General features: G+C 37.6%; 5 protein-coding genes and 1 long non-coding RNA gene across 12 annotated transcripts in view; 5 read left to right on the top strand and 1 right to left on the bottom strand.

The window, feature by feature from the left end:
• Positions 1 to 37,275, top strand: part of ankrd12 (ankyrin repeat domain 12) — an 86,631-nt gene extending 49,356 nt beyond the window's left edge. For 3 of the 6 annotated variants that reach the window (XM_051700601.1, XM_051700602.1, XM_051700603.1), the window contains 12 exons: positions 15,246 to 15,359; positions 15,832 to 15,982; positions 19,865 to 19,936; positions 22,594 to 22,740; positions 23,439 to 23,642; positions 24,372 to 24,514; positions 25,013 to 25,160; positions 25,785 to 30,364; positions 30,535 to 30,633; positions 30,998 to 31,156; positions 31,548 to 31,643; positions 35,585 to 37,275. In XM_051700601.1, the coding sequence (XP_051556561.1) occupies positions 15,300 to 15,359; positions 15,832 to 15,982; positions 19,865 to 19,936; positions 22,594 to 22,740; positions 23,439 to 23,642; positions 24,372 to 24,514; positions 25,013 to 25,160; positions 25,785 to 30,364; positions 30,535 to 30,633; positions 30,998 to 31,156; positions 31,548 to 31,643; positions 35,585 to 35,770 (6,045 nt within the window). In that variant the 5' untranslated portion in view covers positions 15,246 to 15,299 and the 3' untranslated portion in view covers positions 35,771 to 37,275. The remainder of the gene's footprint in view (positions 1 to 15,245; positions 15,360 to 15,831; positions 15,983 to 19,864; positions 19,937 to 22,593; positions 22,741 to 23,438; positions 23,643 to 24,371; positions 24,515 to 25,012; positions 25,161 to 25,784; positions 30,365 to 30,534; positions 30,634 to 30,997; positions 31,157 to 31,547; positions 31,644 to 35,584) is intronic. The other 3 variants (XM_051700605.1, XM_051700607.1, XM_051700606.1) reach the window with 3 other exon arrangements.
• Positions 37,276 to 46,362: 9,087 nt separating this feature from the next.
• On the top strand, positions 46,363 to 63,685 carry LOC127442529 (twisted gastrulation protein homolog 1-A-like). Its single transcript, XM_051700635.1, has 5 exons — positions 46,363 to 46,530; positions 48,814 to 48,960; positions 57,677 to 57,776; positions 61,674 to 61,919; positions 62,818 to 63,685. Exons 2-5 carry the CDS (start codon positions 48,835 to 48,837, stop codon positions 62,997 to 62,999), a joined length of 654 nt encoding a protein of 217 aa, XP_051556595.1. The 5' UTR covers positions 46,363 to 46,530; positions 48,814 to 48,834; the 3' UTR covers positions 63,000 to 63,685.
• Positions 63,686 to 65,344: 1,659 nt separating this feature from the next.
• LOC127442524 (E3 ubiquitin-protein ligase RNF126-like) lies at positions 65,345 to 93,563 on the top strand. Its single transcript, XM_051700628.1, has 9 exons — positions 65,345 to 65,459; positions 73,394 to 73,452; positions 74,097 to 74,154; positions 76,145 to 76,380; positions 79,681 to 79,749; positions 79,846 to 79,915; positions 80,539 to 80,632; positions 86,708 to 86,823; positions 91,824 to 93,563. Exons 1-9 carry the CDS (start codon positions 65,385 to 65,387, stop codon positions 91,974 to 91,976), a joined length of 930 nt encoding a protein of 309 aa, XP_051556588.1. The 5' UTR covers positions 65,345 to 65,384; the 3' UTR covers positions 91,977 to 93,563.
• Positions 72,064 to 76,217, bottom strand: LOC127442537 (uncharacterized). The gene is made up of 3 exons (XR_007897493.1): positions 76,128 to 76,217; positions 73,546 to 73,582; positions 72,064 to 72,223 (listed from the first exon to the last, which is right to left on the bottom strand). It is a non-coding gene; the product is annotated as an uncharacterized LOC127442537 (long non-coding RNA).
• A 6,153-nt stretch (positions 93,564 to 99,716) lies between the features above and the next one.
• On the top strand, positions 99,717 to 186,240 carry LOC127442514 (potassium/sodium hyperpolarization-activated cyclic nucleotide-gated channel 2-like). The gene is made up of 9 exons (XM_051700615.1): positions 99,717 to 99,852; positions 102,298 to 103,260; positions 107,894 to 108,317; positions 125,164 to 125,325; positions 153,677 to 153,895; positions 170,300 to 170,446; positions 171,376 to 171,616; positions 179,347 to 179,511; positions 182,925 to 186,240. The coding sequence occupies exons 2-9, from the start codon at positions 102,332 to 102,334 to the stop codon at positions 183,902 to 183,904; spliced, it is 3,267 nt and encodes a 1,088-aa protein (XP_051556575.1). The 5' UTR covers positions 99,717 to 99,852; positions 102,298 to 102,331; the 3' UTR covers positions 183,905 to 186,240.
• A 74,006-nt stretch (positions 186,241 to 260,246) lies between these two features.
• LOC127442507 (spindlin-W-like) lies at positions 260,247 to 271,869 on the top strand. 2 transcript variants are annotated; one of them, XM_051700593.1, is made up of 5 exons: positions 260,247 to 260,353; positions 261,124 to 261,165; positions 265,636 to 265,883; positions 266,458 to 266,691; positions 268,233 to 271,869. In XM_051700593.1, the coding sequence occupies exons 2-5, from the start codon at positions 261,146 to 261,148 to the stop codon at positions 268,436 to 268,438; spliced, it is 708 nt and encodes a 235-aa protein (XP_051556553.1). In that variant the 5' UTR covers positions 260,247 to 260,353; positions 261,124 to 261,145; the 3' UTR covers positions 268,439 to 271,869. The 2 variants fall into 2 exon arrangements, with proteins under 2 accessions (XP_051556553.1, XP_051556554.1); XM_051700594.1 differs by having other exon boundaries at positions 260,250 to 260,319.
• The last annotated feature ends 16,489 nt before the right edge of the window (positions 271,870 to 288,358 follow it).

Below are 288,358 nucleotides of genomic sequence, written 5' to 3'. Positions count from 1 at the left end.
TCCCTCCTGCAGCAGAGCACCCCCAAACATGATGCTGTCACCCCCACGCTTCACGTGGTGTTCTTCAGCTTGCAAGCCTTACTCTTTTTCCTCCAAACATAATGATGGTCATTATGGCCAGACAGTTAAATTTTTGTTTCATCGGACAAGAAGGCATTTCTCCAAAAAGTAAGATCTTTGTCCCCATGTGCACTGGGTTTTTTATGGCAGTTTTGGAGCAGTGGCTTCTTCCTTGCTGAGCAGCCTTTCAGGTTATGTCGATATAGGACTCATTTTACTGTGGATATAGATACTTGTCTACCTGTTTCCTCCAGCATCTTCACAAGGTCCTTTGCTGTTGTCCTGGGATTTATTTGCACTTTTCGCACCAAACTACGTTCATCACTAGGACACAGAATGTGTCTCCTTCCTGAGCGGTATGATGGCTGCGTGGTCGCATGGTGTTACACTTGTGTACTTTTGTTTGTACAGATAAACGTGGTACCTTCAGGCATTTGGAAATTGCTCCCAAGGATGAACCAGAATTGTGGAGGTCCACAATTTTTTTTTTCTGAGGTCTTGGCTGATTTCTTTTGATTTTCCCATGATGTCAAGTTAAGCTCAATCGACAGCATTTGTGGCATAATGTTGATTACCACAAAAAAGCAAAAATCTTGTTTACAGTGAGGCGTTTACAATGGAAGTGAATGGGGCGAATCCATGTTTTAAAAGTATAGCCACAAAACTTGAAGAATATGTGTGTTAACATGATTTTAGGGTGATTAAAATCTGACTAACCATGACTGTGGAAAGTTGTATGTAATTTTGCATCTTTGTTGCCATGACGGCATAACGGCAGAAACCCTAAAACGACTGAATAAATAACAAATTAAATGTATTACAGCTCAAATAAAATAGATGGTTAACGGAAGAATTAATGTACGTTTTAAAATTATAAGCTTCGCATTTCTGCCTTCTGATTTTTGCTTTTTTTAAAGAAAAAGAAGGACAAGTCAATTATTTTTTGTGGTAATAAATATTATGAACAATGCTGTTGATTTAAGCTTAACTTGTACTGAACCCGAAATATTCCTTTAAGTGCATGTAAACGGGGTCAGTGTCCATTTTAATTTTCCAACTCGTGTTCTTTCTCTTTTTCTTACTGGGTCTATGTGTGTGTCTCAAAAATACTAGTCAGTTATCACAAGCTACTGGAGAAGTCACAGAAAAATCATGAATTTCCTTGGTCAAACGGTTTGGGAACCCTGGTACTTTCATAGAGTGGCCTTAATGTTCCTGGCAACCAAGACAGTTGCATGCATCTTTGTGTCCTGGCAGGTTTTGTGACTCTGTCTGTGCCTTTAGAGAATATTTGGGCATTAGTAAATGGTTTACCTCTGAAGATTTGAAGTTTCCTGTTGTATGTTTTCTGAACAGTGCCACTGGATTACGTTTGTGCCTTCCAGTGTAGTATTTTCTGCCATTTCATTCGAACAGTGCAACCTTTGATATTTAACTCTGATCAAATGTTTTTGAATTTTGTGAATTAGACCATTCTTCTGGGGTAAAACAGCTCTGTGGTGATATGGCCAGAAATATTATGATGGTATTTTTTTCATATTGTTCAATATCGGTATTTATCCAAACCACTTCCATTTCACAGACTTTTTGGCACAGTTTCATCATCTTAAGTGGATATTTGACTTTCCTCATAGGCATTCATTTTTAAGTTTCCCCGATGCGTGTTAGCTACGTAACCCGTACATGACATAATTGCTGTAGCCTAAAATTCATTACATTCACTGAAAAACTTTCTGGCCTGTGTCAAAATGTGGATGCAGATGTGACTGCGCTATGGATCCTGAAAAAACATTTACCTACATAGTACATAAATAAACAGCAATGGTGTTGATGTCATAGTTGCTGTTGTGTTCAGTCGATAGCTGTATTGCATTGTAAGTGCTTTCTTGTTCAGTACACAAGACATTAGCAGCTTCATACAGTCTGGGAACGCAGAATTGTTTGCATTTTTAGCAACACACACCTGATCATCTAGATGTGGAACATTGGCTGAATATGGAAAATTACTCAAGTTCATCATCGTTTATCATCATTTGATAAACATCAAGATCATTTTATCACCCTACCCTATTTACTCATAGATGTTACTTAATATTTGTTCATACACTGCTGTAGCTGACCAAAAATGTAAATCCCCCAAATATAAAAAAAATCATAACATGACATTTTTATTCCATTAAACCAAATATTAAATGTTATTTTCTTCTTGTATTGTGCGTAATATGCCATTATCTTAAACCAAGCGGTTTTGTACATCTAGACATTTATATACAGGTTTGCAGTTGTGATTTAACTGTTTACATGTGTTTTTTTTTTGTTTGTTTCTTTTTTTTTTTTACCACGGTAAAGGGTTGTTGTTAGACATGACATTAAACAGACCTTCTTAATGGAACATTCCCAGGTTCAATACAAGTTAAACTCAAACGGCAGCATTTGTGACCATTTTAATTACCAAAAAAAAAAAAAAAAAAAAAAGCACAAATCGAGATTACAGTGAGATACTTACAGTGGGAAAGAATTAATGATTTTGAAAGAGTTGAAAGGCAGAAATGTGAAGCTTATAATTTTATAAAAGCACATATTAATTCTTCTGTTACTATGTGTGTATTACTTGAGCTGTAAAGTTCTTTAAATCGTGCTTTTTACAGTAATTTTAGGGATTACGCTGTGATTGTATCTCACTAAAATCATGTTAACCTTGTGGCTTTACATTGGAAACGGTGAGTATTTTAACGTTTATGGATTGGACCCATTTACTTTCATTGTAAGTGTCTCACTGTAACCCAGATTTTTGCTTTTTGTAACGAAAAGGAGGGGCGAGTCTAAATTAATTTTGGTGGTAATCAACATAATGCCACAAATGTTGTTGATTGAGCTTAACTTGTATTAACCCTCTGGGGTCTGAGGGTGTTTTGGACCTTGGAGAAGTTTTGACATGCCTTGACATTTGTGCTTTTTTCAGTTGCTTAAAAACATATTAATGGCTAAAGTCTGATAACACTGTATTCAGCACAAACTGAGCTACAATAATATGTGAGCAACATGTATGTACATGTTTGTATTTTTGAGAAAATAACATTTATGCGTGGTTTTTGAAAAAACGAAAATGTTAAGTCACTGAAATAAGGCCATATAACACACTAAACATTTGTTCACAAGACTTTTGAGAACTGGATCTTGTAGCCTAGAGTTTTTGCTACAAAATGATGTGAAAACCATCCTGATCACTCATTCATACAAAACAATATAGTCATTTAACTTTTGTAAGACACTTTTAGTGTTAGAAAGGCCATATGCAAGGAGGCGTGGATGATCATGAATATTGATGTGATTCACACCTGAGGAGACAAAGACCCCTCCCCTGACAGAGAATGAATGTGAGGAGACTTAATGATTGAATGCATTGTTTGTAACTTGCCTATTAGGACATATTTCAAATTTCAATACTCTGAATCCTGGCTGGCAAGTCTGGAAATAGTCCAACTAGTAAAATATGTACATGTTTATATAAAATAGCATGTCAACTAATGTAAGTAAAGACTTACTCATCCGAAATTTTATCCTCGGCTGGATCAAAACGCTCTTCAAAATGCAAACGTTCATCGTCGGAGTCCCGCTCTTCTTTTGAGGAAAATGTGAACTCTTCGTCACCTGTGTAGCATGCCATCTTCCAAATGCGCAGGAAAGTGAATGAACTTTGAATGATGCTTTTTAAGGCACTGTTGGGGGCGTTCACCATTTGCATTGACCGCCTCAGCACATTACCATATGAATAGCGCAATCTGTTGGTGGGTGTGATCTCATTAGCAATAATTAGCTGAGCCAGGAGAAACTGTACATCACTTTGTTTCATACAGATTACATTGCAGGAGAATATTTGTTTTAAATTTGAATTAGACATTTTAAGCTTTCTTTAGACATATATTTCATGTTTGTCTGATAAGTACAAAAGTGTTTCACATTTTTGTGACGTGTTTCAGAAAGATGCTCGCGGAGACAGAGACGGCTGAAAGCGCATCTTGTTTATTTTCTTTATTTTACAAAAGCACAAGGATTTGTTGCTATTGTGAGTGTATACAAATAAAAGTAGACCCTTTATAGTCTCTAATGATGTCTTACATTTATCTGTATGCCCAAAAATGACAGAGTATTTTAAGTTGTTTCCGCTGTTATGAAGAAAACATCCAGCAGGAGTAGTCCTTTAATCATATTAAAATCTGATTTAATAAAAGATGCCAATTTTCAGTGAATAATTACATTTAATTGCATTTTATCTACTAATAATAATTAGAATAAGCAGTTCTTCTGCTCAGTAATGTAGTTTATTACCATAACTGTCTGTTCATGGTATTGTAACCATTTTAACCGTTTCTTAGCAACTTGGTGCACCATAGAATTCATCACAGCTGAGTGTATTTTGGCTAGACAATTTTTTTATTTATTTATTTTTTCAAATACATTTTCAGCTAATGTACAACACGTTACAATTTCGAAACCGATTTTAGATCTTTTTTTACAAGCAGATTTTAAAGCCAGAGCTATACATTTTATAATATTTTTTATAAACAAAAATTTTCCTATTCCTCATTCATTTCCTCATTCATTTCTTTTTTTTTTCCAATGCCATCTCTGCTGTTTGTTTATTTATGTCGGGGTCAATGGTACACTCTGTGCTGTAATGGTGCCATTTGCAGTAGAAGACTTGGTGATGCCACACAGGGTGGTTTGTTGGTCTCGCTGGTGCTAGAATAAATCAGGCCCGTCAGTACTTCCACTGCTGAAGTCCCAGTAGAGACGGCAGTCCGAGGTCACACGCTGTAGAGTTTAGAGCTCACTGTTTTTGTTTCCATTCTCTGGCTTCAGCCTCTGTCTTTTTGTGTGTGTGTTTTTGACTCCGTCTCGAAGGCAGGAATAGACCTAGTCATTTACCTCCCTGGAGTTTACTGAAATTTAGTTGGCATCTGCTGGTATAATTCTCCTCTGTGTAGTTCTAGAATACCCAATTTTGTGACTTGGTGTAAACAGTGTATTGTAAATGTGACAGTGGGGTAGGGCTGGGTTTTATTTAGAATATATTTACAATATATCCAAAATGATTTTGTTGGCGAAATATAATTAAGCAATATTGTGATTATCGTGATGATTTTAAAGGGATGGTTCACCCTGATTGACTGTAATATTGACATATCTATTGAAATATACATAGGAACATCATCAAAAGTCTGTAAAATATTGACATTTAGCTGTTCTTTGGGTGTTTCAGTGTTTTGTGATGCTAGGCCTGTTGATGTGAGGTTTTCATGAAACAAAGAAATTAAGAGGGAATAAAACGATGAAATATTAATGTTGAAGACTACCTAGTGTGCACACTAAACAGTGAACATTGTGTCCTGGTGTTGAATTTTAGGTTCTGGCGTGGTTAAATTTCAAACAGATGATGTCTGACAAGTAAAGGACAGACAACTTTAGGTAATTTAACAATCTTTACCACAGTTAAATATTCACGAAGTAAAATAAATCTTGTAACGTAACAGGTACAAATTAAATAGGCCTACTTGTCGTTTTACTTATGTAAATAAGAATGAACCATTCTTTAGGGTTTGGGGCCGGAAATGAGGGCTTTTAGTTTGAAAACATGGCAGGCTATGATTTTGTAGATGAAAGTATGCGGTCTATAATGTTGGTGTTTTTTTTTTTTTTTTTTTTTTTTGGCGATTGTTTTCATTTATGCACTTGCTCGCGACTCAACAACACCATATGCGACAACTTCAAATGAGACTGTTGAACTACAGAGAACAAAATGCTGGTGCTAGCATCCGAAGGCGGAGATGCTATCTGAGGCTGAAAAGCACAGTAATATGTATGTATTTCGCTACACAGAGATCTTTGCGAAGAACGTGGGTTCATCAGAGAATACATGGGAAATCGCTAAGAGTTTGTAACTGGTAAAGGTGGGCAAGAAGGAGGCAGGAACCGGCTGAACAGTCAGCGTAAGTTTTAATGTCATAAATCAACTTAAACACAAACACATGGACGCACACACACAGCGGCTGCATGTGGCTCTCTCTCTCTCAAACTGGCGTCTCCGGTTCCCCTTTATCTCTCTCTCCCGCTAATTAGTTGACTCAGTGCTGGCCGTGCACCCTCATGGCCTGGCCACACCCTCGTCCTCGTCACAGAGTTCCTTTCAGCTGTCGGAAAATGCATTCATCCGCTCGGATGAAGAGAAATCTGACCAGTTTGACATTTTTCTTATTTCCGAGTCACCAGTGTTAAACGGTGCCGAGTAATTGCGTCATCTCCGTCAGAATGTTCTTACGTCAGCACGCCCTGACCTCTTAGGAACTCAAACCGGTAATTGAGCGTGGTTGCCACGGTGGATGGCGTGAAGCCTCCGCACACGTTATGTCTTCGTGGCAATGCGCTCAACAAGCCACGTTATAAGATGCACGGGTCTTGGATGCGGTCTCGGATGCGGAGGCAACTGGGATTCATCCTCTGCCACCCGGACTGAGGCGAATCACTACGCAACCACAAGGACTTAAAACATTGGGAATTGGGCATTCCAAATTGGGAGAAAAAGTAAAAAAAAAAAAAAAAAAGGACATTTATAGGTAATGATACAACTTCGCATTAAGGAAAGTTGCCAGAGCTAAATTTACCAGTATTTTCAAAAGGGAAATTTGGTTGCATATGCAAGTGATTTACTCGCAATTGTCACGTTCACACATACAGCCTTTTCCAGAAAATTACCTACAATTTCCAGTTTAGAGGTCATGTGTGGACACTAACCTCTAAACTGAAAATTGTAGGTAATTTTCAGATCGATGAGTCGTTACACCCCTAATGAGAGACAATGGTGCAAGCATGTTTAAAAATAAACTATTTTTTAAAGAATTGTATTGTTTTTATTATTTATGCAATATTTAATAGCTAGATTAATTAGTCCTATTTTTCAGATAATTAACTTGCTACAACAAAAACAAAATTTATATTTTAAACTACATCACTACTGTCATATATGAGTGAGTCTCATGAGCCTTAAGCACACATAACACCGTAACAGTTCTTGGTTTACTTAGAGTGAGTAAATTAATTTAGTCAGCTCTAACTGATTCATATGTCTTTTTGATTCACTAAACAGAACCGGTTCAAAAGAATCATTTGTTTGGGAATTGGTCTACTGGTAGCACTTTGTCTCATCTCGAGCTGTAGATACAGTAGCAATGTGGGTTTCTGCAGTGGTTAATAGTAATACAGGAAACACAAAGTATTTTAGTCGAGTTTTCTGTCCGCATGGCCTGAAGAATGAATGTTATATAACCGTTAATGAAAATCAGTCGGTTTGAATTATAATGCGATCATAACCAGAGAACTTTTAATATGTGGTGGTGGGTAATTAAAACATACTCGCACATCCACTGGAAATCCAAGAGTGGTTCCTCCCTTCATCCCGATGGCATGAACGCTCCTATTGCTTTCATCTTGCTTCAAGATTTGCTACATGTCCAATGATGCGAAAGAAATCCGCTTAGCTCCGCTCACCACGCCAGAGAGCTGCTGTGTATTTGTCAAGCCTTCAGTACACGAGCAACACTATCATCTTTAATATGCGTGATTACAGTTGGAAAGACGTCAACCTCACTTTCAAATGCCCAAATTATACAAACAGTGTTGATCTATTCAGCTTTTGCTTAAATGTAATGAAGTGATTAAAGCACTGAATCCACCTTCGCTCATCACGTGCCAGTGGACACACAGCATTGAGACTATCGATGAACAGTGGGACTACTTGCTAGTAAGAGCTGTTTTATGTAAACACCTGACCTGCAGAACCTCCTTGAGGACAAAACTATAATGTGTACAATTATTTCACAAGCTGACACAAACAGATAGAAAGGTAAAAAGCACCCGCTGAGTGGTGTGTGACGCTGCGAAATTCACCGACAGAATAGAAAATGTACCCGCATTTGGCGCTTGGCCAGTGTTAATTTTGGACCCTGATGCTTTCTTTCTGTCACGAGTCTTGCATATACATAAAAATAACGTTAAGAGGTCCTTTCCCGTCACTGTTGTGTGTGTGTCCGTCAGTGTAATGAAAAGGTTCTGCCCTAGTTCCACCAAAGGTTTTGCTGGTTTACTCTTTATTAATAGTAAATGCATTAATCACGATTACGGAAAATGTACGTGCTAAACTTTAATTTATCGCATGCGTTAACACGTTCATTTTGACAGCTCTAGTAAATATATAAATATTTGAAGGGACAATCATACTAGGGGTGTAACGGTTCATATTTCTCACGGTTGTATCACAGTTTTAGGGTCACGGTTTCGGTACGGTTCGGTATTTATGTTAAGAAAAAAAAATATATTAATGCCAAATCCGAAGAATACTATTTGGTAAACACTTCAACAGGTTTGCCCTTGAATAACAATCATTGTTTTACAACAGTAACCATAGTTTAACCATGGCATTTGTAGTCATAGTAACCACAATACTGTCATGGTTACAATATATAGTAAAATCATGCTTAGAAATTACAGTATTACTGTTATAAAACCATGGTTAATTGTATCAAAACCATGATTTCTGTTCAGAAAACCATGGTGACAGCAGTCATGGTTACTACAATATTACTACAGTAAAACAATGGTTATTTGCAGTTTAGGCTTGCCTGCGGCTCTTTCCCTGGGTGATATCAGGGTAAATGATTAATCATGTATCAGTAGCCTAGTTTCCATCCACTTTTCGCGCTATTGTCACGATTCAGTGTTGTCTGCCCTTTGTTTTGCCCTGTGATCTGTTCCCCCTGGACTACACTACACATAATTCCATTCACTCATTAGTCTGTGTGTGTGTGTGTGTGTGTGTGTGTGTGTGTGTGTGTGTGTGTGTGTGTGTGTGTGTGTGTATATATATATATATATATATATATGTATGTATATATATATATGTATGTATATGTGTTTTGACCTCCTGTTTATCAACCAGTTTTCCCCTCGTGGTTGTTTTCTTTGTTCCTGTGTTTACCCCGTTATTTTGTACTTTGTTTATTTATTTATTATTAAAGTTTGCTGCACCTAGATCCAGCCTCCCGTGACCTCCTTCCTCACGTTACAGCTATTTTGTTATCGACAATGTGAAAATGCGTAACAAAATGTTTGCGAAATTTGCCGTCTTCTGCCTGTTTCCATTCAGATGGCCTTTTATTGATAAAAATGGTGTGTGTGATGCTGTGATGCTTAAACACTTTGTTGCATAAGTTTTGGTTTATCACAAAAGAAATCTGCCCTTAAGCCGTTTCCTTACAGAAATGTGTGTGTATTGCTAATTGTGTACCTTTCGCCTCCCAGATTTATTTAATGCTTTATTCATTTGGAAATTTATTTAGCCTAATTTAATACAGGGAATTTTGCCGGCATTTTTTCAAAAGTATAAAAAATAATTTTAAAGAATTGGGCTGTTTGCACTCTGAAGCATTTATCTTAGTATTGTGTATTTATCTTTCATTTAAAGCATCTTTGTGCACAGAAATTATGTTTTTTTTATTTTTTATTGTGGGCTAATTCCACAATATTATTTTGAATGGTGTGGAAAAGCAACTTTAATAAATAAATGGATGGCTACCACGATTAAATGAATCGCAAACAGTTGCCATTAATTTGTTCTCCGTGCACTTGTCGATGTGCATGATACGAGATATTTGTGTTGGCACTCCTGGAAGTGTCATGTTTGCAGCATCGGATCTGTGCAGGTGTGCCGTTCAGATCAATCCATAATCACGCACAGTAAATTGGCTTTCAAGGATGTGTACCTTGTCGTCATGATTAACACAGGCTAACGATTGGAGTAATTTCTCTCATGTGACACTACATTTTTGCGTTAATGCCAATTGTCTCGACCAAGACAATGACAATGGAAACCACGACAATGGTTTCCAAACCAGTTTTTTGCAACATTTGAAGTATCAACATAGAGTTTATGTGCAAAATATATTGAAAATATTGGAAAAATATTATGTCGACACTTGTGAAATTTTAGCGTTAATTTGCATTTCCATCAGCTTTATTTTGATGCGCTAAAACTTTATAAAAAAAAATCCTTGGATGGAAACATAGTTAATGTATTACTATAACGGCATCTTAATGCGCTTTGATTAATGCCATTTTTGACGCTCATGATAGATTACAACCACGTGAGGAAACAGGAAGAACTTGCGTGTGTGTTTTAAATAAACCCTTACGAACATTATTGACATGTATTACCAGTATACGGCACTCGTGTTGAGCTATGTCTGCAAACAGTGCCTGTTTTGTAAATGTCTTTTGACCATCGCTGTTGTAATTGACTGCAAAAGACAATGTTCCCAGAAAGGAGAAACACAGGGTGCTTCACTATCAGTGGCTCGTTTTCTCCACTTGCCATTTTCAACTACACACAACGCGTGCAGAACAGTGATGTCATCAAGTTGACCCACATGAAACACAGGCGGAGCGTATCCATCTACAGATCCATTCAGGTGCATTAGCGGAGGTTGTAACTGTGCCTGTTTGACGCTTTGTTTTCTTGACCAAAACTTGTGCTCCAGATGCATCATTAAACTTGTGGTGTACCGACCGTGGTGCCAATGATTCCCGAATCGTGGTTGGCGAACCGCATGGTTCATTGTTTTACCAAGAACACTCCTAAATCATAGTTATGAAATTTTAACTTCAACAAACACTGATTAAAATTATAAAGCGAAATATAAAATTAGATATACACTCACATACTATAGCACGTGAAGCCATATAGAATCATATCAATACTATATACATGTGAAGATGCCCCCTTCCTGGTTTACTTAATATCTCTTTTTTGTTGCATTACGCTTGCATGTCATTAAAAGTCTGGTGGGTAAATATAAAAATGTACTAGCAATCGTGATTCTTTCTCCAATGTGTCCGTAGGGGGTTGCTTATGAGCTGGTTCTTTTGAATATACAGAACGAAACATATAGTGCCTCCTACCAGTCATTGGTTTCATCATGTCAGACTCTAACCAAGAATTCAGTGTCATTATTGCGTGGTTGTGCATGCAAGAATCTGTTTGGAACAAGATGAGGCTGAGTGACTTTGCATTTGCAATTTTTGAGTGAACTATCACTTTAAAGTGCACGTTGTAAAAGCTGGCACACCTACATTAACACAAATGTTGTGGTGAGTTGTAACACATTTGTCCCACTCTGATAAAGTGAGTGGATGCTGTAGCTCTTTTTTCCTCACCACTTCCTCTTTCTCTGATGGAGTGACTCAGCTGGTTTTCGCTCGGTCCTTCAGGGTGTCAGGTGTCGTGGAAATATTATTTCCCAAGAGTCTTTGCTCTGTGTCTTCTGCTTGTATCACAGAAGGCAGGGCGAGTCTGTGGGGGGTTTTGTTTAGGTCTGTGGCTCTCTGTTGATTTGCTTTAACCTCTTCATCTAAAAGAGACCCGACTGCCACAGTTAGATGTCTCTAATTGCTGGTTTTCTCTATTGTTGCTTGACGAAATTGCAGAATATATGTGCAGATAAAACACTGAAGCTGTCGTGCTCGGCTGGTGGTTTGTGTAAAGCTTGTTTTCATGTGTAAAAGGCTTTGTTATGCTGTATATTTATTATAATGAAAGTTTACACCAACAGAAACTCAGGACTCAGGCTGCATGAAGCCATTTGCTAATTGGGTCAATGACGTGATACTAGTGTTTTTTTGTCTGGATCTATAAAGTTACTCAAAATACATTAAACATTGAATTCACACAAAACAATTACTTGAAGACACCATTATGTTTTCAGTTTCATTCAGTTTTATATTCAATGTCATTTTGATATATTTTTTTCTGGGGGCTTATAGTGGTGTGACAGTAGACAGTAAAACTATAAAAGTAGGGATGCTCCGATCGATCAGCCACCGATCGGTATCGGCCGATATTCACATCCTGTGACTTGATCGGTAATCTGGCCAATCGCATAAACTGTGATTGTTCATGTTGCAAAAGACGTGCGGCTCCTTTAAGACATCAGCAGCACTCTTATGGCATCATGGAGTTTGGGGAATACTGACAATAATGTTGCAAGACAACAAACTTGAGAGGTACGGCAAATATGAAACGTTTGTGTACTGTACTGTTAATGTAGCATTTTACACGCGACAAGCAAAAGGAAACAGCGCGAGCTGTGAAACGATCCTTAATATCGTTCATGGTGGCAGCTCCTCGGTCTCCGCCGGACATAGGCATCTCAGTTATAATGCGAGTTACAAGATGTGATGTAATTCAAACATATTTATTAAATATCTCCTGATTAACCGGCATTAACAATAGTAGCACCTGTAGAGTCCAGAAACATGCTCTCTTTCTCCACTTTCCTTTCCTCTCTTGCCCTCATGAGAGAGCGCGTGTTCCCCTCATTAAAGTTCAAGCAGCAACAAGTGAAACTTGTTAACTATTAATACAATCATTCAACTAAATGAAAAGGCAGGGAAGGAATTTATAAATATAATAATTATTTATACAATATTAAGATACCATAATATACTGTATTAAATATCATGTAAAAATATAATAAGGAATAATAATAATTATATGAAATGACAATGAATCAGTAACCAAAAATGTTACATTAAGTTCACTGCACCTATGGGTTATCAGTTTGTCTTCAGTTTGACACTAAGCAGAAAGCTTACATATAGCCAGTTATGACAGAGATCCTGATAAAAGCTGAAATGATCGGTATCGGTATCGGCCGATCAGGTGACAAGAAGATCGGTGATCGTATCGGCTGTAAAAATCCTGATCGGAGGATCCCTATATAAAAATCTAATTAAAAGCTGAAAATCTTGAAAACAAAACAAAGGTTTTTAATCATCATTTTATTATTATTTAAAAATTTTAAAAAAAAGCAGTGAAATAATGTTGTTTTAAAATATTAATTGATGAAAAACTTTTGTCCACCAAATAAAAGTGATGCAACCAACATGCAGGTAGTAATTTTGTTGTAAAAAAAAAAAGAGAGAGCGAGAGAGAGAGAGAGAGAGAAAACCCCTCTTTATACCCTTGTGACTGTGTGTGAAGTTTAAAAAAGTAAGCTATTTGTATATTTTTATAAAAAGCCACATTTTGTTCAGTTCAAATGGAGTAACCAAATGAAATTTTGTAGCAAAAATTCCTGAATTTGTAATAAATAAATAAAAAAAGTACCTTGAAAAATATCTTTTGAAAACTTTATTGTAATGTGCAAGGAAAGTATTTTAATACCTTTTACGTGACATTTTTAAATTAATTAATCATTATTCTTGCTTTTGCAAAAATGTATAAAACCTTGTTTTAAACTAGATTTCTCATTTTTATATTTTTGGACAACTTTATTTGTCAGTGACCCAGTTGTCATTTAATTCTTTTAATCATATCAAAGTGGAAGACTTATGTAAATGCTGTGGTAGATCATTATGGTAATTAGTCAGTACCATGATACATAGGAAAGTACCATGATTTAGGGCCCTATGAAATTAGTTGTATTTTTTTCTTAAATTCCGTGTTTTCATTTTTATTATTTCTAAATTCAGTGTTTTAAAGTTTAATTAAATTTATCATAAAAAAAAACTGTCTAATCAAATTAATGTTTTTAGAACTTTAAATGAAAACAGAATTACTTTTCAACATACCGTTGCATTATTTTTATCTAATAAAGTGCTTCTGTACAGATTTTTGAAAACACAACATTGGAGTTACAGTAGAGCATCACAGTATTAATGTAATCATTGATATATGCTCTCTTATTTAGAGATCTCTCATTGAGATATTGCTTAAATATAATGTAATTATTATTATTATTATTAATTATTACTACTACTACATGAAAATTAAATTTTACTATATAATAGTGTTATATTTCTGTTGCAATCTCTCCAGTTTTATGCAGATTTTATTTTGGAGTAAAGCCTGCTTCTCACTTCCAGATAAACAATTCGCTATATGGTTTAATGTACTTAATAAACCGCGAAAGGCTGCAATTTAATGATATAAATATATAGTCTGCATGTGCTGCACACTTCAAGGTTAACGAGTGCTCTGCTGTCTGTGATCCGCTACACAGAGCGGAAAAGAAAACACGCTGCTCACACCTCGCTCGCGCCCCGCTCATGGAGGATATGTGAAACCGGCCTAATGATCAGAGACTATTTAGCCTTTAAAGGAACCAGAGCAATGTTGTCAGTGTATGAACGGTCGGCTTCACATTCATTTTTTAAGTGTGCAGCACATGCAGACTGTATTTTCCCCCCATTAAATCGCAGCCTTTTGTGGTTTAATCAAACTAGGACATATCACGATTTTAATTGTATAATTTTTGCATTCATACATTAATTTTATCCCAAATATGTCAAATTCCAGGACATTCTGCATTTTATAGTTAATTCAGTTTTTATGACTGGACTCGTCCATGTTTTCCATTGGCCCTACATGATATTACCATTTGATACCATGATTTTGTTCAAAAACCTAGAAAGCTCAGATGCTCTAGTGGTCCATTGGTCTTGTGGTACATTTTTAAAAAGCTTTATTAAGTCATGGCTATTGGATTAAAACATACCACAAACCGACACGTTGCGGCTTACAAAGCCTTCATCAGGGAGAAAGCTGCTCAACCTACAAAGCTGCCTTGCTGTGTATTGCTGCATTGCTGTCTGTTGCCTTCCAAGGGAGGCAGCAACTCCATACAGCACAGAAATAGCGCTCCTCATACAAAGTGCTTCAAAGATTCAACTCCGTTCATTTTGGCATTAGCATGTTGCTAACAAAAGAGATTAATAGGCATAAACAGAAATAATGGTCCGTTTTAATTATATTGAACTATTTTTATCAATACCTTTTGGTATTGAATGAAATGTATATTAGATTTTGATATACTCAAGCAAAGCATTTAAATGTACATTATTATTATTATTATATTTATTATTATTATTTTAAATAAGCTAGTACCTAGTATTTGCTTCTGATATAGGCCTAATCAGACTGATGCTAATAATTAAGGAAACAGTATGCATCTCTAATAAACATTAATCACTGTTTCTTAATTCAGGAGGTGGAATGCTCATGGATTTCACTGCAGTATTTGTCTCTGATGTTGGTTTTTCGAACATCTGTATAAGTGCGAATGTTTGTGTTGCAGGTCCATGATGAAATCTGTGAGCCGTAGCTGCTGCAGCTAGTCAGAGGATGCACCATGGCTAAACCGGGATCGGACCGCGATGGAGCCATGGCGGAGAAGACTGTGGGGAAGAGGGTGAGATGGATACTAGAATTGCTATACTGGAGAAACGTATTTGTTTTGCGATTATGTGAGGAACAGACTGCTAGTTTTCTACAGCGTATTTGGCTTATAGAAGCAATGTGACAATGCTGGTGCATGCCTAATTTGTGATAAAACAGAGGGTTAAATCTCCAATATTATGTGTCTACTGGGTTTTGATGAGGAATTTGAAGGGAACATCATAGTTCAAAAATTACCATTATTATTTTTACACATGGAACACATACAAAGAATGTACAGTGAATTTCAACAGGGCATGCTGTTTAAATGATGTTATATCAGGATTATGCTGTTGTACTTTTTATTATACTAAGATCAATATTAAGTGCGTACTAAACATAAGTTACTAAGACAAATAGTTTGGAGTCTGTCTTACAGTAGACATATCGTGTGACTGATGGAATGTTCCTCCATTCCTTATTGTGTATTTTATTTGCTTTCTCAGAGTAAAGAGAAAATCTCTCCATTTTCCAAAACTCCAAAGCTCGATCGGAGTGAGATCTTGGGGAAAGAAGGGAAATGCAAGTCTTCCATGAAACGGAAGCTCTCCTTCACTGTCAGTCCACCCCGGAACGAGGAGCTCCACTCAGACACGGGTCAGTTTGAAATTTAGTGTGAATGTTCTAGTTGCTTGTATTTGTGCCTCATTGCAGCCCCCTTCTGGTCATTTTTTGGTACTTGTTTTTATAGGACACATACTAGAGAGGGTTTTCTCCCAAGGGTATTATGTACAGTTAAGCTAGCCTCATCAAATACAAATATGATAGATTTGGTCTCGTTTGAAAGTGCAATAGATTTTGTCATTACAAAAAAAATACAAAAGAATATATATACACAATATATATATATATATATATATATATATATATATATATATATATGCATATACATATACAGGGGCTGAACACTCACAGGAAAATAGAGCAACATATCTACAGTACATAGGTGAGAAGATCGATGGCAATCAGCAAATAGATTGTACCGTTACAGCTTGTCGAATTTGCCAAACAACGCCGTCATGTCCCGGCGCTACAGTACATCAAACATGTCGTTTTATTTACGCTGACATCACCGCAGATGCAGAAACACAGTAGCAGCAAAGTTGCATTTAACATCCAGCCTCTCCAGAGGACACGGAGTTTGACACTGATCAAGACGCTCGTAAATTACAAAAACAAGCTTATTCAATAATCCGACAATGTAAGAAACCCATGATTACATAACACTTATTATTCTCTGGTTTTGAAGTAGAAATGTAAATGGGTATGAGCACAAAACTTGCGCACATGTTATAAGCTGTTATAAGGTTCCTCTAGTTTTTTTTTCCACCACTAAATAACATTAAAAGAAATTTTTTCCTTGCTATAATCACTTTAGCTGGACCACTGGGGGCTTAAGACATTAAGGCATGATTTTCTATGAAGCTGTTTTGAAACTGTTTATTGTGAAAAGTGATATACACATTTAAATTACTTGAGTGTTGACAAACACATTTTGCTCAAGAAAAACATGAAAATTGAGTTCATATTAGTTTTTCTCATTACAATCAGACAGTTCTGTTGTTTAATTTACTTTATTATAGAGCTCTACTTCTTGTTGCCAATGTCAGACAATGTTGTGACATTTATGATTTAAAAGACTTATGTTGAATCCTTGAATAATTTTGAGTGAAACATTTGTGGGTGCGTTTTTCTTATTTATTTATTATTATATTGCGAGGCTTTGTATTATATCGTGAAATTTGTGTATATATGTATACACACACAGTGGCAAGAAAAAGTGAACCCTTGGATTTTATAACTGGTCGATCAAGCGTTTCCGGTAGCTGCGGATTAGACCTGCATAACGTTCAGAAGGAATTTTGGATCATTCTTCCTTACAGAACTGCTTCAGCTCAGTCATATTCTTAGGATGTCTGGTGTGAACGGCTCTCTTGAGGTCATTCCACATCATCTCTATTGGGTTAAGGTCTGGGCTCTGACTGGGACACTCCAAAAGGGGGATTTCCTATTTTTGAAGCCATTCTGTAGTGGACTTACTTTGATGTTTAGGGTCATTGTCTTGCTGCATCACCCAACTTCTACTGAGCTTCAGCTGCTGCACAGCCACCCTGACATTATCCTGTAGGATATCTTGGTACACTTGGGAATACATTTTTCCCCCGATGATGGCAAGTGGTCCAGGCCCCAAATCATGATGCTCCCTCCACTGTACTTCACCGTTGGGATGATGTTTTCATGTGGGTATGCAGTGTCCTTTTTACAACATACGTCGGTGTTCTTCCCAAAAAATTCAACCTTCATTTAATCTGTCCACAAAACATTTTCCCAGTAGTGTTGTGGTGTGTTAAGGTTGTCTTTGCCAAACTTTAGGCACACAGCAATGTTTTTGTTGAAAAACAACGGCTTCCTTTGTGATGTCCTGCCATGGACACCATGCCTGTTTAATGTTTTCTGTATAGTAGACTCATAAACAGAGATGTTAATCAGTTCCAGTGATTCCTTCAAGTCTTTATCTGTCACTCTAGGGTTCTTTTTTACCTCATTGAGCATTCTGCGGTGTGCCCTTTGAGTCATCTTGGCTGGACGGCCACTTCTAGGGAGAGTAATCACAGTAATAAATCGTCTCCATGTATAGACAGTTTGTCTAATTGTGGACAGATGAATATCTAAGCTCTTCAAGATAACTTTGTAACCCTTGGAAAGGCTTCTGAGATCTCTTTTGCGAGGCATGGTCCACATCAGATGATTCGTGTGAATAGCAAACTCAAAATATTTAGTGCTATTTGTAAGTCAGAGTAGCTCTAACCCACAGCCCCAATCTTGTTTCGTTATTTGGATGCCAGTTTTGCCAACTCCTGACTCTAATTATCTTTTGTTGATGCCATTAACCTAAACTGTGAATGTTTGAATGATGTGTTCAACATGTAAAACAACAATACAATAATTTGTGTGTTATTAGTTAAAACAGATTGTGTTTGTTCATTTATTGTAATGAAGATCAACCCATATTTTAAGTAATTCCAAAGGGTTCAAATACTTTTTCTTGCCACTGTATGTATGTGTATGTGTGTGTATATATTTTAGTTGGACTTCTTGAGTTAGTGCCTTTATTTAAAGGCAGATATACTGATAAGAAAATGCTACTGTTATGCATTTTGTAAAGCGCATCCGATGCGAGAAGAAAAGACTGCTTGTAACATTTTAAAACAAGCATATAAAATACGACAGTATTCTCTAATATAATGTTTGATGCCGGATTTCACCGTAAGCCTGTGCTTCTTTTTCAAGCAGGGAAAACAGAATAGATTTACAATATTGGCCATGACCTGTGCAAGTGCATCTGAAACATAAGAATTAGGCCTGTGTCTTAATAGAATAAAAATAACTGCTAGATATATGAAATAGGGCTGGGTGGAATGATGATAAATACATGCGACAACAGAAATGTGTAAATTGCTGGAGATTCTGCTATATTGTTTATACCACAGTAGATTTATCTGCACGATTATTAGTGGGCAGGACTGCTTTACATTATTCATACATGAGAGTGACGAAGAAAATACAAGTTGTATCTTTAGTTTAGATTGATGTGCAGACACTGATATACTTGAATCGGTTGTTTTTGTTTTAACGGCTTTGAATGTGGCTCATCCAATAAGAATTTTGAGTCAGAACAATAATAGTTAGTTTTACTGTGTTACAAATAATATATAATGCTATAATAGTCTTATGCAAGTATTAAATGATATGAAGCTGTTTTTGTATTGATGCCATGCCAGTCTTTATGTATAATCTAATCTTTGGGTTGTGTCCATCGAGTTCAAGATAAAGAGAGAAAATAATCAAATTTAATGAATTATAAATTAGTGAAGTATTTAATTAAATAGATTATCCATTTCCACATTGTTATTTAATATATAAAGAATTTTTATAATCTGATTTTTAGATAATGTAATATCTATATTAAATTAAATAATATAGTATAATATAATAATCAGATTTTTGGATTGTGTCCATCGAGTTCAAGATAAAAAGAGAACAAAATCAAATGTGATGAATTATAAATTAAGTAACTGGATTATCCATTTCCACATTATTTAAATTATCAACCATTTTTATGGATTTTTTTCACAGATAGAACTATATTATGGTATCTAAAGTTACCATGATATAAAAAAAAATTCATACAGTGAAATAAGATTTTGTTCGTACCACCCACCCCATATTCAAACAGATTATCCTAAAGTAAACTTGTTGTGAGGGGTTTAGATGATTTTTGTGGTGTTATCCCAGAATCTTACAAAAATTAGAATTTTATCCAATGGGAAATCCTGTGCTGTGATTTGTCATTTGAGTGAGGGGTGGAGCCTGTTGGTGTAATCAGTGCTCTGCTCTCCCCTCCCTCCCTCCCTCCCTCTTCCTCTCAAACCCTGACCCACCCTGCCTCTCCCCGGCCTCTCTGCTTTTACACTGTAGATGACTCTGACCCGGGGCAGTCGAGCGATGTGTGGGGAGAGAGATTACTTCCTCCCTGCAGGATATTCGCAGGTAACTGCCTCCGCTAAAGCCGCCCCACAGCAAACCATTGCTGTGTCGCACTAACGGCCACAAACCGTACGAAACCGTCCGAGAAACATCTTCGTCTGCAGCATGGACACTATATGTTTTTCGAGATCAGATGCACAAAAACACACTAGATGTTACGGATTTAATTTAGGGCTATTGATGATAAAACAAATTATGCAATTATTCATGTCCCCAGACTATAATAAGGAGTATTCCTACCATCGGAGCAATTCAAGCTTGATCGACCTCTTGTTTTCAGCAGGGGGCAGTAAGCGAAAGTCCAGCTGTATAGGCAACCCACACTCAGGCTTGTTTGACACTAGCAACAACACAAGATGAGAACACGTCCTTGCGTTCAAACACAGCTGGACGGCGCGCAGTTCCAAATGCAGTTATCTCAAGACGTGTTTAAGTTTCAAACAATGTTTAACTTGGCACAGCGACCTAAAAACACGGTGTTTATGACACAACCAAAGTGAGATGCTCCAAAAGCGTCTGTCTAATGTCCTTAGAAAAGCCCTTATAATTAGAGGTTGACTGATAGTGGATTTTGCTGATATTAGTAACTAAAGTGGTGGAAAAGGCTGATAACCGATTAATCAGCTGAAAGTTTTTTAATTAAATTAAAATAACGGGCTACTATAACGGGCACAGACATAGAGGCTACAAGTGACCAAAATATATAAAATGCCAGATTCAGTTTAACGTTCAACCAAAATCCCAATAATAACCAGAAAAAAATATGATTTGGTTCCTATTGTCGGACTTTTAACTGTAAACAAGCCCAAAACAAACAAGAGGCTCTTATTTTGAAATGACAGAGACTTGGCTCCGTTACAATACTCTATAATTAAATATTTACGAAATTAAGCTTTTTATAGCCTATATATTCACCGGATGAGGTTTAATGAAAAATAAGGTTTATTATTATTCACAAGATGTGAAGTTGGAGACAGTGTATGTACTGATAGGAAATGTTTCCATATAGTCACATTTTGCTTTGCATGCCCTCAATTTAGATTACTTGATTATCAAATCAAAACAATGCTGGCCACAGAGGAACACACACACACACACACAAAAACTATTGGCATAGATTTTTGCAGATAACCGATTGTCCCAAAAAGCAACTATCTGCACCGATTAATCGGTAAAACCGATATATCGGTCTGCCTCTATTTATAACAGATCTGTCTCGGACATATTGGCGAATTTAATTTCAAAATGGGTTGCTGTGGACATGTTCAATAATGTGGAAATAAACAATTTATTGCTCTCTAAAGCCGCTTAATATAAAGTATAAATCAATGCTTCACACATCTGTCACAATATTTTAATGCATTTTAATTTTCTGAATTATTCTTTTGTAATATACTGTATATTTAATTAATTTGATTAATCTGCATTTCTTGTAATAAATTCGATAAAAAAAAAAATTAAAAAAAAACTGTATCAATTGACAGTGCTAATTTAAATATGTTGGCTGAAATTAATCTTGTTTCCATAAAACTGCATGCACTTCCATTCAAACGCGGGAGACCGGAAACACAAGCTCATGCGGAGAAATTTCACATTCCACTGCAAACCGCAGTTTAAACTTGGTGAACTCTCGCGTGCGAATTCGGATGATAAGATGCGTTACCAATAGAAGATTTAAACATTACACACTGACCTTTGCCTCAATAATAAAGAAACTTAATATTTAATAATATACAATATTGTAAATACATAATAATATTTGTTATTATTGTGATTATTAAAACCAGATGCCCTTTGAGCGTGACATCATATTCTGTCCATTGCAATGTCCGTAATAATTTTGCATGCTGAAAGCCTTGTGAGACCGCGGCATAAGGCCTGAAACATATTTTGTGCAAGTATGTGAGTGCAAACGCTCAATTTCATATTGTTCCATTCCGAAATGTGTCAGTGCAATTCGTAACACAAAGCAAGTACAAGCTGCTTTCTTAGCGTTGCCGCCAGGGGTCCTATAGCAGGTATTTTTCCTTTATGGTCAGTTTTCACTTTCCAGTAAGTTAAACTGTCGACAGTTTTATAGCTAGCTACCTGAATAATAACACATCCAGTGCAGACATTTGTAACTCTAATGTTTATTACCACCACCATAGTGCAAGCACGCACGTAAAGTATGTACAGCGGGGCTGCCGCTTACAATACCTTGGCTGCGTACTTGCATTTCTGGTCTAAAGTGTACACTTATTTCTACCACATGGCCTGTCTGTCTGCCTTTTTGCATCACCCTGACTTTGGTAGCACCATTTTTTGTTACAAGATCGGAAATTTGATGTATTGTAGAGAGGTGTCTAAAAACTATCTTTACTTTCATCATTAAAAAGTGATTCGGTTTAAATGAAGCACAAATGCAGACACATTTTCAGGTTTATCTGCTGCGTCTACTTTAATCGCATGCTTTTCAATAGAGCTTAGACTTGTGGTAGGGGTGATAAATGGGCAATGCATGTCTCTACCAGGCTGGCAACAGTTAAACTTCTTCAGTTTTCATCAAATTTCCTTCTGCTTGCATCAGAAGCTGACATTTTTTAGGAAATCAGATGCATAAAATGCAAGTGAAAAGCCGTGCTCATCCATCGTTTATCATTTTCTTGTTTTTTTTGTAGACAAAGATGTTCCGGATAAGAAGAAGGTTAAGAAGGAGTCGGGGACTAAGAAGTCAACCCCTGTGAACATTTTGTTCGGCTATCCTTTATCAGAACGAAAGCAGATGGCGCTTGTAATGCAGATGACAGCGAGAGACAACAGTCCAGGTAGGGGATGCAGACCTCCTAGTGCCTACTCCTGTTGCACTGTTGTTGTGTTAACATTTAACTCTTTTCTCCCTGATATTTTACTTTTGGAAGCTGATACTCATTCACACTGCATATTCTATTAAGATATGCAGTGTGTATATATTAAAAATGTATGCATATCATTTATGCATTTTTATATATATATATAAAGTGTATTTTTTGTTTTGTATTTTGTTTTGTTTTTGGCTTAAAGAAATCTAATATTTTGCCCATGTTATACGAATATAAAAATGTTTCTTAAATTTTCGTCATTGGTATTTTCGTTGATATCTAAAAAGACTTGTTTTCAGAGAATATATATTGAATTACGTTTTTCTTACCCCATTAGCTTTTTCTTTTCTTTTTACATTTATGGCTTGATTAAGAAATAACTATTTGCCAATATGCAAAGTATTGTTCTCTGTTTTCTTGTGAGTCTTTTGCCAAATATTCTTTACACCTGAAAATTTCAACTGTATAAGTTATTTGCATATTTACTACAATAATGTCTCGCACACTAACCTGCAGTGGCCAGTTCTTTTATGTTCATAATGATAATGTAGTAAATAGTTTTTTTATCAGAGCACTCGCTTCCTTTTTAATCTAGTCAGGTCAGATTGACAATTCAGATAAATCAAATGACCTTGACATTCTTGTTAATGGTGTTGTAATGTCAGATACGATGCCAAGCCACCCGTCTCAAACGCCGCCAATGCAGAAAAAGATAGCTAGCAGCTCGTCCTCACGGCAGAAAGACAAAGTGAACAAACGGAACGAGAGAGGGGAGACCTCGCTGCATATGGCTGCGATCAGGGGGGATGTCAAACAGGTGAAGGAACTCATCAGCCTTGGAGCGGATGTAAATGTCAAAGATTTTGCAGGTGAGACTGTGTGTATTTTATGGACATTTACTGAATTATACCACCAGCTGATAGCAAGAGCTGTCTGTAGTTTAATAAGCCCTTACAGAACTATAGCATGATACCCATAATTTAAGACAAAATACAATAGTTATTCAGTTATTGTTGCTACTGTAAAGTAAAAATAAATTCAAGTGGTTCTGATATCAAAAGGTCAGGCTTTCAGAATCTGTCATTTTGTCACATTACAAAAGTTATTTATTCATTTATTTATTTTTTTGTCCAGTAAATATATCTAAATATACTTAAAATAATTTACTTGAAGAAAGATGATCAGAGACATGTTCAGAGAATATATCTTAAATTAAGTCTCTTTTTTTAATTAATTTTTTTCAGTTTAAGCATAAATCTAACCAAATTTAATGTGATTTTTGTATAAATCAAGAAGAATAAAACAGTTAGCCAATGGTGTGAGAAAAATAAACTTAACTCAGTATTTTCTGAAAACAAGTCTTATTATCTAGCACAGTTTTGTTTATCAAGTAAATCTCGTTTTAAGGATGGTTAGATATTTTTTACTGGAAAGCAAGACTAAAAACTAGTTACGAAAAATTTTCAGTGCAGTTTTGTAGTTATTTGGTTGCACTGATATATTGCATCTAAATTTATTGAAAGAATGTTTTAAACCAAATGTATTTTCCTTATTCCCATATTTTCCAGTTGCTTGTACTGACTTGTCATTTTTTTCAGGTTGGACGCCTCTCCATGAAGCTTGTAACCTTGGTTACTATGATGTAGCGAAGGTTCTGATTGGTGCAGGAGCGGAAGTGAACACGCAGGGACTGGACGATGACACTCCGCTTCATGACGCATCCAGCAGTGGACATAAAGATGTAAGTATCAAGCTATAATTTTAAAATAGTACATTTAAAGAAATTATTAGTGCCTTAGGAAATATTGTATATTTTGAATTGTGCATAGCGGCATATTATACAGAGACTTAGGTGTGAGGGTAAGGATGAATGCAACAAAGAATTACCCAGGTCATATTTCACCCTAGAATGAAGCATAAGTTTTTTGCATAAAGAAAAGCGCATATATTTATATTTTAGGACCATTAAGACTCATTAATGGAAAAAATCTCATTCTTATTACTGTAATACAGTAATAAAAATGATCCTGTCCGGACACATTCTTATTTTTTTTTAATTCAGTACAAAAAATACTACCAAGATGTAAAAATATGTTTTGCATATTTCTTGCTTTTTCCTTTGATGTAGGGGTGAAATATGATCCGGACATTTCTTGACAGTTTTCGTGAGTTTTTTTTTATGCACTCATTCAACTGTGTGTACATGTTCTCTCTGTTTTGTTTTTCCAAACTTTCATAGATTGTGAAGCTGCTATTGTGTAATGGAGGCAATGCATTCCAGGCCAACAAGAGAGGAGAGAGACCGGTTGATGTTGCTGACTCTCAGGAGGTTGAGCAATTACTCAAGGGAGAGATCCCTCTGTCAGAACCAGAAGAGAGCTCTTCGGGTAAGGACACTGCTGGCAGGAGATTTGTCTGTGCTGATGCAAGTGCTAGTTCTTTTGTACTTTATTTTTTAGTGACTATTAAAGGAATATTCAGGGTTAAATATAACTTAAGCTCTTTTGCCAGGATTGGTGGAAATGTTGTTGATGACCAAATAAAATAATGTTTGTTCTGCCCTCAGAGTGTATAAATGAACAAAAATGTGTTTACATTAATGCAATGGAAGCCTGGCAGGTAAGTGGGTCAGTGGGTTTAAAAGCAGAAATATAAAGCTTGTATTTTTGTAAACCCGCAGAACATGAATTCTTGTTTTATACTTTTAAGGTGGTACAACTAGGTGGATAAACATCTGGTTGTGTGTTACCGACACAATTTCTGATGGTGGAGTTTGCTCCTTGTAAACAGTAGTTTATGAAATGTTACATCACATCAATTCCAATTCCATGTATCCTCACATGGATATCAAGCAAAAGTAGCCATGTTCATTTTTGTTTAGTAGAGTTGGAAGGTTTGATAAATAACTTGCCCTGACAAGTTGTTTTTAGCCCCAAAAATCCCTTTAATTGAGACATCTCATATAATACTGTCTTATTTATTTCCTTTGTCCACTATTTTGTTTTTTACAGAATCTGAGGACCCACCTTCTGTTAATCCATCCAGTGTAGATGAGAACATGGAATACTCTGATGCTGAAAAAGACTCTGACAATAAATCCACGACAGTGAAGGCCTCATCATCCTTGTCAGGGCTAGATGAATATGAGTTCAAGGATGAGGAAGAGGAGGATGACCTGAGTAAAGCACTTAATGACAGACACATCCTAAGGCGAGAGCTCCGCCAAAACGAAAAAGAGGAGAAGGAAAGAAACCACTATGCTTCCAAACAGGGCAGCAAAAGCGACCAGTCAATGCTGGCGTGCAAGTCTAAAAAAACAAAGGCAACCCGTGTGTACTGTAGTTCAGAAAGTTCAAGCGATGAAGCCGAGGTGCCATCAGAAAGAAGGAGCTCGCCGACTAGGTCGGTCAGCGTAGATGGTCACAAAACTGACAATAGATCGAAGAAAGAAAGTCTCAATATTACACCAGCGGAGCAGAAAGAAAAAGGTAAACTGAAGAAAAAGAACAAGAGCCAAAGCAAAAACAAGGAGAACCAAGAAGTTCGAGAAGATGGTAAAGAGAACAGCAAATCCCTTATTTTTTCCACGGCCACTGTGTCCGACAATTCTGATAAGGGTGTCAGGGAAGAGGACTCCTTCAAAATGTCGTTCAGTGCAAAGGATGACACATCGGTCCACCTGTTTCACTTGTCTGTAGTCAAGTCCCCAAAGCTGAACCACAACCAAACTGACAAGCAAACAACCCCTCTGAAACAAGAAAATGCTAAGATGTGTGTTTCAACTGGCGATGGGTCCTGTCCAGTGGACAGTGTCAAGTACAACCACTACACAGAGTCGGACTTCTGCACAGAAGGTTCAAGCAGTAAGAGCTGCAAACACAAGGAGAAAAGCAAGCATCACCACAAAGAGCTCAGCTTAGATGTAGATGATGGTAGCTCCAGTCCTTTCAAAGACAGTTGTCTTAGCAACAGTATGGAGAGTTCTGAGGGTGTATTCAGGAAGACTGACAAAGATGGGAAAGTTGTTAAGAAGCACAAACTGAAACACAAGGAGAAGGAAAAGTACAGGAAAGAGTACGAGGCCGAGAGGAATCGCCATCGGCAGAAAGAGGCCCGCAAAGATGGACATAAAAATATGGAGTTCGATCGGGAGTTTTGGAAAGAGAACTTCTTCAAAAGTGAAGAGAATGAAGAGCTCACTGGTAAATGTGAGATGCTTGGTGGTGGATCTCCTCTGAAATCTTCAGAATCATCACCTGTTAAAGAGGAAAAAGGGGCATCAAAAGACAAACATTCGAGCAGCAGTAGCTGCAAGGACAGAAGGCCAAAGGAGGAGCGAGAAAAGGACAAGACCATAAAAAAAGAGAAAAAGGAGGTTCCCCTCAAAGACGAGCGTGGAAAGGATGGAAGGGGAGATGAAATTGATGACCAGACTGATGGCCTTGGCTCTGGACGAATTTCTGAGGGTTCATTACACAGTTCTGGAGTGAAAGAGGAAGCAGATGATAAGCCGGTCACTGGGATTTTGGTTGACCAAGATCAACAGGAGTCTGTAGAGAAGAACACTCGAGAGAGAAATGATAAGCGTGTGCTAACAAAGGATCGGGAGCCTGAGAAGTCTGATAAAAAGCATGCAGATAAAGACAAGAAAGTCAAATCTGAGCATTCAGCTGACAAGCCTGAATTGCACAACTCCTCAGATCGATGGAAAGAGGAGAAGAAATTAACAAGCATTTCACATTCACCCAATGAGAAGGGCCATAAAGATAGTGAAAAGCTCAAGGTAATGTCAGTGATGAAAAAACATGAGGAAAACAAAAAGAATAAGGACAAGCTTGACAAAAGAGCAGAGAAAGAGCATTCTTCTGGTGACCACAAAGATAAAACAAGTTCTGAAAAGAAAGCAAAAGCCCCTGAGAAAACCACGGATCATGGCAAATCTGACCGCACTAAGGAAAAAGAACGGGATAAGGAAAAAGATTCTGACAAGAGGAAGAAAGAGAAATCGAAAGAGCCCACCCCCTCTTCCACATCCTACTCCAATCTCAAGTTGTTGTTGGAAGAGAAGAAAGGCTACATTTCTGAGAACAATAAGGTCATCTCATGTAAATCAAAAGAAGAGCTAACGAAGCCTTCAGAGAAAGACAGAGATAGAAGAGAAAGGGAACGGGAGTCTGAAAGGCATCGAGACCGCGAGCGAGATCGACACAAGGACAAAGATAAAGACCGGTCACAGCTGAATAGAGATGGCAAAATTAGCAAGACGAAACCAAGTGAAGTGGATTCCAAACCTAAAGTTGCACCTGCTCTGAAGGATACTCATCCCAAAGAAAAGAGGTTGGTCAATGATGATCTCATGAAGACCAGCTTTGAACGCATGCTTAGTCTCAAGGACCAGGAAATTGAACAGTGGCACAAGAAACACTTAGAGAAAATCAAGCAGAAAGAAAGGGAACGACTAAAACAACGGCCAGGAATTGACCTAGTTAAACAGAAAAGCAAGGATAAAATGAAAACTCCTCTGTCCAGTGAGCCCTGTGTAACCAAGGAACTAACTCGCTCCAAAAGCTCAGAAGTCTCGGAGGGTCATTGTGAGAAGACCTTAAAAGATGCCACCAGTGGAAGAACGCTCTCGCTAGATACGAAAAATCTCTCGTCCTTTGGAAAGAATGGTCCAGTAATAGAAAACAACATTAGTCGATCCCCACGACCAGAGAGTGAAAAATCTGGCCTTATGTCAAGATCCGTATCCATGATGTCTGTGGCAAGCTCAGAAGACTCCTGCCAGACAACCATATTAACCCCTAGACCCACTGAATATGATTCTGACCTCAACATGGAAGCTTCAGATTCACAGCCATCTTTCCTGCAGTCTTCCCACATTCTACAGTCCTCCAGGTCACCTACTGTTCATGATAAAGATACTTGCAGTCTTCCCGAATCAGCTCTCTGCAATCGCACACCATTGTCAAGCAGGCATCCTTCTCCATGCTTAAGGGCAATTCTGGATGAAGAAGCCAAGGTGCAACCAGCAGAAAATAGACTAAGTGAAGAGTCCCAGAAAATTAGTATTGCGTCACACCCAAGCAATGAGCAAGCTGCAGTGCATCAGACAGAAATTAGTGCAACCCACGTTCAGGAGACTCGATGTAGTCAAAGTCTCACTGGTACTCTTCCAGATGCCGAAAGTCAGACAACTAGTACTGAGGGTGAAGGCATCACTTCTGTTTGTCAAGCTCAGTCTTCATCACACTTAGCAGACCTTAGCAGCCAACAAGGTGGCCACACACAGGATAATGGTGTGTTTCAGACCCATTTGGAGAACAGCCATTCTTGCAACACTGGTAGTCAAGTAGAGCAGCCCGGTCTTGGTCAGCTTGATGTGTCTGGTACAGTAATGACAGAGGGCTCCAACAAGGATTCTACATTAGGTGTTGAATCACAAGTTGTATCAATTCAGTCCTCTCAGACACCGAATACTTTGGACAAGAATGCATTTTTGCATTCAAGTAGCCAGCAATGGGAAACTGCCCTATATTCCAGCAATGAGCAGACACAGAGAGCCAACTGTAGTCTGAGACCAGAGCAGAAAGAGAAACCCTTAATTGTTGCTGAGAACAAACTGGACAAGATTGGGGAAAATATCTCCAGAAGAGATAACACAAGCACTGCAAACTCATCTTTTGGTTCGTTCAGATCCAGCTCTGAGGAAACTGCTAAACCACTGCTGAGAACCACCAACGTAGAGGAGGATACAGAAAATAATTCTGAAAGTGTCCAAGAAGAAAGTACAACAAGTTTCTCCAGTGAGTCACTGGTTACAGTTGATGCTCAAACAGAGAAACTTGAAGATGGCCTGCTTTCAACGTCAACGAATGTGTCTCACTGCACTAGTCCAGAAAGGATCCCTGAAGATTCAATGGAATTGTCTGAAGAGGTTTCAGACGAGAAACGAGTCACAGAGACAGATGGCACAAAAGTCTTATCCTCAGAAGAAAGTGTGACAACCCAAGCTCTAGCTGAAAGTAAGGCAGATGTAGAGATGTCAGACCAGCTTGCTGTTGAGGAGCTGCCTGCAAAATCAGACCTTCAGGCTAGTGGGGAACAAGGTCAAAGCAACACTGGAGTTGAGCAAGATCCTCAGGTAGAGCCACCTAGTGAAGGAACCTCAGGAAGCTCCTCACCATTATCCGTTGTGGAAAGAGATTCCGATACATCTGGGGCCAAAACCAAAGTTCGACTCGTGGAAGAGGAAGGTGATATCCAGGTGACCCATCCAAGGAAACGAAAGATGCCTAGGGTTTTGCTTCAAGCACAAACGAACCTAACAGCTCAGCAGGTCAAAGAAAAGACACAACAGTCCTTAGCTGCAATTGTAGATGCATTGAAGCTTGAAGAGATCGAGCCTTACCAGACCGAGAGAGCGAACCCATATTATGAGTACTTACACATTCGCAAGAAGATCGAGGAGAAGAGGAAAGTTCTTTGTAGTGTCATTCCTCAAGCTCCTCAGTACTACGATGAGTATGTGACATTTAATGGGTCCTACCTGCTGGATGGAAACCCACTGAGCAAGCTCTGCATCCCGACCGTAAGCTTTTACCACTTCTGTTATGTCAGTATTGATTATATAACTAAATTATTCTCTCGTTTACGAGAAGACAAAATATTATACCATAAAAATGTTTTTAGTTCAAATGGAACCAGTGCTGAATTCTTTAGTCTCACCATTGGAGAATTTTGTTGTATTTGTTCTTATAGATTACTCCACCCCCCTCTCTATCTGAACCACTGAAGGAGATGTTCAAACAGCAGGAGATTATGAGGATGAAGCTAAGATTGCAGCACAGCATAGAGAGGGTAAATGAGTACAATGTTATACATCTACTTGCACATGGACCTCTAGAACAGGGGTTCCCAACAGTCATCACAGAAGCCAATGGAGATTTATTTTGATTTATTTTTTTTATCATAGTCTGCCTTTTAAGGGAATGCTCTGTGTACAAGTTCAGCTCAATAGTTGGCATTTGTGGCAAAATGTTGATAACCACAAAAAATATTTTCAACTGTTTCCAATTTATTTTAAAAAACAAGAAGCAAAAATCGTGGCTACATTAATGCATTAATAATTTAAATAATAAATATTCCTTTAAACAATAGGATTGCTTCTTTTTGCCTGTAATAAAGATGATTTAATGGAATGTTTGTGCCTTCGCTGTTCCAGGAAAAGCTGATTGTATCCAATGAGCAAGAGGTTTTGAGAGTTCATTACCGTGCTGCAAGAACACTAGCCAATCAGACGCTTCCATTCAGTGCCTGCACGGTCCTATTGGATGCTGAAGTATACAACATGCCCCAGGACGTCCAAGTGAGTGACCATCTTGTAAGGACATAATTCAAACTAAAGAATCTGTACTATTAACTATTCAGATGGACAGCAATGTTAAGACCCAAATGACGCATAGATACAGTATGTTTTGTCGTAAATGTAGTCATGTCTTCTAAAGTCTTTCAAGTCATTGTCAACACCTTCTTTTTCTCTTTTAAAGAGATATTGTTTGTGATATCTTTCTTAGATATTAAAATTGTTTTTAGAAGATTAAAAAATACACTCCTATTGCATTTTTATTTCTTCATTTATGTCATTTATCTATTCTAACACTGTATGATTTAATATCTACCATGAAAATGCACAACGGTGTAATTTATATATATTGATGTTGTTGATTAATACGAGCTACGTTTACAATGTGCTACCTCTTTTTGCTCTTCAGGGTGATGATGGGAAAACTTCTGTTAGAGATCGGTTCAATGCAAGACAGTTTATGTCTTGGCTTCAAGATGTAGACGACAAGTTTGACAAGTTAAAGGTACAAAAAAGAAAAATGATATGTTATGTAAAATTAAATGAATAATGTATTTGTGCAGTTTATGCATTACCCTGCCCACTGGCTTTAAGAAGATTTTAGGTTAAATTTTCTATGAACGCATAAGGGGAAATGTATATTTTAGTTGCTGTGGCTGTTTTTGTTTTGTTTTTGTGCCATTTGTAGGGTTACAAATGGCAAAAAAAAAAAAAAATGACCCAAACATTATTGATGATACTATATTGGGCCCTGTTTTAATAGCAATAAGCACAGCGCTATGCTATAAGTCATGGCCATGAAGTTTTGGTATTTTTGTGCAAGCATGCGCTACAGGTTTTGTGAAATTGTGTGCGTGAAGTGCTAATGGGCTGAGTCAAGTGCAATTTAATTCTGAGGTTCTTCTCCGGTTATTGCACCGTCTGCGTCCTATTATATAGTCCAGGACAGCACATTCATAAGAAGTTGGTAGTGTAAATGGACTGTATGCAATGAATTAGAAGAACTGAATTAGAAATATGGACTAACATTCTTTTGTGCATTAACTGCGTCCTTGTTGAATGTCAGGCATATTTCTGTGACAGTGACACACCTCCTTTTATAAGCATGGAAAATGTGGTTCTTGTCACGATTTGGATATAGGTTCTGTTAAATTATAAAGAAAGCAAGTATTTTGTTTTTTATTTTTTTATTTTTCTCCCCTTTTCCCCCAATTGGAATGCCCAATTCCCAATGCGCTCTAAGTCCTCGTGGTGGTGTAGTGACTCGCCTCAATCCGGGTGGCGGAGGACGAATCTCAGTTGCCTCCGCGTCTGAGACCGTCAATCCGCGCATCTTATCACGTGGCTTGAGCACGTTACTATGGAGACCTAGCGCGTGTGGAGGCTTTACGCTGTTCTCCGCGGCATCCACACACAACACATTACGCGCCCCACCGAGAGCGAGAACCACATTATAGTGACCACGAGGAGGTTACCCCATGTGACTCTACCCTCCCTAGCAACCGATCCAATTGGTTGCTTAGGAAGCCTGGCTGGAGTCACTCAGCACACTCTGGATTCGAACTTGCGACTCCAGGGGTGGTAGTCAGTGTCTTTACAAGAAAGCAAGTATTATTAATCATATTGATCAAGTGACACAAATCATGACTTGTATTAACAGTGATTACAGATAGGCTATGGATTTTCTATTGTTTTTTGTGTTTCAATAAAATAGATTTTTAAACCAAACATATTTCTAAATTCAAATTACACTTCTAACGAAATGACAATATAATCAAAATAACGAAGTTGTAAAACAAAAAAAATCAACAAAAATAAAATCATACCAAATCCAAACATTTTACTCTGTCCAACTTATTGCAGTGGCTTAAAAATCACTCTGTGATAACAGGTGGAAAAATATGAATACAAATTATATCATAAATACAATTGTAAATATAAACATAATAATAATAATAATTTGAAAAATAAACCATGATCTCTAGAAAGTTTAACACAAATCTCATAAATATTTGTTTCATAAAACGGCTACAACAGTGATCATCATTGACATAATTTAATGTTCCACTGTATTTTCAGAGTTTGAACATAGACTTTATACCACATGCTGGTGGAGGGCTCTATTTTCGTGAGTGCACAAAGCACAGCGCTATGTGCAACGATCCAATTTTCGTGAGAGCGCTAATTCTGTGTGCAATTTTCATGCCAGAGTGGGCGTGGTTGGAGTGTTTGCGCTACTGTGAGTGTAATCACGCAAACTGTGGGTTTAATGTATGTAAATGAAGTAGCGCAAAGTGCAATTTTCCTGAGAAATAGGTCATTGTGCCAAGACGTTTCAATACCACGTCTTATCTTAGCACAAACTCAGTTCCTGCATTTGCAGTTGGAGATTTCACCAGCAGGTGTAATAAAGTTAATGTCCAAACTCTTAAAATTATTTCTGTTTTAAGGAAAAGAAAATGTATTTTGTTTTTCAAAATCAAAATTGACCGGAAGAAGTGAAGTGCGCCGATACAGTCACTGTTAATACTAGCCGTGATTTGAGTGTCAGTGGATGAAAATGATTAATAATACTAACATACTCTTTCATTTAATGGAGCATACATCCACATTCTGGCGAGAATACTTTTTTTTTTTCATTCGTATAAAAAGAGTGTGTCACTGTCATAGAAGTATACCTGACATTCATCAAGGCCTGGTAGCTCAGCGAGTAAAGACGCTGACTACCACCCCTGGAGTTCACTAGTTTGAATCCCAGGGCGTGCTGAGTGATTCCAGCCAGGTCTCCTAAGCAACCAAATTGGCCCAGTTGCTAGGGAGGGTAGAGTCACATGGGGTAACCTCCTCGTGACCACTATAATGTGGTTCGCTCTCGGTGGGGCGCGTGGTGAGTTGTGCGCCATGTCTCCGGTAACGTGCTCAACAAGCCACATGATAAGACGCGGAGGCAACTGAGATTCGTCCTCTGCCACCCGGATTGAGGCAAGTCACTACGCCACCATGAGGATTTAGAGCACATTGGGAATTGGGCATTCCAAATTGGGGAGAAAAAGGGGAAAAAAATAATAAGAACTAAAATAAAACAGCTTATTAGTAGGTATTAGTTCAAATCTACATATCACCAAAGTCCAAATATTATCATCAATAACAGTACTGGATACAAGAACATAACATTTCAGTTCATTAATACAAACATTTCAGCACCCAACACATGCGCGGAGCAAACAGTCCCGAGCGTCAGAGAATATTCTCTCTATTCGCAAGACTTTTCACCAATCAGACATCGCACATTTCTTTAAAGTTTCTCCCTTTACATCTGTGAGGAGATCAGCTCTGGTGTACGTATCTCTCATACTGTATGTTTCTTTGATCACTTGATCAATGGTGTATTTGCAAATCAAATTGAAATCTTTAATGACAGATTTCGCATCCAGGCGAACAAAAGACATGGGTTCCCCCTGCGTACGTTAACAATAGGCGCATTAGCTCGCTGACAAACTGAGGTATTTAGCTCAATGTACCTTTATAAATGATGAACAAGTGTTAGATGTTCTATGCTAGACTCCTACAGTGATCAGCAGGTCTGCTAAGAACAAGCGACCTCTTCTGGTCAATAGTTGTAATAACATTATAGCCTGAATGCGATCTTTACATAATCCCTTTTTCAAAGATCTAAAATCAATCTTCAGTCTTGTCCGACGGGTCGTATTCAATGATACAGCGGCCAACGGGCCTCCAGTTGCCCATCCCAGTTCATTGCATACAGTCCATAAACAGGACCCACTTTATATTAGGTGTCCTTAACTAAGATGTACTTAACCATTTGATACAATGTACTTATTATGTACATACATGTTGCATTGTAATTACATTTGTAGTTACACTGTTAACTTTACCCCTAACCCAACCCTTACCCCAAAACCTAACTCTAACCCCTAATCCTAACCCTAACCCTACCCTTACTCCTAAACCTACCCATACCTCAACCTCAGTAGCAGCATATGTGGGAATTTTGCAGAACAACATGTAGTTACACAGTAAATGCATGGTCTTGTGTGTATTTAATGTTAGTACATAATAGTTAAGGCCATCTAATGTAAAGTGTGACCCATTTACACAACCAACTTCTTATGAATGTGCTGTCTTTGTCTACAGTATATCGCTGGTGCTTGACAGGGAATGGACTATATAATAGGATGCAGATGGTGGAATAACCGGTGAAGAACCTCAGAATTAAATGGCACTTGAGCCAGCCCATTAGCGTCTTGCGCCTACAATTTCTTCATACCCACTTGTGCCTAGACTTGGCGAATACTTGCACGAAAATACAAAAACTTCATGGCCATACCCACTGGCTTTGCGCTTGATATGAAGTAGAACAAAACCATTAATACTGAATTGCTCCATGCATACCTGTTTGACTGATGTAAATCTGTCTTTCCGCAGACATGTCTCTTGATGCGGCAGCAGCACGAAGCGGCCGCGTTAAACGCGGTTCAGCGTCTGGAGTGGCAGCTAAAGCTGCAGGAACTGGATCCCGCCACTTACAAGTCTACCAGCATTTTCGAGATTCCCGAATTCTACATCCCACTCGTGGAAGTCAATGACGACTTTGACCTGACGCCAATATGACCTCGTGACGGCATCCCATTCTGAGATATAGACATGACGGAACAATTCGTAGCTGTCGGGTCATGACAGTGATGATGTCACGACATGAGCGTAGAATAAAAAACACGAAGCACTTGATTTGGGGTGGGGGGGTGTCAGTTGGTGTGTGCGCGTTTACGTGCATGTATGTTTGAGGTTTTGTGTGTGTTGTTGTGCGTGTATCGTATGTGAATGACCAGAGAAGTAACAAAAATGAACGAAAAATAATCAAAACGTCAAATCGCTCAGTCTACGACAGCGCTGCACTTCACAGCCATCGCCGGTTCAGTCCGTGTTCTAGTGCTTGTTTGACCATGCGTACCTGGTCCAAACGCACTTCACTAGGTGGACATCAGATTGGTTCTTATAGACTGCAGGCCTAACTGAAACGCACTTAACCCTGAGCGCCACTGGTGAAGAAGTTCGGCGAAAGAAATGGGGTGGGGGGGAGATGTTTCCTCCACCGTCAAAGGGTTAGTTCACCCAAAAATTAGAATTATGTCATCATTTACCCACCCTCAAGTTGTACCAAACCTATATGACGCACTTTCTTCTGTTAAACATAAAATGAAGTGTGAAGCACCATTCTTTTTCATTGTATGGAGAGAGAAAAAAAAGATGCAATAAAAAAAGTGAACGGTCATTTTGCCTAACATTTCCTTTCGTGCTCCGTGGAAGAAAGTACATGACATTTGGGGTAAACTTTCGCCTTTAAGAAAGAGATCTCAATCCAACATGTTTCTACAGTGAGTGTTCATAGATTATGTATAGATTGTGCTCCTCATTTTTTAACTTATTTTATACATACTGATTGTGCGTTTGTAAATAGCCATGTAATTATTGTTTTTAACTTGTAAAAAATGAAAGACAACTGAGAGGACAGAAAAAGTAATATTTTGATTGTAAACTTTCTTTTGTCTAATGTTTAATGGACCAAAGTTGTTTTTACATTGAAGTTCTTTGTTGTTGTCGTTTGTTGATGTTTGCTTAACTCTTAAGCATGTGTTTTTGAATTACCTTTTTGTTTAGTTTTATTCTTTTTTTATTTTTATTCCTCTTTTCCCCTTAGACATTCATCAAAGCCGGTGTATTTTGACTTGTGATTTCTATAATGTGCATGCTTTCGCAGGTTCGTCCCTCTTTGAAAAGTTGTACCGTGGTGAGGTTTACTGAAGTGGTCCTGTTTCTTTTCTGCCATTGTTGTGTCTATTAGTAACATCCACTTTTTGTGTGTTGTCCCTTGTGTCTTGCGCACATTTAAAAAAAAAAAAAAAAGAAAAAAAAAAGTTTGTCGTGGCTTTTCGGTAGAAAATAAAAAACTTTTACAGTTTTAATGTGAGATCACAACAAAACCTATTTTTTACAACATAATGCCTTTTGAACGATGGTTCTAAAAATATGTCTATTTTAATATTTACTTGTTACATGAGGATGTACATATTTGTAATATATAATTGAATAAATTTTATTTGTTGTGAAATCAAAAACTATCTTGCTGTGGGTTGCCTTTTTTATTTTGTGTTGGCACATACTCGTGATGTGAATTTTCCTAAAAAAATAAATAAATACAAAAATAAATAATAATAATAATAATAATACAAGAATCACTATCATTTAAAAAAAAACAGTTAAAAATATTAATATTTTTATAAATTAAATTAGGATATTTAAATGTATTAGTTGCATATATTAATGAAAGAAACCAAGTGATAAAGGGTAGTTTTTATGGTTTTTATAAGCTTAGTTTGAGGGAGTTTGTCACTGTTTCACTCTTGTCTGACAAATTCATGAGCTGATTAAGTACCAACATATTAACATTAAAGGAATATTCCCAGGTTCAATACAAGTTAAGCTCAATCGACAGTATTTGTGGCATAGTGTTGATTACCACAAAAGTTTTATTTTGACTTGTTTCCTTTTCTTTAAAAAATAGAAATTGAGGTTACAGTGAGGCACGTACAATGGGGCCAATTTTTTGGAGCTTTTAAAGTCAGAAATGTGAAGCTTATAATTTTATAAAAGCACTTGCATTAATTCTTCTGTGTATTATTTGAGCTGTAAAGTTGTTTAAATAATTTTAATGGTTTACTGCTTTACGTCGTAATGGAAACGAAGTTCTAAACAAAGTCATTCTAGCAAGTCAGTCCACTGTCGGCCATCTTTGGAACGCTCTCGGGAGGCTATTTCCAGTCACTATTTGAATGGAGAAAGACCAAAATCTCAGCAATCAAATCTGACACTACAGGTATCATAAAGTGTGACTCTTTACCTCAGATTACGCTAAAAAAAAAAAAAAAAGAAAACTCAATCTTCCCGGTTTGTATAGCTAATGCGCATGCGCATTCTAGAGTTGATTGACAGGTGATGTCTGTATCTAAAAGGTGATTGGCTCTTTTAACTGTAAGGCGGGACTTCCTTTCTACATCCGTTGACCGTTGGGCGCTCAGAGCTTCTTGGTTGAGCGTTCCAGTTTATCACATTCATTTTAATAGAAGTGGCCCGTCTCTGTTAAATAACCTCTGGTTTTAAAATTGGATATAACCAGAGCCCAACTGAAGGTCGTGGCTAGAAGGGATCCCTCTCTCGTCACCTTCTCGCGCATGTGCATTCTGTTGTGATGCTTTCGCCTGTGCTTTTTGGCTCGCATCTCTAATAATGAATATTAGAGATTATTTGTTTTTACTTCAAATATATATTAATAAAATAGTTAAAAATGCATAAATTCTGCTTTCTGAAAGTGTGAAAGAACTGTTTGAATGTGCCGCCTTTCTGTTGCTAATGAAAATTTGGAGAAAACAAATTTGGTCCATCCATTTTTATTGAGGCCCACCCAAAAGTAATTTCCTGGTTATGCCCTTGTTTACACTTAGTGCAAATAGCCTCTGCCTTAACCCTTGTGCATCAGTAAAAAAAAAAAAGTTACTCAGATGTCCTTAAAGAACAAAAATGTCCACATCAAAAAAACTGCCATAATAATATTATATACCACTTTCAATTAGTTAATTTTTTTTAACATATTTAACGTAATTTTTTTTATATCAGTCCTGATCATAACTACCACATATTCATTCATTTTCAGGATTTTAACCCTTTAAATGCCAGTTTGTTTACATAATGCCACTGTTGTTTTTTACACACACACGTTGGTGCAGCTATCATTATGAGGACTCTCCATAGACAATGATTTTTATACTGTACGAACTATAGATTCTATCCCCTAACCCTACCCCTAAACCTAACCCTCACAAAAAACATTCTGCATTTTTACATTTTCAATAAAACATAGTTTAGTATGTTTTTTTTTAAGTGATTTGTATTATGGGGGCACTAGAAATGTCCTCATGATCTACAATTATAGCATAATAATAATAATAATTGTATTTATTTATCACACATATACAGTGAAATTCTTTTTTCCCCACATATCTCAGCTAAGCTGGGGTCAGAGTACAGGGTCAGCCATGATGCAGCGCCCCTGGAGCAGATAGGGTCAAGGGCCTTGCTCAAGGGCCTGACAGTGGCATCTTGGCAGTGCTGGGGCTTGAACCCCCAACCTTCTGATCAGTAACCCAGAGCCTTAACCGCTTAACCACACATTTCTCAATACACACATACAAAACACACTCTGACATCCATACCAACACACCCACACAATTTTAGCTGCATCATTTATTGAGTTGGCCTGCAGTGCTCTATAATACAGCAAACAGAAAATAGGGAAAAAGCATGTATTTGCTCCATAGGTTAAATATGAGAAAAATGGCACAATCTGGTGGAAAATATTAAAAATGTATATTTTGAAGCCAGGGCTCTGGAATGAAAGCGTAATATCAAAGAATTCATGATTTTATGCTTTAATGGCACTGGGATCAACTATTGCAGTTTTAATGGGTTTCAATGGGGACATTTTTGTCCTGAAGGTCCTGAGTGTAACTATTTTGTGTACACAGTGTATTATAGATGTATTATAGGAACTGAGGTTGAAATATCAAAATTCCCCAAAAACCTTTCAATTTATGACATTGGCATTAACACAGCCAAAATGATCGAAAAAACAAAAATGAAAAAGACAAAAATGTACCGAAGGTCGCTCAAGGGTTAATATTATTATTATTAAGAAAACCTGTTGCCTTTTTGAAATCTCATATAGTACCCAATTTTTCTTGGATACAGTACAGTAATATTTTGATAAGTTCATGTTAAGGCACATATTACTTTAAATCTTAGCTTCTGTTATTGTGACTTTATATTAATAGTAATTCATGAATTAAAATGTGTTTGTGTTGGAAAAAAAACTAGCTGCTGTTTAAAGACGTTTATCTCTTTTAGAACTGGAAAATGTAAAACAAATCTTGTGGAGATTTTGTGTTCCGCAGCTCGCGCTCCTTTACAGTCGAATCACAAAGAAAAATGCAAACAAATGTGTTCCCACTCAACATATACGTACATCCACTGAAGTGCGGATGCAATCTTTGTTTATTAAAATATGAAGTTAGAACCAAGGGCTTCTTATACAAGGGGCAAATTTGTTACCGCTAGGCCACCCAGTCAGACTCTTGATAACTGAGCTGATTGATGTACTTCTCCAGTAATCAACAATATCTCATGACCGAAAGTACAGACGCAGAGGCAAAGTTATCGAATTTATTATGTGAAATATTTATTTTAGAGCTTGAATTGATCATCAAAACTGACTGTTCATCAAAACAGACCATTTAAAATAATCTTTTACTGGCGCCCCTCGTTGCTGTGCGACTTCAAATTAACACCGTGTAAGAATCTCGCGAGATTGACGAGAGAGGGATCCCTTCTAGACACGACCCGTCTGAATGGATGTCTATGGAGGAGATGCTTCAGTGTGCTAACAACCCGTTTTTTTTGAGGAAACAGTTAATCACTTAATGAATTGATCGCCTGTCCACTAATCTTTAATATGTGTTACACTAAAAAAAAAAAAAAAAAAAAAAAATCCTTTTGGAGTGAACTATGTGTGGAGTTTACTACAATAAAATTGTTGTTTTATAAGAGAAGTCAAGGATGATTTTGCGACAGGTAGGTGTCAGGTTATGGCTCTCATCATTCATTTGTATGACATCCGCAAACGGTGACTTACTGTCGTAACACGCTAGTTGACTGTTATGCTCTCTCCTATGTTAAAAACGTGGAGGTTGTTGTCTCAGTAAGATCTTTGATATAACTTTACCCAGAAAAGGTTAGTAAACAATTTTATCACACACGCATATCAGCTGATTAAGTAACATCTTGCGGCTATACTTTTAAAACAGTGAGTATTTTAACGTTTACTGATTGGCCCCATTGACTTCCATTGTAAGTGCATCACTGGAACTGTCACTTTTGCTTCTTTTTTTTTTTTTTTTTTTTTTTTTTTTTTTTTAAAGAAAAGGAGGAACGAGTCAAATTTAATTTTTGTGGAAACCAACATTATGCCACAAATGCTGTCGATTGAGCTTAACTTGTATTGAACCCGGAATATTCCTTTAAAGCCAACAGACTAATGAATATTAAAATTAGTGATATGGTTTATTTTAAAACATTTTTAATATTAATAAAGATTTAATAAAGCTAATTAATTCCATTAAAACATATCATTATAAGCTGAGAATATCAAGTTGTCTTAGTGCTAGTTTATTCTAGCAGTTTAAACAACAGGCTCAGTTTAAAGGTACTGTAAAGTGATTTTTTTTTTTTTTTTAATGAAATGGTAAAGAGAAAATATGCCTATTCCTTCTCCCTGAATGATATCACTGAAATAGATTGTGTATACAACAAACAAAAATGTGACCGCGGGCCGTAGACACATTCTTTAATCAGCCAATCAGAACACTTTAATGTGTATCAGTTTGCACATTGTGCTAGTGTAGTAGTAGTTGAAGCGGTGCATTCAGGTTTAATGTCACGTTCAGATTCATAACAGTTGTCAGCTGAGGGCGCTATTTAACGACTGTTGTGTTCGACAACAGCGAGAAAACGCACTACTGTTTGGTGTCAGTCTCAACTTGAGAGCAATGTTTTGGAAAGAGGGGGCGTGTCTAATGTTAACGCCTCAGTCTCGTGGAAGTTCCAGAACGGCTAAAATCGCTTACAACACATTTACGTTCTAGAGAAATTTGATCTTAGTATTACACTTACATAAAAGTAATGATAGTACCAAGGTGCAGTGTTTCAGCGAGGTAGACCGTTTATGTTCGTTAAACTGATAACCCAAGAGTTTATTTAGACGATTAATAAAAGAATCAGATCAAGAGTCATTCGTGAATCGGACCACTGGAAACACTGTACGTTTGTTTTAGGATATTGCCTGCTATATCAACACCATGTTGTCTATTTATCAGCTTTGTATTTTGGTATTCAGTAGCTCATCATGTTCAGTTCAGACTTTAAGCACACAACTTGGGTAAAATATTGTTTATTTCGCCGTGGCGCTTAAGATTCAATTGCAGCACAGCATCAATGCACTATGTAACACAGTTTTTGTTTCTGGGTAGTAAGTGTTATTTCCTAATTGCTTATGCCTCAAAAGTACAGAAAATGGCTATTATTCCCCACAAACTTTGCTTTTGTGACCAGGACAGTGATATTTTGAATGTACCTATTTCCAATGATAAAACAGGCAAATTTGTGTCTTTCCGTTCACATAAAGTCAGAAAAAACAACAACATATGAATCCAAAATCCTTCTTTATCTGTGGTTCGACGAAGACACCGGCTTTGACCTTTGCCTCAGACAGCTTAGGGAAGAAGTCTTGAAGGTACTTGAAGGCTGCCAACTCCTTATCTAGAGCTCTGACAAATTGTTTCATAAGGCCCAATTTGATGTGCAGTGGTGGCATCAGCACCTTCTGGGGGTCCACCAGTGGCTCCCACTTGACGTTGTTTCTCCCCACAGAGAACTCGGTCCGCTGTGGCCAGTCCCGCCTGTGATAGTGCGCCTTGGTGTCCCTGCTGTCCCAAAGGCAAAGATAGCAGGGAAACTTGGTAAAACCGTCATGGAGACCCATCAGGAATGCCACCATTTTGAAGTCTCCTATAACCTCCCAGCCGTACTCATCATACTTCAAGGTGTCCAGCAAAGTCTTGATGCTGTTGTAATCCTCTTTGAGGTGCACCGAGTGAGCCAGGGGAAGAGACGGGTACTTGTTACCATTATGGACCAGCACGGCTTTGAATATTACTTTAGTATAAATACATGTTCATCTTACGTGACTTTATGTGAACGGAAAGACACAAATTCACCCGTTTTCTCATTGGAAATAGGTACATTTCAAAATATCACTGTCCTGGTCACAAAAGCAAAGTTTGTGGGGAATAATAGCCATTTTCTGTACTTTTGAGGCATAAGCAATTAGGAAATAACACTTACTACCCAGGAACAAAAAAAATTTGCTACACAGTGCAGGGTCTAAAAAAAAAAAGATTTACATTTTGGTTCGTTCTGAGCAAAAACTGTATTTTTCCGTTCAGAAGTTCTGCAGCCTCACTTCTTAATGGTAACCGGTTAGAACAAAATAAAAGAACGGTTAATAACTTTCTTTTTTAAATGACAGTACTCTGCATTAAGGGGTGGGTGAAATACCAGCAGTGTTGCCAGATCTCACAAGAAAAACAAGCAACCTGGTCTGGAAAAAAAAGCCCAAATTAAGCCCAAAATAAGCCACTTGCCTCACCAAAATAAATGAAAATAAGCAACTAATGTTTTTCTGTGTGGTGGATTTATCAGCAAAGAAATCATAACAAGCATACAGTTAATTAACAGTCAAGTATAATTTTAATTACAGGTCTGCTTCTCAGTCGTGACCCGGCAGCATCAAATCTGTATTATTTCATCATATCTAACAATAATTCAGTGAAGACTTGGAAACAACTGAGAAATGTAATTTTTACCTCTAATAATGTTTTCCTTGTATCTGGATTAGCCGTGCATGTACAGAATATGTGGTAATTATACATAGATATTAAAAATTGTCTTCATTCACAGAATGCAGCATACACAATGGGCAATTAGGCAAAGAAATGAGATGCAGCAGTTTCCTTCTGGATCAAAGCACATACCAGCATTTAAAAATATAATGTTTTTACTCCGGAACAATTAAAAATCACTTTGTTCCCGTTTTCGGTTACGTTCTGCAAAAAAATGTAGTTCATTTTCAGTTTTCGTTCCTTGAACCGTTTTTAGTCCCTGGTTATATTATTAATCTACGATGATATTTATATGATACTCAAAGGTACTTTAAAGAATAATTTCCTTGTACATGTCCAAAAACATGGTACTTATAATGGTACTTTTTGGTCAGTGCTGATTGAATAGAATATGACCTCAATAGTGATGGTTCATGAATCAAGACTTGTGGGTTTGAACCAGCCAGACCAACCATAGATGACACACCCCCTTTATGAAAGCATACCTACCATGGTAGTATCACTGTATGACATCATCAATGTACCATAGTCCCAATACTTTTCTGTAAGATGCTTAAACTTTACTCCAGGAGGATCTCTTAAATAATTTCTGATTTAGTGCATGTTGTATGTTCTTTTGTTGAGCTTACCTGATTTATCGTGCTTTTGCTGGGAGGGTTAGTGTGTCTTTAAGAGGGCTACACGTTCCACTCACTCTGTTGAAATAAATCCATAGAGTTGCAATAAAGTGTTAATTAAGAGACATAAACTTGAATTCCTCTAGGGGGCGCCTGGAGGCTTATTAGCCCAATCCTCCATCAGAATCAGCATGAGCTTTATTGCCAAGTATGCTTACACATACAAACAATACAACAACAAGACAGAGATAATAAAAAAATAGAATAAAAATGAAAAGCGAATAGAAAATATGAGTATATATATTATATATATAAAAACACAATAAGACAAAAAATATATATGTACTGTATGTACCAATACAAATCTGTTATATACAGATAGTGCAAGGGAATGTAATGGCAGAAGAGGTAGGATATGTTGGATAAATATAAGTAGCCTAAGCTGTGTATTGCACATAATTATTTCTCAATGGGGCAGTTTTAACTGTTCATGAGATGGACAGCCTGACGGTTCTGGTGCTCAGTGCTCAGTAGCGCCGGCCAGAAGGCAACAGTACAAAAAGGTAGTGTGCTGGGTGAGTGGGGTCCAGAGTGATTTTTCCAGCCTTTTCCTCACTCTAGAAATGTATAGTTCTTGAAGGGAGGGCAGGGAGCAACCTATAATCTGTTCAGCATTCCAAACTGTCCTTTGTATTCTTTAATGCTGAACCAAAACAGACAGTTATTGAAGTGCAGAGGACAGACTCAATGACTGCTGAGTACAACTGTATCAGCAGCGCCTGTGGCAGGTTGAACTTTCTCAACTGGCGAAGGAAGTACAACCTCTGCTGGGCCTTTTTCACAATGAAGTCAATGTGGGTATCCCACTTCAGGTCCTGTGAGATGGTAGTGCCCAGGAACCTGAATGACTCCACTGCTGCCACAGTGCTGTTTAGAATGGCGAGCGGGGTCAATGTTGGGGTGTTCCTCCTAAAGTATACTATCATCTCCACTGTTTTGAGCATGTTCAGCTCCAGGTTGTTTTGACTGCACCAGACAGACAGCTGTTCAACCTCCCTTCTGAATGCAGACTCTTTGTCTTCCTGGATGAGGCCGATGACATTAGTGTCATCTGCAAACTTCAGGAGCTTGACAGGTGGGTCATTGGTGGTGCAGTCATTTGTGTACAGGGAGAAGAGTAGTGGGGAGAGCACACATCACTGGGGAGCACCAGTGCTGATCGTACAGGTGCTGGAAGTGAATTTCCTATCTGTCAGAAAGCTGGTGATCCACTGACAGATAGACGTGGGAACAGAGAGTTGGTGTAATTTATTCTGGAGAATAGCTGGGATGATGGTGTTGAAAGCCGAACTGAAGTCCACAAAAACGATCCTTGCATTTGTCCCTGGTCTGTCCAGATGTTGCAGGATATGATGCAGTCCCATGTTGACTGCATCATCCACAGACCTGTTTGTTCCATAAGTAACTTGAAGGGGATCCAGAAAGGGTTCAGTGATGTCCTTCAGGTGGTCAAACACCAGTCTCTCAAATGACTTCATGACCACAGACGTCAGAGCGATGGGTCTGTAGTCATTAAGTCCTGTGAGAGAATGGTGCCATTAAGCTCCATTAAACCACATTCAAATCTCTGGATATTTTTTGTCTTCTTAAAAAATGTATGCACTAAAAATTATAACCATTAAAATCTAAAATGTTCATGTACTGGTGCCTGAGATAAAACAATCATGTTTTAAGTCGGTCAAGCAATCCTAAGCAAACTATTTTTCAAAAGAAGCTTTTTCAGTAATCACAAACGTATGTGATTGGTCCATGCTCACCAGCGCTGACAAAAGTAACAGATATCACATGACAACGTCATTTACGTTGGACTTATGTTGCGTTCTAGTTCTGAACAATCATTTATACGTGAATAATGGAATTGCTTAATTTTAACTTAAACTTAACTTAAATATATGACAATTATTGTTTAGACTTATTTTACCTGACCAATCAGCGACTGCCCAGGACGCTAAGCTACGCCCATTTTTGTTTTCGACGGTAACGCTAATCGCCATTCTACTTATTGTGTTTCTATTAATCAAAACCCGGTCCCGTTTCTGTTGTGAGTAAAAGGGGCCAAGACAAGAGGTCCATATGAGAGAAAGTCGAAAACTAAAGGGAAGTAACGAGATAGCTTCAAAGAAATACAGTAAGTATGCGTGCTTTATTTACCTTACGCATCTAAAGCTGTGACGTATCCAAGAACTGTGACGTGATAATGCATCGTGTTTTTGGCGTCATTTGTGCGGTCAAGAAACATAATGCGCTTTTGGGGTGTCTGTGAGCGTTTTTAGGCGTCTATTATTATATGTCCGTGTGGCACGTTCAAGCTTTTCTTTGTGTCTGTGTATTTAATGGGTGAAAGAGTGTTCAACAGTGCAACAAGTTTCACACTATTGTTCTGCGTGAATCTGTAATTAATTTACAGGTAACATTTTACAATAAGGTTCTATCGTTAACACTATTTAAAGCATTAGGTATTATGAACTAAAAATGAATAATGTATTTTTCACAGCATTTATTAATCTTTTTTATGCTAGTTAATATAATACAGTAGTTTATTGTTAGTTCATAGCGCATTAACTAATGTTAACATACACACATTTATTTTTATTTATTACTATATTTTGACATTTTGAAGATTAAACAATTCTGTAAAAGTATTGTTCATTGTTAGTTCATGTTAACTAATGTTGTTAACTAATGGTAACCTTATTGTAAAGTGTTACCAGGTTACATAATACTGTATGTAGTGTGACCTTTAGTAATTTCATTTTCTCCTTTTTAAAACATAAAACAGCACAAGCTGTAATTTGCAAATTTTGTATTTATTACCACGGTAGTAATCATTCATATCAATCTGACGCCAACACTGTACCATGGAACTGTATCGCTGTACCACAGTATATTTTGTAAGCATGGTAAAAACAAACGTAGAAATTTAATAAGCAAGCAAGGACGGTGCCAGGATTTTTTTCAATGGGCGGGGGGGTCTGTGAGTGGGTGGGCACAAGGGGGGGCCAGGTGTCTGTCTTCGGGCCTCCCCCCCCAGAACCGCCACTGCTTTCAAGATCTGGCAATTTTATGGTTGTCATACCTGCATACTTTATAATAAATTTCCTTGTCCAACAAACATTGCATAATATAATACTTAACAATTCTTTTTTTGTTTACTTTTTTTATTTTTATTTATCCACTTTTCTCCCCAATTTGGAATGTCCAATTCCCACTACTTAGTAGGTCCTCGTGGTGGCACTGTTACTCACCTCAATCTGGGTGTCGGAGGACAGGTCTCAGTTGCCTCCGCTTCTGAGACCGTCAATCCGCACATCTTATCACGTGACTCGCTGTGCATGACACCGCGGAGACTCACAGCATGTGGAGGCTCATGCTACTCTCCGCGATCCACGCACAACTTACCACACGCCCCATTGAGAACGAGAACCACTAATCGCGACCACGAGGAGGTTACCCCATGTGACTCTACCCTCCCTAGCAACCGGACCAATTTGGTTGCTTAGGAGACCTGGCTGGAGTCACTCAGCACACCCTGGATTCGAACTCATGACTCCAGGGGTGGTAGTCAGCGTCAATACTCGCTGAGCTAACCAGGCCACCCTAACAATTCATTTATTAATATATATTCATATTTTTTTATATTTTTAATATATATTTATTTATGTGATATATATATACACATAATAAATATAATTTTACTATACATAATATTTATATTTTAATAGACTTAAACTACTGATATGATAAGTGTATATAATCTTTGTTGATGTCTTTTAATTAAATGTTATAAAGTGTTACTACAATAACAATAATAATCACGTTATTGTACTTGCATAACACACATCCAGTACATCACATCCAGTTTCTTAAAGGAATATTCCGGGTTCAATACAAGTTCAGCTCAGTCGACAGCATTTGTCGCATAATTTTGATTAGTACCACAAAAAAATTATTTCAACTCGGGCCTCATTTATTTAAAAATATAATAATAATCACGGTTACAATAAGGCACTTATAATGAAAGTGAATGGGGCGAGTTCGTAATCGTTAAAATACTCACTGTTTTAAAAGTATAGCCACGATACTAAAACATTATACATGTTAGCATGACTTTAGAGTAATAAAATTGCTTCCTAACCTTATCTGTGTAAAGTTATATCCAATATTACAATTTTGTTGTCATGATGACGTAAAGCCGGTAAGCCATTTTTATTTTATTTTTTTTTTTTTAATAAATGAGGGTCGAGTAAAAAAAAAAAAAAAAAAACTTTGGTAATCAACATTATGCAACAAGTGCTGTCGATTAAGCTTAATTTGTATTGAATCCGGAACATTCCTTTAAGGAATTTCAATGCAGTATGTAAAGAAGGTCAGGCATTACTGAGTATGTTTTATGTCTCTGGTGATAACACAGGTGTGTAGAGTTTTGGTCAAGATGCGGCCGGCTCTCTCTCTCTGTCCTGTCCTGATCTCTCTGTTATTCCTTCTGTCTGGACTGACCGTCATCAACGGCTGTAACAAAGCCCTGTGTGCCAGTGATGTCAGCAAATGTCTGCTTCAGGTAAGAGACAGCAGGATGCTGCACTAATTTATCACAACTGGACCAATGCGCAAACTATTGAAATAATACAATTTCACACTAAAGGTTTTGTTTTTAATGCAAACTGAGTAATATTTTCACACTATTCTTCCATATTTGCATGCTCTCCACTGCAGAAACATTCAGCATGCCCAGTGTTTAAGGGTAACTGGGTGTTACTAATGTTATATTGGATCTTTTTTTCCCTGAAGCGTAATGACTGCTTTAAACAAACTCTGTGTTCTTTACATCTTTGACATTTTTTGTTTTTTTGTAGCTCAGAATTGCTCATTTCAAACGTAGATCCAAATATGTCTCCACTAACAAAAAGGTGTTAAAAGGTACCATGATTTTTGGACATAGCACAAAAATAACTTTTATTTACATGTACCATGGTGTAACCATGTCATTTTAGATATAGTACCATGGTAATAGAGCTGTTCAGCCGTTACGTCAGTTTGTAGGCATTGGCAAACCCGGAAGACTAATTCACCATGGGTTCCCTCGGGAATTTCCTATGCATTTTTATACTAGGGATTTTCGAATAGCGAGTAAAATAAGACCTATGGTAAAAACAACTTAAAGAGACTTTCACATTATATTCTAAAACATAAATTACACAGAGTCATACCTAAATTGTGGATTTTGAAGCTGTTGTGTTGTTTAAAAATGTACTTTGCTAACATGTCGCTAAATAAGGACTACAACAGTCCTCCATTGTGTGAAGCATTATAGCTCACATGCTCATGGTAGTTGTAGTCCTTAATTAGCATTGTGATTTTTTTAAAGACACAGTAGCTTCAAAATTGACGTTTGAAGTTTGACTGTGTGTAATTAATGTTCTAGAACATAAACGTGCATTTTTTCAAGTCTTTTTAACCACAGACCTCATTTTACTCATAATTCGAAGATCCCTATTCTAAAAAAAAAAACCGCATAGGAAATTCCTAAGGCTCGTAAATGCTAATTGTCTTCCTTTTTTTGTTTTAGTTTTTTGTTACTATAACCTGAACAGCTATATAGCATGCTTTTTGGACATTTACCATGATAATGCCATGTTTTGTTTTTGACATGGCACTATTGTAATACCATTATATCATGATTTTTTATTTATTTATTTATTTATTGCTAAAGCGTTACCATGATATTTTGTGAAATACTTTGTGGAAGCCTACCATGTAAATACCATATGAATTACAGTATATTATATTAATATGTTAATATTTAAGTACCATGGTAAATATCAAAGTTTCAATCTTATACACTACAGCATTTACTACAGCACCTTACAGTGAAGCACCTTGTTCCTTCTTTCTTAAAATGTTTCTTGAAGAATAGTTTGTCTGATGTAAATCTAATGTTAGCTTTATCTCTCTCTTCCCTTTTCAAAGACACCACTGTGTTTACTCTAGTCTAGTGTGAGGATGAGAGAGAGAGAGGCAGGCGTCAGTGACTCAAGAAGGTTTTTAAGCATGAGCAGTCTGTCTGAGGGATAAACACAGGATGTTAATGATGTTTCATGAATAAACAATTTAAAAAAAACCTGCCGCACTGATGGATGGAAAGGCTAGGTGGTTGCCATTGTGGTCTTGGTGGTTGCTAAGGTGTTCTTTGTGGTTGCTAGGGTGTCTAAGGTATGTTGCTAGGCAGTTGCTAGGGTGTTGCTAGGGTATCCTAGGTGGTTGCTTGGAGGTTGCTTATGGGCCCAAGTCTCTGATATTCTGTTCACTACACTCAAAACTATATTTTAGCCTATTTTTTAAATTTACGCATTTCGATTTCAAATTTTGTTTTAATCAGATTTATAGGTGTTAATAAAAAAAATGAATTAAACTTAAATAATACAAAAAAAAAATGTATATATATATATATATTTAATCTTTTTTATTGTTTTAAGATTACTCAATTAAATTTAATGGAGTAAATCTTAAAATTATTATTTTTAACTCCCATTGTGTTTAACCCTCCTTTTGCATTGGCGGGTCAATTTTGACCCGGTGGAATTCAAGATTATAAATCATTCATAACCTGATTTTTTCATCTAAAACTATATTGTAAGTCATGAATAGATCCTTAACTGTTCATACATGTAAAAAGATTTATATTTTTAGCATGTTAACTGACAAAAATAAACTTATTCATTAATATGCCTTTTTTTTTTTTTTTAAATAATAAAATGTAGAAATTCTTTGACATTTCAAAATATACATTAACTTCAGCACAACCAGTGTGATACATGTGAAGACATCTTTTTTATCAACATTTCTGTGAAATTTTATCTAAATATGACGTAATATATAATTCATATTAACATCTAATCTGAGAATTACTTGTAATTTGAATGAATTTCCTATTACTCATAACTGCTCAATACAACTTGGTGGTCAAAAGTGATGAAATCAACATATTAATTTTCAACTAAACATCATCAAAACAACTGTACAACTCAAGTATTACATGAATACTTCTTTACTATGTTTTACTTGCATGAACTGTTGAATGTTGATGTGTGAGTATACTGTAAGCTGGTTCTGCATCAGATGGCTGCAGAGTAAAATATGAACAATTTCCTCTTTCAAGCCCTATCAAGACTAATGTGTGCATGAACTTTTGCTCTGGCCACACCCCCTTTAGACAGTAGTACCTTTGATTTAGTGCATTTGTTATGTTTGTTACATCTGTCATGTCTGTTTTGTACAGGAATGTGTGTGTATGTGTGTGACTGTGTGTGTGTGTGTATGTGTGTGTGCATGACTGTACGTGTATGTGTGTGTGTGTGTTTGTAAACAAGATCCCAGTGAGAGACAAAAAAGTGTGTGAGAGAGTATGGGAAAGAGGCTAAATATAAGTGAAGTGCTTATAAGTAAAAATCAAATTCATAGATGTACAAAAAAATTTACATAATATCACGTGTAAAGCCACAATAGATGCCCGGGTCAAAATTGACCCGCGAATGCAAAATATGTAAAAATAAATAAATAAATAAATAAATAATGGTTATATCTCTTAAACAATTGTATTAAAAAATCAGCAAAAAATAAAATTAAATAAAAAAATGATTGTGTGTATTTTGATAGTCTTGGCAAAGTCCCGAAGTTTGGTTCTCATACTAAAAACAATGTGGTATTTAAAAATTATTATCTACCTCTCCCGGGTCAAAAATGACCTGAACGCAATAGGAGGGTTTATGTGTATATGGCTCGAGTCCCTCCTGTTTTGTTACTAAAATAATAAAAAGGAAAAAGAGAGAATTTATTTAAGTGTTTTTACAAAATTGTCTGTGTGTGTATACTGTGTACTGTCAGCTGTGTGTCTGTGGGTGTGGCGGCTGCGGTTGTTTCAGTCACAGATGAATGCTTTGTGGGCAAGGCAGCACACGTCCCGTCAAGAGCACTTTCTCACTCCAGCAGCACAAACACTTTCCCCTGTATGCTTTTATTTTGCGCTCTGTTACTAAAAATGTCTGTGATTAGCCACTGGTTGGTAAATGTTGAGATTTCACTCACCAGTGATTGAGAAGAATAGTGGTGAAAGAGTTCAGCACCGAGATCCTTTTTACTGCATGATGAGATTAAAGTTTGGTTTGACTCGTACTGTGTAAAGTTTTCAAAGATGAGATCCACACAATCTGTTTGTCTTTAAATAATGTCTTTTTTAATGCCCTTTCTATTCTTTACAGTCAGAAACAATTATTTATAATCACACAAAAGAATGGATGCTGTAAAGAAGTCATGCAACCACTCTCGTGTTAATGTGCACTCAATCAAAACACGTCTGTGTGACTCTCACTGAACTGCTGCTATTCTTAAGTAGACAGTACCATTTTAGCACTTATTACTATTTGGAATAAAAGTGAACAGTTAGACCAAGAATATTTATTTAGAAAAGAAAATGCGGCCAATTTTGATTTCAAGCAGACTTCATTCAATCATTCAATCATTCATTTTTAAAATGTTTTCAAGCATGTTTTTCAAGGTAAAAATATATATTTTACAAGTAACATATCAAGACGTTTTCTTTGGGTTACTCCGTTTGACCTGAACAAAATGTGCCTTTTAATAAAAATATCCAAATAGATTTTTTTCTAAACTTCACACACAATCATGAGGGTCTCCACTCTGTTTAATTGATTTTTCTTTCTTTTTTTTTTCTTTTTTTTTTTTTTGTGTCACATGACAACATCTTGGTTACACCACCTGACTTTGATTTGGTGGACAAAAGTTTTTCAAATATTAATAACATTTAAAAAAAAATTTTTTTAATGCTTATTTAAAAATATTTTATATATATATATATATATAAAATTAAGATTACCCTGCTCTACATTTCTTTATTCAAGAAATTCAGCTTTTAATTGTTGAATCTTAAGTGCGTTATAGAAAAGTCAGAGCAAAGACTGATTTCAAAATTTGTTGAGCATCCATTCATTTCACAGCTATGCAGAGTCGTGTCTTTTTCAAATGAAAGCCATCAGTTACGCAATAGGTGTATTACGGACTGGGCCAGTGGGGCCAGTGCCAGGGGGTCCTTGACTACCAGGGGACACTGGGCTGCAAGGTCTTGTAGCCCATCAACCTTAAAAACAACTGTTTGTATATGTTTTAATATGTGGGCCCCACAGCTTATTGAAGGCCCTCTCAATAGGACCCTGTGACTATGATGGCCCCCAGCCCTCTTAAAGGACCATTTTGCCTTCCTGATTCAGATACAAAATTTTGAGACACTCTTTAACCCTACAATACATGACTTTCTAAAGCCTCTAAATCATAAACATGATCAAAACCTTGCTGAAAAACCTGTTGTATGCAGTGTACTAGAAGTCTACTGCCTCCTGGTGAAAGTAGACTACTTCCTGTTCTGGAAGTAGAAGACCTTGTAATATAAATTCCATATTGTGATGCACCCGTCTTTTTACTGTGAAATCTTTGCTGATTTTGATAAAGTAAAATGAAAAATAACGTTTATATTGTTACTGTTATTTCAAAATGAGTATTTATTGAATTGAAGCAACGTGCTTATTTAAAATGTCATTATAGAAAAATCTGTTTAAATAGGTTTTAAAAAAGAAAATTTTTTGACTGTTATGTCATAAGCTAGGTTTATAGGGTTCAGCTTTATCGTTTGTATGAAAAGTGCTTGTTAAACAAAAACGTTTATTATACTATTAATTGCTATAACTGCATGTTTGCCGTACATTACAAAAATTAGCTGGGCTTAGGTGGCTGGGAAAAAGAAGATATTGACATTTTATTTTGTGTGGTACAAAAGTACTGATTTAACTAGATACATAAATGTGGTCAAGACAAACTATAATGTTGGTATGACAAAACCTTGTCTGAAAGTTTAAAATAGTTTTAAATGTTTGAAGGTAAAATTTTTTACAGGTCTTACAGTAAGAGAAAGAAAGAAAGAAAGAAGAGAGCATCTAAAACAGATTTGTGTGTAAGTTTTGACTGCTGAAGTTTGAAATCACGAACATTCCAAAACAGACTCTTAGATCATTTAAATGTTCTGTCAATATAATGTAGTCTAGGGGATTTTGGTTTAAATGATGCCTTCACAGGGCTTTTTTAATGGGAGAATAATAATGGTAGTCAAGCTGTAGGGTCGTTCCATACTGAATTTCCAATAAAATGACCAAATGACCACTATTTATAAGCTCCACACCTTTCAGCCACTCGAAGCTCTCACAAAGTAGGGTAAAGTCTTTGAAGGAAATAGGGTGTAGGTATGATCACATCTGAATGGAACGCACCCCATAAATCAGATGAGTTAGAAAAGATATGGCAGTGCGAGGAAGAAATATATGCACGTTTAAAAATGTATTACACATTTTGTTACATGCTTGTTTTTTGTATGCATAATTGAGTATTTTCAAGTACGCTGCCTGGCCAACAACAACAACAACAAAAAGAGTGCCGTTTGGATTTAAATAAGCAGATACTTAAGAGCCTATGATTGGATCATTATTGCAGTGATTAATATGTTTCAACAATTCTTTTAACCCTCACTGATGCAGTGTGTAGCTTCTCATTTCTTAAAGAACCATATCGGAAGATGAATCCCGTGGTCGTGGAAAAGATGTTACTGTGTTTCAGAAAGGGCAAATTATTGGCCTGCATCAAGCAAAGAAAACAAGTAAGGAGATTTCTGAAATCACTGGAATTGTGTTAAGAACTGTCCAACACATTATTAAAACCTGGAAGTATAGTGGTGAACCGTCAGCTTCGCGGAAGAAATGTGGTCGGAAAAAAACTTGAATGATCGTGATCGGAGATCACTAAAATGCTTGAAGTCATATTGTAAAAAATCAACAGTAGAACTCACAGCTATGTTTAATAGTGAAAGTAAGAGCATTTCCACACGCAAAATGCGACGAGAACTTACAGGATTTGGACTAAACAGCTGTGTGGCCACAAGAAAGACGCTTGTCAGTGAGGCTAATCGGAAAAAAACGACTTCAATTTGCTAGGGAGCATTAAGATTGGACTGTGGAGCAGTGGAAAAAGGTCATGATGAGCCATAATCCATCCCTGCATACAGCAAGAATTTCCAGTGTCATGTGCTGAATTAATTCAAAGCTTTTATGCTGCTTGCTCAATACTACTTTTAAGGAATGCATGAAAATTGCACACACAAATCTCTGAACTAAAAGGAACTAGCCAGAGATGAGGAATTGTCTGGGCTTGTTTCTTTTGGAAGTATCTGGCCCACGTGTGTATTCAGGTATTAGGTTTGTAGTCGCTTTATTGCATTTCTTTTGTAACTCACTTTTCTTCTCCTGAACTTTCAGTTTTAATGGCACACACTCATACACACATGCATACATCTGGAAGTTGACCCCCTCCTCGCAACGGTTGGCAAAACACGAAACGCAGAGAGCCAAATTAGCACGTTCCCCCTTCATTCAGCTGTGCTACTGTTTTCTCTGTAATTACAACTCTAAATGTGTCCCAGGTTTTGGTGACTCTTTTCCCTTCTCTGCCGGGTGATTTGACATATTTTCCAGCATGGAACAGTTTGTAGCTCTGTTTCTTTTTGGGGGTTTTTCCCCATGTTTGAAGCTGCACTACGTAACTTTGTGCTCTCAAATGACATCTGTGGTTGAAACTTAAAATTGCAAGCAATTTGCAGAAGAATACATTATGTCAGTCATGTTCTGGCACTGCCCTTCTGGCGGATTAATCTCCCAATTTGAGTTTAACTGGACATCGCCCGTGTGTGATCATGACTGGTGCTGGAGTCATAACGTGCTATTTTCATGTTGATATTATGTTATATTATTAAACATTAGAAACGTAAATATTACTTGCTTTGATGAAGATAACTCTCGTATTTACATATTTGAATGAATTTTACACTTAAATCGCTTTTCTGACACCATACTCAAAGCACTTTTAAATAGAGAACAGGGGACTCTCCTCAGCCACCACCAGTATATGTTAATATGATTATTTAAGAATTGTACTACAATATTCAATTTAAAAGGTTAAACTCGTGATATGGCTGATACGAGTTCAATAGAAGACTTAATTGTTTTTATATTATATTGTCCAGCCTCAGTTACTACAATAGTATGTCTATGCAATGCACACAATAACACCGTAAACTAAAAACATAAAACGAGGATTCAAAAATGATGGGGATAAAATATACTTTATTAAACATAAAAATAATATGCTTAAATATGCAATATAACAATTACAAGAAGTCCATTTCAGAAGACTTCATATTAGACATATCACAGTAACTTTACCGGACAACATAGATACAACACGATCGGTTAACACACGAGTAATGTTCGATTCATAAAAGCATGACAAGCAATGTAAGCTTTAACAAACCTACCAGAAAACATATCCAAGCATTATAGCAGGTAAATAACTTTGCCAAACGGATAACAGATAAACATCCATCCAGACTGCAGCGATGCTGTCCTTAATTGTGTGAGTGTTGCTGAACTGCATAGTTAATTTCTCCAGCCAGAACATGAGACAGCGGCCATTTCTTTGCTGTGTGCGAGGACATGACGTGATGATGTAAGGATGAACAACATAAGCCAGCTATTTCACGGCAAATCGAACCGACAGCTCAAAATACAAATAATTTTTATAGGCTTACCATAGTGGATCGGGGTAAGGTAAGGACATCGTTTTGAACACTGATTGTTTATGTATTCAGTCAATAATGGCAATTTGGGTGGCGGAGGACGAATCTCAGTTGCCTCCGTGTCTGAGACCGTCAATCCGTGCATCTTATCACGTGGTTTATTGATTGTACAATATTAAAACTATAAAATATACTAAATATAAATATATTGAAAAAATTAACGTATTGAACATTGACAACAAAAAAACTCTAAACAACACTAAAAGCAACTAAACTAAATTTAAAGGACAAATTGAAAATAAAGCAATAAAAACATTAAAAATTCTAAATTACAATAACCCTGGTTTAAGTATTCCTTTTCTCTTTGTGTGGTTTCATTTGACTGAAAGAGTTCTAAAAGTTTATGTTCACAGTTATTTTGTGCAGTCACACACTGGTCTCTATAACGTGTGTGTTTGGATGTCAGATATGGTGCACATGGCACATTTTTATGTAAGCTAGTCTTCATTCACGTTGTGTAACTTTCCCCCTGTATGTTTATCTTTTCAGAATGTATTTTATGTGTGTGTGTGTGTGTATGTGTGTGTAGGGGCTTTGTCAGTGCCGGCCGGCGGAGGGAAACTGTTCGTGTTGTAAAGAGTGTATGTTGTGTTTGAGTTCTCTCTGGGAGGAGTGCTGCGACTGTGTAGGTAAGTTTTATAATTAAACACAATTGGTGCTTTACACATACAATACTTGGAATCAATACATATTCATCACTCAAAATCAAAATACATTCAGTACTCTGAGTCAACACACATTCATTACTCATAATCAACATGCATTCAGTACTCAAAATCAACACAAATTCAGTTTACTGAATCAATACACATTCAGTACTCACAAATAATACACATTCAGTACTTAAAATAAACATATATTAAATATTTAAAATCAATGAACATTCCGTGCTTAGAATAAACACACACATTCAGTTGGCTATTCAGAATCATCACACATTCAGTACTCACAAGTAATACACAGTTCAGTATTCTTAATCAACAAATAGTCCTCTGAATCAGCATATTCAGTACTCAGAATAAACACACATTCAGTATTTAAAATCAACACACATTCAGTACTCTGAATCAATACATTCAGTACTCAGAATAAACACACATTCAGTATATAAAATCATCACACATTCAGTTCTGAATCAACATACATTTATTACTCAGAATAAACACACATTCAGTATTTAAAATCAATACACATTCAGTACTCTGAATCAACATTTTCAGTACTCAGAATAAACACACATTCAGTACTTTGAATCAGTACACATTCAGTACTCTGATTCAACACACATTCAGTACTCTGAATCAACACACATTCAGTACTCTGAATCAACACACATTCACTACACAGAATTAACACATTCAGTACATAATTATTTGAAATTAAGTAACAATTAACTACTTAATGCTTAAACATACATCCCACAGTTGGTCAATGCACAATCACTGATTATTAAGAACTGAATTTATGTTATTATTTAGACTGATTATAAGTGTTATTAAGAATTGAGCCGAAACTCTAAACTAAAGAGACTCAGATTATGTTAAATGGCTTGGCTCATTCCCAGGCAAGTGAGAGTAAATATTAGGACAAGTTTGTGGAGGACAAGAGTGTTGACTTTCACTCCTCTGACAGCAATATAAAGTGTGAAATGAAGCAGTCCAGATACTCTCATGTAAGAATCAATTCACATTCAGTGCTTTGATTCAAAACACATTCAGTTCTCTGAATCAGCACACATTCAGTACTCAGAATCAACACACATTCAGTATTTAAAATCAACACACCTTCAGTACTCTGAAGAAACACACATTCAGTATTTAAAATCAACACACATTCAGTACTTTGAATCAACACACATTTAGTATTTAAAATCAACACACATTTGGTACTCTGAATCTACACACATTCAATATTCTGAATCTACACATATTCAGTACTCTGAATCTACACACATTCAGTATTTAAAATCAACACACATTCAGTATTTAAAATCAACACACATTCAGTATTTAAAATCAACACACATTCAGTACTCTGAATCAACACACATTTGGTACTCTGAATCAACACACATTCAGTACTCTGAATCAACACACATTCAGTACTCTGAATCAACACACATTCAGTTCTCTGAATCAACACACGTTCAGTTCTCTGAATCAACACACCTTCAGTACTCTGAATAAACACACATTCAGTACTTTGAATCAACACACATTCAGTACTCTGAATCAACACACATTCAGTTCTCTGAATCAACACACGTTCAGTTCTCTGAATCAACACACCTTCAGTACTCTGAATAAACACATTCAGTACTCTGAATCAACACACATTCAGTTCTCTGAATAAACACACATTCAGTTCTCTGAATCAACACACATTCAGTACTCTGAATCAACACACATTCAGTACTTTGAATCAACACACATTCAGTACTTTGAATCAACACACATTCAGTTCTCTGAATAAACACACATTCAGTTCTCTGAATAAACACACATTCAGTTCTCTGAATCAACACACATTCAGTACTTTGAATCAACACACATTCAGTACTCTGAATAAACACACATTCAGTTCTCTGAATCAACACACATTCAGTACTCTGAATCAACACACATTCAGTTCTCTGAATCAACACACATTCAGTACTTTGAATCAACACACATTCAGTTCTCTGAATCAACACACATTCAGTTCTCTGAATCAACACACATTCAGTTCTCTGAATCAACACACATTCAGTACTTTGAATCAACACACATTCAGTACTCTGAATCAACACACATTCAGTTCTCTGAATCAACACACATTCAGTACTTTGAATCAACACACATTCAGTTCTCTGAATCAACACACATTCAGTACTCTGAATCAACACACATTCAGTTCTCTGAATCAACACACATTCAGTACTTTGAATCAACACACATTCAGTACTTTGAATCAACACACATTCAGTTCTCTGAATCAACACACATTCAGTTCTCTGAATCAACACACATTCAGTTCTCTGAATCAACACACATTCAGTACTTTGAATCAACACACATTCAGTACTCTGAATCAACACACATTCAGTTCTCTGAATCAACACACATTCAGTACTTTGAATCAACACACATTCAGTACTCTGAATCAACACACATTCAGTTCTCTGAATCAACACACATTCAGTACTTTGAATCAACACACATTCAGTACTTTGAATCAACACACATTCAGTTCTCTGAATCAACACACATTCAGTTCTCTGAATCAACACACATTCAGTACTTTGAATCAACACACATTCAGTACTCTGAATCAACACACATTCAGTTCTCTGAATCAACACACATTCAGTACTCTGAATCAACACACATTCAGTTCTCTGAATCAACACACATTCAGTTCTCTGAATCAACACACATTCAGTTCTCTGAATCAACACACATTCAGTACTTTGAATCAACACACATTCACTACACAGAATTAACACATTCAGTACATAATTATTTGAAATTAAGTAACAATTAACTACTTAATGCTTAAACATACATCCCACAGTTGGTCAATGCACAACCACTGATTATTAAGAACTGAATTTATGTTATTATTTAGACTGATTATAAGTGTTATTAAGAATTGAGCCGAAACTCTAAACTAAAGAGACTCAGATTATGTTAAATGGCTTGGCTCATTCCCAGGCAAGTGAGAGTAAATATTAGGACAAGTTTGTGGAGGACAAGAGTGTTGACTTTCACTCCTCTGACAGCAATATAAAGTGTGAAATGAAGCAGTCCAGATACTCTCATGTAAGATAATCTTTTGCCAGCCTACTTGTGTTATCCTCCCTATAGAAGTTTATTACCATAGTTTAGTACCATACCTGAGCGCAGTAAAAATAAAGCAGTTTTTTAAGAAGAGAATCAGACAGTTTGGGGGAAAAAAGCATACTTTAGAAGCCACTTCTGCCTTTGGTTTTTCTGTTGTTCTGTGTATTCAACGGATATCCTGTTTAGATCATGGCAAACCACACACGAATAAGGCATGAGGCATTCATTTCTCAACATTGGGACATAAAATTATCAGATTCTAGAGATTTTTTCTTGTTCCAAACACTTGTTTATTTGCAGAGAGGTAGGAGAGAAGTTCTTTTTAGCAGTATGTTGTTCCTGAGGGCTAGAACCTGCCATGGTTCTCCTAATCTGAACCAGCTGTCCTGGCAGTCACTCCAGAGCAAAGCGAAAAAACAAGGCCTCCACAGAGTTCTGTATCTTATTAAAACTTTGATCCATTATCTGATTACCGGCTTTACCACCAGTTTATCTGTCAAATTTTAGCTGCTGTTGACAGTCATGTTTTAAAGTATTTAAATTCTTCAATTGTGGTAAAACTTGGTTGTAATGTTGTCATGTTGACATTTTAGCGGCTTTTACTCCATTATGTATGAACCACAGTGTTCCTGATGAGGTTTTGACATTTCCCATGGTAGAAATGTGTACTCAAGTAAACTCTCTTTGATTTCTGCTTTCCATTAGGAATGTGTAATCCAAGAAATTACAACGACAGTCCGGCCACCTCCAAGAGCACAGTCGAAGAGCTCTACGGACCAATCCCGTCACTTTTCCGGGCCCTGACCGAAGGCGACACCCCCATTAATATGATGGTTGTGTCGTTCCCCGTCGCTGAGGAACTGTCCCACCACGAGAATCTTGTGTCTTTTCTTGAGACTCTGGACAGTCAGAGTCACAACATCTCGCTGCCCAGTAACAGCGTTCATGGTGGTTGGTATTCTGTGAAAAATATGAAAATTCCATCATAATTTACTCCCCTTCATGTCGTTCCAAACTCGTATACATTTCTCTCTTATTCAGAACACAATAGGAGATGCTTTAAAGGGATATTCACCCCAAAATAAAAAAATGATCATGATTTACTCGCCGTCATGCCATATGCTGAACACAAATAAAGATTTTTAGAAGAATATCTCAGCTCTGTAGGTCCAAACAATGCAAGTAAATGGGGTCCAAAAAAGCTCCAAAAAGCACATAAAGGAAGCATAAAAGTAATCAATAAGACTCCAGTGGTTAAATGTATGTCTTCAAAATCAGTGTAAGTGTGGGTAAGAAACAGATCAATATTTAAGTCTTTTTTACTATAAATGCCCACTTTAACTATAATTGTCGTCTTTTGTTTTTGGAGATTCACATTCTTCGAGCAAATCGCTACCTACTGGGCAGGGAGGAGAATTTATAGTTAAAAGGGACTTAAATTTGATCTTTTTCTCACCCACACCTACCATATCACTTCTGAAGACATGGATTTAAACACTGGAGTCATATGGATTACTTTCATGCTGCCTTTATGTGCTTTTTGGAGCTTTAAAGTTCTGCCATCATTCACTTGCATTGTATGGACCTACAGAGCTGAAATATTTTACTAAAAATCTCCGTTTATGTTCAGCAGAAGAAAGAAAGTCACACATCTGGGATGGCATGAGAGTGAGTAAATGATGAGAGAATTTTCCTTTATGGGTGAGCAATCCGTTTAAAGTGAAGCATGTAATTTTGTGGCACTAGTGGCACCAAACAAGACTTTAATGTACTGCAACTTCCGAAATTTGCGTAAATAATCTTCTACATGCACGTGCACATCTCTTCCTGTCTCTCTCTCATTCCTCAGATGCCATGTGTACGGTGGTGTACTTTGATGACTGTGTGTCCATTCGCCAGTGTAAGCAATACTGTGAGTCAATGGGAGGATCAAAGTACCGCTGGTTCCATAATGCCTGCTGTGAGTGTATTGGACCCGAATGTTTGGACTACGGCAGCAAAGCAGTGAAATGCAATAACTGCCTCATCTGAGACTTTCATATACATGAATCACTGCACTATCAAAGAACTGAATACAGATGTGGGTCCAAACTCACGCTACACTTGTTTATACTGTGTAAAACACGTGTTTCTAATGTGTTTCTTTTGTTCCTGTTCCTGTTCTTGTCTTGTTTTTTTTTCTCCTGTCTTTTGGAAAATAAATTAACATAGCGCTTGAGATTTTTGTAACGTTATGAATATTGTTTGTTAATCATTTCAGCAGCATGTATGGATTGCTATTAAAAACCAAAGAAAGATAGTCCTGAACAAAACGGTTACGTTTGTGTTATGATTTAATGATTAATCCATCATTGTTTAAGATTTTAGTTGTGTCCTCTTTCATTGTCAACCAACATACTTAAAAAAAAAAATCATAATTCACATTTGAGGTATACTGTATGTAATTTATTTTGTAGACCAAAACATGAAAGTATCAAGTACTTTTAACCACATACCTTATTTTACTCATTTATGAAGACACAATTTTACTATACTATGCTTGTGTTTGAAACAAGCATCTAGTGTGTCTTTAGTTTACTATTGTGTGATGAGAAATAAATGAGTTAAAAAACAAAGATGAAAGAATGAAAGCATATCTCAGATTTTCTTGTAAACTACAAGTTGAATGCAGCTCTTTTTGAAATGTTGCTGTAAGTAAATTTTAAGACTAAAGTCCAGTCTTTTTATATTGTTCATGTTTCATATATATATATATATATATATATATATATATATATATATATATATATATATATATATATTTTTTTTTCATAAAGCATCTCTCATGACATTGAAATATGTTATTTATCTATTTATGAGGTTTAGTGTGCTTGTGTTTATTTTATTTATTTTTTTATTATTATAATTTTTTTTTTAAAGAGAGATTTAAAGTAAAATTGTTAATAATGCTCAATGTGAGTGAGTGAAAAGCTAGTGTTACTAAATTGTAAATACCACCACCGGCAGGATAGTAATGGCATTGCATAGATTAAAAAAACAAAAAAAAACAAATTGTAATTAAAAAAAAAATGTAATAAAAAAAAAAATGTAATCAAAAAAATTAGCTCGATAAGCTAAATAAGTACAGCTCGTTGCTTAAACACTTCTGATATAGCATAATGAGATGAAACACCTGGTCACTTCCTTAATTTTTAAGTTTGTGTGACCTTTTAAAAGGGATAGTTAACCCCAAAAATGAAAATTCTCTCATAATTTACTCACCCTCATGCCATCCCAGATGTGTATGACTTTCTTTCTTCTGCAGAACACAAATGAAGATTTTTAGAAGAACATTTCAGCTCTGTAGGTCCATACAATGCAAGTGAATGGTGACCAGAACTTTGAAGCTCCAAAAAGCACATAAAGGCAGCATAGGGATATGATAGTTGTGGAAGAGTAACAGATCAATATTTAAGTCCGGTTTTACTATACATCTTGCCATTGCAGTCTGTAGGTACGATCATGATTTCAAGCTCGATTACACTTCCTAGTGCTTGTGGCATGAGCAGAAGGATAGATGGCTCTAGGAAATGTAATCAAGCTTGAAATCATGATTGTCAAAAAGACCGTTGGTAAGTTTTATAGTGAAAAAATAATTATTTTTTCGTCTGTTCACACCCAAAACCGATTGGATCTCTTCAGAAGCTATTGAAGTCTTATGGATTACTTTTATGCTACGTTTCTGGTGCTTCAAAGTTCTAGACCCCATTCACTAGCATGATATGGACCTGCAGAGCTGATTTGTGTTCAGCAGAAGAAAGAAATTCATACACATCTGGGATGACATGAGGGTGAGTAAATGATGAGAGAATTTTCATTTTGGGGTGAACTATCCCTTAAGGTGTATTTAAAATAGGGTAATGGATTTTTTATTTATTTTTGTTGTTGTTGTTTGCATAATACAACTTGGTGTCGGTTGTAACCATCTCTGAGAGACCATTTCTAATGACTTAATTACAGAGCTCTTGTTGTAAAGTGTATTTACAATAACTTAAGGAATGTTTATCCACAAATATGAAATAATTTGTAAATCTTACATGTAAATCTAAAGGTTAATTCCATTACACTTTACATCTGGCTCCCATTAAAAAAATAATAATCATAATAAAGAAAGAAAAGAATAGTATTATTATTTGTTTACATTTGGAAAAACAAATAAATGAACTTGTATTCAAGATACTTTCTCTGAAAACAAGTCTTAGTAATTAAATTTAGCATCTGAGGTAAATTGATTTTGTTTAACACGACAATAGGGTTTTGGTGTGTAAAGTCGTGTTCCAAACGCGTTCCGTACGCGCTCAGTCCATTACATTGATTGTCCCGCCCGGGCTGCCGTACTTCGCCTTGTTCTCGCTGTCAGTCGCTCCCGCAGTGAAGATGGCGGAAGCTCCTGTGCGGCCCTGCCGGTTCTTCTGTCACCGCTGCTCGGAAGAGATCAGCCCGCGCCTCCCGGTGAGACAACGCAGGCTTCATTACATTCGTTCGAAGGCTGTGAATCGGTATTTGCGAGTTTAACGGACTGACCGAGCTCTTTTATCAAGCGTTTATCCAGTGCTAACGGTGCTAATGGTTGCCAATAGCAACAGTCATGATTAAAATGAGCATTTAATTAAATATCTGTTCATTTGAGGCGTGTGGGATTAAACACACGGACTCTGAGTGTATATTTAAAGGCTTTTCAGAGCCAAGCTGGTTGTGTAACCTGCCTTGCCTTGATGGCAATATAAGAAGGCTGCTGGTTAGGATGTCAGCTGGTTAGGTTTTTTTTTTTTTTTTAACTAATTGTGACTAATGAGTAATAATGAGTATATATCGAGAGGTTGTGTTGACTTTCTGTGATTATTATCTGATCAGATGTTGATGGCTTGTCTCGTGTGTTTGTGAGGTGTTTCTGGTGGTCTGTATGAAATATGCTTGTTAAAATTACTTAATATTAATATTGTCACACTGAGATGATTGATGGCTTGTGTTTCTCCTGCTGTTCAGTTGTCTAATATCTGTCTGTTAGAGTTTATATCTAGTCTGTTAAACTGTAGTAGGTTGAAACTAGAGGTAGACTGATATATTGGTTTTACAGATTAATCGGTGCCGATAGTTGCTTTTTGGAAGTATCTCTTATCAGCAAATATCTATGCCTATAGTAGCCGATAGTTTTTTGTTTGTGTATTCTTCCGACGTAAATGATAATTAACTTAAATGATAATTTCACTTGATATTGTCATTGCGATTATTCGTGGGGCAACTGCATGCCGTTCTTTATGTAGGCTACTTTAAAAAAATGTTTTTACATTTTGAATAAATTATACACAGAAAGAGTTTAAACTAGAGGTAGACCAATATATCGGTGCCGATAGTTGCTTTTTGGAACTATCGGTTATCAGCAAAAATCTCCAGAAAGTGGTCGCCAATATTTATTTATTTTTTTTATAAACCAACAAACCAATTTTATGTATGTGTGTATATATATATATATACACACACACACACACACACACACACACACACGATCAGCCACAACATTAAAACCACCTGTCTAATATTGTGTAGGCCCCCTCGCCAAAACAGCGCCAACCCGCATCTCAGAATAGCATTCTGAGATGATATTCTTCTCGCCACAATTATACAGAGTGGTATAGTGTTAGTTCAAACCAGTCTGGCCATTCTCTGTTGACCTCTCTCATCAACAAGGCGTTTCCATCCACAGAACTGCCACTCACTGGATGTTTTTTGTTTTTGTCACCATTCAGAGTAAATTCTAGAGACTGTTGTGTGTGAAAATCCCAGGAGATCAGCAGTTACAGAAATACTCAAACCAACCCATCTGGCACCAACAATCAACCATGCGATTATGTAATCAGTCAATCATGTGGCAGCAGTGCAGTGCATAAAATCATGCAGATACGGGTCAAGCGCTTCAGTTAATTTTCACATCAACCATCAGGGTGGGGAAAAAATTTGATCTCAGTGATTTGGACCGTGTCATGACTGTCATCGGTGATGATCTGGGGGTGCTTCAGCAAGGCTGTAATCAGGCAGATTCGTCTTTGTGAAGGATGCATGAATCAAGTCACGTGCAAGATTACTGGAAGAGATTACTGCTCTGACAATGTTCCCCAACTGAGGATTGGTTTTTCCAGCTGGTCAATGCTCCATGCCACACAGCCAGGTCAGTCAAGGTGTGGATGGAGGACCACTGGATCAAGACCCTATCATAACCAGCCCAATCTCCAGACCTGAACCCCATTGAAAAGCTCTGGAATGTGATCAGGAGGAAGATGGATGGCCACAAGCCATCAAACAAAGACGAGCTGCTTGAATTTTTGCACCAGGAGTGGCATAAAATCACCCAACATCAATGTGAAAGACTGTTAGAGAGCATGCCAAGACGCATGAAAGCTGTGATTGAAAATCAGGGTTATTCCAGCAAATATTGATTTCTGAACTCTTCCTAAGTTAAAACATTAGTATTGTGTTGTTTAAAAATGAATATGAACTTGTTTTCTTTGCATTATTCGAGGTCTGAAAACACTGCATTTTTTTTTTTTTTTTTTTATTTTTTTTGACCAGTTGTCATTATCTGCAAGTAAATGCTCTAAATGACAATATTTTTATTTGGGATTTGGGAGAAATATTGTCAGTACTTTATAGAATAAAACAAAAATGTTCATTTTACTCAAACACAGACCTATAAATAGTAAATCAAGAGAAACTGATAATTTTGCAGTGGTCTCTTGATTTTTTCCAGAGCTGTATATACATTTATTGTATATATACATACATATATTGAATGTACTGTATATACAAAACTCTTTATTTGGTGAATAGAGGTTGACCGATAGTGGATTTTTCTAATACCGATAAGTAAGTTGGGCAGTACCTGCTGAAAACCGATTAATCAACTGATAGTTTTTAAAACTGATACTGAATGAAAAAATAACACTCAAAGTAAAATAGTGCTGAACTTTATTACAAAAATAAACAATAGTGACTGAACCATGAAAATGTACTGTACTTTTTAAAATGAAATAAATATTAATAAATATGAACTAATATTCGAATTTTAGCTGATTTTTAAATTGACGTTGTTTCCTTAGTCCACGAGAGGGCGCAATAAATACATAAACCATTCAGCACCGTTATATTATTGCATAGAACATTCCTATCCTGGCTGTTAATAAAGAGCATTTCATTTTCAACTAATGTGCATAAAATAAATAAATACAAAGTTTCAGTCGGTCCAAATTCTCAAATGTTAAGTCAAAAGTAAAATGAGGGGGAAAACGCTTCAATAGACAGTTCACATGGTGTTACACTTGCACTGATTCCTACTACACCAGACTCAAGCTTCATAGTAACAACGAAATACCACATTGCTTTTTATTCAGTACAGTTGTATGTAGAGTAGCAATATTCACAGAGAGCAGTGGTATTCAGCTGCACTCTGTGGTGAAGCGGCTCAGACTATGAGCACAGTCCAGGGGCTGTTCAAACAGATGGAACGTAAAAGACTGGAACCGAACGCTAGGATCTCGAGACACACATTTCCAAGTTGAACATCTTTCCTGACAAAGCATTTAAACAACTCATTGCTTAATATGAGAAATGCTAATATGAGAGCAAGATGCAACGACCAAAGACCTCCACCGACTGTAAGGGGCTGTTCACACGAACACTTTTGCAACCATCCATTTGTTTTTCTATGTAAACACACGCTAGACAAACGTCATTGTTTCACTGTTTATTCAGCGTCTCATGCAGGGGTGCTGTTTTTTAGATGATGTGTCTAATTATAAAGAACTTTAAAAACTTATTGAGACAAATGCTTTATGTTAAACTGTATTTGTTGCACTGTGTCTAGCCTTTTTTAGAGAAGTCATCATATTACATTTAGGATATTTCTTTTTTATTGAAATCCGATGCATTTCTGATTTGTTTATATGTTTCTCTCAGCTGCGTGAAGATATTAATTAGCTCTCTCACGTCACTAGCTTTAAATATGCAACTTAGCTGGCTAACGAATGCATAAATGTGACCAGCTGGATATAAACTAATGCAAATATATGGTAACAATCGTGACATTTAAACATTTGGGTAGGACTTGCGTGTATTTTTGTTGCATAGTTCTAACCATTTGAGGTTAGCTTTAATGTTAGCATCCTATAATGACAGCGGACCCTTCCCAGACGCCCCAGCACCGGACCCAATGGGGAAAAACTATCGGCGTTGATTTTTGCCGATAACTGATTGTTCCAGAAATCTGTTATTGGTGCCGATTAATCAGCAAAACCGATATATCGGTCGACCTCTACTGGTGAATATATAGGCTATAAAAAGCTTAATTTGGTAATTACTAGCAAATAGAACATTGTGGGGGCCTGGGTATCTCAGCGAGTATTGACACTGACTACCACCCCTGGAATCGCGAGTTCGAATCCAGGACGTGCTGAGTGACTCCAGCCAGGTCTCCTAAGCAACCAAATTGGCCCGGTTGCAAGGGAGGGTAGAGTCACATGGGGTAACCTCCTTGTGGTCGCGATTAGTGGTTCTCGCTCTCAATGGGGCACGTGGTAAGTTGTGCGTGGATCGCGGAGAGTCGCATGAGCCTCCACATGCTGTGAGTCTCTGCGGTGTCATGCACAACGAGCCACATGATAAGTTGCGCGGATTGACGGTCTCAGAAGTGGAGGCAACTGAGATTTGTCCTCCGCCACCCGGATTAAGGTGAGTCACTACACCACCATGAGGACTTAGAGCGCATTGGGAATTGGGCATTCCAAATTGGGGAGAAAAGGGGAGAAAACAAAAAAACCCCAAAACAAACAGAGCATTGTAACGAAGCCAATTACCCGTTGTATTTCAGGCTTGTTTATAGTTAAAAGTACCATGTTATGCACCAAATCTTAATTTTGCTGGTTATTATTTGGAATTTGGTTGCACACAAAACTGCTTTTGGGATTTTATTCATTTTGGACTCTTGTAGCCTCAGTGTCTGTGCCCGTCATAGTAAGGAAATGTTCTATAAATCAATTTTAAAATAAACTATAGGCCAATTAATCGGTTATCGCCCTTTCCACCACCTTGGTTATCGGTCTTTCCACCACCTTGGTTATCGGTATCGGCAAAATCCACTATCGGTCGACCTCTAGTAGACCGATTAATCGGTGCCGATAGTTGCTTTTTGGAACTATCGTTATCTTCAAAAAATCTATGCCGATATTATCCAGTTTTTTTAATTTTTTTATTCCTCCATGTATCATTGACTAAAATCATAATTGACAATTATTTCACTTGATATTGCAATTGCGATTATTCATTTAGATTAAAATGCTGGGGCAGCTGCATGCCGTTCTTTATGTAGGCTACACCACCAAAACAAGCTTAGAATTGTTCCTGAATTGCTGTTTTCAAATTTTGTTTATATGTATCTATATATATATATATATATATATATATATATATACACACAACACCCCATCATCTGGAGAATATATAGGATATAAAAGCATAATTTAGTTATACTTAAATATAGAGCATTTTAACAGAGCTCTGTCTCTGTCATTTCAAAATAAACGTACCCGGTGTATTTCGGGCTTGTTAATAATTAAAAGTCCCATATTATGAACCAAATCATTCTATAAGGTGACTTTAAAAACTATTGTCCTATTAATCGGTTATTGGCATTTTCCACCACCATAGTTATTGTATTGGCAAAACTGCCTTTATCCACTGTTGGCTTTACTATCAGTGACTGACGAATGACCCAGAACACATCAGGAATTAATCTTAAACTATGGATCCATTTTATTTGTTCTACATGCCACTTCTACAGCTCTCAGGCAACATGAACCCAATGACCTTTTCAAAAGGATCTCCATGTGTTCTTTCATGTGTAATGTTTCACAATGTTCAGAGGGGAGCAGAGAAGAGAATATGTGCTTGACAAAGCTCTTTTGATGTTTCGTCATCGTTCAGTCCTGTTATTATCCTGCTTGTATTGTGCAGAAACTCTAGAAAAAGCCCAAATGTGAAAGAACATCATTCACAGTGCTGTGGGTCAAATGGAGCTCATGATTCACGCTGCAGACGTCACTGTGATGAAATGTGTGTACATGTTTCTTTACCCATGAACACAAAAGGAGAAATTTGGAAGATCTTTTTTATAAGCTGTCAAGCTCCAAAAAAACAAAAAAATGTACCAACAAAAGCAGGAAACAGATTTGTGCACTGTATTCCAAATTTTCTGATGTCATACGATAGCTGTGTGTGAGGACCAGACAACTCTCCTTAACTGTGGTCAAATCGCTTAAGGCCGATTTATACTTCTGCGCCAAACCTACGACGTAGGCTCCACTTAGTTGCCAACATGGTGGTTTGTATTTATAGTTCTGCGTTGGTGTGTTTGCATCATTCTGTGAGTACACACACAAAATGATAAATAAAGTATTGAGAGAAAATGTCTTCATTTCTGAAATAATTAGGTTAGACATTTCATAAACAAAAACAGTGTCATTTTTGGAGTCAAAAGTATTTATTATATTATTGTAGCATTAAAAACAAGTTAAGAACAAAATATGTTGTATTAAGTTACATTTATAAGTTACATTTTGCCTGCCATGCAGATAAAAAAAAAAAATCACCATCATATTAAGAAATAACTACTCACTTGACCAACACAAAATGGGTTTTAAAGCTTATATGCTGGAATTTACAGTACATATAGGCAAAATAACCAACTCGTCTTAACCTCTTCAACTCTGGGGCATTTTTCACACTCAAATGTAAGTGCTTACCACTTACACATACTGTGGACTAATTGTCAAAAATTGGTCTAATTTTTTCAGAACCCCCCTCCAAATAAAAAAAAAAATGACTCCAATTATTCATAAATAATATTGTATATGTTTACAATCTTATGATGAATAGAACTTTGTAAGCATGTAATTCTAGTTCTGTTTACTCAAAAACAACAAAAACTCTTATTCCACTAGATCCCAGCAAGTACTAGAAAAAAATATTTTTTCCTCATCACGTTCCATCACAAAATGGCAATCGGAAATGTAGGTGGCGCTCAAATGCACCTCAGCTCTCACAGATGTGCTCGTCCATGGACATTCAGTCTAATTTTCAGTTCATGCACCATTCCTGTTGTTTCATCGAATATCTCGGCCTCTGAGTGGACTAGAAGCTCAAACTAGATGTCATTATAAAGCTGAGACCTTTTAAGATAGAACATTAGATTATTCACACAAGCAAGCTTACATACAAGTGAGAAATGGCAAACATTTTAGAAAATGCCCTAAGGTTAAAGCAGATATTAAGTTTTTATCTATTTGGGGATTACAGCACTAGTGATCGGTGCATAAAAGAGACGTTTGTGTGTGATGTCTTACAGAAATCATATTTCATTTTGTGATTCTTTGAAAATTTATCAAACTGTGATATCAGGGCAACAAAATAAACTGTACAGGCACATTCCTGTGAATGAGAGCTTTTATTTGTCTATTTAAGTGCTATTTGAAAGACTTTTATATTCATATTAATATTTCTACCACATGACCTCTAGGTGGCGCTGATTTGCTAGGCAAATGTTTTCAGGCCTTATTTTGTTATTTTGTGTAACATAAATGCAGAAGTGATGGTTATCTGTGGAAAGTTCAGATTCTACGTTTTCAAACGATATGACATATGCCTGACTTATGTATTCGGAGACTTGAACATTTTAAGCGTAAACTTTTTTCGTGACATAGCGCCCCCTTTTGGACTTGCCGGAGGGTCCACAGAGTTGAAGAGGTCAAACTAAGAAATAACTAACAAAATGGGTATTGTTTTAAAGCTTATACACTGAAATTTACAATACATATAGGAAATATAACCAACTCTTAACAGGTGCTTTTTATGAATTAGAAGTATTCCGTTTTCATAACTTATGAAATGTCATTCTTTTACTGCACACCATTTTGTTAAACATACGGTCAAAACATCATGCAGATCGGAAAGTTCTTGAGTAGAATACAAAAAATATTCTGTATGTTGTATATGTTTCATTCACATACCAAATACAGTATATATCGAGTAAAAGCCATTCGACGCAGAAGTATAAATCGGCTTTAACACACGGCCTTTCATGGCGTATTGCTTTAACAAATTATAGTACTGGTAAGAAACAATTCTCTATAATCAACTCTCCATATGAGGCTTTTAGTGCAAGAAGTTTTAGGTTAATTACAGCTTTAAAACTGAAGTCTATGTTGCTGTCTTGAAAGGACAGTTTGCTGTTATTTAAAAAATATACAGTGTGTCCTGAAAATACTTGATGGACCCCTTGCAGTAAACTTTCATATATCTGGGTATCTGGCATTAAATTGTTATTGTGATTTTTGTTGCAGGATTACATCTGTCCGCGGTGTGAGTCTGGATTTATTGAGGAGTTAACTGAAGAGGGAAGGTAAAGTATTGACCTTCTAATCTGGATCTGGATAACTAAATTCTTTAAAGGGATAGTTCCCCCAAAATGAAAATTCTCTCATTATTTACTCACCTTCATCCAGTCCCATATGTGCATGACTTTCTTTCTTCTGCAGAACACAAACAAAGAATTTTAGAAGAACATCTCAGCTCTGTAGGTCCATACAATGCAAGTGAATGATGATCAAAAATTTGAAGCTCCAAAAAGCACATAAAGGCAGCATAAAAGTAATCCATAAGACTCCAGTGGTTAAATCCATGTCTTCAGAAGTGCTATGATAGGTGTGGGTGAGAAACCGATCAAGTCCTTTTTTAATATAAATTCTCCTTCCTGCCCAGTAGGCGGCGATATGCATGAAGAATGTGAATCGCCAAAAACAAAAGAAGAATGTGAAAGTGAAAGTGAAAGTGGAGATTTATAGGAAAAAAACCAAAAAGGATTTAAATATTGATCTGTTTCTCACCCACAAGTATTATATCAATGCAATGATGAGAGAATTCTCATTTTTGGTGAATTATACTTTTAATTGTTAATTGGCATGCCTAAACAAGGGTACACCTGACTTTTGCAAAAATTCTGATAGTCCAGTTTTGTAAGCAGTTGCTATGGTCTTATTTCTTCAGAGCAGAGAATGGCTCCATATCTACAGCCTCTAATGATCAGAACCGTCCCCCATTTGAGGTGAGTGATCTCTGATATCTTTAAAAGCACCATCATTGTTGTGTTGAAGATCGGGCAGCTTTGTTGGGTCTACTTTTAAAATGTTTTGTTTGGGGCAGACAATCAGCATACCTGAATAAGGGTACACATGGATTTTTCAAGAACAGTCCAGTTTTTTAAGGAATATGAATAGAGACTGATTAAAACATTTTTAATATCCTAAAAAAATTATATAGCATAAGATGGTACTAGGTTCTTAATAGTACATTTAAATTGAATTGGATACACAGATGATGCGTGTAAATAATAAAAAACAGACATTCCTATGAAACTATGCCAAGTTATTCCTGTCATTATTATATTATTTATATCTTAAGTTGTAAAAGCATGCATTAATATGCAAATAAGATGCTAATTTGTTAAATTCCTAAATTTTTTGCAAGCATCCTTAACCAGGTAATTTTATCGGTAATATATTACTTTTAATCACATTTTTAAAACTATTTTGGAACAAATGTTTTTACGGACCATTTTTGATATAGCCTTTCCTTGTTTCATACATTTCCGAATCTACAGATTCAAAATGCAATGTTGAGGAAGTACCCATTTAGAATTATTGTGTAATTATTTATTTATTTACATTCATGCATTCAGCAGACACTTTAATGCAAAGCGACTTACAGTTACCGTAGATTTTGTCAGTTCAGACCAGTCTGGTCATTCTCTGTTGACCTCTCTAATCAACAAGGCGTTTCCGTCCAAAGAACTGCCGCTCACTGGATGTTTTTTGTTTTTGGCACCATTCAGAGTAAATTCTAGAGACTGTTGTGTGTGAAAATCGCAGGAGATCAGCAGTTACAGAAATACTCAAACCAGCCCGTCTGGCACCAATAATCATGCCACGTTCTAAATCAATGAGATGACATTTTTCCCCATTCTGATGGTTGATGTGAACATTAACTGAAGCTCCTGACCCGTATCTGCATGATTTTATGCACTGCACTGCTGCCACACGATTGGCTGATTATCTATCACATGGTTGATTGTATATGCTTCAGTTGAAGCCATCATCTGCGTTCTCAACTTCATTGCTTAAAAATCATGTTTGATAGCTAAATACCTGGTGAACCCATAACATTACACATAATCCTAAAGCAAGATCCACCAATCAGAGAACCGTGGCTAAAAAAGCCCATGAAAGGATCCCAGGATCGCTTTTTTAGCCATGGTTCTCTGCTCCCATGATGCAATCGAGTCGGTCCTCTTCATCTTTAAACTACTTGTATACAGTATTTGCACATATCGGAATATGTAAAATATATTTTTTCTATACTTATAATCAGCAACCTGAAATCAGTAGTTTTATATTCCCATTGTTTTTTATTCAATTACATCATTCGCAATGCTTCATGGGATTGTAGTTCGTTACTTTGTGAAAGACAGTAAGTACACAGTCTTGTACCTTTTGTCTTTTTGTCCTATTTTCAAATACTTTTTTGCCTCAAAACAAAGTTTGTAATGTTTTGAATCACCTCGGACCTGGTTGGTTTGGTTCATGTCTTAAAACTCTTTTATGGAGGATTTTATGAAAAGTGCAAATTTTTTTCTGTCTAAAAAATAGTGTATAATACCCTCCCAAGACACCAGTATTGCTTAGAAAACCACAGAATGTACATTAAAGGGACAGTTCACCATTTAAAATTTGTGTTATCATTCACTCACTCTCATGCTGTTCCAAACCAATATGACTTTTTATTTCTACAGTCACCATTCACATTCATTGCATGTTTTTCCATACAATAAAAGCGAATGGTGACTGAGGTTGTCATTTTGCCTAACATCTCCATTTATGTATCATAGAAAAAATAAAGTCAAATAGGTTTTGAACAACATGAGGGAATGACAACAGAGTTTTCATTTTTGGCTGAACTATCCCTTTAAGAACTTTCCATGCATGAAGCCCATTGCCTGTTAAAAGCTCATTAAAGCATTACCTGCTCTCCTCCGGCAGAATGTGGACCAGCACTTGTTTACGTTCCCGCATGGTTACGGGCAGTTCGCTCTTGGGATTTTCGACGAGGGCTTTGACTTCAGGGCGGGTTTGCCTTCGGAGGATAACCGTGACGCAGAGAACCGCAGAGAACGGGAGATGGCCTCGAGGCAACGGTACGGTGCAAGACAGCCGCGAGGACGCCACATTCCCCGAAGACAAGGTGTGCGGCATGAGGGCGTGCCAACCTTAGAAGGGTAAGAATACAGCAGATGGCACTGTGACATCACAGAACTAGTTTGTACTGGAGAAATCATTCAGTCTGTTTTGCATTTTGTTTTTGCAAATGGATATTCTCAGTGCATTCAAATGAGTCCCACAGTCTGTGAAAACCTGGTATGCAGGCCTGGTAAAGTCATGGATGTGTTGTGGGGTCCAAAAGTCTGAGAACAGTAGTAAATCTTCTGCTGCTTTGTATTTTCTAATTTAATAATAACTTTTCTATTACAAATATATATTATCAGAATAAAAGTTTATCATAAATTATTTATGTCCCCTTCTTTAATGTCAAGCATGCACTCGAGCTGACATGGACTTCACAAGTTTGTGAAAACTGATGGTTATCCAGCATGGTTTGAGAAAAGAGCATCAAATGTGATTCAGTGAAAGCAAGGAAATCTGACCGTCTGTACAAAGGAGTTAACATGGTCAATGTTACAAATTGTTACAAATTTGCTAAATTTTCTTATTTGGTTATATTGATTTAAAAATAGTTTAATCCATTTCATTTAATATTTTTGTATTTATTTTTGTTTTTAAATATTTAGAAAAATTAAACAGCAAATGTAGGTATTGCACTAACTAAAGAGCTACATGTGTTGCTTATATTTAAATGGATAGTTCACTCAAAAATAAAATTCTCATCATTTACTCACCATCATGCCATCCTAGATGTGTATGACTTTCTACTGCAGGACACAAGTGAAGATTTTTAGAAGAATATCTCAGCTCTGTGGGTCCATACAATGCAAGTGAATGGTGGCCAGAACTTTGAAGCTCCAGAAAGCGCATAAATGCAGCACAAAAGTCATCCATACAACTCCAGTTGTTAAATTAATTTCTTCTAAAGTGATCACTTTGGGTGAGAAACAGATTAATATTTAAGTCCTTTTTCACTGTAAATGTTCACTTACAGATGCTCTCCAATGCGTGTTCATGAGAGGAACGAGTGTATGCAGCCTCCTAATGTGCTTTTTGGACCTTCAAAGTTCTGGCCATCATTCACTTGCATTGTATGGACCTACAGAGTGGAGATATTATTCTACAAATCTTTGTGTTCAGCAGAAGAAAGAAAGTCATACACATCTGGGATGGCATGAGAGTGAGTAAATGATAAGAGAATTTTCATTTTTGGGTGAACTGTTTCTTTAATAATAGTGTATTTTTGAACTCTCGGAAATCGAGATTTAGACGTTGTTTTTAAATGAATGAATAAAAGTGCATTTCTAGTTTCAACATTATTTGTATTTTAGACCTTTGTTTTGTTAGACAAGAAAAACTAGCTTCATACCATGTGACCCACATTTGGTTTTCAGCCATTGAAAATGTCTAACATTTAGTACTAGACATACCAATCTCTGTGTAAAAATAAAATAATGACACTGTGTATAAGGTAAAAAAAATAACCTTATAGACAGTGTCATTATTGTATGTGTAGTTTCCTTCAAAATCAAAGGTGTAAATTGTCATTTTGACCCCCCTCTACAAACTAATTGATTACTCACCTAAATATTGATCCATGACATTTAATATTTTGGCTTTCATCATTATTTATGTTTATCTTTCTTCCAAAGTAGTATTAACAAAATCTAAAATTTCAGCTTGGGAAGTTTCTGAAATGTGGTTGATTTGACATGGAATAACCTGATTAGATATTGGGCCCTGTTTTAAGAGTGCAAGCGTTAAGTGCAGGGCAATAGGTATGGCCATGAAGTTTTGGTATTTTCATGCAAGCATGCGCTAAGTCTAGGCACAAGTGGGTAAAAAGGCGTGACCAAGTGCAATTTAATTTGGAGGTTCTTCTCCATTTATTCCAGTGACTGCGTCCCATTATATAGTCCATTCTCTGAAGCACCAACGATTTAAACAAAGATGGCACATTCTTAAGACATTGGTAGTGTAAATAGACTGTATGCAATAAATTAGAAAAATTGGAAATTGCATTTCTTGATGAATGTCAGGCATATTTCTATGACAGTGACACGCTCCTTTTTTTTATACTCATGGAAAATGTGATGCTCTTCTGAATTTGGATGTATTCTCCATTAAATGAAGTAATTATTATTAATCATTTTCATCTACTGACACAAATCATGGCTAGTATTAACAGTGATTGTATCGCGCACACTTCACTTCTACGGGTCGATTTTGATTTTGAAAAATGTAATTTATTCATTGAAATGCGAAAAAATGAATCCAAAAATATTTCTAAATTCAGACTTTCACTTCAGACGAAATGAAAATATAATAAAAATAAAGTGGTCAAAAAAAGCATACTAAACCCCACATACTAAACTATCTCGATATTTATCGGGATTATGGGTAATGTAGTTGTTCACCAGGTATTTAGCTATCAAACATGATTTTTAAGCAATGAAGTTGAGAGAACCCCACTTCCACCGGCCCCTTTTTCAGTCTCTTAAAAATCACTCTACGACAAAGTAGGAAAACTACTAGTCAAAATTAAATAATAAATTCAATAGTAAATATACAAGAATAATAATACTTTTAACTATAAAAATAATAATAATTGAAAAAATAAACTATGAACTCTAGAAAGTTTAACACACATCTCATAATTTTTGGTTTCAACAAACGGCTTCAACAGTGATTGTCACAGACATAATTCGATGTTCTGTACTTTCAGAATTTGGGCATGAACTTTATTACCATCTGCTGGTGGAATCTCCAAACTGCAAATGTAGGAACTGAATTTGGACTTTGCACTGAGATAAGAGGTGGTATTGAGATGTCTTAGCGCAATGACCTATTTCTCAGGAAAATAGCAAATTGACACTTCATTTACATACAATACACCCTCATTTTGTGCGCCTGCACCCACAGTAGCGCAAACACTCCCACCCATGGCCATTTGCGCTTTGCGTTGGCATGAAAATTGCATTTACAATTAGCGCTCTCATGAAAATTAGATAAGACGATGCACACATTTTGTGCACTCACGAAAATAGAGCCCATTGAATCCCAGAATATCAGACTTTAGGACCTAACTGTAATCCTATCTAGTTATACTCAGCTCTGAAATATTTCATAGACTAGAAAAAAATCCTCATCCAGTAATCGAGTGGAAAGCTTGTGGGAAAAGTCACCAAACTTGTGGAAAATATCAAAGATGTGGGCACCCTTTGACTGTCTATTGTATTTAGTAATCAAAAGCTTGTTCATTATTGTAGACTGATTAAAAAAAATGATATTTTGTCATTTTATTTTACAGCTCAAAAATGTGTGGCTGATTAAAAATAATGGTTTTGTTTGCACAGAATAATTCAGCAGTTAGTTAATGGAATCATCGCTCCAACAGCTATGCCAAGCATGGGAATAGGGCCATGGTGAGTTATTCTGCAATTTATTTTCCTCTCTTTACATCATTTCTCTGTCTATGATGATTGACTTTATACTGCTGCTCTATAAACTCCATCTTGTAGGGGAGTGCTGCACTCAAACCCAATGGACTATGCATGGGGTGCTAATGGATTAGACGCCATCATAACACAGGTAATATACCACACACTCTGTCTGTCTCAAGGTTATGATGCTTTATAGCAGACACGCATCAATGCCGAAAAGCTCTGTGGTTGGGATCTAAACATAGCAGCTGGGAATAGTTAATATATTAGTGTGGATATAAGTTTTAGTATATTGAACAGTTTCTTGGTGCTGATTATTTCTATCAATAATAAAGTAGATACGCTGTGTCACGTCGGAGTATGCTGTGCACGTTTGGCTGCTGCTTCTCACGGGCGTTCCTGTGTTGTTCTTGTGTTTTGATTATTATACTGTTATCTCTGCCTTATATCTCTCGGCTGCTTGTTAGGGAGTTTGTCTTTTGTTTTTTTTGTTTTGTTGAGTGTATGTGTTATCTGTCCATTTGCTGTTTTTCATGTATTTGCTCTTATGTAAAGCGACCTTGGGTTCAAGAAAGGCGCTATATAAAATAAACGTATTAGTATTATTAAAATCTTGAGGCCAAACATTGAGTGACATTGCTTTATTTCACCAATGCAAAGAGTATGAAACACTACAGAGCGCTTTGATGCATTGCAAACACCATCAAAATGTCCCTAATGCATGCGCAGCATTATTACATACTATTTTCTCTCCGTTGTGTCTTTCTGTAGTTATTAAATCAGTTTGAAAATACGGGTCCCCCTCCAGCAGACAAAGAGAAGATCAAGAGTCTCCCAACAGTCCAGATCACAGATGAGCACGTGGGTAAGTACATACAGAATAGGGCTGGGCGATAAAACTATCTCGATATTTATCGGGATAAAAAAACTAAATCGACAATATCGATGATAAGCTTTTGAGTAATTTTCAATATTTAGCCTGTGTTCTACATCTAGACGTTCAGGTGCGTGTCACTAAAAACGCAAGCAGTTCAACTTTATCAGACTGTATGAAGTTGCTAACATTAGCTGGCTTGCTAAAAATTAGGGTCCGGACCCCAGATTGATTCCATCCGGACATCAATCCGCAAGACATCATGACGACGACTGCGTCCTCTCATCGTGTCTAGTGAGCAGCGCGACAAAACAGTGCTGTGTACACCAGATCTGATCTTTTTGCTCTGTATTCTTGAATAGTTTTCTCTAGCACCGAACACGCTTCATTTATGCCCTGTCCCACTCAGCACGCGTTGCCTCTTTTCCCGCATGTGAGTAGACATGATGCGCCGCATGAGTCATCGTGGTTCCAGAGCACCTTTAGACCATAACGTTTTTCCCTTCTAAATTTAGCTTTATTAATCAGCATGTTACAAGCCTATTTATAATAAACAGGGGATACCCCTGAACCCCCATACAGGATCATTCCTCAGTCACATGGGCTTCTATGCCCCCATACTTGGGTATCTGAATGTAACGAAATATACAAATAATTTGAATGTAAAAACTATACAGTATGCTGTCATTATGCTTCAAAATGAACAGATAATCTTTTAACATTCATATCCAACTGCACTTGATTAATGAACTCTTTAAATATTTTAATATTTTGTTAGAAGATCCTACAGACACCACTGCTTTGGCTGTCTCTGGGCCCCCAATGCAGTTTTGTATAGACTATTTTGACTTTAGGATTTTTTTTTTCTTCTCTTTTCTTCTGCCAGCTTACTGCAGGATATTCTGACCTGCAGAATTAAAGTTTATATATACCTAAACAATAAGAAAAACAGCATACAGTTTATAAATGAGTTTACAGTCCTAAACCCTGTCGGAAACTATTTTACTGCACTCTTGTCGTTTAATGAATTGTCTTTTAATAGTTCTGGCAGTAGGGGCTTTATTACACAAGTTAGTTCCATGCCTCCAATCTGATTGGCCAAGTGGTGTTCCAATAGTGCTAATATTTAACATACAATAGCACTCTTGCCTATGTAATATTGCTTAATAAAATTAGTAATGTTAGTCAATTACAGTTTTTAATCGTGATTAATCGCATAATTTTTTGTACTTAATTGCGATTAATCGCAGATTTTAAACTGACCCGTGTTTATGCTGGTTTATGCTTTATTAACGGTAAATGCGTTAACCACGTTTTAGAAAAATTACCGCATTTAAATTCAACTTTTCTTATTTATCTCATGCGTTAACGTGTTAACTGTGACTGCTCTAAACAAAATATTATAACATATAATGTTTTATTTTGTGCTGTCTGTCGATTACATTTTTTAATCACGATTAATCACAAAATTTTTCTTAGTTAATCGCTGATTTTTAAAGTGCTAAAATTCTACTCTATTTACATTTATATACAGTATACCATATATGGGCCATTCTACAGGAATGGTGCAAAATGCTGTCCCTCACATAAATGAATATATTTAAAAGGTCATATATAGGCAGCTGACACATTTCTAAAAGCCAGGTTGAGTTCTAACAGGGGCAATAGAAATAATTCATGTAATAACTTTACAAATCTTTAAAAATAGTGGTTTATATGTTCTTTTCAATTGGGCGGCACATGTCCCCCAATCTAACCCCAAAAAAATACACTTAAAATTTAAACACCTAAATGTTTTTTCATTTTTTTTTTTTTTAAACACTTAATCCTAATTTACTTTGTCTAGTCCTACTAAAGTTTAGTTGACATGAGTTTTTCTGCCTTTTATTTATTTAGAGGTAAAAATTGTTGTCCCCCAGTTTTTTTTTTCTTTTTTTCTTTTGTCAATACCGAAACAAACATAAAAAGTCTCTCTTGACTGAAGCAAAACTTGACCACACCCCAAACCATGTGACCAGGAAGACAAATTAAGCAATTTTCTCTTGCTGGACCATGTGGTGAGTAGATGTATTTTAACATTTTGAAATAATAGCATTGTAAAATCAGAAAACCTGGATGTGTTTTTAAAAAGTGTCATTACTAAACTTGTTGTTTTTCTTATTAAACACAAGATGTGATGATTGAAAAAATGACGTGTTTTTCATGACTTTCCTCTGTTCAAGTGATTTGATGTCTAGAATTCTACTGTGCTGACATTTTAATATAAGGGCGAGATTAGCTTGAATTTGTCAAACCCAAAACAGTCAATACCGAAATTTTTTTTTGTCATTACCGAACAAGATATGGTTGTTGCTTTGTTGACTTATTTGTTTTGGTAGTGATATTAAGTTGTTCTTTCAGATTTTATGTATAAAAATATGCATAATTTATACATATATATATAATACATACTCTCACTGGCCACTTTATTAGGAACACCTGTACACCTACTTATTCATGCGATTATCTAATTAGCCAATCGTGTGGCAGCTGTGCAATGCATAAAATAAGGCAGATGTGGGTCAGGAGCTTCAATAAATGTTCACATCAGCCATCAGAATAGGGAAAAAACGTGATCTCAGTGATTTCGACTGTGGCATGATTGTTGTTGCCAGAAGGGCTGGTTTGAGTATTTCTGTAGCTGGGTTTCCATCAAAATGTTTAGCATTTTTAATGCGCATTTCTGAAAATTCGACTATAGAAAATGCAAAACATTGCGCGTTTCCATGAACTGTAAATGCGCATTTTCTTGAGGGCGCCCGCCTTTTGTCATGGAGCAGCTAAACGACCTCTTTGCTTCAGGGAGAGTTGTATTTGCTGTAATAAAGCAATTGTACATTATGTTATTAAATGCTGCCAGGAGACGATGCAGAATAAGTGCAATAGCTCACATAATGAGGGCTCAAATGGCTAGTCCCATTCGCCGACAGCCTCCATATACCTGGGAGCGCCCACGCTCAAAACAGTTCTGGTGGATTGTGAGGACCCACTTTAATGATGATCTGTGGGTGAAGTACATTTGACTAACCAGGGCTGTGTGTAGGGTTGCCAACTTTTTGCCATGGAAATATGGGACACTAGCATTTTGAGCCCTTCAATACCGAACAGGGTTCCGCCTCTAGCATTTAGCTGTTTTTCCTCTTGGACAGTTGGCAATCCAAATAGGAGTGGGAAGTTGTAATTTCGGCCAAAATATGGGACGCCTCATCTAAAACAGGACAGTTGGCAACCCTAGCTATGTTTGAAGAATTGTGTGCCATGGGTCAGGCCTTTCATTGAGCCAGTCATGTCAAGCTCTTGCACACCTATACCATCCGATGAGCGCATTGCCATCGCGCTTTACAAATGGTCATGACACATCATTGTTCATGCGAAGAAGCTGTTTCCATCACTTTAATGCGCATTTTAACTAATGTGAAACACTAGAAAATCCACCTCCTCCTAGTGCAATAAATTGTATGCGTATTTTGAGAGTTTATTCGCATATCAAGGGTTTCCATTCAGGATTTCTTATGCGCATTTTCAAAATGTGCGTAAAATAGTTGGATGGAAACGCAGCTTGTAACTGCTGATCTCTTGGGATTTTCACACACAACAGTCTCTAGAATTTACTCAAAATGGTGCCAAAAACAAAAAACATCCTGTAAGCGGCAGTTCTGCGGATGGAAATGCCTTGTTGATGAGGGAGGTCAACAGAGAATGGCCAGACTGGTTCGAGCTGACAGAAAAGCTATGGTAACTCAGATAACGACTCTGTACAATTGTAGTGAGCAGAATAGCATCTCAGAATGCACAACACGTCCAACCTTGAGGCGGATGGGCTATAACAGCAGAAGACCACGTCAGATGCTTTATTAAGACCATAATATTCTTAAAGTGCTCAGTGAGTGTAAATATAAGTTGTTTTTTTACTTGTAGACTGATACAGTCAGATAGACACAAGAGATGCAAATATGCCCAAGAGCACAGCTGAGCACCTATGCCAATTTAGGCAGAGGATCAGGGATGACTCCATAAGATAGCAATAATTTTCTATAATAAAGAAAATACAAATTTAAGACTAAAGCAAGAGGGAAAATTAAAAAATGTAAAAGACTTGACTAACAGGGAGAAAAGTTGTTTCCTTCTGCAGGGAAACAACTCCACCTTCTACGTCAAGTGAAGGTGAACGTACACCAGACCACAACATACCTGAAACCTGATAATACCTGAATAAGGTCACTACCAAAACATCAACGACATAACCGAAACACACTGCTTTTTTATACAAAAAAATGTATGTTATACCATGATTTCTTTTTTTTTTTTTTTAATGGTGACAAGGATGGGACACGTTTCATATTATGATTCTGTGAATATCAACTTGGTATCTTTTTTATTGATTTTTACATTTTTACAATTCAAGTATAAATAAATTGAATAGAAAATAATTCTGAAATTACTTAAAAGGTAATATAAGCTAAAAAAAAAAAAATTATAAAGTGGATTTTAGGTTGAATCAACAGAAATGAAGAACACTTTTTTTTGTTTTGTTTTTTTGTTGTTTCGATATTAACGAAAATAGGGAAAAATTGAAAAATTCATTAAAATATTTCAGTGTACCCATAGTGAATTTATAAATTTCAGATACAATGCAATACAAATGTAAAATACATTTGGGAAGTTCAATTTTTTTTTTTTTTTTTAACTCATCCAACCCTGAATTTGCACCACTTCTTTAGAATGACCCATATACTTCTTGTAAATGCCCAATTTCTTTCATAGGAAAGAAAACAAAACAATATTTAACTAATGCTTTATTAAAATTTCCAAACAAAGATTTCCACAGTATAAAGATAGAAACCAAAGTCTAACTGGGAGTTTGACTAACTGAAAGAACTAGTCCCCACAGAGGTTGTATTTTCATTGCAGTGGGCATTAAAGCACTAACACTCTCATCCTCCACAATACTTATATCGGCCATCTGACTGTGGCTATTCGCTTTGCTACAGAAGTTGTGCAGCTGCATTCGTGATTCGTGTCAGGGCGTCAACGCCAGCGTCAAGCACCTCTTTGAACTCCTCATGAAAAGTGCTCAGCTTCCTCCACTTGACGTGCTTCTGTGGTAATTAAATTGTGCCTTGAAGAGGCTGCAAAGTGCTTAATTTCTGTCACAAGGTGCATCTGGGCTTGTTTTGTAAAACAAATAGTGTTAAGAGCTCCTTTCTCCATCATTTGATCACCGAAACGGCTGTTGTGTGTGTTTTGTGGTGTGTGCATCAGTGTAATGACTCCCGGCGGACACATCGCAAAGATTACGCCCTGGTTTATGCTTTATTTAACGGTAAATGCGTTAATCACGTTTGAGAAAATTGAACATGTTAAACTTTTTTTCATTAATCGTATGCGTTAACAGGTTACCTGTGAGATTCTTTGTTCATTTGAAAATAAGTTTCTAACACCGGAAAATGAGACTCAAAAACTTTGTCATTTTTATATTCACTTAAACTTCCCTTATTTGAACAGTAAAATGTGATTGGAATTTGAAGTGCCCAAAAATTGCTCTTGGATAAAATAATCGTGATCAGGGGATTATATAATAATCGCAACAGCCCTAGTTATTATTGTTTTGTACTGTAGTGAACATGTTGATGCATGATTTTACTTTCATCTTTTTTTCAGATTTTACTTTTATTCTCAGTCAGAAATGTATTGTTAACCCTTAAATGCATAGGTGTTTCGCTAAATATTATTACATACATCTGGTATTTAATGATCTGGCACTTATATCTATCACAAATGAATCTACAGAATGCCCAGTGTGAATACCTTTTTTGTTTTAATAAGCAAAAACAAGCAAAATAGTATAGATTTATACTATTTGCCATCATTATAGCAACACACTAAATACATTTCTAAATTGATACATAATGTACATTGCTAACACAGGTTACACTGACCATCAACATGTGCTCCATTTATTCATAATATAATGATGAAACATGATGAGTTTGATTGCGATATGTAACGTGTTTGTTTGCCATTCAGGTGCCGGTCTGGAGTGCCCTGTTTGTAAAGAAGACTACAGCGCCGGAGAAAAAGTTAGACAGCTTCCCTGCAATCATCTCTTTCATAACGACTGTATAGTTCCCTGGCTCGAGCAGGTGCCACTTCTATATTCAGTTTTATTTCATTCATCTACTCTTAATCATTTAACTGAGTTGAACTGGATGTGTGCAAACTTCTGACATTATTTTGCTGTTAATGAGTCATTCAGAAAGTCCACATCAATGTGTAGTTTCATTAGTTTACATAAGATCTATACTGAAAGATAGGGCTTTGCCAATTGAATTTCTGTGAACGCCTGAGGACTGGCAAGTTTGGGTAAATTCTGTTATGCAGAACATTTTGAACTCTGCACAAAATGAATATGCTTGTGTTGTAATTTAGGAAGTAGTTCTATAAAAGAGTACTAGACATTCAGAAATTTATTATTAAACCTTAAATTCATGGGTGTTTCACCAAATATTTTTACGTACCTCTGGTCTTTAATGACCCGGCACTTATATCTATCACAAATGGATCTGCAAAATGCCCAGATAGTGTCAAATTTTCAAGATTCATATTCATTTCATATTCTAATATATTTTGATGTTTTATTTTCATATATAAAGATGATGCGACAAATACAGACCAGGATTCATTACTTTCACTCTTAATTTTCATGAGACACAACTTGCTGTTAAACACTTATTGAGCTACACATTACACAAGCTACACATAAGCTACAAATATGTATTTTCTCAGGCATTTTTTGAGTCTAAATAAACACTGTAACAATGTTCACAGTTAGGGGAAAGGAGGAAGTGTGAGACGGTGAATCCAACTCAAACGGTATGTTTTTTTAAATGGACACACTCAAAAACAAGCTTTTCAGCGGACACAGATCAGTACAGTCTCTTCGGCTTGTGTCTCGTAACTCTCCGCTCACAGGCGTCCGGCTTGCTCTTAAAGCCTGTCTCCACTCTCACTGCAATGTCAAACAGCTGTTAGAGACAATCATTGCCTGGTGATGATCCTTACCGTTCTCATCTCCTGATCTCGCTCTCCATTCACAAGCCGGCACTCAACCACGCCCCCACCACATACCCCCATCACCCGACTCAGGCCAGGGAGCCATTTAACCTGCCCAGTACCCCCCCCCCCAGAGAGAAAGTTTGCAACAGCTATCTGCGCCCCCGGTCTGTGGACCACCTCGAACTTAACAGGCTGAAGAGCCAGATACCAATGGGTGATCCGCTTGCTGGTATCCTTCATGTGATGGAGCCACTGGAGCGGGGTGTGGTCCAAACAGAGGATGAAAGCCCATCCTGGGTAGCAGTACCGAAGTGTGAAGACCGCACACTTGATGGACAGACACTCCTTCTCAACGGTGCTGTACCTCGCCTCTCTCGCCGAAAGCTTCCGGCTGATGTACAGCACCGGGCGCTCCTCCCCCTCCACCGCCTGGGACAACACAGGTCCCAACCCCCTGTCCGATGCGTCGGTCTGCACAACAAAAGGGAGAGAATAATCAGCAGCATGTAACAACGGCCCACCACAAAGCACAGCTTTCACCTGCATAAAAGCCTGTTGGCATGGCTCTGACCACTGGACCGGGTCTGGGGCTCCCTTTTTAGTGAGATCGGTCAGCGGGCTGGTGACGTCTGAATAATTGGGCACAAACCTCGTATAATAGCCAGCCCCAGGAACTGTCTCACCTCCTTTTTGGTCTTGGGTCTCGGACAGTCCGCAACCACTGTGATCTTATCATTTTGGGGGCGCATCTGCCCGTGACCCAAGTGGAACCCCAGATACCATACCTCCACCTGTCCAGTTGCGCACTTCTTGGGGTTTGCCGTGAGTCCCGTCAGTCGCAGTGACCTCAGAACCGCCCCCAGATGCTGCATATGCCGCTGGCAATCATTACTTTATATAATGATGTCATCCAGATAGGCAGCGGCATACACGGAGTGCGGTCCGAGGACTCGCACCATAAGGTGCTGAAACATAGCCGGGGCCCCAAACAAACCAAACGGAAGGGTCATAAATTGGTGTATGCCAAACGGTGTGGAGAAGGCCATTTTCTCATGGGACATTGGTGTTAAGGGGATCTGTTAATTACCCTTTGTTAAATCCAGTGTCGAATAAAAGCAAGCCGTGCCCAACCGATCGAGCAGTTCGTCAATACGAGGCATTGGATACGTGTCCAATTTAGACACCGCACTGACTTTTCTATAATCCACACAGAACTGGACCGAGCCGTCCCTCTTCGGGACCAGCACCACCGGGCTGTCACTGTTCTGTTACCCCCATATCGAGCATGGCATTTAATTCTTCTCAAACCACTTTTTTTTGTGCTCGAATAATCGGTAGGGACGACCACTACCCCTGGGGTTGTTTCAATATGGTATTTTATGAGGTTCGTACGACCGGAAAGGGGCGAGAACGCGTCCGAGAATTCTCTTTGCAACTGGGCCACGTCTGTGATTTGCGACGGTGAGAGGTGGTCTCCACAAGTGACCAGGATGCCACGATTGGCTTTTAAGTTGACCCCCGAGCTCCTCCCTCTCTGGTACCACCATCGCCAAAGCTACGGGAACCACCTCCCTCCACGGTTTTAAGAGGTTGAGGTGGTAAATCTGACGAGCTCCGCCCCATCCATGCGTTTAACCTCATAATCGACTTCTCTGACTCGCTGTGTGACCTCAAAGGTCCCTTGCCACTTTGCGTGTAATTTAGAGCTTGATGTGGGTAGTAATACAAGGACTTTATCTCCCTGTGTAAATTCCCATAGCCTAGCTCCCATGTTATACAGCCGGGTCTGACGTTCTTGAGCCTGTAGCAAATTCTCCTGTGATAGTTGCCCCAATGTGTGGAGTTTTGCTCTCAGGTCAAGAACCTATTGAATTTAGTTTTTGCTGTTTGAAGGTCCCTCCTCCCAATTTTCCCTCACGACATCTAAGACACCGCAAGGCTTATGCCCATACAATAATTCAAATAGGGAGAACCCCATGGAGGCTTGAGGGACCTCTCGAATTGCGAATAACAGGGGTTAAAGCCACTTATCCCAATTCCGACCCACCATCGGATTATAATGAGCCGTCTGGAATAACATTTCCTGACGGTTCTTTGGTATCAATAACTGGGTTGTATCTTCCTTTTTCTGAGCGTCTTGCATCACTTGATACAACCGGTCATTTATAATAGAAAAGTACGGATGGCGAATGCAATGTCTGGCTGAAGACGGTGACCATCAATCACTCTCACTTGGTCGAAGGCGTGCCTAAGAGTCGCGTCTCACGTCTGCTCCAGAGGGAAATCCCCTGCAGGAAATCTTCTAAGGGCTGGGGAAGCTGAGACTTCCCCCTCACTTACGTCATCCTGACGCAGAATTGACATAGAAGGCCCCGGCTCCACCTCTGCTGCTCGGGTGTCTGGCCGACCTGTTGCAAGATGGCTGTTCTCAGGTCGACGTACACCAGGAGGTTCTCTGCTGATAACTGCTGCGCCGCGAGTTGGACTTCCCCGGACAGCAGTGGAATTAACTGGACCGGCCACTGGGTGCTCGGCCATCCGCATGCCCCCACCGTCTGCTCAAAGTGCTCCAGGAAGGCCTCCGGATCATCTTGGGGGCCCATCTTGACTAATGGAACCTGGGGCGGGGCGATCACGGAGTCCAGGGTCGCAGCGGCAGCACCCTCCTGGTGCAGCAAGCTCCAGAATATCTGCCAGTCCTCCGCTTGGGCCTGAAGGAGCGCAATGAATTGCTGCTCCTGTTTGATGCGCAGCTTGAGGCGAGGGTCTTGACAACGTTCTCCAGAGGTGAGGGATCCATGGTGGCGTTCTTTCTCCCTTAATCCCGTGTTTTGGCACCAGTGTAACAATGTTCACAGTTAGGGGAAAGGAGGAAGCTGGAGACGGTGAATCCAACTCAAATGGTATGTTAATTTTAAACTCAAAACTCACGCTTTTCAGTGGACACACTCAAAAATACGCTTTTCAGTGGACACATGTCAGTACAGTCTCTTCGGCTTGTGTCTGGTAACTCTCTCCGCTCACTGCCGTCCGGCTCGCTCTTAAAGCCTTTTCCACTCTCACTGCAATTACAAACAGCTGTTAGAGACAGTCATTGCCAGGTGATGATCCTTACCATTCTCATCTCCTGATCTCACTCTGCATTCACAAACTCAACCACATCCCCAAGACCACAAATTCACAACTAACATATTTTCAGGTGTACACCAAATGACAATAGACAAATCATACTGTTCATGTGTTACACTTGCTATTATGTACTCTCACGTTGCTGCTTCGTCAAATAGCAATGTCAAATGTAAATCAAATCAATCACTGAAACTAGAGGTAGACCGATTGTAACGGGCAAAGTCTCTGCTAAAGGGAAAGGAGGTGGCGGGAACCGGCTGAGCAGTCAACGTAAACTTTTAATGGTATAAAGAAACTGAAACATAACAAAATGCACACACACAGCAGCCGCGTGTGTGTATTTCTCTTGAACTGGCGCCCCCGGCTCATCTTTATCCCCCTCCCGGCTGATTAGGACAATTCAGCACCGGGCGTGCATTTTTTTGAGAAAGGTTGAGGAATAGTAAAGAGATGGGGCATAAATCTAAAAAAAAAAAAATGGATGAGGAACATGGGGCAGAATGAGGTCCCGAGGTATGCATTTAAGGGTTAATTATAATGTGATTATCTACACAATGGCAAGAAAAATGACAGTAACAAGTTTCATCTCATTTTGCATCATAACATTTATAGGTTTGTTTTACAATCTGCAAAATTTTAAAGCTTTGTTTATTTCCAGGTTTAAAGGGATAGTTCACCCAAAACTGAAGATTCTGTCATTAACTTTTCCAAACCTGTATGACTTTCTTTCTTCAGGGAAAGTTTTTCATTTTTGGGTAAACTAAACACATGTACTTTTTTGGGTGATGTAAAGTATATAGTAAGACAGAATGGCTGTATTACAACATACTACAACACAGATCCGTTAAAATTTGATTTTGAATGCCAGATTTCTAATGTGATCTCAGACTTTCAGATATGACTTCAGTCTACAGATACAAGTAACGTTCGTGTGCGTATGTGTTTCTCCGATTCCCAGCATGACACGTGTCCAGTGTGCAGGAAGAGTCTGAGCGGGCAGAACACAGCCACGGATCCACCCGGCCTATCAGGGATGAATTTCTCCCCATCTTCCTCCTCCTCTTCCTCCTCCAGCTCTCCAAGCAACGAGAACGCCACCAACAACTCGTAAGACCTCAGCGCACATCCAGAACACATGAACACATCATCTCAGCTCAACAGCACTGCCTGGCCAACAAACCACACCTTTTACCTTCCATTTGATAATGCGGCCATGCGGCACTGAACTGAAACCGTGTGGAACCAGGGTTGGAGATAAACCTCTCAGCCCGAACATCACTAACATGCATTTTACAAGCCCTGAAATGGACAAGTAAAACCCAGAAGAGAAAATGCACTCTTTGTTCCTTCAAACAGCATTTTGTTTCTTTTTTCTTTTTTTTTTAAAACCATTGAACCCAAGAACGATCATTCCTCAAGAATTCAGCGCACACAGCGGGCGGACAGTAGCACCTGTCCATGTGACGTGGTTATAATCAGCAGAACGCACAAAAATAAAAGTGCTGAGAAAAAGAGAGAGATTAAGGCAAAGTGGAAGAGGAGGTCGCGTGATGCTGAACAGCAAGATGATAGTGCCAGATACGAAGACACACAGAGTTGAACTGCATTTTAGAAGCAGACTTTGTGTCTCTAAGAAGAGGGACGTGTTCAAATAAATCCTTGCTTTTTAATCATTTGATTTTTATTTTACAGATAAAAGTGGATAGTGTGTACCTGCATTAGGGCGAATCTCACGAAAACTGTCAAGAACATGCCCAGGTCAGATTTCACCCCAAAAGTCAAAAGAAAGAAATGCAAAATTATCTTTTGCTAATCAAAAACTATGTCTACTTTAAGACCGTTAAGATTATTTTCATGACAATTAAGCACATTTACACAAATGTACAAATTCCATTCACGTAAAACACCTTGAACATTACTGTTATTAATGGTAATATTGAAATTGAAAATATATATACTTCATGGTAGTATTGTACTGCCATTAATTTATGCTGATTTAAATAAATATTTGTATTACAGTTTATTCTACTGTAATGTGCTAAATTGTCAAAGAATAATGCTGTAAGCGTAATTTTGTTTATGCAAATTTAATTTCTTAACTTTTTTTGATTTTGGTGAAATGTGACCTGGAGATGTTTTCATGAGATTCACTCATATAGTCATATTTATTGAAAAGCAGAAAAACCTTGTAAAAAGCCAACTGATCGAATAATATCTAACTGAATAAAACACTGAGTGTAGGTTACTTTACCCAATATTTATTTGCACTGTAAGTAATTAGCGAAGGTAATGAGACCATTGAACAAACAGAAATGTGTGAATGTCTCTGGCAACATTTGATGTGATTTTCTAAATTTAGTATCATCCTTACAACTCATAACAAAAATATATTTTAAGTTTTCCACCCTACATTTTTGGATTTCTTTCCAAACACCACCCAGTAACATAAAATCACTAATTTTTTTTTATTTTTATTTTTTTTAAATAATCATCTCTCTTGACACACAGTTGTCTTCTCTCACATGCCTACACATATTCAGTGACTTTCAGTTCAAGGCAACTTTTTTTTTTTTTAACTTATTTTAAGTTAAATGATTTTTGTAAATCATAATAAAATGAGAAGAATGTACCATGCTGATGATGAATGTTTCATAAAAACTCATTGGTCTCTTCACAGATCACAAAAACAAAATATCCATTGGCTTGAGAGTTTCTGTTATTTGTTTCAACAAATTGCTTTTACCACAAATACACATTTTCAAAGCACTGCAACTCACTATACTGACCAAGGATCTTTGTGTGAGGAGATATTAGTACTAGTACAGGTTCATTGTTATTTTATAAAGTGAGTACTATATAGCTGATCACACAATTTCAACATGCCAATCTCAAAAGTGTTTAGTGGAGGGACACACAACTGCCCCACCCTGCTTATATATATGATGTCTGCTTTATGTAGTGTATCTCCGCTTAAATAGTCCATGTGTCCTTTATATAGTCTATCTCCACTTATATAGTCTCTCCGCTTTACATTGTCTGCCTCTGTTAATATTGTCTTATGTCTGTTTATATAGTCTATCTCTGTTTATATAGTGTCTTTGTTTTATATAGTCAATCTCTGCTGTATTGTCTGCTTTATTGTCCTTTTGCTTATATAGTCTCTGCTTATTTAGTCCATCTCTTGTTGTATGGTCCATCATCCTATTATATACTCTTAATGTCTGCTATTATAGTCCATCTCTTCTTATATAGTCCCATCTCTTCTTATATAGTCCCATCTCTGCTTATATAGTCCCATCTCTGTTTATATAGTCCACCTCTGCTTATATAGTCCATCTCTGCTTATAAAGTGCATTTCTGCTTATATAGTCCACCTCTGCTTATATAGTCCCATCTCTGCGTATATAGTCCATCTCTGCTTATAAAGTGCATTTCTACTTATATAGTCAATTTCTGCTTATATAGTCCCACCTCTGCTTATATAGTCCACCTTTGCTTATATAGTCCCATCTCCGCTTATATAGTCCACCTCTGCCTATATAGTCCCATCTCCGCTTATATAGTCCACCTCTGCCTATATAGTCCACTTCTGCTTATATAGTCCATCTCTGCCTATATAGTCAATCTCTGCTTATATAGTCCCATATATCCTTGTATAGTCCACCTCTGCTTATAAACTGCATTTCTGCTTATATAGTCCCATCTCTACTTGTATAGTTCACCTCTGCTTATATTGTCCCATCTCTGCTTATATAGTCCCATCTCTGCTTATATAGTCCCATATCTGCTTATATAGTCCACCTGTGCTTATATAGTCCACCTCTGCCTATATAGTCCCATCTCTGCCTATATAGTCCACCTCTGCCTATATAGTCCATATCTGCTTATATAGTCCACCTCTGCTTATATAGTCCACCTCTGCCTATATAGTCCCATCTCTGTTTATATAGTCCATCTCTGCTTATAAAGTGCATTTCTGCTTATAAAGTGCATTTCTGCTTATATAGTCCCACCTCTGCTTATATAGTCCCACCTCTGCTTATATAGTCCACCTCTGTTTATATAGTCCCATCTCTACTTATATAGTCCACCTCTGCCTATATAGTCCACCTCTGCTTATAAAGTGCATTTCTGCTTATGTAGTCAGTCTCTGCTTATATAGTCCCATCTCTACTTGTATAGTTCACCTCTGCTTATATTGTCCCATCTCTGCTTATATAGTCCCATATCTGCTTATATAGTCCACCTCTGCCTATATAGTCCACCTCTGCCTATATAGTCCACCTCTGCTTATATAGTCCATCTCTGCCTATATAGTCCATATCTGCTTATATAGTCACATCTATCCTTATATAGTCCACCTCTGCTTATATAGTCCACCTCTGCTTATAAAGTGCATTTCTGCTTATGTAGTCAATCTCTGCTTATATAGTCCCATCTCTACTTGTATAGTTCACCTCTGCTTATATAGTCCCATCTCTTCTTATATAGTCCCATCTCTTCTTATATAGTCCCATATCTGCTTATATAGTCCCATCTCTGCTTATATAGTCCACCCCTGCTTATATAGTCCCATCCCTGCTTATATAGTCCACCTCTGCTTATATAGTCCCATATCTGCTTATATAGTCCACCTCTGCCTATATAGTCCACCTCTGCCTATATAGTCCATATCTGCTTATATAGTCCACCTCTGCTTATATAGTCCCATATCTGCTTATATAGTCCACCTCTGCCTATATAGTCCCATCTCTGTTTATAAAGTGCATTTCTGCTTATATAGTCCCACCTCTGCTTATATAGTCCACCTCTGTTTATATAGTCCCATCTCTACTTATATAGTCCACCTCTGCCTATATAGTCCACCTCTGCTTATAAAGTGCATTTCTGCTTATGTAGTCAGTCTCTGCTTATATAGTCCCATCTCTACTTGTATAGTTCACCTCTGCTTATATTGTCCCATCTCTGCTTATATAGTCCCATATCTGCTTATATAGTCCACCTCTGCTTATATAGTCCCACCTCTGCCTATATAGTCCACCTCTGCCTATATAGTCCACCTCTGCTTATATAGTCCATCTCTGCCTATATAGTCCATATCTGCTTATATAGTCACATCTATCCTTATATAGTCCACCTCTGCTTATATAGTCCCATATCTGCCTATATAGTCCACCTCTGCCTATATAGTCCACCTCTGCCTATATAGTCCACCTCTGCTTATATAGTCCATCTCTGCCTATATAGTCCATATCTGCTTATATAGTCACATCTATCCTTATATAGTCCACCTCTGCTTATATAGTCCACCCCTGCTTATAAAGTGCATTTCTGCTTATGTAGTCAATCTCTGCTTATATAGTCCCATCTCTACTTGTATAGTTCACCTCTGCTTATATAGTCCCATCTCTTCTTATATAGTCCCATCTCTTCTTATATAGTCCCATATCTGCTTATATAATCCCATCTCTGCTTATATAGTCCCATATCTGCTTAAATAGTCCACCTCTGCTTATATAGTCCCATATCTGCTTATATAGTCCACCTCTGCCTATATAGTCCATATCTGCTTATATAGTCCACCTCTGCTTATATAGTCCCATATCTGCTTATATAGTCCACCTCTGCCTATATAGTCCCATCTCTGTTTATAAAGTGCATTTCTGCTTATATAGTCCCACCTCTGCTTATATAGTCTACCTCTGTTTATATAGTCCCATCTCTACTTATATAGTCCACCTCTGCCTATATAGTCCACCTCTGCTTATATAGTCCACCTCTGCTTATAAAGTGCATTTCTGCTTATATAGTCAATTTCTGCTTATATAGTCCCACCTCTGCTTATATAGTCCACCTCTGCCTATATAGTCCATATCTGCTTATATAGTCACATCTATCCTTATATAGTCCACCTCTGCTTATATAGTCCACCTCTGCTTATAAAGTGCATTTCTGCTTATATAGTCAATTTCTGCTTATATAGTCCCACCTCTGCTTATATAGTCCACCTCTGCCTATATAGTCCATATCTGCTTATATAGTCACATCTATCCTTATATAGTCCACCTCTGCTTATATAGTCCACCTCTGCTTATAAAGTGCATTTCTGCTTATGTAGTCAATCTCTGTTTATATAGTCCCATCTCTACTTGTATAGTTCACCTCTGCTTATATTGTCCCATCTCTTCTTATATAGTCCCATCCCTGCTTATATAGTCCCATCCCTGCTTATATAGTCCCATATCTGCTTATATAGTCCACCTCTGCCTATATAGTCCCATCTCTGTTTATGTAGTCCATCTCTGCTTATATAGTCAATTTCTGCTTATATAGTCCCACCTCTGCTTATATAGTCCACCTCTGCTTATATAGTCCCATCTCTGCCTATATAGTCCATATCTGCTTATATAGTCACATCTATCCTTATATAGTCCACCTCTGCTTATATAGTCCACCCCTGCTTATAAAGTGCATTTCTGCTTATGTAGTCAATCTCTGTTTATATAGTCCCATCTCTTCTTATATAGTCCCATCTCTTCTTATATAGTCCCATATCTGCTTATATAATCCCATCTCTGCTTATATAGTCCCACCTCTGCTTATATAGTCTACCTCTGTTTATATAGTCCCATCTCTACTTATATAGTCCACCTCTGCCTATATAGTCCACCTCTGCTTATATAGTCCACCTCTGCTTATAAAGTGCATTTCTGCTTATGTAGTCAATCTCTGCTTATATAGTCCCATCTCTACTTGTATAGTTCACCTCTGCTTATATTGTCCCATATCTGCTTATATAGTCCCCATCTGCCTATATAGTCCCATCTCTGTTTATATAGTCCATCTCTGCTTATAAAGTGCATTTCTGCTTATATAGTCAATTTCTGCTTATATAGTCCCACCTCTGCTTATATAGTCCACCTCTGCCTATATAGTCCATATCTGCTTATATAGTCACATCTATCCTTATATAGTCCACCTCTGCTTATATAGTCCACCTCTGCTTATAAAGTGCATTTCTGCTTATGTAGTCAATCTCTGTTTATATAGTCCCATCTCTACTTGTATAGTTCACCTCTGCTTATATTGTCCCATCTCTTCTTATATAGTCCCATCCCTGCTTATATAGTCCCATCCCTGCTTATATAGTCCCATATCTGCTTATATAGTCCACCTCTGCCTATATAGTCCCATCTCTGTTTATGTAGTCCATCTCTGCTTATATAGTCAATTTCTGCTTATATAGTCCCACCTCTGCTTATATAGTCCCATCTCTACTTATATAGTTCACCTCTGCTTATATTGTCCCATCTCTGCTTATATTGTCCCATCTCTGCCTATATAGTCCCATCTCTTCTTATATAGTCCCATCTCTGCTTGTATAGTCCATCTCTGCCTATATAGTCCATATCTGCTTATATAGTCACATCTATCCTTATATAGTACCATATCTGCTTATATAGTACCATATCTGCTTATATAGTCTACCTCTGCCTATATAGTACTATGTCTGTTTATTTAGTCCATCTCTCCTTATTTAGTCCATCTCTCCTTATATAGTCCCATCTCTGCTTATATAGTGCAATTCTGCTTATATTGTCCCATCTCTGCTTATATTGTCCCATCTCTGCCTATATAGTCCCATCTCTGCCTATATAGTCCCATCTCTTCTTATATAGTCCACCTCTGCTTATATAGTCCATCTCTGCCTATATAGTCCATATCTGCTTATATAGTCACATCTATCCTTATATAGTCCACCTCTGCTTATATAGTCCACCTCTGCTTCTATAGTCCCATCTCTTCTTATATAGTCCATCTCTGCCTATATAGTCCCATCGCTGCTTAAATAGTCACATCTCTTCTTATCTACTCCCTCTCTGCTTATAGTCACTCTGCTAATGTAGTCCTGCTTATATAGTCCCATCTTTGCTTATATAGTGCATCTCTGCTTATAAAGTCCCATCTCTGCTTATATTGTCCCATCTCTGCCTATATATTCCCATCTCTTCTTATATAGTCCCATCTCAGCTTATATATTCACTCTGCTTATGTAGTCTCTTTGCTGTATATAGTGTCTCTGTTTATATAGTCCCATCTCTGTTTATATAGTCCCATCTCTGTTTATATAGTCCCATCTCTTCTTATATAGTCCACCTCTGCTTATATAGTCCCATATCTGCTTATATAGTCCACCTCTGCTTATATAGTCCACATCTGCTTATATAGTCCCATCTCTGTTTATATAGTCCCATCTCTTCTTATATAGTCCACCTCTGCTTATATAGTCCCATCTCTGTTTATATAGTCCATCTCTGCTTATATAGTCAATTTCTGCTTATATAGTCCACCTCTGCTTATATAGTCCCTCTCTGCTTATATAGACTATATCTGCTTATATAGTCCATGTCTGCTTTATTGACTATCTCTGCTTTATTTGGTCCATATCTGCTTATCTAGTCCTTTCTCTGCTTTATATACTATATTTCTGCCTAAATATAGTCTGTCTGCTTTATATAGTCTATCTATGCCTTATATTTGCTGTTTCTGCTGTATGTAGTCCATATCTGCTTACAGTATATAGTTTGTCTGCTTATACAGACCACATATGTTGAGGGGTTTTAAACTCTTCTTTAGAGACTCTTTAAGATCTCCTGAGTTTGAGTAGCTTCCAAGATCAATCCGATACCTTCTCCTTTCTTGGAACTTTGCCTTTTATGCAAATGAACCCCAAAGCATCATACTTAAATGTGTCATACCAGGAAGTGAGTGCCGGCATTCTGCTCTGCAGAGAGAGAAAGGAGAGATTGATTCAGTACTGCTCGGGTTAAACACTTCCCAAGTGGGAAGCAGACTGTGTGGTAGGGAGCATGGTGACCCTAGTGACCTCCCTCAATAAACCGCTCCATCACTGAAGGGACGCATCCAACATCTATACTGGGATCAGACAACCTTTCAATGTCATTGCTCCGAGCTGATTTTTCAAGGTATGTCTCACTCTGCACTGTACTGGTTGTGCTTGATTACACGTCAGTATCAAGGATAACAAGGTAAGATCTTGAGTCAGGAAAGACTAAGCTTTCTTTGAGAATGACATCTGAAAGGCAGCAGGGCTTCTGTGATCCAGCAACACAATGAGTGAAATCTAATAGGTCACAATGAATGATATTCAAAGCGGTAGATGACTTTTTTTTTTTTTTAAGATTTGGTTAGGGAGATGCTTTGTTTATGGAAGTAGTCAAGAAGAGATTTTGCTGCTATGGGTTTATGGTTTATATTAATGAGCATTCTTTCTGATGATGTTAATGTCATGATCAGTATCTGTTATGACAGAACATACAGTGGGGTTCAAACGTCTGAGACCACATTGAAAATATAGGACTTTATTTATTTTAAAGTTGGAATTGAACAAGTTTTAGGATTTTGAAACATTTCAAGCAGAGCAAAGTTATGACAAAAAATCAGGTATGCATATTTCAGATTCTGTACTATTACTAGTTCACTAATCAAATAAGCAAATTTGTGACATTGACTACAACCCCTTTGTGCTAGAAGTCAGATTTCCTTTGCAACATTCTCAATTCATGCTGGATAACATGATCATCAGGTTTTGTTCATGCAAGCTCGAGTGCATGCTGTCAATAAAGAAACAGGGGACCTGCCAAACACAAAGTTATTATATTTACACTTCCACTGTTACAATGATATTATAACCAGTAATTAAGCATTTTGCATTGCATGCTTTATATGTAAACAACAAAAAAAGTATGAACATAATTGAAGCACCTTTAAAGGCCCTGAGGGTAGATGAAGACAGACAGAGGAGTGGTAAGGTAGTTTACTAACAGCAAGTCAAAGAAGGTGTTTTCTTCATCTGCTTAGTTTATTTATTTCTTATGGTTTCTGAGGGCATTCAACAGGTCTTCAGAAATGAGCTATCCCAGTGGTTGTCCAGAACTATTGAATATGAGTAGCTGTACTTTAGTCTATGTGCCAGTAGACGGCGGCACACTGCAGTCGGATTGGACTCTTGAAACTGTTATCCTACCATTATGACATCATAATGCCATGACATCATCTGCGTTTTTAGAAAAACGTCAGGTTGCTTATGGAACACTAGTATGTCCACTAAGTAATTTGTTTTAACCTGGTGGCATTATGAAATTATTGATCATCTATAGACTTGATACGATGACTTATCAAGTCAAACTGTGAAGCCAACACATTCATAAATTGAGTCATTGTACAAAACTAGTGGCTTTTGTTTCCCTCATTAACATACAGTATAGTTTAAATAATTACTTTATAGGAATATTCTGGGTTCAATACAAGTTAAGCTCAATCAACAGAACTTGTGGCATAATGTTGAATACCACAAAAATTTGTTTTGACTCGTCCCTCCTTTAAAAAAAAGCAAAAATGGAGGTAACAGTGAGGTGCTTACAATGGAAGTGAATGGGGCCAATTTTTGGAGGTTTTAAAGACAGAAATGGGACGCTTATAATTTTATTAAAGCACTTAAATGAATTCTGTTAAAACGTGTGCATTATTTGAGCTGTAAAGTTGTTTAAATCGTCATTTTTGTTGGATTGCAGGGTTTACTGCGTTACTTCATCATGGCAATGAAATTGTTAAATTGGATATAACTTTACACAGAAATGGTTAGTAAGTGATTTTATCACAGTTAAATCATGTTAACACACATCTTATGGATATACTTTTGAAAAAGTGAGTATTTTAAAGTTTAGGATTGGCCCCATTCACTTCCATTGTAAGTGCCTCACTGTAACCTTGATTGATTTATTTATTTGTTATTTTTTTGGCCAGTCCTCAAACCCGTATTTCTAACTTCTGCTTGCTATAAAAGCAAAAATGCACATTTGATTAAGAGAGATAGATAGATAGATAGATAGATAGATACTGTAGAAATAGACTCTGCAAGGACAAGTTATTATATTATTAATTATTAATTAGTCACTTTATCTTATTTTTGTAAGGCTTGTCAGAAGTGGCTGATCTTAAATAGTCAACCCAGTTACCATGACTTTGTGTAGTGAACAACTGATACATCAGCACTACATTCTCTATCTAATCAGCTTTTTAAAATGTCATGACCTTGAGCACAAGGTTAGTAAAATATCTTAAACTGTCAACCATGTTACTTTTCTGAAGGCACAGTTATACTATATTAATTCAGCTTGAGATGCCACAAGGCAAGTGATTAACACTTAAATGCATTCTTAGTCTGATTGAATAAATAAATTACTAGCACTCATAGACTGACTCAACAAATAGTTAATAAACTAAAATATGTCTGACTTTGTGGGCATAAGAAGTCACTTATGCTCTCTCTCTCTCTCTCTCTCTCTCTCTCTCTCTCTCTCTCTCTCTCAACCATCACCGCTGCTATCACTGATTGGTCTCCCTCAAAGATAATTACAGACCAAAGTTGATACAGTGAATGACATGGACCGGAATGAGGATGTTGCCATGACAAAGAAAGCGGCCCACACCAGCAGCACACCTGTGCGCAACTGCACCACCAAGAGTTGCCTGGAGTCCAACGGCGATGCCGCCGAAGCCGCAGACTTGAAACTCAATCACGTCGCCATGGATGAGGTGGATGACGGGGAGGAAGAGACCAAGTTTCAGCATCCTCATCTGAGGAGAGCCGGAGGAGGGAGTTGCATCCAGAATAAACACTGCACGCCAGGAGGGGGAGCCGCGTCACGGAGGAGCTCCGCGCACCACGAGCAGTCCACGTCCACAGATGCGCGCCTGGGTGATGCTGCTGCTGCTGCTGCGGGTCGGAGCGGAGGAGGTGGAGGTCGAACGTCTACCGTAGAGGTGGAGGCTTGTAATGTTGCAGGTGACGGTGACAGCAACACCTCAGCACCAATTTCCAGCATGAAATGCAACAAAAACGGGGAATGCAGGCGGGACTCCGGCACGGGGAGTCTCCGGTCCATCATGTCCAAGCCGGATGGGAGTAGACGCGCCGCTTGCAATTCAACGACCAGCATGGACGGGATCGGAGCCCTTACTCAGGGGCAGGACGCGTCAAACCCCACATGTGTCCCGGAGAAGAAGGACTCGAAAGTGTCCTTTTCCAACGCGCCGAGTCGGAAAGCTTCTTCCTCCATCCACGGCGCCCAGCAGCCCAGGAACTCGGTGACATTTCTCAAATCCGAGGATGCTCCTCAGGTCGTGGCCGAGGATAGCGAGACTCAGGGCAGCCAGGCGAGCTTCATGCAGCGGCAGTTCAGCAGCATGCTGCAGCCCGGGGTCAATAAATTCTCCTTACGCATGTACGGGAGTCAGAAAGCGGTGGAGAAGGAGCAAGAACGGGTGAAATCGGCGGGCAACTGGATTATTCACCCCTACAGTGACTTCAGGTAAGAGCTGAGTGGGGCAAGCAACTAATTTGCAAAAAGTTTTGACACTTTACATGAGAATATTTCATCCCTTAATATCCAAAAATGCTCCTTTAGGATGCTTGAGAAAAGCAGTCTGAACATATATAACCTATATTTATAGTGGGGGCCCAGATTCATTAAACCTTCTGAGACCCCTGTGTGACTGCTGTGTGCATTTTCCACCCCCCTTTTTGATTTGTAACTAGTAGCACCTAAGAAACATTGCAATTTTTTATCATATTGTTTATTATGTTCCAGGAGTGTTGGATTTCATGTTTTTGAGACATTACATAGAATACATCAAAAATTGACATAATTAATTGTGTTTCAAAAGAATGGCCAGCATCATCCAATCACTGCCAACCATGTTAAAATAAAATGATACATTATAAATTCTGAATCTATGTACTGATAAACATTGTCCCATGTCTGCAAAACATGTTGAGTGATCCAAACATCATCTGCAGCCTGAAACTGAACTTTAAATAGGAGGTTTGGATTGAATGCACTTAGCTGCATAGAGAGCTATAGGATGCTCCCTTGCTCCCTAATTAGTGAACAACTTAACCTCCAGTGTGCTGTCTGTCTTCACTGGTCTCAGAACAGTTTGAAATGCACCTAACTCCATATAAAGCCTCTGAAAGCAACATTTTCCAGTTTCTGGATGTACCCATTGAGTCTCAATGTGATAATGCACAGTGAATATAGGACTGAAACTGAGCATACTGTCCACGAATGTGGTCATTGTGTTTAACCAGATGTAGTTCTGTTGGCGTTTCAACCAAACACAGACTCCTCTGCTGCCGCCCTGTTATTTTGTCACATGACTTCAAACGTCAAAAGTTTAACCCTTTACTGACAGCACAGAGTTGCCTGAACTGAGATCAGTCGGTTTAAATAAAAAATTAATTATGCATTGTGTATAGCGAAGCCAGAATACAACGTCCACACATGTGGACTCGGGGTCACACGAGGTTAAACCTGGAAATAAGTAAAGTTTTAGGATTTTGGGAAATTTAAAACAAAGAAGCATTATAACGTAAAATGAATATGAAATGTGTATGTATATTTAATTGATATTTTAATTACAAACAAAACTTATAATACAATTATGTGTTCCCCCTCAAGAAAAAAAACCCTCCATACATATCGAAATAAATGACTATACAGAAAATATGAAGAATATCATTCAATTGACAAGTAAAAAAAAATAAAAATAATGAAAATTTGAAAATTTCAGTATTGTTTCCCTAGTGTTTATAAAGTTATACAAGGAGGAATATATCCTACCAAATTCATCTTGCTTATTGAAAAGTTCATAAGTTAACTTTTCAGCAGATAGGAAACTTTTTTTAACTACATTTTTCAGGGGAGGCAAAATTAGAAATGATGTTCAACACAGACTCTTTACATTCATCCAAACACAAATCATGTGTTAGGATTAATAAATATATACATGGTGTCATTTCAGAAGTAATCCCCAAAATTGCTTCAGCAGTATTACGTTATAATATTTGAACTATTTGTAGTTTTAAACACGTTAAAGTAACTCATTTGTACAAATGGTCAGATTACCTTGCTTCAATTGAAGCTCTCTTTGGAACATTTTAAAATCATTCTGGGTAACATGATCATCAGGTTTTGCACAATAATATAACTTTATGCAAAATGGACACATTTTTACTTTTCTCTCAGACAAAGGTACTGTTTATGGTACAAGGCATTCACTGGGGTGGTAGTGGTACCCCTGTTTTGGGTACATACACCCCCCCCTCCCCAGGAACAAAACAAATGTACCTTTAAAGGAGCACAATAGGCCCAAGAAGTTATACATTTTAACTAGAGGAACAGAAGAGGTCCCCTTAAGGGTCCCACTCACGTGACAGCTATTGTACCTTAAACTTTGGACCCCACTGTATTTACCTACAGCATAAACATGTTCTGAATGCACTAGGCTGCATGCTTATATTTATTTTATTTACACATACACGTCCAACAAATAAAGAAGCAATCATTATATCCTCACACAACAGTATGAACTGACCAGGCAAAATATCTGCTAAAAACAGAATGCAATAACATAGTTGCCTTATACCATACAGATTGTGGCACATAAGCAATTTTTCTCCAGTAGAAATCATGCTGAGATTATTGTTTCTTTTTTTTTTTTACTGACTGAGCTAAATTTGGTGCAAAAAAGAAAACCATAACAATGTGATCTTAGACTATAAATATTTAAACTGCAATTAAGCAACTTTGTGTTGCAGATATCATGAGTTTAATATTGAGATAATTACATTCATTTTGATAGTCAAGTTCCCTCAGTCATTATTATTGTACCTTATTCTACCCTCCTCAGACCGAGTGTGACTGCTGTGTATATTTTCCATTCCCCTTTTCTATTTGTAACTAGTAGCCCCTAAGAAACATGTTTGATGTCCACATAACTAAAAATTTATGTCCACATAGCTAAGTTAGTTATTTTGGATTTTAGGAGTGAATGCACTTAGCTGCATAGGAAAGCGATAGGAATGTCCCTTGCTCCCTAAAAAGGGAATGACTTAACCTCCAGTGTGCTGTCTGTCTGCACTGGTCTCAGAACAGTTTTAAATGCACCTTATTTTCATCCTAACTCCATATAAAGCCTCTGAAATCAACATGTTCCAGCTTTTGGATGAACCCATTGATTCTCAATGTGATAATACACAGTGAATATAGGATATTTTAAGGAAAATGAGCATACAGTCCACGTACATGGTCATTTAGTTTAACAGTGTGCCATTCGCCATAAATCGATGACATTTTTAAAATGGCATATCATATGAAACTAGACACTCTGCTCTTTTGACTCAAACAGGTTTTAATGTTAAAATGTTAAAAGGTTTCTTTCCAGATGTAGTTTTGTCGTTTCTCCCAAAGACAAACTCAGTTGAGATCGGCACCATGTTGTTTTGTCACATGACTCAATGTGTAGAAAGTTTAACCCTTGAATGACAGCCTAGAGTCTCCTGAACTGAGATCAGTCGGTTGAAATGAAATGAAATTATGCATAGCCTATAGTGAAGCTAAAAGGTAATGTCCACGCATGTGGACACGGCGTCTCAGGAAGCTACTAATAAGTTATACGTGTGAACTGCTACTGAAAGTCCTTTAAAATATTGAACCATTTTAACACAGTGACCTCAATAGGGTGCTACGGGGCTAAAGGCACACATTAAGGAAAATTAGCTTTTTTCTGGTCTCAAAATGAATCAAGATCGAAAAATGTATCTTGTTTTATTGAATATTGATGGTGCAACATAATTTGTGTGAAAAGAAATAATAATAATGGAAGGTTGTTTTGATTAAAATGCAGTTTTAAAAAAAAGGTGGTGAGGGAGAATTTTATCCCACACTTGGAGTAAAAGGCTCCTAGGGGGGTAATCGTGATATCGTGTAGATATAGGGGCAATAGTACTTGTGAAAAATTTGTCAACTAATGCAGCTAATTTTGAGACAGCAAGATGCTTGTTTTTGAGTTATGTTGAGTAAAGTCGAAAAGTTTTAAAACTAACTGTACTGTACGACTTTATAAAATCTTTTCAATACATTGCTCGTAGTTCATATTGCATTCATATGTTTTAATGATGAATGTTAATCACAAAATCCCCAAAAGACACTTGTGGTAATACAGTTTATGGTGTAATGATTTGGCCACGATTGTCTTGTTTGACATTGAGACCATGTTGTATGCTTTTGTTTGGCTCATTATATCTTTAGATAAACATAGTTGATTATAGAAATGTACATGCAATCTCTGCATTCACATATGCTGTGCAATAACATGCCTCTATTTTGTATCATTTTGCATTGTCGTCATGGAAACTGATGCATATTTGTCACAATTTCCAAGCAAATCAATTGTAAATCTACAATGTCAAATTCCCTCAGCGCTTTTTCAAGACTTCCAGCCGTGCAAACCTTGTGTAAACAAACTGCTCCCACCATAGTGCATGAGTTGCATCAGTCTTCAGTTATGAGTCAGCATGCACCTCAGCACGCTCTGCTGTGACCTTGAGTTGTACACGCGCGCAACTGCAAGCAGCACCATGCGGGAGCAGATCACTTCTGCTCTAAGCACACAGACTTCATTCCAGACCCTCAGGAATCGACCTAACTGTGTGAGACTCTCACAATTCAAGGGTCTCATAAAGTTTGCAACACTCTCCCCTTCACTACACAAGGTCAATATTAAACATTTAGACAGGAAATGATGGCCAGTCATAACTACACCACCTTGTTACCAAGCATGAAATAAATAATAGCAAATTACCATACTGCTTTTTGCAGTATACAGTGTGTATACTGTGCATAGTATGCACATTTTCAGTATGCATGGAATACCTGGATGACCTACCACATTTGCAGTAATGTGCAGTATACAACCAGTGCAAACTGCACCGAATACTGTATTCCAGGGGTTAAACTGATTTGGAGCAATAGGCCCATTTTGAAAATATATACAAATAAAAATAATTTAAGTTGAGATATTTAAAAATGACCCACGGCAGACAATTTCAAGTTTGAAAAGCCTGTTTCTTCCCTATCTCTCTTTCTGTATGGTCTCTTGCAGGTTCTACTGGGATTTCACCATGCTTCTTTTCATGGTGGGCAACCTGATCATTATACCTGTCGGCATCACATTCTTCAAAGAAGAGACCTCCACGCCGTGGATCCTCTTCAATGTGGTCTCGGACACCTTCTTCCTTATGGACCTGGTGCTCAATTTCCGTACGGGCATCATTATCGAGGACAATTCCGACATCATCCTGGACCCCAAAACCATCAAGAAGAAGTACTTAAGGACCTGGTTTGTGGTGGACTTTGTCTCGTCCATTCCAGTGGATTATATCTTCCTGATTGTGGAGAAGGGCATAGACTCAGAAGTGTATAAGACGGCGCGTGCTCTAAGGATTGTGCGTTTCACTAAGATCCTAAGTTTGCTGAGGCTACTGCGGCTTTCTCGGCTAATACGCTACATTCACCAATGGGAAGAGGTACAGACACCTTTTCAGTTTGTCATATATACCCCTTTGAGTGCATGTACACAAACCGCATATATACACCGTCAACTGCATATATCCAAAACTACATATACTGTATACTCCATCTAGTCCATATGCTCAAAGCTCCATATACTGTATACTACATATCCATATGTATTCCATCAACTGCATATACATGAAACTACATACTGTACTTGCCCTACAGTATCTAGTGTATATGCACAAAGCTTCATATATACCCCATCAACTGCATATACACAAAACTACATATATACCCCATCTAGTGCATATGTAAGCTCCATATACTGTATATTCCAGTATCTGCATATTCACAGAGCTCCAGCTTTTACACAAAGCTCCATGTAAATACCTGTAAATCCCATCACTTGATATATACAAAGGTCCATATACTGTATACTCAATAACTTCATATAGCCTATACACAAAGCTCCAAATATACAGTATATACCCTATCACTTCATATGCACACAAAGCTGTATATATACACCATCACTTCATACATATACATATATATATATATATATATATATATATATATATAAGGTCCATAAATGCCCCATCACTTCTCATACATACAAAGGTCCTTATATACCTCATCACTTCAAATATACACAAAGGTCCATATACGGTGTATACCATTTTCTGCCAAGGTAAAGATCCATATATACGCCATCACTTCATATTTATACAAAGTTCCTTATATACTCTGTCACTTAACATATACACAAAACTCCATATATACCCCATTACTGTATATACAAAGGTCCTTAAAATCACTTCACTTCATATATAATCAAAGCTCCATATATACCCCATTACTGTATATACAAAGGTCCTTAAAATCACTTCACTTCATATATAATCAAAGCTCCATATATACCCCATCTCTGCATACATAAAGATCCATATATACAACATTACTTCATATACAGTATATACTGCATATCCATAAAAAAAACCATCTCTGCATACATATACACAAAGCTTTATACAATATATACCATATCACTGTATATACAAAGGTCCTTATATAACACGTCACTTAATATATACACAAAGCTCCATATATACCCCATCAGTGTATATATATATATGCAAAACTCCATATACCCCATTGTTTCATATATATACACAAAGTCCATACATACCCCATCATGGCATAAATATACACAAAGCTTTATATACTGTATACCACATCATTGAATATACAAAGGTCCTTATACAACCCCTGGCAAAAATTACGGAATCAGCACACTTAGAGGATGTTCACCCAGCTTTTTTACTTCGCAGCAAGTAAACAAATCACAGATATGACACAAAACAATTTTTGTTTAATAGCTGAACACTCAGGCTTCATGAAATATCCCTAAAACAAATTAAATTTCATTATTTTAATTAATGGCATATTTTTTTCCAAATCAAGTAGAGGAAGAAATTATGGAACATTGTAATTAAGTCTAAAAATGCAAATTAGTCTGCAGTTAAAAGAGAGTGCTTACAGACCTTAACGAGCTGTTGGACTTGGCTAATTGATAGGAAACATGGCCCAACAAGAGAGCTGTCAACTGAAACAATGGAAAGTATTATAAAACTCCTTCAAGAAGGAAATGCAACACGGAGTGTGGCAAAAGAATTTGGTTATTCCCAGTCATCTGTGTCTAAAATTTGGTGCAAGTGTAAACAAAATGGTAAGGTTATAAAAGGAAAACATACGGGTAGACCAAGGAAGATGTCAAAGCATCAGGATAGAAAACTCAAAGCAATATGCCTTGAAAATAGAAAATGCACAACAAAACCAATGAAAAACCAATGGCTGAAACAGGAGTCAATGTTTGTGACAGAACTGTAAGAAATCGTTTTACATATAGAAAAACCAAATGAAAACCAGCACCTACACCTAAGCAGAAGAAAACAAGGCTACACTGGGCTAAAGAGAAGAAATTATGGAGCGTGGATGATTGGATGAAAGTAATATTCAGCGATGAATAACAAATTTGCATTGGCCAAGGCGATGATGCTGGAACTTTTGTCTGGTGCTGTTCTAATGAAACATTTAAGTATGACTGCCTGAAGAAAACAATCCAATTTCCCCAGTCATTTATGATATGGGGTTGCATGTCAGGTAAAGGACCAGGGGAGATGGCAGTCATTGTCTCAACAGTCAATGCACAGGTGTACATTTAAATTTTGTACACTTCTCATTCCATCGATAGAAAATAGGTTTGGTGATGATGAAGTCATTTTTCAGGATGAGCAAAGAGAGTTAAAGCTTTTCTTCAGGAAAGGCATATCAACTCAATGACATAGCCAGCAAACAGTCCGTATCTCACTCCAATTGAAAATGTATGGTGGAAATTTAAAAAATTGGTCCATGACAAGGCTCCATCCCGCAAAGCTGATCTGTCAACTGCTATTCAAGAAAGTTGGAACCATCCTGATGGAGAATATTGTTTTTCATTAGTGAAGTCCATGCCTCAAAGAATTCAGGCTGTCATAATAGCCAGAGGAGGAGCAACAAAGTACTAATTGTGATTTTTCTTTTTTGTTGATGATTCTATATTTGTTTCCTCAACATCGAGTGATTCCATAATCTTTTACTCTACTTGATCTGGAAAAAAATATGACATTAATTAAAATAATGCAATTTAATTTGTTTGAGGTATATTTCACGAAGCCAGAGGTTTCAGCTATTAAACAAAAATGGTTTTGTGTCATATCTGTGATTTGTTTATTTGCTACAATGTAAAAAGCTGGATGAACATCCTCTAAGTGTGCTGATTCCATAATTTTTGCCAGGGGTTTTATACCCCATCACCTGTATACACAAAGCTCCATTTATACACCATCACTGTATACACAAAGCTCCATTTATACACCATCACTGTATACATATATGCAAAACTCCATATACCCCATCGTATCATATAAACACAGAGGTCCATATATGCCCCATCACAGCATGAAGCTTTATATATTGTATACCACATCATTGAATATACAAAGGTCCTTATATACTCCATCACTTCATATATATATATATATATATATATATATATATATATATATATATATATATATATATATATATATATATATATATATACACAAAGGGCATATACTGTATACCACATCACTTAATATATACACAAAGCTCCATATATACCCTATCACTGCATACATATACACAAAGATTTATATATACACCACATCACTGTATATGCAAAGGTCCTTATACTGTATGCCACATCACCGTATATACAAAGGTCCATATGTACCCCATCACTTCAATATATATATATATATATATATATATATATATATATATATATATATATATATATATATATATATGCAAAACTCCATATACCCCATCATTTCATATATACTCAGAGGTCCATATATACCCCATCACTGCATACATACACACAAAGCTTTATATACACTCACCGGCCACTTTATTAGGTACACCTGTACATCTACTTATTCATGTGATTGTCTTATCAGCCCAGTCTTGTGGCAGCAGTGTAATGTATAAAATCAAGCAGATACGGGTCAGGAGCTTCAGTTAATGTTTAAATCAACCATTAGAATGGGGGGGAAATGTGATCTCAGTGATTTGGACCGTGGCATGATTGTTGGTGCCAGATGGGCTGGTTTGAGTATTTCTGTAACTGCTGATCTCCTGGGATTTTCACGCACAACAGTCTCTAGAGTGTAAAGAGAATGGTGCCAAAAACAAAAAACATCCAGTGAGTGGCAGTTCTGTGGGCGAAAACGGCTTGTTAATGACTGAGGTCAGAGGAGAATGGCCTGACTGGTTCGAGCTGACAGAAAGGCTATGGTAACTCAGATAACCACTCTGTACAATTGTAGTGAGCAGAATAGCATCTCAGAATGGACAACACGTCGAACATTGAGGCGGATGGGCTACAGCAGCAGAAGACCCCTCCAGGTACCACTACTGTCAGCTTAGAACAGGAAACTGAGACTGCAGTGGGCACATGCTCACCAAAACTGGACAGTAGACGATTGGAAAAACATCACCTGGTCTGACAAATCTGGATTTCCTGCTGAGGTACACAAATGGTAGGCCCACTGCAGCCTCAGTTTTCTGTTCTTGGCTGACAGAAGTGGAACCCAACATGGTCTTCTGCTGTTGTAGCCCCTCCGCCTCAAGGTTCGATGTGTTGTGCATTCTGAGATGCTGTTCTGCTCACTACAATTGTACAGAGCTGTTATCTGAGTTACCGTAGCCTGTCTGTCAGCTTGAACCAGTCTGGCCATTCTCCGCTGATCTCCCTCATCAACAAGGCGTTTTTGTCCACAGAAGTGCCGCCCACTGGATGTTTTTGTTTTTCACACCATTCTGAGAAAATTCCAGGAGATCAGCAGTTACAGAAATACTCAAACCAGCCCGTCTGGCACCAACAATCATGCCACGGTCCAAATCACTGATATCACATTTTTCCTCCATTCTGATGGTTGAAGTGAACATTAACTGAAGCTCCTGACCCATATATGCATGATTTTATACATTACACTGCTGCCACACGATTGGCTGATTAAATAATCACATGAATAAGTAGATGTACAGGTGTACCTAATAAAGAGGCTGGTGAGTGTATACCGCATAGTTGTTGTTTTATTCTTTTAAGTATGCAAGTAATCTTTATTTTGTCTAATTTTCCTTAACCATTTTAAATATTTACACTATGTTTTAACCAATGTGGTGCATTATATAAGCATATTTAGTTAAATGTACTGGATTCCAGCGTGAACTCAGCATGCTCTGTGTAAAATGTGAATGAAATATGAATGTGAGTGTCAGGGAAGGTGGAGGGTTATTTTCCTGGTGGGCACAAATGGAATGTGGACGTTTATACATGCGTAACAGAGGTAGATGGCATGGAGGTGGTGATGATGTGCCAGTTGAACCTTGGACCTAGAAGGCCCAAAACACAGAGGAAACTGTATGGCTCAGATGTTGCTTTTTCGTCACTCAGGAGATTTACTGGAGCTCCCTGCTATGTTTTATTTAAGTTTTAACTTTGTACTAGATGTTTCTCCTAAAATTACTTGGGAGCAATAAAAAATAAATTAAAGACACAAATTAGACTGTTTTTGACAAAGTCATTTGGATAGCATAGCTCAGATCTTTAGCACTTGGAGGAATTTGGCAAATCAAAGCACAGTTTGAGACATCTCTTCTGAATCTCTAGAGGAGGTACATGGGAGATCGTTGTGGACATCGTATTGAAGTCGTTTTCTTAGGAGAAACTTCTAAGCAGCAGGAGACTTAAGCAAAAGTCTCCCATTTGATCTCATTGCTTTATAGGAATTGAGATATTAAAGAGATCTCATTTGTGATTTTCTCTTTTATGGTTGCAGACCCCTTCATGGAGCAGGTGGAGTGTTTAACACTGATAAATTGATTACAAAGATGTTGACGGTTCTCATATGCATGGCCCAGAAAAAGGTCCAGAGAGACTCGAGCAGAAGTGGTCACATTTCTCTCCCTAATTAAAGCACCGTGTCTAAGCCACTGTCAGTCAATAGGATCTCTTGGCTGAACGTCACCATGCAGGAAAGCCAGGGCTGGGCGATATATTGAATATTTCCATTATATTTGCTGTAATTTTGTTCTTGTGATATAAATTAAGCAATGTTGTGTATATTGCAGTGATTTGAATGCACTTGTGACTAAGTGACTCGTGAGTATTAGAGCGCAAAGGTAGTTGTTTTAATAGCGTTTCTAATTCAGTAGAAAAAAATGGATTTACGTTCTTTTGTGCATTAGCTGTGTCCTTGTTGAATGTGTTTCTAGTGACACGCTCCTTTTATATGCATGGAAAATGTGGTTCTCGTCAGAATTTAAATTATAGAGAATGTAAGTATTATTAATCAAATTGATCTACTGACACACAATTCATGGCTAGTGTTAACAGTGACTGAATCCAAGGGTATACATATTGCAGTGTGAAGTGTTTACATGTTTCCATTGATCATGTTATAAATAATGTGGGGGGGGGGGAGTTGTACTTGCTTACTTGCATCCCCCCTCCCCCCGGAATCTACTCCCTGATTGAATCGCCCTTCCAGGTTATGCTGTGGATTGAGGGATTTTTGCATTTTTTTTGCACACATTTCACTTCTATCAGTCGATTTTGCTAAACAATAAACTTTCTAAATTCGAATTACATTTCAATAAAAAAAAAAATATCATTAAAATAACAAAGTGTTCAAAACAATCTTATATAACCACCTCCCCAAATCCAAACATTTTACTCTCTCCAATTTCTTCCACTGGCCCCTTTTACAGTGACTTAATAATCACTCTGTGATAACAGGTGGTAAAATACCAATTAGAGGTAGACCGATACATTGGTTTTACCGATGAATCGGTGCCGATAGTTGCTTTTTGGAACTATCGGTTATCGACAAAAATCTACGGTGATAGTTGCCTACATTTTTTTTTTTTATTTCTTTGTGTTCCTCTGATAATTACGTTTTTTTCAATTGAAGTTAGGGCATGCAGAAAATGCGACTATATGGAAACGTCCTTCGTCAGCATATAGATTGTGTCTCCAACTTCATATATTGTGAATAATTATAATAATAATAAATAGGCTTTAAAAAGCTTTACTTTGTAAATATTAAATATAAAGAACTGTAACGGAGCCAAGTCTCCGTCATTTAAAAATAAATGTTTTCTAATGATTTTGCATGAAATTTCACTGTTTTCATGCGGAACACAAAAGATGAATTTTTCATGCAGCTGGAATTCATACAGATTCCAAAAGATTTTCAGTGAATAACAGTGAATATATTTCAATGTGTTCCTCACACAAAGCACTGTATGGCTTCTGAGCACTTGAAATATAGTGGATGAGTCATATGGACTACTTTTATGGTGCAGTAATGGTGTTTTTGTCCCTTTTGGAGCTTGACAGATGATCTGTCGTGGTTTGGAAAAGAGCTATGTAAAGATTCTTCAAAATGTCTAATTTTGTGTCAAAAATAACATCATACAGGTTTGGAATGACACGGGAATGAGTAAATGACAGAATTTGTATTTGTATTGATCTCTTGATCTGTGTAGATCTATAGTGCTTAAGTACTGTTACTAACTCTCTTTTTTTCAATTAAGTAGCTGGATCAGGTGGGTCATGATGGTGCACTGCAGAGTGGCTACTTATCATAATTATGAGGTTGTGATTTGTAATTTGCCTGCAATATGCATTCAGACCATTGCTGTACAAATACCTGCCTTGTTAAATTTCTGTTCAGCTACTGTAGAATACCGCAGTAAAGGTGAGACACACTGTTCTAGCATTTTCAAAAAAGTGTGATGCATTTGTATTCACAACATGCACAGGGGAGAACTCGGCAGCAATCTAAAAACATAGAGCTCTCCTTTCCTATAAATGACCTCCTCTTCAAAAACAACTGCATAGTTTAGCCTTTGCCTGAATTTACACATTTCTTTCACTAAATCAGCAAAAGAGACTTGAACAAACAGAGCTTGCTTGCGTACAGTACAGAGCAGTCGGTAAGCATATTTAAACCAGAAACATACTCTACTCAAGTACACTAATGCATTGAAAGCATGCAGCCCTTTTATACATACTTAAAGTGCATTCTTGCGTTATTGTTGCGGTAACAAACCTCAGTAATCAAGGGGGTGATAGTAATGAATTTTAGTGCCACGTTAAAATGATTTTGAGAATAAAAGAATAATTAAAAGAAAAAAGTAATTGCATTACGAGAACAAAATTTTAAAATTACGAGCATGAAGTTGTAATATTAGAATAAAGTTGCAATATTATGAGATTTAGGTCATAGCATTACGAAACTGAAGTTGGAAAATTACGAGAATAAAGTCATAATATAATAAGATTAAAGTTGTAAAAATGTACGAGCATAAAGTCAAAATATTGTTCGATTTGTAATATTATTAGACAACAATTTGTATATTATCAGAATCAAGTTGAAGTATTATGAATTTAAAGTCATAGCATTAGTCATAATACTATTAGTTGTAAAATTAAGAGAATAAGGTTGTAAAATCATTAGAATAAAGTTGTAACATGATGAGATTAATGTTATAAAATTATGAAAATAGTCATAATATTATTAAATTTGTAATATTATTAGATTAATGTCATAATATTATTATAATAAAGTTAAAATATTATGAGATTAAAGTTAAAACATTATGAGATTAATGTTGTAAAATTATGAAAATAAAGTCATAATATTATTAGTCATAAAATTACAAGAATACATTTTTAATATTATTAGAATACAGTTGTAATATTATGAGAATAAATCCATAGCATTACGAAATTAAAGTCGTAAAATGATTAGAATAAAGTCATTGTATTATTAAAATAAAGTCGTAATATTATGAGATTAAGGCCATAGCATTGTGAGATTAAAGTCATAAAATTACGAAAATAAAGTCATAATATTATTGAAGTCGTAAGATTTACGAGAATAAAGTTGTAATACTATTAGAATAAAGTTGCATTATTACAAGATTAAAGTCGTAGCATTACGAGATTAAATTAATAAAATTACAAGAATAAAGTCGTAATATAATATTACAGTTGTAAAAATTACCGGCATTATATCATTGTATTATTACATATTTAATATTATTAGATTAAAATTTTAATATTATTAGAATACATTTGCAATATTTAAGATTAAAGTAAAAAAATTATGAGAATAAAGTCATAAAATTATGAGATTTTTTCCCCCCACATATTATTAAAGTAAATATTACTGGTATGACTTTATTCTCAAAATGTTGAAATATTTTTTTAAAATATTTCTACGTTGTACTAAAATGCCATTGTAGGATAGAGTCGCCTTGAAGTGAAGTGTTTGATCATTTATTACAGTGTTTTTTTTTTTTTTTTTCCTCCCCAATTTGGAATGCCCAATTCCCAATGATCTCTAAGTCCTCGTGGTGGCGTAGTGACTCGCCTCAATCCGGGTGACGGAGGATGAATCTCAGTAGTCTTCACGTCTGAGACCGTCAATCCGCGCATCTTATCACGAGGCTTGTTGAGCACGTTACCGCTGAGACCTAGCATGTGTTGAGGCTAAACGCTATTCTCCGCGGCATCCACGCACAACTCACCACGTGCCCCACCGAGAGCGAGAACCACACATTATAGCGACCACGAGGATATTACCTCATGTGACTCTACCCACCCTAGCAACCAGGCCAATTGGTTGCTTAGGAAGCCTGACTGGAGTCACTCAGCATGCCCTGGATTCGAACTTGCGACTCCAGGTGTGGTAGTCAGCGTCAGCTACCCAGGCCCCCCATTTATTACAGTGTACAATGTAGTGGCAACAATAACTAAGCCATTCATTGGTTGATTAAAATTGCTCTGTTTTTTTCACAATTCTGACCCCCAGAATCCCATCAGCAAAGTTGTCTCAACCAATGGCCTGAGTTTGGGGCGGAACTATCTGTTTGTTTGACCAATGAAAGATGGGGGGAGTGTTTGGGGAAACATGTTTGAAAACAGTGTTATTTCCGCAGTTTCTGCATATACATTATCAAATTTTTTAGAAACTGTATATAAGATTCTTAAATTGAGCTACATGTTTTATGTGGTTCTTTGAAAAGTTCTTGATGTTCCATTATAAGTTCTTCAGATTAGTATATTGGTTTCTGGTTTCTTTAAAGAAGCAGTATAGTAGAGAATTAAAATTTCTAACATAAGACTTTAAAGTACATGGTCATTTGATTTGTTCACGGAGTTCTAGCAACATTTTGCTGTCACAGCCTCTTGTAAACTGGTGTACTGTGACCAGGGCTGTTGTTAGGGTGGTAGAACTAGCACCTGGCCCCGCCTCAGTGGGCCTCTTGGAACCCCCTTCACCCCAGAGGGCGAGCACTCCAGAAGGGGCTCCGGCTGTGAAGGCCCAGAATGTGACTCGGAGACTCACTCATGCGTTGATTAGGAGTCTGATTAAGTGTCGCACTGCGGAGCTCTGTTCTGAACAATGTTTTCTCTCACCTGAAGTCGTGATTTCCGAGTCAGTCAAATAAGTAAAAAAGAAAACAATTGTTGCATCAGTAAGTGTTTAGAATAGTTTTGTTTTGCCAAACCATAGTCTGCAATCTATGTAGATCCATGCATGTAAATAATGTTAACAAAGGCACTGAATGACTTTGGATTCTTTTTGAATGTACGATAAACTAACTGAACTTATTTAACTGCCAACATGTTACGTAGTATTTCATAAATTGACTCAAGTGTGTCAGATGAAATTCAATACAAACTATTATAGGCCACTTTAGTATGAAGTTTTAAGTAAATACTGTACAATACTAGTACAACAGCATGTAAAACATGGTAAAAATAATTAATGTGCTTGTTTTCCCTCATTAATAATCAATTGCTTCTTATTCAAGTTCCTCACAATTATTTCAGATACTGTAGGTTGCAGTAATCTAGTTATTTATTTATTGGTTTGGGTTAAAGGAATAGTTCATCCAAAAATGAAAATTCTGTCATCATTTAGAATTCAGTGTTGGGTGTAATCAAATTACAAAGTAATCAAATTGCGTTTTAGTACAAAAAGTAGTGTAGTGCATTACATTTCTAATTCTTGTAATATGATTACAGTTACTGACTTTCAGTTAAGTTAATTACTTTTAATTACTTAAATTGGGTTACACACATTTCTGAAATAATATTATATATGTAGAAAACATTATTTAAAGGGATAGTTCACCTAAAAATGAGAATTCAGTAATTGTTCATTCGCCCCTCTGTTGTTATAACCCCATATGACTTTTTCTTAACACAAAGGGAGAAATTGTGAAAAAATGTTGTGCTCAGTGATGTCATTCAATGGCAGTTTATGGTGACCACCTCTTAAAGCTTTAAAAGGACATAAAAGTATAATTCAGAAGTCTAATAAATTATTCCATGAGACTCATGATTGTTATGAAAGCATATGATAAGGTTTGTTGTGAAACAAATTTAAATCGGATGTATTATTTAGTCAAAATGTTCACTGACCGTTGATCTCCTGTGCGCATTCATGAGTCTGCACGCAAACTTTAAAGCTCTTTGAACAAGAGCAACAGTAGTTACGCAGCACGTGCGAGATGGGGCGTTTCGCTTCAACAGGACCACCAGCGATATTAACAACAGAAAACACAACATGGTTGCACACAAACCAGAGAACAGAATTTACAAACATGTCTGAAGAGTTTGTAGTGGAAGAATAGATGAATTTCTATGTCTTCAATCAAAAAGTGTGATGGAGGATGCTGAAGGTTGCTACCAGTATCGCTGCTCCCTATACGCATATTACACAGTCTGCGTAGGGCATCAACTCCCTAGGGGGGCACCATCTTACCTAAGGGGGCACCAGAAACTCCACCGGCTGCCCTTACTCGCACATTATAGCTTATTCAAGGACCTGAAAACAGTCGTGGAACACAGACAATTGCCTCGCACTTGCACCATGCAGCGCATTATGGACCAGTGCCAGTTAATAGCATACAGAGTTACCGGTGTTCTGAAATATTCAGTTTCTGAGATTTTCGGTTGCACTGGGTGGAGCATACATGAATATTCACAAGTTTCCTGTTTCATGTTAAAGCGACTTTGAAAATATTAGTGCATGCACAATCTATAAATTATTGTGAAAAGATGAACAGTTCAGCTTAAATTCGTTTGATGCTGAAATGTAATTACCTTTCCGAAAACATAGTTGTGACGAGGAGGAGGGCGTGGCTGGGCAGTGAGAGTGCACGGCTGGCGCTGAATCAGCTGATCAGCGGGAGAGCAAGATAAAGGGTAGCCGGAGACGCCGGTTAGTGAGAGAGAGATGCACGCGGTGCTGTGTGTGTCGTTGTTTTATGTTTGTTTTATGTTGAGTTTTGCATTAAAACTTTATGTTGACTGTTCAGCCGGTTCCTGCCGCCTCCTTGCCCACCTTTACCTGTTACAGTGGTGCCGAAACCCGGGAGGGAGGAGGGATGTGCTGCCGCGGCCATCTGCCTGGGGACAGAGGGGTCACTGCCAGCTGCCGAGAGCTGGGGGAACCGCTACCGTCCGCTGAGAAGGGGAGGTGCGGTTCCATCCGCCAGGAGTCGGAGGGCTCGCTGCCGTCCGCTGGGGGAGGAGCAAGCTGTCGTCCGCCAGAGGGCAGAGGAGCGCTTGAGGACTGGGCAACAGCATGTCCGGGGACCGCCGAGCAAGTTTTTCTCTCACCTCTTTCTTTCTCTCTTGCTCGCCCTTTCCTTCTCCCCACGCCTCTCCTCGTCTCTCCTCCAGGTTCCCAGGAGGCGGGGTGGACCACCGGCTGACAGAACAGCCGGAAGGGCAGCATCTCCCCTCCAGAGATAGGTCAGTAAATCTAGAGGGGGAGTAGGTCAGTCTGGTTGGCGCCCCGGCCTGAATTGGGCGGGGGAGGAGTGTGACTAGGAGGAGGGAATGGCCGGGCCATGAGGGTGCATGGCCGGCGCTGAATCAGCTGATCAGCAAGAGAGTGAGATAAAGGGGAGCCTGAGACGCCAGTTAGAGAGAGAGAGAGAGAGAGACGCATGCACTGCTGTGTGTGTGTGTGTCCTTGTTTTATGTTTGTTTTATGTTGAGTTTTGCATTAAAACTTTATATTGACTGTGTGGCCGGTTCCCGCCTCCTCCTTGCCCAACTTTACCTGTTACAATAGTTTAGATGAATTGTAATCCAAGCAGGCACTATTATTGTCAGTGTCGCTTTAACACGAAATAGGACACTCATGAATATTCATGTACTATTCTCCACCCAGTGCAACTGAAAATCTTAGAAACTGAATATTTCAGAACACCAGGCACGACGGCAAATATAGAAACCAAGCAATCGACGGAATGTCGCAGCTGCTTAACAGAGGAAAGATCACTTTTATTGTGTGTCGTTTGGCTTCTGAGTAGGAGACAGTGTGACTGTAGCTACCTTCAGCCCATTCTCTGTTTGATGGAGGACTCCGTTGAAATGGATCTATTCTTCCACTACAAACTCTTCAGACTTGTTTGTAATTTCTGTTCTCTGATTTGTGTGCAGCCATGTTGTGTTTTCTGTTGTTAATATCGCTGGTAGTCCTTTTGAAGCAAAACAAAATGAGTTTTCACTTGAATGCCCCATCTCGTGCATGCTGCGCTAGTACCGTTGCTCTCGTGCAAAGAGCTCTAAAGATCACGTGCAGACACATGAACGCGCACAGGAGAATAACTGTCGGTAACATTTTTACTAAATAATACGTTAGATTTTGGTTTGTCTTGCACCAAACCTTATTGTATGCTTTCATAACAATCTGGAGTCTCATGGAATAGTTTATTAGACTTTGAAGGTTGAAGAGGTGGTCACCATAAACTGCCATTTAATGACATCACTGAGCAAATTGTTTTCACAATTTCTCCCTTTGTGTTAAGAAAAAGAAAGAAAGTCATATGGGGTTACAGCAACACAGGGGTGAGTAAACAATTGCTGGATTTTCATTTTTAGGTGAACTAATTCTTTAATATGTACTTCTGTTTCTGTTTTGTAACAGCTGAAGGGCATGTGCCCCCAAAGTGTCAATTTACTATAGGAAAGGTATAGACATATTTTGAATTTATTGAGCAGAAAAACAAGAAGTGTGTTTAAGAAAGTAACTTAAAAGTAATTAGTAATGTGATTACGTTTTCAGTGAAGTAATTAGAAAAGTCTGATTACAATTTGAGTAGTAATTGGTAATTTCTATTAAATTACTTTTTTTGAGTAACTTACTCAACACTGTTTATAATGTATATATTGAAAGTAGATGGGGACTGAGTCTGCCAAGCTTCTAAATGAAAAAAAAAAAGAAGTGAAAGTGTCACAAAATTGATCCATAGGACTCAGGTGCTGTAAGTTGTTATTCACTGATCATTGTACACCCTGTTAAAGATCTAAAATAGACTACAAACGTTTTATGGACTACAAAAATGGAACTTAAAGTTTGGTCTGTTCCTCACACAAAGCTATCATATGGCTTCTGAAGACTTGGAATATAGTGCACGAGTCATATGGACCACTTTTATGATACTTTTATTGTGCTTCTTTGTCATTTTAAATCTTGAACATGTGGAAAGTGCTGCAAGGACATTCTTCAAAAATGCACCTTTTGTGTTCCACAAACAAAATAAACACATACAGGTTTGGAACAACCTGAGGGTGAGTATTTGATGTCAGAACTTCAATTTTTTGAAGTTGTACTATCCCTTTCATGTGACTGATGGAGGTGAATGTTCAGTTGAACCGACCATATGAGGCTCACAGTGTCCGTAGGGCATGAAGCAAGCATCTCGCTGTGTAGTTGTGCTGACTGATGGGCAGCAATGAGCAGTAACAAATCTCCACTGTCTGACGGCCATTTAATGTAGAAGATGTTCGATGCGGCTCATTAATCAAGCTGGGTTTTCAGGGCTTAAGTCAATGTTTCTAGAGCGAACAAGTCAATAGAAAAGCCTTGAGAACTTGACCCAAGCACAAAGTTTTGTTTTCGTATTGTCTGGTGGAAAGCAGTGTTGGGGAATGTTACTTTTAAAAGTGACATGTTACATTATTGCATTACTCCTAATAAAATTAGCAAATCACTGTATGCTTGCATCGTTAGGGGCCGTTCACACTGAATGCATTTTGATGTCCGTTTGCACTGTTTTTTTATTGTTTTTCTATGTAAACAAACAATGTGCCAAGCAGACATTTTTGACTGTTGTGCCGTTTATTCAGTGTCTTGCAAAGTAGCACTGTTTTTTTTAGATTCCCTTTAAAGTTCAAAACGCATCTCCAGACCCTGGGTTGTTGTGCTGAGCCTAGCTTTTTTTTAGCACAAGAACTCATTTGGTATATGAATGTTCGCTTTAAATAAGAGAGTAACATGTTAGATACTTTAGTGTAACTTACTCTACTCTCTCCTCCAGATTGGAAATGCTGTACTTGGCTTGCAGGTTTTTTCCCCTCAGATTAGTTTGCATGTAACGTCTAAATCACTATAGCCTGTGCCGCTTGCAGTGTGGACAGATTTGCTGATTATAATGGAAGCAATTTGTTGCACTGTCCCACGAAATTTGCAATGTAGACATGTCACACACACATAACTACTATATAAATTAAAGGATTAGTTCACCCAAAAATGAAAATTCAGTAATTGTTTACTCACCCCTGTGTTTTTATAACCCTAGATGACTTTCTTTCTTTTTCATAACACAAAGGGAGTAACTGTGAAATTTTGTGCTCAGTGAAGTCATACAATGGCAGTTTATGGTGACTACCTCTTTAAAAGGTCACAAAAGTATAATTCAGAAGTCTAATAAATTATTCCATGAGACTCATGATTGTTATGAAAGCATACGATAAGGTTTGATGTAAAACAATTCCGAAATCAAATGTATTATTTAGTGAAAATGTTCACTGACCGTTGATCTCCTGTGCACGTTCATGATAGGGAACGAGAGCAACAGTTCGTGGAGCCCCCTCGCAACATTGGGGCACTCAGGCGAAATCTCATTTTGTTTATCTAAAAAACAGGTCCTCCACAGGGATAGCGGCAACAGAACACAACACAACTGCACACAAAACAGAGAACAGAACTTACTAAACATGTCTGAAGAGTTTGTAGTCCAAGAATTGATGCATTTCTATGCCCAACCTTATTTTTTTGAATGGAGTATTCGGAACTCAAACAGAAACATAGAAGAGGCTACAGGCAGCCACAGTCACACCGTGTCCTAAACTCACAGTAAACGACATGCGATAAAAGGTATCTTTTCTATGGCAATTATACTTTTTGTCCTAACCAGCAGTGATGAGCGACGGTACATTCTATCGATCGCTTGTTTTCTATTTTCGTTATTGTGCGGGTAACTCCGTCCACTGCGAACTGGCAGTGGTCCAAAAACTTTCAAAAAAATAAGGCTGGGCATAGAAATTCATCCATTCTTCAACTACAAACTCTTCAGACATGTTTAGTAAGTTCTGTTCTCTGTTTTGTGTGCGGCTGTGTTGTGTTCTGTTGTCACTATCGCTGTGGAGGATCTGTTTTTAGATAAACAAACAAATTTAGCTTGAACGCCCCAATGTCACGAAGGGGCTGTGTGAACTGTTGCTCTCATGCCCTATCACGAACGCACACAGGAGATCAAGGGTCAGAGAACATTTTCATTAAATATTAAATTAGATTTTGGTTTGTTTCTCACCAAACCTTATCGTATGCTTTCATAACAATCATGAGTCTCATGGAATAATTTATTAGACTTCTGAATTTTGTGTTCTTTTGTAGCTTGAAGAGGTGGTCACCATAAACTGTCATTGTATGACTTCACTGAGCACAGTGTTCTTAAACATTTTCTCCCTTTGTGTTAAGAAAAAGAAAGTCATCTAGGGTTATAACAACACAGGGGTGAGTAAACAATGACTACAATTTTATTTTTGGGTGAACTAATCTTTTAAATATAAAATATAGTTGCAAGTAGGGCTGGACGATTAATCAGAAGTGTGCTCTTTGGGACGCACCTATAGTAATCTGATTCAAAACAGTCTGAAGGTCTGTGCCCAGTTTGGTGGTTGTAGCTTGAAAACCCAAAGAATTGTTAGAGTCAGAAATGTTGGTATTTGTTTAGGGATTTTGGAAAAACCCTAATCGGCTTTAAGTGTAGAGCAGTATGTTATTTCACCTCCACTTTAATTGTGCTGTCATGAACATAGTTTTTTCACATAAGTTACACTAAGCAAATGTTCACTTTGGTTTGCAAATGTTGTTTTTCCTCTCACAGATCTTCCACATGACCTATGACCTGGCGAGTGCAGTGATGAGGATAATTAACCTGATCGCGATGATGTTGTTGCTGTGTCACTGGGATGGGTGTCTACAGTTCCTGGTGCCCATGCTGCAAGACTTCCCCTCAGACTGCTGGGTATCCCTCAACAAGATGGTGGTACGTTTTATCGTCAAGACGAGTGCACTTTCTTTAACATTCATGATTACAAAGACGCAGTCTGCCGAGCCAGCACACCGCATGTTATCACAGAACAAAACAGCACCCTGCAGAGCCAATATTAAGAAAATTGGTTCACAACAGTCACAAAGCGAACGTCCAAATGGATAATTTAATTGAGAGAAATTGGATTCTGTTAACCAGAGTCTTGTTACAGATATTATATCTGATTCATATTGACCAGCTGAATTAAGGATCCCTGTTGGTGACTGTTGGATTCAGACATTGCTTGTAACAATTGATAACATGTTTATTGAATGTACCTGAGTAAAATTGTATTGCTTTTCATAACTCAGAAGACTTACAGTACAGTTCTCAGTTGTTTCATTTAAGTATCAACCTTATCTCTGATGTTTCTCCTAAGGAGAATTAAAAAGGCACAAATGAGCCAATTGTTGACATACAGTAATGTATAGAGTTATAAAATGAATGTGGATAGCACAGCTCAGATAACTTTATGAGAAATGTTTGAGTTCATATTGAAATCTCTCATAGGATAGGAAAAATCAAAAATCGAGATCTCTATACTATCTCAAATATTTCTGCTAGACAGCAACAAGATTAAATTGAGATCAAATGAAGATTTTTGCTTTAGTCTCAGCTGTTTCTTCAATTTTTTCACGTGTCTCAACAATGTCTCAAACTGTGCTCAGATTTGCCAAGATATCATAGTGTGCAATTAAAAGTCAAGATATCTCACTTTGATAACACTTTATAATACCTTTCATTAACAAATCCTTAACAAATCATTAACAAACATTATATAATGCTTAACAGATCATTAGTTAATGTATGGTCAAATCTTTCAAAATATGAGATAACAAGATAATGATTTGTTAATGTACATTTGAACACTAACAAATGTCAATAAACTTTATCAAAAATTAGCTCATGAACTTTTTTACATTTACTTGTTTTCAGAAACTATTAGTATTTTTTACCACTTTAAACACTATTCATGTTTACAAATTATTCATACATTTTTAAAACACTTGTAAATGTAAAAAAAGGTGCATGAGCTCATTTATTAATCATTTTTGAAAACATTTTATGGCATCTGTAAGCATTCAAATGTACGTTAACAAATGATCTGTTAATTATTATATAAGGTTTGTAAAAAAACGTTTGTAGATGTTAAAAAGTGCACAGCCATATAGGAATAACAGTTAAATAAAAGTATTTTAATTTACATTTAACTAATGATCTTTTAAGCATAATATAATGTTTGTTAAATTCATTAATTAACATGAACTATGAAAGCTGTAGAGTGGCAATTAAAAAAGAATGAAGAAATAAATGATCAATCTATTAATTTAAAAATAAAAACGTGAATAAATAAACCAATTTATAAATGGGCAAATAAATAGACACATTTAAATGTGTTTATTAAATTCATGTTTAAAAACTGAATTATATTTAACAATACAATTGTGCATTAATAAATTGTGTATTTAATATATGTTTAAAATGCAATTTAATGTAACAATAAAATAGCACATTAAAAAGTCATTTTTAAATTCACCTTTTAAATTGCATTTAAAAAAGCATTTTGCAATTGCTTTTCTTCATTTATTTGCCAATTGCTTTTCTTTATCTATTTTCCAATGGCTTTCCTTTTTCATTTTACTTTGGCTTTTCTTTATCCATTTGACAATCAAGTTTAAAAATGCCATTGGGCAGTTGACACGTGGGAGCAACCAATGAACGTTTGACTCAGTTTTAAGGCACACCCCCTCTCCCACATCCCACTCGAAGTAGACGTAAGACGACCTGTCAATGGATGGCTATTGATAGAGGTTTATAGTCGATCAAGCCCACGCAATAGAAATGGATGCAAGACGTATCAGAAGTTAATGGTCATTTGTTGGAGCGTGGCCCTCCCTGAACGTGCACAGTGGTACTTGTCCAGGAACCGGTAACTGTACCGGTAACTGCGATGCCGTCAACAGAACCATTCCGTGCCACTGACTGAAAGCACGTGGCAGCCATGCTCGCACTCCAACGACGTGAGGTACCGAGCCTCAGCGGCCACCAGATCCTACCTGAAGCAAACGTTTCTCTCTGCGGCCACACCTTCCCTAATCTGCTCCTATCAAATGGTTCGGGGAGGGCCTCACTCTGCATTTAACTGCAGCAGTTACAAATGACCATTAACTTCTGATATGCCTCGCATCCGTTTCTTTTGCGTGGGCTTCATAGACCACATAAACCTCTATCAATAGCCATCCAATGACAGGCCGTCTTTCATCTCCTTTGAGTGGGACGTGGGAGAGGGGGTGTGTCTTAAAACTGAGTCGAAAGTTCATTGGTTGCTCCCACATGTCAACTGTCCAAAGGCATTTTTAAAATTGATTGTCAAATAGATAAAGAAAAGCCAAAGTAAAACGATAAAGAAAAGCAGTTGGCAAATGCTTTTTAAAAATGCAATTTCAATAAAAAAGAAAAAATCCCACACACAATCTTAGCTTGCAAAGATTATTACAAAATTGATTTATGGCAATGTTTCAGTCACATGACCTCAGGCATTTACAAACACAAAGTGCAATAGAGTGCAACAGTCTGGTTCTGGAAGTAAAAATCCCATTAATTTATCCCATAAACGAATAGATTTTCAATGATAACTTATAAACCTTAAAGACAGACCTACCATGAGCTCCGAGGTTGTTCATCGATTGTATATGCTTCCGTTGAAGCCATCCATCTGTGTTATCTCAACTTCATTGTTTAAAAATCGTGTTTGATAGTGGAATTCATGGTAAACAACTACATTACCCATACAGCAGAGAAAGATCGACCAATCAGAGAACCGTGTCCAATGAAGCCCGTGAAACGTGGCTCAGAGCGACCGCACGCTCCCATGACATATTGTGAATGATGTAATCGAGTCGGTCTCCCATCACCCTTAAACTACTTATATATTTGTACATATCGGGATATTTTGCAATAAATGTAAAATATATTGTTTCTATACTTATAATCAACAACCTAAAATCAATAGTTTTATATATTCCCATTGTTTTTGATTCTATTACATAATTTGCAGTGCTTCATGGGACTGTAGTCCGTGCCCTCATGAAAGACAATAAGTACACATCCTTGTACCTTTGTCTTTATGTGTGATTTTCAAATAATTTTTTGCCTCAAAACAAAGTTTGTAATGTTGTGAATCACCTCGGAGCTGGTTGGTTTGGTTCATGGCTCACAACTCTTTTGTGAAGGATTTTATTAAAAGTCTATGGAAGAAATGAATGGGGAAAATACTTCTGGAATACAGTGGGCAGTCTCTGTTGCGCTCTATAGCATAACATTTTAAATACGTCATAACCAATCAGCGCATCTGATGACCGTGACGTAACATAACCAATGACAATCAATTTAATAGAGGACCTCTTGAAAACACCTATAAATACAGAAAAAAGAAACATATACATCACATATATGCACATGCACATATACATACTGTATTATAAATTACTTATAAAAACTGAAAGACCCATGACATTATATACATATCCTTTTTTTTGTATATATATATATATATATATATATACATTCAGCTATACATTCAGTATATCTACAGCATCACATTAACAAGATTTCATCATTAAGTCCCATCAGTTATAAGATTTGAAGTGTGTAGATCCAATAAATCTCACGTCTCTGTAAAATCAATTCAATGTTGCCACCAATATTGGCATCTTAACACACTCAGTGCCATAAAAACGCAAAGAGGAGACATCATGATTGAATTCAACAAAATGACTTGCAACAGGGTAATTTAGATCTTTTCGCCTGATTGAAGTCTTACGTTCACTAATTCGTTGTTTTAACTGACGTGATGATTTACCCACATATCCAAGACCACAAGGACAATGAATCAAATACACAACTTGGGTAGAAGAACAGGTGATAAAGTTAATTTAATACATTTTACCAGTTCGTGGATGATGTAAAAGTATTATTACACTGTGTGCAATTACCACATCGATAGTTCCCATTTGGGATCGGACTAAACTGTCTCTGAGATGGTGTGGAAACCTTACTACAGAATTGGGCATGGACTAAAAGATCTTTTACATTTTTTGCCCGTTTTGCCAATAAGAGGAGGGTGCTGGAATAAAGCATTTCGCTCTGGATCAGGGGCCATATTCACAAAACATCTTATGGCTAAAAGTAGCTCCTAACTTGCCGATTTAGGCGAAACTCCTAATTTTAGAACTCCTAAATTTTTGTTCTGAGAGTATTTCACAAAGCGTTTAGCACTAAAACCAGCTCCTAAATCTGTGAAAAGTTAGGGGTAGTCAAGAGGACTCCTAAGTCACTAAGACCAAATCATAAACAATCCTAAAATGGCTGTTGCCGGCAATCCGTCTCGGAACGTAAACATTTTAGAAACATTTCACGATAATGAGCTTTTAAAAAGGTATCGCCTTAATTGCGAGGGTATTATGAGTGTAGTAGAGCTAGTCAGGGATGCAGTCACTTCACCAACAAATAGAAACAACCCAGTAACACCGGAGATCAAGGTTCCCTTTAATTATGTCCTTTTTTTCATGTACAAGTTGGGCAAGAAGTAACAGCTGTTCTTGCGTACAGTTTGGTTTTCTTTTACGTTTGCACAACATCTTACTATCAGCCATGATTATTCTAGTTAATTAAAGGCTACTTATATGCATATCTGCTAATTGTTTACGAGATGCAGACATGTAAGAGGCTGACAATTATCTGAACATATACTTGTTTAATTAGTGACAGCCTACATTTAAAATCTTTATTTGAATATGGCAACATGATACCTCGTTCTACAATATTTCTATGATTAAATCACTGACAGAGACCTATCAGCCAATCACTGTGGGCATAGTTAGTAAGCTTGTTGACATCATCCATAGCAACGAGGTCAACCCCGCCCTTTCTCTTAGCTTAAGATTTCTCCCCATTCCTTACTAAAAGTTGGTCTCAGCAGCTTTGTGAATAGTTTTTAAGAGGAAACGCTTACCTAAGAACTTTTACTGCTCTTTAGGAGAACTCTTAGTGGTAAGATTAAATGTTTTGTGAATACGGCCCCAGATGTGTGTTTTGAAAATGGATCTTCTACAATAAGACATCGGTAAATATGTCATAGTAAAAGAAAATGTTTTTTTTTTTGTCCTTCTTTGTATTTGATTTAAGTAAATCAGAGTGTGTTTTATGAAGAGCTGTCCTAAATGCTTCTTCAGTCCAATCAGGTGGGTAACCCCGTTTTTTTTCATTATCTCGGACTTATCAATAAAATCTGAATCCGAGTGACATCCTCATCAATCTATAAAATTGACTTTTAGGAAGACCCTTTTTTAGGAGAGTAGGGTGAAAACTGGAGGCAAGCAAAAGAGTATTCCGGTCAGTGTCTTTTGTAAATAAAGTAGTAATCAGAAAATATTTCTGAAATCACATGTCAAGAAAATGGACACGTACCGAACTTACTTCCAAATTCTCCACAAAACCATTCAGAAGTTTTACAAAATCATGAACTTTGCTAAGATCCCCCACAAAAATACAAAATACATCATCAATGTATCTACAGTATACCATATCAAGATGTATGAAAGGAAAGGAATAACATTATACATTAACACATAACACTGCTCAAAAAACCCCACAACCAAATTAGCATAATTAGGGGCAAAAATCTATCCTATTACCATCCCGTTCAACTGTAAATAAAAATCATAATCAAAACTAAAATAATTATATTTCAAAACATGTGAAGCCATATCTTTTAGAAATTCTGAAGGTAGAATCGCATCTCTTTGGCCAGAAAAATAATGGTTTACCCCCCTCATGAGAGATATTTGTATACAAACTAGTGATGTCCAAGGTGAGTAACAAAGATGTCTCAGATAAACCATGTAGATCAGTTGTAATTTATTATATGTATATGTGCTTGTGTATATACAGTTGTGCTCAAAAGTTTGCATACCCTGGCAGAAATTGTGAAATTTTAGCATTGATTTTGAAAATATGACTGATCATGCATTTATTTAAGGATAGTGATCATATGAAGCCATTTATTATCACATAGTTTTTGGCTCCTTTTTAAATCATAATGATAACAGAAATCACCCAAATGGCCCTGATCAAAAGTTTACATACCCTTGAATATTTGGCCTTGTTACAGACACACAAGGTGACACACACAGGTTTAAATGGCAATTTAAAGGTTAATTTCCCACACCTGTGGCTTTTTAAATTGCAATTATTGTCTGTGTATAAATAGTCAATGAGTTTGTTAGCTCTCACGTGGATGCACTGAGCAGGTTAGATACTGAGCCATGGGGAGCAGAAAAGAACTGTCAAAAGACCTGCGTAACAAGGTAATGGAACTTTATAAAGATGGAAAAGGATATAAAAAGATATCCAAAGCCTTGAAAATGCCAGTCAGTACTGTTCAATCACTTATAAAGAAGTGGAAAATTCGGGGATCTCTTGATACCAAGCCAAGGTCAGGTAGACCAAGAAAGATTTCAGCCACAACTGCCAGAGGAATTGTTCAGGATACAAAGGAAAACCCACAGGTAACCTCAGGAGGAATTACAGGCTGCTCTGGAAAAAGACGGTGTGGTTGTTTCAAGGAGCACAAAAATGAGCTGCATGGTCGAGTTGCCAGAAAGAAGCCAGTGCCACAAAAAAGCCCGGTTACAATATGCCCAACAACACCTTGACACACCTCACAGCTTCTGGCACACTAATTTGGAGTGATGAGACCAAAATAGAGCTTTATGGTCTCAACCATAAGCACTATGTTTGGAGAGGGGTCAACAAGGCCTATAGTGAAAAGAATACCACTGTGAAGCATGGTGGTGGCTCACTGATGTTTTGGGGGTGTGTGAGCTCTAAAGGCATGGGGAATCTTGTGAAAATAGATGGCAAGATAAATGCAGCATGTTATCAGGAAATACTGGCAGACAATTTGCATTCTTCTGCATGAAATCTGCGCATGGGATGCACTTGGACTTTCCAGCATGACAATGACCCTAAGCACAAGGCCAAGTTGTCCCTCCAGTGGTTACAGCAGAAAAAGGTGAAGGTTCTGGAGTGGCCATCACAGTCTCCTGACCTTAATATCATCGAGCCACTCTGGGGAGATCTCAAACGTGCGGTTCATGCAAGACGACCAAAGACTTTGCATGACCTGGAGGCATTTTGCCAAGATGAATGGGCAGCTATACCACCTGCAAGAATTTGGGGCCTTATAGACAACTATTACAAAAGACTGCACGCTGTCATTGATGCTAAAGGGGGCAATACACAGTATTAAGAACTAAGGGTATGCAGACTTTTGAACAGGGGTCATTTCATTTTTTTCATTGTTGCCATGTTTTGTTTTATGATTGTGCCATTCTGTTATAACCTACAGTTGAATATGAATCCCATAAGAAATAAAAGAAATGTGTTTTCTTTAAAAATGGTACATATATTACCAATTCTCCAAGGGTATGCAAACTTTTGAGCACAAATGTATGTGATGTATATGTTTCTTTTTTCTGTATTTATAGGTGTTTTCTAGAGGTCCTCTATTTAATTGATTGTCATTGGTTATGTTACGTCATGTTCATCAGATGCACTGATTGGTTATGATGTATTTTAAACTTGGTGCTATTGCACTTTGTGTTTTTAAATGCCTGACGAAGGTCGTGTGACCGAAACGTTGCCATAAATACATTTTGTAATACTCTTTGCAAGCTAAGATGGTGTGCGGGATTTTGTCTTTTTTATTGACTTTGCTGCAGCTTGTGTCCTACGCACCTATCTATTACTTTTCAGGTGTGCGAGGTTAGTTGTTCATTAAAAATGCAATTTAAAAGTAGCATTTAAAAATGACTTATTAAGGTGCTATTTTATTGTTACATTTAATTGCATTTTAAACAAATTAAAAACACAATTTATTAATGCCCAATTTAATTGTTAAATATAATGACATTTTTAAATGTGAATTAAATAAACACATTTAAATGTGTTTATTTATCCACTTTTTATTTTCAAAATTTATAGATTGATCTTTTATTTCTTCATTCTTTTTTAATTGGTACTCTGCGGATTCCATAATGAGCAAGCGCATTATCTAAAATTTCTAGCTATTTGAATATACATTAACTAATGATCTGTTACATTACATTATATAATGTTTGTTAATGGTTTATTAATGAAAGTTAGTATAAAGTGTTACCAGCATTTCTCATTAAATTCTTCCAAGATAAAATTTTCTGAGCTATGATATCCTTATTATTTTTTTTATCCCCTTTTCTCCCCAATTTGGAATGCCCAATTCCCACTACTTAGTAGGTCCTCGTGGTGGTGCAGTTACTCACCTCAATCCGGGTGGCAGAGTACAATCTCAGTGGCTACTGCTTCTGAGACCGTCAATCTGCGCATCTTATCATGTGGGTCATTGTGCATGGCACCGTGTGGAGCCACTGTGTGGAGGCTCATGCTACTCTCCACGATCCACGCACAACTTACCACGCACCCCATTGAGAGCGAGAACCCCTAATCGTGACCACGAGGAGGTTACCCCATGTGACTCTAACCTCCCTAGAAACCAGACCAATTTGGTTGCTTAGGACACCTGGCTGGAGTCACTCAGTACACCCTGGATTTGAACTCGTGCCTCCAGGGGTGGCAGTATGCTATCCTTATTAATTTTATTGCTTTATACTGTAATTGTTAATTTGTGTGTGTTTTTATTTCTCCTATAGAATTTTCGCACAAACATCTGAAACAAAGTTGATACTTAAATAAAGTTTTTCTTTGTCTTTATTTTCAGGAGAAACATCTAAGAAGTATGAGACTTAAGCAAAAGTCTTTATTGACTCTCAGTTTTATCTCACTGGTGTCTAGGACAAGTAAATTATATATTAAATTAATCCCCTTTGTGTTTTCTTTCTTGTTAAGACAGAAAGTGAGGATTTATAGAGCAAATATATATCCCCAATTTGACACTCAATCGAGTTTAATCTCAATGGAGTGATTGTCTCCACTCAAGTTTTTGTTGTTTTGTTATCTTTTTGTCTCATTGAGTTTTTCACTCTGCCACTGACTATCAGTTTGTACAGCATCAGTCTATTGAAGTGTGTGATGAAACTCAGCGTAGGAGTGTGTGTTGTTGCTTAGAGCTGGGCTGTTTGGGGTGGGTAAGATGAGACAGGGTGATGGCACTGGAGATAAAAGTGTGTGTGTGTGTGTGTGTGTGTGCGTGCGTGCGTGTACATGTAAAGGTTTAGAGACATGCCAAAGCAGCTGCGCTCTTTGTACATCCCTCAAACAGACATGAAAGAACCTGTTTAGAGGGCCAGACACACACACACACACACACACACACACACACACACACACACACACACACAGATACAAACACACCGCTCATTCCAAAAAACATTGGGATAGTTCATCCAAAAATGATCATTTAAGCAAATTAAGGGGCTGTTCAGACGTGTTATTGCGGTAAAAAAAAAAAAAGCTATCAAATATTGTTTTTATTTACTGTAGCATTTCTACAATCTTTTACTGTTAAAATTAAGGAAATTTTTTACAGTTGGTGTCTTAAAAACCCAGCGCTACTGCGTGAGATGCTGAAAAAAACAACAAAAAAAAAAAAAAACAGCGAGATGTGGTGCTACAATCAGAGACATCCTTCTCGTGCATGTTTACACTGGAATTTTTTTTAAAACAGCTCTGATGGATGCAAAATCTCTTTCGGCATAAACGTCCCCTAACTCCATTTAGTTTCCATATAGCATGAGGAGAAGATTATGACAAAATTTGAATTTTTTGGTTTACCATCCCAGCCTCTAGATACTTAATTGTAAATTCGGAAGCAGTCTTACAACATCTTAAATGCGTTATGATAGCCGTCTTGATAACTTATAACCAGGGTTGGGAGGGTTACTTTTATTTTATTACTTTTATTTTTATACATTTGCCATGTTGTAAAATGTAATTTGTAATGTATTCTGTTAGATTACAATCAGATCTTACATGCACATTTATCTTTAATTACAGTAAAGATGTAGTTCACTCAAACATTTAAATTAAGTATCTAAATACTTTGGATTACTACTTTTTTTTACTTGTTCTTTACAATAAACAAGAGAATAACATGTAAAAAAATCTGCCAGTACACTTATCTGAAAAAAGCTTAAAATCTTATACAGTGCAGCTTCTCAAGTAAATGCAATTTTTTTATTTATTAGATTTTATTTTTTACAGCAAACTATGCAAAAATTGTTATTAAGAGTAAGATTTTTGCAGTACATCTTTGGCCTAATATCAAAGGTCTTACTAGAGGAAGAAAATAAAATATAGATGTGGATCTAACGTGGATTTTCTTAATACAATTCATTTTAAAATATAATTGTGCCTGTTGACAGGTGCATGTTAGGGCTATAAATAGATTTTTTGCTTGGCATAAAGCTTAATGTTCACATAACAATCTACACAATGGTGCACAATATGGTATTGATGGTATAGACTTTTGCAGAATTAGAGCGCCTCTCATTTGTTTAATAAATATTATGGCTTATTTTGTCTTTTTTTTTTTAATCTACATTACTTGCTGTATTAGTAACTTACTGTAGTACTCTCTGTTCAGTTTAGCATTTTTTACTATATTTAACCCCATTTCACAGATATTCCTCATTAACCGGCACAGAAAATGCAAGAAAGAAAGAAAGAATAAAAAAGTGCAGTGATGATGTTACTCGTGACATTAAGGTCTTCATCCCTCTAGAGATCAGAGAGTGATGAAGAGAGACAGAAAACAAGAGATGAGAGTGAGGTAGAAAGAGAAGAGAGAGGAATTATGTAAACATATGCTGATGAAAGGGACATTTCAGGTCCATTGAGCTCTGATCAGAGCACAAGAACAAATCTGACAAAGAAAGTATCGAATTCTGCTCCCTAGTTCGGTAGTAAGTACACTACCAAGGGAGTCAGCAATTTCTTACATTACTACTGAAAAATCAGTGTGTTTTGCTTTTCTCATGAAGCAAATACTGATGGATCATCAGTATAATGACTCATTGGGGGTCTGTACACTCTCAACAGTACACAAGAAACATATATAATATGCTAATGTGTTTGTTGCTAGCTAGCAACAAGCCGCAAGGTTCAATATAGTTATTTGAACAGATCAAATTTAAGTTAGGTTAACTCAGTTTATGTTTTCAACATACAAAGTATTTGAGGAGAGTAGTGGAAGGGATTTTGATTCATCATAGTGACTCAAGTCTTTTGATTCCGTTTACCAAAAAGATTAGTTAATTGATCATTTCGGCACATTACACCTTTGTGCCAATAGATGGCGCCAAATGACCGTCTTAACATTTTTAACGAGAGTCATTCACGACCATTCAAATTATCATTGATTAAAATTTGCATGTCTACAATTCTACTAAGAGACTTCAGCACTGCTGAGTGTTAAAGCATCATAAGCGTTCATCTTGAGCTCTTGTGCAACTGCTGAGTAAGACGTTTTATCAACCTATAAAAAAAAAAAAAGACAACAATTCTAGCCTAAATAAATAATTATGAGTTTTAATAACGTCCGTATGTCATTGTAATGTGTGGTCATCACTCACTTATGGTCATAAATCATCCGGCCCCTTTTTTTTGTTGAATGAGATTGGCAAACTGAACGTACAACATGCAGCTGCTCCTCTTGTTCAGTCGAACAGCAGATCCTTATTTATGAACGAGATGACTGATTCATTCATTTTGGTACATTCAGTTCATTCATGAACGAGATGACCAGTTCATTGAAGGGACGTGTTCATTCAGTGGAAATAAAAAAAAAAACAACACATGGAATTTGCATGTTTACAAATGTACGAAGACTAGAGGTAGGCCATATATCGGTTTTACCGATTAATTGGTGCTGATAGTTGCTTTTTGGAACTACCGATATTTTTTTAAAATTTTTTATTTCTCCGTGTTCCTCTGAAAATAACTTTTTTTAAATTGAAGTGAGGGCATACAAAGACAAATGTGACCATATGAAAATGTCCCTCGTCAACACATACTTTGTTTCTCCAACTTTATAATGTGAATAATAATAATAATATATAGGCTATAAAAAGCTTAATTTGGTAAATATTAAATATAGAGCATTGTAATGGAGCCAAGTCTACGTCATTTCAAAATAAAAGTCCCGGGTGTATTTCAGGCATTTTTAGTGTTAAAAGTCCCATGTTATGCACCAAATCTTTATTTTTTTTATTATTATTATTGGGATTTTGGTTGAAAAATAAACTACATCTGGGATTGTATTCATTTTGGAGTCTGACCTCTATGTCTGTGCTGACTAAGAAAATGTTGTAAAATACTATGAATCGATTTTAAAAACTATTGGACGATTAATCGGTTATCGGCCTTTTCCACCACCTACAGTTGCAATCGAAATTATTCAACCCCCCCAAGACAGTAAGGATTTACAAAGGTAAGCTTTTCTGATGACCCAGAATTTTTACATCTAAATCAGTTGAGTGACACATTCAAAGTCATAGTGTGAATATGTAACCTAATATTTCTAAATAGCAGGATTTTTTTAAAATACAGCCATGTCATAATTATTCAACCCCTATTGCATGTAGCCGTTTCTTCAATATGTAAGGCTACACAAGTAATTGTTTTAAAACAAAATTAAGTCATCAATCTGCAATGGCACTTATTTAAGTTTTACAATTTAAGTTTAGCGTTGTAAGCAAAAATTTATTTCTATGCAAAAAAATGCAATTAAAAATAAGCTGTCTCAAAAGCTAATAGAGGAGATGATTTCATTACACAAGAAAGGTCATGGCTAAAAGTACATTTCCAAGGCACTTCAATTTCCAATAGACAAAGTTGGCAGCACCATTCATACATTTTTTAAATATGGTACAACAGCAACCTTCTTGGGGTGTCAAAGAAAGCAAAATTTCACCAAGGGAAATGTTGACTTGAATATTCAAGAAGTAAGTAGGAAAGACCTGTGGAGTCCTGGAAGAAGGTTTTATAGACGTATGACACTAAACTGAAAATGAGTTGTAGACCCATGGGTCAGCAGTACATCTGGAGTAAGATGACAAGGTGATGACAAGAACAACACCATCCCCACAGTCAAGCATGGAGGTGCGTCAGTCCTGTTATGGGGCTGCAGGAAACGGCTATCCTGACTATGTGACTGACCCCATAGATTCTTTCAGGTATCAGGCCATTTTGGCATGAAAAATGTGATGCCTTCAGTGTGTAAATTGAAGCAAGACAATAACACCAAGGATACTTCCAAGTTGTCCAAATTCTGGTTCAGGGATAGATCGTGGAATATCCTTAAATGGCCCTTTCAGTCCATCATTAAAATCCCATTGCAAACCTTTGTTGGGATTACAAGGAAGCAGTGGCAGCACAGAAACCAAAGAATGTCAATGAGCTGGAAGATTTTGCTCATGAGAAATGTGTAAAAGTTCTAATAGAGAGGTGTCCGAAGCCTGAGAACACTTACCTGAAACATTTATTTGCCGTTATTAAGGATAAAGGATGCTCCACAAATGATTGACTTTGGGGGTTGAATACTTTTGATATGACATTTGTGGAGAGAATTAGTTATTTTTTATTTTAAAATGTGGGTAAACTGAACTCTTTGTTCTCAAAATCACTCAAATGTGTATTAAAAACTTACTTTGACTGTTTATTGAGGTTTTAGTTGATGTGTTTTAATTCACATCACCAGAATGTATTGCTGGTCAGGGGGATTGAATAATTTTAATCGCAACTGTAAGTTATTGGTATCGTCAAAATCCACTATCGGTCGACCTCTAATGAAGACACTTTAAAAATAGAGTTTGAACACCATAACAGTTTAAACCACAAATGGCAGGTCTTATTTTTCCTATATTTGGTCAAATGCTGGTCTTAACTTTTACCAAGTCATAGAAAAAGTTCAAGAAAAGCCTAAATATCTTGCACTGTGCACCAAAGCACATTTCCATTCATAATTCAAGTTATTTTAACTGTATGGTCTTCAGTCATTTTTACATATTCATAAATTGGGGATTATGTTTTGTGCATACCTATAAACTTGTCTTAGTGCATTTCACCACTTTCTCTCCTTGTTGAACGCAATTGACTCACATGCCAAACTGAACGAACGACTTGTCTCCTCTCGTTCAGTCAGTCAGTAGATCTTCGTTCACGAATGAGATGACTGAGCGATTCATTCATGAACAAGATTTCTCATCTCGTTCAAACTCAAATGACCGACTTGACTGGTTCAGTGAAGGGGTTTATTCGTACAGCGAATCAAACCGATGAAATGCTTTTACAGCCCGCACTCGAATGATATTGGCTTGTTCTATAGTCAGTCTTTACAGGCATGAAAAACAGTAGAGCTCATTGGCTTTGAAAGGGAGAGACGTCAGTGAACGAGAAATATGAGTCAGTGTATGGAGGTGAACAACAAAGATTCGTTCACTTAAAAGATTAATTCAAAAAGACAGATACGTTAACAAACAAAGGATCACTAGAGTAGAGCCTACATTTTTATTTCATATCAAAGAAACAAATTTTCTTTGTGTGGAAGTAATGTCCACTATTGAATTAAATTAACCCAACAAATTTTTCCCCGTGTATCACGGCAGTTCTGAGGTCAAATGTCCACTTTCTGCCGCTAAAAGTGAGTTAAATGTTCTCCCTAACTAGGTTAATTCTCTATTGGGTTTTAAATCAACAAAACCGACCTCTCTACCCTAAACATTGAACCTAAACCTAACTGATAGTGTTGAAAAGCAAATGTGAGATGAAAAACACAATTGCTGAATAAACCCAGGGCCGGAGTGGGATTCATAGTCAGGAGGGATGTCATGTCCAAGTCAGCCCACACCCAAAAGGGGGGTTGGAAGTGAAGATGATAACAATAAAACAAGATCACAGCAAAAATATGCAATATATGTAATTACTTGAAATTTATTTAAGCTCTCCATGTTATTATACCACATACGGCATTCACTAAGATTTTCACTTTGTCATTAGACATCATTGTATGTGTTGTAAAAATAAGTGAATGTTAAAGGGATATTTGATCATTTCCTCACCCTCATGCCATCCCAGATGTGTATGACTTTCTTTTGCAGAACACGAATGAAGATGTTTAGAAGAACTGTTGGTCCATTCAATGCAAGTCAATGAGAAGCGGTGAGAAACAGATCAATAATTAAGTCATTTTTTACTATAAATCTCCACTTTCACTTTCATAAGCACTCTGCTCTCTTAAGAGTTCTTCTTCTGTTTTTGGTGATTTATATAAGCATATCGCCCCCTACTGGGCAAGGAGGAGAATTTATAGGAAAAAAAAACTTAAATATTGATCTGTTTCTCACCCACACCTATCATATCGCTTCTGAAGACATAGATTAAACCACTGGAGTTGTATGGATTACTTTTATGCTGCATTTATGTGATTTTTGTACAACATTCACTTGCATTGAATGGACCAACAGAACTGAGAAATTCTTCTAAAAAGCTTCATTTGTGTTCAGCAGAAGACAGAAAGTCATACACATCTGGGATGGCATGAGGGTGAGTACATGATGGGAGAAATTTCATTTTTGGTAAACTAAGTTTATTTTAAAGACTATCTAGGCACATAATAACACTATAGAACTGTTAATGTTTATAACTCTTTCAAGATGTACAGGCTCACACTTTAAATGGTCAGTGCTTTATATTTTAGATAATTAAAATAGCAACAGATCCAGTGAAACAATGAAGGTTGAGTGATTGTTTTTACATTTTTACATGCCATTTAAAAATGTGCCATTTTACAATGATAAGAGTAAGAGGGTTATATCGCATGATACAACATTGAAGGCACTCTGTGCAGTTTGTTTCATTGAGTTTAATCTTTTGAGAGCTGTAAAGTCCCATTATTTTCGTACCGTGTCATGCTGTTGCATCTGTATTCATTTACTTTAAGTATTCTGTTATTTTGTGACAAAAAATATTTTTGCTATTATCATTCTACACTGCTAGGGAAGAGGATTTCAGAGATTAATTAATTGAGATTATGAGACTGCAGTCAGTATTAAACTTGTGATGATCTTGTAGGCTACCTGAAGCACGTTCATCCATTCAGCTATTACTATCTGTTCTCGATGGATCTTCCGTGATCCTTCCCGCGCTGTCAAGTGAAGCGGCGCAACATCAGTTTCGTCTCTCACAGGCTACTCTCTCGTTTGTTTAGGTGTGAGATGATAAAATACAAACTGCGTCCGCTGTAATACGGAACGCAATTCTGATCCTTTAAATACCGGATGTTACGGACTGTTGGCAATTGTTATGTGACATATGATGAAAGTTTGTCAATCAACATGCGGACCTAACCGGCCCAATTTTTGACCGGCCCAGCGGGAATTCTTCCGCTCTTCCCTATTGCCACTCCGGCCCTGAAGAAACCAGTACGGCCGTACGCACTGTGCATACCATGAGCGCTCCGATTGACCTGAGAAATATTTACTCTCAAAATATCTCATCAATCAATAAGCGTGTCCCGTATTTCTTTTGGCTGTTTAAAAGACTAGCGAGGCCCAATTTGCAAATGAATAATTCTTTTGAGTCGGTACTTTTCAATGAATTGGTCAAATGGGCTGCACTCGGAAAAAAAAGCGCTTTTCTGAAAGTCACCAGAATTGAATGCTTTGGGGTTGTTTTTACAAAAAGACTCTCCCGTACCTGCAGATGAAATTTTGCAGGCACCCATGGAAGCGACCACGTCATTTTGTTGTGCTTCTATGACACTTTTGCTCATGTGTCGACTCACTATGTCCTCTGAAGCGATATGATCCGTTTGGGTGAGAAACAGATCAATATTTCAATCCTTTTTAACTGTAAATCTCCACTTTCACTTTCAGAATGTCAAAGAATGTGAAAGTGGAGATTTATAGTGAAAAAGGACTTAAATATTTTTCAGCCACACTAATCATATCACTTCAAAAGACATGGATTTAACCACTGGAGTCATATGGATTACTTTTATGCTGCCTTTATGTGATGTTTGGAGCTTGAAAGTTCTGGCCACCTTTCACTTGTGTTGTATGGACCTACAGAGCTGAGATATTCTTCTAAAAATCTTTGTTTATGTTCAGCAGAAGAAAGAAAGTCATACATATCTGGGATGGCATGAGGGTGAGTGCATCATGAGAGAATTTCCATTTTGGGGTGAACTATCCCTTTAATGTTTTTTATCATCTGTGCGGCTTCTTTTTCAGCGAGGTTTATGATGATAACGGCTATAAATCAAGGCATATCAAGACAAAAATCATAAAGCATAAACAAACTGGAACTGTTTGTGTGTTTTTCTCAGTCCTAACATAAATCTATTAGGTTAGCATGAGAAAGAACAGTAACTTAAGTGGACACATACAGCAGCTGTAGGGTTTACACATACACCACAGAAGATTCTGGGATAATCACTGAGAACATAAAATAATATGAGGCAAGTGTAGTTTGAAGAAAACAAGGAAAAATATCACTTGTGAGCCGAATATTTTTATTGGATGTCATTTCCAATGAAGCTGTAATTTTGCCAAATTGCGCAAAATGTGTGAAAATATTATTTACTCTAATGGTGTGAATTTAAGACACATAAAATGTTAGCTGTGAAATTAATTATTTACAAGAAGCCTTTAAAAATGTAGTTAAAAAAAGATGTTAAAAATGTCATTTCCATCAGCATCATTTCCAGCACAGATCTCTGTTAAACACAATACAGAATTTGAAATGTGCTGTAAATGACACTGCAGTGGGAATCTTCATGACTTTCAGAAAATGCCCTCCAGAGACACAGATGCTTTCAATTCTCCTGACATACATGCCTTCAGTCCTCCGGGAACACAGCGTCATTAAACTGGCCCTGGAGCAATTTCTGAGTGCTCGTATTATGGGTTCGTTCATGAAATCTGTTTTAATCAGGGTTGGCTGCAGCTTTGTTCCCAAATTTATGCTGAAAATACTAGAAAAGTTAGTGTTCTCCCAACTATGTTCATTTCTACAGATAAATGGTATATATGAACAATTTCAGTTAAGTACAGAGACTTATTATATATACTATATATTATACTAATACTATATATTCCTTCGTCATTTTGTAAGTCGCTTTGGATAAAAGCATCTGCTAAATGAATACATTTAAATGTAAATATAAATGTTATTATTATACTTAATTTTATTATTTTCCCATATATTTTATTTTACTATTTATTTCATTAAGTCAATATGATACAGAATTCACAATCCATTTTACTTCTGTAATGTGACATATTTCCATGTGAGCAGGATATACTGTAATAATGAAAAAATTGTTTCTTAAATCGATTCTCTTATGTTTACATTCATAATTTTCTTGAGCTCAAATAATAAAGAAGCAGGTTGTCTAAATACAGAGGTGTATAGTTACAAAGTACAAATACTTTGTTACTGTAAGTATGTACATACTTTACTTGAGTATAAATATTTATGTTGACTTTCACTTTTACTTCTATACTATAGATTTGAAAGAGAAATGTAATACTTTTACTCTGATACATTTCTCTAGACCTTCTTTCATTACTTAAAAACAACACCGCTACAAATAAAAACTGCATGCAGTGATAGTGATGTCACATTCACAAACAAATTATTTGAGTTCAATCTTATCATCAATTTGATTATTTTAAATTGGTCAGTTCGCTTCTAAAGGTGCTTTTTGGTTTATTTCACAAATCGATTTGCAAATCGGATTCAAAATCCAACATATCACTATCATGAACGTGCACAGGAGATCAACGGTCAGTCAACATTTTCACAAAATAATACATTAGATTTCAGATTGTTTCTCACCAAATCTTATCGTATGCTTTCATAACAATCATGAGTCTCATGGAATAATTTATTAGACTTCTGAATTATCCTTTTTTTTCCCAAGTCATTTTTTATTTGTATTGCGCTTTTCACAACACACATCGTTTCAAAGCAGCTTTACAGAAAATTGTGGATTAACAAAAAATGAAACTGTAATATCTATAAAGAGTGATAATTGTGTAGTTTGATTATATATGATTGTAAATTGTGTATCAAAATTAAATATTTAAATAATAATTGTATTTAGAAACCAAGTGAGCAAGCTGAAGGCGACTGTGGCAAGGAACACAAAACTCCATAAGATGTTGGTTAATGGAGAACAATAACCTTGGGAGAAACCAGGCTCGCTGTGGGGGCCAGTTCCCCTGTGGCTAACATCATGAATATAATGCCAATATTAGTTATTTATGTGCAGTGCAGGTCATGGTTTAAAATTAGTAAACTAAGTGTTAAGGTCCAGTGTTTAAAAAAAAAGATTTTGTATGAACTGTAAGATTAATGACTAATGTCTTTGAAGTCCATCCTGGATTAACTGCAGAAGTTCACATAGATGCAATTGTCCTTTGTTAGTTGGCTGATGAAGGCTTTTGTTGGCAATTAATTGATAGTCTGTGTATTTCATTTCAAGAGTGTAGTCCATCATTAGACAAAGGTGATACAGGCAGAGATCAATGAGGTGCATCGCAGTTCAACTGGCAGGTCATTTCGGTGAGGTTCCGTGGGGTCCATCCTATGTCCAAGGTTCAGGCAGTGGCATATGAAGTATCCAATGTCTTACAGTTGGAGTTCATCCTCTGAAGTCCATCGTAAAAGACTGAACACATACAAAGTGGTAGCGGTCTGATAAACAGGACCTAAACCATGCTAATGTAAGTCCACTAATGCCAACATAATTCTCCAGCCTATTCAAGAGAATGCCGTGATCTGTCGTGTCGAAGGCGGCACTAAGATCTAAAAGCACTAGAAGAGAAATGCAGCCGTAATCAGATGATAAGAGCAAGTCATTTGTAACTCTGATAAGTAACTCTTAATGACCTATGACAGCGAAGGATAGCTTTATTCCTAACCAATTTAGCTACAGTACTGAATAAACACCTAGAAATATTGTGGTTATTTTATATGAGTTTGCTAAAATATGCTGACCTGAAAGCTTTTAGTGCCTGTCTGTAGCTACAGATACTATCCTTCCATGCACCGCAAAATACCTCTAATTTTGTATTCTTCCACTTGCACTCCATTTTCCGAGCTGCTCTCTTGAGAGCACGAGTGTGATCATTGTACCATGGTGCGGGACATTTTTCTTTAATTTTCTTTAATCGAAGGGTGAGAAAAGTATCAAGAGAGACTGTATTTATTTTTTCTGTTATTACATCAAGTTCTTCTAGACTTTTTGGCTTACTGAGTATGTGAGACAATTCTGGAAGATTATTAGTGAAGCTATCTTCAGTGGTTGAAAGAATAGTTCTACCTGAATGATAGTGTGGTGTAGATAGAGTGACATTAGCTGATCACAGCAAACAAGAGACGAGGTAATGATTTGAGATGTCATCACTCTGCGGCAGAATTTCTATAGTATCAACATCAATTCCATACGACAGAATTAAATCTAGTGTATGATTATGGCCTGTCACATTTTGTCTGACTCCAAGAGAGTTGAGAATATTGATAAATGTTAATCCCAATGTGTGATTTTCATTATCTATATGAATGTTGAAGTCACCAACAATTAAAGCTCTATCTACACTAACTACTAGATCTGATAGAAAATTAGCAAATTCACCAAGGAAATCTGAGTATGGCCCGGGTGATCTATATACTGTAGCAAGGGCAAAAGATGACAGAGATTTTTTATTTATATCTGACGGTGCCACATTAAGCATTATTATTATTATTATTATTTCTCTCTTTTCTCCCCAATTTGGAATGCCCAATTCCCAATGTGCTCTAAGTCCTCGTGGTGGCGTAGTGACTCACCTCAATCCGGGTGACGGAGGACGAATCTCAGTCGCCTCCGCATCTGAGACCGTCAATCCACGCATTTTATCACGTGGCTTGTTGAGTACGTTACTGCGGAGACATAGCGCATGTGGAGGCTTCATGCTATTCTCGGCGGCATCCACGCACATCTCGCCACGCGCCCCACCGAGAGCGAGAACCACTTTATAGCCACCAAAGGAGGTTACCCCATGTGACTCTACCCTCCCTAGCAACCGGGCCAATTTGGTTGCTTAGGAGACCTGGCTGGAGTCACTCAGCACACCCTGGATTCAAACTCACGACTCCAGGGGTGGTAGTCAGCGTCTTTACTTGCTGAGCTACCCAGGCCCCACACATTAATCATTATTAGTTCAAAAGAGTTCAACTTATATCCTGTCCTCTGAGTAACATCAAAAACTTCACTGTAAATTGTAGCAACACCACCTCCTCGACCCTTCAGATGAGGCTTGTGTTTATAACTATAACCTGAGGAAGTAGATTCATTTAAACTAATATATTCATCTGGTTTAATCCAGGTTTCAGTCAAACAGAGCACTTCCAAACTATGATCTTTAATAATTTAATTTAAAATTAGTGTTTTGGTAGAAAGAGATCTAATGTTTAGTAGCCTTACCTTTATATGATGTTTATCTTCAGTTTATTTTATTTTTTCAAGTTTCACCTCAATCACATTTTTTCTAAATGATTTAGTGAGGGGTTTGTGTTTGGTAGTTCGGGGAACAGACACAGTCTCTATATGATATCTAAGTGATACAGTCTCATGTGTTGTAGTTTATGTGACCTATGTGAAGTCTCAAGACAGCTAGCAGACGTTCGGATTAACCAGTTTGTCTGGTTCCTGACCTGGGCCTCAGTTAGTCAGATACTATCACTATTAAGACTATGAGCCAAATGACTAGAGAGGAGAGCGGCACCTTCCCTGGAGGGATGGAGTACCTTTAGCAGGTCAAGTCTACCCTGAAAACTCTTCCAATTGTCTATAAATCCTATGCTATTCTCCAGGCACCACTCAGACATCCAGCCATTTAGTGACACTAATCTACTATAAACCTCATCACCACGACGAGCAGGGAGAGGGCCAGAGCATATTACAGTGTCTGACATCGTTTTTGCAAGTTCACTCACCTCTTCAACATTATCTGTAGTGATCTCCGATTGGCGAAGCCGGACATCATTAGTGCCAACATGAATAACAATTTTAGAAAATCTACGTTTAGCATTAGCCAGCACTTGTAAATTTTATCTGATTTCAGACTCTCGAGCCACGGAAATGCATTTAACAATGGTAGCTGGAGTCTCTATTTCCACGTTCCTTACAATAGAATCACCAATTATTAAGGCTCTTTCAACATGATTCTTGGAAACCCTAACAGGAACAGGAGAGTGGTGTCACTTTGCTGAGCGAGTATGCCGCCGAGACATCACACAAACGCCCTGCTGTGGGGACTCTTCATTCGGATCCAAAGTGTGTGTGTTGCTCGCTGTACTACCCGCATCCGAAACAGTATCTACTGGCTTCTCTTTCTCACTGACCTCCACTAGTGTTCAGATGCATGTCTCTAACTCATTTACCATCTCCATCAGCCTGATTAATTCCTTACATTTATCACATGTGAATCCCTTACTGCGGAAGAAGCCATAGTAAACATGTGGCATGATTGTATGGCGCCTTGGGCGAAATCCGCTTCAACACACCCCCAAAGTTGTTGACCGGGGGGGGGGGGGTCTGTGTAGGTGCCTCATGCTGCCCCCCATGCAAGATGCTGCCCTGGGCAACTGCCCATGTCACCCATGCCTAAATCCGCCACTGCATATAAGAATAAGTAATGCTCTTGCATTCTTTTGAAGCTTGAAGAGGTGGTCACCATAAACTGCCATTGTATGACATCACTGAGCACTAAATGTTTTCACAATTTCTCCCTTTGTGTTAAGAAAAAGAAAGAAAGTCAAATTCAGTCATTGGTGAGTAAACAATGACTGAATTTCCATTTTTGGGTGAACTAATCCTTTAAGTATGATGACTGGGTTTAAAAGTTTAAGTATAAGGAAATATATTAGTAATGTAGTAATGTTGGCCTGCTGAACTGCTGTCTCTCAACATGTCAAAGGTCATTTGGGGCAAATGACCTCTTTCTGCCATGCTGAACTGATCAGAAATATAATCCTGATGAGTCCTGCTTTGCTCTGTAATTTACTCACATCTAAATATATTCATTCTGAATTGCACAGAGGCATACAGTATCATCATTCCAGGAGGCTTTTCCGGCTGACTGCCGCATTCATTTTAGGAATGAAATAACCAAAGTTTCACAATCTCGGTTAAACGCATAGATGAATGGATCCGTGGAAAGATGTTCGATTGTCTCTGCTGAGATTAAAAACATATATTAGACAGCATCTGGTTGCTGTGTGCTTGGGCAGCGGTGCATGTCGTGGCAGTAGAGGACGTGTAGAGTGCTGCATGTTTAGATAAGCTATTGTAAACAGAGTTAGAACAGGCTGGCAGCCACATCTACAGTATTAAATGCAGAATCCAAAAGGCTGATATTCGAAGAGCTTATCGGCCGCAGGGCACACACGTCTGTATGGTAAATAAATGTCTTGCTGTACTGCCTCATGCCCTATCATGACAGACCAGGGCAAGAGTGAGTGAATGAATGAATGCGAGAGGATCAAGAAAGCTTCTCAGCTCCACATTTTCTGTCACATCGGTTTTCATTTAGGATGCTTCTCATTCTTGTAATGCATCACGATAGGTCCAGTAAGAAAAGCCACTCTTAGACTGACTAGAGATACTGTACACATACCAGTGTGTTAGTTCATATCTAAAAATGCCTATAAATGTGTCATTTAGGAATGATGTATGGGTCATTCAGTGTTAAATTAACCAGATCCCTGGCTTAAAAAGATCTATATAAATGATGATGAAAGTCAAAATATTACATTGCATGAATCAATATTTACTGAGTAATCCATTATTTTGAAGAGACGAATTAAAAGGACAGTTTTCAGTTATGATTTTGGAGCAAAACTACAGGTAAAACAAATAACCTTAGAAGGGTACAAATGTGGGTCATATGGTATGAAGCTAGTTTTTCTTGTCCAACAACAAAAAGGGCTGAAGTATTTATTTACACAAAAACAATGCCAAAAAACTTAATTTGAGGGTCCAGAAAAACACTGTTTTTCAGATACACCTGATTCTTAAGTTAGCGCAATACCTACTGTATAATTATTATTATTATTATATATACATATTTTTTATTTATTATGCAACACGGGGTGCTGAAGTAAACTGATTTTAGTAATATACCTATCAGTCTCTGTGTAAAAATAAAATAATGACATCTTTCTAATGTAATTTTTTACTTTTAGTTTTGATCCAAAATCGTTGGTGAAAATTATAACTTTGACTCCCCTCTACATAATAATGGACTACTTGCTCATCATTTATTTATGTTTATGTTTCTTCAGAAAGAGTATCAACAAAATCACGAATTTCAGACAGGGAAGTTTCTGAAAAAGTTCTTTTTTTTTTTTTTTGACATTATATCACCTGTATGAATATGGGTGAGCCTGGAATAGCATACTGCCCATACTCTTTTTACAGCATGCCTACAGTGCACAGTATGTGAGTTGTACGTATGTATGAAATACCTTACAGATCTTTTACATTTGTCAAAACGTGCAGTATACAACCATTGCACACTGCAAGGAGTACTGTATGCCACAATGCAATGCACTCGACTTGACCATCCATTTCCAGTGTGATAAACGAACCAGAAGCCATATACACTATGTTTGGAGAGGGGTCAACAAGTATTGTGCTCCTTGAAACAACCACACCTTCTTTTTCCAGAGCAGCCTGTATTTCTCCTGAGGTTACCTGTGGGTTTTTCTTTGTATCCCGAACAATTCTTCTGGCAATTGTGGCGGAAATCTTTCTTGGTCTACCGGACCTTGGCTTGGTATCAAGAGATCCCTGAATTTTCCACTTCTTAATAAGTGATTGAACAGTACTGATTGGCATTTTCAAGGCTTTGGATATCTTTTTATATCCTTTTCATCTTTATAAAGTTCCATTACCTTGTTACGCAGGTCTTTTGACAGTTCTTTTCTGCTCCCCATGGCTCAGTATCTAGCCTGCTCAGTGCATCCACGTGAGAGCTAACAAACTCATTGACTATTTATACACAGACTAATTGCAATTTAAAAAGCCACAGGTGTGGGAAATTAACCTTTAATTGCCATTTAAACCTGTGTGTGTCACCTTGTGTGTCTGTAACAAGGCCAAATATTCAAGGGTATGTAAACTTTTGATCAGGGCCATTTGGGTGATTTCTGTTATCATTATGATTTAAAAAGGAGCCAAACAACTATATGATAATAAATGGCTTCATATAATCACTATCCTTAAATAAAAGACAATTTTCAAAATCAATGCTAAAATTTCACAATTTCTGCCAGAGTATGCAAACTTTAGAGCACAACTGTATAATGCACAGTAAGTTTTATGCTATTACTGCATTCCGAACATAGCTAATCTATATGCAAGTTTACATGTCATTGATGCTATAGAATGTGTTTCCCTCTATCCACAGTTAATATTTAAGTGTCTCCAAACATAATAGCGTGTGTGTGTCCAGACCTCCAGCAAGAGCACTTTACTTCATCTGTTTTCAAGGCAAAGTGCTCTTGACTCATGTATAATTCAGCTCTGTTCACTCCAGTGTTTTTACATCAGTCTGCTCTCTTTTCCTTACTTCACCTCTCTCTTTACTTATTTTCATCTTATCATCCTTACTTTATCAGTGCTTTATCAGTCATTTTCTTCTTCCCTTCTGCTTTCCATCCCAACCCCAAAATCCAAGAGGAAAAAAAAACACTCAAGCTATGTCGGGAATGGGATTACTAGTGCATTGTTTACTGCATACTGTGTAGTACATACTACTGTATAAAGGCCTATTGCCTTCTATGTAGTGTGTTAAACAAGATGTAGTATTCAACTATGTGTGTGTGAAGGAGTTCGTTGAGTGGGAAAGGAGGAAACTGGAAACAAAAAGGTAGGTCTTTAATTAGACAAAACTCAAGATTTACTTTTCAGTCACTTTCACACAAACACGTCTTCATGTGTCTCTCTCTCTGGCTGTCTCTGGCGTGGTTCCTCCTTATATTGCTCTCCCCAGAGCTTACTGCAATCAGAAACAGGTGTTAGACATTATAGTGCTCAGATGTGTGCACCCTTACCACTTTCTCTCTCTCCGACCACCCCCCAGCCACCACACAGTGGTATGCCACATCGTTGTCACATGATCTCACTATATTACATGTTTAATTCAGCAAGTAATGTCCAGGTATCATCTCAGTTGATAATACAATAATAAATACAGTTATTTTGCATATGTTTAAATCCACTTTTGTGTAAAAATCACTACACTTTTGGCAGATTAGGATGAAAACATAGTTACTTACGGTTCATTCGTCTCTCTTGAAATGGACGTTGTTCATTGCTTTGAGGCATGCAGTATTCCACGCCCATGTAGAAAATCATCCAGGTATTCTGCATAAAACATTTGCAAACTGTGCAAAGTGCACATACTTTGTACTGCAAAAATAGTATGAGTTCCAGACATACCCTTAGAAAGCATCCAAAATATAGATCTTAACCTCTTAAACTCTATGGACCCACCAGCGGGGCCAAAGGGGCGCTATATCACGATTAAAGTTTACGCTTAAAACGTTAAAGTCTCCGTATACATAAGTCAGGCTTATGAGGTACCATTTGAAAGCTTAGAATCTGAACTTTTCAATCTGAATCACTTCTGCATTTATTTTACTTAAAATAACAAAATAAGGCCTCAAAACATTCGCCATTAAAATTAGCGCCTCCCAGAGATAATGGGGAAGAAATATTTTTTTGAAAATAAAAGTCCTTCACATAGCACCTAAATGTACAATTCATATATCAAATGAAAGCTCTCATTCTCAGGAATGTGACTGTACAGTTAATTTTGTTGCCCTAATACCACAGTTTGAAAAAAAAAGAATCACAAGGTGAAAAATTATTTCTGTATGTCATCAAATACAAATGTCTCTTTTATGCACCGTTTACTGCTGCTGTAAGCCCCAAATAGCTAAAACATATATCTGCTTTTACCTTAGGCAGTTTTCTAAAAAATGAACCATTTTTTACTTGTCTGTGAGCTTGCTTGTGTGAATAATCTAATGTTATATTTAGATGTCCAGAACAAAATATGCCATACAGCAAGAAAAGAATGTTAAACAAATCATCATAAAATTACGTTTGTGACTATGTTTTCGAAGGGTATGATCTCAGCTTTCTAATGACACTTATATTGAGCTTCTAGTCCACTCAGAGGCCGAGTTATTCAATGAAATAATGAGGGTGGTGCATGAACTGAAAATTAGACTGAATGTCTATGGATGAGCACATCTGTGAGGGCTAAAATGCGTTAGAGCGCCACCTACATTTCAGATCTGTATATTGTGATGGAATGTGATAGAGAAAAAAGTTTTTTTCTAGTGCTTGCTGCCATCTAGTTGAATGAAATTTGACTTTTCAAAGTGAAGTAGAGTGAACAGAACCAGAATTACATGTTTACAAAATTAGGACAACAACAACAACAGCAACAAAAGCATTCTGTTTATCATTAGATTATAAACAAATTTTTATTTGGGGGGATTTCTGAAACAATTAGACATTCTACCATGTGAATGGTGAGCTTTTGAATTTGAGAGTGAAAAATTACACCAGTGTATTGTATAAATAATTATATAAGCTGTAGATATATATAAGGTGATCAGCCCAGTCATACATTTTGAGACTTTTGGAGTCACGACGGGGTGCCATGGTTTCAGTTTTCTCTTTTCAGCTCACGTGTTCAAGCAGTTCGGCAGAGGACAGCAACAGTAATTAATCTTGCCTTGGGAATTAGCCGGATGTCAGCACAAGTCAGACTGCAGACGCAATTTTAAAAAGGGCACATTTAATGGCTTCTTGTTTGAGACTGTTGGCCGAGCCCCACCACACGCTGATCTGTGTCATCCCTGGAGATGTCTGACGGACCGCCGTACTGCAGCTTAAACTCACTTCTGTACAAGACTTTAGAAGGTTGGAGAGTAAAGTTGGGACATTTCGGTCATTATGTGAATTGCATACAGACTATGAAACGTGTAACTAATACACCAATCAACCAAGATAATAAAAGTTTGAATAAAACATTGCAAGACTCGTTTATAGACACTGTGTTTAAAATTTTTGGAGGAATCAACCTAAGAATGATCAGCTCTCAAAGAATGGGTCCCAGGTATTATAAGCTGCAATTACATATTGTTTATGTTGTTTGTTTGTCTTTTTCTCTCTCTGCAGAATGACACGTGGGGTGAGTTGTACTCGTTTGCAGTGTTTAAAGCAATGAGTCACATGTTGTGTATTGGTTACGGTCGTCAGGCTCCAGAGAGTCTCTCTGATATCTGGTTGACAATGCTCAGTATGATTGTGGGTGCCACCTGCTACGCCGTCTTCATCGGACACGCTACGGCCCTCATCCAATCACTGGACTCCTCGCGACGTCAGTACCAGGAAAAGGTAAGAGCCACGTTCAGCTACATCTGTAGAAATAATTTATTTATGTAGATTGTTTTTAACTTTTACTTCACTACATTTTGAAACATTTATTTTAATACATTTAACCAAGTCCCTTTAGCTAATTTGTGACAGCAAACTACAGAAAACAACACGGCTGTAAATGTAAGCTGCATGAATAATAGCTTAAAATGAGTTTTTTCAAAAACTCTGACAACGCAAGAAAACCGTGTTAACTAAAGACTGTTTTTGGCTTCAGATTGTTAACAGTAATGTGCACAACACTTGCGCACATTGGATAAGTCTGGAAGAACACTGGTAAATGTGTTTGCATGCAACGTGAAATCAGGGTAATGGGTAAAAATCTACATGTGCTGATCGGTTTATGCTTAAGTGTTTAAGACCTTGCACCGATAAAGGAAAACCGTTTAAGTAGTTTACATTGACTGACACGACATGTTGTCGGCTTATAAGTATAATCGGTACAAGATTGCGCATGTAAATGCGCTCAGTGTGTAAAAGATTATATTTGAGTGGTATATTATATACAGTATTTAGTATAGGTCCTATACATTTTATCAGTATGTATATTCCCTGGGAATCAAGCCTATGATTTTGATTTTACTAGCACCATTCTGTACCAGTTAAGCCTAACCCAAAATATTTGATTAAGACTATCCAATTAAAAAATAATAGTAGCAGCAGAGTCTTTTTATTTACACAGTACTCACAAAGAACCTATTGATTCACCTTATGATGTCATTCCTTAATCCAACTATTGTTGAAGATTGTGTGGCTAATGTTAGCACAGCTGTTATGGTTTGTCTGCTGCTGTTGCATTGTGTCAGCAACTTTTCGAAATCTTGTTGATTTGATTGGATAATAACTGCTAATGCAACAGATATGTGTTTGCTTTTTATGGTTAATATATGCAAATGTCACTCTGTTTTGAAAGTATCACCACAACAGTTAAACTTGTAGGGTCAAAAATGAACCTTTTGCCACATGTGTGTACACTACATATTCACCCATGACTATTTTATCTTAAGTGCAGCACTATGCGATACATCATACGTGCAAAGTCAGTGGGCATGGCCATGAAGTTTGGCTATTTTCGTGCAAGCATGTGCTAAGTCTAGGCATAAATGGGTTGGTGAAATCGCACGTGCAAAGTGCTAATGGGCTAGGTCAAATTCTGAGGTTCTTCTCCGGTTATTGCACCGTCTGCGTCCTGTTATATATTCCATTTCATGTCAAGCAATGTCGATATAAAATGAAGACAGCCCATTCATAAGAATTTGGTTGTGTAAATGGGCTGTATGCAATGCATCATATTGATCTACAGACGCACAGATCAAATCATGGCTAGTATTAAAATTGATCGATAGCTCTTTTATATCGTCTGCTGGTGGAATGGGTAGACTTTGACACAATAGACCATACTATTTTGATAAAACGTCTTAAGGATTATGTAGGTATTAAAGGCTTGGCACTTAAGAGGTTTTCTTCATACTTGCAGGATAGAACTTGTTTGGTCAGGATTGGGAACTGTTCTTCTTCATCTGTGACTATTTCTTGTGGGGTTCCACAAGGTTCAATCCTGGGTCCAGTTTTATTCTCATTATATATGTTGCCTCTGGGGTTCATTTAAAAAAAAAAAAAAACGGAATCTGTTATCATTTTTATGCTGATGACCTACAACTGTTCCTACCCTTAAAGAATGATGATTATTCTTCTATTACACTTTTTATAATTGTTTGATTGAGGTCAAAGGTTGGTTGGTCGAATAACTTTCTCCAATTAAATGAGGATAAGACTTTTATTTTTGGTCAGAATCAACGTGATAAGGATACGACAGACAATTTTGGTTTACTGTCTGGTAACATGCACTCTCATTTGAAGAATCTAGGAGTTATTTTTGACTCTGAGCTTAGATTTGATCGTCAGATAAATGCTGTTGTGAAAACCAGTTTTTTTCAGTTAAGATGTATTTCTAAGCTAAAATCTATCCTCTCTGTTAGAGATTTGGAAAAAGTTATGCATGCTTTTATTTCTACCCGTTTGGACTATTGACTATTTGACTATTGTAATGCCTTATATTTAAGCATAAGTCAATCCTCAGTTCCTCGCCTCCAGCTTGTGCAGAATGCCGCAGGGAGGCTTTTAACTAATACCAGGAAGAGGGATCATATAACACCTGTTTTGGCAGCTCTTCACTGGCTTCCGGTGGAGTTTAGGATCCAATATAAAGTGTTAATGTTTGTTTTTAAAGCCCTGCATGGATTAGCGCCATTGTATATTAGAGACTTGATCATCCCTCATCAATCCCAAAAATTCTTGCGCTCTACTGACCAGTTGTGTCTTACAGTTCCACGGTCCTACTTGAAGTGCAAAGGCGACCATGCTTTTTCAGTGGCAGCCCCTAGACTATGGAATGATTTGCCCCTGTCTATAAAATCAGCATCGTGTATTGATGCTTTCAAAACTGGCCTAAAGACTTATTTATTTGCTTTGGCCTTTGAATACATTTTTACTTTGTGAGTGGTATTTATTATGATGTATGAGGCAAATTTGTATCTTTGCGCTTGCTTTTATTTCCCAAGTTTTTATTTGTCTGTTTTTGTATAAGTATTTTAGTTGTCATGTTATGTATTGTGTTTGATGTTGAAATGGGAATCTCTGTACAACACTTTGGTCCATTCTTGTGGTTTTGAAAGTGCTCTATAAGTAAAGGTTGAGTTGAGTTGGAATCCCCAAACTGCAAATGCAGGAACTTATTCTAGACTTTTTGCCAAGCTTAGACATGCTTCTCAAACGTCTAAGCGCAGTGACCTATTTCTCAGGAAATAGTCAAAATAGTGGCGAAGTGATCACAATCACTCAATGAGCATGTGCTACATGGATGTGTTTAGCCATTGCGCACCCTCTCTGTGTTTACAATAGCGTCTCCCGCAGAACACGTTTATGTACGCACCCTCCCGAGAACGTCGACGGGAGAATACCGCCACTGGGTATTCTCCAACACCACCCCCCACCCCCCACCCCCCCGCCAAAGTAAGCCCGTGCGTTAATACGGCCCTGGATGTATCGCACAGTCGCTGCACCTAGCGCAATCACGAAAACAGAGCCCATTGAGTTAGCTGTTGGCAGTTAGCAAATTATGTTTAGTTAGCAAAAATGTAGAGAAGCATCATGATTTTATTCTTCACGTTTTTGTTTAGGAGATTGAGGCAAAGTCCATGCTAACATGTTTTCAGTTGATTGACATTGGCTTTAAAATGTTTATGCCATTCGTCCATACTGGAACAGCATTTTCCTCCACCGCTCTCAAGTACCGCATACTTTGGAAAACGATGATGTTATGAAATTGAAAACAGAGTATTTAACTGAAAACGGATCTGCGTGAACGTACTAAAATTAATACACTAAATGTGTCTCCATACGGACTACCTTAAAAGACAGGGAGGGAATTTATTTTTTTAAATAGTTTTGTGTTCACTTGCAATATGTTTTGGGTTCCCACACAATACCTTTATCCATCCCTTATGAAAATTAACCATGAGTTTACTACAGTAACGATAGTTCAACTATAAACTACGAAAGAAAACGTGGTGTAGAAAGGGATGTATGATGTAACTATCCATATTCGGTCTTTAAACTCACTAAATACTTTCATTTTGTATCCAAACACCCATTGATTCATCTTATGATGTCACTCCTACATCAGTTCATTTAAAGTCACTATTGTTCAGAATGCTTGCACAACTAATGTTTGCGCAGTTGCCACAGTTTGTTTATTGCATTTGTGTTGTCAGCAACATTTCACATGCTATTGCTGTGATTGGATAATGACTGCTAATGTGACAGATATGTGTTTGCCCTATCGTCTCTGTGTTTGTTTTCACTGTGAGCTCTCTATCAGCCGCAGTTACAGCATCAGCTTATGTACTACCTACCGCAGTGCTGACTTGGTCGTGTCTGTCATATTTCTGCGCATCGTGCTTGTAACAGTAGATTAGACCTGCCATGGCTATTGGTGTTTCTGTGGCGGTGTAGTCAGCCAGTCGGTTGTCTGCTTTGTTACCATGCAAAAAGCTTGGTCGAGGCAACTGAGCTCTCTGATTGGTTGCTTTGAAATGGGGGGGATTGCCTCCACCATAGTTAGCCAGTAACTTGAGGTGGGTGTGTTTCCTAAGTGGAGGGCAGACAAGGTGTGTTATAGCGTTTGTGTAAACGATTTATGTGTGCACAATATTACAACGTCTCCCTGGATGAGGTCAAATTGATTAGGCAGGAGATTACTGTCCTGCCAGTGTCCTCGTGAAGTTGACATAGGTCTGTGTGTGTACGCACACTGTGATTGTGTCCTTGAGAGTACCGTAATGAACTCATGAGAGAGGGAGAAAGAAAAGACACTCACAATCGTGCTATATGGCCCTACATCAGCACTGCTGTGATTGCCTGCAACACTCTGTGAATTACAGCAGTGCTGATGTAGGAACATATTGCACTCTTGCTTGTGTGATATTGCTTATATACAACATTTCAATGAACATTCAAAGTACATTTAAAAAAAATTGGAAAAACTGAGTATATATATATATATATATATATATATATATATATATATATATATATATATATATATATATATATATATATATATATATAAAGCCAATTTTTGGACCATTAGTTTATTTATTTTTTTGCATTGTGGCATTATTATTATCTCCTCCCCTAATTTTCTTTACTGTACAGTACAAAAATTAATTCTCAATACAGTCACATTTAATGCGACAAAAAATTATTATACACTGAATTATTGAAGTATTTATATATCATGGAAGTATTTGGAAGGCTAATTTTTTTTAATGCAGATTATACATTATTTTGTGTGTGAAAATTAGTTTTTTTGATCAGTTCTTATTTGTGTACTGCAAAAAACTGTCATTTGTAAATTATTTACTGCATTGTTTGTTGACCATTTAATTTATACTGATGTTTTAACAATGAGAATCTAATGAGTCACCATTGAGAATAATGAGAGTTAAAAAAGCAAAACATCCGCACACATTACAGTAATGAAAATTTTAGACAAAAATGTGCTTAATTGTCATGAGTATAATGTCACAGTGCAAACAAAATCATTTTTTCTATATGCAAATATGGTGACACTTTACAATAAGTTTATTTTTGTTGATAGTATCATGCACTAACAATGAACAGTATGTTTTACAGCATTTATTGGTCTTGGTTAATGTCATTGTATAAATAAACAATTGTACATTGTGAGTTTGCGTTAGTTAATAATGCATTAGCTAATGTTAACATGTACAACTTCTAATTTTAAAAAATGTATGAAAGGTTGAAATTACCATTAACCAAGATTATTAAGTGCTTTACAAGTATAGTTCATTATTAGTTCATGTTAACTACTGTAGTTAACTTATGTCAACAAATATTAATTCTTGTTTTCGTTTGATTTTAGGATCAAATATGACCTGGACATTATTTGGTGATATTCAATGGGCTGTTTTGCACCTGAAACTCGTACCTGACATGAATCACTTATGTCTTACTAAGATAAAATCACAGAAGACATAGGAAAAATTCTGCTTTCAAGCAGGACAAATTTATGCAGCGATGCGAGCCGGTACTCCAAAATGGTGAAAGTAATGAATGATTCTGGTCCTTCTAGCTCTAACTTAAGAGTCTTATGAGAATTGATCTATGGTTTATAAAAGAGTGGACAGTTCATTCTCAAAGAGAGAGCATCATTGATCTTCTATTAGATCTTTCTGCCTGTGTCTTTGCCCTGGGCATGTTTTGGACACAAAGAGTCCTCTAAAAAAAAATCTATCCCATTTACACATTAGGGCTACACAAATAATTGAATTTGTATTGAGTTTACGATTACAGCTGTCACAATTATCTCATTGTGAAATTTTTTGATTACTGTATAGCATTCCATTTATAGTAGGTCTACTTCTGCTGTCAAAATGTTATGTTTATGTTTGTTTGTTTGTTTTGCAGCAGTTGTGTGTTGAAATGCTGCATTCAAAAGTCACGTGACTGTTATGTGAATTTGCCCCAGAGAGAGAAATGTCATGAGTGTACACACACTAACACACAACACACACATACACACACATTGCATGAAGAGGAAGTGTAACATACATTTGTAGTGGTTCTATGGCCTTCACATATGTTACATTGAATGATGCCGTTTGATTTGCGTCATAGCTGCAAGCTACTGAAAATTCAGTTCAGCAATGTTGTGGCTGCAGTTGTCGCTCAGAATGGAGTGTGTGTGTGTGTGTGTGTGTGTGTGTGTGTGTGTGTGTGTGTGTGTTTTCATTTCTTATTTTTATCGCTGCTATAAAAGTGTGTTGACTGTGTACTCAATCTGGCATGCAGGGAAACAGTCTGAATACTAAAAGAGATTAACAGAGCTGGACAAATTAGAACAGGTGGAAAATAAATTTTGCTTTGCTATTTTGACAGCAGCTTCTGTCCACGAACTGTTCACTGACTATCTAGTGCATATTGCACACAAGAAAATGGCAAAAGATTTCTCAAAATTTGAAGAATGTCTGAAGAAATGTCTACCCAGAAGCCAGTTTCAGGTGCATCGGTTTTAATCAGTCTACTGGATAAACAAAGTCAAGTTTACAAGTTCCCAAACTGCTACAGTGAAAGAACAAGTCGCTGGATTGGTTGAAGTTTGCAAGGTCTTTGGCATAAAAATGTTAGAGTTTTGTTTTAGAAACTTAAGCCATGTTTTCCTTTGAAAACACATTAATTTAGCTACGTTTACACCTCTCATTCATACTTGAACAGCGTTTTTCTCCACCAAATATGGTGGCTTTTTGGAAATGCTCATTATATTGCTCTTGCATGCCAATCCGAATGACCAGAGGATGCGTGTCTAAGATTGAAACATCACACGCTGACATCTTGGCTCAGTACAAGAATGCATAATTCAAAGCTGTGTGTTTTATTGTTGCAGGAACATGATTAAACAATATCTTTTAACATTTTAAATATAATATTATTTAGTGATGTATTATTTACTTACACAAGAAGCCCACCTGCGTGACATAATATCCTGGTTCTCTCATCATTTACTCACCCTCTTGCCATCCCAGATGTGTATGACTGACTTTCTTCTGTAGAACACAAAATAATTTTTTTAGAAGAACATTTTAGCTTTGTAGGTCCATACAATGCAGGTGAATGGGGTGCAACACTTTCAAGCTCCAAAAAGCAGACAAAAGCAGCATAAAAGTAATCTATACGACTCCAGTGGGCAAATCCATGTCATCTGAAGCGATTTAATCAGTTTTGGGTGAGAACAGACCAAAATGTAACTCCTTTTTCACATCTTTACATTGCAGTCTCTTGGCACGATCATGATTTCAATCTCAATTACACTTCCTAGTGTGCAGAGTGCTAGATGGCGCTAGGAATTGTAATCGAGCTTAAAATCATGAAAGCCAAGGAGACAGCTGATTATGAAGATTTATAGTGAAAAATAAATTATATTTGGTTTTTTCTCACCCAAAACAGATTGGATCGCTTTAAAAGACATGGATTAAACCACTGGAGTCTTATGGATTACTTTTATGCTGATTTTATGTGCTTTTTGGAGCTTCAAAGTTTTGGACCCCATTCACTTGAATTGTATGGACAATATAAGTAAATGGGATGGCATGAGGGTAAGTAAATGATGAAAGCAAGAGTGTATATTTGGCTTGATAATTGGGGGGCCAAATCTTGGCTGTATCCCTTTAAGTCTGTCTGTCTTTTTCTTTCTTTTTGGAGGAGGTTTGGCACAGTGATTAACAAGGAAAATTAAAAATGTCACTTAATGTCAAAAATACTGCAAACCCCTGCTGTACACCCTGCTGAAAAGACCAGCTAAAACCAGCCTCAGCTGGTTGGCTAGTTTTAGCTGGTCACCCAGCCTAGCAAGTGGTCTTTGGCCTGAAAATGCTTGAAGACCCCTGCTTTAAGCTGCTTTTTGCTTTTTCAGCAGGACATGAATATGATAATCATTCTGGACCTAAACAGCCTATATCAAAATTCCATGGTACAGCCACAGTACTTATTTGTAAGAACAAAGTCTTTGATTATTTCAGTCATTATTTACATGGAGCATTTGATTACATGTCTCTTAAATGACAGATATCTTTGCCTGTTACTGCTGCAACACACTACCAAAATGATATCCGAGGGACTCATTCTCTGTAAGTTGCTTTTGGTTCCTTAAAACTAATTTTTTTGCTGCATAACACTGACATTTCTGTGTACAGACACTGCTCAGCAGCATGCTCCAGGGCAGGCTAGCTTTGGCTCAGCTCACTGTACCCGCAGGTAGAAATGTGCCATTATAAGCTGACATACTAAAATCAGTGTGGTGAATTATACATCTCTCATGTGGAACTTAATTAGTTTTATTCATCTCAACTTTCACCAAGAGGACACCGAGACTGTACAGCACACACACACACACACACACACACACACACACACACACACAATCTGTTTTCCATTATTTGAGATGTGGGAATGAGGGAGCAGGTTCCTGTTTGCTTTTATCTACACTGGAAAATCTTTAGACAGAAATAAATATGGCATCCTAAAGTTATAATACTGCCATTTAGTCAGTCTGAGCTGTTTTAAACACTGTGGTTTAGAACCTGAATGTGTGTTTGTGTATATATAGAGTTCAAATTAAAGGGCAGTGTGGGTTTATTTTGCTATATTTTAAGTTATCTGACACAACATGCAGAGATCCAGTGTCCTCAAAGGTAAAACTGATTCATGAATAGTGTTGGGGATTAATGAAATTACAAATTAGTTACTGTAATCTATTTACTTTTTTAAAATATAAAAGTAATGTAATGCATTACATTTAAAATTCTTGTAATCAGATTACAGTACCTGACTTTCAGTTAATTTAACTACTTTTAAATACATTATTGGTTTATTTCTAATATAGTATTTTGAATACATGAATTATGGCCCCCATAACAAGCCATTGTGAAGGAGAAAGGTGAGGTGTTAAGTGTATGACTTGTGTGTAATAATAAATAAGAAACATAGACATTATTCTGAATTTGTTGAGTGGAAAAGTGTTTTAGAAGTAACTTAAAAATAATGTAATTACTTTTTCAATTAAGTAATTAGTAAAGTAATCTGATTACAATTTTAGAAAAATAATTAGTAATTTGTATTTTTAAAGCCGAACTACGTAACTTTGTGCTCTCTAGCGACATCTGTGGTTGAGAGTTAAAATTGCAAGCAATTTGCAGAAGAACACTTTACGTCAGTCGTTTTGGTACTGCTATTCTGGCAGATGAATCTGCTCATGGTTTGAGCTTACCTGTTTGTGATCATGACTGGGAGATATTCAGCGCCGGAGTCATAACATACTATTTTCATATTGATATTGTGTTATACAATTAAATATTCAAAACTGAAATATTACTTGCTTTGATGAAGATAAAAAACTCTCCTATTTACATATTTTAAATGAATTAATTTTACATTTATAGCACTTTTCTGACTAAACTCAAAGTGCTTTTACATAGAGAATAGAGGACTCAATCAGGACCTGTATATTTTAATATGATTTTTCTAGTGTTTTATCTACTATTAATGTTTGTATTGTACAGCCTCAGTTTAATGCAAGTTAACCTATGTCTATGCAATGCACACAATAACACCGTAAACTAAAAACATAAAAAGTGGATTCAATAATGCTGGGAATAAAATATACTTTATTAAACATGAAAATAATATGCTTAAATATGCAATATAACAATTATAAATAGTCAATTTAAGAAGTCATAAACATGTCACAGTAACTTACAACTTGGATACATTGCGATTGGTTAAAACATGAGTTGTCATAAAAGCATGACAATCAATGTAAAGTTTAATATAAAACTCAACATAAAACAAACATAAACAAACACACATATGCAGTTCGGCCGCGTGTGTCTCTCTCGAACTGGCGTCTCTGGCCCCCCTTTATCTCGCTCTCCCGCTGATCATCTGATTCAGTGCCGGCCGTGCAGCCTCACGTCCTGGCCACGCCCTCCTCCTCGACACACTCCTCCCCCGCCCGATTCAGACCAGGGTGCCACTGGACTGATTTACCCTCCCCCCCATCTCTGGAGGGGAGATGCTGCCCTTCTGGCTGTTCTGTCAGCCGGTGGTCCACCCTGCCTCCTGGGAACCTGGGGGAGAGACGAGGGGAGGTGTGGGGAGAGGGAAGGGGTGAGCGGGAAACACACAGAGAGAGAGAGGAGAGAGAGAGAGAAAAACTTGCTCGCCGGTCCCTGGACACGCTGTCGCCTGACCCTCAACCGCTCCTCCCCTCTGGCGGACGACAGCTCGCTCCTCCCCCGGTGGATGGTAGCGAGCCCCCCGACCCCTGGTGGACAGAACCGTTCCTCCCCTTCCGTGCACCCTCACGGCCCGGCCACGTCCTCCTCCTCATCACAAGCTCAAAATACAATACATTGTTATCAACGACTAAGCGTTTTGGCGTTATAAGTGTTGTCATAAAAACTAATAACTTACAAAGTCTTAGGACATGAATAGCTCTGAGGGGAATCTATAAGTTGCCATCTCGTAATTACAGTAATTCCAACATGATGTGAATGTACCATAGAGTTTGTGTTTGTGTTAGGATTAGTCTGTAATTATTAGAATTAGCTTTGTATAAAAACAATAGAAGTGTGTTGAATGTCCTCTGTGACGAAGAGGAGGATGTGGCTGGGCCGTGATGAGCCGGAGGCGCCAGTTCGAGAAAGAGAGAGAGACGCAAGCGGCCGCACTGCATGTGTGTTCGTCTTATGTTTTATGTTCTATGTTGTTTTAAGTTCATTTATACCATTAAACTTTACGTTGACTGTTCAGCCAGTTCCCGCCTCCTCCTTGCCCATCCTTTATCTGTTACATTGGTGCTGAAACCCGGGAGGGAGGAGTGATAAGCTGTCACGGAGTCCTCGCCGCTGCCATCATCCAGGGAAGCAGCTGCGGCCATCTGAAGCAGCTGCGGCCATCTGACGGAGGGGTTGCTGCTGGATGCCGAGAGCCGGAAGAACCGCTGCCGTCTGCTGAAGAAGGGGAGGAGCAGTTCCATCCGCCAAGGGCCAGAGGACTCACTGCCGTCTGCTGGTGGAGGACCTAGCTGGTGTCTGCCAGAGGGTGGAGGAGCGGTTGAGGACCGGGTGACAGCATGTCCGGGAGCCAGTGGGCAAGTTCTTCTCTCTCTCTCTCTCTCTCTCTCTCTCTCTGTGTGTCTCCGCTCACCCTTTCCCTCTCCCAGTGCCTTCCCTCGTCTCTCCCCCAGGTTCACAGGAGGCAGGGTGGACCACCGGCTGACTGAACGGCTGGAAGGGCAGCATCTCCCCTCCAGAGATGGCGGGGGAGTTGGTCAGACTGGTGGCACCCTGGCCTGAATTGGGCCGGGGAGGAGTGTGACAAGGAGGAGGGCGTGGCCGGGCCGTGATGATGCACGACCGGCACTGAATCAGATGATCAGCGAGAGAGTGAGACAAAGGGGAGCCGGAGGCGCCAGTTCGAGAAAGAGAGAGAGACGCACGTGGCCGCACTGCATGTGTGTTCGTCTTATGTTTTATGTTCTATGTTGTTTTAAGTTAATTTATACCATTAAACTTTACGTTGACTGTTCAGCCGGTTCCTGCCTCCTCCTTGCTCATCCTTGATCTGTTACATCCTCACTTAAATAACTTGTTTGTGTGTGTGTGTGTGTGTGTGTATGTGTGTGTGTGTGTGTGTTTGTGTAACTGAGAGAGAAATCTTATATTTGTGAGAAAGACCAATGGCAGAATTACACATCAGTATAATAAAATTCTGGAGAAGTGTGAATATCATCATCATTTTCATGGCTTTAGACTGCTGTTATAATTTAACTCTCATTCTAATAGAGAGCGTGTACTCTTTAAATTGTTAATCAATAGTTCACCCAAAAATGAATACATTTCATTCCTTTAATTTAATTTGAAAACTCTCATTATTTACAGCCGTCTCTAATTTGTATGACTCCTGCGGAACACAAATGAAGATATTATGAAGAATGTCTCAGCTGTTTTTGCCCTTACAATGTAAGTCAAAGGGGTCCAAAAGGTTCAAGCTCCAAAAATCACATAAAGGCAGCACAAAAGTGATCCATATGACTCCAGTGGTTTAATCCATGTCTTCTGAAGAAATATGATCACTTTAGGTGATAAACAGATCACAAATTCAGTCCTTATTCACAAAAAATTTTCACTTCTGACCAGCTGACTTATGCATGTTCATGAGAAGCTTGCTCAATGTTGATGCATAGACAGAACGCTGTACACAAACCAGACACAGTGTTTCCAGGCTCGCCAGGTTGAAAATGCAGTCGCGGGTTAAAATGATTAATTTTTTTAAATGTACATTTTTAAAATGTACATAGGTTGCCAAAAGGTTGACGGTAAACACTAGAAAATAAAAATGCAATGTCTTATTGATGTACAATGAGTGTCAAAGCATCACCATCTTAAAACCTGCACTTCCAATCAGGCTGGATGTCAAGATATAGTGAATAAGGTCTGTTTCTTACCCAAAGTGATCGTATCACTTGGATCCAGAAGACAAGGATTAAACTTTTATGCTGCCTTTATGTCCTTTTTGGAGCTTGAAATTTAGATTTGCATTGTATAGACAAAAACACCTCATACATCCTTCAAAATATCTTCGTTTGTGTTGTGCAGAGTTTGGAATGGCACGAGGGTGAGTAAATGATTAGAGAATTTTCCTTTTTGGGTGGACTATTCCTTTAAACTACTATTTAGAGCTGACATTTGCATGCCTCTATCTGTTATACTTTCATTTTCTCGTGTCCTGGCTTGGAAGGGCAGTTGTCCATTTACACATTCATCAGGAACCAGCAGATTAAACAGCCACTGAATTATTCACAATTCCTAACAATTCTCTCTTCTATCTGCAATATTCTGTTTGGCATGTTGACCTGAAATGAACCTTAACATAGAGTCTGAAACCCTTTCTCCCATCCTAAAAGGCTTTTATATGTCTTTGTGCAGTGTTTTGGAATACCGAAGTGTGAGAGAGAGAGAGAGAGAGAGAGAGAGAGAGAGTGTGCTGAGTATATTTATAAACGGGCTTGCTGTTAGACATGGTCTAAATCTGCAGCAATAGACTGAGTCTTTTTGACTGCTGCTGTCCGCCTGCTTCTGCTCCTCTGCACAGTACACTCCATGACAGGACGGCCAGAAATGGCACACAAATCACACACTACACTAAGGTTACTCTAGAGATCATGGAAAGCATTCTAAAGCATCTCCCCTTCATTAAAAAATCAAAAAACAAAAAATGTTTGGTTTAATGTGCTAATTCAGTGCAAATAATTATATAAAAAAACAATGCATTAAAAATTAATGTAGTTAATCATGCCTAAATCATGTCACTTTTTGTAATGTCTAATCAATACTTTACTTGTCTACCACTATAATGTAAGTCTTTCAGTTATCTGAAATATTTTATTTATTGTGTTATATTTATAATAATTTTTTATAATTATAATTAATTATCTTTTTACGATTAATTAACCGGCATATAATGTAATTAATTCAATTAAAACATTTTTATCGACTTACAGTTCGATTTACAGATTTACGCTGATTTAATATCTTTCAATTATCTGACTTATTTTATTTATTGTATTTTAGATTTACAGTTATTTTGATTGTTAAATATTTAATTATACCAATAAAACTATAGTATATTTTATTAGAGCTGTAAATCGATTACATTTTTTAATTAAATTAATAACTTGATATGCCGAAATAAATTAAACAAATGAATCACAATTATTTGCATATATCAATATGTGAAAATTGAAAATAACGTAAAAAAAAATCTGAACAATTATTAAAAATCAATTAGTAAAATACCTGGTTTAGATAAGTGATCAGCCCCCTAAGAGTAACCATTACAAACTTGCTCAGGTGCAACCAGTCACCTTTCAGATCACATACCTGGCTAATTTGCCCCCACCTGACATCAACTGTAGTGATTTTGATTACTTCAGAGTAAAACTGGCTGTTCCATGAAGATTCCATTACTAGTAGTGCATGGTAATGAATTCAAGAATTCACTATGGAAAGGTGCTTTCAAAAGGGCTCTGGGATAAAATTGTGAAAAGCACAGGTTAGGAGAAGGGTACAAAAAGATTTCAAAGATTTTAACTGTCCTTCTGAGTACCGTTCAGAGCATTATTAAGAAGTGGAAATAGCATGGCACCAACAAAACCTTGCCTAGATTGGGCCATCCCTCCAAACTGAATGACCGCACCAAGAGGTTATTGATCAGGGAAGCTATCAAGAGGCCAAAGGCAACTTTGAAGGATTTACAAGCCCTTATGGCTGAGATTGATCAGTCTGTGCATGTGACAACAATCTCCCAAGCTTTATACAAAGCTGGCCTGTATGGCAGAGTGGCAAGAAAGAAGCCTGATCTCAAAAAGCGCCACACTAAGTCTCGTTTGCACTTTGCAAAACAAAAAACACTTGTAGGATTCTGATGCCATGTGGAAAAAGATTTTATGGTAAGATGAGACAAAAATTTAACTTTTTGGACTGAACTCCAAGTGCAGTATTTGGAGAAAACCAAACACAGTACACCACCCAGAACATCCCATAACTACTGTGAATTATGGTGATGGCAGCATTATGTTGTGGGGGTGTTTCTCTTCAGCGGGGACAGAGCAATTGATCAGGATTGAAGGGAAAATGGAGGTACACCCAAATCCTTGAGGAACATCTGTGGCTCTCTGCTCGACAACTGAAGATGGGCAGGTGGTTCACCTTTTTAGCACAACAATGACCCTAAACTCACCACCAAAAAAACAACGCAGTGGCTTAAGTTTAGGAAAGTCAAAGTCCTTGAGTCTTGACCTTAACCCTCGTGCGAGTTTCGGGACATTTTTGTCTTTTTCATTTGAGTTTTTTCGATCAGTTTGGCTGTGTTAATGCCAATGGCATACATTTTGCCAAAGATGTGTATTTTTGGGGGGAATTTTGATATTTCAACCTCAGTTCCTATAATACATCTATAATACACTGTGTACACAAAATAGTTACACTCAGGACCTTCTGGACAAAAATGTCCCCATTGAAACCCATTAAAACTGCAATATTTGATCCCAGTGCCATTAAAGCATAAAATCATGAATTCTATGGTATTATGCTTTCATTCCGAAATTTACATTTTTAATATTTTCCACCAGATGGCGCCATTTTTCTCATGTTTAGCCTATGGAGCAAATACATGCTTTTCTCCTATTTTCTGTTTGCTGTATTATAGAGCACTGCAGGCCAGTTGAATAAATGATGCAGCTAAAATTGTGTTGGTATGTATGTCAGAGTGTGTTTTGTTTCATTTTTTCCATGAAGTCCTGGTAACAGAGTAATAGAGAAATCTTTAAAAAGCTCAAGACAGGGGCAGTTATTCTTACAAGTGGTTCAGAGACCTTTACAGGTGCTACACAAATCCTCTGTCAGCAGATTCTGTTGTGCAACAGGCAAAACACACAGCTGCATGCAGTCTGACCTGTTTTCTGTTTTGCATAAATCATTGCATCATTGCTATTCTCTTTCTGTCTCTGTAAATAATGCGGTTTGAGGGATGTCTGGCTCATTAGCTAATCACCTGATCCTCAGAGGTGCAATACTGACTCTGTAATATTAGGAAACGAGACAGAAAAAGGGAGAAATCTATACAGACTCAAACTGACATGGTTGTTTCTTCAACTATGGACACTTCTGAACCTGTGGACGTTAAGAAAATGAACTCTTTAAAAATACTTTTTACACTCTTTCTTGTTTATTTACGATAATTTGTCCACTAACAGTAGATATACATACATCTCAGGAGATATTCTGTTTACAGGTGTTATTCACTAGTAACCAACCACTTTTAAAATTGAAAGTCTGGGTCAAGGGTCAAACGATAAAACCTATTCATTAAAGGCATTTGAAAAGTAGTACAAGTAAATAATGAAGTTTTATTAAAAATCAGCCCCTGAGACATGAAATTGAAGTTGAAGTAACATCCAGGTATTATGGGTATATGTGAATGTAAAGTAACATGTTGTTGAGTGTGTTGTATATGTACTGTAACAGCAAACTTGTTGCCTAAGGCAAGACCAATAATGATATTTACATTTATGCATTTGTCAGACGCTTTTATCCAATGTGACTTTAGTGCATCTAAGGTACAATACATGCTTTATATGTGTTCCCTGGGAATTAAACCCACATCCTATACAGTTGAGCTACAGTAACACCAATATTCTTTACATTTATTTCTCTCTCTCTGCAGTACAAACAAGTGGAGCAGTACATGTCCTTCCATAAACTACCAGCAGATTTCCGACAGAAGATCCATGATTACTATGAACACCGTTACCAGGGTAAAATGTTTGATGAAGAAAGCATCCTTGAGGAACTAAACGAGCCGCTCAGAGAGGTGAGGACACACAGATGTGTGTGTTTGTTTTTGGTTGCTTGTGTCTGAGCAAAAGGTCTGACTAACTCTATAAACATTTTTGGAAAAAACTCCCAGAAGGCCTTACAGTTTGTAGAAAAAAAATCTCATTCTCATTTCTGTGATGTAATATAATCCTCCTGTCCAGACACAATTAGGACTTTAAAAAAACAAAAATCGTGGTACTTGATATGGTTCATATTTTGTTTGATACCATTCTATGGTGGTGGAAATGACTTTTTAAGCATTTTTGGAATTAAATTTCAGATTTTTATTTATTTAATTTTTAATGTATATTTTCCCTTATAGGCAAATCTCAAAGAAATATCCAGGTCAAATTTAACACCAAAATAAAACAATAAAAATGTGAATATATATATATATATATTACTTTTGTTATATATTAAATAAAAAAAAAATAAAAAAAAAATATATATATATATATTTTAGTAATGTATCATTAATGACAATTAAACACATTTTTACCACATTCACATTACTGTAATATGAAAAAATTAATAAAAACAATCTCATTACTGTAATGAAAATCCTCCTGTCAGGACACAATTAGAACTTTTTCAAATCAGCATAAATTAAATTCAGCACAGCCAGTACTATCATGATGTATACTTTTCATACACTTGTTCTTTACAAATACTTTACAGTTTAAATATTTCTTTTTATTACAATAATGAGAATATGATTTACACATATCAATATTAAATATGTTACATTTTCTTATTATGTAAAATAATGTATTATTATTTGATGGAGTTAAATATGACCCAGACATGTCTTTACAATTTTCATAAGATTCACCTTTACACTGCTTTACATAAATGCTGTGTATGTAACTTGTGTACAGTTTGTTTGACCCTCTCAATGTCCCATCTGTTTTCATCATCTCTTAGGAAATAGTGAACTTTAACTGCCGTAAGCTGGTGGCTTCGATGCCCCTGTTCGCCAACGCCGAACCCAACTTTGTGACAGCCATGCTTACAAAGCTCCGTTTTGAAGTCTTCCAGCCAGGCGATTACATCATCCGTGAGGGCACCATTGGCAAGAAAATGTACTTCATTCAACATGGCGTCGTTAATGTTATTACCAAAGGAACTGTCGGCATGAAACTTTCTGATGGCTCCTACTTTGGAGGTACAATCCAGATTACTCAAATTAACCTTGTTAAATATCTATGTAAATCAGATGGAAATTAAACCATTTATTTGCTTAATTAAAGTGCTTAAACCTTACTGAACCCAGTAACATTTTAAAATGATTTAAGCCGGATATGATGTGACCTCTTTCATTGAAGTACTCAATGTACCGTAATTATATTCACAGCAATCAATATTTTTGCTTTACCTCTTAAGACCTTTGCTTCACTTTGATAACTGTGCCAACATCACAGATCTGCTCTGGCCTGACAGTGATATTAAGATGTCAGAATTTCTCATAATTCTAGCTAAAGCTTTTATAGTGACAAACATTTTGGTCTTTGACAAAAAACCTAGTTCTCAAAAAGTTCTTCTCATCTCGGTCAACAAACCGCTGTGTGGGCTGATGTTGTATTTTATTTCCTTGTTCAATTATTTTAAATGTGCAATTTCTGTGCCACTAGCATCATTATATGGAACTGTGATAAGCCAAAAATTGACATGTCAGGCCACTTAAACAAATAGTTAATAGAGCTGTTCAGGTTGTAACAGAAAACCAGGAAGAGAATTAGCATTTTCAAGCCACGGGAACCCTTAGGATTTTCCTGGGATTTTATAATGGCTGTTTTGGATTTAAGAATAAAATAAGGTCTGTGCTAAACATTTCTTGAACATTTCTTGGCAATTTTGAAGCCGCCATGTTTTAAAAAAAAAAGTATGATGTTAACAAGTTGGTAGAGAAGGACTGCAACATTTTTACGGTTTTATAATAGTCCGGAGCAACAGTTTGAGGAGAATATTGCTTAGCTAGTAAGTAGAAGTCAATATATTTTTAACAACGTGCCTGCATAATAACACATCCAGTTTTATGACTTTTGACTCTTGAGTAATGCAAGAACACATTTAGTAAGTTCAACCAAACGCCGCCTTGGCAATGCGCTTGCATCTGTGGTCGTGTTCTTGTGCAAAGTATGTTTCTGGCCTAAACTGTGATAGGAGAAAGTATTTTAACATCCAAAGATTGACACACTTCACCTTTAACCTCTAAAACTCTGGGCGGAGCCAGAAGCATGCAATAAGTTTACACCTAAATTGTAAACGTCCCCGGATACATAAGTCACTCATATTTGGAACCATTTGAAAGCTTAGAATCTGAACTTTTTAGAGAATGCCATCACTTTTGCATTTATGTTAAATAAAGTAACAAAATTAAGCCTGAAAACCTCCACGTCGCAAATGAGCGCCACCTTGAGGTGATGATAGTACAGTATATATATAGTTTTTCACATAGCACTTAAATAAACAAGTCATATATCAAATGAAAGCTCTCGTTCTTAGGAATGTGACTGTGCAGTTAAATGTAAAATGAGAGCTTGCTTTCTTTTTCTGTGGTGTCACACTGTCTAGCCCCACCCACATTGAAATCTCTTATCTGTAAATTTAACATAAAATATGTTCTGATTGACTGTGTTGGACAGATAAATTACTTTTTTACGCTGTAAACTTGTCACGTCACGCCTGATTAGAACATGGTGTTAGCTTCTTTATTTCCAAAATGCTCTTGATCTTCACTAAAGCAAATTCAGATCTGCAGTAGCTTTCAAATCAATTGTCTTGGTTCTAAGTTGGCAGAGAAATCCAGAACCCTGGATAAATCTAGAAGAGTGTGTGGTGAGAGTGTGTGTTGCTGAGGAGTGGAACACGATCTCTCTGCAGCCTTAAATCCGCATGAGTCAGCCGATTTTAGCTGCGGAGTTCAGAGAGGCTTGGAAGAGATTGAAGCAAGGTCATAGACAAACTGATGTCTTGTGTAGCCTGAGATAAAGAGACAAGAAGGATCTGTGTCCTAGTATTACCCAGAGGAAAACGTTATTGCTCAGGGGTTGCTGTTTCATAGCTCTGGGATTTGCTAATGGAGCTAATTCAGCTAATGGAGTTCTCAGTTACAATTCATTTGAGGGTGTTTCTTCTACTGTCTTGTTAAAAAAAATTTCACACTAACAATTTCTTTTACTTTATTTGTCTACTAACAATTTCATGCAAAAAAAAAAAAAAAGTGTATGTACAGTACATGCATCACTGGAGATTTTTGTCATTTTTTCTGAAAGTCATGAATATTCCTACCTCTGTCATTTCCTCATTTCCACTGAATTTTGTGGTGGAAATGACGGTGATGGAAATACAATTTTTAACGTTTTTTTATTTTTTTAATAAAATGTCTGACTCTTTTGTCAGTCTTATTTCATATCTAACATTTTATATATCCTGAATACCCACAATTAAATCATATTTTCACACTTTTTGCATAATTCGGAAAAATTACAGCTTGACTGGAAATGACGGCCAATAAAAACATTCTGCTTACAAGTGATATTTACCTTGATTTTTCTTTGTTTTCTTCAAACATCACATCTCATATTTCATCTAATGCATGCTCTTAACTGACACTCTTGTCCACTTGGTTAACTAGTACACTAACTTTTGAAAAAACTTTATTAGGGGTGAAATAGTTTGGCGTGGTGGAAATGACAGTACAACTGTGGGACAGGCATCATTTTGAAACATTTGTAGAAATAATTTTCCCACAATAGATATTGAAATGGTCCATGTTTATTTCACTTTTAAACATGTAATAATTTTTATTTTTTATTATGGATTTTTATAGTTTAATATTCAAAGTATGGGTTTGGGACAAGGCTAAAACAGTAACATCTGTACATAAAAGGCATTTTAAAAAATGCCAGAATAAATGATGAAGGCCTAGTAAAAAGTTTCCAAGTCAGTTTTAATGAGACCTTCATATAACATAAATCTGATAGTCGAAAAAAAAAATCATCCGCTAAGACATGCCATTGCCAGACTTAGAAGAAACACTCGTAATATCAACTTTTCTCAAATGTTTCTCTTAAACTCCTGAGACCCGAGCGTGACTGCTGTGTGCATTTTCCATTTTCCTTTTTGATTTGTAACTAGTAGAACCCAATAAACAAGCAAAAAAAAAATAAAGTTTTCCTAAAAATGTTTGTCCACATATATGGACAGCGGGACTAAGTTGTGAGATATTAAATAATACCAAGCTATAGAAAATCAGATTTTTTAATCAAATTGTTTAGTTTGTTTCCAGGAGTGTTGGTTATTCAAGTTTTTGAGACATTACATACATTGCATCAGAAATTAGCATAATTAAATCTTATTTAAAGTAATGGCCAGCATAATCCAATCAATGCCAACCATGTTAAAATAAAATTATACATTATAAATTCTGAATCTATGTACTGATTATCACTGTCCCATGTCTGCCAAACATGTTGAGTGATCCAAACATCATCTACAGTCTGTAACTGAACTTTTGGTCGGACGTTTGAAGTGAATGCATTTAGCTGCATAGAAAAGTATAAGATTGTCTCTTGCTCCCTATTTAGTGAATGACTTAACCTCCAGTGTGCTGTCTGTCTGCACTGGTCTCAGAACAGTTCGAAATGCTCCTTATTTTCATCCTGATTCCATATAAAACCTCTGAAAGCAACATTATTCAGCTTTTGGATGAACCCATTGATTCTCAATATGATAATGTACAGTAAATATAGGATTTCTAAGGAAATGCTTTAAAGTGCACATTAGTGTAAATTGTGTTAGCAGTGTGGCGTTAAAGGATAATTTGCTCAAATTTTTAACAATTGCATATCAGATGAAACTAGAGACTCTAATCTTTTGACTCTGACAGGTGAAATTGTAAAAACGTATTAAAGTTTCTTACCAGATGTAGTTTTGTTGGTGTTTCTCTCAAAGACACATTCTGCTGTGATCGGCGCCATGTTGTTTTGTCACATGACTCTATGCATCAAAAGTTTAACTCTTTACTGACAGCACAGTGTCTCAAGAACTGAGATGAGTCAGTTAAAATGAATTTAAATGATGTGTTGTGTATAGCGAAGCCAAAATACAACATCCACGCATGTGTACGCAGGGTCGCACAAGGTTAAAATTCCTCACGAGAAACACAAATAGAAATGAGACCATTGTTGAAGTATAGAGCCATAAAATTAATGTGGATAGAATAGCTCAGATAATTTAATTTTGGCAGAATTCAATCATATTGAAATCTCTGACTTTTGATTGCAGACTTTTGTGTCTTGGCAAATGTGAGCACAGTTTGAGACACTGTTGAGATCTCTTCTTAAACTCTAGAGACAAATGTGAGATTATTGGGGACTTTTTCTTCTCAGGAGAATCATCTGAGAAGCAGGAGACGCTTCTGATATTAAACAGGTTTATTTTGTAATTCTTCTTTCCTACAGCTAGTACCACTTTTAGTGTAAGTGTGTGTGCTGATTGTGTGTTTAATCAAAAGAAAGGGCAAATTAGATGCAAATTAGTTTGTGTGTATGTCCACACAAGAGTGCTTGACTCTACACCGGTGCATGTGTGTGTGTTCACCTTTACGTACGTACCTTTGAAATATTTATACTTGATTTGATGAATGACCACGGCTCCCGATGAACACCGCGGGAATGACAAGGCTCTCTAAAATCAGCCAAAGCTTCCAAGGTTGTGTATTGGATTTGGTGGATTGATTTCGGGAGCAGACAGGGAAATGGACCAAACACACAAAGGACCTGATGGATCGGTTAGGGTTTAATACAGAAGATGACGCACAACTTGTACGATGAATGATGTTTATTATCTACGTAATCTCTTACGTGACAGTTCTCTCCCATCCTAAAGAGCTAGATGTTTCATACTCATGTTCCAATATTGTCTGAGGTAAATTCAATCTAAGACAACCTGTGGGTGTGTTTTTTTTTCTTTCTTTCTTCTAAATATAGACACAAAATAACTTTGAACAATCACCATGAAACAATGCCTGGTGGGTAGGGCTGGGCTGGGCTGTATGACGATATATATGATATACTCTATATGGTGGAAATGTGTCAACCGGTAGAGATTTTGTGAAACCGTTTATACCGCTGTATATCTGCGCAGCTATCGGTGGGCAAGACTACTTTACGTTATTTATACGTGAGAGTGAAGGAGAAACATGGAGAAACTACCAAACAATCTGCAAAATTATTAAAGGAATATTCCGGGTTCAGTACAAGTTACGCTCAATTGACAGCATTTGTGGCATAATATAGATTACCACCCCAAAAAAATTTAATAAATCGACACGTCCCTCATTATAAAAAAAAAAAAAAATTAGGTTACAGTGAGGCATTTACAATGGAAGTGAATGGGACTAATTAATAAACATAAAAATACACATTGATTTAAAAGTATAGCCACAAGTTGAAAACATTATATATGCTAACATGATGTTAGTGTGATAAAATCGCTTACTAACCTTACATGTGTGAAGTTATTTCCAGTATTACAACTTCCTTGCCATAATGACACAATGCTGGTAAACCCTATAAGCTATTTTATCACACTAAAATCATGTTAACATGTATAATGTTTACGTCTTTTGGCTATACTTTTGAAACTGTGTATTTTGCTAGCGTAACTATGCACAATTATATATGGCTAGGTGCATTTTATTACTTGCATTAATTTATAAAAACACAGTTGTTCACTGTTAGTTCATATTGCATTACAATAATGTTAACTATACAACTTTAACATATACAAATGTATTAGCAAGTTTTGAAATTAACAATAACCAAGGTTAACAAATGCTGTAAAAGTATTGTTCACTGTTATTCGTGATAACAAATCTAGTTAACTAAAGTTAACATATGGAACCTTATTGTAAAGTGTTATCAATGATAAACTAAAATCGGAAAACAGACCCGCAACAAATTTTTGGCCCACCAGTTGCGAATCTAGACCTCTGGAATGTTCTTTAGTCTTAAATGTTCTCTAACTAGCTGGGCTTCCATCCACATATTTTTATGCAAATATTAGGATATCACATAAAAAATTCTGGATGGAAACACCAAGATGTTTCCAAAAACTTGCATAAAAAAATGAATTCCCTTTGTTGAGTTGGATAATTTTTCTTATTCGGTAAGAGAGCATGCACATAAACTACGATGGAAACAAATTTACCAAATACCTGTATATTCCCATAGAATTTATATAGGATTATAGATGTGCATCAAAAAAGTAATGTGACTTTGCCTCGACAAGCCATGTGAATACATAATTTCACAAAGAATATCATCAACATCATGGGATAGCATCTCAAATGTTGCTCTGGTTATTCTGAAATGTCAAAGCCTGTCATCAAGATGATTGGCTACTAGGGATGCACCGATGTATCAGCTACTGATATTTATCAGCCAATTATTGACCAAATTAAAACCATCGGCATATCGGTAATAAGAATGAAAACGCTGATATGAAAAACGATGGTTTATTTCTAAATAATTTATAACACACTTTGTAAAAACTGTGTGAATTTAAATGCACAATCCAGAAATAATAATAGACACAAAAAGGGCTGGCACTCCTAAGAAAATGTAATATTTTATTTTTATTCATTCTTGTTCTCACGTTAATGCGGAAAAAACGGCATAACAGGACATGACAGTTGTGAATGCAGCACTTACCTATTGGCTACATGATGAGGTTAATAATCCAAAATGCTTTAAAACCAGCAGACTTTGACTTCTGAGATATCAGAAATGTAATATATTGGAAATTATTTATTGTTGGAAAAGTAAAAAGGCTTTTGTACCTCTTTATACTGTACATTTTTAAGCATTCCTGAGTTATTTTGCTGATCTGATGACAAAATAATGTAAGTGGCAAAATATCGGTAATGTTATCGGCCTATATATATATATATATTTTAATCGGTATTGGTCAAATATTTTGATATCGGTACATCCCTATTAAGTGGCAAAATATCTGTATCACTATCAGCCTATAATTTATTGTTAAAATCGGTATTGGTCAAACATTTTCAAATCAGTGCATCCCTATTAAGTAACAAAATATCGGTAACGTTATCGGCCTATATATTTTTTTTTTTTGGTAAAATCGGTATCGGTCAAACATTTTGATATCAGTACATCCCTATTAAGTGGCAAAACATTGGTATTTTTTTCAGCCTATATTTTTTTTTTTTGTTAAAATCGGTATCGGTCAAATATTTTGATATCAGTACATCCCTATTAAGTGGCAAAATATCGGTATCGTTACCGGCCTATAATTTTTGGTTAAAATCGGTATCGGTCAAACATTTTAATATCAGTGCATCCCTATTAAGTGGCAAAATATTGGTAACGTTATTGGCCTATATTTTTTGTTGTTGTTAAAATCGGTATCGGTCAAATATTTTGATATCAGTGCATCCCTATTAAGTGGCAAAATATCGGTAACGTTATCGGCCCTAAATTTTTGTTAAAATTGGTATCGGTCAAACATTTTCATTTTGGTGCAGCCCTATAAAGTTGCAAAATATCGGTAAAATTATCGGCCTATTTTTTTTAAAACCAGTCAAACATTTTCATATTGGTGCATCCTTGATAAGTGGCAAAATATCTGTAACGTTATCGGCCTAAAATGTTTTTTTTTTTAACATCGGTATCAGTCAAACATTTTCATATATTTGCATCCCATATCGGTGCATCCCAATTGGCTACTTTTACTTCCCAGAACTGTCTGACACGCTTTCGCTTCCAGACATAAGGCATCTTTTGCTGAATGTATCACATAAAGTTTGGATGGAAACATAGCTACTGTGTTGAAATGTGTGACTTTCACTGCCTCTTTCCCTATCAGAGATCTGTTTGCTGACGCGAGGTCGTCGCACAGCGAGCGTGCGAGCAGAGACCTACTGTCGGCTGTACTCTCTCTCCGTGGATAATTTTAATGAGGTGTTGGAGGAATACCCCATGATGAGGAGGGCGTTTGAGACCGTGGCCATTGACCGACTGGACCGCTTAGGTAAGCAAAACTAGAAACGCTGTCTGAAGTTTCTGAAAGGACAGTTACAGTATGTGAACTCTCACATTTAAAACGTCTTAAAGGATTATTCAGGGTTAAATACAGCTGAGACTCTATCGACAATATCTGAAGCATGTTGTCAATTACTACATTTAATATTGAGTTTTGTCTCAGGAAAAAGGAAACGTGTGTCCAGTAAATCAGTTACAGTACAATGAAAGTCTATGAGGCAAGCATACTGGAGGGTTTAAAAGCAGAAATATGAAGCTGGTATTTTTGTTAAAATGTTTGTTGTTTGAGTTGTAAAGCTCTAAATTGTCCTTTTAGCAGTGGGAATTCCTTTTCAGTGTTATACTATTGAAACGTTGTGATAATTTAACATTTATTCATGGCTAAACTTCCATTGTAAGTACATTACTGCAAATGCATTTTTTGCTCATTTTTACATACTAAACCAGTCAATATTATTATTTTCATTAATCAACAACAGACCACAGATGCTGTTAATAGCTGCATTTAAAAGTGCTACTTTTTAATGGAAAGGTAAGCAAATAATGTTATTACTCCCTTAAAGATATTATTGAAATAAGTGTCCTGAGATATCTGTAGACTTTATAAACAGCAAACAAAAATGTGTCCATGGGCCGCGGACATTGGCGCTTTTTACCTGTCAACCATTTTGCTCATTCTCATAGTATTGTAGTTGCAGCGAATATTTGAGGCTTACTGCCATTTTTAAGCCATGTTGTTCATAACAGTTGTCTGTTGAGGGCGCTATTTTGCTGCTGTTGTTTTAAACAACTGTTTCTGGATGATGTCAGTTTCAATAAAGCTTCTTTGTTATCTTTGGAGTGCAGGGTTTTGAAAAGAGGGGGCGTGGCTAATTCAACGGCTCAGTCTCGTGGAAGTAGAACAGCTGAAATCACTTACAGCACCTTTAAGCTGTATTTAATCCTGAATAATCCTTTAAAGATTTGTTTTGAAAGTACAGTATGAAAACAATGCACCAAGACATGTTTGTAATTAGTGATGTGCTGGTATACTGTCTCAGCCAGGCCAATTAATTGGACAATATTTGGCTGATTAATGTATTTGGATGAAGACTGCAAACTAATTTGGCACCAGAAGTGCTTATTCCACCTAATGTCAGTTCCAAAATCTACAGATAGCCTTGTCAATGTATAATGCACGTTTTCATATATATATATATATATATATATATATACAACAGTTAGTTCCAGTTCTCGAATCTGATTGGACAAGAGACGTTCCATGAGTGCTGTGGTCTCACACTATCATCACTCGGACGCTTCACTGTAAACTGAAGTGTAAGAGCAGTGCAGAGGTGTTTAGAGATATGTCTCTTTACATTTAATTTTGTGACATTATATATTTTAGCCAGCAGGTGGAGGCAAAAGACCATTTTTGTGTGTAATGTGAGCCAGTTGGTGATGTGAAGTGAGTCAGTGTCACTCAGTGTTTATATTCAACAGCACTTCCGTGATTGCTCGTATTACTACTATACTACTAAAGCTAGGAAATAGCCTTAAACGGCTTTAAACTAACAACTTCAGCATTAAGGTTTATCACAGCTAAGAGACAAAATACTGATTAATTACACAAACTCAAGGTGCTTACCTCTTACCGGACTTTCCACATTGGAGAGGACAAAATGACGGAGGACATTACGGTTTCTATAGTGAAAGACACTTGCGCACCAACTACCACGAAATAGGGAGGAATACCCCCGCTTGGACGGCTATTTTTCCACTGAGAATATAGGATGCACTTCACCAAAATGACATTATCTTCATAAAGCTGACTAACAGACTTCAGCATCATCAACAGATAATCACACACGCTCCATCTCTCTCTCTCTCTCTCTCTCTCTCTCTCTCTCTCTCTCTCTCTCTCTCTCTCACACACACACACACACACACACACACACACACACACACACACACACACACACACACACACACACATCCTTGTTTCTCCAATTACATGTTAGAAACAGCCCAAGCTGTGATACTAGTAGTTCTGAATTAATGTTTCTGAGAGGCTTGGATGCATCATTTGGTTTGAACCAGCAACTCCAGATTTTGATTTGTGCCATATCGCACTCTTGCTCGTGTGATATTGCTTAAATATATATATATATATATATATATATATATATATATATATATATATATATATATATATATATATATATATATATATATATATATATATATACACACACACACACACACACACACACACACTACCGGTCAAAAGTTTTGAAACACTTACTGTTGTATTAATAAATAGTTCACTATTCACAAGCAGCACTGTGTGGGACTTTTTTCTTAATGATTTACTTCAGTGTTTTTTCCTGCACACCTGCTGATAATCTGTCTGGTGTGCTGTGTTTTTTTTTTTTTTTTTTAATTATAAGTAAATACTGTGTAAAATATATATATATATATATATATATATATATATATATATATATATATATATATATATATATTTAAATACATTTAATTTAAGTAAGTTAAATTTTTTTTGTATATCTACTATCATTCAATATTATATTGTAATAAATATATCGCATTATATTGGGCATTGTCCACCATGTTCTCCCAATATTGGCACTTGTCATTAATAGAAAACACATGTCAGTTGGCTACTAATGAGTTTAAATAGATTCAGATTGTGAAATTTTACTTTTCATCAGTGCTGGTACTATGATGCAATCTTTGGTGGGGGACCTGTATGTTTAAGGCCCAGATATACTTCATACGAAATCGAAGAACGAACGAGTATGACGACATTTAGAACAAAATCTGGGCAAAAAGGTGTTTTTGAGTTTATTTCGGTGGTTGGTTCTAACCACTAATCACCTTTTTACTGCCATTGGTCCACATCATCGGTATGTGTGACCTGAAGCTCCACCTACTACTTTTTTACATTTTTCAGTTAGTATTCAACGTGACCATACCGGTGTGCAAGACCATTCCATGCGATTTTTTTATTTTTTTGTTAATCTGCAAAAGGAATCAAATCTACTCAAATACTCTCAAATGCTCATTCACCCATGTGCCATCTGCAGCGAAAGCCATTCACACATCTGCCCAAAGATAACACATTTTAATGGGTGGTGGTGTGTGGAGTGCCCCTTGATCGTTTCGCAGACCAGACCCCCTTAGAACTGGTCATCATTTTCATGTGTCATTTGTGTCCATTCAAACCAGTTTTGTCCCTAGACCTTGATTCAGTAGATTTTTTATTAAATTATTTTTGTGCTACTTAAAAGTACTGTAATGCCAGTGGAAGAATTCTACATATTTTTAAGCGAATTCATGTGAATAATTCAAATACATTTAAATTAACAAAAATACAAATAATTATCCATCTCACCCTTGCAGGAAAAAAGAATTCCATCCTAATGAATAAAGTACAGCACGACCTCAACTCTGGCATCTTGAATAACCATGAGAACGAGATGATCCAGGAGATTGTAAAGTACGACCGTGAGATGGTGAAGCTGATAGACCTGCAACGTCCACGTGCCTTGTCCATGACGCCGTCCATCCCCGGCGGGATGTTCGCACCACATGGCCAATCACAGGGCAGCTCTGCCATTGCTTCCCTCCAGCAGGCGGTCGCGATGAGCTTCTGTCCCCAGTTTGGAGGCCCTATGGTAGGGCCAAGCACCTTGCAGTCACCCAGGATGGTCCGACGGTTCCAGGTGGTACAAAACCTTGCCAGCCCAGTCGCCATTTCTCCCCAGCAGGGGCAGCCACCGAATTCGGTACCATTTGGAGCGCTTGCTGCTGTAGCTTTGGCGAGTACGCCGGTGCAAAGTCCGCTAGTAGCAGCGGCAACTGGTGGACGCACATTCCAGTATGGTGGTGGCCAAATGGGTGGCCGTTCCGGCTCTCAGTTGTCGCTTATCCAACAGCACGTTCCCAGTCCCACACGGCCCACCCCACTCAAGAGCTCCCACCCATTGCACCAAACGGGCAGCTTGACCCAGGACGCCAGAGCTCTGTCTGCTTCCCAGCCCTCTCTGCCTCAAGATGGCACTCCACCTGTTGCACCGAGCCCACCGCCATCAACTCACGTTTCCTCTACATCGATTGGCACTCCACAACCACCTCATCCAGCCATCCCCGGGCCTTCTGGAATTATGAGTGCAGTTCCTCAGAGAGTGACGCTACCCCATCAAGCGGCAACAGCAGCAGCAGCGGTTGTAAATTACCCATCCACACCACCTCCTACAGGTACTCCACCTGGCGTGGTAGGACCGGCACCTGTGGACTCCAAAATACGCAAGAAAGATTCCATAGTCAGCCTTCCTGAGACGGACTACACAGCCAGATCCAGGCTATCGTCCAATCTCTGACGAGAACTCCGGGACTGTTTGTGATACTTTTGTGAGTCTCAATTGGTTTGTTTTTGCCCAGGCTCTACCCGAGTTCTGTACGCTTAGGAGCCACCATGGAGAAGGTAAGCTTGGTGGCTTTTCATGGGAATCAGTAGACTTACCACTACTAGTTTTAAAGTCTACGCTACAAATAGTTTGACGAGGTTGGATGCCTCGATTCCACTTGCTCGTGTAGTTAGCGCCACCCCTGTATAGCTTCCAAAGCTTCTTGATATATTTGTCTTTATTGTCCCGAGTGAAGAGGAGATATCCTGTTGTGTTTTATGTGGTGTATTCCATAGAGTTCATACAATGCAATCGGGCCTGGGCTGCGACAACAAGAAAATCAAGGACTTGCAAGAAATGACAATGAGGAAATTAACGCTTTGCAAAAGTGTTTTGGACGGTCTCCATTCTTTCTTTAGAGGCTCTACTTGTAGCAATCTAATTAACTTTCTTTCACATTCTTGTAAAATATCAATGAAAAAGGATTATGGACCGCTGGTCGATCTTATATCTAAATGTAAATAAGAAGGGATAAAAGGTAAAATGTTATAATTGAAAAATAATTGTAATTACTCGAAAACCAAAGTTAAGCTCGAACACAAATTTTGGTTGTGTCTGTGTCAACTGAGAAAAACAAGTCAAATGAAAATGTCCTCAATTTAACTGCCTTGATTCCAAGTTTAGAAGCCATATTCATGGTTTGTGTGTTTGTGTACGTGTGTATTTGTTTGTGTGCTTGATCATATATGCTTATCATTTATTTTATCTATAAATCTGTTTTCTCAAAAGGGAGTGTAATACACATGTAGTGGAATGCTTGTATTTTTATGTTGTTTTGTCTGGTTTGTTGAGTGGGTTACTTGAAAAAGGCAATACTTCACTGCATCAAGGTTGCACATGAGTGTTAAGAAATTGGTGTTCGCGTTTAAATAAGCAAACAGAAAAATGAGGAAAGCCAAAATAATCGTGTTGTTTTATGTGATCCGTGTTGATCAGTACATGCAATATAATCCTGCAATATTCTTACTCTGCCTTTTTATATAAAAACATCATATCGCAGCATTAGCAGTTTATTCAGTGTTATTTCAAGAATGTTTAAAACTTCATAATTTAAGGCGCTGAATTAGGTGACACAACTTTTGTCTTCGTTTTCTAGAGTTTATGTAAACGTAATTGTTTTTGCTTTACGTTTGTAAGGGTCTACGGAAGTCGTAAGTTTCAGTGTAATTTGATGAAGGAAATAGGTTTTATTACGTAATAGATTTCTCTCGATTGATTTTTAACATGTTGGGAATAGCTATAGATGAAGTTACTGTTTAAAAACAAACACTCTGCTCCACCACTTCCGGGTTTTTTTGGCAGCGCAGAAAACAACAGCTGTCTATGAGCACTTTGCTTAAACTGAGCAGAAAATTCCCAAAAATTGGGGTTGAAAAGCACGTTTCCGAAAGATTATTGGAGATCTGGGCTTCTTTAAAATTCCATCAGGATCGATGGATCAGGATAAACTCAGGATTTGACATCGCGTCTGCTTGAATGAGACCCACTTACCCCGCAGCTGCTTTTGACAGATTTCAGCTTTTCACAAGGAATTGTACAAACTCCGATTGCAAACCACTGTTTTTAATTTCCAAAGTGCAATCTCTGTGACAGATATGAGGTCAAATATCTTGAACTTATATGAACAAAACCCATGGAAGGTCTTACGTGAAGAACAAAACCCCGTTTTCACCATCACAGCACATAGGCTACTGTTTGTGAAAGGATATGCGAACAAAAATAATGTCATGCTGCTAAAATAATGTGTTCGCATTTATTTTGAATGCAGTAACAATTGTTAAATTGAAAATGGCTGATTAGTTTTGAACGTAATATGATGATATTGAAGATATATTATTTACTGTATGTGGCTTAATAATTAAAGCAGTAAAGACGTATATTGTTTGTCTGATGGTAGTTTTAGGGTTAGGGTTACATGTCCAAAAAAATCATACTGGCCTATTGAATCAAGTTATAACTTGTATTTGTGATCATTCAGAAATAACCTACATAGTTTCTTCACTTTAAACCATAGATATCCCTTTATAATAAGTTTTATTAACGTTAACAAACATTATTACATGATAATGCTTAAAACATTTTTAAAACGTCAGCGCTGCCCATATCCACCATTGAAATCTGCTGCTCAAAAGAGCCCGGAAGCGCGATTGCCTGTGGTGTGATTAAGTAATTTTAACTATAGTCACGGTGATCAATAATGTAAAAATAAATAAATAAATAAAAAGTAAAAGTCAGAGAAGTTGATTGTTCCTGTGTAGACCTTAAATAATTGAAATATATCCTTATAAGCATAAGAAATATAAAATAAATAACTAATATTATAAAATATATTATTTTCTATATTTACCTATTTGTAATTCTATATTTTACAGTTAAACAGGAAATTTTTATAATGTTGCATGTTCTCCCATTTCTTTCGCAAAAAATAAAATAAAATAAAAATAGATCATGATTTGCACAAATTACTGAATATCTAAAACATGCTGCATATAAACGGCCTATAAAGTTTCGGCAGTGGACTGAGTTTGCACGCCTTTAAACAATGGCTGAATTGTTTGTTTGGTGATTGTAAACAGATGTAAACTGTCGGGTTGATTTACGAATTTGTCTCTTTAAAAGAATGTACTTTGTTGTTTGTTTCATTGTGAACTGCTGCAATTTCTTTCTCACTTGAACTCTGAAATTGTAAATATGATGCTGTAAATTATTTTATGTGTAAGCTTTGGCAGTAAAAAAATTAATAATAATTTTGAACTCAAAGAGACAGATGCATAATGGGTTTTTGAATGTATGTAAAATGGCATTATTGACATGACCTGAATATTATTAACTGCCATGTAAATAGACTAGTAATAGCTGCAAAATGAAACTTGTGTGTATTTGCCAATTGGTTGTAGCGATCACATCCTAAATGCTTTAATCATTATTTTTATTTTTCTAAGGTCTTGTTTTTCTGATGGCCGCTCATCTGTGGTAGCGTAGTACACCCCAACCAGATAGTCGTACCACAGAGCACACTGTGTCCCCATTAGCGCCCTCTAGAGGACAAGTATAATGACCACATTCCTAATGGCCGCACTGAACGGTTTGCAATTGCGTGAATTGTGCGATTGAAACAGGCAGCTCATTCATTTGACCAAAACAAAGCTTTTTATCACTAAGATTTACTGAAACAACAGTGTATTGATGACCACTAATGATTGTTATTTGTTGACCTGAACAGATGTCATTTCGAATATTTAGCTGCTTTTTTGTTAGCATGAAGACACCACCTCAAATGACTGACACCGTGTCTACACTGGATGTGTGCAGCAAGTTGTGATGCAACAAAACTAGATCTCTAGTCTAAAACTGTAGTCTAAAATTGGTCTAAAGACTGGAGCTGTCTGCACTAGAAGTGCCCTTTGCAAATGTGGGAGGCGGGTGCGCTAACAAGGAGGCTAAAGTCTACAGCCCCTAGCGTCAGTTGCTAGTGCACCTCTTGAGGTCAGGAGAGTGAGGTTTATACACATTGCACAGTTATCTATCTGCTGGCCACCGTTTCACTCACCCCCCCCTAAACCTCACTCCCATCCGGGTCACGGCACCAATTTGATGCTCTTGTTCTACCCACTCCGTACGGGACTTGAACCGGTGTCTCCTGCGTGGGAGGTGGGTGCGCTAACAAGGAGGCTAAAGGCTACAGCCCCTAGTGTCATTTGCTAGTGCACCTCTTGAGGTCAGGAGAGTGAGGTTTATAGACATTGCACAGCTATCTATCAGCTGGCCACCGTTACACCAGCATGAGGCTAACTCATTTGTTAGACACCTCATAAGACTAACACTGTGTCTACATGTGATGTGAGTCAGATTTTCAACTGTTGCTGAAGTTTTTGCATCAAGCTTGCATTTGATTGGTCTGTTGTTAGCGAGGATTCTGAGACGATGCGCAGCTGCAATGTCTCTACTGAAGACAACCTTGCGTTGCCATTTTGCATTGCATCGTTGGTAGCGTCTAGTAAAGACACGGTGTTAAGGCATCATTTCAAACAGGCCTAAAGCATCCCAATAAAAGCAGCTAAACCTCCCAAACTCCACACCTATCTCCTTTAACATGAGTTTGATGATATTAATCCGAGAAAGGAAGGGACATTCTGTCGCCAACTAGCACTTGTACTGTAACTTTATCGCTGATTTGCAATGTTATCTCTCTTATTTGGTTTCTCAGTTAGGGCACATTTTGTGCTTTTCTATTTCCTGTGTGGAATAAACCATTCAGTTCTGCTAGAGCTTTATGTTCTTATTCCGCTCAAGGACACAAACTGTGTTTTTTTTTTTCCTCAAATGTAACACCCACAAGTGTTTGCTGATAAAGATGGGAATCGCAGTGAATGTATGTGAATAAATGGATAGTTTTATTTATATATGCACACCAGTGTCAGAAATTAGTTTTTTTTATTTTTATTTTTTTTTTTTTTTATTATCGGGCAAAATATGCCCTGTGTTTTTTTAGGGGCATTTTTTTCTAACCATTTAAAAACACATCTTATTTATGTCAGATGCTTCAAAAAAACGAGCCCTGGTTAATTTCTGACCCTGATGTCCATACATTTGCATATGTCATTGATTTAGCCCTAATTAAGCTGCTGTTTTGCCTGTATTTTGGTGTAACATGACCATTCGAATGGAGATCGCAGCCCATGTGACTATTTTAACGTCCTTCAACAGCATACAGACTCATATAGTACCCCTTCACTCTCACCGCACGCCTCGTCTGCCACTTAAGTCATCCGTGTGGAAAACATGACAGTTTTATTCTGCTCTTCCAGCGCAGAAAGGCCTGGCAGATTAAGCGAGGCAATCTTCCCTCCAAGCGCTCGAAGGACGGGTAGACAGATTGACTGAATACTCCCTCATATTTTCCAGCATCCAATATAAATCAGGGTACTCTATGTTTCTGTTACAAAAAGTGTTGTTTTTGGGTTTGGTCTGTTTCATTTCTGTTTCGACAATGTGCCGCAATGCACAGTGTACTGTAAATACCTAGTGCCTAGTATATCTAGTTTCCAAATAGTCTATTTTAGTGATATGTGACTTTACGAAAGACAAAATGCAAAGTTTGTGTCTTTTTATTTAAACGAATAGTTCGTGCAAAAATGAAAATTCTGTCTCACCTTATGTCGTTCCCAACCTTAAAATTCATACAATGACAGTTTATAGTGACCAAGAGCTGTGTGAAATTCTCCTTTTGTGTTTCACAGATTAAAATAATGGGTCTAAGGGGGGATAGATTTTATCCATATGCCCCCAAGTTGGATGGCCAAATGACCAAGGGGGACCACCCAGGACAGACAAACCTATTGCCCACCTAAAAGGTCAAAACGCCCACGGCCAAAGAATGCATCTTATTACCCTGTATGGGATTGGGTAAATAATGACAGAATTGTAATTTTTGTGTGATCTATTCCTTTAACCTTGCAATATATGTACAGTAACTGCTAATTAGTGTTATTAGCAAAACAAATAACCCAGCATAACCTTCCCTGTGTTGGGAAACATGACTTGCACATTTCTGTTTGTCTGGAACCCTGAGTCGCATGTCTGTATATGGGACACTGAGTGAGAATCTGTAAAGGACCATTGTTTGGGATCTACTAAAAGCCAGGTTTCAATTAAGCACAGGTCTGGTGAGTGCTTTCTGGGAGATTTTCTGTTGCAGTTCATAGACATCACAGCTGATGGACATATATTTGTAGAAATGAAATGATAAATAGACTTTTTAGCACATATTGGAGATGGACGGACTTCTCAGGTCATGTGTAAATTCTTTGTAAAGCATGGTGTTATATTGTGTAAAAATGGCACATATAAACAGATATTACAATAAGATGTTACAAATCCCACATGAGGTTTTTAATAACACAGTTAATAGGACGCGGAATTACTACAATCTTAATGGCTACTACTATAGTTGTTACACACCGATGTTTAAAGTCAACGTGAAATGTCCTTCGCAACCTATTTTATTTCCATTATATCACGTATTTCCAAGCGCAACAGGATATTGGGAATTGCGAATTCTTTGGGATCGTGAAAAGAGGATGGAGCCAGAATTGAATACGAGTTTGCATATGGACTGCCGGCACCCACTTCTGAGGAGACTTTTTGACCAGGACGTGGAGCCAAAAGGTCAAGTTCACCTTAGAGTGCATCTCGAAACACAACGGTAGTGCTTTTTTTTTTTTTTTTTCCAAATCTAATGTTATTTGCTGTTATTTATGGAAGCCCATTTCCACCACATGAAAAAAAATTGCTTTGGTAAATCATAATTATTAGATTAGATCATAATTATAAGATAACAAGTTCAGAATTATGAGATTAAAAAAATTATAATTATGAGATAATAAATCATAATTATTAGATAAGTCAATCATGAGATACTAAATCACAATTATGAGATAAAAAGTGAGAATAATTTGATTAAAAGTCAAAATAATGAGATTAAAAGTCAAAATTAGATAGTAAATCATAATTATGAGAAGTCAATTAAGAGATAAAACATCAAAATGAGATAGTAAGTAAATTATGAGATACTAAATCACAATTATGAGATAAAAAGTCAGAATGAGATAGTAAATCATAATTATGAGATAAATCAATTATGAGATAAAAATCTAAATCATGAGATATTAAATCATAATTATGAGATAAGTCAATTGCAAGATACTTAGTCACAATTATTAGTTAAAAAGTCAGAATAATGAGATTAAAATAAAAAATTATGAGATAAAATGGACTACAGTTACTTTTTTATGGATTACATGATTACTTAATTAGGCAACTAATTAAGTAATGTTATGTTAATTGGGCAACAGCAGTAAATGATTCATAATTTGATCACCATAATTTTTCTCTTTTTCAAAATCATTTCCATTTTTCACTCTAAATCAATTGCATGTTTTCTTAACTTTCTTAACTCATGAAGAACACATTTTATCACACATGGATGGCGTTTGTAAATTGCCAAAATTGTATGACCACATTTGTGTAACGTGCCCTGGGAACCTGTCCATATTTCTAGAAAATCCCATAAGAAATGGTGGTTTCTGGTGTAGAAAGACTAACTAAATTGTGCCCAAGTGACAAAAAATGACAAAAACAGCAATTGCGAGTAGGGTGGCCAATGGGGTGGCCAGGCTTCAGTCCATGGTGGCCACAGCCACCCCCTAGCTCGGCCCCTGGCTGAAAGTAATCCAGAAGTAATAGGATTATATTACCCCAAAATTTTATCTGCAAGATTGTTACTGATTGCAATTTTTGCCTTGTGATTTGTGATCAGTACCCAATTACAGTTTAGAAGTAATCTACCCAGCACTGCCTGTAACCATGAGATTGACCAGAGGTTTAAAGTTGTCGCTGCATGAAAGACGCCATCTTGATTTGTTCTTTCCTCGCCAAAGCTTATGCTTGCTTAAAATCCTTTTAAGGGTGTTTTTGCTTAGTACAATTCCATGCAATTCTGCTAATGTAGCAAGAATTAGTAAAACCACATTTGAAATACTTACAAATGTGCTGACAATTCATTTGATCACTATGATTCTATGCAATGAGAAAACGTCACATTAATATGAGTTTGTAACTCATAGCTATGACTTTTTATCTCATTATCACTTACTATATCAATTTGGACTTTTTTATCTCATAATTATGCCTGTCATCATAAATGACTTAATATATCTCATATTTATGACTTTAAATCACATAATTTTGACTTTATTTCATTATTTTAACTTTTATCTCATAAATATGTCTTGGTATATCATAATTATGCAAAACATTTTCTCTGTGTGGCAGAAATGAGCTTGCATAGTTATTGCTGTAACCATTACATAACGTTAACCGGCAATGGCAAGATTTTTGTCATAGAAATTTGTCAGTGTGACAATGTGATTTTAGCCCTCAACGCTGTTCTGGCTGTGTCCAAAATTTTGCATCGAAATTTTGCACACAGTCAGCTTTGTCAATCGAGATGAAATCTCGACTACTATGTGTATCGCACAGTCTAACTGGGATCATATTGTACAGTCTGAAAAGCATCAATCATATGGAATGTAAAAATCGTACAGTGTGCACCTGGATTAAGACCAGGAACATGTATTAAGAAAGTAAATAGGGTAAATTTCCTGCAAGGTTTATGCAAAACTTGAAGGATTGGTTTTAAATAGACAGTGCAGTTAGAGGTGAAAACAGCAGCAATGCCATGTAAATTCAACACTCATTAAATATTTTCTGATGATGATTTAGTCCGAGGCATGATTTTAAAAAACAAGATCAAGGACGGTTTTTGTTTGAATATTCATGTGGGACCTTTCATCTTTGTCTATGTGTTACCGTAGCAACGAAAAGTGTTTAACAAGAACTAATAGTGCAAATATATCCATAGTACTTTGACTTGCTGCCTTGCACCTTTAAAAGAAGAGTTCACTCAAAAATGAAAATTGAGTCATCATTTACTAGAATGTAAGGGACTGACAGCTTCAGTCACCATTCATTTTCATTATAAGAAGAAAAAAAAAGCAAAGAAATTGAATGGTGACTGAGGCTGTCTAACATTCTTTCTTTTGTGTTCCACTGAAGAAAGAAGGTGACTGGGTTTGGATGACATGAGGGTGAGTAAATAATGATAGAATTTTCATTTCCATTCTCAGTGTCTTTAGTTGTGTGTAGAGGTTGTCTTTCTGTCCTCTTTCATTTCACCTGAACTCTCACAAGCCGTCCAATTAAAAGTGATTCAATGAAACATCAGATTAGGCACTGTAGACTAAATGGATCCGAATTTGTGTCTATTTCTGCTGACCCAGTCACAGCTAAGCCTCTGATGTGGCTAGGCTAATGCTGCTATGTCCTCTGTCTAATATTAGTTTTGGGTCTTCATGTTGTTTCACTATATCGACTTGTAATTTCCAATGTCCATTAGCAAGTTTTAGACTGATTTTTAAAGGGTTAGTTCACCCAAAAATGAATATTTTAGCATGATATTTCAAACCCGTATTGCTTTCTTTCATCTGCAGAACATAAATGGATAAATCTTGCTGAATGTTTTTTTCCTTCCATACAGTGACCAAAAAAAAAGAAAAAAAAGATCTTCCACTCCACCGTAGCTCTCAAATCTCATTCGTGACTCTCATGACCGGTTTTACTTCCCAAGCTACAAGCGACTCATAACTTTTAGTAGTTAAACTACAGTCAAACTACCCTTTAAAAATAGTAATTAGCTACACTACAAGCTATTTAAAGAAGAAAATACTTTTAAATGTAGCTAAAACAATAAGATGATATTATTTAATTCTTCCATCATAAGTGTATACTATAAATAGTGTATATGTCATCCAAAATGTTTTAAGGGTGACATAATTGAATTGGACGTATACATTTATACTAAATATAAACTAATGAAACTAGAAAACACCCTATTTTATATAACTGAGTCGAAATATAGTGATAAATAGCAGCAAATATCTAAATATTTTGCTGCAAAAATGAAGGCAAGTCCATTTAAGGCTACGCACAGGCTTACTCAAATGTAGGGATGTCCCGATACGATACTGGTATTGGAATGGTTCCAATTCCACATTCATGTACTTGTACTAGATGTCTGCACGGGCCTTATGAAACCGGAACCCGACCTGTACCCGAGACCGTGTGGCCCGACACTACCCGGCCTGAACGATACCGTCAGATTATAAGCCCGAACCTAACCTGAACCCGAAATCGCTCACTATCTTTAGAATTTCTTTTTTTCTAGCAAGTACTGTTGAAATAGGCTATTTTATGTAAGCATATATGCATTTCGAATCAGTACTGAAACAGTAAACATACAGTTTTAATCCCCTCAGTACACTAGAGCAGAACGGGAAGAAAAGCATTGATTTACCATTTATGCGCTGAAACTTTGCTTGGTGCAGAACAATCTGGAATACTATGAAACAATGCAACAGTCCCCACTTTACAGCCTGAACTTGTTCAGAATGTTGAATCTTTGTGACACCTGCACTAAAAACAATCTAGATGCAGCGCTAAGAATGAAACAGAGCATAGGTGTCTTGACATACATACTGTATGTGTGGAGCCGGTGTTGAGCTGTGTAAAGACACAAAGTGCTTAATACCTTTAAGAGCTCCTTGGCTTATACACAGAAAACACCATCATGAGCATTGCATGCTCTGTTTGTAGAAGAAGACGAGCACAGTGCTAATTATTTTCATAGCGCGAGACACATGCAGACTGCTTGTTTATTTAATTAAATATCAGCCTTTTTCGGTTTAATAATCACATTGGGTCATGTAGCAACCTGCTTTAACGAAAGTGAGAAGCTACCGTCAAAAACACAGAAACTGAAAGGGCTTCAAAATAAAAGTTTCCGCCAAAATAAAAGCTCAATTTAAATGGAGAAAAGTACGACAGAAATATATCACCACTGTATAGTCAGGGGTTAAATTGGAAAATCCGGCACCTCCGATTCCAAAATGGAAAAGTAGACCAGTCCGTGATGCAGAGCAGCACTGTTTTAAGCACATACGCGCTCCGCTGGCTGCCTAAAGCAGTTCAGTCTGTGGGAAGAAATGTGTGACAGTAATGATAACATTGAAATAAACTGTTGAAATGGAATAAAAAAAAAAAAAAAAAACAGGTATTGGTATCGGCGAGTACCGAAAATGAAGTTTGTTACCGACGCTGAAAATGAAAATGTTATGTTCCCGATATTGAATTAAAGTGAAGTGTTTATTTTAATCAGTTCATTGGGAAAATTGCTGAGCTACTATCATGCTAATGAAAAATTTTGTTAAATTAGTTACTTTAAGTTAGTTACTTCCAAACACTACTCATGAGTCTTATGGACTAATTTTATGTAATTGTTTTGTTGTTGCTTTTTTTGGTGCTTGACAGGCCCTGGTTATTGTAACACTCTTCAAAATGTTTATCTTTGTGTGCCATGAAATTAAGAATATCCATACTTGTTTGGAGCAGCTCGAAGGTGAGGGAATGATGACAGAATGTTCATTTTGGGGTGAAATATTCCTTTAAAAAGTGATGTTTGTGTGTCTCACAAACACAAAAGTATTACCATCATGATAGTCTCCAAAAAACAACAAACAAAATCAAAAAAATGATGAAGAAAGAATTATGGTAATACCATGGTACTTGTTTGTAAGTGCTGTCTCTGGTTTTGCTGCTGTAACACTGCTGATGGTGACTCAAAACATGAACATGTGTGTTCTCTGCAAAAGACCTGAGCCTTAATCACTGTTTTTTCTGTGTTTGTGATGCTCTCCCCTGAATGCACTCTCACACACTCACTCCATTGTGCAGATATTAGTCAGCTGTTCTAGTCCAGTGCACCTCATGCAACCTTTGAAGTTCGCATGAGGTGCACTGGACTAGAACAACTTTGGTCCGGTTGGCAGCAGGCTCATTCCCAGCACCCTCTCTGTCACCCACTGGGTCAGAACCGCTCCTGTGCTGACCAATAGCAGACCCTTCAATCAATGTGCATTAAGCTACAATGGTTCTGACCTGTATCCTCCCCCTCGACACTCCTTTCATCATTCAGAGGGTCGTGATAGCACTGTTGAACTGTTCTGATAACCACCCATAATTCCAGCCTTTTTTACTTCCATTATCACTACAGGACTAGAGTGAAAACACAGAATGGCTTTCAAGTATTCCTGAGGCCTGGCCTGCTTGTAGACCTGTGATGGTGTCGTGACAAATCCCCATCAAAAGCTCCCCTAGCTGGTTGTAATGTCTAATAAAAAACATTGCATTATCTAACACTAAATTACAAAGTTCTACAAAATTTTGTGATTACCATTAACATGTTAATTGTAAGCTAACTGACAACATGCTAGACAGATGTTTAATTTGATCATTCCTAGTCTCAGTAACATAGGCTCTGTACCAAACCCTAGTTCTTTGCTGTCTATACTGCCTTCTAAGTCAGCATCCTAACTGAAGTGACCGATTTGGAGTGATCTACATAGGCAGCAACTCAAATGCGCCATAAAATACACGTTTCTCACGAGAAATGCTCAGGAGACTCTATTTAACCAGAAACATTGATCGTGATCTATAACTCTGCATTAAACTGAATGGCATCTATGCTAATATTGTTCTATTTGTTTCCCTGTCTCAACCTTGGGACTCCTATCCTGAGGTCAACAGAACTGGCTGGATCCAGCTCCATTCCTGCTTCGTGTTGGACTCCACTGCTACGTGTCGCTAAGTGATGATGACTAATAGCAGCCGGTGCCTGCCAAACATCACTTCAGTCTATTGCGATGGACTTCAGAGGATGAACTTATTCCAACTCCAACCATAAGACATGGGATACTTCATGTGCTATTGCCTGAACCTTGGATTTAGGATAGACCTCACAGAAATTACCAGCCAGGTTGAACTGCGATGCACCTCACTGATCTCTGCCTACGTCACCTCAGTCTAATGATTGACTACACTCTTGAAATGGAATACATAGACTATCAGTTAATTGCCAACAAAAGCCTTCATCAGCCAACTAACAAAGGACAATGTATCTATGTGAACTTCTGCAGTTAATCCAGGATGGACTTCAAAGACATTAGTCATTAATCTTAAAGTTCATATAAATCTTTGTTTAAACACAGACCCTTAACACTTACTTAGTTTACTAATTTTAAACCATGACTTGCACTATACATAAGTATTATTGGTATTATATTCATGTTAGCCAGAGGGGAACTGGCCCCCACAGCGAGCCTGGTTTCTCCCAAGGTTATTTTTCTCCATTATCCAACATCTTATGGAGTTCCCTATCTGTCACTCACAATGTTGTGTCGATGGAGTGACACTAGGGGTCACTCTTGGGAGCCCGAGACACCTCTGGTCTTTGATAAAAGACCAATGAAAATTGGCGAGTGGTATTTGCATGCCACTCCCCCTGACATACAGGTATAAAAAGAGCTGGTATGCAACCACTCATTCAGATTTTCTCTTCGGTGCTGAACGGTCACGCTCACTGAGCTAAATTCTACTGTTCATTCACCTCTGCTGGATCTGACAGCGCATTTCAGTGGCTTCTCCCTCCTCTGCACTGGTGCACTGCAGAGAATGCCCCTGGGCGCTTCGGCAGAAAACAAAGAGAGTATATTTTCTGATAGAGCCTTTTCCTCTAAAAGAGTATATTTCTCTAAAAGAGCAGCACACACGGAACGTCTTTTTAAAGACGCTTCTTTTTAAAGATGCCTTTCGGATTGTGTGTTATTCCTGGTTGCGGTCGTTATCTCTCAACTTCGGATGGTCATGATCGCTGTCTTTCATGTCTGGGCGCGACCCACACGGAGGCAGCGTTTTTGGATGGCTCATGTTCTCATTGCGAGAACATGACCATGGCAACGTTGCGGTTGCGGCTTGCTTTCATAAGTAACTCCTCCCCCCGCGGACCTCCCATTCCCCAGCACGCTCGTCTGCCCCAGTCGGGCTTCTGGATGAGTCCGCCGGCTTGTCTCATGGCGAGTCTGGCCTCTTGTTCGGAGCCCGTGAAGATGATGAGCTTTCGAGCGCAGCATCGGAGAGTGGGCTTGTCCAGTCAGACGCAGAAGCCTCAGCTGGGCTCCCCCCCCCTCGGGGACAATTGCCCAGTCACAGGCTGATGCCGAAATGACGGACATGCTTTCCCTGGCGGCCGCGAGCGTCGGGTTAGAGTGGAACCCTCTGCTTTCCCCTGAACCCTCTCGGCTTGATGATTGGTTCCTGGGCTTGTGGTGCCGCTCAAAGCAGCCACGCCCCGCTCCAGTGCCTTTCTTCCCGGAAGTGCACGAGGAGCTGATGAAATCGTGGGAGGCACCTTTTACTGCCCGGCCCTGCTTCCGCAGTTCCCCCGCCCTCACTACCCTCGATGGTGGGGCGGCCAGGGGCTATACGGCGATTTCCCCGGTGGATAAGGCGCTCGCGGTGCACCTATGCCCACAGAGCGCCATCACCTGGCGCGGACGCCCTAAGCCCCCGTCCAAGCCCTGTAGGTTCACGTCGTCCCTGACGGCTAAAGCCTACAGTGCTGCTGGACAAGCCGCCTCTGCCCTGCACGCCATGGCTCTCCTTCAGGTCCACCAAGCAAAGGCGTTGAAAGAACTGCATGAGGGAAGTTCTGCCCCAGATTTGATGCACAGCGACGAAGGTCACGGTGCGGTCTCTCAGGCGGACGATGGCCACATTAGTGGTCCAGGAGCGCCACCTTTGGCTCAACCTGGTCGAGATGGGTGAGGCCGAAAAGACACGGTTTCTTGCTGCCCCCATTTCCCAGGCTGGCCTATTCGGCGACACTGTCGAGGACTTTGCCCAGCAGTTCTCGGCAGTGAAACAGCAGACGGAGGCTATCCGGCACATCCTGCCCCGGCATGGCTCAAGATCCTGCACCCCATCTGCTCGTCACCAAGGGCATCCCCCTGTGGTGACTTCACCGGCTCCGCTGCAGACCGCCCCTTTGGCCCAGCCCCGGCATGGAGCCCATCGCAGGAAGCAGACGGCACCTGTCTCACAGTCGGCTGCTAAGAACCCACGGAGGTCGTCAAAGCGCCCCTGAGACGGGCGACCCAGGGACAAAGAAACCCATTCACCTGGAGCTGGTAAGAAGCCCACTCCATCCCCCGGTGGAGGGCTGGGTGGAAAATCTTTTGTTGCCTTTTTGTTTGATTTTGCTGCATGCCCAAGTAGCTGCGGTACCCAACAGTTCAGCAAAAGAGCGGTTTCCTTCCTCCCTGGGTCACATACCCGGTGTGCACGGTCATCATCACGACTACCGTCCACGGGTTTTTCCTTGCAGGACTGGCGCTCCAGCGGTGGTATTTCTGCCCCCGAGTGCCCAGCTGTGGCACACAGCCGCCCCCGATGTGGCAGTCTCCACAGGTTCCTCCCCCATCCCAGGCTGTTCCGGGAGTGGTCACAAGGAGCCAGGTAAGTGCTTCAATGTCCCTAGACTCAGCACAGCCACAGCGTGGTGTGGCACCTCGAGCTCCATCCAGCCGCGAGGCCCCACCTGCTGGAATGTCCGACGACGTTGTCCTCTTGGTCCCCCTTGCACGGAACTTGAATGTGTGGCTTGCGCTTTCCAATCTGACTCGGCCACGTGATTCAGTTCACCAGTCGCCCGCCCAGGTTCAGCGGTATCCACTACACCTTGGTCAAGGACGAAAACATTGCTACCTTGCGCGTGGAGATTGCTACCCTCCTACAGAAGGGCGTGATAGAACCTATCCTTCCAGCCGAGATGAAGAAGGGGTTTTACAGCCCCTACTTCATCGTACCGAAAAAAGGCAGTGGGTTGTGGCCAATGTTGGACCTGCGAGTACTGAACCGGGCCTTACACAGACTCCCGTTCAAGATGCTGATGCAAAAACGCATTCTGGCGAGCGTCCGGCATCAAGATTGGTTCGCGGCAGTAGACCTGAAGGATGCGTACTTCCACGTCTCGATCCTTCCTCGACACAGACCCTTCCTGCGGTTTGCATTCGAAGGTCAGGCGTATCAGTACAAAGTCCTCCCTTTCGGCCTGTCCCTGTCTCCTCGCATCTTCATGAAGGTCACAGAGGCAGCCCTTGCCCCGTTAAGGGAGGTGGGCATTTGCATTCTCAACTATCTCGATGACTGGCTAATCCTAGCTCACTCTCGGGACATGTTGTGCGCACACAGGGACTTGGTGCTCTCACACCTCAGCCGACTAGGGCTTCGGGTCAACTGGGAAAAGAGCAAGCTCCTCCCGGTTCAGAGCATCTCTTTTCTCAGTTTGGAGCTGGACTCAGTCTCTTTGACAACGCGCCTTACGAACGAGTTGGTGCTGGCCTGTTTGAACGCGTTGAAACAGAAAACAGCGGTTCCACAGAAACTTTTTCAGAGGCTCCTGGGGCATATGGCATCCTCAGCGGTAGCCACCCTGCTCGGGTTGATGCATATGAGAACACTTCAGCACTGGCTTCAGACTCGAGTCCCGAGATGGGCATGGCGCCACGGGACACATCGCATGGTCATCACACCAGTCTGTCACCGTCTTTTCAGCCCTTGCACCGACCTCTCGTCTCTACGGGCAGGTGTTCCCCTAGAACTGGTCTCCAGGCGCGTCTTGGTCACAACGGACACCTCCAAAACAGGCTGGGGCGTTGTTTGCAACGGGCACGAAGCCGCCGGCCTGTGGACGGGCCCGAGACTGTATTGGCACATCAACTGCCTCGAGTTGTTGGCAATTCTGCTCGCCCTGTGGAGGTTTCGGCCGTTGATCCAGGGCAAGCACATGTTAGTTCGGACAGACAACATGGCAACGGTAGCATATGTCAACCACCAAGGCGGTCTGTGCCTCCTCCTCTGGAGCAAGCAGCACTTCAAGTCGCTGCAAGCCACTCACATCCCGAGCAACCTCAACACTACAGCGGACACGCTGTCATGGCAGGTTACCCTCAGGAGAGAGTGGAGACTCCACCCTCAGGTGGTCCAGCTGATTTGGAGTCAATTCGGACGGGCACAGGTGGACCTGTTCGCCTCCCAAGAATCCTCCCACTGCCCGCTCTGGTACGCCCTCACCGAGGCCCCCCTCGGCATAGACGCGCTGGCACACAGCTGGCCCCCTGGCCTGCACAAATATGCGTTTCCCCCAGTGAGCCTACTGGCACAGACCCTGTGCAAGGTCAGGGAGGATGAGGAGCAGGTCGTCCTGGTAGCACCCTACTGGCCCACCCAGATGTGGTTCTCGGACCTCACGGTCCTCATGACAGCCCCCCCAGTGAATTCCCCTGAGGAAGGACCTTCTTTCTCAACACGGGGCACCATCTGGCACCCGCGACCAGACCTCTAGAATCTCCATGTCTGGCCCCTGGACGGGACACAGAAGACCTAAGCGGTCTACCACCTGCAGTGGTAGACACGATCACTCAGGCTAGGGCCCCCTCTACAAGGCACCAGTATGCCTTTAAGTGGCGTCTGTTCGCTAAGTGGTGTTCTTCCTGACGGGAAGACCCCCAGAGATGCACAGTCGGATCAGTGCTTTCCTTCCTGCAGGAGAGGTTAGAAGGGAGGCTGTCCCCTTCCACCTTGAAGGTGTACGTTGCCGCCATAGCAGCACACCACGATGCAGTCGACGGTAAGTCCTTAGGGAAGCACGACCTGATCATCAGGTTTCTAAGAGGCACCAGGAGGCTGAATCCCTATAGACCATGCCTCGTTCCCTCATGGGACCTCTCTGTAGTTCTTCAGGGTCTACAGAGAGCCCCCTTTGAGCCTTTGCAGTCAGCTGAGCTTAAGGAACTCTCCTTGAAGGCTGCCCTCCTGACTGCGCTCACTTCCATCAAGAGGGTTGGAGACTTGCAAGCGTTCTCTGTCAGCAAAACGTGACTGGAGTTCAGTCCGGGCTACTGTCACGTGATCCTGAGACCCCGACTGTGCTATGTGCCCAAGGTTCCCACGACTCCTTTTAGGGACCAGGTGGTGAACCTGCAAGCGCTGCCCCAGGAGGAGGCAGACCCAGCCCTGTCATTGCTGTGTCCAGTGCGTACTTTATGCATCTATTTGGATCGCACGCAGAGCTTTAGGATATCTGAGCAGCTCTTTGTCTGCTTTGGTGCACAGCGGAAAGGAAGCGCTTTCTCCAAGCAGAGGATCACCCACTGGCTTACTGACACCATAACTATGGCATATCACGCCCAGGACATGCCGCCCCCGGTAGGGCTACGAGCCCATTCTACCAGGGGTGTAGCGGCTTCCTGGGCCCTGGCCAGGGGTGCCTCTCTAACAGACATTTGCAGAGCAGCAGGCTGGGCAACACCCAACACCTTTGCAAGGTTCTACAACCTCTGGGCGGATAAGCCCGGGATAGCCAGCCGGGTGTATCGCTTGCACATAGCGCCTTCCACCTCCTCTTGAGCTGAAGATGTGCGCCATTAATTCCCAGTAGTGTTCACAAGCTTTGTTCCCTGGTTGACTTCCTCTGAGCCCTGTGGCAGTTGAGTCTTCGGAGAGACTCGCTGCCGGCCCAGTACACGTGCTAACTAAGAGTCCTGTTCTGGGGTAAGTGCTCCGCATGTGGCAGTTCCCTGTAAGGCTAACCCCATGCGATAGATATTTTCCGCTAATTCGTTTCCCTGTTGGCAAACTGCGACTTCCTTGGGCAGAGCCCCTCTGCCCCAGTCTCCATGTTTGTAGTAACTCCTCTCACATGGAAAGACCATGTGACGTATTCTTCCACTTAAATATCCCCCCCTCTCTTTGGGTGAGGTGTGGTCTCCACGGTGTCTTCCCCTTGGGAGGGACACCCCCCGACTAGACCTGGCGGCCCAGTCAGATAATCCCCCTTCTTTTTTAGTGAGTGGAAAAAGAGAAGGGGAAAAGAGGCCATGACTGGGTTAGCCTGTCTCTAACTTTTGGGTAGTCGACTTGTCCCCAAAGGACCGTTCGACACTCATAACTATGTTGGGGAGGTTACGTGTCGACCTGGTGTGCTGGCTATGAGGCACAAAGTAGTCTGCCCACCACACACCGCCAGTTCACGTAACACAGTTCAGCCAGTTGTGGCGTTTCCTATAGAGTCGAGTGAGCGACAGATAGGGAACGTCATGGTTACTTGTGTAACCTCCGTTCCCTGATGGAGGGAACGAGACGTTGTGTCCCTCCTGCCACAATGCTGAACTACCCGCTGAAATGGCTGGACCTTGTCTCGGCTCCTCAGCATAAAACCTGAATGAGTGGTTGCATACCAGCTCCTTTTATACCCGTATGTCCGGGGGAGTGGCATGCAAATACCATTCACCAATTTTCATTGGCCTTTTATCAAAGACCAGAGGTGTCTCGGGCTCCCAAGAGTGACCCCTAGTGTCACTACATCGACACAAGGTCTTGTTCCCTCCATCAGGGAACGGAGGTTACACAAGTAACCATGACGCTTTGTGTTCCTTGCCACAGTCGCCTTCGGTTTGCTCACTGGGGTTATAAATACAATTATTATTAATTACTTATTTTTAAACACATTTCACAATAGTATTTTATCAACTACACAATGATAACTCTAAGACATTATAGATATTGCAGTTTTATTTTCTGTTAATGCATGATCTTCTGTAAAGCTGTTTTGAAATGATGTGTGTTGTGAAAGGCGCAATACAAATAAAAATGACTTGATTTGACTTGACTATTTACAATTCCTTTCAATATAGTTCGGTGTTAGCATGTTGCTAAGCTAACAGCAGGATACTCCTAATAGCCATAAAAATGCATAGCTTATACTAATATTGGGTAAAATAGTACATTAAATTACATTTAACTATTTTTATCAATAGCTACTTTCCAGTATTGAATTAATTAATTGCCTATTTCAGCTTATTAGTTTTTGGGACAGAGTCGCAATAAGACCTACTGTATCTTAAAAGATATTTATTGACATATTAAATGTCTATTTTAATGGTTGAGACTTGCCAAGTTCACACATGCAGCAACTTCTAGAACAAAGCGACATGAACTTATTAATTTTCAACGAGAGCTGGTGACTTCCGGCGACACTTTTGGTAGTGACAACCAATAGGAGTGAAGATGGTTTCAGTAGCACTAACGCCATCCAAACAAAAGGAAGGAGAAGTTAAAGTTTCTGTGAGCGATTTCACTGTTCTAAAATATTTGTCTGTGACCACATACATGGTCCATGGATATAACAAAAAATTTTGCATGGAAAAGATATTGTCAACAGTCTGATTGAGTTTCATTTGTAAATCAGTATTGTTAATGATATGCAAAGAGCACTGCTGCAATAAAACACTCTCCCCTGCAGAATGTTAATTTTTAGGAACAAGAAAATGCTAATTCCTTGTCAAATAAGAACAGTATCTTAGTTTTACCGGCAATATGAGTAATCTGTGATCAGATTTTCTAAAGATATGGATAGGCATGCAGTTCACCAATAACGTTAAAGCGACAGCAGTAGGAACGCCCACTAGCGACTTCACAGTACAAAAACTAGCAATGTGTGAACGGGCTTTATGATCAACAAGCTTCAATTTAGGGAACACCAAAAAGTTCTTTTAGCAGTGTTTAAGCCTTCAAAGGGGGTATAATTTGCCAATAATTTCCTCTGCTAATTTGGTACATCTAAATCAGTGAGAACTGCCAATATGGATGTAAGGTTAGAATTCTACGGTTCTCTTTAAGTGATATTTATACAATAAATGGTAAAGTCCAACAAGACTCTGTCAGCTGATGTCTATGACTGTAATAAGCAAACACTCCCGCTGTCGAATATTACCCATGTCTTTTTCAGTACTCCGATACATCAGTGACGATGTTGAAGCGTTCCTTACAAATGATGACTTGTTGTGCAATAAAAAGATAACATTGGTTTTCATTTGCTTCTGTCCTTTTTTCCACACTGAAATGGTGAATAATTGGGTGTGTTCAAACTGTCAAACTATCCCGATGTTGTTTTTCACCAGTATCTGGCAGAGTATGTTTTAGTTGCATGTGCGTGAAACACAGAATGCACATGAAATCAGATGGCATTCAACTGATGCCATTTTCAAATGCAGGGCTCTATTTTCATGAGTGCACAACTGTGCGCAACATCTTATCCAATTTTAATGAGAGCGCTAATTCTAAGTGCAATTTTTGTGCCAGCAAAAAGCGCAAGTGGGTGTGGGTGGGAGTGTTTGTGCTACTCTGGGTGTAGGTGCACAAACTGTGGGTTTATTGTATGTAAATGAAGTTACGCAAAATCGCAATTTTCTATTTTCCTAAGAATTTCGTTGTTGTGCTAAGACGTTTCAATACCACGTCCAAACTCAGTTCCTGCATTGGAGTTTGGAGATTCCAACAGCAGGTGTAATAAAGTTCATGTCCAAACTCTTTGACATTAAATTATGTCCTTGACAGTCACTGTTGTAGCCGTTTGGAGAAAAAAATTATAATTATGATATTATGTTAAACTATCTAAAGGTCATGGTTTATTTTTCAATTATTATCATTTATGTTTGTAGTATTCATTATCTAATTTTTATTTGTATTTTTCCTCGTTGTCATAGAGTGATTTGTTTCACTGCAAAAGGGGCCGGTGGAAGAAATTGGAGAGAGTAAAATGTTTGGATTTAATATGATTTATTTTTGACCACTTAGTTATTTTGATTATATTTTTGTTTCGTTTGAAGTGTAATTTGAACTTTTTCATGTTTCAATAAATTAATTTATTTTTTCAAAATCAAAATCGAAGTGAAGTGCGTGCCGATACAATAGCTGTTAATACTAGCCATGATTTGTGTGTCAGTAGATCAAAATTATGAATAATACTTACATTTTCTATAATTTAAAGGAGCATACATCCAAATTCTGACGAGAATCACATTTTCTATGCATATAAAAGAAGCGTGTCACTGTCATTGAAATATGCCTGGGATTCATCAAGGAATCAGATGCACAAAAGAACGTAAGTCCATATTTCTATTCTTTTAATTCATTGCATACAGTCCATTTACACTACCAGCTTCTTAAGAATGTGCTGTCTTTGTTAAAATTGTTGGTGCTTGAGAGAATGGACTATATAATAGGATGCAGACGGTGCAATAACCGGAGAAGAACCTCAGAATTAAATTGCACTTTGTCCAGCGTTTTTGTGCGTTGTGCGCATGATTTCACCAAACCCACTTGTGCCTAGACTTAGCGCATTCTTGCATGAAAATAACAAAACTTCATGGCCACGGCCATAGACTTTGCACTTATGACTTAAGGCATTGCGTTGTGCGTTAATGCGAAAATAGACTGAAGTATGTAACTTTTTGGTGTTGGTGTATTCAGAAAACTTGTTTTGAAAACAATGTTTATTTTTGCAATTCCATTTGGTGGCGGTAGTGGCACAGAAATTACATACTTCAGCTTTAAAGCGAAATTAAAGTAAGAACGATTTTTGCATAATTTCAAACTAAATCTAGCCAAAACAAGGTTTTTTTTTTTTTAAAGAGTTTGTTGCGGTTGTGCGAAACAACTTGTCATCTCTTGTCAGCTGTTAAACACCTAACTGCCATTGGTCCACGAGATCCATGGTTGTGACCCAGAATTACCCCAACAGTACTTTTATGCCAACTTCTTTTTCCGGCTAATTTCTTCACCCAGTCGAGATCACTCTTCATGAACACACCGGAGTGCAGAGTTGCCGAGTTTGTGCAAACTTACCTACATCTATTACAATTGTTAGCATAGAGACATTTAATATATATATATATATATATATATATATATATATATATATATATATATATATATATATATATATATATATGTGTGTGTATATATTATACTTCTTTTTCTTTTTCATGATTTTGTGTATTCTTTAAAAAAAAAATCATAATTAAATACAGTAACAAATAGCAACTGGTGCATATTATGGCCACGTAAAATGTGTTAACATTAGCACCATTAATGTTGAACATAAACATGACAAATGGCACATTATCTACTGCATAAATATTACTTTTAAATCATCTTTGAGTGGTTAAAACAGCTTCTTTTACTGATCTTGTGTGCTTACACATACAAGGAATTTGCCTTGGTGACAGGAGCTTCCAGTACACAACAATACAAAAACAGCAACAAGACTTTAAAAAAAATAAAATTGAATAAAAAATAGATAAATATTGAAAAGAAAAAAGTATATATAGAATACACAGCAGACAATATATATATATATATATATATATATATATATATATATATATATATATATATACATACATACATACATACATACATATATATACAGTATATATGTACATATGTACATATATACACACACACACACACACATACATAGAATTATGGAATGAGTGGCATTTAAACGCTCCTCTAAACACCAGGTCTATGTCCAAATGTTCGCATAAAGTGTACCATTGCTCAGCTGTTTCAACCTTCTTTTTAGTGAAAGTATCAGAGCCTTTAACATATTTCTCAGAACAAGGACATACAATGTAATGTCATATTTCCTGTTTCAAAGCTAGCTAGATAGTGTGTGAGGCAAATAACGTAAACACAGATTTTTACCTTTGTGGCTTAGTCGACATCTCTTAGCTTTGAGGTCACCTGTGTATGCATAAAGTTGACAAGAATTACCTTTACAGTCTTTCTCTTCCAGAAAAATGGACCAAAAATAAAATTAAAATAAAACTGATGACTTATCTTGCACTCAGGGGCGTAAACTTATTTTCAGTTTGGTGTCACCCCTACTGAATCTACAGCATATAAATGTTATCACATTTCTTGTTTGTTTAGAATTTTTATTTACTTTATGGTTAGGACCAATTATTGGATTGCATTTCTGCCTGTAAAAAGTATGCAAACCTGCCTTTTACAAGAATTGTATTACATTTATTTCTGATTTGTTTGATCTGCTTTGTAGAAAACTATAATGATCTCATCATTTGGCAACAGGCTGCAGAGAGTAATAAGTGCAAGAAGAATTGCATTTCTTATTCCCAAATAATTCTTCCTCAAAAGTACTGAAAGTATCGGAATCATTAAGAGGAATCGGAATCAGAATCGTTAAATTCCTTATTATCCCCATCCCCATCTGGAAGTCACCGTATAAATGGCTTTCTCTACTTGTAGTTGACTCTGCACAATAGACTAGGATATGAGAAAGCATTTTAAATGAAAAAATGACACACATTAGCTGTAATTCAGATGCATTAAGGGTTCTATCTAGCACCAAATGTGTAGCACTTCCCCTTTGTTCCCACAGGAATGTTTTAAATGGTCTTTGAGCGAAGGAGCTTTTGTATTCATTCACACACAAGGACCACTAACACTGTTAAATGAGAGTAAACCAATACTTGTCCTCTGCTCCCCTCTCTCTTTCTTTGGCTCTATTCCAAAATCTAGGGAGCTGCCTTTCAATCTACTGCCTATACAGGCAGCTACCTTCTAAGGCTGCATCCTAACACGCACTTGACTCACAATTGATTTGAATAGACTCTGACATTGGCATGTTGCTAAGCTAATGACTCAATATTCTAATATTCTAATCTTAATAATGTATAGCAAACATAATTATTGAGTAAAATAGTCTATTTTTAATTAGATTCAACCATTTTATTAATAATTTTCAGTACTGAATGAACTATATGTAGTGGGCTGACTTGCTGTCTACTGCCTACAAAGGCATCTGCCTTCTAAGACACCATCCTAACGTGCACAAGATTTGACTTACTATTAATTTGAACAGACTTTGATGTTAGCATGTTGCTAAGCTAATGACACAGTATTCTAATAAACAAAACAATTTATGCTATTTTTTTAGTAAAATAGTCCATTTTTCATTATATTCAACTATTTTATAAATGGTTTTCGGTATTGAATGAACTTTAAATTTCTGATCAACATTGTATTCCAAAACCTAGTGCGCTGCCTTGCTGTCTACTGCTGATGTAACGACGTTAAATGTCAACATATTTGCTACTTAACATAATATCGCAATTCCAAAACCAATACGCTGCTTTGCTGTCTGCGTTGATGACTACAAATGCAGCATCCAGACTGAAATGGGACCTCATAAGTGACTGGTTTGGAAAGCTTTAGCAACTCTGGTCAACTGGGGCCAGTTGCACTAGCCATGAATAAGTTACAACTTAGACTAGTTATAGCGTAAATAGGCACTAAGTTACAATCTACGCACTACTAAATATTTGCACGTTTCACCATTAAACTTAGGTGAAGCGTAACCCTGTGTGTAAACTAAATATTTATGGAAGCATTCTACTAGACGTAACGGTTGGAATAAAAATGCAAACTGATTGAATGACATCAATGAGCTCATGTTTGGTGTGACAGAGTTTAATACTTTCGACATTTATGATGAAGCTGACATTTACAATCGTTTTTTGAGAGAGCACATTATGTAAATATGTGAAAATATATGTTACATACTGTATACAAAATCTGCAATTTTTGTTGCATTTTGAGATATATATTGCATATATACAGTACATAGATGTATATGACTTTTTTATGTAAGTTAAAACCTGAATACTCATTTTATAGGTGTTTTACAGACACCATACAGTTATTGCCATATATCAGATTTCTGTATAGCTGGTTGGTGCCAAAACCCCCCTTTAAAACCATCAAAAAAGACGTTGGCCTGCAAAGATCAGAAACCACTACAGATTTCGAACATTTCTATGATGACTTAAAATGCTGTCTATGTAGGCAGCTCTCTCTCTCTCTCTCTCTCCCTCTCCCTCCCTCCCTCCCTCCCTCTGTAGACAGTGTCTGTGCTGCATCAGTGATGGGGATGTGTCTGTCTCAAAGTCTCCCAGTGGAGCGTGTCACTGCAGAGGTCAGTCCAAGGACTCACTCCACTAGAGTGGACACACACACACATTTACAAGCAAGAACAATCACACTGGTACTGTTAGGAATAGCATACATTTTACACAAGATTGGATTTAAAGGTGCACTCAGTATTTTCCCCCCTTTTTAATTGTTTTTAAACATTTAAAATCTGTTTAAAATCATGTATATTCACAACTTGAGATAAAGACTTCAGTCATATTATTGGCCTAATAAAAGCTGTTTTATTTTACATGGAGTGGGGTCACCTCATGGGGGCTGCCATGTTGAAATCACATGACCAGCCGAATGCTACCTATTTTGTTTTAGTAACCACACATTTTTGGACACGTTTGCTCATAGAATAAATTAATCATGGCTGACTGTGCATTTCTAAAATCACCATCTGTAACCGAATATTATTACTTTTGCGTAATGCTGCATCCACGCAGTATCCTGTAAATTCAAGACATCTGCCAGCGTAACATAAATTAATATTACTTAGTGCACATTTAAAATAATGTTTATTGATAAGTTGACACCATTCACAGAATTAAATGTGTATTTAACCCTTAAATGCATGGGAATTTCACCAAACGGTCTTACATATTCGGGGCGCAACTGGTTGTCAAAAACATAACATATAAGCTACACAAGTATTTTCTCAGGCACTTATTGAGTCTAAATAGATGCACAACTTACATAATTTCAGTAGTACACCCAAATGACATTAGTCATATTATACTGTTCATGTGTTGAACTTGCTATAGTTTACTTCCATGTTATTTCTTCATCAAATAGCAATGTCAAATATCAATCAAGTCAATCACTGAAACAGCAGTGCTACCGTGAGTAAGAAATAACATGTGTAATATGTATATGTACACGCATATGGAATACTGATAAATCACCATTATTGTTAATTTAGTATTTATTTGTATGAATATAGTACTCATTCCTCTTGTAATAAACAAAGAAATAGATATCATGTGATAGTAAAGTTATATAGGTATGAAACTATCTTAAAAATATAATTGATGGAATTTGCAAAAAACAAAAACAAAAAACATACTCTTACATACCTTATATATATATATATAGATTAGGTACAGAGGGTATAACGAGGTCCCGGGTCAATAAAGATGAGGTATGCATTTAAGGGTTAATGAAATCATGTGTCAGCAATGAAACATACTACTGTTTGAAATGTTTATTATGGTGCATAATGCATTCTTTTTTACATAATTTTTTTTTATTTATTTTTTTTTTATGTGGTATTTTGTGTATACTGTGCAGAATACAGTAGGCTAGTTTTCCATTTCAAACACAGCCACATACATAAAATATATGCATAAAATCTGAGGTACACACACAAAAATGCAGGAAAGCTCTATTAGTGCTCCTGTGAAACCGTGTGTGGTGCTCTGGGCAAAATTAGTCATACAGATGCATGAAACAAGAAAATCTAGGTCAATATTTACATCTGGGACAGCATGATGAATGAGAGATTTTGATGTTTATCAACCAGAAAAACAAGGGGTAATTTGGTTGGGATTCACAACATCTTTCTAAAAATCTCCCTCTTTTCCGGTTGTTTTCATGGTATCCCGTTGGCCTATTTCCATAAATCAACTAACTCTTCCCCTTTTGTTTACATCTTCTAGCTTTTTATTTTCTCTATTTTCCATCTGTAGCTTTTTGATAAATAACAGAAAGATTCTCCCCAATCTAGGCAGAGAGATTCAAAGGTGGCAGTGTTCCACTCATCTCATTTATCACTGTACAGTCTTATCACTGGACTGAGTTAAGCCCAATTCTGAATGTCAAAATTAGCATTTCATCACTTGTTCAAAAAAAATGAACAGAGAAGTCGAGAGGAAGGGCATTAGACAAAGAGGGTATGAGACAGGGGAAATTTTATCATCTTAGGGCATCAGAGGAACTAGAAAGTCTTACAACTAAGTTTAGACATAAACTGCATCTCAAATCGCATACCTCTACACTACCCTATGCCTTTTTGTACTGTGTGTAGTGTTCACACACACACAAAATTGCAATGAAATGTAGCTTACAAGTACCCAAAGATGTAGTTCTTCTGCCAAAATAACAGACAGTGAAATGTTGGACACTTCATGGTGGTCGCGGCTTTCCCAGGGTAGCGGAAGGGTCGGGGTTACCTGGCTGCAATGCTGAGCTGACATAGCAATTGTAATTCATTTTGAATGTTGCAACTAGCCACACTTCAATGAAAACAGCACCTTGCAAATGTGAGTTGCAAGCTTTACCATCACCCCACACTTTGGGCCTCATTCATGAAACTTTTGTAAATATATAAGTACATTTGGAGTAATTTGTGCGTAAAATGGACCTTCCCAAAACGTTTCGCCGGATTCACAAACACTTCTCGGGTAAATCATGATGGTAACAGTGATACACTTGCAACTGGAAGAATCTTTACAGAAATTAAAAGAATGCCTGAAGAAGATCTTTGACTGAAACGCTGTAAGATATTACAGATTTGCAGATGTGACGCTCCTGTTCTACCCGCTCTGTACAGCATCTCCGGCATGGGAGGCGGATGCGCTAACAAGGAGGCTAAAGGCTACATCCTCTAGCGTCAGGCGCTAGTGCACCTCTTGAGGTCAGGAGAGTGAGGTTTATACACATTGCACAGCTATCTATCAGCTGGCCACTGTTACACTCACCCCCCTAAACCTCATTCCCATCCGGGTCACGGCACCATTGTGATGCTCCTGTTCTACCCGCTTTGTACAGCATCTCCGGCATGGGAGGCGGGTGCGCTAACAAGGAGGCTAAAGGCTACAGCCTCTAGCGTCAGTCGCTAGTGTACCTCTTGAGGTCAGGAGAGTGAGGTTTATACACATTGCACAGCTATCTATCAGCTGGCCACTGTTACACTCACCCCCCTAAACCTCACTCCCATCCGGGTCACGGCACCATTGTGATGCTCCTGTTCTATCCGCTCTGTACGGGACTCGAACCGGCATCTCCGGCATGGGAGGCAGGTGCGCTAACAAGGAGGCTAAAGGCTACAGCCGCTAGCGTCAGTCGCTAGTGCACGTCTTGAGGTCAAGAGAGTGAGGTTTATACACATTGCACAGCTATCTATCAGCTGGCCACTGTTACACAAGCTATATGACAATGTGGGCTTTTTCTATATTTTTACAGTGTCTGTACTAAATTATGAAACCTAAATTATAGTGGTCATATCAAATTAAAAAACCTGTCTAACCAGTCACGTTCGAGGACATACATTTTTTTAGAGAAAAATCTAGCACTTCTGCTGGAAAAACAATAAGCAGAGTTGGGGAAAATAAATTATACATTGAAAAAATAAATTCAAGCAGTAAAGAAACGTTCCTACACAAGCATAGGCTGTTGTTTAAAAAGAAAATTACGTTTAAAAAAAAAAACTAATTTATGTTATTTTTTTAAGGTTAATTTCACTCATTTAATTATTATTTATTTTTTTCATTACTTATTTAATTTAACGTCTATCAAAACATAATCATGACAGTTTGCCTGAAAGAACACAACACGTTTGGATGTTTTACACACGATTTACACGTGGTTGGGAGCAGGTGTACATTTTGTTTGGACATTTTCAACGTTTTGAAAATTCAGAGAATTTACATCAGAATGGCTTTACGGACGATTTACACAAAAATGTATTCTGCTCCTGTTTCGTGAATGAGGCCCTGTGTGAATAAGTACCTTGTTTGAGATACAGTATAAGTGTTGGACTGAGGTTGGCTAATGCGCTAAAGCTATCGGCAACAAATCACGTGCGTTTGAAACGTTACTTCCTTCATCTGAAATATGGCAAATGATTGTGTACTTTCATTTGGGATGATACTACACTTAAAAATTACTACACTATGTGCATAGTGTAAGTGCACAGTGTGAAGTGCGTAATTTAGGATACAGCTTTAGGCTTTGTTCACAATGGTATACAGTACTAGTGTGCTGCTTACTGTTTTTAAAAATAATATGTGAAATAGTATGCAGTATACAATGATGTTTCAACTACATTATTGTGACGTGACCTCACACCATTTTTATTTTTATTTTTTATCAAAGATTAAACATAATGCATGTTTAATTTAGTGTGTGGCATCCATTAGCTTATTTTCCATAAGATATATTCCAAGTCTTCTGAAGTTTTACATTAGCTTTTTGTTTAAGGAACATAATTAAATTTAATTAGGTACAGTATTCACTGATAATCTTGTCCTACAGCATAAAGTAGCTTACAATCTCATTTGCGCTTGTGCATGATCATAAAAATATATTTTATGGCTTCAAAAGACTTGGAATATAGTGCATAAGTTTTATGGACTACTTTTCATGATGCTTTTTGTCCCTGTTAGAGCTTGGCAGAATTTTTCTTTCCACAGAAGGAAGAACAGGTTTGAAACAACATAAGGGTAAGTAAATATTGACAGAATTTTCATTTTTGGGTGAACTATCCCTTTAAGAACATTTAAAGACTGTATTTTAACCATGGGAATGTAACATGTGCTGGAATGTTTATTACAATATGTTTACAAAATATTCAATCTAAATTATTTTAATATTACAATAAAATAAAGAATTTCCACTCTTGATGTGTACTGTATATAAAACGTAAGATGCAGAGCATCATTATGAATGACTGTACTGGTAATCTATAAACGCAATAAATTGTGAAAGTCCAGTCCAAATGTATGATATAAAGCTCAGCTCCAGAGTTACTGGGTCATTACCCCCCGCTCAACACTGTACTCATGCCATTACCGTAATCAAAACAACATCACTCACCACAAGTGCTCTAATCCATTACAGAGCTGACGGCCAAATAGAGGCCACATTTCTATAGATTACCACCTCATCTCATCTGCTGTATGGACACGCTGCCAATGGTTAGCTTTACTGAGACACGCTGGACTTTTACCATAATAAGCCGCATTGGCAGCGTTAAATGTTTCTATCAAATATAACACAGAATGGAGGAACATGTGTAAGGTGCTTTGCCAGCTGTTAACCTCAGCCTGTAGCTAAACGCTTAAGTCCTTGTTTTACTATAAATCTTCACTTTCACATTCTTCTTATTTTGTTTTTGGCGATTTGCATTCTTCGTGCATATCGCCACTTACTGGGCAGGGAGGAAAATATAAGATAAAAAAGGACTTAAATATTGATCTGTTTCTCACCCACAACTATCATATCACTTGGAGCTGTATGGATTGCTTTTATGCTGCCTTTATGTGCTTTTTTGGGCTTCAAAGTTCTGGCCACCATTCACTTGCATTGTATGGACCTACAGAGCTGAGATATTCTTCTGAAAATCTCCATTTGTGTTGTGCAGAAGATAGAAAGCCATATACACATCTGGGATAGCATGAGAGTGAGAAAATGATGAGAGAATTTTCATTCTTGGGTGAACTATCCCTTTAAGACTCATAAACAAAGACTGCAATGTGCATAGTTTCTGCAATAACGTAGTCAGTTATGCCATCATTTCTCAGTGCAAAAGTGGGCCGGTTCTGGATCACCAGCACCATTTCTGCGAAAAAGGGGGTAATTCAACGCCACGGTAATGTCACTCTAATTTCTCACCACCGTTCTGCAAGAGATACAATTAATGAGAGAGAGAGACAGGATGAAAGAGCTGCCGTTCTCCCCGGGGTCTCTGTTTAAAGGCCTGTCCTCACACAATCCACCGACAATACACTGAGTGTCTGAATAAATCATGTTCCCTTTCTGTGGCTGACCGCTTTACTGTCAGAGAGCGCGAAAGAGACAGATCAGTCTGTTCTCTTAGCCATCGCAATCTGTTTAAAGGGATGGTTCATGCAAAATACACATTCTCTCAGTATTTACTGGTTCTCACCCTTATGTTGTTCAAACCCAGTATGATGTTATTTATCTGCCAGGCTCCAATAAGTACACCATAAGAGTATCATAAAAGCACAACTCTTATACAACTCTTGCGCTATGTACAAGTCTTCAGAAGTCATTCAATGGCTTTGTGCTTTGAACAGACTGAAATTTAAGTGGTAATCTGCTGGAATAAAATAACAATAACGTGAAATGACAATTATAACCAGTAGATGGCTTCAGTGCTTCATGCACTGGCTGATCTCTATAAGCCAATGTTCTAATAAACGTATTTTCTAGATATTATCACCAGTTATGCATTGGATATACACTCACTGATCACTTTATTAGGTACACTATGGTTCTAATAAAGTGCCCGACATGGTCTTCTGATGTTGTAGCCTATCCGCCTCAGGGTTCGATGTGTTGTGCATTCTGAGATGCTATTCTGCTCACCACAATTGTACAGAGCTGTTATCTGAGTTACCATAGCCATTCTGTCAGCTTGAACCAGTCTGGCCATTCTCTGTTGACCTCCCTCATCAACAAGGTGTTTCCATCTGCAGAACTGCCGCTCACTGGATGTTTTTTTGTTTTTGGCACCATTCAGAGTAAATTCTAGAGACTGTTGTGTGTGAAAATCCCAGGAGATCAGCAGTTACAGAAATACTCAAACCAGCCCATCTGGCACCAACAATCATGCCACAGGCGAAATCACTGAGATCAAACTTTTTCCCCATTCTGATGATTGATATGAACATTAACTGAGGGTACTGACCCATATCTGTATGATTTTATGCATTGCACTGCTGTCGTTCGATTGACTGATTAGATAATCTCATGAATAAGTAGGTATACAGGTGTTCCTAATAAAGTGCTCGGCGAGTGTATATTTAGACATTATGAAAGTCAATTATTTGTAATATTGTAGCATTTTTTGTTGAAGGGTGAGATTTTGCAGTGATGCCCCAATATGCTTACAGTCAAACCTGACCATGGTGTGCAGCTCCCACAACTAAGTGTAAACTTTCTCACAGTGGGGTCAGACTAAGACTTTGATCTAACACTGAAGTGTGTGCAGTGTGTGTGTGTGTGTGTGTGTGTGCAGGGTCGGGAGGGTTACTTTTAAAATGTATTCTACTACAGATTACAGAATACATGCTGTTAAATGTAATTTTTAATGTATTCCGTCAGATTACTCATCTTCAGTAATGTAATCTAATTACATTGGATTACTTCTTCAGCACTGGCAGATTTTCTCACTTGTTTTTGACTATAAACTTGAAAACAATCTGCCAGAACAGTAAAACAAAAGACTCTTATATAAAAAATACATGCTCTGAAAAAGCCTAAATATTTTATTCTTTTTCAGAGCCTCTCAAGTACATTTAGTTTAAGGATTTATTAGGTTTTTTTACAGGATAAAAACACAAAAATTCGTATTAAGAGTCATATTTTTGTAGTACATGTTTTCACTAATATCAAAGGTCTTACTAAAGGAAAAAATGTATTTCTCAAATAAGCATCCTTTATTCTTGTAAAAATGCCCATACCGCATAAAGAATTGACAAACCATATAGCCTTGTAATCATGTTTTTTTGTTTTGTTTTGTTGTTGCTATAGATCCCCAATGGCGTCACATCCACCTTTTCACTCATAACAGTATGAGAGCGTGTGTTTCTGCTCGTATGAATGTAACACATCATAAGAAAAGTGTTTCACTTTAGCTGCTGTTCAAGCGCTTTTCTGTTCGCTTAATTTAAAAGCATAAATGTTTTCCAAATGAATAGACTAATTATAAAATGAAACTGTTTTCAAAATTGTGGATGTTTTCAAGTCTCACCCCTTCATTTATGTATGTGTGTGTGCGTGTGTGTGTGTGTGTTCTGCATTGTGTCTGATTTATTGATTTGTATTTGACAAATAAAAAAATGCTCTGTGTTATAGTCTCATCCATTCATTTCCTATGGAGGTTCAAATTTGACCAGAACAGTACGAACAGGGGACTGTAGGTGGATAAAACCACCAATTTTTGTGGGTGTGTTCAGGTGGCAAGGATAGAAATAGTCACCAAGCCTTGTACCTCTCAGATGAAGGCAGTAGTGTAGTCTAGGGTATACGCAGGCATACGGCATATGCCCATCTAAAATAAGTGATGATATTATGGCCGCCAGTACAACCAGTAGGCATTTGACCTGGAACTTTTTCAATTTAATAACGCGATGCTGCAGCACCATTGAGTGAATTGTGTGTTTTTTCTTTTATTTATTATTATAATTTTAAAAAGTGTACAGAGATTCTCTCTAAACGTGCACAGACCAGCGGGAGGCGGAAACGCAACTGATGGCATGGGCAAGACAAGAAACACAGTCCAACTAAGCTGATCCACCAATCAGAGCATTCATTTCAGAAGTGATTGGATATTTGCTAACCAATCATATTTTCTGTTTCAGTAAGGGGCGGGACATTTCCAGCATCTAATGCTGATGCACAGGCATCCCTCTGGAGTCAGCATAATTAATGCTGTAAATTTATTTTCCTGCTAAACGTATATATATACATATACATTTAAATTTATCTTATGCAATTAAACTTTGTGAAAATACTGAACGTTATTGCACCCGTGCTAGTTTTTGATGCACTATGCAGATGCTGGACAACTGTGTCCCGTAAATATACAAAATATCTTTATTTATTTTGTGTGCGCCTTTTACTGCTGTCGGTGGTGCCTTTTTCTCGTGATATCAAATAATTTTAATGTGTATTTCTAAGTAGGAAAATAATTTCACTATACACAGAAAAGCACATTATGGTACATGAATAAAACAATTAGCCTAACCATTAATTCTTACCTAGACTATATATGGTAATACAAGATAACATGTTAACTTGAACATGACTACACTCATATAAGCTATACAATGCTTAACAGTTTACTGCATATTATGTATGTATTAGTTTATTAATTAGAGTCATTTTCATAGTAGCCTAATGACAGAAACATCAATAAGACCTATAAATGTAAATACATATTTAACAAGCTATAATACCATGGTTATTAGTTCTTCTGTACACCATGCCAGCAAGAAACTGATCCGATATACATTTTGTTAATTCATATGGGACTATAATTACAACAGACAATTTTTTTTTAATGGAAAAAATATATTTTTGTATATAAATGTAAATTGCCCACCTCTTTAGACACTACTACACCACTGTATTCAGGAAACCATTTTTATAAAAACAAAACAAAAAGGATTCGGGGTAAAAAATTACCCGAACAGTGATTACGGGTTAATAGACATTTTCATCAAAAGACAAAAAAGATGACTAAAATAAAAAATGGCATGGATGTTCTGTTCCTCACACAAACCTATTATATGACTTCAGAAGTTGTATACACTACTTTTATAAAGGGTATTTTTTCCCCTTTTTCACCCAATTTGGAATGCCCAATTCCCAATGTGCTTTTAAGTCCATGTGGTCGCGTAGTGATTTGCCTCAATCCGGGTGGCAGAGGACGAATCCCAGCTGCCTCCGCGTCTGAGACCGTCAACCCACGCATCTTATCACGTGGCTTGTTGAGCGTGTTACAGGTGGAGGCTTCACGCCATCCACCGCGGCATCCACGCTCAACTCACCACACGCCCCACCGAGAACAAACCACATTATAGCGACCACGAGGAGGTTACCCCATGTGACTCTACCCACCCTAGAAACCAGGCCAATTTGGTTGCTTAGGAGACCTGGCTGGAGTCTTTAATCATACTTTTGAGTTTGACAGACATAGTCACCACAAATTGTCGTCGTATGGAAAACATCCACGTTAAGATTCTTCCAAATCTGTGTTTGTATTCCATTGAAAAAATAACAGTGTACAGGTTTGGAAATAGTAAATAATAATGAGTAATGAGTAAATTAGTACATAATGACCTAATTTTCATTTATGGGTGATCTAATTCTTGAAAGGTCTGTGTGATTGCTTTCGGTCAGCTAATTACTTAGCTAAACAAAATATGCAGCTTTGAACTAAGCGTGTGTGTGTGTGTGCGTGCGCGCCTACTTGCATTTGCTGATTGGATATTTCAGTCCATGGTCTCTAGGAGCGAGCTGTCAAACTTGAAGTACGAAGGTCATATGATGCCATCGGTGACTCAGAAACCTGTTGGCCACATAAATTGAATTTGCCACAAATCACCAGAGCCACCTAATGTCCTCAAACTAATATATTCAGTCAACACCTTGATAACCCATTCTCTCTCTCAACATGCTGGCTGAAATGTTTACACTGCAAAACAATATTTTCTTAAAGGTGAAGTGTGTAATTTCTGCACCTCTATTGGTACCACATGGAATTATGGCTGTTTGGTCCGTGTAAAGCCCCGTACACACATGCATTGACTTTATCGCTTGATGTCACTAGTCTCTGTACTGTGAAGTCACCAGTGAGCGTTCCTACTGCTGTCGCTCTAACGTTATTGGTTGACTGCACGTCTGGCCATGTCTTTTGAAAATATGATCAGGCATTTTGCTAGTAAAACTACGATTTCATTCTAATATTACAATGATTCAGTTTTCTTGTCCCTAAAAATGGACATTCTGCTGGGGAGAGTGTTTTTTTTATTGAACTGCAGCAGTGCTCATTGCATCATATCAATAATAAGATGAACGAACTATCAATGTACAAATCAAACTCACTCAGACACCTGACAGTTTCTTCTCCACGCATCATTTTTTATTATATCCATGTATGTGGTTTCAGATGTATCACACAGAACAATGAAATCGCTCACAGAAACTGCTCCTCTGTCTTGCCTGCACTCGGCTCCATTATCTCAAAGGAGACGGATGACGTGAGCTCCACTGACACAGTCTTTGCTCCTATTGGTTGTTGCTCCTGAAAGTCGCTCCTCATTTGCATAAAGTTAAACTTTTCTCAACTTTGTCGTATCACCCACATCTAGTCGCCAGCTCTCATTGACAATGAATGAGATCAGATCGCTTTGTCGCTGGAGGTCGCTGCATGGGTGTACGGGGCTTAACGCTTTACAATTAATTTTTCAGACCATACTAATCCAAATGCAAAAATAGAAAAGCTATTTCAAACTTTTATTTTTCATTTTTTCTATTTCAAGAATGGATAATTGTCCTTTTCTCTCCTTTTCTTCAATTTTACTTTTTCTAAATTGTGACTTTAGAAATTATTTTTTAAATAACTGACTTATCATCAATTGTACTTTTTTTTTCCTCCCAATTGGAATGCCCAATTCCCAATGTGCTTTTTAAGTCCTCGTGGTCACGTAGTGATTTGCCTCAATCCGGGTGGTGGAGGACGAATCCCAGTTGCCTCCACGTCTGAGACCATCAACCCGTGCATCTTATCACGTGGCTTGTTGAGCGCGTTGCCACGGAGACATAGCGCGTATGGAGGCTTCACGCCATCCACCGCGGCATCCATGCTTAACTCACCACGTGCCCCACTGAGAACGAACCACATTATAGTGACCACGAGGAGGTTACCCATGTGACTCTACCCACCCTAGCAACCGGGCCAATTCGGTTGCTTAGGAGACCTGGCTGGAGTCACTCAGCACGCCCTAGGATTCGGACTAGCGAACTCCAGGGGTGGTTGCCAGTGTCTTTTACCACTGAGGTACCCAGGCCCCCAGTTGTAATTTTTTACATTTTTTTGTGTCTTGCAATTTGCGCTGTGGGCTGTATCATTAGTACGAGGGTGTGGATTAGGGAACGGACTGCATGTATGTTGAGGAGTAGTTTAAAAGGCTTGCCGAAGGCAAATGTGCCACCTTTGCCACAAGGAGGGGTTGGCACACGGGCAATAGCAAGAGAGTGGGCAAACCATTTGCACAACCCACTGAGCGCCAACTTGGCGGCAATCACGTCTCTACACTTTAAGTGGGTCGTGCAAGCATAAAGGGTTTGGCTTTGCATTGTTTGTTCCGTGCAGTGGATGAAAATGTTTTTATCTCTCGCTGGCTGGCAGAGGCTGGCACTGATGATCACGTGTCAGTCCTCCTGCCATTTGTATCACCCTGGAGTGCCCCGTGGGGTGGCGGGGCTAACGTTTTTACTGTTAGACGCAAATCTAAAGGCCACCTAATGGTGGATGCAAATAAATAGGCCAAAACTCATTTGGTAATGTTAAACAATTACGTGAAACAATGGAACTTTTATTTTGGCACTAATTATCAAGAGGCCCCTCCTCTCTTGTGGGTGGGCCACTGCCATTTGCGCTACACTACTGAACCCACACCCCTGTGCTAATGGTTCAGCTCACAGCGTAAATTGCAAGACACTAAATATATACAAATAGAAAATTGGTGATGAGTCAGTTATTCCATAAATGATTTCTAAAGTCACAATTTAGAAAAAGTAAAATTGAAGAAAATGAGAGAAAAGATCAATTATCCAACCGAAAGAAAAAGAGAAAGTTTCAAACCGTTTTTCTATTTTTGCATTTGGATTGGTATGGTCTGAAAAATGAATTGTAAAACGTTTTTCATACTGTTTCAATTGGTTGAAGAAACAGATAGTCCCGCCCCAAACTCATGCCACTGGTAGAGTCGATGTCGCTGTGTCAGGCCGGTCAGGATGCTCAAACAAACAGAGCAATGTTTTGATAGTGCCACAGAGACACAGCATTTTCTATTTAAGAGCAAATCAACCAACAAATGGGTTCTAGTTGACTCTGTATATTAAGCTGGAATAAAAGAAAGTATAACCATTCATCTTTAATGAACATTGAATCACATTTTCATATTTTTCAAGATATATTCACTGCAAACAAGTCTTATTATCCTAAGTAAATGTATCTTGTTTTAAGGATGTTTAGATATTTTTACTGGAAAACAAGACATACGGATTGTCAGAAAGTTGTCCATCATTTTAACAGCTAGCAACAGAAATGTTGATGAGCTTTTGTCTTCCTGTCAAGACAGGATTTCATCCTCTCAACTCGCCTTGATGTGATGTCTTCTCCATACTAATCATTCCCTCTTGCATACCGTTTGCATAAATACTTTATGTCTCAGCATGTGGAACTTCAGTAATTTATAAATTCAAATTGCAGTGTGAGACATATGGGCCACTGCCCATAAAGCTTGAGAGTACAGCAAAGGCAGTCAGTGACACTATAGGCAAAGGTCATAAACGTATTTTAAAGGCAATTTACTTCATGACAGGCTGGCAGAGAATGTGTAATTCACAGTAGTTCACTTGGAAGTATTTCAGTAAACATTGAAATACACTTGGTTTCTAAAGTCAGGCCATAAGACATTATCTGTGAGCCTATTGTGATTAAATCACTATTAAACTTTTTGTTTGCTTTTACAAACTGATAGACATTTTTGAAATTATTTCCTGAGGTAATCGACATGGAGCTTAACATGCATTTATACTTAAACAACCACTTCTTCAACACCCCAACTAAACTGAAATTTTGCAAATGTAACAAAACTAGAATGCTCACTTTATAGTCAAGAACTTTACTTGCTTGCGTGTAGACTCGGGCAGCATCCCATTTCACATACAGCCCTAAATAGTAGATTAGGATTAGAGTGTCCCAAATCATAGTACATTGAAAATGGTATGTCAAAGCTAGCGGATTGGTATGCTATTTGCGGTGGATTTTTCAAGTGTGCATGTTTTTTGCTAATATTGGCCAAATATTAAACCATCTAATTTAGCAATATTAAAATATTGCATGTGTTATGGGAGACAAAATGGTTGTGGTGGCTCTTTTTCCACATTTCCAGTTCAAAAATGCTGAGACTGAAGCTACAACAAATGTATACATTTGAAAGTTAAGTAATAAAGCATTTGAAGTTACATGACTCAAATGTATGCATGACAAAATGGACTGTGGAAGCAAGATGTAATTTTATGATTTGGCAGTGACATATGTATAAAGTACCCAATCATACTTAAAGGGATAGTTCACCCAAAAATGAAATTTCTCTCATCATTTACTCACCCTCATGCCATCCCAGTATGACTTTCTTTCTTCTGCAGAACACAAATGAAGATTTTTAGAAAAATATCTCAGCACTGTGATAGTGAATGGGTTCCAGAACTTTGAACCTTCAGAAAGAAAATAAATGCAGCACAAAAGTAATCAATACGACTCCAGTACTTTAATCCATGTCTTCAGAAGTTACATGATAGGTGTGTGTGTGAGAAACAGATCAATATTTAAGTCATTTTCATATATTGTACTATAAATGTCCAATTTCACTTTCACTTTCAGATTCATCTTTTGTTTTTGTTGATTAGCCTTCTTCGTGCATATCACCACCTACTGAGCAGGAAGGAAAATTTATAGTAAAAAGGACTTAAATATTGATCTATTTCAGATTCACGATATGCAAAATGAATCATCCATATTACTTTGAAAAAAAAAAAAATTGACTGATTTAAAAGAATTGACTTGATCAAATAATTCGACTCAAACGAATCGTCCGTAGATCAGACATCACTATTACTGAGCCACATGCAGTTTACATTCATGGCAGTGTTATTTTTTGCAGTGTTCAGGGTCTGGAGAATTGTATCAGAGTAAAAGTATTAATTTTCTCTTTACAATTTAGTGAATAAAAGTGAGAAATGACAGAAATAAACAGAAATATTTATATGAGTACAGTAGAAATTATATATATATAATACTTAACCCTTGTGCGTTCTTGTGGTGTTCGTTATATTTTAAGTTTTTTTTTTTTTTTAAAGATATGTAATATCACTACTTTCACCAAAGTAGAGGCACTAAAATTGTTTGAGGGGGAATTAAATGGTATTTAGGCCTTAGTCACCCCTTAATTACTATATTACACCATTCATTCATATAAATACCATTCATGAAAAATAACAGATTTTATGTTACCTTCACTTAATGCATTCTTCAAGTTCATACATGAAGAAAATATCAAATGTGTCATGCATTGGGGGACAGATTGCTGCCCTCTGATGGGGGAAAAAAGGAAAATCACATGTAAAATCAAGTTTAACCACTAAATGACTGCAGAGATCCACTCTGCTAAAGCAGAGAGCAACTCTAAACAGATAAACAGCACCTATTTATTACTGATTGACTATTTTCAAAGTATTGACAAGCTGCTTAAAATACAATAGTCTTTTACAGCATTTGTCCACTATTCACAACATTCAACCATGCACAATAAAATATTAGGATATTTTGGGCAGTGAATGTTTTGTTTATAATTTAATTGTAGACTATATAAAAAAAAAAATTTATTATTCGATGACAGAGTTTGTGTATGCAGCTTAACTTCATGTTACGAGATGAATTTAGTTGGTTATGACGTTTTTATTTTAAATGTTTATTTTATTTTATTTTTATTGTAAACCACCGGGTAACTTATGGATGTCTTTTTTTTTAGCCTATATCTCTGACACTTTTGAAGGACAATTCTGTTAAATTTATGACTCAAAATTATTATTCTCCATGTTTTTGCTGTTAAAGAAGAGCTCAGTGAAATTTTCTTTGGTTGGTATTTCTTCTGCGGCAGCTGCTGCGAAACTTACAGGGACGCATCAGGGATTTTGGTACATGAGCAGCTCGCAGAACTGCCCTGCATTGTGCAGTTTCCCACAAATTAACTAGAAGATCATGTCCGTGATGACACGGCCCTAATATTATCAGTGGGCTTTTCCAGTGTTTTTGGATGTAGCATTTGCAGTCGTAACTTCTCAGTGAGTGCTAATTACTACTGTGTTGACTCATTTACATGCACTGTATTTTCCCAAATCAGTCGGCAGATAGAGAAAAAAGATTCAGAAAGACATCTCAGTATAGACTATTATTTCTTTAGGGATCATTTTAAATCAAACTAAATTAAAATGAACTGACAAATTGAAAATGAAGTAGAAATAAAAGCGAAATTAAAATTTGAAACATAATAACCATGGTTGTAATGACTAATGCAGCTTTCACTTTCTGTAGTCTATGTTTGAGTAGAGGGAAAAAGCAACAAATAATTGAAATGTCAACAGAACGCAACAAGAATTGTGTTGAAGGACAGTGTTGTCTTCATACACCTAAAGCATATGCTTTCATTCTGAAACCACTTTGAAGTCTGTTCAGCAGGATACTAATCATAAAATGTATATATATGAAATGCAACAGAGGTGTTTTTGTTGCTTTTATATTGACATACTGTTTTTCTTAGTTGTGAAGTTTAAAATAAGCTTAAAATATTGATGTTGAGTTACGGTTACAATTTTAATTCAGATTCATGAACAGATTAATTCGTACTCAGACGCGGCCTGTTATGGACTTAGTCTTGAGTCCGACTCAGCCCCTTTTGGACTCGGACTTGATTATTAAAGACTCGGACTTGACTCGGACTCGATTAAGGTTGACTCGAACCTAACACTATGAACACCACATGAGGCTTAAGTACACTAACAAAGTATTTGTAGTCAACCTCTGCACTAATTGCTCAAAAGTATTTACTATGCCGCCACTCAAAATACAGCCTTCTCTCTCTGCAGCCGTTTTGTTCTGCTTTACTCAAAGGCTTAACGTTATTTGCCTACCTGTTATATTATATAGCATCTGTGTCTAGTTCAGCACAAACAAACATCATCTAACACCCTTGCAATTGCCTTGACTTTGTGCTGACAAAATATTGCATTTTATATTCATGTCACTCTCTCCCTCAGTGTTCAGGGGCGTGACGTGACGTGAAAATGCATTTCATATTCACAGCTGAGCTCCTCTCTCTCTCTCTCTCTTTCTCTCTCTTTCTAAGGCTAATGAGTTTTGGGACGGGGGTTTTTGGCCTCGGATTCATCTAATTTATTTTGCTGAATCAAGCTCTGTATGCCTGACACCGGCTTTATTCACCCAACAGATCCTCAGTCTCTCTAGTGATTGCACACCCAAAGAGCGCTCACTGTCTGCCTGATGCATGTTAAACAGAACAGCTAGCTAGAATAACAGCAATTTCTGAGAATCAGAGTCAATATTCAGAGTTTAGTTACTTAGGTTCTTAAAGTCAATGTGAAACCCTGTTCACAACCAGTTTTACTTCCATAATGTGAAATATTTTGGAGTTAAACAGGATATATGATGTGGAAAAAAGGGACGTTGCTTTAAAATTTTTCACTAAATGAAGTGAGGTTTATGCAGCGTGGGAGAAAATCAACGTGATATAGTAGTCATTTGTATGAATATAGTACTCAATTATCTTGTAATAAACAAAGAAATATATATCCTGTTATAGTACACATATAGATATGAAATAATCATGAAAATATGATTTATGAGGGGGGGCGGGGGCCCTGGGTAGCTCAGCGAGTATTGATGCTGACTATCACCCCTGAAGTCGTGAGTTCGAATCCAGGGTGTGCTGAGTGACTCCAGCCAGGTCTCCTAAGCAACCAAATTGGCCCGGTTGCTAGGGAGGGTAGAGTCACATGGGGTAACCTCCTCGTGGTCGCGATTAGTGGTTCTCTCTCTCAATGGGGCATGTGGTAAGTTATGCATGGATCGCGGTGAGTAGCATGAGCCTCCACATGCATCTCTGCGGTGTCATGCACAGCGAGTCACGTGATAAGATGCATGGATTGACGGTCTCAGAAGCGGAGGCAACTGAGACTTGTCCTCCGCCACCCGGATTGAGGTGAGTAACCGCGCCACCACGAAGACCTACTAAGTAGTGGGAATTGGGCATTCCAAATAGGGAGAAAAGGGGATACATTATTTTATTTTTTTAAATATGATTTATGGAAGCACCAAAAAAAATAAAAAATAAAATGACACTATTACATATCTCTGGTCTTTAATGACCCTATACACTTTTGGTAATCAAGCAGTTATACAAAAATATATTTTTGCAAGTTTGCCATTTTGTTTATTTGTTTCACTATTCAGAAGAGAAAGATTGAGGAATACTAAAGAGATGTGGGCATAACTCCAAAAAGGGTTAAATGAGGTTAAAGGGTTAAAGGAATGTTCCAGGTTCAATACAAGTTAAGCTCAATTGACAGATTTTGTGGCATAATGTTGATTACCAAAAATGAAAAAAAAAAAAAAAAAATATATATATATATATATAATATTTCGACTTAAAAAAAAAAAGCTAAATTTGTGGTTATAGAAAGGCACATCAAATTTCATCTAAATCAAATTCCTCTTCAGTCGCAGACAGATTTGTAAACTGGATTTGTAAATTTCTGAAGAAAATGTAAGTGGTGTTTCCGCTTACCATGCAGTTGCTAAGATGTTCTGCACCATAAGTCTCTATGATATTCTGGTCTCTAGACATGGCTCTAGATATGTAAGTCCATGGTATTTTTCAGACTGTTTTATTGTTTGCCAGGTAAAATTCGTAACTCTAATGTACTTTATGCATTCAAATATGGTGACTACGGTTGGATATCATGACGTTTGGTCAGAAGACAATGTTATTGACATCAGAGGCAAGCTACACTGTAGTTGCCATATTTGGTCAAGTTTCATGAATGATTTGATTTGAAAGTGAATAACAATTTAAATTTCGGTCTGTTCATTACACGAAGTGATCGTATGGCTTCAGAAGACTCGGAACATAGTGCATGACATGTATCGACTACTTTTACTGTGGTTTAATGGTGGTTTGAATGGAGGTTTTAATGTTTTTGTTTTTTTTTCCCCACATAAGAAAAGCAACTGATCCGGGTTTGGAACAACATGAGAGTGAGTAAATAATTACAACATTTTAATTTTGAAGTGAACTAGCCCTTTAATGAAGTTCAGAGTGACATTATGTAGATTTACACGGCTCGTTCTAGGACTCGATTAGCTGCAGGTGTGTGTTCCGGTTGTTTAAACAGCCCACAGGCATAATTGCACACCTGTCTGCTGTGTTAATATGTCCATTTTAATTAGGAGTCTCTGGTGCTTCAATATGTCCTGAGGAGCATTCAGTCAGACCTGTATCCTTAACAAGGTTAGACGGGTTTATTTTTCCTGTGTTTACACTGCAAATTTTTTTCCTGTTTTCTAGTGAAAAATATCTCTCAACATCCTTAAAGTAACAGTCAGAGTTGTACAACATGATGGCTAAGTTTAGGCCAAGTGTTTCCAAAGCTATTACAGTTTTTGTCCATTTTATAACAACTGGTGCTGTAGCGAGACTGCTTTTAAACGCTTGGAATATTGTGGCTGTAGCTGGGTTTCTAGCCATGTATTTTTATGAAAAGTTTGGGATATTGAATAAAAATTTCTGGATGGAAAAACCATACAAAACTGTTTTTCAAAATGCGCATTAAAAAAAGTGAAAAAACAAAACAAAACAATCTTATTCCGTTAGAACAGTGATTCCCAACCAGGGGTACATAAGCAAACAAGTTTTTGCTTGACTTAAAATAAAAATGACAGGGATTAGGCTGGGTAAAAATATAGATTTTCCATTTAAATGCAATCATGATTTGAACGATCTCAGTATTGATTCTGATTGTTTTAATATGTGAATGTAAGCACACTGCTTGGTGAGAGTAAGTTGTTGGTTTGGTTTGGTTTGACTCGCTCCGTGTCCAAAAACTAGATCAATGCAATTAATTTGTTATTGAAAATGTCTCTTTTAATATCCTTTTTTTCTTTACTGTCGTTTGTTGATCCAAAACAACAACAAAAAAGAGAAAAATGTAATTATAATAAAGAAGCCATGCCGCTCCACTCTCCATAATATGTGCTAAACCAAAATAAAACAAACTGCTGGTTTTCTTAAAGAGAGAGAGTACCGTTTAAGCACTTTTATATTCTGTTGTTCTATATCAATATAAATACTTGTAAACAGTATAAATTGTGCATGTAAACCATAAACATGAAGGCCTAGTAATATATAAATATATATAATTATATACTTTATACTGTATATACCCCATAGATGGTATACTAAAACGATGGAAAAACTAATTATAAAATAAAATATGTCAAACTTATATTATAATGTACCAAGTTAGAAGATCCCCAGTATAATTAACCTTATTAGTCTGTTCTAACTGTGTCTCATTTTGCCCAGTTTTGTTTTTGTTCTTGTTAAAGAATAAACATCATAAAAGATATTTATATATAATATACACACATATTTGGGGTTACCCTTTATTTTACAGTGTCCTTGTTTCAGTGTAATCACACAAGTAAGTACTGAGTAATATTAATTAACAACATGTACTTACTATAGGTTTAGGGTTAGTTGCTTGTATTTGTACATAATTTACTGTTATTACTATAGTCAATACATGTCAAATGTATAACAAGGACACTGTAAAATAAAGTGTTACCATATTTGGTTTTGTGTCGATGAAGGTTTACTTGAGACTTATGCTGCCTTCATGCGGCATTATACAGCATATTAATACAGTACGAGTTTCCCACTCAAAGGTTGCACATGAACGACCCCTTAAGTCATTCATGGACGACTAGGAAGTTCTGAGATCATTTTGATACCCGAGTTCCCGAGTTGGAAGGAGATATATTTGAACAAAATTCCATTATTGCCAGCAAGCTGAGTAATATATATTATGGTGTCAAAATAAAAGTCCCTCAAGGAATACGCATGAATGAACCTGGCGACGTCCATGTTTCCTGTTCTTTCCGACAGCAAAGCACTTGAACGCGACATACTCGTAATTACCACTTCAGGGTTAGGATTAGGTTTGAGAAAAACTCCTGAAATTACAGGACTGATAATGTTATTAAACGGCTTATAATTATTATTTTTTTTAAATAACATTATACTAGCTCTGTTGTTTTGGTATTCTGCCATCATCCCAGTGATGTTTGTCTTGATAAACATGATATTTGCTGTCAAATTGTCCATAACATTTACATAGAGCTGAGTCATACTGAACTATGACTGAACTATCCCCCCCATCACTCACTGCCCGCTGTAGTGCACACTACAATAGATGGACCCTGGGGCATTCTATTTATGGAGTTGCTTTGTTCCAGCTCTAGGTGCTCTAAGGCTTCTGTCCATCCTATGAAGTCTTAATGAGATTCTCTGTTGTTTCCAATTGTTCTAAAATCCCAGAGAGATTCACCAATAGTCAATCTTCTGTACTTTACAAACAAAGGGTCAGTGAAAGGAGGCACTTAACCTCCCGAAAATGTTGTTTGTCCACCTCAAACTAAATATAATTTAAGCCGTTTCATAATATTTGAGCTCATGTTGTTTTTACAGATTGTTTGAAAAACATTTGTAGCATTTTGTACAAAAAATATATTTCATGACTTTAAAAATGTCATGTGGTGCAACTCTCAAGTAAAAGGTATTAAAACTGTTTATTTGCACCTTGAATACATGAGTGTACACAACTTCATCATTAATTTCAAAAACTTTTCAAACATGTTTCAAAGTGAAAAATATTTTTAACAAATATCATGAATTTTTAAGTCAAGAATATCAAGAAGTTTTCTTATGGTTGCACCAAATGACCTGAGCCAAATGTGCCTTTTATTAAAATGTCAAAATACTGATATTTAATGATATGACAAAATAATGATTTGTTTTTCCATTTTCACACACATTATTGTGGGTCTAAAGAGATCTGCTCTGTTTTATGATTTTTATCACATGACAACAACATTTCTACCTGCATGTTGGTTACACCACATGATTTTGTTTTGGTGGACAAATGTTTTTTAAATATTAATCATATTTTAAAATAAAATTGTTTCACTGCATTTAAAAAGAAGAAATAATAATAAAAGATTATTCAGCACAACTCATGCCAACATTTCTTTTTTCTAGAATTTCAGCTTTTAATGAGACTTTGAATTTTTTTTTTTACTGCCTCTGGACGGTTGCACCACATGACATTTTTTACTTTAAGCCCTAGAAAAAATATAAAAATTACTTTTGAACTCAATAATTGTTTATCATAGAAGATGTGTATTCAAGTAATTGTTTTGTGTGAATTGCATTTGTAATGTATTTTTGAATAATTTATTAGACGTGGACAAAAGAATGAGCATCAAGTCAATGACCTGTAAACGTCAAGAAAATGGACATTCTTCAGTAGCAAGTCTAGCCTAGCATATGCATCTCCCAATACAATGATCAATAAAATAAAATGATCAATAAAATGACCAATAATGCTAATATTTAAAAACCTTAGTAGGGTTGCCACCCATCCTGTAAAATATGGGATCTTCCCATATTTAAAGATGAAATGATGCGTCCCATATCTAATCATACGGGCTTCCCGTATCTAATCCCGGACTTGTCCCACATTTAAGCTGGTCTGATGACGTCACTGCAAAATCATCCAAGATTGTTAAATTAACCTTAATTTTCATTGGAAATATTGCCTATGGTGTGTAAGGGAATATATGAAAAGTCTACACATTGTGCTAAACGTGCTAAAACTTTGGAGGGGGTGGTAAGTGACTGTCTGAATAGTCTACACATTGTGCTGAAAAGTGCTAATCTGTGAAGGGTTTGGTAAGGGACCATCTGAAGAATCTACACACTGTGCTGAAATGCCCTAAAACTGTAGAGGGTGTGGTAGGGACTGTATGAAATGTCTATACATTATGCTGAAATGTGCTAAAACTGTGGATGGTGTGGTAAGGGACCATGTAAAAAGTCTACACATTATGCTGAATCATGCTAAAAGAGTAGAGGGTGTGGTAAGGGACCATATGAAAAGTCTACACATTGTGCTGAAACGTGCTAAAAGAGTGGAGGGTGTGGTAAGGGACTATATGAAAAGTCTACACATTGTGCTGAAACATGCTAAAACTGTGGAGGGTGTGGTAAGGGACCATATGAAAAGTCTACACATTGTGCTGAAACGTGCTAAAACTGCGGAGGGTGTGGTAAGGAACAGTCTAAAAAGTCTAAACATTGTGCTGAAACGTGCTAAAACTGTGGAGGGTGTGGAAAGGGACCATCTGAAAAGTCTACAAATTATTCTGAAACGTGCTTAAACTGTGGAGGGTCTGGTAAGGAACCGTCTGAAAACTCTACAAATTCTGCTGAAATGTGCTAAAACAGTGGAGGGTGTGGTAAGGGATCATCTGAAAAGTCTACACGTTGTGCTGAAATGGGCTAACACTGTGGAGGGTGTGGTAAGGGACCATCTGAAACCAACCACTAGAATCTCTAGAATCTATTAGTGCTTTTTTCCCCCAGTGAATAAGAAAATAAATGAGAGAGATATGGAGTTGCAATATGTGGTACTGTGGAGCAGAATGTTGTTTGGTTTCAAGCTGTTCTTTGCCATCTTTAGCCGAGTCTCTGTGGAGGAATAAAAGCTCATTGCTTTTCTGCGAGTTCACTTTTGACGTCATTAATGCATCAGATGGATGAATCATAAGTCTTTGTTTTGAATATGCTGCTCTCTCTCTTTTTATTGCACACCGCACACACAAACTCACACACTTCTCTTGACCTTGTGTGAGATTTGCTTTGTTTAAGATCAGTCAGCCATGTTAAATGGATGATGCCAGCTATGCGACGTCTGCTGCCATCAGATAAAGTGTGACATCCATTCAAATTAAACATAAAACAATCAGTTAATGAAGTATTACAGACACGTGGCTGTGAGCAATCCATATTCTCTGTAAATAACCTGCAGAAATATCTATAGGGGCAGATGGCCTTCCTGTCTTTATGGAGGTTCGACTGGGTTAGTGAGAAATAGAGACTGTAAGCAAATGTGTGTGTGTGTGTGTGTGCGCAGTCATTTTTCTTAAAAGTGCTTGAGGGAGTCTGTCAGTCGAAGAGAGAGAGGATGTAGTCACATTAAGTGCTATGTGACAAACATTTATTTTCATACACGTATTTCTACACCATCACCCCTAGGTGGCACTCATTTTTAAATGCTTTATTTTGTTGCTTTATGTAACATAAATGCTAAATAGATCGTATTCGTTGAAAAGTTCAGATTCTAAGCTTTCAAATGATACCAAATATGAATGACTTATGTGTAGGGGGTCTTTTACAATTTAAGCGTAACTCATCATACGCGTTTGGCCACACCCACATATTGTGATGTCCTTAAATGGAAAATTCACCCAGAAATGAACATTCTGTCATTATTTACTAACCCTCATGTCGTTCCAAATCCATATGACTTTCTTTCTTCCGTGGAACAAAACAATAGAAATTTGGAAGAGTGCGCTGGTCTCTCTTTTCCATATAATGAAAGCGAATTGGGACTGGAGCTTTCAAGCTTCATAAAGCACTTAAGTGTTATAAAATTAGTCCATATGAATTGTGCGCTATATTCCAAGTATTCTGAAGTCATATGATTGCACAGTAGATATATTGTACAGTAAACCCTTCATTTTGAGTGAAATACATCTGATATTTCGAATACTTACACTATTTATATGTATGAAACAAATAAAGAATCGTAGTTTGTATTCTAAAAGATTTTTATTTTAGAATATAAACGTCTGCTCGGAACAAACAAACAAACAATCCCATAGACTTCCACTGAAAAGATCCCCACATTTGGAGATCAAGGTATCATAGAGACTTCGGGCTGATCTCTTTTGTCTTGGATTAGTAAGCAACCATCTAGCAACCATTTTGTAATGCCTTAGCAACCACCGAGCAACAACCTAGTTACCACCCAAAACACCCTGACAATGCATAAACATTAACAAGTATCATAAAATTGTAATACATTTTTTGTTTTTACTTAATAATTGTTGTTGATAATCCCAAGGCATTTTTACCAGTAAAAGATTATGATTAGTTTTTCACTGTTTTAATTGATCAAGTTCACAAAATTATTCAGTTGGGCCAATCTGGTTCTCGAATTTAATTCACTGACTCAATGATTCACAAGACTTGAAATATCATGCAAACATCTTATAATATTATGTTGCTTTTATATTTTTAAAGCTTGAAAGTTCCAGTCCCCTTTCATTGTAACTGGATAATCATTTATTTTTTGCTGTTCACAGAGCCTTGCCTGTGAAAGAGACAACTGTGATTTCTTAGAACTCATATTTCAATGATATCCCTCAGGTAGTAGACAATTTCGACATGAGCCTACCATTTTATCTACTCAAATGTTAGATTCAAAATTTCTTCATTTGATTTGAGTTCCCAAATTATTTAAAAATAATTTCATTGTTTCATACATCTGTGAAGAGTTTCTGAAGATTTAATATTTACTGCCATGTCCTCTAAACAGCTGCTGCTATGCATGTGTAACTGATAATGAGTGTCATGCCCTTTGAGAGTTCTTTCTGGGAGCGAAGGGAAGTTGTTGAGATCAGGAAGGGGTTCTTACCTCTGCCATAGCACACAGCTGGCTTACGCATGGGTCATGACCCACAGAATCAATCACAGAGCAGCTACTACCACACAGATGGTCACACAGAGCGGTGTGAGGGCTGCATCAGGTGTGTCAAGATTCAGGAAAACACCTGAGCGGGGACTGACCCATCACGCTAACGCAGATAGCTGAACAGGGAAGCCTTGTCTGATGTAATTCTCAGATCTCACACAAGTTTAGCTAACTTTAGTTTCGCAGAGCCAGCGTTTTGACTGTCGACATAAAGTCTGATATACTTTGCAGGTTATTCTGGTCAAGAATCACCCACTTAGACAGAAAGAGAGCATCTGAGGGGTAAATTTGTGTCATCGAGTATATTTTGATTACTTGTGACTAAAACTAAAATTCTGAATATCTTCCTTCCCTCCCTCCCTCCCTCCCTCCCTTCCTTCCTTCCTTCCTTCCTTCCCTCCCTCCCCTCCCTCCCTTCCTTCCTTCCTTCCTTCCTTCCTTTTATCCTTACCTCCCTCCTTCACTCATTCCTTCCTTTCTTCCTTCCATTCATCAATCCATCCATCCATCCCTCCTTCCATCTATTTTTACTTTCTTCCTTCATTCAAACCGGAGCTTTACAGTGGTTTGCATCTTATTTAAAGGGCAGGACTTTTTTGGTGAAGACTGTGTCATCTTCATCTGCACCCATGTTGTGTGGTGTTCCACAAGGATCCATCCTAGGGCCTGTGTTGTTTTCTATCTATATCCTTCATCTTAGTTCCATTTTTCAAAAATATAATATTTCGTATCACTCTTATACTGACGACTCCCAACTTTACCTTCCTATCAGGTCAGATGATACTCGCTCAACTGACAATCTCTTAACATGCCTAGCTGAAATCAAGAGTTGGATGTCTAAACCAGTTGAATGAAAATCAAACTGAGGTTCTCCTGCTAGGCTCTCATGCCTCCACCAGTACCTTCAGAAATCAGTTATGCTCCTTTGGAGACAACTTTAAAAATCATACAAAAATCTTGGTGTCATTTTCAATCCCTTCCTGCAATTTGACAAGCAAATAAATGCTGTTTTTAAGAATAGTTTTTCCAACTCAAATTGTGAAACTCGTGTATTAAATAAATTCAATGCACACAGACTGAAGTAGTTAAGTCATTGGTTCTTTTAATTGTGATGATTTTGGCTCACATTTAACAAAAACCCACCAATTCACTATCTCAACAAATTAGAATACATCATAAGACCAATAAAAAAAAAAACATTTTTAGTGAATTGTTGGCCTTCTGGAAAGTATGTTCATTTACTGTATATGTACTCAATACTTGGTAGGGGCTCCTTTTGCTTTAATTACTGCCTCAATTCGGCGTGGCATGGAGGTGATCAGTTTGTGGCACTGCTGAGGTGGTGTGGAAGCCCAGGTTTCTTTGACAGTGGCCTTCAGCTCATCTGCATTTTTTGGTCTCTTGTTTCTCATTTTCCTCTTGACAATACCCCATAGATTCTCTATGGGGTTCAGGTCTGGTGAGTTTGCTGGCCAGTCAAGCACACCAACACCATGGTCATTTAACCAACTTTTGGTGCTTTTGGCAGTGTGGGCAGGTGCCAAATCCTGCTGGAAAATGAAATCAGCATCTTTAAAAAGCTGGTCAGCAGAAGGAAGCATGTGCTCCAAAATTTCTTGGTAAACGGGTGCAGTGACTTTGGTTTTCAAAAAACATAATGGACCAACACCAGCAGATGACATTGCACCCCAAATCATCACAGACTGTGGAAAATTAACACTGGACTTCAAGCAACTTGGGCTATGAGCTTCTCCACCCTTCCTCCGGACTCTAGGGCCTTGGTTTCCAAATGAAATACAAAACTTGCTCTCATCTGAAAAAAGGACTTTGGACCACTGGGCAACAGTCCAGTTCTTCTTCTCCTTAGCCCAGGTAAGACGCCTCTGATGTTGTCTGTGGTTCAGGAGTGGCTTAACAAGAGGAATACGACAACTGTAGCCAAATTCCTTGACATGTCTGTGTGTGGTGGCTCTTGATGCCTTGACCCCAGCCTCAGTCCATTCCTTGTGAAGTTCACCCAAATTCTTGAATCGATTTTGCTTGACAGTCCTCATAAGGCTGCGGTTCTCTCGGTTGGTTGTGCATCTTTTTCTTCCACACTTTTTCCTTCCACTCAATTTTCTGTTAACATGCTTGGATACAGCACTCTGTGAACAGCCAGCTTCTTTGGCAATGAATGTTTGTGGCTTACCCTCCTTGTGAAGGGTGTCAATGATTGTGTTCTGGACAACTGTCAGATCAGCAGTCTTCCCCATGATTGTGTGGCCTAGTGAACCAAACTGAGAGACCATTTTGAAGGCTCAGGAAACCTTTGCAGGTGTTTTGAGTTGATTAGCTGATTGGCATGTCACCATATTCTAATTTGTTGAGATAGTGAATTGGTGGGTTTTTGTTAAATGTGAGCCAAAATCATCACAATTAAAAGAACCAAAGACTTAAACTACTTCAGTCTGTGTGCACTGAATTTATTTAATACTTGAGTTTCACAATTTGAGTTGAATTACTGAAATAAATGAACTTTTCCACGACATTCTAATTTATTGAGATGCACCTGTATGCTGCATAAGTTTGTTTGTTTGTAGCTTGCTAGCCTGCTGAGCATTGTTTATTCCTCTATGCTCATTGTTTTATTTTACCATGTGGTTTGTTTTTTCCTGCTTTTCTACTGTTTCAGTTGTGTGTATGTTACCGCACGCACCCGTTGCATTTCGACTGCATGCATTCAATTTCTCCTCTGTGTTTTACATGGATTACTGCATCAGTCTCAAACATCTGCTAATCAGGAACTAACACAACAACAGCAAACAATTGTGTGAGGGATTCACATCAATTTCAAACCCTCGCCCCTCTAGAATAACCATAACAACAACAACAAATAATTGCGGTAAGCCATAGCATCCGCTCATATTATTGCTTCCTGCATTGCATGCCAAATATTTAATATAGCTTCTTCCATCAGCATGTGATAAATGTAAGGAATTAGTCAGGCTGACGGAGAAGGTTAATGAGTTAGAGACACACATCCAAATGCTAGTGGAAGTCAGTGAGAAAGAGAAGCCGGTAGATGCTGTTTCGGATGTGGGCAGTACAGTGAGCAACATACACCACTTTGGTTCCAGCTGTAGAGCCCCCGCAGCAGGGCGTTTGAGTGACTTCTCGGTGGCATACTCACTCAGCAAAGCGATACCACTCTCCCATTCCTGTTAGGATTTCCAATTGATTCTCCCTACTCAGTGATGCACCCACTGAGAATCATGTTGAAAGAGCCTTGGTTTTAGGATATTCTATTGTAAGGAATGTGGAAATAGAGACTCCAGCCACTATTGTTAAATTAAATTTCCGGTGCCACAGCGTCTGACATCAGATCAAATTTACAAGTGCTGGCTAATGCTAAACATAGATTTTCTAAAATAGTTTTTCATGTTAGCACTAATGATGTCCGGCTTCACCAGTCGGAGATCACTAAAGATAATGTTAAAGAGGTGTGTGAACTTGCAAAAATGATGTCAGACACTGTAATATGCTCTGGCCCCCTTCCTGCTAGTCGTGGTGATGAGGTTTATAGTAGATTTGTGTCACTGAATGGCTGGATGTCTGAGTGGTGTCTGGAGAATATCATAGGATTTATAGACAATTGGAAGAGTTTTTGGGGTAGACCTGACCTGCTAAATAGAGACGGATGCCATCCCTCCAGGGAAAGTGCCGCTCTCCTCTCTAGTAATTTAGCTTATATTCTTAATAGTGATAGTATTTGACTAACTGGGGCCCAGGACAGGAAGCAGACAAACTGGCTAATCCGAACATCTGCTAACTGCCTTGAGACGTCACACAGGTCACATAAACAACAACACATAGAGACTGTATCACCTAGATATCACATAAAGACTGTGTCTGCTCCCCAAACTACCAAACACAAACCCCCTCTCTAAATAATTTTGAAAAAATTTGATTACAGTAAAATGTGAAAATAGCAAAAAAACTAAAAACAAAATAGAAGATAAACATCATATAAAGGTAGGGCTACTAAACATTCTAACTCTTTCTACCAAAGCAGTAATTGTAAATGAAATTATTACAGATCATTGTTTGGATGTGCTCTGTTTGACCGAAACCTGGCTTAAACCAGATGAATATATTAGTTTAAATGAATCTATTCCCCCAGGTTATTGTTATAAACATGAGCCTCGCCTGAAGGGTTGAGGTGTTGCTGCAATTTACAGTGAAGTTTTTGATGTTACTCTGAGGACAGGATATACGTTTTTTTGAACTAATAATGCTTAATGTGACACCATCAGATACAATTAAAAATTCTCTGTTGTCTTTTGCGCTTGCTACAGTATATAGATTACCCGGGCTGTATTCTGATATACTTGGTGAATTTGCACATTTTCTGTCAGATCTAGTAGTTACTGTGGATAGAGTTTTAATTGTTGGTGACTTCAACATTCACAAAGATAATGAAAATGACACATTGGGATTAGCATTTATTGATATTCTAAACTATCTTGGATTCAGACAAAATATGACAGGACCAACTCATCGCCATAATCATATGCTAGATTTAATTCTGTCATATGGAGTTGATATTGATACTATAGAAATTCTACTGCAGAGCGATGACATCTCAGATCATTACCTCATCTATTGTATGCTGCGATCAGCTAATGTTACTCAGTCTACACCATGCTATCGTTCATGCAGAACTATTCTTTCGACCATTAAAGATAACTTAACTAATAATTGTCCAGATTTATCTCATATACTCAGTAAGTAATATCAGAAAATATAAATACAGTCTTCTCTAGCACTATCAATAGTGTTGCCCCCCTTCAATTAAAGAAAATTAAAGAAAAAAGCCCTGCACCATGGTACAGTGATCACACTCATGCTCTCAAGAGAGCAGCTCGGAAAATGGAGCGCAATTGGAAAAAATACAAAATAAGAGGTATTTCACGGTGCATGGAATAATAGTGTCTGTAGCTACAGACAGGCACTAAAAGCTACCAGGTCAGAATATTTGAGCAAACTCATACTGAACCAGACATTCCATCGCAGCACAATAGTAATGACTTCATGAATTTGTTTACTGATAAAATTTAAATAATCAGAAAGAAAATTGGACTTCAATTCTTCGCCGTCATAGGTCATGAAGAGCTAACAAAACTTATCGAAACATCAAAAGCCACAACATGAATGTTAGATCCAATACCAACAAAGCTCTTAAAAGAGGTATTCCCTGTAATCTCAGAACCTCTCCTTAATGTTATTACCTCCTCATTATCCTTAGGACATGTCCCAAGAAACTTTAAAATGGCAGTTATTAAACCTCTTATTAAGAAGCCACAGCTTGATCCTGGAAAATTCAAATCTCCCGTTTATGTAAAAAAATACTAGAAAAGGTAGTGTCCTCCCAACTATGTTCATTTCTACAGAGAAATAGTATATATGAACTATTTCAGTCAGGATTTATGCCCCATCATAGTACAGAGACTGCACTTATCTGAGTTACAAATGACTTGCTCTTATCATTTGATCGTGGCTTCATTTCTCTTCTAGTGCTTTTAGATTTTAGTTCTGCCTTCAACACCATAGATCATGGCATTCTCTTGAATAGGCTTGAGAATTATGTTTGCATTTGTGGACTTGCATTAGCACTGTTTAGGTCCTATTTAGCAGACCACTACCACTTTGTCTGTGTAAACAAGCAATTGTCAAATCAAACAAAAGTTAAGTATGGAGTGCCACAGGGATCAGTTTTAGAGCCTCTGCTTTTCTCCTTATATATGCTTCCTCTGGGTGATATTGTCAGGAATCATGGAATAAGTTTCAACTTTTATGCCGACGATACCCAACTTTATATTTCTTTGAAACCCGACGAAATTTCACAATTCTCCAAATTAGTAGAGTGTATCAATGAAATCAAAGATTGGATGGGCAGAAATTTCCTTCTACTCAATTCAGACAAAACAGAGGTACTAATTATTGGACCAAAAACGGTAACACTTTATTTTGATGGTCCCAAATAAATATTTAACTGACTATAAGTGACTTATCAACTGGCTTGCTATAGCTAGTAAACAGTGTTTCAACAAACATTCAGTAGACTTTCAGTAGCCTGTATATAGATCTTTATTAATGACCTACTTACATTTATCAACTGACTTGCTATAGCTAGTAAACAGTGTTTCAACAAACATTCAGTAGACTTTCAGTAGCCTGTATATAGATCTCTATTAATGACCTACTTACATTTATCAACTGACTTGCTATAGCTAGTAAACAGTGTTTCAACAAACATTCAGTAGACTTTTAGTAGCCTGTATATAGATCTTTATTAATGACCTACTTACATTTATCAGCTGACTTGCTATAGCTAGTAAATAGTGTTTCAACAAACATTCAGTAGACTTTCAGTAGCTGGTATATAGATCTTTATTAATGACCTACTTACATTTATCAACTGACTTGCTATAGCTAGTAAACAGTGTTTCAACAAACATTCAGTAGACTTTCAGTAGCCTGTATATAGATCTCTATTAATGACCTACTTATATTATTGTTGAGAACATCAGTTCATTAAAATGTCATTAATAAAAGTCTATATACAGGCTACTGAAAGTCTACTGAATGTTTGTTGAAACACTGTTTACTACCTATAGCAAGTCAGTCGATAAGCTGTTATTTTGCTGCTGTTATACAGGCTATTGAAAGTCTACTGAATGTTTGTTGAAACACTGTTTACTAGCTATAGCAAGCCAGTTGATAAGTCACTTATAGTCAGTTAAATATCTATTTGGGACCTCAAAATAAAGTTTACCCCAAAAACCTGATGGTTGAACTGCGATGCACCTCACTGATCTCTGCCTGCATCATCTTGGTCTAATGATGGACTACACTGTTAAAACAGAATACATAGACTTTCAATTATTTGCCAACAAAAGCCTTCATCAGCCAACTAACAAAGGACAATGCATCTATGTGAACTTCTGCATTTAATCCAGGATGAACTTCAAAGACATTAGGCATTAATCTTACAGTTCTTACAAAATCTTTATTTTAACACTGGCCCTTAACACTTATTAATTTACTAATTTTAAACCATGACTTGCAATATACATAACTAATATTGGCATTATATTCATGCTGTTTAGCCAGAGGGGAACTGGCCCCCACAGTGAGTCTGGTTTCTCCCAAGGTTATTTTTCTCCATTAACCAACATCTTATGGAGTTTTGTGTTCCTTGCCACAGTCGCCTTCGGCTTGGTCACTGGTGTTCTAAATACAATTATGATTTCAATATTTATTTTTATACACACTTCATTTTTCAAATCTTTTTCAGTATTTAATCAAACTTCACAATGATCACTCTAAGAATTTATAAATATTACAGTTTTCATTTTCTGTTAATGCATGATTTTCTGTAAAGCTGCTTTGAAACGATGAGGTGTTGTGAAAAGCACTATACAAATAAAAATGACTTGACTAAAATGACTCGTAAGGATCTTAAAATTGTGATTCATGAACTTATCTCATCCCATCTGGACTATTGTAACTCACTGTACGATGGCCTGTCTCAGTCTACTCTATCGCATTTGCAGATTGTCCAAAATGCGGCGGCCAGATTGATAACTGGAACTAAGAAAAGGGATCACATTTCTCCAGTACTTGCCTCATTGTATTGGCTTCCAGTTACATTTAGAGTTGAATTTATGATTCTGTTCCTTGCATACAAGGCCTTGCACAGTCTGGCACCTGATTATATCTGTGATCTTCTTCAGACCTACTCTGCCCCCAGGATGCTTAGATAAAGTAATCAACTACTTTTATTTGTCCCTCGCTCAAAATATAAGTCTAATGCCTCCTACACACTACACAACTTTCAAAGATGTCAGATTGTGGTACCGTTCATATTACACAACTGTCTGTCTTGTTGTGGAAGTCATAGGGTTTTCAAATTACACGAGGAATTGGCAACAGGGGTGAACACATTACAAAACATTTCACTATTGATGAATCCACGAGGACTCTGCCTGGACTCCAAATTACGTTTCACAACAGAGTACACGTGAGAAGTGATATGAGATACGAAAACAAATGCATGATCATATGTTATGCATTTCAGAATATGATGTGTATGTTTTTAATTGCTTTTACATAATGTGTAAAGGCATTATATATTTTATTGGTAACAATATGAAAAAGTACCTCCTACTGAAAAATCTACCTATTTGCTTACCTGACTGTCCAAGAGAATTGGCAATTTCTCTCAAACTCTTCTCTTTCCCCAGTTGTGGTACAGTTCAGAGGAAACATCAAATAGGCACTGGTACTCCTGCCAATGTTCCACTAATTTTTCCTCCATTTCTTCGGTCCAATGAGACTTTCTTGATATTGTAGCTATGCTAGTTGATGTTCTGTTGCAGGTACATCAGGACTCCTCCCATTGAAACTTCCTGTGCCCCATTTTTTACTCTCTCATTGGCTGTAGGTCAACACTGCAGTTGTATTCAGTCAAAACACATTTCACATTGTGCGATTTGGAATCGCAGACAGGTCTCGCTGACATCGACGACACGTTGGCGCTTCTCTCAGATCGCGTCTTTGATAATTCATACATTACATTCGTTGCTCACGGGAGCGAGCTCTGATTTGCCTATGATTTCAGGCTTTTGTCTGCGATCTCCACGAAACTGTTGGCGGGTGAAAATCGGGCCTAAAATCGTGTAGTGTAAACTCGGCATAAGGGTGATCAGGCCTTTTCTGTAGCTGCCCCTAAGCTCTGGAACAATCTACCTTTGCACATCAAGGCCTCGCAGTCAATAGTTATTTTTTAAATCTAGCCTAAAGGTCTATTTTTATTCGTTAGCATTTGATACTTTTTAAAGTTTCTCTGAGTTTCAAAGTCAACTGATCATGCTTTTTTATTGTATTAATCTATTTAATTATGTATTATCATTATTTTGTTTTATTTTCCTTTTTTTATTTTAAGGTTATTACTATGTTTCTTATTGTACAGCACTTTAGGTTCAACTCCTATTGTTTTTAAATGTGTTCTATAAATACTTTTTGACTTTTGACTTCCATCCTTCATCCACCCTTCTCTCCTTCCTTCCTTGCTTCCTTCCTTCCTTCCATTCATCAATCCATCCATCCCTCATTCCTTCCATCCATCCATCCATCCTTCTCTCCTACCTTCTTTTTTCTTTCTTTCTTCCTTCCATTCATCAATCCATCCATCCCTCCTTTCTTTCTTCCGTCCGTCCGTCCTTTCTTTCTTTCTTTCTTTCTTAAATTCTTTCTTTCTTTCTTCCTTCCATTCATCAACCCATCAATCCCTCCTTCCATCCATTTTTCCTTCCTTTCATCCATTTTTTTCCTTCCTTCCTTCTTTCCTTCCATCCATACATCCATCCTTCTCTCCTACCTTTTTTCTTTCTTTCTTTCTTTCTTTCATTAATCAATCATCCTCCTTCCATCCATCCATCCATCCATCCTTCCATCCATCCTTCCTTTATGTCTTTCATCCATCTATCCCTCTTTCCTTCCATCCTTCCTTTTTTCTTCCCTTCCTTCCATCCATCCACCCTTCCTTCCTTCCTTCATTCTGTCTTTCAATATGTCCTTCCTTTATTCCTTCCTTCCTTCCTTCTTTCATCCTTCCTTCCTTTGTTCCTTCTTTCATTCCATTCATCCATCTCTCCTTCCTTCCTGTCTTCCTTCCTTCCATCCATCCATCCTTTCATCCATCCATCCCTCCATCCTTCCTTCCTTCACTCCCTCCTTCCCTCCCTCCCTCTCTTCCTTCCTTCCATTCTTTCTTTCTTCCTTCCTTCTTTCTTTCTTTCCGTCCATTCATTCATCCATCCATCCCTCCCCAGGGAAGTACGCTATAGTCACTCTCTTTTTTTTTTTTTGTTCAGTGCCATACGAACAAGAGGTATTTATATATAGTCACCATAATAATATGTTACATTGCCAGACACAATATTTTACATAGATTTTAATTATTTTAAAACTTTACATTTTCAGTGCTTTTTTGTTATTTGTTTTTCATCATGGTTGTTTAAGCCAATGAGCATCAAGCTGTGTTGTCAGCAAGTCGTTTCCCATCATGCTTACAGTTTGCACAGCTGAAAAATCCAACTGTGCCGCCTGCTCTCACAAGTCTTTTTTGGCATACGTCACCATTACATCACAGCAAGCCGGACAGATTTCTAACCGGCATGCACCTGCCGCTGATCAATGGTGTTTGTGCTGGAAATAAAACATTTTTTTAGAAGAGAGCTCAGCTGGAAATGAGTGTGTGTGGGGGTGTTAGATCGGTGTCAAGTGATGTTTTAGTGGGCATGACATCACACACACACACAGAGGGAAAAAGACAGAAATATTTTTAAGCTTGTTTTTAAAGCAAACCAGAATTTGTTTCAAGAGAGGAAGGCACCTGCAGAAATTAAGATGAATATTTATCAAGCATTTATTGTCAAAACCAAATTCCAGTTTGGCAATAAAATATGCGAATACATTTTTTAAGCTGCATATTACACATTGGAAATTTAAGTTTTTTTTTCCCACAGAAAACCATCTATTTCAGCTCTCAAATCACATTTGCATGTCCACATATTCAAAGCTGTGAAAGCTATGGTGAATCCATATGACTTATGCACTACATTCAAAGTCTTCTGAAGCCATTTCACAGCTTTGAATATGTGGACATGCAGATGGGATTTGAGAGCTAAGTAGATGGTTTTCTGTGGGGGAAAAAACCCTTATATTTCCAATGTATAATATGCAGCTTAAAAAATTTATTTTAAAGCACCTTTATGATGCTTTTTTAGCTTGACAGCTCCTGGTTTCTATTAGCTTTCATTCCCTATCTGGGGAATCGCCCTTGGGAGCCCCAAACACCTCTGATCTTTGAGAAAAGGCCAATGGGAATTGGTGAGTGGAATTTGCATGCCACTCCCCCGGACATACAGGTATAAAAGGAGCTGGCTTGCAACCACTCATTCAGATTTTCTCTTCGGAGCCGAGCGGTTGTGTTCAGTGAGCTGAATTACTCTGCTGATCCATTCACCTCTAATATCCAGTGAAGCTGTTGGATTTACGTCGCATTACAGCGGTTTCTCCCCCTCTTACACTGGCGTTGTTCGGTCCAGGCTACTCTCACGTGATCCTGAGACCCTGACTGGGCTATGTGCCCAAGGTCCCCACGACCCTGTTTAGGGATCAGGTGGTGAACCTGCAAGCACTGCCCCAGGAGGGGGCAGACCCAGCCTTGGTGTTGCTGTGTCCGGTGCGTGCTTTACACATCTATTTGGATCGCACACAGAGCCTTAGAAGCTCTGAGCAGCTCTTTGTCTGCTTTGGCGGAGCACTGTCTCCAAACAGAGGATCGCCCACTGGGTCATTAACGCCATCGCTTTGGCATATCAAGCCCAGGATGTGCCGCCCCCCCTTGGGGCTACGAGCCCACTCTGCTAGGAGTGTGGTGGCCTCCTGGGTCCTGACCAATGGTGCCTCTTTAGCAGACATCTGCAGAGCAGCGGGCTGGACAACACACAACACCTTTGCAAGGTTTTACAATCTCCGGGTTGAGCCGGTCTCGTCCCGTGTGTTGTCAGGTACGAGCAGGTAAGTTCTGGGATAGCTGGCCGGGTGTTCCGCTTGCACATAGCGCCTTTCCCCTCCCCAAGGTGAAGATGTGCGCATTGACTCCCAGTCGTGTTCACAAAGTTGTGGACCCTGGATGACCTTCATCCTTATCCCTGTGGCAGGCGGGTTTTCGGAGAAACTCGCTGCCGGTCCAGTACATGTGCTAACTAGGCCCTGTGCTGGGGTAGGTGCTCCACATGCGCTGGTTGCCCTTAGGTAACCCCATGTGATGTATCTTCCGCAAAATTGTTTCCCTGTTGGTAAACCGCATCTTCCTTGGGCAGAGGTCCCTCTGCCCCTGGTCACTGTGTTTGTAGAGCTCCTCCCCCCTTGGGTAGGACCTACCGCAGGACTTCTCCACATGAGATATTTCCGACAAAACTTGGTAAGACCATGTGACGTATTTCCACTCAAATACTCCCCCTCCGGTTGGGGTGTGGTCTCTGCAGTGTCCTCCCTTTTGGAGGGACACCCCCCGACACAGACCACTATATGGCCCCCTGAATGATTTTGTTCTTTTTGGGGAGAAAAAAGGAGAAGAGGCTGTGGCTGGGTCAGCCGGTCCCTATTTTTGGGCAGTCGACCCATCACCGAGGTGCAGGGGACCGTGTGACACCTGTAAGAGCATTGGGGGAGGTTACGTGACAGCCGGGTGCGCTGGCTACGAGGCACACAAGGTCTGCCCGTCTCGCAGCGCCAGTTCACGTAACACAGTTCAGTTAGTCGTGGCGTTTTGTATAGGGACCCCTAGTGTCACTACATCAACACAACGTCGAGTGAGTGACAGATAGGGAACGAGATGTTGTGTCCCTCCTGCCACAACACTGAACTACCTGCTGAAATGGCCGGGACCTTGTCTCGGCTCCTCAGCACAAAACTTGAATGAGTGGTTGCAAGCTAGCTGCTTTTATACCCGTATGTCCAGGGGAGTGGCATGCAAATTCCACTCGCCAATTCCCATTGACCTTTTCTCAAAGATCAGAGGTGTTTGGGGCTCCCAAGGGCAACTCCTAGCGTCACTACATCGACACAACATCATGTTCCCTCCATCAGGGAACGGAGGTTACGAAAGTAACTAGGATGTTATTTCGTCATTTTTGTTAAGAAAAGCAGCATCAACATTCTGCCAAATTTCTCCTTTTGTGTTCCACAGAAGAAAAAAATTTCATACAGGTTTGAAACAACATGATGGTGAGTAAATTATTTTTCATTTTTGTGTGAACTGTACCTTTGAATTGAATTGCAACAATTTAATAAGCAATAACTCACAAACACATGCACACACATACTCACTCAAGAGATGTTAGAAATAATCCTCATCTTTGCATAATTAGTTTTTACACATGACTGGGTAACCATCCCCGGAGCTTTTGTTACAGGTTAAATTATCTGTATAAATAGGTGGAAGAGCAAAAGAGCTAATAATGAACTTAAGCTCCGAAGTGATAGAACATTCCTGAATATCCCAAACAAGAGTAATTACAAGTAAATCCATCTGAAGCCTGACAAAGAGTGCCAGTCCATGCATGTTAATGAGAAATTATTTACATATTCAATGTGACAGCAGACGAAATCAGGTCATACTTATTTAAGTACTAATGAAGCTCTTTTCGTTTGTATATTCCATCTATAGCTTTTGATTATGAATTAACCTTCAGAAAACGTAGTCCCTTTAATTAGTGGTATTTGCTAAGCCAGGAATTGCTACTGCTGTGTTTTTACAAACCCCTAACTCTAAGTGTTAAACTTTGGCACGTAACTCATCCTTCAGCATTTGTGATACAGACACAAAAGGGTGAAAAATGAGTGAAAAATCGTAAATTTAAGGAGCATCCTGAGCCATATCTTGAGTAGGGGCGGCTCAAGACCATTTTGGGGGGGGGGAGGCGTAGGGGGGAAACTCCTTAAATGTCCCCTGTACACCTATAAAACAAGATTTGCTATTTTAATATTTGTGGACATGCAATTTTCTAAAGACAACCAAAGATTCACCAAATTTGAGTAAAAAATTTGAATTTGAATTTTTAAATATATAAACAAACAGGCTCATGACAAATGTTTCAATAAGTCAGTACACCCTAACATTCTGGTTTTACCCACAAACTTTAAGCCATGTTGCCATGCTGTTCTTTAGAATGACTAATGCAGTAAAATTCTTGAGTAAAATGAATGATAGCCTACATCAAGGTTTTAGGTTAAAATGTAATCAGTAGGGTATAATCAGTATGTACAGGTTTGTAAATGGTCACCGTTTCCTTTGATTATTTTAAGAATTTTTAAACACATTTGTAAATTCACTAGTTCATTTTAAATGGTCCAGTGTAACAGGTAAATTTTTAAATGCATCTCAAATACTAATTTTAAAAAGTTGCATGCATCGTAATTATAAGTGACCAATAAGATGGCTTTAATGTTTTTTTTTTAATCATTATTATGTCTGTCAGTCTACGTGCATTCTTTATTGAGCGTGCTTGGTGTACGCCTCTTTATTAGAGAATGCGGTTGTATTAATATTAAGCTCAATTCTCCGTTATTGAGCACATTTGTGCCTCTCCCTTGTGATTGGTGCACGTTAAGTATTTGATCGATAAATGGTGTTTATATAGAGTACATTGTGTTTGTTCCCTGTAAACTATTTAGGGTTTCTCTTGCATTTTGTTTGCAAGAGAAGCAGCAGGATCAAATCTGAAGCTTCTTCTCTCTGTCCTGGTTAGTTGCACGTTTGCTTTTTATTCCTGCACCTGTACCCAACAGTACCAATATTAATCTGTATATATTATTAGGTTGAAGTGCATTGATGTGGTGAGCTTAGTGTATGGTAAAACCTTTCTCACTGCAGGTAAGACATTTATTTGGGCTTTAGTGGGGTGGTTTATAAGGGTTCCAAATTCTTTTGTTTAAGTGTATTCATAATAAATTTGCCATTGCAGGTGCGGTGTGGCCCTGTATAGCGCTAGCTTCTGTTTCTTCATACCTGTTACTTTACATCTGTTCCTGCGTGCTGTTTCATCAGAGTCACTTCACTGTTTGTTTTTCCAAACTTGTTGCACTAGGCTCCATTTGTCTTGGTTCTGCATTGTACAGTGCAAAACATTAAAGACAGTGGGAAAAAATATATCATTATAAATAACAAGTGTGTACTATATTTTGTTCCAGAAATGAAAACCCAACAGAAACACATACAAAAAATATTTTACAATGAATGCTTGCCAAATAAGATCAATCTCTAACAAGTTGGGCTCAGGTGCTTTCAATAAGGCAGAAAATCAGATCCAGATCGGGTTTCATGATCATAACGTGGGAAATTGCGCTTTAAAAGTAGCTTAACTTACAGTTTCATGTTTACAATCCATTTTATATGTTGATCAATCATGAACACGCTAATATGTCATATATGGGATGACTGTGTGCTCCATTTCAGGTGCTCAAATGTCAATCATGGACACATCAACCAGTTTGCTGACAAGTGTTGAATTAAAGTTAAAAACAACCATGGAGCCCTGCTAATTACAGACTTGTGAAGAGCAGGAGAGATAACCTCAATTTAGCAAAAACACCCACCACGTAAACTGAACAGAGAGAGTGATACTGCGAAAGTTCATCCAAAGTTTATGTGCATTTTTATTAATTTTATTTTTGCGTGTATGTATTTTGATTGAAAAGCAGTGAAAAATAGCTATGTAGATTCATAAAATATATAATTGCATCCTACTGCAAATAAACATTGATAAATGTTGTGCCCAAACAAAGTCCAAGTTCATTAAGAAGCATCTATAAACTAGATTTACGTTTATTGGAGAAAGTGTGAGTGGTGCTTGCCTGTGCAAAAGTTGCTGCCACAGTTTAATACCTAGGGTTAGTGGTTTGTTCAAATCTTGTATCCATTTAAAAAACAAAAAAACAAAAAACAGTATGTGATACAGTATGCAATGCCAACGTATGAGCATTGTTGTCACAGGACCTTACAATGTCACATGTTTAATAAACAGTAGCGAGTGACATCCAGTTGTCATGTTAAAATACATTTATAATCAGCTTTTGTGTAACTATCTGATGACCATCCAATAAATTAATGAGCCAAGCAGGTGATGTTAAAAATCACAGTTGATTTTGCTTCAACTTTATGCATCACACTGGAAATGTGAGGTCAAGGCCATGCAAGAGTGCTCTGTTGCATACTGAGCATGTTGCAGATTTTGGCGAGTGTAGCAGGTCAAAGTATTCCATGCACGCAGAAAATTTGCATACTATACACATTATACAAAACATATACAAATAGTATAAATAGTATGGCAGTATGCTGTTCAGAACATACCTATGGACTAAAGCTTGATGTAACGGAATGCGTAATGTTCCATTATCTGTCAGCCATGTGTCCAACAACATTCTGTTGCCCTGGAAAACTGTATAAAACAATATAAGTCATCGTGAGAATGTGGATCAGATCTCTAGAGACTACATCCCTGCTAGTGTGAGTGGGCATGTCATGCCAGAAGACAAACACATGCAATGTTACATTAATCACACTGTTTTCACAATGAAACCACCACACATAGAGGCAGCTCCAATTATAATGGGAGGCTGAGAACAAAAGGGTGGCGTCCAGAGAGGACAACCTAAAGGGAAGATAAATAAATAAAAGAGAGTAAAGAGGGGTGGTCTATTTCTGTGCAGCGGTTCTCAGTAGATAGTATGCTAGTATGGGCTCTCCTGGTCACATGGCCCTGTTCCAACCTTGTAATGTAAAGAGAAATGAAAAGGAATGGGAAAACGGAAAGGACAGTGAAGACGGAGAGTAAACGGAAAAGAAGATGTAACATGAAATGGAAAAGAAAAGAAATGGTAACAGGAAGGCAAAGAGAAAAGGGGAAAGGAAATGGAAACAGGAATTCTTTTTTCGGAAAAGTAAAAGGAAAGGAAGTGGAAACAGAAATCAGAAAGCAAAGAGAAAGAGGGAGAGAAAATTTAAACAGGAATGAATATAGTAAAAGGAAAGTAAATGGAAATTAAAACAGGAAAGGGAAGGGGAAATGGAAAGGGGAAGAAAGTGGAAAAGGAAAAGAAGTCGAAAAGGGAAATGGAAAAGAAAGGAAAAAGAAACAGGAAGGCAAAGACAAAAAGGTAAAGGAAATGGAAACAGGAAAGACTGTCGGAAAAGTGAAAGGAAAGGAAGTGCAAAGAAAAAAACTGAAGGGAAAGGGAAAGGAAACAGAAAGAAAGATGAAAAAGAAAATAAAAAAACAGAAACAGGAAAGCAAAGAGAAAAGGGGGAAAGTAAAATGAAATGGGAAAGAATATAGGAAACGAAAGGAATTGGAATCATAAAAAGTAATTGAAAGGGAAAAGGGGAAGTAAACAGAAAGGAAGATGAAAAGGAAATGGAAAAGAAACAAACAGGAAAGCAAAAAAGAAAGAGGGAAAGGAAATTAAAACAGGAAAGAATATAGGAAAAGAAAGGAAAGAAAACGGAAATGTAAACAAGATAGATAGGGTAAGGAATCAGATACAGGAAAGGGGAAAAAGGAAAGGACTACAGAAGTGAAACAGGAAAGGAAAGAGGAAAAGCAGAGGTAAACTGATATGAACATGGGGATACTACAAATTCGATTCACTACAATTTTGATCACTATATTAAAGCCAGAAGAAAAATGCATTAAATGTATAAGTTTGTCTGAAATCCAGCATTTTCATCCATTAACAATCTGTAAAGTTTTTTTTTGTTTTTGTTTTTTGAAATCTCATTCAATTCTCAGAGAGGATTTTGATGGAAACAACAATGTATTAATAGTCCATATGCAGGATATGTTCTCTTACTTTTAACATATCTATCAGCAATGAGGACCATATGTTATATGATGAACAACCTCAGTCTGCATGCAGCCAAGTCAGCTGTCCACAGTTTGTAAATAGATTACAGAGGAATGTATTTTACCCACTGGAGAGAGAGTTTTTCATGTAAAACCAAGCCTGTTTGGTGCTTGGCGGCCTCAGGAAGCATTTGTAAGGCAGCATTTACAACGCAGCTTTTCTGCACAGATGTAACTTAAAGAAGGAGTATAGTTTTAACACTGCTGTTTGAACACCAAAGTAACCACCTAGCTTTGTGTAATATAATAAAGAGTGTATTACAGTTCAGTTTAGTGGTTGAAGAATGTCACTGCTCTGGGGAATCTGTTTTAGTGTCTGGTTGTTTTTGTTTTGACGGCCTTGAATTGCATCTTGGAAGTTCGTGATTAATCTTGACTGCAAAAATGACCTGCAGTGAAGCCATCCAATATTTCAGTAACTGCAATTTTATTAGAAGGATGAAGAAAACAGCTGTCTGGAGTATTTTGAGTTATAAATCACATGGGCTGTAAACAAACCTGACTAAGCTGAGAACGATAAGACATCTTTCAAATCCCAGCGGATCTTCTTCTCTCAGACAGTGATACATCGCTCAGCATTCACGACCTGAAGTTACGGAAAAACATGTCAATTTAAAGGAATAGCTTAGCCACAAACTAAAATTCTGTCATTATTTACTCCCCATCATGTCATTTCAAACTGTATGCTTTCATTTTTTTCACTTGAACACAAAATGAGATTTTTTTCCAAATATAACTTCAAAATATATCCAAATCTAATGGATATAGCAAGTTTTTAGTTTTTTGCTGGCTGCAAACTATCACAATGTGAAACATCATTGCCTTTTTGGAGTATTTTTGTCTTATGTTCAGGTAATAAGAACTTTCAAACATCCTAAAAGCAAGAAAGAATTACTTGAGGAGCAGAATGGCATAAGACATTAAGTCTTGTTTTCAGAGGAATCTAATGAAATTTGGTGGGTTTTATGCTTAATCTTGTATGACCCCACTTACACATGCGTGGACGTGGTATTTTGGCTTTGCTATACACAACGCATAATTTAAATTCATTTAAACTGACTGTTCTCAGTTCAGGAGACTCTGTGCTCTCAGTAAAGGGTTAAACTTTCATCGAAAGGAGTCATGTGACAAAACAACATGGGGCAGATCACAGCGGAGTTTGTCTTTGAGAGAAACTACATCTGGTAAGAAACCTAATTAAGTTTTTACATTGAAACCTGTTTGAGTCAAACAATTAGAGTCTCTAGTTTCATCTGATATGCAATTTTTAAAATTTGAGCAATTTATTGCAAAACAGCTGCTATACACAACGTACACTTATGTGTACTTTAGCGCATTTTTTCCTTTGAAATCCTATATTCACTGTTCATGTTGAGAATCAATGGATCCATCCAAAAGCTGAACAGTTTAGCTTTCAGAGGCTTTATATGGAGTTAGGCTAAAAATAAGGTGAATTTCAAACTGTTCTGAGACCAGCAGGGTTGGGGGGGTAATGGAATACATGTAACGGGATTACGGATTTAAAATACAAAATATAAGTAACTGTATTCCACTACAGTTACAATTTTAATCATTGGTAATTAGAATACAATTACATTCAAAAAGTATTTTGATTACTGAAGAGATTACTTTACATTTTATTGTAATTTGTTTCATTTAATATTTAGTCCTTTCAGATGGAAAAATGTATACATATAAATGATGCGATCCAAAGTGCATTTGAACAGCGGTGAAACACTTTCTTATGATGTGTTACATTCATACGAGCAGACAGAGAAGTAAGTTTGAAGTAAGTTTGGAGCAGTAGAAATAGAAATAAACCTGGTGTAAATTGTCAACTTTACGCTAAGATAAAATGCTATTTCTAGCCATTTTACATGCACATGTTACCAGGCACGATCATATTTTTTTATCAAGAAAATTCACGTTAGATCATAATTTCTTTTTTTCTAGTAAGACCTTTGATGTTAGGACAAAAATTGTGTTCTTGATAATAATTTTTGTATTGTTTTCCTGTAAAAATATCTAAAAATCCTTAAAACAAGATCAAGATCTTGTTTTAGAAACAACACTGCATAAGATATTTAGGTGTTTCAGAGAATGTATTTTTAACATGTGTATTTTGTCTTACTGTACTGGCAGAGTTTTTATAGTCAAAACAAGTGAAAAAATCTACCAGTGCTGAAGAAGTAATCCAAAGTATTTAGAATACGTTACTGATCTTGAGTAATCTAACGGAATACGTTACAAATGACATTTTACAGCATATATTCTGTAATCTGTAGTGGAATACATTTCAAAAGTAACCCTCCCAACCCTGGAGACCAGTGCAGACAGACAGCACACTGGAGATTCAAGTCATTCATTAAATAGGGATCAAGGCAGCATCCTATAGATCTATATGCGGCTAAGTGCATTTACTCCTGAAATCCGACCAAAAGTTCAGGTTCAGGCTGCAGATGATGTTTGGCAGACATGGGACAATGGTAATCAGTACACAGATTCAGAATTTATAATGTATTATTTTATTTTAACATGGTTGGCAGTGATTGGATGATGCTGGCCATTACTTGTATCAGAATTAATTATGCTAATTTCTGATGTAATGTCTGTAACATCTCAAAAACATGAATAGCCAACACTCCTGAAACATAATAAGAAATTTGATGAAAAAAAATCTGAATTTTTATAGAATCAGAATCAGAATAAGCTTTATTGCCAAGTATGCTTACACATACAAGGAATTTGTCTTGGTGAAAGAAGTTTCCAGTGCACAAACAATACAACAACAAGACAGAGATAATAATACAAAAATAGAATACAAATAAAAAGTGAATAGAATATATATATATATATATATTCCGTATAGAAATACACAATAAGATAAAAAAAATATATATAAATATATACGTATGTACAAATACAAATCTGTTATATACAGATGCAAGGGAATGTATGGCTGAAGAGGTAGTATGTTGAATAAATATAAATAGACTAAGCTGTGTATTGCACATAATTATTGCTCAATGGGGCAGTTTTAACTGTTCATGAGATGGATAGCTTGAGGGAAAAAAAACTGTTCCTGTGACTGACAGTTCTGGTGCTCAGTGCTCTGTAGAGCCGTCCAGAAGGCAACCGTTCAAAAAGGAGTGGGGTCCAGAGTGATTTTTACAGCCATTTTCCTCACTTTGGAAGTGTACAGTTCTTGATGGGAGGGCAGGGGGCAACCAATAATCCTGTCAGCAGTCTGTACTGTCCTTTGTAGTCTTTTGATGTCCGATTTAATGCTGAACCAAACAAGACAGTTATTGAAGTGCAGAGGACAGACTCAATGACTGCTGAGTACAACTGTATCAGCTGCGCCTGTGGCAGGTTGAACTTCCTCAACTGGCGAAGGAAGTACAACCTCTGCTGGGCCTTTTTCACAATGAAGTCAATGTGGGTCTCCCACTTCAGGTCCTGTGAGATGGTAGAGCCCAGGAACCTGAATGACTCCACTGCTATCACAGTGCTGTTTAGAATGGTGAGCGGGGTCAGTGTTGGGGTGTTCCTCATAAAGTCCACTATCATCTCCACTCTTTTGAGCGTGTTCAGCTCCAGGTTGTTGTGACTGCACCAGTGAGCCAACTGTTCAACCTCCCTTCTGTATACAGACTCATCATCATCTTGGATGAGGCCGATGACAGTACTGTCGTCTGCAAACTTCAGGAGCTTGACAGAGGGGTCATTGGCGGTGCAGTTATTGGTATACAGGGAGAAGAATAGGGAGAGCACACATCACTGGGGGCACTAGTGCTGATCGTACAAGTGCTGTAAGTGAATTTCCCCTGTCTCGCTAGCTGCTGCCTGTCTGTCAGAAAGCTGGTGTTCCACTGACAGATAGACGTTGGAACAGAGAGTTGGTGTAATTTAGTCTGGAGAATAGCTGGGATGATGGTGTTGAAAGCCGAACTGAAATCCACAAAAAGGATCCTTGCATATGTCCCTGGTCTGTCCAGATGTTGCAGGATATCATACAATCCCATGTCGACTACATCATCCACAGACCTATTTGCTCGATAAGCAAGTTGAAGGGGATCTAGAAAGGGTCCAGTGATGTCCTTCAGGTGGGCCAACACCAGTCTCTCAAATGACTTCATGACCACAGATGTCAGAGCGATGGGTATGTAGTCATTAAGTCCTGTGATTTTGGGTTTCTTTGGGACAGGAATGATGGTGTAGCATTTGAAGCAGCAGGGAACTTCACACTGCTCCAGTGATCTGTTGATCTGTGTGAAGATGGGGGCCAGCTGGTCAGCACAGGATTTTAGACAAGTGGGTGAAACACCATCTGGGCCCTGTACTTTCCTTATCTTTTTTTCTGGAAGACACAGCACATCTCCTCTTCACAGACCTTAAGTGCAGGTTGAGTAGCAGGAGGGGGGAGAAGGGGAGTTGCAGGAGGTGTTGATGTCTGTGTGAAGTGAAGGTCAGAGTGGAGTGGGGTGTGAGACTGGGCCTTTCAAATCTACAGTAAAACACGTTCAAGTCGTCAGCCAGTTGTTGGTTCCCTACAGTGTAGGGGGATGGTGTCTTGAAGTTAGTAAAGTCTTTTAGGCCTCTCCACATTGATGCAGGGTTGTTATCAGAGTAGCTTCTTTTAGCCACTCTGATTTCAGTGTGTTCATGGCCTGATTGTACAAGATTTTATCCCCACTTCTGTAAGTATCCTCTTTGGCCTGAAGAAGCTGCCTGAGTTTTGCTGTAAACCATGGTTTGTCATTGTTGTATGTTAAATAAGTCCCAGTAGGAATGCACATATCATAACAAAAACTGATATATGATGTCACAGTATCTGTGAGCTTGTCCAGATTGGTATCTGCAGCCTCAAATACACTCCAATCAGTGCAGTCAAAGCAGGGTTGTAGTTGCTGCTCTGCTTCATTGGTCCATCTCTTTACAGTCTTTACTACAGGTTTAGCTGATTTTAGTTTCTGCCTGTAGGTTGGAAGAAGATGAACCAGACAGTATTCAGAGAGTCCCAAAGCTGCTCTAGGGACAGAGTGATATGTATCCTTTCTTGTAGCAAAGATCCAATGTATTTCTGTCTTTGGTGGGGCATGTAATGTGCTGTCTGTATTTTGGCAGTTCACAGGTGAGGTTAGCTTTATTAAAACCTCCCAGAATAATAAGAAGTGAGTCTGGGTATTGTTGTTCCGTGTGTCTGTGATCTGATCAGCCAGTTGTTGCAGTGCTGCCTTCACACATGCATGTGGTGGGATATAAACACTCACCAGAATAAACGAGGAAAACTCCTGTGGTGAGTAGGAAGGCTTACAGTTGATAAAGAGCGCTTCCAAATTAGGACAGCACATCTTCTTTAAAGTTGTTACATCTGTACACCAACATTCATTGATGTAAAAGCATGTTCCACCGCCTGTTGTTTTCCCCTTTAACTCCGCAATGCGATCCACTCTGAACAGCTGAAAGCCCGGCAGATGTAACACGCTGTCCGGAATGGCTTCACTCAGCCAGGTTTCTGTGAAGCACAAGGCAGCAGAGTTTGAAAAGTCCTTGTTTGTATGGGTGAGGAGATGTAGTTTGTCCGTTTTGTTAGGCAGAGAGCGGAGATTCGCTAGATGAATACTCGACAGCGCTGTTTGAAAGCCACGCTCTTGGTGCTTGACCAGCGCGCTGGCTCGCTTCCCTCGCCTGTGTCTCATAGTGCGCGTGAACAACACAGCTGTGCCTCTGACTAAAATGTCCAACAAAACGTCCAAAATAGTCTGTGCTGCCGAATGTTCAGCAGTTCGTCCCTGTTAAAACTGATTGGAAAAACAATTACTAAACACAGGACAAACAAATAAAAACAACAAAAGAATCGGAGAGCTCCACACCGAGGCTGCCATCTGCGGCGCCATCTCGACTGATATATCAGTCAAGATTGATATTATTTAAAATTTCTCAACTTAGTCCCACTGTCCACATTTGTGGACATACATTTTTAGGAAAACTATCTGGTCTAGAATTTTTATTATTTATTATTATTTTTTGCATGTTTATTAGGTGCTACTTGGTATAAATCAAAAAGGGAAATTGAAAATGTACACAGCAGTCACACTCGGGTCTCAGGAGGTTAAAACAAGAAAAACTATTTGCCAAAGGGGTAAAAAAGAAATATACTTGCTTTCCCTTTAAATCAAGTTTTTTTTTCTTGTTATAAGCATAAATGTTACTAAATCTTATTAGATTTCACTGAAAACAAGAAAAAATATCTAATTTTGTTTCAAGTAAATTTATACTTGTTATTTTTGTGAGGTTTTACCACACACTGTGCTGTGAACTGACATTGTCTTCTACCTCAGGTAACCAATGTTTTTATCATTTTTTTCTTCTTCTGTGAAACACAAATGGTTCGTGGGGTTGTGGCTTTGGGTTGTGATCTGGTTTTTAAGAATCCAACAGAAGCTGCTAATAAAAAAATCACTTGTGTCCTCTTGTGGTCAATATTCAATATTGCAGTGGAACTAAACATAATCACAGTATGAGCATGCAATACAGTAACAAACGTGTGGCTCGATTTAGTGTCATTTTGTTCTAAATTGTCTATGACTCGCAAATTCAAATATGTAAAGCTGCATTGTGGAATTGTCATCGTTTTGCTTAATGAGTAGAATCATACTGATGACAAACAGTAATAACAAACCAACAAAAAATCTAAGCAAAATATAAGTAATAATCTAATTATAAAAAAAATTCTAGCAAGGAGAGACTGAACATATAAAGGTTTTGTCTTCAACACTTCCTTCACTTACAAAAAAGCAATTCTATGGTTTATTTGGATGTGCACCATCCTAATGCTGTGGTATTATTTGAAGAACCTTGGAGGATGTAAATGCCATGAAAATACCCTGGAATATGAATATGGTAATCAGCACTGTACTCCATTGGGTCATCCTAAATGCTTTAAATTTCTCTGAAAATATCTTTAAGTGGCATTAAAAAAAAGAAATTTTTAAAAGTGTTATTTGTGAACTATTTAAATGGATTAGCCCAGATACAATGTTGATAAGCACAGAACTGTCCATTTCACTAGTTGATCAGCGCATCAAGACAAAATAATTACAGTGTGATTAATTAAATAATCATTGATAATGTTAAATTAATGTCATACAATATGATTATACAACAACTGTAAATCATTGTCTAATATGAAGACACAACAGTTCTTGGTATGTTTGAAGTTAGTGTTACGTTTGACATTCGTTTTTACATCCAGGATTATACCTATTTTAAAACGTTTTATACATTTAACATTCTAAAGCCAAACCGTATACACAATTATCTTTTATAATATATGCATAAAATATATTTGTATTTCCTATAAATCCATTAAACCGTCTGACCATTTGACATCATGGCATCATAACATCTGTAAATGGCTAAGAAAAATTATGCTTTAATACCACAAGACTTTTTGTTTTTGAAATACACATTTTGTATGTTGGTACTCTAAAGTTATCTAATAATCTACCTCTTATTACACTGTAACTTGACCTTTTGGCCTGAAGATGTTAAACCAACTGTAAAACAATCTAAATGTTATTCCTTACACAGCACAAGACTTATTGTGGGGATTATAGACTATATTTTGGCCTTTTATACAATTTAACGACCCAATACATTTATCATACTTTATGCAATAGATAGGCTTATGTGAAATATAATGTTTATAGATACATGAAAATATTATGAAATATTTAGGCTTATTTAATTCAATGAATTATATTTTCAGAAAATGAATGTAAATATATTTTAAAATTGGGCACCAAAAAGAAACAGGCTTTGAAAAAAAAAAAAAAAAAAAAGAAGGCCTATTCGTCTAAACTTGACCATAGGAATGACAAAGAAAAATCCAGGTTCATTTTGGGTAATGTAGTTCAATAAACCCTGATTCTCTCACTGAGAGTGTCACAATTCCTTTCAGAGAAAACTATTGACTCTGGTGGCTTTTCATGGAGCTCTCGTGTTAATAACGTATTGTATAACTGGCTTTTATCCTCTGATGTACAACAGTGACAAACATTACAGTAAAAATGCTTAACCGCCCCCTTGAAGCCTCAAAACGACATTTCCCAGAATGCCCCGTCCGCTGTTCGCGCTACTCTGGGGGCCGATGCATACTGGGGTTTGTAGTTTAACTCGGCCATGCCTGGTTCTGGCATCACGTCTGCACGAGCGTTTTACATGAGGATCTGTGCAAAGGCAAGTCCATCATAGACATGAAAATAGAGGGCAGGTAATCTTGCTTTTTTTAGCGATTTCTACAAATACGCATTCGCAAAAGAATCTGAGAGGGATTATGACGATAAAATAGAACAGAACGCCGATTTTGCGTGTTGCGCATAGGAAAAAGCGACTGTGTTACAGCTACGTTGGTGGTTTGTAGGTAAAGCAGCGAAACGACCCGACTCTGAGGCTTTTTATAGACTCTTAATGCTAATTAACTTAATTACTTATTTCTGACTGGTTGGTTATGGCGCGAATGTGAAATGGAAGATATAGGTCGCTGAAATAACCCAGTTTGCACAGTTAGCATATAGAAAATGAACCGGCCTCCTTTATGCCGCGTTGTTCCGAACGCATAATGTACTGTGAGACAAGATTTACCATATTAAACCATAAATACAGTCGTGCATGCAGCAGATTTTACAGTAATTATGCAATATGGGCGCTGTTGACATCCGGCAGTGCAGCAGTCTAGTCTGTCCAATCAGAGGCGAGAGAAATGTGTGCAATGCTACAAAATAACAAAAGACAACGTGGCGTTACATATGTAACAATGTTGCTGTGATACATATGTAACATCCACTGCAACAACACTGGACACGTTGTTACATTTAAACAAATGTTGCAGATTTTAATAAGTCATGAATGAAACTGTCAAAGTCATCATGTGGTCTGCCATGTGTTGACTCTCCATCAGTTCCTTTTCGTTGAAATGAAAGTGTTTTATATGTAGTTGCGTGTTATGTGTTAAATTCTCCTGTCATATTTTTTCTCTTCTAGTCGCGTTTGAGGTTTTGGAAACATGTCCAAGAAAAGGGGCAGGTGAGTAAAGACAATATAAATGTTCTGAGTGATGGTCTCAGATGGTACTTTGATACATGGGTCAATTGGCCATTTGTTTATCCAGATCTATGAAGTTATTCAAAAATGCATAAAAAATGCAATTCAGACAAAACAGTTATTTGAATACACCTCTTCTATGATGAACATGCTTTCTGTTTTAAAGTCATTTTGATATTTTTTTCTGGGACTTAAAGTAAAAAAAAAAATAAAAAAAAATAAAAAGTGTCATGTGGTGTAACTGTCCGGACAGTAAAAAAGAAAGAAAGAAGAAGTTGACATTATTTAAAAAAATAAAATAAAATTAAAAAATCGCGAGTTCGAATCCCAGGGCGTGCTGAGTGACTCCAGCCAGGTCTCCTAAGCAACCAAATTGGCCCGGTTGCTAGGGTGGGTAGAGTCACGTTGGGTTAACCTCCTCGTGGTCACTATAATGTGGTTCGCTCTCGGTGGGACGCGTAGTGAGTTGTGCACGGATGCCGCGGAGAATAGCGTGAAGCCTCCACACGCGCTAGGTCTCCACGGTAATGCGCTTAACAAGCCACGTGATAAGATGCGCGGATTGACGGTCTCAGACGCGGAGGCAACTGAGATTCGTCCTCCGCCACCCGGATTGAGGCGAGTCACTACGCCACCACAAGGACTTAGAGCGCATTGGGAATTGGGCATTCCAAGTTGGGGAGAAATCTTTTACTATTTTGTCTGGAAAAAATATACAGCGAAACAATTTTGTTTTAAAATACGATTAATATTTGAAAAACTTTTCCCCACCAAATTAAAGTCAGGTGGCGTAACCAACACGTATGTAGCCATTTTGTTGTCATGTGATGAAAAAAACCCTAAACAAAACATAAAACAGAGAGGATGCCTTTAAACCCTTAAGACTGTTTGTGTAGTAAAAAAAAAAAAACATTATTTTGTTATATAATTAGATATCAGTATTTTGACGTTTTCATGAAAAGGCAATTGTTTTAGGTCATATGAAGCAACCCTGAGAAAACATCATGACATCCTTGATTTTAAAACTAATTTTTTGTCAAAAATATTTTTTACCTTGAAAATTATTAGGGATGTACCGATACCACGCTAATGTACTTGTACTTATGCTCATAAGAATGCTCCGATACCATCTGATGTATGAATGTAATTGTGTAAACATTCAGCACACAAATTAAAATCACAAAATGTCCTAGTGTGATAATTAAACTGCAAAGGCTGTGATTTAATGAGATAAATATATAGTTTGCATGTGATGTGCACTTCATATGTGAGCGCTTGTGAATGTGTGGAGCCAGTGTTTTGCTGACATAAAACTGCTCACACCTTTTAGAGCTCCTTGGCTCATTCACGGAAAACCCCATCATGAGCATCGCGCTCTGTTTGTAGCAGATGACAGCGAGTAGAGCGCTAATTCATTTTGTAGCGTGAGGCGCATGCAGACTTTATATTTATTCAATTAAATAGCAGCCTTTTGCGGTTTAATAATCACGCTGGGTCACAAAGCGACCTGATTTTACGGAAGTGAGAAGTTACCATCAAAAACACACAGAAACGGAAAGGGCTTCAAATAAAAGCTTCCGCCACAATAAAAGCTCCATTTAAATGGAAAAAAGTACGACAGAAGTATATCACTACTGTATAGTTAAGTAATATTCACTGTAATACTACTACAACTATTAATAAAAATAATAATAAATCAGTAGTAACTGTTATATTTAAGCAATATCTCACATCTGTGATGCTCTTATGCAGCACTTTATTTGAGAAAAATAACTTAAATCTTGTATTTTGGATTGTGCCACACTGAATTATTCTCTGCTTTTGACATCAAAACGTAAACAGTCATGCGCACAACACTTATTGCACATTTGATAAGCCAGTAAGAACGCCGGTAAAGGTGTTTACATGCAACGCAAAATCAGGGTATAATAGCCAAAAATCTTCCAGTGTCGATCGATTTATGTTTAAACCGTTTATGAACTTACACTGATAAAGGAAGACTGAACATAAACATTTTCAGCTTACGATACGTAATCAGTGTAAGATTGTGCATGTATGATTCTACAAACTGCTCCATCAGTCTATCAGTAGATGTTAGTTTGGCACACTATCGTGTGACTCTGGCTGGTAAGAATATTTCTGTGGTGGGCCAGAAAATGCTGTGACATTTCCAGGAATGTATTTTAGTGTTAGAAGTGTTCTGTGACACCCACTCCAGTGGCAGTGTAAGTGATTAAACTGAACTCTCATGCACTCTGCTGAACTTTAGTAAAATGTTAGTGGTGGTTTTATTTTAATAAAGTGAGCCAGTGAGCTGCTGTGTGCCATGGAAACATCATAAGTTATTCTGCTTTATTTTATACACTGGCGTCCAAAACTTTGGAATAATGTACAGATTTTGCTGTTTCGGAAGGAAATTTATACTTTTATTCACCAAAGTGGTATTCAGCTGATAACAAAGTATAGTCAGGACATTACTGATGTAAAAAACAGCACCATCACTATTTGAAAAAAGTCATTTTTTTTTTTTATCAAATCTAGACAGCAGCCATCACTCCAACACCTTATCCTTGAGTAATCATGCTAAATTGATCATTTGGCACTAGAAAACCTCTTGCCATTATATCAAATACAGTTGAAAGCTATTTGGTTCGTTAAATGAAGCTTAACATTGTCTTTGTGTTTGAGTTGCCACAGTATGCAATAGACTGGCTTGTCTTAAGCATGTCATTGTAGATTCAAAAGAAGTTGCTCATAAGAGTCAATCATTTGTGAATCGGACTACACTGATCGTGTTGAGTTTCTTCAGGAAAGTTTATAATAATAATATTTATCAACATCAGACTGAAATGTGGCATATTAGGAAATGTAGCATTTATGAATCAGACTGCACGGGTCATGCTGTAGGTTTTACACTGTAGATTCAGAAGAACCGGCTCATAAGAGTCATTTGTTCTTGAATCGGACTACACTGCTCGCACTGTATGTTTTGCGCTGCTGGTTCAATAGCGGTGTTGCATTGCTGCTAAATGGTAGCACAGGAAACATTGTCAGAGTATTTAAATATGTTGCCCTGTCTGCATATGTGGAAAAATCTACATCATACGGTTCTGGTTCTGGAACCATTTCTAAATAAAACATTTATTCATTTGGCAGATGCTTTTATCCAAAGCGATTTACAAAAGAGGAATAATACAACATAAACGATTCATCTTAAGTAGACAGTAGTACAAAAAGTGCTGCATTACAAAGTTTCAACTGCATCAAAAAAATACTATCCAAGACAGAGAAGAGTGCAACAAGAATAATATATATTTGGCTAAAGATATGTCTTTAGACGTTTTTTTGAAGACAGAGAGGGAGTCTGCTCCACGGATAGAGTTGGGAAGGTCATTCCACCAACGAGGTACAGTGAAGCCAAAAGTCTGGAAAAGTGATTTGGTGCCTCTTTGTGTTGGTACAACAGGGCGCCACTTATTTGCCGACCACAGTTCGAAACGGTTCTTGGTTTCCAACCCTAACTGTCACTTGCCGTATTTGGCCAAAACTGTGTTGTTGCTGGTTAACAGATGAGGTTTTGTCAAAAGTCATTTAGCCAGTGTGACTTGTGATAGTTTTGGAAGTATCAAATGGATTGAACAAAAGTGTATGTATGAATTCATAGGTTTCATGAAGTTGCATTATAGTTGTATAATTTCCAGCTATTTTTGCAAATGTTTTTTTTGGGGGGGGGGGATTTTCCCCTTTTTCTCCCAATTTGGAATGCCCAATTCCCAATGTGCTTTTAAGTCCTCATGGTCGCATAGTGATTCGCCTCAGTCTGGGTGGTGGAGGACGAATCCCAGTTGCCTCCACATCTGAGATCGTCAACCCACGCATCTTATCACGTGGCTTGTTGAGCGTGTTGCCACGGAGACATAGCGCGTGTGGAGGCTTCACGCCATCCACCGCGGCAACCACGCTCAACTCACCATGCGCCCCACCGAGAACAAACCACATTATAGTGATCATGAGGAGGTTACCCCATGTGACTCTACCCTCCCTAGCAACCGGGCCAATTTGGTTGCTTAGGAGACCTGGCTGGAGTCACTCAGCATGCCCTGGGACTAGAACTAGCGAACCCCAGGGGTGGTAGCCAGCGTCTTTACCACTGAGCTACCCAGGCCCCGCTATTATTGCAAATTAAAAAAACTAATAAATTTGTTAAATTTGTAGTAAATCATAATTTTTGTATAGAAAACTTAAAATTAAATGAAAAATATCAAAAGGTGATGCATTATTTATTTATTTTTTCACATTAATGTATAATGTTTTAACCTTTAAAAAGCTGAACATATAATCTATGCTGCAAAAAAGCCAAAAGTCATAATCATAATGATATGAGAGGTAAAATAATCCTTGGTTGGCTCTATATTCCACAGCTCATTATGTTCGTGTTTCTCATCTTGACAGGAAGCGTAGCAGCGGCGAGCTCAGCGACAGTCTCACTCCGGATCCCAACAACCTGCTCGGGCGACGAATCCAACACAGCTGGCGGGAGAAGGGCGCACTGACCAAATGGAAGGGAACTGTGCTGGACCGGCTCACCGCCAACTCATCCTTATTCATGGTCAAATATGACGGCTTTGATTGCGTCTATGGCATCGAGCTCTTTAAGGATGAGAGGGTCTCCAATCTACAAGTCCTGACAGAAAAAGTGGGTGAGTAGGTGACTTTCGCTTTGCAAACAGGAAACAAGCCAGCGACAGGAAGTAGCACATTTGTCATTTATTTAAACTGTAGTACATTAACTGTTTCTGATAACAATCTATGTAACTTAAAATGCTGTGCAAACGTAGCATGAATGATTTGATGGTTTGCACTGAAATTCTGTGAGAAGTAAATGAAAGAGAACATTGCTTCATTCTGCAGTGTTTTGTACACATCGGTTCCTAATGAATTAAAGTAGTCAGAAGGAAAAATATATGAACTGACAAATAAAACACAAAATAAAAGAGACTGAACTGGGAGCTGTTTCCAGTTGAAAGAAATCAGAAACATTTCACCGTCTGGTAAGTAAATGTGAGATTAGTCTAGAAAAGGATAAATATGAAATATTTTGTCATTTGATAACATAATATTAGTGTATTTATTGAACCTTGGTGTTTTTCCATCATATGGCTTTTGCTGTTTACGTTGTGCCGTGGTAAAATCACTGTAATCCACAGCCTCTTTGCTGATTTACATTTGAATGTAAATTGTGTTAATTTCACTGTGTTTTCTGACTCCTCGAAGTGAACAACAAGATCAAGGTTCCTCATGACGCAGAGGAGCTGGTGGGGAAAGCCGTAGAACATCTGTTTGAGAAGGAAGATGGCGAGAAGAATGAGTGGAGGGGGATGGTGCTGTCTCGCGCACCCATCATGACTAACTGGTACTACATCACCTACGAGAAAGACCCTGTACTCTACATGTACCAGCTCTGGGACGACTACAAAGATGGAGATCTGCGGATTTTACCTGAAGCAGGTAAATAAAGAGAGATTTTTTTTAAACAGAATTTTATTGCTTTGAAGACCTTACACAAAAGCACTTTTGCGGTATCATGGTATTTTAATATATATAATGGAACTGAATGCACTTACTAAAAAGTACCCTCACAGTATCAAAAAATACCATGGTACATGTCCAGAAATGGTACTGCTATGGTATTTTGTACTTTCTAGTTATGGTAATTGGTATATTCATTTATCGTTTCTTTTTTAAGAAAGCATCTGCTCAGAACATGCATGTCATTTTTATTGGCTAAGTGATTTTAAGGCCACTCAAGATTTGAGCCAGCTATAATTTTATATTCATGTATTGCATCTTGTGTCGTGATAATTCTCCCATTAATAATTTTTTTTAATATATATATTATTTAATATGAGTATAATATTCAATATAAATTGTATTTTATTCATAAAATAAATAATTCCCTCATTAATAAAATATTACATATTTGAAATATTTGTTTAATTATTAGTTAAATAATCTTAAAATATCATTGATATTATATTAGTCTATTTATAAAATTATTTTACCATTTAATAACATGTTTTGAATGTTTAATATTAATTATTTAATACAAAAAATATTTTATTATATTAAAAAACTTATCCATTTAATATAAAGTTTTTATCTACTATTAAATATTAATGTAATATTTAATATAATTTTTGTAATATGTAATATCTATTCCTAAAATAAATAATTCTCCCATTATTAAAATATGTTTGAATATTTGTTTATTATTTAATATTAATAAATTTAATATCAGTTGTATTTTATTCTTTTCCAAAAATAATTTTCCCATTAATAAAATGTTTTGACTATTTGTTTAATATTATTTAATACCAATTCTATGTTGTTATATTCATAATATAAAAAATCTCCAATTAATAAAATATGTATTATTTAATATTACAAATCAAATAATAAATATTCAGTATTCAAAATCAGTTGTATTCTATTCATAAAATACATACTCTCATTTTTAAAATATGTTTTTAATATTTGTTTAATATTAATTAATATATTTCATATCAATGTATTTTATTCTATTAATAAAATAATTCTCTCATCAATAAAATGTGATTTAAATATTTATTTCATTATTTAGTTTTAATATTTAATATAATTTATATTTTATTGTATTCATAAAATAATTCTCCCATTAATAAAATGTCTTTTATATGCATAAAATAAATAATTCTTCAATTAATAAACTATTTTTAAATATGTATTTATTTAATATTAATATAACATTTAATATCAATAAAATGTTATTTTATTCATAAAAAGTTTTTTTCATGAATACAAAGTTTTACATATTTAATATTGATTAATATATTTAATACCAATTGTATTTTATTATTTTCATAAAATAAATAATTCTTCGATTTAATAAATTATTTTAAAATATTCATATATTTAATATCATTTGTATATTATTTTATTCACATTATATTCAATGACTCCTTGAGCCGTGTCTTCCATTGTGATGTTAAATAATTTCATTTGTTTCGCAGAAAATAAACACCTGCTGCCGGCAGACAGGAAGCCCGGAGAGGAAACAGAGAGTCTTGTGGGTAAGCAGGTGGAGTATGTGACGGATAAAGGCGTGAAGAGAACAGGCCTCGTCATCTATCAAGTTCCCGCCAAGCCGTCAGTGTACTACATCAAATACGACGACGATTTCCACATCCACGTTTATGACCTGGTCAAGACCACCTAAAACAAACACAGACAAAACAAAGAAAACAAAAACAAACCCAGTGTCTCACCTCGTCATAGCTTAAGAATCATCGCATTGTACCTTCTCATTGTACAGTTTGCCAAGCCTCGCTCTGAAGGGCTGGCTGCGGAGGTATGAAGCATTCATGTGCAGGGTTTGTTATTTTGTGAAAGGAGGGAGATGATTTTTTAAATTGTCATATCCAAACAGTGTATTTATACATGTGCATTGGGTGTTATTTGGTTCCCATGTTTATTAGCCCGTGAAACAGGACGTCTGTGCGATGCATAGCTTTGATTCAGCCACAAGCCCCGGAAAAGGTCAATCTCATATGAGTTTTGAGATTTGTTTATGAATGTTCAGCCTCATAAGGCTGGGGAAGCTTTCTTTCGTTTGAATTGTAAATAGCTTTGACCACAAGTTGAAAAGATGCATTCGTCATGTCAGAGAGACATTTGATTTCGAAAGAAACGGGAAGATGTTTTTTAACTGACACAGCAGAAACGTATTTATTGAATCAATAAGCTTCAAAAACATGTTTGTACCCAGAAAACCTTTAAAACCTTTGAGTTGGGCATCATTTAACGCAATTTGACAAATGTTTGCGCTTTCCGCTACCTTTAGAAGGTGGTTTTGGATTTTAAAAACAAGAATCTGTTCTGCAAGGGCCCCACGATAAGACTCGATCTTGTTGTGAATAAATGCAGCAGGCAGGAGGTTAAATTGGACCTTTAACACATTTTTGGAAGTGGTTTCCTAGACTACTTAAGCTCAAACTAGACCTTTAGAGGAGTTTAAATAACGATTTACCTCTAGCAGACCATTAAAAACAAGATTAACTGTGCGACATCATGCCCCATCTGTAGCATTGCTAACATGCTCAGTGAAGAGGGTTGTTTGTTTTTCCAATGTGAAATCATCCATGCTTTATTGCTTGAGCACTTCTAAACACCAAACTACATTTGTGATTTTCAACGTCATGCATAGCGAAAACTCAAACTGTTCATTGTTCAAGGTATGTTTTATTTTCTGTGTTGGATTTTTTTTTGTTTCACTGTTGTTAAATGATCAAAGCCAATAGATACAGTACAAGATTAAATGAAAATTTTGATTTAAAGAAATGCAAAGTTTTTCCTGTGCAAAAAATGTGAATTAATCATCTTTTTTAAATAATTAATAATAATAAAAAAAGATTTGAAACCATGCTATGTTGCCCAGTCCTCTGACCCCTGTTTGATAAAGTCTGATTTGTGACTTTAGTCAAATTTGAATCCAATCCAACAGGCTGGAAACAGTTAAACTTATAAAAACTTAATCAAAACAACTTCTCCCATTGCCTTTCTGTGAATTAAAGGCACATCATAAGTGATGACATGCCTGTGTTTATCAGATTTGATGTGTGTGTTATTAAAGCTCTTGAGATGGAGGCACCTTATGTTATCTCAGCTCCAAGTAATGGAGAGTGATTTTCTTATTTCTTGTCAACTGACTACAGACAAGTGCAAACGTGTCAGTTTAACTGACCGCGTTTCGACATCTTGGACTAGCTCTTTAAAAACATGATAAAAACAAATATTTAAATGTGTTTGGTGACTCCTGTTTTCTAGCTTTTTTCACATTTTGTCTGTAAATAATGCACATAAGCGTGTCATAATCGGCCACCTGTTCATGTAGCTGATTAGGACTTTTTTTGCTTTATATTTTGTTTTGAATTTGACCGTTTCACCACACTCTAAAGGCTCAGGTATACTTTGTTTTTGCGCGTTTCGGATCGGATCGCGCCCGGCCGACGCTGTTGCCTTTGTGAGTATACTTTTCTGACCACGAGCAAACACGAACGCGTTCGATGCATGCGCATTACAACTGCTTTGTGATAATCTTTTGTGACAGTCAATGGCCGGCGCATGCGGCAACGATGCGCACAGACGAGGACTGCGTCCACGGGTCAAGGAAATTTGAGCGCCGCACGGTCAAGCCACGCGGCTGTGCTGATGACAAAATTTGTGTCGTGCATACTGTGCGCGGAGCGATCGGCAACGTGGACGCACAAAGTATACTTTGCCCTGAGCACACTAATACGTTTTCCTTTGAAAACACATACATTTTGCTACGTTTACGCCTCATATCCACACTGAAACAGCGATTATAACGAAAACGGAGCGTTTCGAAAACACTCAATTGCCCCATACTTTGTAAAATTTTGACGTTAAGAAATTGAAACTTGGATTAGAGTGGATGTGGCCTAATTCTGCATTTTGTCACATCAAAGACAAGTTTCCAAGAATTGTTTTTTTTTTTTTTGCTAGTTGTGTTTAAATAATAAATATGAAGTAATTATTATAACATGATCTGTTTTAAGTTGATCACATAAAATGTACTGCTACTTACAATAGACCTACTTATAAAGGGATGTGGGTAGCTCTTTATTTTACAGTACTGTTCAACATTTACGTACTATATAATTTTAACACCTATAGTAATTACTAGATACTAAACCTAACCCTAACCTTAACCCATATTAAGTACATGTAGTTACCTAATATTACTTTCTTGGGTAAGTACATGTACTGTAAAATAAAGTGCAACCGGAATGTGTTTATGTAAATGTAATACAAACACTATAGGATTTAATTGGTAAATTGGTCAATGTTTTTTTTTTCTTTTTTTTTTTGTGCTTTTTTTTGTTTGTATGTGGTTATGTCTCAGACAGACAGAAAGGTTTTGTATCACTTCATTACATTAGTAATTCACAAAGAAATCATAAGTGGTTTACTGTATAGTTTTGGTGTAGGTAGATATTCAAAATTTCCTTTTAAAGAACACACAGCACATTTAAAGGGAAAAATAAAATTATTTGATCATTTATTCACCCTCATGTCATTCCAAACCTGTATGATTTTCTTTCATTGAAAACAAAAGTAGCTGTTTAGCAGAAGTTTGACGCTGCGCTTTTATTTTGTGCAATTTGAGTTATGAGAAAAACAATTCGGTCAAATGCTCATTCATCTAAATGGTTTGTTTACCTTTCAGCTGTGAAAATGGAGTTTCTGGTCATTTTGCCATTATGTTGGGTGGGAAGTTTTCTGTATATTCTCCATCGTGTTTTAAAAACACTTGTATTATATTTCAATGAAAAGATTTGATGATTTCAAGCTGTTGAAATGGTTTCACGATTCTCAACAGGCTTCTGCAGTTTTATTTCTCCTATCTGTGAACGAGTAATTCTGTCTCTGGCTTCTTTGTAAATGTGTTTTATCGTGCGATCTGCAAGCTTCTGCTGATTCATCTGATTCTCTTATTTAATCTGTTCTTTTGCTACTTTTTACCAAAGTTACGTTTCATTAGGTGATATTGAGGAGTGTCACTTTGTTCATCTTGTCTGTTTGTGTAATGAAGTTATCATAAATAAAAGAGATATTTTTTGCACTGAAGTTTGTCATCAGTGTTGGGTAACGTTACTTTTAAAAGTAACTCGTTAGAATATTGCGTTACTCCTTAAAAAAGTAACTTAATTAAAAAGTAATTTTTTTATGGAAAGTAAAGCGTTATTTTACTTTTGCGTTATTTTTTTCTCACAGCCACTTTCTCTTCTGCCATGCTATGCATTCCATACAAATAAGCCATGCACTGCATACAAGAGACATTACAGATCATGCTAGCTACTGTAAAACACTTATGTTAAAACAACATAGTAAACACAGATATTTTGAAAGTAGGTCTTCGCATTATATTTATAATAAAGAATCAATAACATGATTATGCATGATTGTTTTTCCATCAACATGGCAGCCAATATGAATAATGAAGAATAACCACTGTCTTACCTAAAGCAGCAAAGTCCAACACTTGAACCTGCATCATATATGTCATCATGTGCTGTGCCCATCGACAATGTCAGAGTCAACTTAAGATGTTTTTCAGAAGTCAGGATAAAATTCAGTGGGGAATGCCAGCCTAACATGTTCAAGGAATAAGTCTAATAAATATTTTTCACTTAAGTCATCTCAGTGCAGGCTTGTTTTGAGTTGATCCGTGGTGTGTACAGACACGCATATTGATACAATTGATTTTTAATGCTACCAAAATGTCATAAAAACGGTTTGTTACATGAATCAAACTACTTGTTTATTATAAAACAAAAATGTAGAATTTTAGAAACAAGACATTTTCTCTGCGTACACAATCAATGTAGAACGTTGCTCAGAGCCGCTGATCCAGAGTCAGCTTTTCTCATCCCATTCTCCCAGTTACGGGGAGCTGTAACATGGAGCAGTTCGGCTGCATAAGTCAGCGAATTGAGCGAGTATTTCACCCTGTGTGTCATGTCGTGGCCAGTGGAAGACAAGTCTTATAATTCCTCTGCCTAAACGCATTTACTGATTTTTTAATGCAGTGTGTATTATCACATGAATCAACCGCATTTCACTCAACTGAATGTTGACCCCATATTGCTCTAAAACATGAAATCTGTCTGTATCTAAAAGGTGATTGGCTCTTCTACCTGTAAGGCGGGACTTCCTTTCTACATCCATTGACTGTTGGGTGCTATAGCTTCTTGGTTGGGTGTTCCACTTTCTCCCATTCATTTCAATAGAAGTGACTCGTCTCTTTCTGCTAAATAGTCTCTGGCCTTACACTCTATAGAACAACAATGCCCATCATGCACTACGTCTCCTCCCCGAAGTTTGCACACCTTTACTCCTGATTTGGTGTACAAAAGCAACACGTTACTTTATTTAAAAAGTAACTCCGATATTATGGTCTAAAATAAACAAATATTGCGTTACTTTACTCGTTATTCAAAAAGTAATCTGATTATGCATTACTTTTATCGCGTTACCCCCAACACTGGTTGTCATGGTCATTGGTTTTTGGTAGTCATGTGACTTACACTTCTAAATGTAAAGGTCTCACACATGCATTACGAAACAAAATGTAAAAGCACACCATTTATGCCTGAAAATGTCAGGGTTTATAATTCACATGCACACAGGAAAATAGTTTTCCCATTCTGACCAGCTGTAAATGGAATTGTGAACCACATTCAAGGACTTCCAACCTCTCGAGCAGTTAACTATCGGTCATTATCCAGTGTAATGAATGTCAGGCAGTATCTCACTCAAAAACATGTAAATGCCGAGTTTAGTCTGTACTTCCTACAAAGGAAAACATTGAAAATGATGTCATATTTGAGCATTTTTCTTCTGGGTGCTGCCCTCATGGCTTACACATGGAGGGACATCTTTGTTCCAGGTCAGAACACCATCTTTTTCATTATGTTTTTAGCTATTCTGGTCCAAGTAAACCTTAATTTGTTTGTTAACATCAGTTAATGCAATAGCTAACACGAACTAATAATGAAAAATGCTTTTACAGAACTTATGGTAATACTTTGGTTCTGTTTATTAAATGCATTAGGTTTCATGACATGAACTAACAATGAACAGTATTTTTAACAACACTGATTAATCTTGGGCAATGTTAAAGGAATGTTCCGGGTTCAATATAAGTTAAGCTCAATCGAAAGCATTTGTGGCATAATATTGATTACTACAAAAATATATTGCACATAGTGAAGCACTTACAATGGAAGTGAATTGGGGGCAATTTTTGGAGGGTTATATATACCTTATAAAGTAAAAAGCAGATTTTTACAGTTTCAGAAGGTTAATATCTGTACTGTAACAGATTTTTTTTTTTTTTTTTTTTTACAGTGCCAGTGTGGTCATGTAAATTACAACAGTTTTAAACTAAAATGTACAAGTTGTTCTGTAAAGTTGTTTAAATTTTTACTGTATTTATTTTACATAATTATTCTGGCAACCACAGCTGCCAGTTTTGTTTTTTTTTATTTTTTTTTAAAAACAACATGATTTTTTTTTACAGTGTAATGTTAATGTATAACATATTTCATTTTAAAAATGTATTAATATATGTAATATATTTACATTATCCAAGATTAATAAGTGCTGGATAAGTATTGTTAATTGTTAGACCATGTTAATAATTAATGATAATGAATATAACATTATATTAAAGTGTTACCGAATGTATTCATCTTAATGTTAATTTCTAAAAATGCTAATGTACAGTGTATACAGTGCATCCGGAAAGTATTCACAGCGCTTCAATTTTCCACATTTTGTTATGTTACAGCCTTATTCCAAAATGGATTAAATTCATTATTTTCCTCAAAATTCTACAAACAATACCCCATAATGACAACGTGAAAGAAGTTTGTTTGAAATCTTTGCAAATTTACTAAAAATAAAAAACGAAAAAAATCACATGTACATAAGTATTCACAGCCTTTGCCATGACACTCAAAATTGAGCTCAGGTGCATCCTGTTTCCGCTGATCATCCTTGAGATGTATCTACAACTTGATTGGAGTCCACCTGTGATAAATTCAGTTGATTGGACATGATTTGGTAAGGCACACACCTGTCTATATAAGGTCCCACAGTTAACAGTGCATGTCAGAGCACAAACCAAGCCATGAAGTCCAAGGAATTGTCTGTAGACCTCCGAGACAGGATTGTATTGAGGCACAGATCTGGGGAAGGGTACAGAAAAATTTCTGCAGCAACGAAGGTCCCAGTGAGCACAGTGGCCTCCATCATCAGTAAATGGAAGACGTTTGGAACCACCAGGACTCTTCCTAGAGCTGGCCGCCCGGCCAAACTGAGCGATCGGGGGAGAAGGGCCTTAGTCAGGGAGGTGACCAAGAACCCGATGGTCACTCTGTCAGAGTGTTTCTCTGTGGAGAGAGGAGAACCTTCCAGAAGAACAACCATCTCTGCAGCACTCCACCAATCAGGCCTGTATGGTAGAGTGGCCAGACGGAAGCCACTCCTCAGTAAAAGGCACATGACAGCCCGCCTGGAGTTTGCCAAAAGGCACCTGAAGGACTCTCAGACCATTAGAAACAAAATCCTCTGGTCTGATGAAACAAAGATTGAACTTTGAATGGCAAGCATCATGTCTGGAGGAAACCAGGCACCGCTCATCACCTGGCCAATACCATCCCTACAGTGAAGCATGGTGGTGGCAGCATCATGCTGTGGGGATGTTTTTCAGCGGCAGGAACTGGGAGGCTTGTCAGGATCGAGGGAAAGATGAATGCAGCAATGTACAGAGACATCCTTGATGAAAACCTGCTCCAGAGCGCTCTGGACCTCAGACTGGGGCGAAGGGTCGTTGTCCTGTTGGAAGATGAACCTAAGCACACAGCCAAGATAACAAAGGAGTGGCTACGGGACAACTCTGTGAATGTCCTTGAGTGGCCCAGCCAGAGCCCAGACTTGAACCCGATTGAACATCTCTGGAGAGATCTGAAAATGGCTGTGAACCGACGCTCCCCATCCAACCTGATGGAGCTTGAGAGGTCCTGCAAAGAAGAAAAATAGGTGTGCCAAGCTTGTAGCATCATACTCAAAAAGACTTGAGGCTGTAATTGGTGCCAAAGGTGCTTCAACAAAGTATTGAGCAAAGGCTGTGAATACTTATGTACATGTGTGTTTTTTTTATTTTTTTTTATTATAAATTTGCAAAGATTTCAAACAAACTTCTTTCACGTTGTCATTATGGGGTATTGTTTGTAGAATTTTGAGGAAAATAATGAATTTAATCCATTTTAGAATAAGGCTGTAACATAACAAAATGTGGAAAAAGTGAAGCGCTGTGAATACTTTCCGGATGCACTGTATATATATATATATTTCAATTGAAAGTTGCAGATATAAATTAACATTAGCTAATGCATTATGTAACGTGCAAACAATGACATACATTTACAAGTCAACCATAAATTAACCATCATTTCTGTTTATCTATTTACATTAATAAATATATGTACATAAATAAAACAACATCAGTTGTAATACAAAATGCTAAATACAACATACTAAATTCAACTGAACATAAATTCATACTAAATAAAAACTAAAGTCAAAAACATAGTAATAAACAGCAGCAATTAACTAAATATTTTGCTTTGTGCAGGAGCTCAAGTGAATTGATGAATTCACTTAAATGAATGGGACCTCCCAGAGATAAAATAAAAATTCTTTCATGATTTACTCACCCTTATGCCATCCCAGATGTGAATGACTTTCTTTCTTCTGCCGAACACAAACAAAGATTTTAGAATAATATCTCAGTTCTGTTGGTACATTCAATGCAAGTGAATGGTGACCAGCTCCAAAAATCACATAAACGGGGAATAAAAGTAATTCATACAGCTGCAGTGGTTTAATCTATATCGTAACAATTCTTAACATTTTGAAAGCTAAAGTTGAGATTTATAGTAAAAAAGACTTAAATATTGATCTGTTTCTCACCCAAAGTGATTCCATTGCTTCAGAAGACATATATATTAGACCACTGGAGTCTTTTATGCTGCCTTTATGTGCTTTTTGGAGTTTAAAATTTCTGGACACCATTAACTTGCATTGAAAGGACCTACAGAGCTATGATATTCTTCTAAAAATCTTTGTTTGTGTTCAGCAGCAGAAGAAAGTAAGTCATACACATCTAGAATGGCATGAGGGTGAGAAATGTAACATAAATGGATCCATAAAGGATTCACTAATTCACTTATGTAGGGCAAAGTCCGTTTCATTTTAGTGAATCGTTTTGTTTGGATGGATCATGTAAGTACATTACATTAGTTCAAATAAATGATTCCCTGATTTACTTTAGCCCCTGAACACAGTGCACAGTCTTCTTCTTCTTCTTTTTTTTTTTTTAAAGTGAAATATTTCATTTTGATGTTTTAGACGCGATAGGTTGTTTTTAGATTTCTTTATTATAAATGTATGTTCATAGTTTTTTTTTTGTTTTTTTTATTATTTTAATTTATGTCCTGTAGCTACAATTTAATGCTGTCCCCCATATTGTTTAATGTTTTCTTTCCCCCTGTGCCAAATAAATAGGCTACCTGATTGCAGAATTAAATAATATCAACTTATATTTGTATTTTATTTGTATTTAATTATTATGTATTTTTTAAAGAGTAGCTTGTAGCTTTGGAAGCCACAGTTTCTAAGTATTTCCCCCCAACACTGGTCAGATGGTGCTGTGGTAACTTTGGTAATTTTGTGTTTTTTTGGGGCATGTACCATGGTTTTACAATAGGGCCATGTCCAACAAACCATGGTACCACCAAAGGACTTTTTTTGTAACAGAAGCAATAATGAGAGTGAAACTTTTTGTATTGTGAATAATTTAGTAATGTAAAGAAATAACTGTACAGACAAACGCAAAGCAAACCTGCTTATAACAGCTTTCCTGGTAGATGTACAGGTGGCAGAGAAGTGTGTAAAACTGGGTGCACAAAGGGTGATGTATGTGTCCGGAGACATGACTGACCCCGCTGACACCGACAGAGTCATCAAACACGCTGTGGACAAACTGGGTGAGAAATTATTCAATTGCACATGCACCCAAAAAACAGATTTTTGCTCCTTGCTGAATTTAATTACTTAAACTGAGCTAATGTACATAAATGATGTCTTTGACAAATGTTTATCTAGTTGATGTGACATAATGATTTTAAGTTCGTACAACAAGACTTGATCAAATCCATTCAAATAAATTAGTTAAAAATGTAATTTAATTGTGCAGAAAAGTTTTATTAAATTCACTGAAGATTTTTATTTTTTAGTGTGTGAGTACACTCCTTCAAATCAACATGAAATCTAAATTGCCCCTGTTTACTTTATATACATTCCCAGTCTTAATGTGAATGATTCATCATTTCATGTTATTCCAAAGAACATTTTTTTTTTAATCCTCCGTCAAAATGTAATAACTTACTCTGCTTTTGAAATAACTTTTCTTGTCAGCTGATGTAATCAAGCCCTCTTATTTTCTAACAAGTCATATAGAGAGCACTTTTCACCATTCAATCAATTTCTGATGGAAGTCCTGCCTTACTCTTTTCCTTGTGAAATATTGTGTTTTAAAATACATCACATTTTAGAAGTAAAACGGGTGGTACAGCATATGGTGTTTCATGATACATTTTTATATCTATATTCTTCTGGTTCTTTTGATATCTGTCTTGCAGGTGGGCCTGTTAAACATGTTAAATCATGTTGGAAACAGCAACGTTGAGTTCTGAAATAGAGATGCAGATCATGTCAGATCACTCATGCAGGTGAAACATTCATTTCTGTGGGGTAGTTTTGTTGCACAAATACAATGTGTAAACTTTTTACTGTCACTGCGGCTTTTAAACTTTTAATTGAGAAAGTTACAGTATTTTTTAAAAAGGACCAGATTAATTTACAGCCTGAATGGAATCAAACAGAACTGAATGGAACTACAGAAAAATTTCATTGGTCACAGGTGAACATTGTGAGTTACATGCAGATGGCCGCGCAGCACTTCCTGTGCTGGAAAAATTGGGCGGTTCCATAATCGTAGTGTCATCGCTGATAGGTGAGTCGTAACTTGGTTGGCATGTCTTGTATCTCTTTGGCTAAACATTAAAACATTTGATTATGGAAATTGTAATCGTTCACTGTGCACACATGTTTGTAAATATGTGCAGGGCTGGGGAGTCTTGATAAAAGTATACAGAAGCATAGTTTTTTGGCTGTGTCCCAATTTGCATACTTCTATTGTGCACTAAAAGTATGTACTTAACTGCTGATGGGAAAATACATTGTTTTCAGTATATAGTAAGACAGTATGGCAGCATCAGGACATGCTACAATATCAAACAACAGCTTCATAATGCCAAAGACCCTTTAATCTTGTACTGTTTGTGTTTTCATACAAGCATTTGCATCTAGCTAAATCGTTTTTAGGTTCACGCAGGTACAGCAATTAAAGACTGAAGGTTAAAGGAATAGTTCACCCAAAAATGAAAATTCTCTCATCATTTACTCACCCTTGTATCATCCCAGATATGTATGACTTTCTTTCTTCATCAGAACACATTTGAAGAAAAATAGAAAAATATCTGAGCTCAGTAGGTCCTTATAATGGATGTGGATGGTGGTCAGACCTTTGAAGCTCCAAAAATCACAGACGGTCAGCATAAACATCATCCATAGGACTCCAGTGGTTAAATTAATGTCTTCTAAAGCGAAACGATCACATTTGGTGCAAAAAATATCAATATTTAAGTACTTTTTAAAACTATAAATCATCGCTTCCGGTCAGCAGCAGTATGCGCATTCACGAGAGGGCGGAGTTCACGCAGTTTCTCATGAGACATATTGCCGTTGGCATGTTATTGATGTAATCTCACGTTTTTCTTTCAGTTAAGACATCAAGGATGAGCACACAAATGCCCCATTGTGAGTAAACAAACAGATACAAAAACAGATCTAAACCAAAACCAATGAAGCTTCTGTAAAGCGTTCCTCCTACTCAGTTGTAAACAGCGCCACTCTTCTGGGTGTGTGGCGCATGCATCTGTTGAGTCACATGCACGCACTGCTGCTGACCGGAAGCGATGATTTATAGTTAAAAAGTACTTAAAAATTTATCTTTTTCAAACCAATAGCAATCATTTTGCTTTAGAAGACATTCATTTAACCAGTGGAGTTATTTTAACCAGTAACGCATCTGTGACCATTATGATCCTGGGACTCATCGACACAGAATTGGCAATGAATAAGATCAGGTTTGTGTTTGGTTGCTTTACTCTCAATACAAGATGAACTCACACAAGATATTTTAGGGAACAGTTTATTAATTAATTTGCAATGCTGTCCTCTGGCACATCTATCTTGTTACCTAGGTGATTTATTATATGGACAGTACATTGGTACATCGTGCCAAACATAAGTAAACACTTGACTCCCTGTTATTTCCATTTCCTGGACCATGAATAGTGATTTTTGCCAAGCTTCACACATACAGTACTTTGGAATGGGATATTATTATTTTTGCTTAAACAAAATGAAGCCTATCTTTAGGTGTAACATGGTGGTGGAGAAGAGGCTTAGAATCTAATCACAGCTTTTTAATGATAACAAGGAAGAAGGTAATTCAGTAAACATAGAAAAATACAAACGAACTAAATATATACATAAATGCTACAGCTTAACAGTCACTGAACTGAACTGAAGGTGAGGGAAAAACACAAGGCAGTTCGTGACATTAGGACCATTACAATTTTTTGCATTGTGACATTATTTTCAATTAAGCACAAAATTCTCATTTTAGGTGGTTCTAACCGTACTGCAAAAATATTCACAGTCTCATTACTGTAATAGAAACAAAAAATAATTATATATTATTTAAATTGTATTTATACATCATCTGTTGTATTGCTTTTAATATATGCTGATTAAAAAAAAATGACAGTACTGAGAATCAACATTGTGAAAAGTGGGAATTACAAAAACCCGAAAGTAAAACATATGGAAATGTATGTTTGATTGTCATGTAAATAATGTCGATGCAGAATTTATGTCAGGCTCTGGTTTAATCTGCTATAATAGATTGAAATGTTTGAATTTTTTTCTCCCAGTTTGGAATGCCCAATTCCCACTACTTAGTAAGTCCTCCTGGTGGCGCGGTTACTCACCTCAGTCCGGGTGGCGGAGGACAAGTCTCAGGTGCCTCCGCAATTCACGCATCTTATCACGTGTCTCGCTGTGCATGACACCGCAGAGACTCCGCACGCGGAGGCTCATGCTACTTTCCGCGATCCATGCACAACTTTCCACATGCTCCATTGAGAGCAAGAACCACTAATCGTGACCACAAGGAGGTTAACCCATGTGACTCTACCCTCCCTAGCGACTGGGCCAATTTGACTGCTTAGGAGACCTGGCTGGAGTTACTCCAGGGGTGGTAGTCAGCATCAACACTTGCTGAGCTACCCAGGCCCCCGACATATTTGAATTTTAATATATTATATTTTTTTATGAGAGAGAGAGAGAAATATCTGTTATCCCATCAGAATACATGGTTACTTTTGAATAACCATCAATGGAGAAAAACGCATTTTTTATAAGAGCCATAAGAGTCATGTGTTTGTGAATCGGACTGGGCTTATCCAATAGTCACGTGGAGCTTTGTGTTTGCTTTTGAGTGCAGCCAGCCAGCGAACACAATGCAATAGAAAGACGTATTGCTTTGCTGTTCTGGGTACACATTCTTTGTTATCTTATCATATTAAATTCAGACTGTATGCTCAAAACTCTGATAAAATATTATTTTTATGACGTGGAGCTGGAGATTTATTAGCGGCGGAGGAAGCACTGACATACTCTATGCCATACACACAACACGTATGACTCATTGGACAGCGGTCTGCTCGCTATTGAAGTGCACTTGTATTTAAGGATTATTCCCGGTTCAATACAAGTTAAGCTCATTTGAAAGCATTTGTGGATGTTGATTTACCATAATATGCATTTAGACTCGTCCCTCCTTTTCTTTAAAGGGGTCATTTTCCTTGATCTTTTGACTTATAAGAGGTCATTGTACTATAAAAACATACTATACGTTTCAGAACTGAAAACTTCCTCTTTAATAGAAAAAGAGCATTTATTAAAACCAAGCTGCAAGAATGGCTTGTTTGGAATTCATGGAACTTGTGACGTCACATGGACCAAATACTGTACATCTGCATATGCAACGCCTAGGCTATTTTTCCGTCATTGCACCCTTGGCCCCGTCCAATGGATTTAAATGTTTTTCTACATAAACATGCACAGACAGACGTCTTTGACCGCTTGATACATACAGTATCTCGGGCCACTTTTAAAAGATGTAGTGTTAAGTTACAACTCTGAAGAGGAGAAGCTCTCTGTCATTTAGCTGCTGCTTCGCGTTCTTTCACCCATCTACACTATTTTTAGTTGTGGGTGTATGAAAATATGATGGAATGATACTGGAAACTGGATGTGTATGTGTCTTCAGTGTATTTTAGAGTGGATTATATGTTCACCTCATAACATACAAGCCATAATACGATTCAAACTTTGCAAAGGAACTGTTATTGAAGGATAGGGCAGTTAAAACTCTTGGATGCGATCGCAAAAACTGTGAGTAAACAGTTTCATTCATGAATATTTCATATGTCATGACTGTGTGATAGTTTACGGTACTGACACCCTGTTTACACCGGGTGCTTCCGCTGAAGCAACGCAATGGCTTGAAGCTGTCTACACCGGGTGCTTTGACAATAACTTTCTAAACCATTTATTTATGTTGTTGGCAGTAGTAACGCCACCACGTGCAGCGCAAAATGGAACGGACCATCTGTTTACTGTCGGTGCAATGCGACGCGACACAACGGATACCTCCATAGTAGACAGCATAATTGATTATAATGGGTTCTATTGCTTTTAACGTGACTCTCATGTCCAGTGTAGACAGGGTGTGAATGTTAACAGTTGTGCTTGAGATGAACAGTTTAATATATTCGGATGCAATGTGTTGGATGTGCGTTGTGTAAACCCTGACATTTAGTTAATGTTGTTGAGCTGGTTTATTCTCTTCAGATTGAGTTTCAAAAATGGCTCTATTTGAGGGGCTACACGATGTTAGCCAATCACAACAGTGGGCGTTTATGTTGACGTTTTAAGGAGGCACTTATGCCAAAACCGAGCGTTTCAGACAGAGGGCCAGAAACAGGGTGCAAAATGATCATATATTACTAAATTATGAATGTTTTAATGCAAAAAACTTTACAAACATTATCAGTGGACTTCAGGGAAGAAAAAAGAGCATTTCATGACCCCTTTAAAAAAATAAAAAATTTGGGTTCCAGTGAGACACTTACAATGGAATCCAAATTCGATACTGCGTGTTTAATGACATAAAAGAACAACAAAAGCACCATTAAAGTAGTCCTTATGACTCAAGTATTTTATTTAAAGTCTTTTGACTTTTTGAATCACAAAAGGCTGTGTTTAATAATTAAATATATAGCATACATGTGTGTAATGGTAGCCAGCTGGTAGGTAGCTGTGCAGTGTGTAAACCTCACTCCCCTGGTCTCAAGAGGAACACTAGCGACTGACGCTAGAGACTGAAGCCTTCATCCTCCTTGTTAGCGCACCCGACTCCTATGCCGGTTGATGCAGTTTCAAATCCCGCTTGGAGTGGGTCAAGCAGTACCGGTTACATGTGCAGTGCATAAGGCACAGACCAGCTCAACGGATGGTAGCAAAAACTTCCTGGATGTGTTGCAGAGCCCCTCCAAAGTCTGGGGCATGTACTAGCAGGTCATCCAAGTATACCACACAGCAGCGATGAGAGATGCCCATCTTCACCCACTCCATCAAGTGCTCAAAGGTGGCAGGGGCATTACAAAGTCCAAACGCCATCACCCGGAATTGCCAAAGCCCTTGACCAATGGTGAAAGCGGTCTTGGGCTTTGCCTCCGGGGCCAGTTCCACCTGCCAATAGCTGCTTCGGAGGTCAAGGGAGCTGAACCAACTAGACCCGGCAATGTAATCCAGGGTGTTGTCAGTGCAGGACAGCGGATAGGAGTCTTTCATTATGACTGCATTGAGGTGTCGGTAGTCAACACAGAATTGCCAGGAGGAGTCCTTTTTCCTAACAAGCACAGCAGGAGCCGCTCAATGACTCTCACCTTTTCCATCTCCAGGATCTTCTGCTCCTCCACCGACTGGCTCTGGCCAAGCAGTCGGTGGGGCCGCTGGCATATGGGTGGAGCAGTGCCGGTGTCAATTTCATGCTTTACCAGCCCCGTCCGCTCACACTCCTCATCTCATGCCGCGAAGATGTCCTGGCTTTTGTCAAGTAGTTCCCAGAGCTGATGACCTTGAGTAGTGGTGAGTCCTCCCCTGCCGCAGTGCAACAGTTCCTGTACAGCCTGGATGGTCTCTGCTGATAGGGTTTCCCATTGCAACAAACTGCCAGAGTGGGGCAGAACTTGTGGGGAGTCCTGGTGCGGTATGGTCCGGACATCCAGGGGCGTAGTTTCCTGAGGTGGCTCCCGGGCCTGCTGGCTGGTTGATTTCCTCTGTAGGTGGGCCTGGGACACTCCAGCTGTTCTTCGACCCCTCTGCAAGGGCACAATGTCCATGCCTAATCGGAGATGAGTCCCTGCTACATCTACATATGCTCCACAGTGTGTCAGGAAGTCCAGCCCCATAATGCAGGCATCCTCAACGATGGCCAACCAGAACTCATGGATGATGTTATCCATGCCAACAGTCACTTGCAGGAGCTTCCTTCCCCTTATGGCTGCCCACTTCCTCTGCCTTCCACTGTCCTCATCTGCATTGAGGTAGTTGACCAGCCAGGCGGTCAAGGTTCCATGGTCCCTGGCAGGACCCCAGGGCGGACGATGGAGATGGTGGATCCTGGTCAATCAGGGCTCGGCAGGGGTGGTCATCGAGAACACAGAGTACGTACAAGCCCTGAGTGTGGCCCATCAAAGAGCACTTGCCATGGCGGGGAGTAGAAAGTGGTGGGAAAGGAAGACCCTCCACCCTGCCACCCGCCTTTAGTTTTCCGACGGTGGAGGGACACAGGCTGGGGCGCAGGGGCAGGAAAGTTATGAGCAATGTGTCCCATCTCTCCACAGTGGTAGCATTATTCCTGACTGGTAGATCACCGCCTCCGTCTCGGCAAGAGTTCCCTGCACGGGGTAGTTGCTTCCACCTGACACACCTCCTTGGTGTCTCTGCCATCAGCACATTCAGCATGCCGTACTCTTGCATGAGGGTTGTGTGGAAGTATGCCGGCACTAGTGCTGTAAGAAACACAGCCTCTGCCCATTCTGCCTCTGCCGATGCTTGCGCCAGAGACTTTGGGGAAGCAGGGCGAACATGCTGCCGCAGCTTCTCAGGGAGGAGAGCTTGCAGAAATGCGTGGAGGGACAGTTCTTCTTGAGCAGCTCCGTCACACTGGGGTTACCCCCACCTGAAGTTAAACTGCACATCTGCGGCTAAGGATCCCAAACTCTCTCCCTCCTTCCTATGTCTGCCAGCCAGCTGATCCCATCGCTGCTCTGTTGTCCGCCTTTCTCTGAACCGCCGTTCGAGTGCAGAAACAAGAGTCATATAATCTCACTGCTCCGTTGGCGTGAGGTCAAGCAGAACTTGCAATGCTGGGCTTTCGAGCTCCAGGGCCAAATGAACTGCAGTGTCCTCTAGGTTCCATCCAGAATGCCATGCCACCAGTTGGACCTGCGCAAAATAGGGCTCCGGGGGTACTAATCCATCATATCGCGGCGGTTTCAAGTGGACCCTTGCACTGTCATGACGGTCACCGTGCTCATTCGTGGTAGCCGTCGCACCACCATCACCAGAGGGGAGACGCCCATGTCTCCATGGAATGCTGAAAGCCACATGCTCACTTTTGTACATCTGCAGGAGATCCCCCTCCTGGTCTGGTTCCCACCCACGTGAGTCTCAAACTCCCACATCAACAGAGGCAGCCACCGCGACAGAGGCATTTGAGCTGGCATACTGGCAGATGTCACCCTTCAGGACGCCTTCTTCTTCTAGTGTTTTTATCCTGAAGAGGGCAGTAGCGGCTGATTCACGTTGTCTGAGGTCATGTTCTAGTGCCACAAGGCCTCACAAATCCCACAGGATTCAGTCTAATTTATCGTGAGACATCCCACTTCTTACACCAATTGTAATGTCTTAATGAAGACAAGTACAATGGTTCAATCACACACAAGAGCTATTAATCCAACACACAGCACAGAACAAGCTGAGAAACACATAGCTTACCCAAGCACCTAACTGATGGTGCTACACTTCTGCCAGAGAGTGAGAGAAAATGACAAGTACCCATAATGCACTGCAACATGAGCAGCAAATCAGAACTAGCAACAGTTAGACTGTGACACTACAATATATTACTTATTTATAATAAAATTTTAAATTAAAGGTGCTGTAAGCAATTTTTTTCATGGAAATTATGCAAAAATGTTTCTACTCCTTGAAAGATATTAATTAAATAAGTGTGCTGAGATATTTCACCAGTCTCTGTGGCATCTCTGGACTCTGTAAACAGCAAACAAAAATGTGTCTATTTCATAGCTTTTAGTTGCTACTTCAGTATAGTTACAGTTTTCAGTGTTGAAAGAATTTAGATCATTAGTTCTGTACAGCAGTACCGCCGCTCCCTAAATGCAGAGTACGCAGCCTGCGTAGGGCACCATGAGCAGAAATGCTGTCTGTTCACGCTCCAGTTGTCAATTATACATTCGGCAGAACAAAAGGCATTTACACTTAATGTGGATGTTTACATGGATTTATACTGTTAATCAGCCTGAAGTAGCTGCAATAGTTTCCAGTACACCTGCGAGGGTGTGGGGTAAATGCGTAAATACTGCTCATGACATGCGGGACAAAGCACACTGATGTATTGCTGCATATTTAAAAACTGATGTCACAAGAGACCATATTTACAGAATCACCCTGAAAATGACCATCACCATGTCACAGAAAAGCCAGCGTTATCATTAGAATCACAACTTACCTCAGAGTGCTGCCTTAAATTGGAGCTTCAATTTTAATCTTGAAATATCCGCTTGTTTTGGTGTAAAATGGTGTTGCATGACGAAACTATTATTTTTTCACTGTGTGGAGTGAAGAAAGTGTTTCACTTAGTTAGAAGAGTTTGATGCTGCAGCAGTGATGGGCTCAGCTTGAGTGACTGTGACAGCACGCGCAGCTGTGTGAACGTCCGCTGTCATAAAAGTCCCATTCAATTATCTCTCAATAAATTACTCATTCAAATTAAACCCAGTATTGTAACGAAAGGAATGCCTCCCCACTGTAACGAAGTAAAAGTAAATTTCTTTCATTAGAAATTTACTTGTGTGAGAGTAAAAGTATCCACTTTTAAACCTACTCCAGAAGTTATTTTTTTTTCCAAAAAGTTACTCAAACTAACAGAGTAAATTTAGCGCGTTACTACCCACCTCTGGAGTGCGGGGTTTTGGAAAGAGGGGGTATGGCTAGTCCAACGGCTCGGTCTCGTGGAAGTAGAATGGCTGAAATCGCTTACAGCACCTTTTAATTATGATAATAATAATTATTATTATTTGTTTACAAATTACAACCATATTTAACCAGTTTTATTGTATGAAGGAAAAGTGGACTTATCTTGTTACAACTAAAGTAAACAAAAAAAGAAATCTGAATCCATTTATGTCCAGATACAAGCTGAAACAAAAAAATGTGCCAAGAGAACTAGCTTCTTTTCAAGAGAACTAGCTTCTTTTCTACTGAATATTTTTACTGGAATTAATGTTAATTTTGCTGCTGCAATATCCAGTAGACTAGTTAACCATAAAGTTTTTCTTAATTGGCTACGCATTTATGTAAAGTGTTTCTTTTTTATATAAAAGTGTACTCCCAATTAGTTCCACACAGTGAGGTAGATATTCCAAACTGATTAAGAAAAAACAACACTGGTATCAGATCGGGACTGGTATCAGCCGATTCTGAGAGTTCAGGTATCAAAATTGGATCCGGGGAAAAAACTTTTTATCGGTGCATCCCTAATTTTTAAAGTGCTTTTATAAAATTATACGTTTTTTTATTTATTTTTAAGCATTTCTAACTTTAAACACTCTAAACATTGGCCATTGTAAGTGCCTTACTGCAACCTCAATGTTTGCTTATTTTTTTTTAAAGAAAAGGAGAGACAAGAATATTTTTTGTGGTATTTAACATTATGCAACAAATGCTGTCGATTAAGCTTAACTTGCATTAAACCCAGAATATTCCTTTAACTCAAAGCAAAGAAACTTAGTCCACTATCTAGGGGTCATACTGGGTACATTTACAATACATTTAGATAGATACAGGTAGCCAGTGGAGTGAAATGACATGAGTGGGATGACATGAGCCCCTTTTGGCTGATTGAAGACCAGATGTGCTGCTGCATTCTGGACTATCTGCAGTGGCGTAATTATGTTAGCTGGAAGGCCAGCCAACAGAGCATTGC

The sequence above is a fragment of the Myxocyprinus asiaticus genome, chromosome 6, assembly GCF_019703515.2.
Source record: "Myxocyprinus asiaticus isolate MX2 ecotype Aquarium Trade chromosome 6, UBuf_Myxa_2, whole genome shotgun sequence".
NCBI classification, from domain to species: Eukaryota; Metazoa; Chordata; class Actinopteri; order Cypriniformes; family Catostomidae; genus Myxocyprinus; species Myxocyprinus asiaticus.
This window is presented reverse-complemented; position numbering and strand designations above follow the sequence as displayed.

Bases quoted from the DNA above. Each gene is read 5' to 3' on its own strand.
- LOC127442514 (XM_051700615.1), top strand. From the start codon at position 102,332: ATGGACCGGAATGAGGATGTTGCCATGACAAAGAAAGCGGCCCACACC. The intron at 171,617-179,346 runs GTACAATCCAGA...TTTCCCTATCAG, and splicing joins TGATGGCTCCTACTTTGGAG to AGATCTGTTTGCTGACGCGA. The intron at 179,512-182,924 runs GTAAGCAAAACT...TCACCCTTGCAG, and splicing joins TGACCGACTGGACCGCTTAG to GAAAAAAGAATTCCATCCTA.
- LOC127442529 (XM_051700635.1), top strand. From the start codon at position 48,835: ATGCGGCCGGCTCTCTCTCTCTGTCCTGTCCTGATCTCTCTGTTATTC. The intron at 48,961-57,676 runs GTAAGAGACAGC...ATGTGTGTGTAG, and splicing joins TCAGCAAATGTCTGCTTCAG to GGGCTTTGTCAGTGCCGGCC. The intron at 57,777-61,673 runs GTAAGTTTTATA...GCTTTCCATTAG, and splicing joins GGAGTGCTGCGACTGTGTAG to GAATGTGTAATCCAAGAAAT.
- LOC127442507 (XM_051700593.1), top strand. From the start codon at position 261,146: ATGTCCAAGAAAAGGGGCAG. The intron at 261,166-265,635 runs GTGAGTAAAGAC...TCATCTTGACAG, and splicing joins ATGTCCAAGAAAAGGGGCAG to GAAGCGTAGCAGCGGCGAGC. The intron at 266,692-268,232 runs GTAAATAAAGAG...TTTGTTTCGCAG, and splicing joins GCGGATTTTACCTGAAGCAG to AAAATAAACACCTGCTGCCG.
- LOC127442524 (XM_051700628.1), top strand. From the start codon at position 65,385: ATGGCGGAAGCTCCTGTGCGGCCCTGCCGGTTCTTCTGTCACCGCTGC. The intron at 65,460-73,393 runs GTGAGACAACGC...TTTTTGTTGCAG, and splicing joins AGATCAGCCCGCGCCTCCCG to GATTACATCTGTCCGCGGTG. The intron at 79,750-79,845 runs GTGAGTTATTCT...TCCATCTTGTAG, and splicing joins AGCATGGGAATAGGGCCATG to GGGAGTGCTGCACTCAAACC.